This window comes from Suncus etruscus, chromosome 7, assembly GCF_024139225.1.
Source record: "Suncus etruscus isolate mSunEtr1 chromosome 7, mSunEtr1.pri.cur, whole genome shotgun sequence".
Lineage (NCBI taxonomy): Eukaryota > Metazoa > Chordata > Mammalia > Eulipotyphla > Soricidae > Suncus > Suncus etruscus.
In genome coordinates this window covers 50,913,701-51,202,058 of record NC_064854.1, presented here as the reverse complement: position 1 = coordinate 51,202,058, position 288,358 = coordinate 50,913,701, and the positions used below count along the sequence as shown (strand labels likewise).

General features: G+C 41.9%; 6 protein-coding genes and 1 pseudogene across 9 annotated transcripts in view; all 7 read right to left on the bottom strand.

The window, feature by feature from the left end:
* CCSAP (centriole, cilia and spindle associated protein) overlaps window positions 1-6,470 on the bottom strand; it is a 10,001-nt gene extending 3,531 nt beyond the window's left edge. Inside the window, exon 1 of the mRNA XM_049776591.1 lies at window positions 6,152-6,470. Coding sequence (XP_049632548.1) covers window positions 6,152-6,470 — 319 coding nt within the window. The remainder of the gene's footprint in view (window positions 1-6,151) is intronic.
* An 83,775-nt stretch (window positions 6,471-90,245) lies between these two features.
* ACTA1 (actin alpha 1, skeletal muscle) lies at window positions 90,246-91,914 on the bottom strand. Of its 4 annotated transcripts, XM_049776550.1 has the most exons (7): window positions 91,786-91,914; window positions 91,562-91,688; window positions 91,364-91,450; window positions 91,059-91,220; window positions 90,771-90,962; window positions 90,474-90,655; window positions 90,246-90,389 (listed from the first exon to the last, which is right to left on the bottom strand). In XM_049776550.1, exons 1-7 carry the CDS (start codon window positions 91,912-91,914, stop codon window positions 90,246-90,248), a joined length of 1,023 nt encoding a protein of 340 aa, XP_049632507.1. The 4 variants fall into 4 exon arrangements, with proteins under 4 accessions (XP_049632507.1, XP_049632505.1, XP_049632506.1 ...); XM_049776548.1 differs by having other exon boundaries at window positions 91,364-91,688; XM_049776549.1 differs by lacking the exon at window positions 91,562-91,688 and having other exon boundaries at window positions 91,364-91,559.
* An 11,132-nt stretch (window positions 91,915-103,046) lies between these two features.
* On the bottom strand, window positions 103,047-180,583 carry NUP133 (nucleoporin 133). The gene is made up of 26 exons (XM_049776416.1): window positions 180,327-180,583; window positions 178,912-179,030; window positions 169,967-170,070; window positions 168,737-168,844; window positions 167,608-167,742; window positions 159,435-159,605; window positions 157,013-157,168; window positions 156,650-156,720; window positions 150,299-150,446; window positions 146,145-146,292; window positions 144,862-145,019; window positions 143,825-143,916; window positions 137,047-137,210; window positions 136,241-136,335; window positions 131,307-131,531; window positions 126,426-126,548; window positions 125,335-125,434; window positions 124,120-124,371; window positions 123,359-123,492; window positions 121,125-121,283; window positions 120,443-120,578; window positions 114,510-114,628; window positions 110,892-110,972; window positions 107,977-108,041; window positions 105,347-105,435; window positions 103,047-103,244 (listed from the first exon to the last, which is right to left on the bottom strand). The coding sequence occupies exons 1-26, from the start codon at window positions 180,506-180,508 to the stop codon at window positions 103,108-103,110; spliced, it is 3,471 nt and encodes a 1,156-aa protein (XP_049632373.1). The 5' UTR covers window positions 180,509-180,583; the 3' UTR covers window positions 103,047-103,107.
* Window positions 180,584-192,711: 12,128 nt separating this feature from the next.
* ABCB10 (ATP binding cassette subfamily B member 10) lies at window positions 192,712-238,604 on the bottom strand. The gene is given in 15 exon segments (XM_049777568.1): window positions 192,712-193,112; window positions 195,299-195,333; window positions 198,775-198,818; window positions 203,844-204,024; window positions 206,850-206,929; window positions 210,409-210,618; window positions 212,054-212,063; window positions 212,065-212,121; window positions 212,123-212,151; window positions 216,265-216,400; window positions 217,095-217,241; window positions 220,483-220,617; window positions 227,928-228,130; window positions 230,246-230,446; window positions 238,163-238,604. Coding segments are annotated over 15 exon segments (2,142 nt in total). The 3' UTR covers window positions 192,712-192,880.
* A 9,523-nt stretch (window positions 238,605-248,127) lies between these two features.
* On the bottom strand, window positions 248,128-250,322 carry LOC126014257 (elongation factor 1-beta-like). Its single transcript, XM_049777566.1, has 2 exons — window positions 250,271-250,322; window positions 248,128-248,458 (listed from the first exon to the last, which is right to left on the bottom strand). The coding sequence occupies exons 1-2, from the start codon at window positions 250,320-250,322 to the stop codon at window positions 248,172-248,174; spliced, it is 339 nt and encodes a 112-aa protein (XP_049633523.1). The 3' UTR covers window positions 248,128-248,171.
* On the bottom strand, window positions 248,480-248,604 carry LOC126014639 (uncharacterized; annotated as a pseudogene).
* Window positions 250,323-277,323: 27,001 nt separating the features above from the next.
* TAF5L (TATA-box binding protein associated factor 5 like) overlaps window positions 277,324-288,358 on the bottom strand; it is a 22,483-nt gene continuing 11,448 nt past the window's right edge. Inside the window, exon 4 of the mRNA XM_049776486.1 lies at window positions 277,324-278,383. Within this exon, the coding sequence (XP_049632443.1) occupies window positions 277,586-278,383 (798 nt within the window). The 3' untranslated portion in view covers window positions 277,324-277,585. The remainder of the gene's footprint in view (window positions 278,384-288,358) is intronic.

The window sequence follows — 288,358 nt, the reverse complement described above, 5'->3', positions numbered from 1 at the left end:
ACAATTCTCAAGGTACACCCACTAATCTTAATGCCTTGGTTCAAAGGAAGGTCTGAATTTGTGGTACTTACTCAACAACTGCAAAAGTTTAGTGTTAAGTTACTCAAGTTCCATAACTCCCTTTCCTTTTGACACTGCCTGATCATGGTTGATGTTCCATATGGAATTTCCCTGCTCTAGCTGACAACATATTTGAAAGGGTCTCTCTTTCACAATGGGTTGGTTATCATAGTTAACTTAGTAGACTTAGTAGATGTGTTACCAGTAGGAAAAACTAAAGATGAGGTCACCTATTTGAAGCAAGCACAGAAGTGATAATGAGGGGATTCCCAATGCACAGTCCTGCCAGCAGTGAATAGGGCTGATTTAAAGTGAACATCAGATATAAGAACAGATGTCCAAAAAAAAAAAAAAAAAAAAAAAAAAGGGCCCGGAGAGATAGCACAGCGGCGTTTGCCTTGCAAGTAGCCTATCCAGGACCAAAGATGGTTGGTTCAAATCCCGGTGTCCCATATGGTCCCCCATGCCTGCCAGGAGCTATTTCTGAGCAGAAAGCCAGGAGTAACCCCTGAGCACTGGCGGGTGTGGCCCAAAACCAAAAAAAAAAAAAAGAACAGATGTATGCTAAAACATTACTATTTCACTTATTTTCTATTATTACTATTTTATATTTTTCTTATCATTATTTTCTCTTATGATGCTACCTTTTTTTTTAATAAAACCCTTTTTTGTAAAACCTTTATCATTCTTTCCATAAGCTCATGTTTATAAAATTGCATTTCAGCCCAAGCTTACATATGAGTAAAGGCTTCATGTGCAATTAGGGCTTCACACCATTTACCCTAGCTATATAAATTTGAGAGCTAACCTTGTTTTTGATGTCAAGAATTTTATTCTAAAAAAAAAAAAAAAGAATTTTATTCTAAGCAATGAGATATTATAAACTGCTATTAAAACCACATCATTTCATTAGGATAAACTGTTTCTTGCTACTTTTAATTGTGATTCTTTCTTATGTCCAAATTCCTTCTAAAGCAAAGTGAGCCCTTGTATGGGTATTTGGGGTATTTTTTGTTTGTTGGTTGGTTTTTGGGGTTTTTTTGTTTTGGTTTTGTTTTTGGTTTTTGGTTTTTTGTTTTGTTTTGTTTTGGTTTGGTTTTTGGGTCACACCCGGCAGCATTCAGGAGTCACTCCTGGCTCCATGCTCAGAAATTGCTCCTGGCAGGCTCGGGGGACCATGTGGGAAGCTGGGATTTGAACCATCGTCCTTCTGCATGAAAGGCTAATGCCTTACCTCCATGTGAAAAACCTGGGTACACATGATCTATCGTTTCTGTTTTCATCAGTGATTCTGACCCTACCAAATTGTCTTTACTACTCTACATTAAGCAATAGATAGCCCATGTTTATTAGGAAGGTGGGAAAGAAATGACAAAACAATTCCAAAGGTAGCATCTACAGTTACTCAATACATGACAATAAAATCTCTGGAGACCTGGGTCCTCAATTTATTCCTAATGATAAATTTCAAACACAATTTTAAGTATTTTTGGGAGGACAGGTTGGAATCATAGCAAGCTGTGCTTAATTCTGGCTTTGTGCTCAGGAATCACTCTTGACTGTGCTCAACTATCTATATATGTGGTATTAAGGATATTTTTATATCCGGGTCACAGCTGTAAATTTTCAGAGCTTACTCCTAGATCTCAGGAATCAGTAACATATGCAGTGCTTGAATAGAATCAGGACATGCAAGGCAAGTAAGTGCCTTAACCCTGGTACTATCTCTCTAGCCCCACAATTTTGAGTATTAACTTAAAAAAGATGATCCAGTTTAGGGCTGGACAGATAGTACAATGGGTAGGACATTTGCCTTGCTCACAGCAGAACCAGGCTCAATCCCTGGTATCCCATGTGGTCCACTGAACCTTCCAGGAGTATTCCTGAAAACCAGGAACAACTTCTGAGCATCCCCGAAACAATGGCAGGTGTGGGGGGAAAAACAACAACAACAAAGATGACCAGGTTCACAAGAAAGAAAGTAATACAGAAGGACCAGGAAAAATAGACTGCTGCCTCCATTATCCAGAATTACCATTTCACCAATGGCCCTACCTAATCACTGACCCTCTACAATTCCCTTCAGTGACACCAATCTAACCAAATTTCAGGAATGCTGGGTTTTTTTTTGACTGATATCACCAGGGCTTTTTGGAGCGAGTACAGACACTTTACTTCCTACCCCTCACCCAATATCTTTCTTCTTTTTTTTTAATTTAATTTTATTTTATATATTTGCTTTTTGGGCCACACCGGTGAAGCTCAGGGGTTACTGTTGGCTATGCACTCAGAAATCACTCCTGGCTTGGGGGACCATATGGGACACCAGGGGATCAAACTGCGGTCTGTCCTAGGTTAACCACGTGCAAGACAAATGCCTTACCACTTGTGCCACTGCTCCGGCCCCAGTATCTTTCTTCTTTTGTGAAGCCTGGCAGCTGTAACCATACCCACAAATGCAGTTGCCTTGTTAGAACTGGGCCAACTCCATAGACTTACTCTTTTCTCAAATAAGATGTAAACCAAGCCATGAACACCAGTCCACACAGCAGAAAGTACACATTCCTAAAAGCTGTAGTATCAGAAATAGTGCTTTGAATTTCTGAACAACTTTATTTGTTTTTATGATGTCATTTCTTCTACTTTTTTTTTATGATGTCATTTCTAAAGGAACACCCCCAATCTAATATAATGAACAGCTAACAAGTGCTTGCTAAACCTTTTGCCAGTATATTAATGACTTCATTGGAGATAAAATGATTTTTCACAAATGTGCCTGCTACAGTACTTTTTCTCTCTTTTTTTTTTAATTTCTTTTAGCTTTCTTTTCTTCCTTTTTATTTTTTAATTCTTTTCCTTTTGGTTCAGTAATTTTGCTTTCACCTATCTGGAAACAAATATATTATGATCAACTATGTGATGCATTTCCTTTAAATAAACTTAAAAAATTATTTTTAATCTAGAATTCTAAGCCCTATCACAAACTCACCAATATTATGAGAATAAGAATGCTCTGTTTTGGTATGTCTGGATTCAGAAATTAACCTCTCATACAGTCTTCCTTAGGAAATTTCTAGAGCTAAGTTTCAGCTGGAAGACATTAACAAAACATATGAACCTTACAATATATGAACCTCAATATATAGACCTAGAGAAACCATGGAGTCCCGAGGGTGGTGGCCCAGGGCCCTCCTAGGATACAATGGGTATTAGGCCACACAGGTAAAAACCCAGTCAGGGGAAGTAGGTCAGAGGCCCTGGGAGGGGTGTCTTAAGATGTCAAGAGTGATAGTGAACCTGATATATTAGTTGTATTGTGCAAAAAAGAAAAGGGGATCATGGTAAACATTACAGGGCATTTTAAATCAACCTCATCCACAGAAACACAATGTAGATATTGAGAATTTAACAAATTTATGAGGTCTGCATTAAAAAAGGATAGTAACAGACCATGTATGTGGTTAAGAGAGCAATAAAAAAACTCAAACCATGGGGCTGGAGTGAGACTCTATCTCAGGCACCCAATTTGGTCCCCAGATACCTATCAGAATGATCCTAGAGCTCAGAGCCAGGAATAAGCCCTGATCACTGTTTGGTGTGACCCAAATACAAACAAACAAAAACCCAAAACGAACTATAAGAGAAGGCCAAAACTGAGAAAGAAAACATTGCAGAAATGTCCATATAAACCATGTTAGAGTTTAAAAATTGTTCTCCCTTGCACATGTTTCTTGCTTCTCAATGTTTCTTTACTTATTTATTCCCACTCTAGAGAAACCTGTGTTCTCTCTAAAACATGTACTTCCTCTCTTTTTCTGAGAATCTTTCTAAACAATTTGCATTTAATAAAAATTACCAGGGGCCAGAGCAATAATATAGTGGGTAAGGGCACTTTCCTTGCACGAGGCCAACTTGGATTCAATCCTTGGCATCCCATATGGTCACCAGTGCCTGCCAGGAATGATTCCTGAGTGAAGAGCCAGGAGTGAGCCCTGAGCACTACTGGGTGTGTCCATAAATACAAACAAAACCAAATTAAAAAAAAACCTTCTAAAAAATAAATAAGTAAATACAACAGGCAGGGTGCTTGCCTCGCACATAGCCAACCCCAGGTTTGATCTCTGCCACCTTTATAGTCCTATGAATCCCCCAGAAATGATCTCTTTTATTTTTTTGGTTTTTGGTTTTTGGGCCACAACCGGCGGTGCTCAGGGGTTACTCCTGACTGTCTGCTCAGAAATAGCTCCTGGCAGGCATGGGGGGAAGGCAGGGAGCGACCATATGGGACACCGGGATTCGAACCAACCACCTTTGATCCTGGATCGGCTGCTTGCAAGGCAAACGCCACTGTGCTATCTTTTCGGGCCCCAGAAATGATCTCTTTAGTCTGCCAGGAGTGATCCATAAATGGAGAGCTAGGAGTAAGTAAGCCCTGAGCACAATGGGGAGTAGTTCAAAAACCAAATAAATAAGACCAAAGCAGACACATATAATCCTTCAAAAACATGGGGCCAGAGGGATAGCACAGCGGTATGGCATTTGCCTTGCACGCGGATGGACCTCAGTTCAATCCCATATGGTCCCCCATGCTAGGAGAGATTTCTGAGCTCATAGCCAGGAGTAACCCCTGAGCGTCAAGGGTGTGGCCCCCCCCCAAAAAAAATGGCAGTCTGTGTGTATGTGTGCCAAGAAGGCTGCTATATCTCTATAATAAACCAAATACATAAGATGACCTGATTCTAGGTTTCTCCTTTCTCTCTCTCCTTTGTATCTTCAGCAAAGTAAGAACTAAATGTCTGTCTTATCAAAAGCAAAGTGTTTATACTATTCTAGTATTTAAAATAAAATACACTGAGTTTCAATCCTGCCAACCATAGGTAACAAAATCTGTGAGATGTAAAAGCAAAGCAATGATCATAACAAACAAACAAACAAGCAAAAAATAAATAAATAAAATCCTGCAAAGCAGAAATCCCTTCTCCCTGAGTGGAAAACAAAAAACAAACAAAAAAAAATTGTAGAGAAAATATCAGTGACCTTAGCCAATGGAAAAGCTGTCCGTCTCTTAGGAAATCAAAACAATCATAAACGTGGTCAAAGAGCCACCACCCGGGTGGGAAGATTGCACTGTGGAAGGGGGTGTTCTTTTTTGTATAACTGAAACCCAACTACAAACATGTTTGCAATCATGGTGCTTAAATAGATATATTATTAAAAAATTAAGAATCTAAAATTTTTTTTAAAAAGCCACCATCATACCTCAATGCTATCTAAAATAGTATTTGTCCATCTGTAGAAAGCACTGGCAACTCTTTGATAAGGAAGGTCTCAAATCGTGGGACCTCCAGAGTTAAAACCACCTAGATTAGCCAAGGACTAGCAAGTTGTAGAAAGGCACCATGGCTACCCCCTTGTCTACTTATTGCATTCAGCGTAGCCCTAAACACCAGCCACTGTTTAACCAGCGTCCCCGACCTGCAACCTCTGAGACATAAAAAGTGCAAGGCCTGAGAGTGGATGCAGAATCCAAGGCTCCTTCTGTGCGCTTTGGATAGATAGGGTTCAAGGGGGGGGGGGGGGGAACAGAAAAGCGAAACTAACACTTGCATGTTCCCTCCCAGGCGGTAGCTAGCTCATCAAATGCAAATAAGCATTAGGAGGTCAGGGGAGAAGACGAAAGTACAGTGGTTCTGGGGGTCACCCTCGAGAATCTAACGGAAGCTGTCTGTCGGTCGGTTTCTCTCTCTTACACACACACACACACACACACACACACACACACACACACACACACACACACGGTGACTAAGGAATCAATTGATGGGAGTCCAATGGGGATCACAAGCACGGCTGAGACCCGTATTATTCAGCCTCCCCGGCAAACTGTGCACTGAGCACTGGATCATCTGACTGGGTCACAAAGGACGCGAGAGCTGTCATCGTCCTCCTTCCGACCGGGGCGGGCTCCGGTCTTCCGCAAACGAAGGGCTCATCCGGAGCAGCAGCGCCAGGGTCGGGGCCCGGCCGTGCCAGACGCCGAGAACCACCCGGGTGGTGGGTCGCCCAGGCTCCCGGAGGCCCCCAGCCATACCTGTCTGCGTCGCGTCCTTCGCGGGCGCCGCCGCGCTCGGATCCTCCCGCGTCCCGGGCGCCGCGGGTTCCGCGGGCAGCGGCCTGGGGGAGGCCGGGGAGGCGCCGAGGCTGCCGGCGCCCGAAGAGGCGGACGAGGCCGCGTCGGAGCTGCCGGCCGGGGCCCAGGCGTCCCAGAGCCAGGGCGCGTGGGCCTGCTCCAGCAGCCGGCGGCCCAGGCGGTAGTGCAGCAGCTCGCGGTAGCAGGGCGCCAGCTCGTCCCAGCGCGGCTGCTGGTAGCGCTTCATGTACTCGCTCTTCACCCCGCTCCCCGGGGCCATGGCGCCGCCCGACAGCCCCCCGTCACGGTGCCCGCCGCTGCTTGTGCCACCTGCGGGGCCAGGACACGACACAGAAGCCGGCCCCGCCCGGCCGGCCCGCGCGAGTTTAAACGCCGGCCACGCCCGCAGGGGGCGGAGGCCGGGCGGGGGCGGACCTCCCCGGGGCGTCTCACCCCGGGGTCCCTTCCCCCCGGCGATCGGGGGGCTCTGGAGCTACGGGGTTAGGGGTGGGGATGGGGTGCGCTTCGGCCGCCCTGAATTCAGCCCAGGAAATGCGGGGCGAGGGAATTAGGTGGCCTCGGGGTGGGGGGATTCTGGGGGCGCCTGCCTGTAAAAGACAAGTGGGTGGGCACCCCACTTCTTACCTCCTCCTCCTCCTGCCTCGCCAGGCCCAGCCCTGCACCTGCAGTACCACCCCCCCAATCCCCGCCGGGTTCCTAGGCGCTATGGCGCAGTTTGCGCAGAGAGCGCTCAGCTCGCCTCGCCTCTCCGCGCACTTTCCTTCCTTTCCTCCGGAGCAAGATGTCGTTCCGGCTGTGCAGCTTCAGTCCCCACGAGCGACGCCTCCCCTGCGCGCTCCCCGCCGCTGGCTCTGCGCCCCGATGGGCGGAGGCGCCAGCGCTTGGGTGCGAGGCGCGAGGGTGCCGGGCCATTCATTCTCTCCCGGCCGGTGCACCCCATCCCTTGCGAGACTCCGGGACCCCCTCCCGTGTCCCAGTAGGGTGGGCCTTGTCCTGGGAACCTTGTCGTGCAGGACTGTCGGAGTCTGGAATGCCTGCAGGACTAGCGAACGATTCAGATCTCTATAGCAACGACGTTTCTTCCTTCCAAGAGCTCCTGACACTTCTGCACACCCCAACCTACACATTGTCTTCCTTTCTCTTGCTGCTCGCAGTACCTGTTGCTCTGGTTTTAACTCCCACTTGCACATTGCAGTTGCCTCCTTTCTTGCAAATGCATCTTCTCACACCAAAAAACATCTTTGAACACTGTTGATCAAGATCCACGCACTCTGAGATGCGTTGACTGCAGAAAGCTTTGGCCCATTTAATTTATTGCTTGGAATTGTACAATGTTGGCCTAGTTGTAAGTGACAGTTTCCAGTGTGGTCTGGCTCCAGGATTTCTACTCACTCACCTACAACTTCTTGCTGTAGTCTCTGGGTGATGGCCCTGGGCCTCAGGAGAGCTAAAAGAAACAGAGGCGGACACTACCCAGATGAAGTTGCTCAGACTGCCCTGAGACTTTGTTACTAGTTCATTTTATTTTGTTTTTGTTTTTTGTGGACCACACCCGAAGATGCTTTGGGCTTACTCCTGGATCTTCACTCAAGGATCGGGCATAGAGGGGTGTAGAGGATAGAACTGGTTGGTCATGTGCCCTACCCGCTGGCCCTAGGACTTCGTTAATAGTAGTGTTTTGAAGAGGCGTCCATGACTCACTGCTTTGATGTCCCCACAATTTCTTTTCTTTTCTTTTTTGTTTGTTTGGTTGGTTTTTTTCTTTGGTTTTTGGGTCACACCCGGCAGTACTCAAGGGTTACTTCTGGCTCTGCACACAGAAATTGCTCCTGGCAGGCTGGGAGACCATCTGGGACGCCAGGAATAGAACCAGGTCCGTCCTGTGTTGGCCGCGTGCAAGGCAATTGCCCTACCACTGTGCTATCACTCTGGACCCGTCCCCACAATTTCTGGCTTCCCTCAACATAACATTCTGTTCTTTGAGATAACTCAGGATCCTCTATTACTTTATTTAACAAAAACGCATGGCATGGTTGACCATAATGCATTTTTTTTTTTCAGATAAATGAGAGCAAATTTGGGGCCGGGTAGGTGGCGCTGGAGGTAAGGTGTCTGCCTTGCAAGCGCTAGCCAAGGAAGGACCGCGGTTCGATCCCCCGGCGTCCCATATGGTCCCCCCAAGCCAGGGGCGATTTCTGAGCACATAGCCAGGAGTAACCCCTGAGCGTCAAACGGGTGTGGCCCAAAAACCACAAAAAAAAAAAAAAAAAAAAAAAAATGAGAGCAAATTTATTATAAAAAGAATAGAAAGACCAAGGAAAAGAAAAAATTTTTAAAATGAAAGAAAAAAAATACAGTAGCAAGCACAATACTGAAAATTATTGTATCTGCAATGAAGTCATTAATATAATGGCAGAAGGCTTAGTAAGCTCTTATTGTTATCTGTTCAATCTGTTAAATTGTTAAGTAGGGATGCCAGAGTGGTGCGCAAGTGGTAGGGTGTTTGCCTTGAATACTGCTAACCTAGGATGGACCGCGGTTCGATCCCCCAGAGTTTCATATTGTCTGCAAAGCCAGGAGCAACTTCTGAGCACATAGGTTCCTGAGCATCAGCTAAAACAAAACAAAAATAAAAAATTTGTAGGGCCGGAGAGATACGTGGAGGTAGGGCATTTGCCTTGCATGCAGAACGGTGGTTCGAATTCCGGCATCCCATATGGTCCCCCCGAGCCTGCCAGGAGCGATTTTTGAGTGTAGAGCCAGGAGTAGCCCCTGAGCACTGCTGGGTGAGACTCAAAAACCAAAATAAAAAATTGTTTTTAGGGGCCGGAGAGATAGCATGGAGGTAAGGTGTTTGCCCTTCATGCAGGAGGTCATTGGTTCGAATCCTGGCGCCCCATATGGTCCCCCGTGCCTGCCAGGAGCAATTTCTGAGCCTGGAGCCAGGACTAACCCCTGCGCACTGCCGGGTGTGACCCAAAGACCACAAAAAAAAAATTGTTTTTAATTGTTAAATAGGGATGACAGAATCAAACAAATGAAGTTGTCCAGAAATTCAAAGCACTATTACTGATACTGTGGCTTTTAGGGGCATGTTCTCAGCTTCTAGGCCTCCTGGAAGATGGAGGGTGGGATGAGAGTGCCCACTCCCAAAAGCTCTGGTGATGTCAGCCCAAATACAGATGTACCTAAAGTTTGATCAGATTGATGTCCCCAAAAAGTATTGTGGAGAGGTGATGAGGCAGGGCCCTGGGCAAAACAGTGATTCTCTGTGATGGATGCAGCAGGCATAGCTTTGGCGATTGGGGTGGGGGTGGGGGCTTGGCCTGCCCTCTCCTCCTAAGATGGCCAGCTTTCTGCTGCATGGCTGAGGTACCCATGATTTTTCATGACTTTGTTTATGTATTGCTCCAGAAGAGTGAGTCTATGGAGCTGGTCCAGTGCAAACATGGAGATTCCATTTGTGGGCATGGTTACAGCTGCCAAGCTTCCTGGAGGAAGCAAGATATGGGGGAAGGTGCCCACGCTTGCTCCAGAAAGCCCAACCCAAGAACTTAAAAACAAACAAACAAACAAAAAAACAACAACAACAAAAAAAAACTGCTAGCACTTTGGGCCATCTTTTCAGTCCTACCTCAAGTACTTTCTACTTTTATTTTCCCAGGGTTGTTTCTGATGGTTGAAAGCAAAAAGTTTTCATAAATAAATGTATTACAAGCTTATGTGGATGACAACGTACAATTACATTGAAAATGCAGAACACAATCTGATTCAATTAACTTTTGCTGCCTGATTAATCACCACTACAACTAATGGGAAGAGAACTGGGTGCTAAAAGGAGGTATAGTGATATGCATGGTACCTATAATCAGAGCCCCAGTCTCCAAAACAAGGATCTGGTGAGATGTAGGTCTAGAAGCAAATGTTGATGCAGGAAATAATCCACACAGTGAAAAGATACAAGAACAGATTAAAGAAATCAAACACTTAAATCAGTAATCCCACCACACAAGCCTTCTGCTCCTAAGAAGGAAAGCAATTTAGTGGAGGAAGACTGAAGAATGAGTGCCTGCCTTCCTCAGATTCCCTGCTTTTTTTTTTTTTTTTTGTGGTTTTTGGGTCACACCCGGCAGTGCTCAGGGGTTATTCCTGGCTCCAGGCTCAGAAATTGCTCCTGGCAGGCACGGGAGACCATATGGGACACCGGGATTTGAACTGATGACCTTCTGCATGAAAGGCAAACGCCTTACCTCCATGCTATCTCTCCGGCCCCAGATTCCCTGCTTTTATTAACAAGAACCAGGCCAAACCCTAGGGTGGGAGAGGAATACCAAGTAGGGAATAATGCAAAAATCCCATCACCAGATCACACCCTACGGTGGTGAATGAGTATTGATTAGGGTGGGATCAGTAATCCAACATCTCCCCTTCATTGACTTTATAGAAAAACAAAGTAATTCACATACCATGGTTCTAAGATTAGGGTGGATGCCTCTAAAAATAAAGGTTGGTGATATTTTGCATAGGCACAGCAAAAGTTGGGAAAACATAAAGAAAAACTTTTGGCCTAAAAATACATCATTCCGGGGCCGGGTGGTGGCGCTAAAGGTAAGGTGCCTGCCTTGCCTGTGCTAGCCTTGGACGGACCACGGTTCGATCCCCCGGCGTCCCATATGGTCCCCCAAGCCAGGAGCGACTTCTGAGCGCATAGCCAGGAGTAACCCCTGAGCGTCACCGGGTGTGGCCCAAAAACCAAAAAAAAAAAAAAAAAAAAAAAACATCATTCCTACCTATGAAGCATCCTTCCTTAAGATCATCTGCAGGCTCCAGGCACACAACTTTGTCTAACCCCATAGTCTTCCTTCAAGGACTCAGAAAAGTTTCTCAAACACAGTTTTCACTGTCCGCTCATCCTGGGTCAAGTAAGTACCTAGACAGTTCCATTCATTCCTAGATGGTCTCCAATTTTCCTAGACCAACCTGCCTTTATGGTCTCCCTGTAACCTCAGGGTTACATAGGCTTGGCCAATGTAAAGATGCAAAAGTCAAATTAAAATGATGAACTGGAAGGTGGCTGTGGGCTTCTCATCCTCTGTCGAAGTATCCTGTTAGCAAGGGGTCTGTCCTATCTCTCTTCAGGGTTGGGAGAGATTCTAGATATTGAGAGGAGAGACCAAGCTGTGGCAAGTCAGTGCAGATCCAGGGTCTGTACTGGTAGATGGTCAATTCCTGTTGTAGGTGTAGAGAACTATGCTGAACTCAAGGTTCGGGTAGAATGGGTCAAAGTGCTTCAAAATATAAAGCCAGCATGTCAGGTAAAAAAAGTTTTCTGGTTCCTTGGAGTAATTGACATTGATGGAGAGGAATTTTGCTGGGAAAAGGCTTCATGGTTTAGAACATGCAGAGGACATTCTTTTTTATCTTTATTTACAAATATGATTGTGGTTGGGTTTCAGTAATGTAAAGAACATGCCCCTTCACTGATGCAACATTCTCACCACCAATCCCACCACCCAAATCTCCCTCCTACCCACCCCACCCCCACAGGCTTTCCACTTCCCTCATTTATTCACATTGTTATGATAGTTCTCAATGTAGTTAATTCTCTAAATGCACTCACAACTCTTTGTGGTGAGCTTCATGTTTTGAGCTGGATCTTCCAGCCCTCCTTTTTTTTTTTTATCTTTGAGGATTATTACAAATATGTCTTTTATTTTTATTTAAACCCATAGATGAGTGAGACTATTCTATGTCTATCTCTCTCCCTTTGACTTATTTCACTCAGCATAATAGATTCCATGTATCATGTATAGGAAAATTTCATGACTTCATCTCTCCTGACAGCTGCATAATACTCCATTGTGTATATGAACCACAGTTTCTTTTTTTTTTTTTTGGGGGGGGGGGGCCCACACCCGGTGACGCTCAGGGGTTACTCCTGGCTATGCGCTCAGAAGTCGCTCCTGGCTTCGGGGACCATATGGGACGCCGGGGGATCGAACCGCGGTCCATCCAAGGCTAGCGCAGGCAAGGCAGGCACCTTACCTCTAGCGCCACCGCCCGGCCCCTGAACCACAGTTTCTATACCATTCATCTGTTGAAGGGCATCTTGGTTGTTTCCAGAGTCTGGTTATTGTAAATAGCACAGCAATGAATATTGGTGTGAGGAAGGAATTTTTGTATTTTTGTGCACCTAAGGAATATCCCTAAGAGTGGTATAGCTGGATCTTATGGGAGCTCAATCTCCAAGTTTTGGAGGAATCTTCATATCACTTTCCATAAATGTTGGACTAGACGGCATTCCCACCAGCAGTGAATAAGAGTTCATTTCTCTCTACAGCAGAGGACATTCTTAAAACAATCATAATATTTAAGGCTAGACTACTAAGTGATGAACACTGTAAAAAGGGTCTGTGACATTCAGATGCCTTATCCAAGAATCTCTGTGGAGAGACAGTAGAAAGTAAAATTAAATGGAAAATGAATGATTTGAAATATTTGTTAAGATACATAATGAGTACTATATGAGGAATCCAATGGGAAAATATCACTGTAATTAGAAACGAGAATCTCCAAACTATATCTCCATGACTCACTGTTAACAGAAGCATTACAGATTACTATAAGCATAAATGAATATAAATTAAGACACCAAAACATTCTAATAATGAGCATTATAGTGGGAGTCTGCATCCTACAGCTGTTTTTCTATTGGTTAGAACATTGGGGCTGGAGAGATAGCACAGCGGTAAGGTGTTTGCCTTAGACACAGAAGGACAGTGATTCAAATCCCAGCATCCCATATGGTCCTCTGAGCCTACTGGAACAATTTCTGAGCATAGAGCCAGGAGCTCTGAACACTGCCAGGTGTGACCCAAAAACCAAAAAAAAATAAAATAAAATAAAAAATAGAACATTATTATAGACATCTCTAAGGAGCATTTGGTTAAATAGCTGCTAATTTAAACAGCTATATTCATAGCAGCAAGTTTCTTTGAAGTATAAAAAAGAATATAAGATGCTGAAGATTTTACAGACAAGTTAGCTATTTCTGAAATTGCTTGGCCATCAAATTTAAACTAACATTTTCTTGCCATATTTTTACAATAGGCTGTGCAACAACCCTTTTTCATTTCACCATAATGATTCAAAACAGAGAATAATTCGTATTCTTCAGGGTTGTTCTTAGAATACATAGTGCACTGTGTTATATTAATGTTCTCTAAAGGAAAGCTTATGTATGTCTGTAGTTTTATTTTTATCTTCTTGCCATCATAGAAGAAGCTTTTCAAATGTATTAAGAGCACAGGTGGTAGTTTCCAAATTTCCATATTTCTGTCAATTTCCCCCCACATATTTTGCATATGGTGTTATAGATCCCAGAATAATTTTTGTATAACTACCTTAAACCTCAGTATCTGAGTCAATCTTTTCCCAAGCCATCAATGCAAGTTTCCTGACGAGCTTTAAAACAGTACATGGTAGTATTTATTTATGTGTATGTCCTTCTCCTACCCGCATTTCATAAGATAATGTGACTCCTGCAACCCTTCTTTCAGAATAATCTAAGTTATTAATTTTACTCTTTGAGTTCTCAACAAACCATATCTTCCATTGTAAATATTGAGAAGCACTCAAACAGGTCTTTGCTACAGTGTTAAAGTCCTGTTGGGTCCAACGCCCACCATCACTCCAGTTACCAAGGTATTCAACACAAAAATGGAGAAAGAGGACCATACTCTGATTTACTGCCAAGGTAATCCATATTTAAACCCTCATAGATGATTATTTTCCTGATGGGGAAAATTAGTTCCTGATACTGCATTATTACTAATTTCTCTAAGAACTATCCCTTTTGGGGGGTAGATTTGTTCCACACTCTCTAAAAGGCTGAGGTGAAGGGTGGATGGGTGAAAATCCTACAGATCCACCTTCTGATTGGCCCATTCAATATCATTTGATTTGCTTTGTAAGCCAATATCCCAAAGGAAAATGCTAGAGGTTCTAGTGGCCTAGTGCCAGTAGGGGCCAGCAGAACACCAACCTCAGGGCATTGGCTTTGACTACAGGTTATTACTGGAAATGCCTTTCTAATATTTAGCTTTATAGGTCTTTCAGAACTATTAGAAAGTGCTTCAAAACTTTCAAAGCAAGGCTGAAATAATCAGCCTGTGCCTCAGCAAATTTTAATGTGAGGTTAGAGAATTCAGCCCAAATCTTTTGATTTTCATGATACTGTATACAAAATGAAAAAACAAGGAAAGCCACCACTAATGCAATTAGTATGAGTAGAAGCCAGGGTCTTTCAATCAAAACCAAAGCAAATGGCATCACCTTGAAACACAGAGTCTTAAGCTTGGGGCCAGAAAGATAGCATGGAGGTAAGAAGTTTGCCTTGCATGCGGAGTGTAGAGCCAGGAATAACCTCTATGCATACTGGGTGTGACCCAAAAACAAACAAAAAAAAGAGTTTTAAGCTTAAAAACCCAAATGGTGAAAACCACCTGAAAAGCAACAAAATGAACAACTCACCAGTCAGCAGCAGAGTCCATTTAATTCCCTGTTACAGTTGCAGGTTCCTGTTTGGGCATCATTTATAATCAGAATCCCAGGCTCCAAAACAAGGATATGATGAGACACAGGCCTGGAAGCAAACTTTGACCCAGGAAATGATCCACACAGAGAAAGGACAAGAACGAGTTCAGGAAATCCAGCACTCAAGCAAGGAATCCAACCACAGAAGTTTTCTATTTCTTTTTTTTTCTCTTTTTTTCTTTTTATTATTAAGTTTTCTATTTCTAAGAAGAAATTCACCTTAGTGGAGGAAGACCAAAGAATGAGTGCCTGTCTTCCTCAGACCCCTGTTTTTATTGACAAGAATCAAGACAAATCCTAGGGTGAGAGAGGAATATAAAGTAGGGAATAATCCAATAATCTCATCGCCAGATCACACCCTAGGGTAGAGTATGAATATTGACTAGAGTGGGACCAGTAATCCAACAGTATAGCAAGCTACAGTGCCTAAAAGGAAAAAAAGGCAAAAAGAAAGAGAGAGAGAGAAGGGAGGGAGGGAGGGAAGGGGGGGAGGAAGAGAAGGAAGGAGGGAGGGAGGGAGGGAGGAAAAGTGCCATAGAAGCAGCTTGAGTTAAGCAGGAAAGAAAATGAGGACATTGGAGGTGGGAAGTAGACTCTGGTTAAAGGGATAGATGTTGGAACTGAAGCTCAACCATCAACAGCCATGTAACTGCATATAACACATTGATTCAATTTAAAAATATGTAACTGGGGCCGGAGAGATAGCATGGAGGTAAGGCATTTGCCTTGCATGCAGGAGAGTAGTTCGAATCCCAGCATCCCATATGGTCCCCCGAGCCTGCCAGGAGCTATTTCTGAGCATAGAGCCAGGAGTAACCCCTGAGTGCTGTCAGGTGTGACCCAAAAATAAAAAATAAATAAATAAATAAATAAATAAAAATATATAACTAATGTGTAAGACAAGTAAAGATTATTGTTTCTCACAATTCTGGGATCAGCTATGCAGATCCTCTAGCTGGTGTAGGCGTACTTTCATGCTGGCATTCAGCTAAAGGCAAAGTAGGCTTGGAAGGCTGAAGATTTCCTTGATCATTTATGCTGCAGGTCATGGAGTTGACACTGGGAAATTTTCTTGATTTTCTTCCTGTGGTATCATCATCTTCTAGGAGGCTGTCAGACATCTTGTTACAGCCTTTTCTACCCAGAAGGACATAATAAAAGATGGAAGGCCTCAAAAAATTATATCTGTCTCTTTTCTTCTAATGGTCAAAGAATTCCCTAGACTAAGCTAGAGTTAGAGAGAAAGAAATAACACCCCTGCACAATAGGTGCAGTATCACATTTATATCACAAAGAGCATGCATACTAAGGCCAGAGCTATAGCACAGGATGTAGGACATTTGCTTTGCATGCAGCCAACCCAGGCAATCCTCAGTGTCCCATGTGGTCCTCCAAGCACCCCTAGGAATAACCCCTGATGTAGAGCCAGGAGTAACCCCTGCGCACTACTGAGTGTGGGCTAAAAGCAAAACAAATCAAACAAAACAAAAGATCATGCATAATGAATGGGAGGGTTTATCATATGTATAACCATATAAACACAGAATATAAGTTATGATTTCATCTACTGTCTATAAATTGGTTTGAGAATAAGATGTTCTGTTTTTCTTAGTGCAGTGGACTTCTTCCACACAGATGGAGAAAGTGCCATTTGTAGCTTTAAGTCTTAGCTGAAAAAAACAAGCTAGCAATAGGGAAAGACTCCTAGTCACAAGCTTAGCTGTTACCAAGGTGATATGATTAGCAAAGCTAGAGTCACATTCCTGTAAATGGGATTGGGTAGGAAGTGGAGACTGACAGCTTCAAGAGAGACACTCAAATGGGAAGGAATTTTGCCTCAAAAGAGGAGCAACAGGAAGACAAAACAACATGAATGAAAAAATTGTTCATCTGTATTTATGTTTAAATTTGTCTTTATGTATAAGAACAGAATGAGAAAGACCTAACTTGATATTCATTGTGGAGGGTACAACACACACACACACACACACACACACACACACACACACACACACACACACACACACACCCTACTCCTCTGGGTTGGCAAGCTACAACAGGTAGAGCAGTTAAGAAATACAATACAAGTGCAAGCAGTATCCATAGAATTGTATTTCTGTCTCTGAGGAGGAGATAAACCTTCTTCTAAAAATAAAATGAAGGGCTGCCTGTGCGGATGTTGGCGTCAATTTGTTCTGCCGTGAAATCAGAACCAATGAGTGAAGATAAAATTGGCAAATGTAACAGACCTAAAACTAGTTTCTTAAGAGGGAGGGCAATTTTAGGAATGGCGAGAGGCCCCCCTGGGAGTGCCTCTCCAGAAGAGACTGAAATGTAACAGCAAGGAAGGTCTGCTGCTTGAGTCCTGAAAGAGCACAGGTAGAAAAAAGTTGCTATTTGCTAAAACGCCTGTTAGTGTTGCCCTTATCAGCAAGGAAACGAGGCAGCCAGAGAGATGGCTACTTCAAGCAGCTCTGGGTCTTAAGCTATTGCCCCTTCAGGAACCATTCCAAATGTCAATAGCCTGATCCTTCTCAGCTGAGGGAGGTCGTCTTCAAAAAACTTACTTGAGCTCATTTTTTCCTTCTGAGATGTTCTTCCCATGTCTAATGCTCTGCTTCCACCTTTCCTGGTTTTTTTTCACAAGAGTAAACTGCCTCTTTACATAGGTCCAGGCATGTTCTTTGTCATTCTTTATCAGCACAGGTTAATCCCAACGTCTATGGACATGGGGAAGGGGGACCTCTGTGGTTGCTTTTTATTAAAGGACACTAACTCCATTCATAAGAGCTTCATTCCCACAACCAACGCAACTGCCAAATACCCACCTCCTAACATCTTTTTTTGTTTGTTTGTTTTTGTTTTGGGGCCACGCCCGGTGATGCTCAGGGGTTACTCCTGGCTATGCGCTCAGAAATCGCTCCTGGCTGGGGAACCATATGGGATGCCTGGGATCGAACCCAGGTCTGTCCTGGGTTCAGCTGCATGCAAAGCAAACGCCGTACCGTTGTGCTATGGCTCCGGCCCCAACTTCCTAACATCTTTTTTTGTTTGTTTTTCTGTTTTTTTTTGGGGGGCCACACCCAGTGACGCTCAGGGGTTACTCCTGGCTATGGGCTCAGAAATCGCCCCTGGCTTGGGGGACCATATGGGATGCCAGGGGATCTAACCGAGGTCCGTCCTAGGCTAGCGCGCACAAGACAGACGCCTAACATCTTTTCTTTTTGTTGTTGTTGTTTTGTTTTGTTTTGGGGCCACCCCCGTTTGACGCTCAGGGGTTACTCCTGGCTATGTGCTCAGAAATCGCCCCTGGCTTGGTGCGGCTTTCTGGGGACCCTGGCCAGCAGGGTGAAGGGGATGAATGCCGCAACTTATTCGTGGGTTCACTGAAGCCGACCCGATCCGAAATATCTGTGGGAAAAATCTGTAAAGGTTAGAAAGAAGGCCTAAGTCTTTATCTGATCAAAGGCAATTTATTAAGCAGGCAAGCACTTATATATATTTTTTACACAAGGGGAAGTATGTCTCAAAAACTATTGGTCATTTCAAACCATCTCTTATCCAATTATATTCCAAGCATAGGCACATAACCAAAAATGAGTAAAGGTACTAAACATTAAACTTATGGGGCATACAAGCATTGGTCAATTCAAACAAGCTTCTCACCAATTATATGCTTACTACAGGTATTTTGGCCAAAAAGGGAAAAAGGATAGAGTGTGCCTTGTTAAGCACAGCCCAAAGGAGGTGGGAAAAGAAAAAGGGGGAGGCATGACTCAATGACTGAATGACTGATCCTAGTAACCTTTAGCTTGACCGGAATCAGAGACATATAAGGAAATATTATCTTGTCTCTGGTCTCATGGCCCTGTGGTTAGTACAAGGGGCTATGTTATAGCAAGATTTCCTATTTGCTCATGGGCTAGGAACCTGCCGGCAGTCACATATGCAGCTCAGTGGAACTATCCACAGAGATAGAGGCTAAGGTTGATAGCATCCATATTTGTGCAGGCTAGAGCAGTCTCCCACAGCTTGGGGGGACCATATGAGATGCTGGGGGATTGAAACGGTAGCGCTTGCAAGGCAGACACCTTACCTCTAGCGTCACCTTCCCGGCCCCTAATGGGAGCTCATTTCTTTTTCTTTCTTTCTTTCTTTTTTTTTTTTTTTTTTTTTTTTTTTTTTTTGGGCCACACCCGGCGGTGCTCATGGGTTACTCCTGGCTGTCTGTCTACTCAGAAATAGCTCCTGGCAGGCACGAGGGACCGACCATATGGGACACCGGGATTCGAACCAACCATCTTTGGTCCTGGATCTGCTGCTTGCAAGGCAAACGCCACTGTGCTATCTCTCCGGGCCCGCCTAATATCTTTTCATTTAAAATTTTATTGTCGGAGTTGGAGTTATAGCACAGCAGCAGGGTGTTTGCCTTGCACGCTGCCAACCCTGGACAAATCTAGATTCAATCCACGGCACCCTGTAAGGTCCCCTGAGCCTGCCGGAAGCGATTTCTGACGCAGAGCCAAGAGTAACTCCTGAGCACCTCTGGGTGTGGCCCAAAAATCAAAAATAAAATAAAATAAAACTTTATTGTCATGAGATTTTGTGCCATCTTTCTGTAGAAGTATTTGTAGGGTTTGCCTTGCCTTCAAGGCAAACCTTTCTTCTTTCTCCTCTTTAAAAAAAAAAAAAAACTTTTTATTTAAACATCATGGTTACAATATTGTTCCTACTACATTTTCCCACAGATAAAGTTGTTCATGATTGAGTTACAGTCATACAATGTACAACCTTCACTAGTGCTCATTTCTGTCACCTATGTCAACAATTTTCCTCTCACCCTCCCTGATGCTCTCTTCCCTCCCACCCACCCTCTACTGCCTGCTTCTAGGGGAGGCATTTTATTTCCTCTATCTTTTCTCCCTCTCTCTCTTCTTTTTTGACATTATGGTTTGTACTAATGTATAAAATCACCCACATGCCATATCTCCAACCCCAGGTGAACGAGTCTGAACTAGGGTCACACATGACATAAACCAAACTAGGCTGAGGGTGAAACACATATAGTCTGGCAGTCTACTACCTCGTATCTACCCCAAACTGTCTGCCAGAACACTTTTTATTGAGTACAGAGACCACCCCTAGGTGGGGCAGTAAGGACATAGTAAAGGCAGATTAGCTCAAGCTATCCTGAGCCTGTCCAACCCAGGTTTACAGATAAGACAATCTTTGTATATAATTTTTCATTTTGATCTTCCTGTTTTCAGTGTTCGATACCTATCTTTGGTTTTAGTCATTGTAACATGGGGAGATTTTCTTTGAATCTCTTTTAGCAGGTACTCTGTAGGCATCCAAGATGCATGAGCTTTTTATTTCTGGGAATTTCTCAGCAGCGATTTTCTTTTTCTATTTTTGGTTTTTGGGCCACACCCGGTGGCACTCAGGGGTTACTCCTGGCTATGCGCTCAGAAGTTGCTCCTGGCTTGGGGGACCATATGGGATGCCGGGGGATCGAACCACAGTCCGTCCTCGGCTAGCGCTGGCAAGGCAGACACCTTACATCTAGCACCACCACTCCGGCCCCAGCAATAATTTTCTTTTCTTTTCTTTTCTTTCTTTCTTTCTTTTTTTTTTTTTTTTTTGGTTTTTCGGGCTACACCCATTTGATGCTCAGGGGTTACTGCTGGCTAAGCGCTCAGAAATTGCCCCTGGCTTGGGGGGACCATATGGGACGCCTGGGGATCAAACCGTGGTCCTTCCTTGGCTAGCGCTTGCAAGGCAGACACCTTACCTCTAGCACCACCTCGCTGGCCCCAGCAATGATTTGTTTGTTTGTTTGTTTTTTTGTTTTGTTTTTGGGCCACACCGGGCGTTGCTCAGGGCTTACTCCTGGCTGTCTGCTCAGAAATAGCTCCTGGCAGGCACGAGGGACCATATGGGACACCAGGATTCGAACCAACCACCTTTGGTCCTGGATCGGCTGCTTGCAAGGCAAATGCCGCTGTACTATCTCTCCGGGCCCAGCAATGATTTTCTTAACCGTTGATTCTTCATCAGTGCTTTCTTCCTTAGTCTCTGGGACACCCCATGGTTCTTGTGTTGTTTTTATTGAGTTTATTGCAGAGTTCTCTTGTCATCTGTTCACTTTCTTTTAGCTTTTTTTTTTCCCAGAATCTTCTATTGTGTGAAGGTGTTATACAGTTCATCTTCTACACCTCTGATTCTGTCCTCAGCAGCTGTTACTCTGCTAATAAGGCTTTTCCAATTAGGTTTTTATTTCACCTACCATGTTTTTCAGTCCTGATAGTTTTGTTTGAAGTTTTCTCAATTCTACTCTCATATCCTCTTGAGTTTTATGGGCTGTTCTGTCTACTGTTTCTTTAAATTCTTTGAATATCCTTAACATCTCCTCTTTAAAGTCCTGATCAGAGATGTTATCTAGGTGACTGGTGTTGATTGGGTCTCCGAACTAGCATCTTTAGTCACAAAGTGTGGTGTGGTTCTGTGTAGTTTTCCCATTGTGAACTTTTTTGTATGGTACTGCTGTTATGTGTTATGGTACATCTCCTTGACTGGAAAAATTGCGCAGATGCGGAGATAAGGGGAGCAACTGCATTCTTGCTGGTCTCACACACTTCATCTGGATCAAAATGAAGCTCTCCACCCCAAAATTTGCCCAAAACTGACAGGCAGATGCATCTAGGTTCACATATCTCAGTTTGATTGAAACTGGAGCTTTTTATATTCAAACTCTGGCCACCACCTACAGCTGCTCCTGCTGGGCTCAGATACCTCAGCTGAATTCACTCCCTCCTAACCTCTTTTAACAGGGAGCAAAAGATTTCAGCATGTGAATTCAGGGGGATACAAACATTCAAATCATAATCTGAATTGTGTTCTGTGTTCTGCACTTCCTTTATTCCTGCTGCCTTTTATCTATAAGGTCCAAACCAAATAACAGCACAGCATAGCTCTGCCTACCCACCCTCCCCCTTGTCCCACTCCTCTCTTTCCTTGACTTCTAGAATAGTGCCTGCCATCTTAGAAAACAATTTTCTCCCTTTGCCTGATGTTCCCACTTTTGATCTCCTCTTGCAAAGAACCAAAAATATCCCAAATTGCCCTGACTACTAGATAATAAGCTATCAAATGCAGAAAACCAGTGTGATTACCATGGCAATTTGTCAGAACACAAATTCTTTGTTCAGTCTCATCTGGCTGCATGGGTAACAACTGCTTTAAAAAGTGTCCAGATTGTAGTTCTTTCTATTTTCCTCAGTGATATAAAATTCTGAACCTGACTTGTCTATTTATGCACATTTCTGAAGAAATTCTAGCCCCTGTTTGCATAGATTCTATCAGCCCATAACATGGAGCTCAGGATTCCATTCTTTTTCTGAGTCTTCACAATTTTCAACAGACGATGTATAGTTATTAGTCAGTATAAATTATAGGAAGTATAGCATATCTACAATCCAATTTTTTAATTTTTAAATCAGAAAATAGGAACTTTATAAGCAATTTATTTCATGGGGGATTGCCATGTGTTTTAGTGAAATTAGCATTCCAAATTCTGTTTTTCCCTTGTATTTTAACCAATGCATTAGAAATAAAATGTATTTTCCTTGGCCTAAGAGATACAGGGTTTCTCCCCCCTTAAAGTATATTGTCATGGACTTAACTATAGACTTAACTATAGATTCCTTTCAGGTTCATTTACTTGGTGCTTTTGTGGTGTATGATGACTTCTGCTCCATCCTGGGTGATAAAGTCAGACCTTTGTATCTAGAGATCTCTGTATCTGCACAGATCAAAGAGTGGAATTCCTTTTCGAATGACCCCAATATTTACTGTGCCTGTGCAGGAGGGAAAAAAAGGCAAAAAGTACAAAACATTTTTATTTTATTATTATTTTATATATATTTATTTATCTAGTATTTGTCGATTTCTCTGTTTAGGTGTGGTTATTGAAGTTGTTGTCTCCATTTTTATTTATTTATTTTATTTTATTTTTCTTCTTTTCTTTTCTTCCTTTCTGCTCTAAGACATGTTTTTCATCTCAAGACCATGGCATTTATGTGGTGCTTATCTTTATTGTTGGAGTGCTCACTGGATATTTTATTTGACACTTATGTTTCGTACTGTTGTGGTGTTTTACATTCTTTTCCCCCTTCATCTCTCAAACCAAGGATGATAGCCTCTAGAAGGACTCCGCCCATTTTCGGCATATTTGACTTTTACCCCAGTTTATTACTTTTCTTTTCTTCAAACAAAACCACATAACTTGAACTATCTAGTCCTGCCTCCCAATTAGAGGGGGAAATAGATACCAAGACCAAAGAGGTGTAAGATCACTAAATAGTAAGTTAGGCACAGAGGGGACCACTCATTCTAGCAGCCCCTGAGATGAGGAGGGAGGATATGGGAGGCAGGACGGGAACGGAGATGGAAGGAGGACAATTCGGTGATGGGAATTCCCCTGATTTTATGTTAATATGTACCTGAAATATTATTGTCAACAATATGTAAGCTACAATGATTAAAATAAAAATTATATTAAAAGAAGAAATAAAATGTATTTTAAGATTATTTTGTGGCATCTCAGAGATTCTTTTCCTGGATTATGCTTGATATGAGAGCATAGGTTTCACTTAAAAAATTCTACAAGAACCAAAAAAAATTCTCATTAAATTTTGTGGGGTTGGAAGTTAGGACATACCAGCTGATGCTCAAAGGTTATTCATGGCTCTATGTTCAGGACTTACCCCTGATAATACTTGGGAGATCATATGGGATGCAGGAGATGGAACCAGGGTCGCTGCATTGCCAGAAAAGCACCTTCCCAACTGTACTATCTCTCTGGTGCCCAAATACATTATCTTTTGGGCCAAAGAGAGATAGCATGGAGGTAGGGCATTTGCCTTCCATGCAGAAGGACGGTGGTTCGAATCCTGGCATCCCATATGGTCCCCTAAGCCTGCCAGGAGCGATTTCTGAGCATAGAGCCAGAAGGAATCCCTGAGCGCTGCCGGGTGTGACTCAAAAACCAAAAAAAAAAAAAAATCTACAAGAGTGGGGCCGGAGAGATAGCATTAAGATAAGGTGTTTGCCTTGCATGCAGAAGGACAGTGGTTTGAATTCCGCCATCCCATATGGTCCCCCGAGGCTGCCAGAGCAATTTCTGAGTATAGAGCCAGGAGTAACCCCTGACCACTGCAGAGTGTGACCCAAAAATCAAAAACAAAACTAAACAAAACAAAAAAACAAAAAATTCTGCAAGAGGGGCCAGAAGCCAGAGAGATAGCATGGAGGTAGAGCGCTTGCCTTGCATGTAGACGGATGGTTCTTTGAATCCCGTCATCCCCCATGGTCCCCGAGCCTGTCAGGAGCAATTTCTGAGAGTAGACACAGGAGTAACCCCTGAGCGCTGCCAGGTGTGACACAAAAACAAAAACAAAAAATTCTATGAGAAACATTCAGAATTGGTTCTACTAAATCTCTGCAGGGAAAAGTATTGTTCTGCTCATTGATATTCTCTTAGTATTGCTTTTGTTGTGTCCTACAAATTCCGATATTTTATGGCTTCATTCTTGTTGTTTCTAGGAATTGTTTGATTTCCTCTTTGATTTTGTCTCTGACCCACTGGTTGTTCAGTAGTGAGCTTTTTAATTTCCAGATCTTAAAGTTTTTCCTCTGTGTCTGTTTGTAATTCACTTCTAATTTCAGTGCATTATGATATGAGAAGATAGTTTGTACATGTCTATCCTTTTGATATTATGGAGGTATGTTTTATGGGCCAGCATGTGGTCTATCCTGTAGAATGATGCATGTGCATTGGAGAAGAATGTGTGTACCCAGTTTTCTGGAGATGGAGAGCCCACTCTCTTAGCCTGGTTGACTATCAAGGAGTGAAAGAACAGTGTTGAAGTCTTCCACAATTATTGTGTTGCTATTGATGTCTTCCTTCAAATTTGTCAACATTAGTTTTAAATATTTTGCTGGTCCCTCATTGGGTGCATATATGTTTAGAAGTGTGATTTCTTCCTGATTTACATATCCCTTGATTATTAAGAAATGTCCATTTCTGTCCCTTATAACTTTTTACATCTAAAATTTGTGTCATATGATATTAGTATGGACACTCTAGCCTTTTTAGGGGAGTTGTTTACTTGGATGATTGTCCTCCAACCTTTAACTTTGAGAATACGTTTGTTCTGATTATTCAGATGTGTTTCTTGTAGGCAGCAGAATGTTGGAATCAGCCTTTTGGTCCATTTTGCCACTCTGTGTCTCTTACCTGGCACATTTAATCCATTGACTTTAAGATTTAGTGTCATCTTTTTGTAGGAATTTGGTGTGTTTGTTGGTCTGCCTTGTCTTAAAGTAGACCCTTCAGCTCTTCTTTTAAAGTTGATTTTGAGTCTGTAAAGTTTCTAAGCTGTTGTTTATTTGTGAAGATATGTATCCTTTCTTTAAACCTGAATGTAAATCTGGCTGGGTGAAGTACCCTTGGCAAAGCATTAATTTAATTGATTTTTGTCATTATATCCCACAACTGCCTTCAGGCTTTGAGGATTTCTTATGGCAAATCTACTGTAAGTCTTAAATATGCTTCTTTGAAAGTAATTTCCTTTTTTGATATTGCTACTTTTAATATTCTTTTTTATTTATTAATTTTTACTTTTAATATTCTATAGCTATCTATAGGATTCATCATTGTGACTAGGATGTTTCTTAGGCTGCTTTTCTTTTAGTTGGTACTCTTTGGGGATGCAGGACTTGATTGTATACACTCTTTAGCTCTGGGAGTTTCTCTGCAATGATATCCTTGACTGTTGATTCTTCATGGGGATTTTCTTCCTGGTCTCTTGGACTCCAATGACTCTTATGTTGTTTCTGTTGAGTTCATCAAAGGCTTCTATTTTTTTTTCGGGCCACACCCATTTGATGCTCAGGGGTTACTCCTAGCTAAGCGCTCAGAAATTGCCCCTGGCTTGGGGGGACCATATGGGACGCCAGAGGATCGAACCGTGGTCCTTCCTTGGCTAGCGCTTGCAAGGCAGACACCTTACCTCTAGCACCACCTTGCCGGCCCCTAAAGGCTTCTATTTTCATCTGTTCAAATTCTTTGAGGATTTTTTTCCTTTGCCTTATAGTTTGTTTTAAGGCTCTTTTCCAATTGCTTCTGTTATATGGAGTGTTATGCATCTCATCTTCCAGCTCACTGATTCTCTCCTTAGCTGCTGTTACTCTGTTGGAGAGGGGGCCAGCGCGATGGTGCTAGAGGTAAGGCATTTGTTTGCCTTGCAAGCGCTAGCCTAGGACAGACCGCAGTTCTATCCCCAGCATCCCATATGGTCCCCCAAGCCAGGAACTATTTCTGAGCGTATAGCCAGGAGTAACCCCTGAGCATCAACGGGTGTGCCCCCCAAACCCCCAAACCCCTCCCCTCCAAATAAACCTCTGTTGGAGTGGCTTTCCAGTGAGATTTTCATTTCACCTACTAAGTTTTTCAGCTGTTATTTCAGTGTAAAGTTTTCTCATTTCTACTTTTTTTTTTAACTTTATTGATTGATTGATTGATTGGTTTTTGGGCCAGACTTGGCAGTGCTCAGGAGATACTCCTGGCTCTGCACTCAGAAACTGCCCCTAGAAGGCTGGAGGACCATTTGGAATGCTGGGGATCGAACTGGAACCTTCATGGGTCAGCCACATGCAAGGCAAATGCCCTACCGCTGTGCTATCTCTCTGGCCCTCACTTCTACTTTTATTTCTTGGTGAAGTGTTGGTTTCATTGAGTTTTTTCACTATATCCTACTTTAGACCCAGACAGGTTTTTTTTTGTTTTTATTTTTGTCTTTGTTTTGTTTTGTTTTGTAAATCTGCTGTAATACTTAAGATTGCTCCTTTGTTGGGCCCGAGAGATAGCATGGAGGTAGCGTGTTTGCCTTGCATGCAGAAGGACAGTGGTTCGAATCCCAGCATCCAATAAGGTTCCCCGAGCCTGACAGGGGCGATTTCTGAACATAGAGCCATGAGTAACCCCTGAGCACTGCCAGGTGTGATCCCTCCCCCCAAAAAAAGATGCTCCTTTGTAATTTCATTTTTTTTGGCTTTGTTGCTTTCAGTATATTATCTTACCTGTTTTTCATCATTGTTATTATAATGTGCCTTATGATATTTTTATTTGGGTTTCTTTTAGTTGATACTCTTTTTGCATCCAGATGTGGGTAAATGTATTATCCAGCTCTCAAAATCTCTCAGTAATGTTTTTGTTGCTACTTCATAGAAGTTTTCTTGATTTTCCTGGGATCCCGATTACTTATATGTTGTTTCTGTTAAATTTATCCAATGTTCTCTTGTTATTTATTTGTTTATTTTGAGAGGTTTTTTCTTCATCTTTTGTTGTCTGGGGGTTTTCTGCACTTTGTCTTCTAGCTCGCTAACTCGGTTCTCAGCAGCTATTACTCTGAGCATTATTACTCTGATGTCCATTTGAAAGAGATTTTATAGGAAATATTTTTTAAACAGGAGGCCAGTTCACTGTCCCTCAGACTGTGAGAGGACAGGAATATAGTTTTAAAAAAACATGAGGGCCCGTAGAGATAGCACAGCAGCGTTTGCCTTGCAAGCAGCCGATCCAGGACCAAAGGTGGTTGGTTCGAATCCCGGTGTCCCATATGGTCCCCCATGCCTGCCAGGAGCTATTTCTGAGCAGATAGCCAGGAGTAACCCCTGAGCACCGCCAGGTGTGACCCAAAAACCAAAAATAAATAAATAAATAAAAACATGAACGAATTCTTATTTTTTAAATTTTATTTAAACACCTTGATTACATATATGATTGTGTTTGGGTTTCAGTCATGTGAAGAACACCACCCATCACCAGTTCAACATTCCCATCACCAATGTCCCAAATCTCCCTCCTCCCCACCTGACCCTCGCCTGTACTCTAGACAGGCTTTCCATTTCCCTCATACATTCTCATTATTAGGACAGTTCAAAATGTAGTTATTTCTCTAACTAAACTCATCACTCTTTGCGGTGAGCTTCCTGAGGTGAGCTGTAACTTCCAGCTCTTTTCTCTTTTTTTTTTTTTTTTTTTTTTTTGGTTTTTGGGCCACACCCGGTGACGCTCAGGGGTTACTCCTGGCTATGCGCTCAGAAGTCGCTCCTGGCTTGGGGGACCATATGGGACGCCGGGGGATCGAACCGCGGTCCGTCTCCTAGGCTAGCGCAGGTAAGGCAGGCACCTTACCTCGAGCGCCACCGCCCGGCCCCTCTTTTCTCTTTTGTGTCTGAAAATTATTATTGCAAGAATGTCTTTCATTTTTCTTAAAACCCATAGATGAGTGAGACCATTCTGCATTTCTCTCTCTCTCTCTCTCTCTCTCTCTCTCTCTCTCTCTCTGACTTATTTCACTCAGCATAATAGATTCCGTGTACATCCATGTATAGGAAAATTTCATGACTTCATCTCTCCTGACAGCTGCATAATATTCCATTGTGTATATGTACCACAGTTTCTTTAGCCATTCCTCTGTTGAAGGGCATCTTGGTTGTTTTCAGAGTCTTGCTATGGTAAATAGAGCTGCAATGAATATAGGTGTAAGGAAGGGGTTTTTGTATTGTATTTTTGTGTTTCTAGGGTATATTCCTAGGAGTGGTATAGCTGGATCGTATGGGAGCTCGGTTTCCAGTTTCTGGAGAAATCTCCCTATCGCTTTCCATAAAGGTTGAACTAGATAGCATTCCCACCAGCAGTGGATAAGTGTTCCTTTCTCTCCACATCCCCGCCAACACTGTTTATTCTCATTCTTTGTGATGTGTGCCATTCTCTGTGGTGTGAGGTGGTGCCTCATAGTTGTTTTGATTTGCATCTCCCTGATGATTAGTGATGTGGAGCATTTTTTTTTTTTTTTTTGGTTTTTGGGCCACACCCTGTGACGCTCAGGGGTTACTCCTGGCTATGCGCTCAGAAGTTGCTCCTGGCTTCTTGGGGGACCATATGGGACGCCGGGGGATCGAACCGCGGTCCGTCCTAGGCTAGCGCAGGCAAGGCAGGCACCTTACCTCCAGCGCCACTGCCCGGCCCCGTGGAGCATTTTTTCATGTGCCTTTTGGCCATTTGTATTTCTTCTTTGTCAAAGTGTCTGTCCATTTCTTCTCCCCATTTTTTGATGGGATTAGATGTTTTTTTCTTTTTTCTTTTTCTTTTTTTTTTTTTTTTTGGTTTTTGGGCCACACCCAGTAACGCTCAGGAGTTACTCCTGGCTATGCGCTCAGAAGTTGCTCCTGGCTTGGGGGACCATATGGGACACCGGGCGATCGAACCGCAGTCCGTCCAAGGCTAGCGCAGGCAAGGCAGGCACCTTACCTTTTAGCGCCACCGCCCGGCCCCTAGATGTTTTTTTCTTGTAAAGTTCTGTCAGTGCCTTATATATTTTGGAGATTAGCCCCTTATCTGATTGGTACTGGGTGAATAGTTTCTCCCATTCAGTGGAGGGCTCTTGTATCCTGGGCGCTATTTCCTTTGAGGTGCAGAAGCTTCTCAGCTTAATATATTCCCATCTGTTAATCTCTGCTTTCACTTGCTTGGAGAGTGCAGTTTCCTCCTTGAATATGCCTGTAATCTCAATGTCCTGGAGTGTTTTTCCTATGTGTTATTCTATATATCTTATGGTTTCGGGTCTGATATCGAGGTCTTTAATCCATTTGAATTTTACCTTCATACATGATGTTAACTGGGGGTCTAAGTTCAATTTTTTGCAAGTGGCTAGCCAGTTGTGCCAACACCACTTGTTGAAGAGGCTTTATTTGTTCCATTTAGGGTTTCTTGCTCCTTTATCAAAAATTAGATGATTGTATGTCTGGGGAACATTTTCTGAGTATTCAAGCCTATTTTACTGATCTGAGGACCTGTCCTTATTCCAATACCATGCTGTTTTGATAACTATTGCTTTGTAGTAAAGTTTAAAGTTGGGGAAAGTAATTAATCCCATATTCTTTTTCCCGATGATTGCTTTAGCTATTCTAGGGTGTTTATTGTTCCAAACGAATTTCAAAAGTGCCTGATCCACTTCTTTGAAGAATGTCATGGGTATCTTTAGAGGGATCACATTAAATCTGTATAATGCCTTGGGGAGTATTGCCATTTTGATGATGTTAATCCTGCCAATCCATGAGCAGGGTATGTGTTTCCATTTCTGCATGTCCTCTCTTATTTCTTGGAGCAGAGTTTTATAGTTTTCTTTGTATAGGTCCTTCATATTTTTAGTCAAATTGATTCCAAGATATTTGAGTTTGTGTGGCACTATTGTTTTCTTAATGTCCATTTCTTCCTTATTACTATTGGTGTATAGAAAGGCCATTAATTTTTGTGTATTAATTTTGTAGCCTGCCACCTTGCTATCTGAGTCTATTGTTTCTAGAAGCTTTTTGGTAGAGTCTTTAGGGTTTTCTAAGTAGAGTATCATGTCATCTGCAAACAGTGAGAGCTTGACTTCTTCCTTTCCTATCTGGATTCCCTTGATATCTTTTTCTTGCCTAGTCGCTATAGCGAGTACTTCCAGTGCTATGTTGAATAGGAGTGGTGAGAGAGGACAGCCTTGCCTTGTGCCAGAATTTAGAGGGAAGGCTTTTAGTTTTTCTCTATTGAGGATAATATTTGCCACTGGCTTGTGGTAGATGGCCTTAACTATATTGAGAAAGGTTCTTTCTATTCCCATCTTGCTGAGAGTTTTGATCAAGAATGGGTGTTGGACCTTATCAAATGCTTTCTCTGCATCTATTGATATGATCATGTGGTTTTTATTTTTCTTGTTGTTGATGTTGTGTATTATGTTGATAGATTTACGGATGTTAAACCATCCTTGCATTCCTGGGATGAAACCTACTTGATCATAGTGGATAATCTTCTTAATAAGGCATTGAATCCTATTTGCCAAGATTTTGTTGAGGATCTTTGCATCTGCATTCATCAGCGATATTGGTCTGTAATTTTCTTTTTTCGTAGCATCTCTGTCTGGTTTAGGTATCAAGGTGATGTTGGCTTCATAAAAGCTATTTGGAAGTGTTTCCGTTTGTTCAATTTCATGAAAGAGTCTTGCCAGGATTGGTAGTAGTTCCTCTTGGAAAGTTTAAAAGAATTCATTAGTAAATCCATCTGGGCATAGCCTTTTGTTTTTGGGCAGACATTTGATTACCATTTTAATTTCATCAATAGTGATGGGGGTGTTTAAATATGCTACATTCTCTTCCTTCAACTGTGGAAGATTATAAGAGTCCAAGAATTTATCCATTTCTTCCAGGTTCTCATTTTTAGTGGCATAGAGTTTCTCAAAGTAGTTTCTGATTACCCTTTGAATCTCTGCCATATCAGTAGTGATCTCTCCTTTTTCATTCCTAATATGAGTTATCAAGTTTCTCTCTCTCTCTTTCTTTGTTAGTTTTGCCAGTGGTCTGTCAATCTTGTTTATTTTTAAAGAACCAACTTCTGCTTTCGTTGATCTTTCAGACTGTTTTTTGGGTTTCCACTTCATTGATTTCTGCTCTCAGCTTTGTTGTTTCCTTCTATCTCCCTATTTTTGGGTCCTTTTGTTGAGCACTTTCTAGTTCTATGAGCTGCGTCATTAAGCTACTCAGGTAAGCCCCTTCTTCTTTCCTGATGTGTGCTTGCAAAGCTATAAATTTTTCTCTCAGTACTGCTTTTGCTGTGTCCCATAAGTTCTGATAGCTTGTGTCTTTATTATCATTTGTTTCCAGGAATCTTTTGATTTCCTCCTTGATTTCATCTCGGACCCACTGGTTATTGAGTATGAGGCTGTTTAACTTCCAGGTGTTAAAGTTTTTTTTTCTGTGTCCCTTTGGAATTCACAAATAATTTCAGAGCCTTGTGGTCAGTGAAGGTAGCTTGCAAAATTTCTATCCTCTTGATATTATGGAGGTATGTTTTATGTGCCAGCATGTAGTCTATCCTGGAGAATGTCCCATGTACATTGGAGAAGAATGTGTATCCCGTTTTCTGGGGATGGAGTGTCCTATATATATCCACTAGGCCTCTTTCTTCCATTTCTCTTCTCAGGTCTAGTATGTTCTTGTTGGGTTTCAGTCTGGTTGACCTATCCAGTGTTGACAAAGCCATGTTGAGGTCCCCCACAATTATTGTGTTGTTATTGATATTATTTTTCAGATTTGTCAACAATTGTATTAAATATTTTACTGGACCCTCATTTGGTGCATATATGTTTAGGAGAGTGATTTCTTCCTGCTCTACATTTTTTCATTGTCTGTTCATTTGCTTTAAGTTTTTTTTTTCCAGTCTCTCCTGCTGTATGGAATTGTTATGTATCTCATCTTCCACAGCACCAAGTCTATTCTCAGCTTCTGATACCCTGTTCCAGAGCTTATCCATTTTGTCATTCACTTCATTTACTGAGTTTTTCAAGCCTGTTAGTTGACATGTTATTTCAGTTTGGAGTTTTATGATTTCTGTCTTCATATTTTCTTGGTTCTTATTAGTGTTCTGTTCAACTCGATCCATGGTTTCTTTGAGTTCTTTGAGCATCTTCCATATTGCTTGTCTAAAGTCCTTATCTGAGAGGTTGAGTAGTTGGTTGGTCATTATCTGGTCATCAGAATTGTCATCTTCATTCTCTATGTCTGATGCTGGCCTGCATTGTTTCCCCATTGTCACACTTGTATTGTGGGTTTTTCTACGTGTTGTGGTGGTATTCATTGGCCATATGATGCAGGCAGCACACTCCTCTGGCTCCGCCCTTTCTGGGTGGGTCGGCTTGTCTTCAAGGGAGGGGAGTCCTCCGTGGATGAAGCCTCACACAGGATCAAATCTTAGGCCCAAGCACGCAGCAGAGAAAACAGTCTGGAGAGAAATGCTGGGCTTCAGTGATCCAAAACAGTTCTTAATGTGATGTTTTCTTCTTGTTGCGATGGTGTTCTTTCCTTAGAAAGAGCGCACGGCCGCGTAGCGAAGCTGAGCAGCCATGCTCTTCTGGAGCCTCTTTTCGGTCCACTCCCAAGAGTTTCACGCGACAGGACAGGAGACAGACACACACAGGCAGCACTCACAATTTTTCAGTCGGGCCCCACTGGCATGAACAAATTCTTATGCACACTGCATATACCTTATTTTGAAGTAAAAAAAATGGAACAAATAAAATTTGTGCCTGATCTTAGAGGAAATGCTTTCAGTTCCCTCCCATAAAGCATGAATTTAAATGACCTATTCTGTTTCTCTGTCTCTCTGTCTCTCTGTCTCTTTCTGTCTCTCTGTCTCTCTGTCTCTCTCTGTCTCTCTGTCTCTCTGTCTTTCTCTCTGTCTCTCTGTCTCTCTGTCTTTCACTCTGTCTCTCTGTCTCTCTGTCTTTCTCTCTGTCTCTCTGTCTCTCTGTCTTTCTCTCTGTCTCTCTGTCTCTCTCTCTCTTTCTGTCTCTCTGTCTCTCTCTCTCTCTGTCTCTCTCTCTCCTCCCCCACATTCTGCAGAGTTAAAGGTTCCTTCCTGTTTGTGCACTCAGGGATACTCCTGATAGGTCTTGAGAGTCCAAATGGGCTGCTAAAGATTGAATGTAGGTCAGCTACAGGCAAAGCAAGCACTTTATTCTTTGTACTATCATGCCAGCCACTGCTATGTTATTTTATTCGGAATATTCATATCACAAGTGCATAATAAATCTTGTTAAATGTTTTCTCTGCATCTATGGACATGATCACATAGATTTTGTCATTCTCTTTGTTAATGTTGTGTGTATGTTTAATTGGTTTGGATATGTTGAACCACTCTTGCATCTCTAGAATAAATTACACTTGCTTATGCATGGTATATGATGTATTTACTGTGCTATATCTGATTCTCTAGATTTTATTGAGAATCTTTACATCTGTGTTCATCAGAAATGTTGATCTCAGGGCCAAAGAGATAGCATGGAGGTAAGGCATTTGCCTTGCATGCAGAAGGTTGGCATCCATATGGTCCCCCAAGCCTGCTAGGAGCGATTTCTGAGCATAGAGACAGGAGTAACCCCTGAGCGCTGCCGGTTGTGACCCCCCAATTTTTTTTCTTTTCCATTTTTGGGTGGCATTGGGGGCTTACTTCTGGCTCTATGCTCAGGGCCTACTCCTGATGATGTTCAGGAGATCATATGGAGTCCCAAGGATGAATCCCTAGTCATCCATATGTAAGGCAAGTGCCTTACCTACTCAACAGCTCTTAGGGTTCTCAAGTTTTCTTTTTTTAATTAATGTTTCTATCAGTTTTGGGCATCAAAGTAGTCATGGCTTCATGATTTGCTTTGGAACTACTCCTATGGCCTTCATTTTCTAGAGGAGCTTGAGAAGGAAGGGTAGTAGGTCCTCTTTGTAAAGGATCCATTCGTGTGAGTTTGGAAAACTCACTAGGGAACTCATCTAAACCTGCACATCTGTTTATGAGGAGATTTTTTAATTATTATTTTATTATAGTTTAGATAACATGGTTAATCAACATGTTTTTAATATGTGAAGTATTTGCATAACCATCAAAGTGACCATGATCACCTACCACTATCTTTTTTTTTTTTTTTTATAAAAACTGAATGTAGTTTAGGCCATATATTCACTATAGTGCTGACATTTATTGTTTTGATGTATCAGTTACCTCACCTCACCATCACCAATGTTCCCAAGACAACCCCCACCCCATTCCCCTGTGTTACTTCTAGTCCTCTGGGGATATATATTTGAGGGTGAAAGAAGATACTTTTATTGGAACTTACTTAAAAAGACATGAAGGGAGAAGAAGACAGAAAGTAAATGTTTACAAGAGGAGCTAGGTTTCTCCAGAGTGGACAAAGCAAGCAAAGAGACATGGGGACAAAGAAGAGAGCCACGTGTTCAAGGGAGAACACAAACTTGAAGAGCAAGTTCCTTGGGGATACTTTTAATTACTACTTCAACTTCCTTGACAGCAATAGATAGGTTCCGGTTTTTTTTTTTTTTTTTTTTTTTTTTAGTTTTTGGGTCACACCCGGCGGTGCTCAGGGGTTATTCCTGGCTCCATGCTCAGAAATTGCTCCTGGCAGGCACGGGGGACCATATGGGACGCCGAGATTTGAACTGATGACTTTCTGCATGAAAGGCAAACGCCTTACCTCCATGCTATCTCTCCGGCCCCATGGTTCAGGTTTTTTACTTCCTTTTGACTCCGTTTTGGGTGGTTGAAAGCGTATGAATTTATTCTTGGTTCTCCAATTTCATGACATGAAATTGTTCACAGTAATCTTGTATGATCTTTGGTATTTCTGATGAGTCTGTTGTAATTTTCTCCTTTTCATTTCTGATTCAAGTTATTGGATTCTCTCTTCTTTTTTTCCTTGTGAGTCTAGCCAGGGAGATGTATAACTTCCTAATATTTCAAAATAAAATAAAGTAAACAGCTCTTGGCTTCATTGATCTTTTATATTGTTTTTGATATTGATGTTGCTGATTTTTGCTGAGGTTTGTACTTTTTCCCCTCCTACTAACTTTCAACTCCATTTTGTTTTATTTTTTTTGTTTCTTAAGATGTAATGTTTTGGGGTTTTTTTTTTGGTTTAGTTTGGTTTTTAGGCCACACCCAGAGACGCTCATAGGCTACTCCCAGCTATGCGCTCAGAAATCACTCTTGGCTTGGGGGACCATATGGGACTCTGGGGGATCAAACTGAGATCGTTCCTAGATCAGCCGCAAACACCCTACCACTGTATCATTGCTCCGGCCCCAGGAAGTCTTATTTTTTTTATTAAGAAGAAAAGAGAGAGAGAAAAAATGGAACAATATAATATTTAAAAACAAGAACAAGTAAAATTAAAACAACAAAATTAGCAGTATTTCAATGGAACTATGAGCCTGATTTTGGTGGACTGCAGTTTGAGGACCCCTGTCCGATACTGAGAGGAGGAGTTGAGATATAGGAGGGGAGGCAGAGATTGCAGTGCACATCCTACACATGTGCACTGTGGACCTGGGATGAGTCGGCTGATAAGGAGGACAGACAGTGGCAGCAAAAACACTCAGGGGACTAGATAAATATCCTTCGTGGTCCACATGTGGCCTGAATACTGTAGTTTGAGGGCACCTGTACTTATTGATTGGGCTGATTACTAGTTAATTGGTTCTGCAGGATTGCAATCTTCATTCACAAGGCATGATAGAGTGGGGTTTTGTGCTACTTTACCATGATTGCATTTGTAGTTTCAAGGTGCTTCTTTCCTATGTCACTGTCAGTCTTATCCCACTGCCAAGGAGATATAAGGGAAGCTTATGTGGGTAGGGGATTATCTTGAGGTCAGTTAAGCAGTCTATGCTAAAGTTCATTCAATCATGCAGATTGGCCTGTGTGCTGTTTCTTTGGGTCTCCCACTCTCTTGCTTGCTCTACTGCATGAGAATGAGCACCCCTGGGCATAACCTCTACCTGTACTGAAGTCCCAATCCAGTTTTTTTGGTAAAGATATATAACATTTTAATTATTCTTTATTTTATTTGATTGAAACCATTGTGATCTGCAAGGTTCTTCAGAATTTAATTTTAGATATACAGTGAATCAGAGCCATTTCCACCACTAGTGTTGACCTCCCTCCACAAATGATTCCAGATTGCATCCTGTATTGTCACCCTTTGCCCCCTGGCCTGCCAGTATAACAGGACCACTTATGTTTAGATTATTAATGTTTAGGTCTCTTGACTCTATTGTCAATGACTTTGGCTTGGATATTTAGTTCTGTCCTTATTTTTTCTCTATCAATGCATCTGAGACCTCTTGGCCCCTGGCCTCCAGCCTTTCTTTTTTTTTCCCCCTTTCTTCTTAGTTTTATGAAAAAATGCAGAAATATGTGGGTAAAACAAAGTACTCTGCATTCCAAGATTCTATGAAAAAAGGTGGGAGGAAAATAAAAAAGGAGTGTGTGTAGCAGGGTTTTGTTTTTTTGTTTGGGGGTTTGTTTTTGTTTAGTTTTGTTTTGTTTTGCATAGGTGCAGCAAGATTTGGGGAAAATAAAAAGGAAAAATCTTTGGCCTAAAACAGGGATTCCCTATCCATGAAGCATTCTGCCATAAGACCAACTACAGACTCCAGGTATACTAAGTTGTCTAACCTCAAAGTCTTTCTTTGTGGTCCCAGTAAAAGTCCTCAATCACCATTGTCACAGTCAGGTTACTGTAATTAGAGGTCCTGCGTTTTGCATAGATCCTATGTCAAAGTCAGGGTGTCAGAGAGTGTCTTCTGGTTTCATATCACCATTAGGTGGCAATGCAGGGAACATTGTCTTGAAAGCAAGTTGTTGCTGTATCCAAGTTGTCATATAAACCCACTCTGAAGCAAGTCGGTGCCAGAGCAGTTTTAGGGCCTTCCCTGGTGGAAGTCTGATTTCTGGTGCTGATGCAGGAAAACCATGCCAATTCCATAGATGGGGAAGGTTCAGGGGTGAATGGCCATTGTCCAATCTTCTGAAGCCTAAGCTAAGCCACTATGACAAATGTTCAGGGTGAAAGACCCACTCCAATATAAAATTTATGAGTTCCTATTCCTATTAAATAAGAACTTGTTTCCATACATAAGATTTTCCTCAACTTAATATGCCTATGCAAAAGGGAACAATGCCACATGATACTCCTGGTGCATATGGAAGTAAAAATAACAAGCTAAACAATTCCTAAAACCTGGTTCTAACATGAACTCAGAACCCAAGAGAAACTTATCTACTAGAATTTCCTATTAAAAAATCCAAATAAAGGAATGGGAAAAACTGCTTCTACATATGGAAATAGACAATAAGAATTATACGTATTAAGAAAATTCATCTGGGCCTGAAGAGATAACACAGCGGCGTTTGCCTTGCAAGCAGCCGATCCAGGACCAAAGGTGGTTGGTTCGAATAAAATAAAATAAAATTCATCTTTGGGGGCCAGAGAGATAGCATGGAGGTAAGGCATTTGCCTTTCATGCAGAAGGTTGGTGGTTCGAATCCCGGTGTCCCATATGCCTGTCCCGTGCCTGCCAGGAGCTTTTCTGAGCATAGAGCCAGGAGTAACCCCTGAGCACTGCCAGGTGTGACCCAAAAACAAAAAGAGAAAAAAAAAAAAGAAAAGAAAAAAGAAAATTCATCTAAAGAAATATATGAAGGGTATGTACATATCCCCTTAAGTCTTTTGAAATATTTTGGGGGAGTGATACAATCTGGAGCACCGCTTCAGCCTGTGGCCTGGTCTTGTGGAATCTGTAAAACAGCTCCCAGCAGTCACAATCAGGAAATGTCCTTGAGCAGGGGGTTTCTCAAAAACTGAATCTGGTAGTAAGCAACAGTCCACAGTACAGGGAGGTAGGAGAAAAGAGGTCACTGAGAGCAAATCAGCAGCTGCCGCTGTGGCAACTTCTCAAGCTGAGGCAAGATGGAATGGAATCAATCTTTTTGCTTAGGGAGCTGGTTGGCAGCTTATTGAAGTGAGAAGGGGCGACACGTTCTGGCTTCTGAGGAGTTAAGAACTGAAGGTAAAAAGGGTTAACTGGGGGAAAATAACAGATCAGTGTGACAGAGTGAAGGAAAGAAAAGGATTTGTAAATTGGTAAGCGGGGGATGGGGGAGGGTTTTATATAACAGGAGGAAGAATTATATACAACACAGACAGACATGTATATTACAGACAGACATTAGATAGACATTGAGGTGACCAACAGATATACTTACACACACATAGACAGACACTGAGGATGATCCATGGGTTGCAGTTGAAAAACTGACCCAGGTGGAATGGGTCAGAACACTTAAAAAATATAAAGTAGTCAAGTTAGATGAAAAGGTTTTCCATTTTCTAGGCCAGAGGTCTTCAAACTACGGCCCGCGGGCCACATGTGGCCCGCAGAGGAGTCTGATCCGACCAGCCAGCAGCTAGCGCTGTTTGGTTGCCAAGATACCTGCCAGCATATACACTCAGTGTATATCCAAATATCAGGAACCATGCACTCAAAACGGTAACCATCTTTGGTAGCACTTATGCCTGTGAACAGACTTTTTCAAGAATGAAACATCTGAAATCTCTAACCAGATCAAGATTAACTGATGCCCACTTGCATCACTTGTTACGGCTGGCAGTGACAAATATGGAACCGGACATTGACCATCTCTTTAGCCAAAAGCAGGCCCACAGTTCCCATTGAAATACTGGCGCGTGATCTGTTTATTTATAAATGGTTTTCATTTTATTTACATAAGATATGTGCAGTTTGAGTAGGAATTAGTAGCTCATATAGTCCGGCCCTCCAGCTCTCTAAGGGACCATAATCCGGCCCCCACTTTAAAAAGTTTGAAGACCCCTGTTCTAGGCAAATCATCATTGCTGAGGGTAAATTTTACTAAAGGAATGCTTTCAGGGTTATATTTTTCATAGAACATTCTTTTTTAGGGGGGACACACCTGGTGATGTTCAGGGGTTTCTCCTGACTATGCACTCAGAGATCGCTTCTGGCTTGGGGGACCATATGGAACACTGGGGGATTAATCTGCGGTCTTTCCTAGATTAGCTACGTGCAAGGCAAACGCCCTACTACGCCACCGCTCTGGCCCCTGTATAGAGCTTTTTTTTTTTTTTGTGGTTTCTGTGTCACACCCAGCAGTACTCAGGGGTTATTCCTGGCTCAAGGCTCAGAAATTGCTCCTGGCAGGCACGGGGGACCATATGGGATGCCAGGATTCGAACCGATTACTTCCTGCATGAAAGGCAAACGCCTTACCTCCATGCTATCTCTCCGGCCCCTGTATAGAGCATTCTTAAAGCAATCATAAGATGGGGCCGGAGAGATAGCACAGCGGTGTTTGCCTTGCAAGCAACCGACCCAGAACCTAAGGTGGTTGGTTCGAATCCTGGTGTCCCATATGATCCCCCATGCCTGCCAGGAGCTATTTCTGAGCAGACAGCCAGGAGTAACCCCTGAGCACTGCCGGGTGTGACCCCCCCCAAAAAAAATCATAAGATACACACCAGAATTTATTCTAACAATGAAAATCCTTGCTGGTGGCATTCTACAGAGACCTGGGAAGCTCTTGGGCACTAGGGGATATAATTTATAATAGGCTCGTGTTGTCTACAATTCTTCCAAGTCACTGAAAATGTTCGTTGGGAGCTGTTTTCAGTATTGTGTTATTTTTAAATATATAAATTACATCATTTAATTTAACCATGTATCATAGAGTTGACATAATTGATTATAATTCATTTGTTTCCAGGTGATTGGGAGTGAAAATATTTTATAAAGAAAGAAAAATAATGGGACACAGAAGTCAAAGAGACTTAGGCACATTGATGGCTTTAAGGAAGGACAGAGCTAAATATCCAAACCAAGGAGTCAACAACAATAAAATCATGAGACCCAAACTTTAATAACCAAATTTAAAAAGGTGCAAGCTGGGGCGGGGGTGGGGAAGAGATATGGGATGGATTATGGGAACATTGGTAAGGTAGGTTGACATTGGTAGTGGGATTGGTGTGAAACTTTTCGTATCTGAAACATAACTATGAATAACTTTGTAAATCAAAATACTTAAAAATTTTTTTAACTTAAAAAGATGTCATTTGGGCCCGGAGAGATAGCATAGTGGCGTTTGCCTTGTAAGCAGCCAAAGGTCCCCCGTGCCTGCCAGGAGCTATTTCTGAGCAGACAGCCAGGAGTAACCCCTGAGCACTGCCGGGTGTGGACCAAAACCAAACAAACAAACAAAAAAAGATGTCATTTTTGTGCCTAAACAAGTGCCCAGAGCAGAAGAGAAGCACCAGGACAAGGGGAGGGGTCTTCCAGCCAACCCAGCCATATGGTTCCAAATACTGAGTCAGACACACTGGCAGTGGGGTCCTCTTTGTAATTAAGAAGCCCCATTTATGAAACCAGTTCAGTGCCATGATAAGATCAAGGCTACTCCACTTTACTCCATGATATTTCTTCAGACATGTATGTCTCCATACATACATAAATACATAAATGTACTCCATACATACATAAATGTACTCCATACATTTTTCCAATCACTAAGCCACACCACAACACCTCTATACTGGTCACAATGGTAAAGCAACACAAACTCCACCACACTTAATGAGTAAATATTGGAGCTTTGAAAATCCAACAAGTAATTACTAGCAACATAACCTCTCTGATAAAGTGTTTAGAGGGAAAATATTGAGGATGTTCAAGGAACTCAAAGAAATCATAGAAATGACAGCCAAGTAGTCTCAAGAGATTATGAGAGCAAAAATGAGAAAATTTCAAACAGAAATGACAAACTGAAAAATTTGGAAGGCAAAATGAAAAACTCACTGGAAGGTTTCACCAGCAGAGGAACAGTTGCTACGGACAGAATCTATGAGCTAAATGATGAGCTGTATACACCTTCAGAAGATGGAAAAGAATCTTAAAATAAATTAACAGCTGACAAGAAAAGTTTGGGATAAATTTAAGAGAAATACATATGAAACATTGATGTTGCAGAGGACTAGAAAGATAACTCTTGCTGAGAAGTTCCTAGAGCTGAGAGCTCATGTATCTACATCCTGAACACATGAAGGTTACTAGCTAAAAATATATATAAATAAAAATTCACCAAGACACATCTTTTTTTTTTTTTTTTTTTTGGTTTTTGATTTTTGGGTCACACCCGGCATTGCTCAGGGGTTACTCCTGGCTGTCTGCTCAAAAATAGCTCCTGGCAGGCACAGGGGACCATATGGGACACCGGGATTCGAACCAACCACCTTTGGTTCTGGATCAGCTGCTTGCAAGGCAAACACCGCTGTGCTATCTCTCCGGGCCCACCAAGACACATCTTAAGCAGTAGGATGAAAACCATATAGACTGATAACAGCAAGCTGATTTATAGCAACAAGATCAAAAAAGAAAATCACATACAAAGAATTATTCTTTCTTTTTTTGTTTTGTTTTTGTTTTTGGACATTCAGGGGTTACTCCTAGCTCTCTGCCCAGAAATCACTCCTGGCAGGCACGGGGGACCATATGGGATGCTGAGATTCAAACCAATGCCGGTCCTGGATTGGCCGCATGCAAGACAAACTCCCTATGGCTGTGCTATCTCTCTGGCATTCAAAGAAGCATTCTTTAATTTACAGCATATGGACTGGAGTGATAGCACAGCAGGTAGGGCATTTTTGTCTTGCACTCTACCAACCCGAGTTTGATCCCCAACATTCTATATGGTCTCTTGAGCACTGCCAAGAATGATCCCTGAGACTAGATTTCTTAGCCAGGTGCCAAAAAATAACAAAACAAACAAATAAAAAAGTAAAATGAAAACCATCTGCAAAGCCTCACACAAAGCAGACAATCCTCATTAAATATCATCTTTAATAGTGAAATTTTTCACTTATAAAGAAGAATGAATATGTGAGGTAGAGGGGGGGCCAGTATTTTCTAATTATATCATCTTTCTAGGGTATTGACAGCTACCACATCAAGGGAGTGTCAGGAGACCACTCAATCTACTCGTGTGATTAGACCTATATATAATCTTTTACTTTATTTAAAGAAAATGTATCACAGAGTTGACATAGTTGACCATAATACATTTGTTTACAGATAAGTGAGAGAAAAGTTATTTTTAAAAGAATAGAAAGAAAAATAGAAAAGCAAAAGAAAAAAAGAAATAAAAATTTTAAAATACAGTGACAGCAATTTGTGAAAATTATTTTATCTACAATGAAGTCATTAGAAAATTTGTTTCCATATAATTGAGAGCAAAGTTATTTTCATGAATAAAAAAAAAAGAAAAAGGACCAGAAGAAAGAAAAGATTTAAAAAAGGAAAAGAAAAATAAGTACAATGGTAAGCAAATTTGTGAAAATCACTAAAACAATGGCAGAAGTTTTCATAAGATCTTGCTGTTAGCTATCTATTCTGTTATTTTATTTGTTTCTGAACACTAAGTGACCTCAGCTACACATTGGTATCTTAATTGGTGTGTTCCTTTAGAGATGACAACATCAAACAAATGAAGTTGTTCAGGAATTCAAAGCACTATAACTTATACTGAGACTTTTGTGGGATGTGTTCTCAGCTGACAGGCTTCCTAGAAGGAGGGTGTATGGAGAGGGGTTGTGGGGATTGTCCTCACTCACTCCAAAAAGCCCTGATAATATCAGCCCATATACCAGTATACCTAAAGTCTGATCAGATTGGTGTCTCTGAAGAGAATCGTAGAGGAGTTGTGAGGAGGGGCCATAGGCAAGTGGTGATTGTGGGTGATGGACATAGTAGGTGTAGCTTCAACAAGGTAGGGGTTTGGCCTGAGTTCTCCTCCCAAAATTGTCAACTTTCTGCTGTGTGACTGATATACCTATATTTTTTTCACTGCTTGGTTTGCATCTTTTTTAAGAAAAGAGTGAGTCTATGAAGCTGGCCTGGTGCAAGCATGACCCTGTATATGATTTTTTACTTATATTTTTCAGACATGGGATTCACCATGAATCTTTCTGGGGACTCCAGAGGAGCATCTTCTGAACCATCAGCCTGCCTTGCATGATGACTGATATACTGCTGAGCTCTTTCTTACTGCTCACCAACCTCCTGTTGCTCCCTCCAGTAAGGGCTTTGTACTCAGTGCTAAAGTACCATTCTGTCCTCCCACCAATGTGTCCCTGAATTACAATTCCCTTTAAGGCTTTTTTATGCTAAGATCTAAAATCATCGAGATTATTGTAGCCATCTCACAAAATAGATCTGTCTCTGAGAATCAGGGGGCCTAATTTCAGAGGCCATCCATAGCTTCCCAAGTTCATGGGCATGGGCTTTGCCATGGCAGAAAGTGTTTGGTCCTTGGTGCAGTTGCTCATACATATCTGTCTGTAGGATAGTCACCTGGGACTTTATTAAACTGCAGGTGTCAGGAGTCCTCTTCTTGATCCCTCAGGGGACTAGAGTACAGATGGCTCAATGGCCACACAAGAAGCAGACACTCTCCTCACTGAATGTAATAAATTAAATTGAAATCCAGAAAGTCATTGGTTAGACTGAGGCCCACAGAGCAGCATTCAACTGAGCTTGTGATTAACTAAAGTGAAAGGCTACCCTAAATCTGTTGAATTAGCCTGTATTTTATTAGGATCCCAGCTGATACCATGCACCAGGGTATGAGACAGATAAAGACTGATACAACTGGGGTGAAGAGAGAAATGAGCAAAAGGCAAAACACAGTTGTACAAGAATCACAAGGAAATAGATCACATTGGAAATCTGGGGAGGTAATGTGTCTTATTTCCAGGGTGTGAAACCTGGAGGGAGACTGTCCTTTGTCTGCCATGGGCAAGAATGCCTGTAACCCTTTACTTATGTGAGTGAAGAAGGAACCAGTATGGTGCTGGAATATTGAAGAATATTTTTTAAGCATAAGCCTTTTCAAAGTCCAAGTCCAAGGTTAAAATGGGTGAATCTCAAGGGAAAAAAGAGAAAATGGACTGATTTTACTCCTCATTTCAAACTTTTTTATGTGTGAAAAACACAGATACCTGAATACACCATAAAGTCTGTTGGTTTGTTTGACTGATCTGTTGGTTGTTTGACCAATCCACAACCACCATCAATGACAGAGGCCATGAGAGTATAATTTCTCCCCATAATGTGTGTGAGTCTCTGACTCCCACATTCATCTTACCCCAGGCAGAGTGGAGGCTCTTCAGAGCTTCTCTCACACTGGGCATTTGGCTTATTGTTTAGAGCAGATTAATGGATGGTTAGGGAGAGTTCATCCTTTCACTGGTACTTTCTTTCTCCCCCTAGAAATCCCTCTTATCTTGTATTTTTACTGGCAATTGGAGATGTCTTTGGAATTTTACTCTGTAGACCAAGCACCTCATAAGCATATGTTTTCAAATAAATGCCTATATTTTGTATAAGAGAACTCTATGTGTACAAGAGAACTCTTAATAAGTAGCATCTCTTTCCTTTGCTCAGTAGAACAGCCAGTTTTGATTTAGAATAGATGAAGCATTGGATAAACTGAAATAAAGCCTCATTTATTTCTCAAGTTAAAATAACAAGTTGAATCAAGTCTAGTTCCATTCACCACCTGTCCCTACTTTCAATACAGAATTTTCTACCATGGAATGGGGACAGGTTCTAATGGGACCCCAGCTATATCTGTGCCCAAATAGGTCTCTGGCTCTAGGACCTTTCTAGACTCAGTCTGGGACCCTTTGTAGACAAAACATTGTGTGGTCTCAGGTAAAATGTACTCAATTCTGACCTTTGTGTTAGGGAGGGAAGTTTAGAATACCCTTTATTCCCTTACATCTGTGCCCTAAGAGAGAGCTGTAAAAGAAGACTAGGACCTTGGAAAGGACCCCACCACTGCTTCACCCCACTGCTCTGTTCTTGCAGTGGTGCACAGGAGCAGCTATGCTCAGAATGAGGCCAAGGTAGGGGAAGAAAGTGGAAGAAGAGAACTCAGGGGACCAGAATCTTTGTTTGTTCTATAAAATAACATGGTGTCATCTTTCTCTCTTAGAAAAAAATGGAGGAGTGGGGGGGCTGGGGTGTGTGGGGATGTGTTTTAAGGGGAATTAGGGGGTTAAAAAAACAGCTGACATGGATTTCTGAGCATCAAATAGAGAAAAACAAGGTGGCAAAGATTTACATTCACAAGAAGAGACGAAAACAGGAAAAGAAAATATATGGGTATGGAGGCACCTGAATCATTAGAGCATAGCCACTGTAAACAATGAGATAGATCAATACAAAATACTTTGTTCTTCAAGGCCACATCAGTTTTAACTGCAATTTATCTGTGTAAGTATGTTTGCTTCCATAATTTATTTTTTTCGATTTTGGGTCACACCCGGCGGCGGCTTTCAGGGGTTACTCCTGGCTCTTTGCTCAGAAATTGCTCCTGGCAGATTCAGGGGACCATATGGGATGCCGAGGATCAAACCTGGGTCTGTCCCACACTGGCTGTGTGCAAGGCAAACATCCTACCGCTGTGTTATTTTTCTGGCCCCAGCTTGCATGATTTTTATTTTCATAGTAAAATGTATAAAAACCGTGTGGACCTTCTATTTGGGGCCAAGAGTTTCCAGGGCTAACTGAGCTCTGTGTGAATCAATTCCTTTCTCTTCCATCCACTTTGGCTGCAATCTTGATTTTTTGACTTGCCCTAATACTTAGTGTGTGAAAATACATTCAAGGAAAATAGCTCGAAAGTCACCCACTTAGGATGACTTGCCAGGAAAAACTCTGTATGGAAGGTGAAAAATAACCCTGTGTTTTCTTGATAAAGACAGTGCCCCTCAGAAGCAATGCTATCATCACTTCTGGAAAGCAATGTCTTTTTCAGGATTGATCTTTGGCTTTTTCTTTCTCTGTTGAATTCTCTGTGAAATTTCTGAAATGTACAGACACAAACAGAACAGAAAGGCTTGTGAAGAAAGGAGATCTTTCATCACAAGATAACACTTGAAGTACTTCACTAAGATTCAGTGCGGACACAAATCTTCCCCATTATCTATAGAATTTATGCTCCACCACCACCACCACCACCACCACCACCACCACCACCACCACCACCACCACCACCACCACCACCACCACCACCACTACCACAATGTATGAGTTCAAACCAGAACTCTAATAACCCAGATTATCCCTGCTAAGTGACAAGCTTTTGCTTGAGTCCCAGGAATCCCACATCAAGGAGACATAGGCTGACCAGTTCCTGGAATGTGATGATGGGGGCAGGGCTTTTGTTTTTGTTTTTGTTTTTAGTTTTTGGGTCACACCCGGCAGCACTCAAGGGTTACTCTTGGTTCTATGCTGAGAAATCACTCATGGCAGGCTCAGGGGACCTTATGGGATGCCGGGATTCGAACCACCATCCTTCTGCATGCATGGCAAATGCCTTACCTTCATGCTATCTCTCCGGCCCCAATTTTACTTCTTTATATACTCATTCAGGCATATGTCACATCTGATGGTTTATTACTAGGACACTGACTCTCAGGACACATTCACCTGCTGAGTGCATGGAAACTCTGCTCTCCATGCTATCCAGGAATGGGGAAGAAGACAGAGGGGTAACAGTGGTGGTCAGGTAGAGGAAGAAAGAAAAGCTGTGGTAGCAAGAAGACACAATCCACACCCAAGTTTGGCCTCAGCAGCCCTTAGAAGTGAGCATCTAGGGCCGGGAGAGATAGCACAGCGGCATTTGCCTTGCAAGCAACGGATCCAGGACCAAAGGTGGTTGGTTCGAATCCCAGTGTCCCATATGGTCCCCCGTGCCTGCCAGGAGCTATTTCTGAGCAGACAGCCAGGAGTAACCCCTGAGCACCGCCGGGTGTGGCCCCTCCCCCCCCCCAAAAAAAAAAAAAAAGAAGTGAGCATCTGGGGCCCGGAGAGATAGCACAGTGGTGTTTGCCTTGCAAGCAGCCGATCCAGGACCAAAGGTGGTTGGTTTGAATCCCGGTGTCCCATATGGTCCCCCGTGCCTGCCAGGAGCTATTTCTGAGCAGACAGCCAGGAGTAACCCCTGAGCACCGCCGGGTGTGGCCCCCCCCCCAAAAAAAAAAAAAAAAAAAAAAAGAAGTGAGCATCTGGGGCCCGGAGAGATAGCACAGTGGTGTTTGCCTTGCAAGCAGCCGATCCAGGACCAAAGGTGGTTGGTTTGAATCCCGGTGTCCCATATGGTCCCCCGTGCCTGCCAGGAGCTATTTCTGAGCAGACAGCCAGGAGTAACCCCTGAGCACCGTCGGGTGTGGCCCCAAAACAAAACAAAACAAAAAAAAAAGAAGTGAGCATCTGAATAAGTGGAGCAGTCAGTCACCTGGGGTGACAGAACAGGATTATAGCCTCCCTGGGTACTGCTTGATGATGCAGCTTGTCTGTTTGCCTCTGCCAGGGATGCTGGCATGCTCTGGTGGAAGGAGGCAGAGGCGTCACCTCACCCCCAGGGTTAGATGTCCTAGTTTACAAGGGCTGGGCTCAGTGTTCTCTGAAACATTTCCAGATTTAATATTGTGATCATGTGTCCTGGAGATTAAATATTGAAGATGATTCAACTGAAAATCTAGAGCTGAATCTAGTAATGGCAGGCTAAGTGGGTCTTTATAAAGAATCGAAGCATGGGGTCTTGAGGAATAGCTGGATCCTGTTGTGTAGGATCCTTGTTTTGCAAGTGTCAAATTTAATCACTGGTGCTGCCACTCAAGACTACTGGCTCTGCCAGTGTTTCCAGCTGCAACATCAGTCAGGAGTGTGAAAGTATTGAATCTTTATATTTGCGGGGGGTACACCCAGCAGCGCTCAGGAGTTACTCCTGCACTCAAAAATCACTCCTGGCAGGCTCGGGGAACCATATGGGATGCTGGGGATTGAACCCAGGTCCATCCCAGGTCTGCCACTTGTGAGGCAAATGCCCTACCACTGTGCTCTCTCTCCCATCCCAAGTATTGAATCTTTTAAAGGGTCTGACTTCCTCCGTTCCCACCCCTCCCCTATGAGCACACCTACAAGGAATGAAATCATCTCTGATACTGTGGCGAAGTGTGTGAGCACCACAACATGATGTTCAAACACCACAGTCAGGCATGTGCATGAGCCCCATCCCCCAACAACATAGAAAACAGCAAAAGGGCAGAAGGGAGAGAATTAAGCACCAAAAAGCAAAGTGTCAGACTTTACTCAGCAGGGTAATGCCATGATCATGAGGCAGTTTCCCAAGAACTTACCTATTGCATGTTGATGCACTGACCTCCTGTGGGAAATCCAACTATGTGATTTGGGTTGTGTTGGTATTCTTTGGAAGGGGAAAGGACTGAGGGAGTGTCAGCGGCTTGAACAGATTTGTTCAAGGAATTTAGCATTAGGCAGCATTTTTGCTAATGGAAAAAAATTTTTCAGCAATTGATCTCCACAATCAGATCAACCCCACAAATCAGATAAGGAGAACAGCATAATGGGGAAAAGAATCCCAAGAAAGATACCTCCAGCACTACCAGTACCAGCATACAGTAAATGCTTATTAAACTGATCATAACAAAAAAATTCTAAAGTATTCCCCTAACTGATATCTTTTTTTTTGGGGGGGGGCCACACCCTGTGACGCTCAGGGGTTACTCCTGGCTATGCGCTCAGAAGTTGCTCCTGGCTTCTTGGGGGACCATATGGGACACCGGGGGATCGAACCGCGGTCCGTTCTAGGCTAGCGCAAGCAAGGCAGGCACCTTACCTCCAGCGCCACCGCCCGGCCCCATAACTGATATCTTTATAAAATTTCACTTTTAGTTGGTCATATGGCCAGGGCCACCCAATAAAAAGGACTTTTGTGGGGCCGGAGCAGTGGTGCAAGCTGTAGGGCATATGCCTTGCATGTGCTAACCTAGGACGGACTGTGGTTTGATCCCCTGGCGTCCCATATGGTCCCCCAAGCCAGGGGCAATTTCTGAGTGCATAGCCAGGAGTAACCCCTGAGTGTCACCGGGTGTGGCCCAAAAACCAAAAAAAAAGGAGGGGACTTTTGTATGTGACCTTGAAGCAATTTTGGATTTAGAATTTTTTTTTTTTTTTTTGGCAGTTTCAGGGTTTACTCCTGGCTGTTTTCTCAGGAACTGCACTGAGTGGGGAGTGGACAATTGTGTTTCTGGGGATCAAACTGGGTTGGCCTCATACAAGATAAATGCCCTATCCATTGTACTGTCTCTCTGGTCCTAAAACGATATACTTTTCCTTTTGTTTATGTTTTTGGGTTACACGGCATCACTCAGGGGTTTCTCCTGGCTCTAAGCTCAGAAATCACTCCTGGCAGGCACAGGGAACCATATGGGATGCCAGGATTCAAACCACTGTTCTTCTGCATGCAAAGCAAATGCCTTACCTCCATGCTATCTCTCTGGCCCCCATGTTTGTTTGTTTGTTTATTATTATTATTGGTTTTCATGCTACACTTGGCAGTGCTCAAGTATTACAATGGTTCTAAGCTTAGGAATTACTCCTGACATGTTCAGGAGACAATATGGGATGCCAGGGATCAAACAGGGTCGATAGTGTGTAAGGCAAAAAACACTACTTACTAACTTCTATTTTTCAATTATTACCTTATTGAGTTATATTATTTATAAAAGTGTAAATGTTGGAAGTCAGAGGGATAACATAGCAGGTAAGTATGCGTTCAGATATATTTTCCAGATAGATTTTTTTGAGCCTTTAGAATAGATGTCAAGGAATGTAATTGCTGGATCTAATGGAAGCCTGATTCTTTTTTTTTTTTTTCCTGAGACATGTCTGTGCTGTTTTTCCAAAAGGTTAGGTCAGTAAACATCCCCAAGAGTGTCTTATTCTCCCCACATCTACACTAACATTGGTTTTGTTCTTTGTAGCATGCCTCAGTTTTACAGATGTGAGATGATACCTCATTTGTTTTGATTGGCTTTCCCTGATGATAAGGAATACAAAGATTTTTTTTCATATATCTTTTAGTCATATGTATGTCTTCCTTAAAGAAATTTCCATTCATCTCTCATAAAAAAATCTTTTTTTTTTGTGGTTTTTTTTTTGGGGGGGTGGTCACACCCAGCAGTGCTCAGGGGTTACTCCTGGCTCCAGGCTCAGAAATTGCTCCTGGCAGGCACGGGCTACCATATGGGACGCCAGGATTTGAACCGATGACCTCTGCATGAAAGGCAAACACCTTACCTCCATGCTATCTCTCCGGCCCTTCATAAAAATATTTTTATGGGATTGTATTTTCTCTCAAGTTCTACTAGTGCTTTTCATATATACATATATATCTTTGATATCTATTTGTCTCAATGCTATATATATATATATATGACAGATTGAAAAATATTCTCTCCCTTCCTTTGGGTTTGTTTCTTTTTTTTTTATTCTGGTCATCATTTCTTTTGCAGTGCAAAAGCTTCTTGATTTAATACAGTTCCATTTGTTTGCCTTTGTTCCTGTTTGCTTGACTAATGACACTGAATAATGGAAGATGACTTTAGTTTCAATGTCATGGAGTATTCTTATGTTTTTCTCAATATAATTTATGTATTTAGGTCTAATGGAAGATCTATAATCTACTTTTATTTGATCTCTGTGCATAGTATTAGAAATGGGTCTGCATTTTTTATGCCATTGACCTAGCACAGTTTGTTGAAGAGACTTTTGCTGCTCTACTTATTACTTGGGGAGTGGGAAGGCCTTCCTACATTCAGCTGTACTCAGATTACTTCTGGCTCTGCTCTCAGGAATCACTTCTGGAGGTATGAACGTGGATGTACACATGATGAGGGGGGTCAAACCTTAGGTGGGCTGTGTGCAAGGCAAACATCCTATGCACTGTCTTATTGCTCTGACTCTCCACTTAATACTTTCTGCTCCTGAGGGTCTGTCACTGTTATCTCAATTATATTTCATTGTTCTGAGAGTTTATCCTTATTCTAGTACCACACTGTTTTGATTACTACCACTGGACTGTTTGAAATTGGGGGAAGCACCCACCCCCTTATATTCCAGTCCTTGCCATGGGTATTTGTATAGGACTACATTGAATCTGCATGTTTTGAGTAGTATTGTCATTTTGACCTTATTTTGGGGAGAGGCCACAGCCGGTGACTCTCAGGGGTTACCCCTGGCTATGTGCTCAGAAATTGCTCCTGGCTTGGGGGACTATATGGGACACCGGGGATTGAACCCAGGTCCTTTGTGAGTCAGCCACGTGCAAGGCAAGTGCCCTACTTGCACAATAGCAAGTGCTATTGATCCACTTGGACATTTTTAATCCTTCCAATCCATGAACAAAGGATGTCTTTCCATTTCCTTATCTTCTTTTAGAATGATTTGTCTTTTTCTTTGTGTAAATCTTCATCCTCTTTTGTTAATTCCCAGCTACTTGATTATCTGAGGTACAATTGTATATGGGATTTTTTTTTTGGGGGGGTGCCCACACCTGGCGGCATTCAGGAGTTACCCCTGGATCTCTGCTCTGAAATCGCTCCTGGCAGGCATGGGGGAACATATGGAATGCCGATATTCGAACCACCGGCTGTCCTGGGTTAGCCTCTTGCAAGGCAAATGTCCTAACGCTGTGCTATCTCTCTGGCCCCTGTTTATGGGATTTTTAAAAAAAATTCTCTCTTTCTAAGGTTGGCGTGATAGTACAGCAGGTAGGGAGTTTTCTGTGCAAGGGTCCAATCTGTGTTCATTGTCCCATATGGTCCCTCAAAGCCCTTGAGGATTAAGTCCTAAGTGCAGAATCATGAGATTTCTCTGAGCACCACCAGATGTGGCCCCAAAACAAACAAAAAAATTTCTCTTTCATTTTATTATCTGCATGTAGAAAAGCCATGAAGTTGGCAGCTATACCACATCCCATAGTTTCTGCCATATAAACAGCTTCAACAGCTTCAACACTAGTCTCAGGAGAGACGCTAAACTGATAAAAATTCTCAGGTACACTGGCCTTGGGCTGATTAATTCAGCTAATACAGTAAGTAGGGTGTTTGCCTTGCATGTGGCTGACCCAGACAGATACCTGGTATCTCATATGGTCCTAAGTCTTCCAGGAATAATTCTTGACCACAGGTAGCCAGGAGTAATGCCTAAGCACCACTGGTGCTCTTCACTGAGTTGAATGACAATAACCATTAGTACTGCAACATTCTAAACAAGCCACACAAGTCAACTATTGGATGTAAACTGACAATACAAATGCACTAGATGGCTTGTAGTGTGTGAGAAAATAAATTCAGATCCATATATTACTGATTAATACATTGCTGCTATTTAAGTGGCATGAGGAACATACCCTGTGTCAATGATCCTAGGAAAGGCCCCAAAACAGTTTGGGGACTGGAAATAAACAGGGTGAAAATAGGGCAAGACTTAACCTCATATTACTTAACCTCATATTACTATATTATATATTATATATATTATATATATATTATTATATATTATATATTATAATATATTATATTACTATATTATATCATAGTATAGTATAGTATAGTATTATTATAAGACTTAACCTTGTATTATTTCCTTGGTCCAGGGAGGCTTGTTGAGTCACATCCAGCAGTGCTCAAGGCTTGCTCCTTGTTTACATTCAAGAATCAGTCCTAACTCTGCTTTGGGGACCATATGAAATGCCAGGGATTGAACACAGGCAGTCACATATAAAGCAAAGGCCCTATCCACTGGAAGATTATTTAGCCCCAGGAAGATTTTGTTTTTGTTTTGGGTATGGGGTTTTTTTTTTTTTTTTTTTTTTGATGCGAGGTTGTCTTTTATTTTGGTGTCATTCCAGGCAGCACTCGGGGATTACTCCTGGCTTTGCACTCAGAAGTTCCTCATGGAAGGTTCGGGGGACCATATAGAGATGTCAGGGACCAAACTGAGTCAACCATGTGCAAGACAAATACCCTATTCACTATGCTTTTACTATGGTTTCTACCCAAAAGAAAAGATGAGACAGGGTAAGTAAGTTTAGGATTAGCTCCTATTCCAGTGAACTCCGGAGCATTTGCAAAGGAAAGGGGTGCATGAAGGCAAAGATTTTGTTGTCTCTCAGAATTAGTCCTGTGGGGGGCAGTCTTTACAAGGTCATCAAGGCCCAAGATGTCAAAACACCAGAAAGAAGTGCATGATAAATATAGGAAGGCAGAGATGTTACTCAGTGATAGAACACTTGCCTTGGGTGTATGAGGCTTTGTAACTTGATCTCCAGTGCTGTGGAGTGTAGGCAGGAGGAAGACAGAGAGACACAAATAGCAACAATTAGAAATTATTTGGACAGGGTTGATCCCCAGCACTATGTGGTCCCCTGACTACCTCAGGAGAAACCACTGAGTACCAAGCCAGAAGTAGCCCCCAACATTGCCTGCTGTGGTGCCCAAATCAAAGAAAACCATGATACAGTAATACTTGCTTATTTTTCTCTATGTATAAGCTGTTAGTAAGCTCAGAATTAAACCTCAGAATTTAAATCTCATGCTAGATTTCCAATGTCTGACTATTAGGGAAAGTCAAAAAGTCAAGATTGCAACAAAAGTGGGTGGAAGAAAAAGGAGTTTATTCACATCAACCATGAGTTCGGGTGGCCCTGGAAACTCTGTCTTGAACAAAGGGTCCACTCCATTTTACGTCTTCAAAGCAGAAGCAAGCAAGTAAGCAGATTCACACAAGCAAAATTGCAGTTAAGGCTAATGTAGCTTTGAAGAGGAAAGGGTTTTGCACTGTTTTGCTTCAGTTTCTAGGCTCTTGTGATTTGGGTTTCTCTATACCAAAAATCTTCTCTACCTTGTCTTCACCTCTTCTTGTGACCATAAATCTTCACCATCTTGTTTTTCTCTCCTTGATGCTCATAAGACCTTGTCAGCATAGACACCTGGTTCAGGTTGGAGGCTGGAGAGCAGTGCACAGCATGATGTGAGAGCCTCTCTAAGCTAAGAAATGTCTTATAATTTCCTGGAGTAAAAGTAGCTCAAGAGTGACTACACACTTATAAGGACTACAGTACTGGATAGTCAGTGCAAAGAGGGTTTCTTTTATTCTGCCAGTCTAAGTATCAGATAATGAACCCCCAAATAGTCTCTAAATACACAGGTGGCCTAAGTTCTAGGCAATGAAGACTTGTTTTAAAGATCCTTAACACCTTTGAGGACTCACAGCATTTCCTTGTCACCTGAAATTCTAGGGTTTGACATTCCTTTAAGGACAATAAGCCAAGCATGGGGCACACAAAGGCCAAGTGATACAACTCACAGAGACACCATGCTTCTAACAAGGCATTTTGAAGTGTCCTTTAGTCCTGATCAGAGAAGTGCTCTGATGCTAATTTTGTTGTTGTTGTTGTTATTGTTTGGTTTTTGGGTCACACCCGGCAGCACCCAGAGGTTACTCCTGGCTCTACGCTCAGGTCGCTCTGGCAGGCTCGGGGGACCATATGGGATGCTGGAATTCGAACCACCATCCTTCTGCATGCAAGGCAAAATGCCTTATCTCCATGCTATCTCTCCGGCCCTGTAATGCTAGTTTTATGGTGAAGGTTGGGAGTTTCTGATAGGAGCTATGGCAAAGCAGACCCTGGGGTTCTGTCACCCTAGGTACTCCATGAAAAAGCAATATATATCATTTTTCAAAACTATAAAAACATTTGGCATAACTGGAAAATGAAATGCACTGATTTAAAAAGGATGTCTAGATAACACGTTGCCCCAGAGTATATATAGGGAAGAGAGAAAAAAAAAAAAAAAAGAGAGGGGGCCGGAGAGATAGCATGGAGGTAAGGCATTTGCCTTTCATGCAGAAGGTCATTGGTTCAAATTCCATTATCCCATATCCCCTGAGCCTGCCAGGAGCGATTTCTGAGCATAGGGCCAGGAGTAATCCCTGAGCACTGCTGGATGTGACCCAAAAACTAGAGAGAGAGAGAGAGAGAGAGAGAGAGAGAGAGAGAGAGAGAGAGAGAGAGAGAGAGAGAGTATGGGACACCGGGATTCGAACCAACCACCTTTGGTCCTGGATTGCCTGCTTGCAAGGCAAACACCGCTGTGCTATCTCTCCGGGCCCGAAACCCAAACTCTTAACAATCGATCTTAAAAGGGTGCCTGTCAATATGGCATGTCGATTGAGGTCAGAGAAGGGGTATGGAAGAGAGCCTGGGAACATTGGTGGAGGGGAGTTGACACGGTGGTGGGACTGATGCCGAAACATTGTATCTGAAACTCAACTATGAATAACTCTGTAAACCATGATGCTTTTTTTTTTGTTGTTGTTGTTGTTGTTGTTGTTGTTGTTGTTGTTGTTGTTTTTGGGCCACACCCGGCAGTGCTCAGGGGTGACTCCTGGCTGTCTGCTCAGAAATAGCTCCTGGCAGGCACGGGGGACCATATGGGACACCGGGATTCGAACCAACCACCTTTGGTCCTGGATCGGCTGCTTGCAAGGCAAACGCCGCTGTGCTATCTCTCCAGGCCCAACCATGATGCTTTAATAAAAGGTTTTAACATTGTGCAAGCAAATGGTTGTAATTGTTAGAGACCAAAAGATATTTCATACGAAAGGGAAAAAGCTTATTTGTAATAAAAAATATATAAGAAAAACAAAGTTCAGTAAATGTAATGCAGCCAATAAAAACTTCTATAGCAAGGCGGAAGCGATAGCACAGCAGGTAGGATGTTTGCCTTGCAATCAGTTGACTCAAGTTCGATTCCCGGCATCCAATATGGTCGCCTGAGCACAGCCAGAAATGACCCTGACACTGCCAGATATGGCTCAAAAAAATATTCATAACAGCCAGAAAGAAGCTAGCTTGAATACATTTGCCTTTCATGTGAACTACCTGAATTCAATCCAATACCAAACATGGCGGCCCTAAGCCCTGCCAGGAGTGATCCCTAAATGCAGAGCCAGGAGTAACACTGAGCACTTCTGATTGTGGTCCAAATATAAAAAAAAGAAAAAATTTTACTAGTATCTAATGTTAAAAACCCCTACAAGACTATATACCATGTTACATTATCTCTTTATAGGGGAGCAATATCAGCTTGTAACATGATTATCTTTTACTTACATGTTGCATTAAGTCCTCACATATCAGCCGCAAAGAGACCAAGTATAAGCTATTTTCTGCCTGAGAATCCAGGTTTACTGGAAATGCTAAAGATTTTGTTATTTGGAGATCAGAACTAAAAAAAAAACTACTAATTTTTATTTTTATATGTATATACAAAGTGTGTTAGGGCCAGTCCTACTTGATAAATCATTTATCTTTTATTATGTTCATGTCATTACAGTAACAATTTCACTTCAGGCCCTTCAAAAACATAGTTAAAATCTGATATCTGCACCCAGCCAGCTCCATAGACTCACTGTTCTCAAAAGAGATGTAAGCCAAGTCATAACAAATTATGAGTACGCCAGCCATGCAACTGAAATCTAGAAATCTTGGGAAGAGGATGCAAGCCAAACCCAAACCTGCCAAAGCCATACCTGCTGCACCACCACCCACAATCGCTGCTTTGCCCTCACTACTCCTCTATGGCTCTTTTTTGCAGAGACAACAATCTGACCAAAACTCCAGCTATGCTAATATTTGTGCTAGCACCATCCATCATGCCTTCTTGTATTTCCAGAAGACCTGGCAGCCGAAAACAAGCCCCACAAAAGCCACCCCAAGTGCCAGCAGCCTGCCAGGAGCAGTTTCTGGGCACAGAGCCAGGAGTAACCCCTGAGCCCTGCCGGGTGTGACCCAAAAACAAAACAAAACAAAACAAAATTAGAGCGGGGCCAGAGAAATAGCATAGCGTTAAGGCATTTGCCTTGCACGCGGCTGATCCAGGACAGACCTCGATTCAATCCGTAGCATCCCATATAGTCCCCAAGCCAGGAGCCAGTTCTTTTTTTTGTTTGTTTTTTTGGTTTTTGGTTTTTGGGTCCTTCTTCATGCAAGGCAAACGCCTTACCTCCGTGCTATCTCTCCGAAGCGCATAGCCAGGAGTAACCCCTGAGCATCACTGGGTGTGCCCCCCCAAATTTAAAGCATAATTAAAATCCATAATATCAATCATGAAAGAATTCTTTTTTCTTCTACGTAGAATAAGGGGTTTGAGGCCAGAGAATAGAGCATTTGCCTTGTATGAAGAAGGACGGTGGTTCAAATCCCAGCATCCCATATGATCCCCCGGTCTACCAGGAGCGATTTCTGATCGTAGAGCCAGAAGTAACCCCTGAGCGCTGCTGGGTTTGACCCCCCCCCAAAAAAAAAAAGAATAAGGGGTTAACAGTGGCCTAAACACAAATGGCATATCATTTAATATTAACTAAGGCTTCACAACGCAGTTACCACAATTTCATTTAGCATAAGAATATCTAAAACATCTTATTTCTGGTACTTCCTTTCCTTAAGAAAAGTAACCCCAACCCCAAGGTTACTCTTTTTTTTTTTTTTTTTTTTTGGTTTTGGGCCACACCCGGCGATGCTCAGGGGTTACTCCTGGCTGTCTGCTCAGAAATAGCTCCTGGCAGGCATGGGGGACCATATGGGACACCGGGATTCGAACCAACCACCTTTGGTCCTGGATCAGCTGCTTGCAAGGCAAACACCGCTGTGCTATCTCTCCGGGTCCCCAAGGTTACTCTTGGCTCTGTTTCCAAGAATCACTCCTGGAAGTGCTTGAGAGACCACATGTAGCATTTAATCTCGGCTAACCACATGCAAGCAAGCACCTTACCACTGTACTATTTCTCTGGCCCTGGTGCTTTCTCTCTACTTTATGTTTCCATCATTGAAGCTATAGGGAGATTTGTTGCTTTAGGAAAGACTGAGCTTAGTAACCTTGGCTTTGACATCTAAACTAGAAACCCACAGCTTTTTTTTTTAATTTTTTATTTAAGCACCTTGATTGTGGTTGGGTTTCTGTCATATTAGATGACACCCCCCCCATCACCAGTGCAACATTCCCATCACCAATGACCCAAATATCCCTCCTCCCCTCCCCGCCCCTACCTGTACTACAGACAGGCTTTCCACTTCCCTCATTTATTCTCATTGTTAGAATAGTTCGCAATGTGGTTATTTCTCTAACTAAACTCATCACTCTTTGTGGTGAGATTCATGAGGTCGGCTGTAATGTTCAGCCCTCCTCTCTTATGTCTCTGAAAATTGTTGAGAAATGTCTTTCATTTTTCTTAAAACCCATAGATGAGTGAGACCATTCTCCATCTTTCTCCTTCTCTCTGACTTATTTCACTCAGCATAATAGATTCCATGTACATTCATGTATAGGAAAATTTCATGACTTCATCTCTCCTGATGGTGCATAATATTCCATTGTGTATATGTACCACAGTTTCTTTAGCCATTCATCTGTTGAAGGGCATCTTGGTTGTTTCCAGAGTCTTACTATGATAAATAGTGCTGCAATAAATATAGGTGTAAGGAAGAGGTTTTTGTATTGTATTTTTGTGTTCCTAGGGTATATTCCTAGGAGTGGTATAGCTAGATCATATGGGAGCTCAATTTCCAGTTTTTGGAGGAATCTCCATATCCCTCTCCAGAAAGGTTGAACTAGTCGACATTCCCACCGGCAGTGGATAAGAGTTCCTGTCTTACCACATCCCCGCCAACACCGCTTGTTCTCATTCTTTGTGATGTGTGCCAGTCTCTGTGGTGTGAAGTGGTACCTCATAGTTGTTTTGATTTGCATCTCCCTGATGATTAGTGAAGTGGAGCATTTTTTCATGTGCCTTTTGGCCATTTGTATTTCTTCTTTATCAAAGTGTCTGTCCATTTCTTCTCCCCATTTTTTGATGGGATTAGATTTTTTTTTTCTTGTAGAGTTCTGTCAGAGCCCTGTATATTTTGGAGATTAGCCCCTTATCTGATGGGTATTGGGTGAATAGTTTCTCCCAATCAGTGGGTGGCTCTTGTATCCTGGACACTATTTCCTTCGAGGTGCAGAAACTTCTCAGCTTAGTATAGTCCCATCTGTTAATCTCTACTTTCACTTGCTTGAAGAGTGCAATTTCCTCCTTGAAGATGCCTTTAGTCTCAATGTCATGGAGTGTTATACCTACGGGTTGTTCTATATACCTTATGGTTTCGGGTCTGATATCAAGGTCTTTAATCCATTTGGATTTTACCTTCATACATGATGTTAACTGGGGGTCTAAGTTCACTTTTTTGCAAGTGGCTATCCAGTTGTGCCAACACCACTTGTTGAAGAGGCTTTCTTTGCTCCATTTAGGACTTCTTGCTCCTTTATCAAAGATTAGATGATTGTATGTCTGGGGAGCATTCTCTGAGTACTCAAGTCTATTCCACTGATCTGAGGGTCTGTCTTTATTCCAATACCAAGCTGTTTTGATAACTATTGCTTTGTAATACAGTTTAAAGCTGGGGAATGTAATGCCTCCCATATTCTTTTTCCCAATAATTGCTTTGGCTATTAGAGGGTGTTTATTGTTCCAAGTGAATTTCAAAAGTGCCTGATCCACTTCTTTGAAGAATGTCATGGGTATCTTCAGAGGGATCACATTAAATCTGTACAATGCTTTGGAGAGTATTGTCATTTTAATGATGTTAATCCTGCCAATCCATGAGCAGGGTATGTGTTTCCATTTGTGTTTCCATTTCCGTGTGTCCTCTCTTATTTCTTGGAGCAGAGTTTTATAGTTTTCTTTGTAAAGGTCCTTCACATCTTTAGTCAAGTTGACTCCAAGATATTTGAGTTTGTGTGGCACTAATGTGAATGGGGTTGTTTTCTTAATGTCCATTTCTTCCCTATTATTATTGGTGTATAAAAGGCCATTGATTTTTGTGTGTTAATTTTGTAGCCTGCCACCTTGCTATATGTCTATTGTTTCTAGAAGCTTTTTGGTAGAGTCTTTAGAGAAACCCAGAGCTTTAAGAAACCCATTTTACCAGAACACAATGTCAAAAGTCAAGCTTTTATTTACAAGAACCTAATTTTCTGAATAAGAATAATAAATGAGGGGCCAGAGAGATAGCATGGAGGTAAGGCGTTTACCTTTCATGCAGAAGGTCGGTGGTTCAAATCCCGGCATCCCATATGGTCCCCTGAGCCTGCCAGGAGTGATTTCTGAGCATAGAGCCAGGAGTAACCCCTGAGTGCTGCCAGAAGTGACCCAAAAACCAAAAGCCCCCCCCCCCAAAATGTACTGGAGTCTGATATAAGAACCCCACGTGTGCCTGAACTATACACATGTATTTTGGGTTAAAGTTTATTCTGAGTATATCTGTGTGGGTGTTTCTGGATAAAACTAACATTTAAATTGGCAGATTGAGTAAAGCAGGTTTCCCCCAATCTGTGAAGAGCTGAGCAAGAGAAAATTTGCTTTAACCTGAGCTGAGACATTGGTCTCTCCTGTCTTCAGATCCAAACTAGAGCTTAAATCTTTGGTTCTCCTTGGTTTCCAGATAACAGGACTTGGAAATTCTCAGTCTTGTATGAGCCAATTCTCACAGACAAACAAATGCTCATACGTGGGCACGTACATGTTTAAAAAAATTTATGCTTAGACTGTTTTCCTATTATTTCAAAGGGAGAGAAAAAACTTTGTTTGGGGGACAGGGCTTGTTTGGCCAAGAAAATCCAACTTTGGTTCCAGATTCTGCCTTTCATAACCTGCTGCCTCTGAAAAACACCATTGTTTTTTTCTTTTTCACTGAATTTATCCATTTGTTCCTTCAAAAAAATGGGTTGGCTTTGTCTTACTTCATGAAACATGAAAGAATAGATCATAAGGGGCTCCAGCTAACCCTGAGGATGCTACTGCTGAGAGTTGTGGATTTCCACCATGCCAACCAAGAAGTAGAGTGAAATAAGCTGTTCTCAAATTCACGTGCTAAAGTCCTGACCTGCAATGAATTAAATATGACTAAGTTCTATATCTCCAAATATAGGCCAGGTTAAAATGATGCAGCAATAGGATAGTACAGCTGGTGGGGTGTTTATCTTGCATATGGCCTATGCAGGTTCAATCTTCAGCATCCTACATGGTCCCCTGGAGTGATTTCTGAGCATACAGCCAGGAGTACGCCTTGACCACACTGGGTGTGGTCAAAACAAACAAACAAACAAACAACCATCAAAACAATGATGAGACTTTTTGCTTGTATATTTAGTTTGGTTGATTGGTTTTAGGCCACAACTGGTACGTTGCAAGGGAAGTCATTCCTAGAGATACTTGTGGTACTAGGAAATGAATTTAGGCCTTCTACATGTGAAGCATGTACTCAGCATTTTAGGCTAGCTTCCTGGCCCTAAAGTAAGGGTTTCGCTTAATTTCCTGATCCATGCAGATGTCCCTGGAGTTCACTGAAAGCAATCCTTAATCTAATGTCTGTGCAGCCCTTAAAACAAAAATTTCCAAACTTACGTAGTATGCTATCTCTTTTCAAAAAACTAATCACTCAGTGCCCCCTTGGAAAATTTACCTTAAGAAAAAACAAACAGGGGCAGGAGAGATAGTATGGAGGTAAGGCATTTGCCTTGCTTGTAGAAAGACGTGATTCAAATCCCGGCATCCCATATGGTCCCCCAAGGCTGCCAGGAGCGATTTCTGAGAGTAGAGCCAGGAGAAACCCCTGAACGCTGCAGATATGACCCAAAAACCAAAACAAAAAACAAACAAATAAACAGAAAATGTTTACCAATATAATCCAGGGTAGCCTGCAGCTACCACCACTCCCTAGATCATTTCATCATTTTAGAGTGTGAGGACATAATTTATCTCTCTTGAGAAAGATCACTATTCCATCCTAGCATCCCAATAGATAAAGAAGTCTCTAGTAGTTGATGAAGCAGGTAGGATGTAAAAATAGGATGATGCCTTTGGGACTATCTCTCCTTCAACCATTCATCTTTTTTGTTTGTTCGTTTGTTTTTTGGGTCACACCCGGCAGCACTCAGGGGTTACTCCTGGCTATCTACTCAGAAATAACTCCTGGCAGGCACGGGGGACCATATGGGATAACGAGATTCGAACCAACCACCTTGGGTCCTGGGTCGGCTGCTTGTAAGGCAAACATCGCTGTGCTATCTCTCCGGCCCCAACCATTCATCTTTTTTGAGAGGGGGTCATCCCCGGCAGCGCTCAGGGGTTACTCCTGGTTCTGTGCTCAGAAATCCCTCCTGGCAGGTTTGAGGGATCCTTATGGGATGCTGGGATTCGAACCACCATCCTCTGCATGCAAGGTAAGTGCCCTACCTCCATGCTATCTCTCTGGCATTCATATCAACCATTCATCTTTTTATTTTATTGTAACCATTCATCTTTTAAATAAAAATTATTCTTTAGTTAGGGAATCTAAATAATTTTGTTACATTTTGAAAGAGTGTAAAGAGATATAAGCTTAGTTTCTTTTTTCTTTTTTTTCTCTTCTCTTTCTCTCTTTGTTCTTGGTTTTGATTTTGAGGTCACACTGTAGGATGTTCAGGGTTTACTCCTAGTAGATTTATACTCAGGAATTACTCCTGGTGGTGCTCCGAGGAACATATGGGATGCTGGGGACTGTACCTGGGTTGGCCATGTGCAAGGCAAATGCCCTACCTGCTATACTATAACTTCAGGTCTTTCCTCTTTTTCTTCCTTCCTTCCTTCCTTCCTTCTTTCCTTCCTTCCTTCCTTCCTTCCTCCCTCCCTTCCTTTCTTCCTTCCTTCCTACCTTCCTTCCTTCCTTCCTTTTTTCCTTCCTTCCTTCCTTCCTTCCTTCCTTCTTTCCTTCCTTCCTTCCTTCCTTTCATTCATTCTTTTCTTCCTTCCCTCCTTCCCTTCTTCCTTCCTTTCTTTCTTTCTTCCTTTGTTAATAATTTCTTGGTAGAAGGAACATTCACTACTTGGGGACTACAAGGTGCCAGAGTCCCACAAAGCATATACTTCCCCTTTGATCCATCTCCCCAGCCTAAGGTCATTTCATTTAAATATTTATCTTTATAAATAGTATCTTGACTTTGAAGCACACTAAAATATCAGATTACTGACGGGTAAGTAGAGGGAGAGTAGAGATGAATGGGGAAACAGCATAGTGAAATATCAGTACACTAGTTGGCAGGAGTATGGGTGCCATGTACAATTCTTGCAATTCTGCATGTTTGATGCTTTTCTGATGAAATTCACGACCACATAAATTTCAAATTTTCAAGTTGTATAAAAATAAAGTAAAAAAAAAGTGAAATTTCCCCCTTTATATCTTCCCCTACTACCACTTTCCTCCACAAAGGTACATCATCCCTTTTTCTTTTACCTGAGAGCAGCAAATAAATTCTAGTTCCATCCAAGATTTCACTAAGTCCCCATCATTATTCTTCCTGTCATCTGGTGTGTCAACTGAGTTTTCACCTCCTGTGAGTTCTGTCTTCTCACTGAAGTAGAAAATCTGCCATAGAATTGGTAAAGCCCACAAAATACTGCCAGGCCTATTCAGTGAAAGACATTTGAAGGAAGGGATTTGTCATCTCCAGTGTTAAGGCTTCTCCTGTCAGCATGAAATTTAAAACTAGACTTCAACCATAACCCATCCACCCACCTAACAGAAAATGCATAAATGAAGATTTTGGGGGGCGGAGAGATAGCAGGGAGGTAAGGCATTTGCCTTTCATGCAGAAGGTTACCAGTTCGAATCCCCGCGTCCCATATGGTCCCCCATGCATGCCAGGAGCAATTTCTGAGCATGAAGCCAGGAGTAACCCCTGAGCACTGCCGGGTGTGACCCAAAAACCACAAAAAAAAAAAAAAAAAAGATTTTGGATGTGTTGCACTGTCATGCATGTAAATTCCTCAAAATTGATGCTTTATTAAGAGCACACTACATTAGCTGGGAAAATAGCATAAAGCCAACTAAGCTTGATAACAAACACAATGACAGAATCCTCAACTAGCAGAAAACAGCTTAATAAATCCTCAGACAATGAGATAATGATTCAGTTGTGAGATATTGTTAGGTTACGCCTTATTTTTCCCAAAACAAAGATCATCCCTGGTTCCTTTCAATCTATTTGTTTACAACTTGGTTTTACCCAAAACTAAGATTGTCTTACATGTAAACCAGGGTTGAACTGGCTCAGGTTAGCCTCAGTATATGTACTTAACTCTGTCCTTACTTACTCTGACCACCTGGGGGTGGTCTCTGTACCCAACAAAAATGGCAGCTCTGGCAGGAAGCTGGGGGTAGATACAAGGTAGAAGATTGCCGATTACGGCCCGGAGAAATAGCACAGCGGCGTTTGCCTTGCAAGCAGCCGATCCAGAACCTAAGGTGGTTGGTTCGAATCCCGGTGTCCCATATGATCCCCCGTGCCTGCCAGGAGCTATTTCTGAGCAGACAGCCAGGAGTAACCCCTGAGCACCACCCGATGTGGCCCAAAAAATAAACAAACAAAAAAAAAAAAGATTGCCAGATTACATGTCTTTCATCCTCAACCTGGTTTGGATTATTTCATGTGCGACCCTGCTTTAGACTCATTCACCTTGGCTTGGAGATAGTGTTTGGTGATTTTACAAGATATAACAATTTTCACAAGTCTTCCTTTAACTGAAGTATTTTTTGATAATTCTATTATCATTTAGTTGAACAAGCAATATAAACTAAATTACTTTGTGCCTGCCAAAGGGGACAACTTGGGGATGGATGGCACTAGTGGAGGGAATGTTTCACTGTTGGTGGAATTGTTGTTGTAACATTGAAATAACTGTACTATGAACAACTTTGTAAACCAGTGTTTAATAAAGTAATAAAGAGAACAGAAAATGGGCTGGAACGTTAGTACAGTGGTAGGGCATTTGCCTTGACCCAGTATAGACCAGGGTTTGATCCCTGGCATCCCATTTGGTCCCCCGAGTCTGCCAGGAGCAATTTCTGAGCTTAGAGCCAGGAGTAACCCCTGAGTGCCACCAGATATGGCCACCCCAAAAGGGAACAGAATAAACTTTCACTTTGCCATCAAATAGCACTATTCTAGAATGAGGAGCCTTACAATTGATTAGAATATATAAACCATACCAGACATTAGAAGAGAGAAACTAACCATTTAAAAAACTGGATGTACGGCCTTGCAAGCAGCTGATCCAGGACCAAAGGTGGTTGGTTCGAATCCCGGTGTCCCATATGGTCCCCCGTGCCTGCCAAGAGCTATTTCTGAGCAGACAGCCAGGAGTAACCCCTGAGCACCGCCGGGTGTGACCCCCCCCAAAACAAAACAAAACAAAACAAAACAAACAAAAAAAAACTGGATGTGCTGTTTTAAAACAAGTAAACAGGAGTCAGAGATATATAACAGTGGGTAGGACATATGTCTTGCACTCAGTCTACACTGGTTAGATCCCTGGTACCCTATAGCCTATATAGGAACCCCTGAGTAAACCGTTAATGCAGAGTCAGGACTAAGCACTGAACACTATTGAATGTGGGCCAAACACCGCACACACACACACACACACACACAAGTGGTCAAAGGGTTTAGCAGGCAAGTCACAGGAGAGATCCCTAATAAACCATTAGTTTAACCATTAATATAAGTGGGATTTATTTATTTATTTATTTTTATTCTTGTTAGTTTGTGGGCCAAGCCCAGCAATGCTCAGGGCTTACTCAATGCTCAATGCTCCTGGCTCTGTGCTCAGAGATCATTCTTGGTGATGACCAGAGGACCCTATGGAATGCCAGGGTTCAAAACCGAGTTAGACACATTCACGGCAATGTGGTTATCTGCTAGCTCCAATGTATATTAATGATTTTATCTGCCTGTCAATAGAGAGTAAAAATGATGCTCCAATATCAATGAGTCAGATCTTATTATCTAAATAAAAGGTATGAGAACTTCTGGAAGAAATCGTTAATTCTATTTTTATTTTAAAATCAATGAAATATGCTTTATAAAGAATGCTTTCCCAATGGTGCCTGGAGGCACAGGGGTCATTCCTGGCAATGTTCAGCCCAGCAATGCTGAGCATCAGTTTGGTGTTGGGATTTGAGCATGCAAAGAATGTGCGCTGTGCTTTGAACACTCTCCCCAATACTTTTATTTATTGCTCGTTTCCCCCCCTCCCCTTCCCTTCCTGTTGTGATGGCATGTGTTTGTGGGATACCAAAGATTGCATATTTAATTGTGGCTCTGGGAAGCCCAGCAGTGCTGCTGTTTCACACTCAGCTCCAACACTGACCTATTCCCAGGTCTCCACAAATGGTTGATTGTTGAGTGAAGGAAATACAGTATGAGAAGGGAAGGAAGGATTTTATAAACAAAGTATTAGGACAGGTCAAAGAATGCAGAAGTCAACCAAATAGCTTTATTTGGTCAAAGTTAAGACAATTTCAACAATGGGGCCGGTGAGGTGGCGCTAGAGGTAAGGCATCTGCCTTGCAATCGCTAGCCAAGGAAGGACCACGGTTCGATCCCCCCGCGTCCCATATAGTCCCCCCAAGCCAGGGGCAATTTCTGAGCGCTTAGCCAGGAGTAACCTCTGAGCATCAAACGGGTGTGGCCGAAAACAAAACAAAAAAGAACACACACAAAAAAAAACAATTTCAACAACAAAGTAACATATTGGCATAATAAATAATATAATAATATATGTTATACATGCAATAAAAATATTGGTATAATAAATAATATAAATATAGTAATATAGATAAACATACACATGTTTGTAAATAAAGTAAATAATAAAATTTAATAATGAATATAAAGCATAAATAATAAAAATGAATAACATAAATAACAAGAAGCATAACACTATCGTGGATGGTTGTGGCTGAAAAACTAAACACAAAAAGAAAGAAAAGTCCAAACCCATAGTGACTGTAACTCTTTTTTTTTTGGGGGGGGGGCCATACCCAGAGGTTCTCAAGGGTTACTCCTGGCTCTGCACTCAGAAATCGCTCCTGGCATGCTGGGGGTGCTGGGAATCGAACCTGGGTCCATTCTGGGTTGGCTGTATGCAAGGCAAATACCCTCCTACTGTGCTATCAGTCTGGCCTCCTGTAAGTCATTTTTAGTGTTTGTTTACACACAGTTCAATCTTTGCAGTTCATTAAGAAGCAGCTTGGGAACAAAGTTGGAAATAGAGGTTCTTGATCTCATTTAAATAACAAATACTAATAAAATTAAGTTCTTGGTCTCATTTAAATAACAAATACTAATAAGATGAAACTAGTCCCTCGCTAGCCCTGGCTCTGGCTCTGAGTCTATGCTAGAGGCAGGCCACTCTCTGATTGAAACCTGCCTGCAGCTTCCTCTAACAATTACTCAAAGATATTTGTTATCTTGGTGGCAAAACTACATCTCCATCCACTGAAGAGAAAGAAAGTGTGCTGTTCTTTCTCTCCCAGCTCTGCTGAGCAGACCCTGCCCTGGAGTAGGCATGCTCCAGGCCCTGATGGAGACTCCACTCTTGTTTCCTGGAGGTGGCATCCCAGCTTCCAAAGGAGAGATAGTACAGTGAGTAGGGTGCTTGCCTTGCATGCGGCCAACCCAGGTTCAATTCCCAGCACCCTATACGGTCCCTTGGGCCCTTCAGGAGTGATTCCTGAATACAAAGCCAGGAATAATCCCTGAGCACCACCAAGTATGCCCTCCCCCCTAAAAAAGTTTAACTTCCTTTGTTATTAACCATCCTAATAATAATGCCTCCAACTTGCCAGGAATCGCAACAAGTAAGCCCTTGGCAGTCATGAATTAATTCAATTTTTTTGTTTTTGTTTATTTGTTTCGGGGCCACACCCAGTGGCACTCAGGGGTTACTCCTGACTCTGAGTTCAGAATCGCTCCTGGCAGGCATGGGGGACCATATGAAATGCTGGGATTTGAACCACCATCCATCCTGGATTGGCTGCATGCAAGGCAAATGCCCTACTGCTATGCTATCTCTCCAGCCCCAAATTAGTACAATTATTAACAGAAATTAGTCCTGGGGTGCAGGAAAAGAACAGAGAACAAGATAGGCTTGAGAGTAGTTGGATGAGAGCAAGGGCACTGAAAGTACCTTTGAAGAAAATACAAAACCACTATCTTCATCTTCCATGCAGAAGACAGCTTTTTCCTCCACTCTGGAGACTCCCAATAAAACTCAGATTCAGAGATAAATTTCCCCACACAGATTGGAATTGGTCCCAACCTCCAAGACTCATCCATGGCTACAGTTCTTTGGACCTAAGAATACACACGAATCAGAAAGCAGGCTTCTGAGCCCTGGCCTTGCAAGGAGAGACGAAAGCTGACACCTGTCCTGGCCTTCCCCTGAAACAGCAAGCTGTAGCCCCAGAGCCCAAGGCCCTCAAATGGTATGCCAGCAGCACCCTATATTGAGAAGATGAGCATGCTGGGGAGAATGGCCAGCATGTGATCTAGTGTCTCTCCCCATTCTCTCCTTCCAAGCCCCAAGCTCTGGAGCCAGTAGCCGAACTTAGGCCTACCTATCTCTGGGTGATTTCTTTCATCTTTTAAAAATTTTTTTAATTCACTATTCTATGAAATGACAAAATTATTCATAAGTGGGTTTTAGGCACATAATATTTTAACACTGTTCCTTTCATCAGTGTCCATTTCCCTTTGCCAACCCTCCCCCACCCCAACTTGCCTCCTAACCCCACCAGCCTGCCTCTAGGTGGAGCATTTTTTTTTCTTTTTTTTTGGCCTCTTGGCCCGGCCTAGGTGGGGCATTTTATATATAACTACACTTTACACACACACACACACACACACACACACACACACACACACACACACACAGTGTTTTTTGCACAGTGGTTTACAGTACTATTGCTGATAGGGTTCCTCTATAACACTTTATCACCTTTCAGCACACCTCCTCCTCACAGTTAAATGCTTCAGTGGCATCTTTTACTCAATAAAAAGCCTTCCACCTCCTGTTCCAAGCACCTTACTCCCCTGGTGCTCCGCAACTCAGAAGAAGTCAACAGGCTGCAGACACAGGCTTCTAGAGGCAGCTGCTGCTCCTCTGGGGCTGCATAGTCTGCTTACTATCACCATGTTGCTCAAACCTCAAAGTAGGAGCCTGGACACTTTCCTAGAGGCCAGCTTGCTCCTTGCTCAGCAGGAAGAGACCCCTTGATGGGCCCACGGTCCTCACCCACTCTTCCTGTGAACTAGAATGGGGGTGGGGGATATTCTGAGAGCTGGGGAAGAGTGGCCTAGATTTTCTTTTTGTTTGTTTGTTTGTTTGGCCTAGATTTTCAAGGCTAGGCTGCCTTTTCCATAGAGAGGCAGAATGCTAACCTTTGGAGCCATGCACATGCACAAAAACACACATACACACATAATCATATTCAGGCTACACAGCCATGTGCTCAGAAGGCCAAAACATTCTAGGTTCCTGACAGGTAGGGTAGAAGTGCACAGATGAGGTGAGTTCTAGGAGTTCTGTAGAAGAATTGGGGAATCTGGGACCCAGATTCCTGCTTCAGTGTTCATAGAAGTGGTGGGGAAGGGCTGTGCACTGATCCCAGCTGATCAAATTCTCTGTAAGTTCTAGATGTACCCATCTCCTCAGTACTCTCTCTTTTTTTTGTTTTGTTTTTGTTTGTTTTGTTTTTGTTTTTGGGTCACACCCAGTGGCACTCAGGGGTTACTCCTGGCTCTACACTCAGAAAATTGCTCCTGGCAGCCTTGGAGGACCATATGGGGTGACTGGATTCGAACCACCACTTGTCTTGGGTCGGCTGCGTGCATGACAAACGCCCTACCACTGTGCTATCTTTCCGGTTCTTTCCCAGTACTCTTGGCTTTAAGGTTGGAATGAAAAGGGAGACTGGAAAAACAGAAACAGGTGGATATATACGTGGAGCTGCATTAGGAAGGTGTCAAGAAACCTCGAAAAAGAGGAAGAACAGTCCCCAGAAAGAAGAGGCCGGTGCAAGTGGCCCAGCAATGTTCTTGTGAATATGCCCTCAGAATACTAAAAGTTGGGCAGTATTGGAACTCGGCCTGTGAGCAGCCTAGGAGCCTGGAGAGAGGAACTAGCAAGTCCCATACCCCACAGCCAGCTCAGAGCAGAGATGCTGCTCTTGCCTGTTTCCCCACCAGGTCCAGGAGTTGAAAGGTGAAAGCAGGACCATCATCCACTTCAAGGACACAGAGATATACATTGAATTGAGCCAACCACACTTCTGTAAAGTCCAGGGAAAGGGTTCAGGGCTCACTTCTCCTCCAAGTTGTGCCAGCAAAATAAACCCACATCATTCTCTTCAGTTACCTCAGGCACCCAGGTTGATATCAACATTCACCAACTGAACTCCAGCTGTCAGAATACAGACAGCAGGCTTTGATGTGGAGGCAATGAGGGCTGTAGTTGCCCATGGCAGAGCACCTCTTGCCTCTGGCTGCTGCCTGTGACTGCAGAGAGCATGGACAGCCATCACATTCCAAAGAAAGGGCAAAGCGAACTCTCGAGAATGTCTGGAGATCAATGCTTACCTGATGACACACCAGGGAAGAAAAGAGACACAAAAGTCTGTTTTTCAGCAGAACAAACCCTCACCAGTGTGTTAGCTACACTCCTCCTCCAATGCTACAAAACTGGGAACTCCAGCATCCATTGCCAGATGAAGAAACAGAAGCTAAGGATGTCAAATGGTTTGCAGGAGGCAACAGAGCATGTAGATGGCAGCCTCAGACATCTGGCTTATTCTCATTCCCTTCTATTTGTTCCTGATCATTGATTGCTTCTTGTTCGAGCTTTTCGTTAGCCCTGCTGGACTGGGTGTCACTCTAATGCTTTCAGCACCACCTTATACTGCTGCCACCATCATGTATCACTGGGTGTCACTCTAATGCTTTCAGCACCACCTTATACTGCTGCCACCATCATGTATCAGAGCTCAGGCTGTGTTGTGGTCTTTGCTCTGAATCGCACAATCATTGCAGCCCCAGGAGTTTATGTACCTTTTTCACCCCTCCTTCCCATGAGGCAGCACAGCGGTTTGAAGAGTCCATTTATTAAAAAGATAAAAGGAAGAGAGATTGCTGAATCTTCCTATTTAGGTTTCTAAATTATGCCCTCGGTTCTCATCTTCTGCCATCAGATCCCCCCACCAGTTGGAAAGCTTGTTTAATGAGTCAGATACGAGCAGGCGCGAATATAAAAATAGAGGCAGGCAGTGGGAGCTGGCACTGTGACTCACTGGGCAGAGCTGGGCGACAGCTGCTGAGCCCTCAATACCCCTCCTTCTCCCTTCATCTTCTCCCCTTTCTCCTCTCCCCTCTCCCCTCTTTCCTCCTCCCAGAATGGAGCTGATTTGGGTAAGGCTAAGGCCGTGCTATTTAGTCATATTTTAACCAAACCCCACCCCCCAGTGTCAACTCCCACTTCCCAGTTCGGAAACCCTAACATCCCCCTCTCCTGAATACCACTAACACCTCCCCTCATCTGCCACCTTGCCAGGCACATAACAAAATTGAGTGGTTGCAGCCCCCTCAGCGCAGCCCCCCCCTCCCCCAGAGTCGATAGCACAACAGTAAGGCGTTCACTTTGCACTTAGCCAACCCAGGACAGACCCAGGTTCGATTCTTGGCATCCCATATGGTCCCCGGAGCCTGCCAGGAACAATTTTTGAGAGCAGAGACAGGAGTAATCTCTGAGCGCCACTAGGTGTGCCCCCCCAAACAAAACAAAACAAAAAATTTAGAGATTGCATCTTAGATCTCATGTTTTTAGTGTTGTTGAATCTGTGCTTTGCATATAGAGCTATACCACCTTCCACGTAACTAATAGAACAGAAGCACTGACCCCTTTTCTTGCATTATTACCATTTCTCATCTTCTTTCCTGCCTTGATTTTTTTTTTTCCCTTCTCTGTTCTTTTCCTCTCTAAGGTCTGGGGACAAAGGTGATCTAGACATGCTTCCTTTACAGAATTACATTTGGGGAGTGGGGTTGGGTCACACCCAGCAGTGCTCAGGGGTTTCTCCTGGCAGGCTCAGGGGATCGTATGGGATGCCAGGATTTTCTAACCACCGTCCTTCTGCATGCAAGGCAAATGCCTTACCTCCATGCTATCTCTCCGGCCCCAATAGAATTACATTTTTGAGGCCACTTTCTTTGAGGCTCATTTACCATTTTAGATTTCCTATCAGAGACAGGAGAAAAAAAATGCCATAGTAACAAACCCTCATTCTCTTGTGGTCATTTTGAATTTTCTGCAGAGAATATTGCTGCTTTCATAATCTTTTACCAGATCCAAGATAAGAATGAACTGAGAGGAAGGAAAAATTGCAGTGCAGCCCCACTTCCTCTGAGACCCAGCCCTCTGAGTTTGCAGACAAAAGCTTCAAGACCCATCTGCCTGGCCGCAAACAGCCATTATCAGTGAGCACATCAATGTAAGTCAGGACTTTTCTTCTGCCCGGCAACGAGATGTTCTGGTTCTGTCTCTACTTCAAGCACTTCATGACTTTTCTTTCCTCTGAGAATAAAAGGAAAATATTTACTTAATAGTGGAAGGTCTGTTGAGAATGGGTAAGCCTCATCCATTCCTACACCATCACACCATACCCTATGACCTCCCAACTATACCCACCCTGCAGTTCCTGCAGAACTATTCCTTTTTTTTTTTTTTGTGGTTTTTGGGTCACACCCGGCAGTGCTCAGGGGTTACTCCTGGCTCCATGCTCAGAAATTGCTCCTGGCAGGCACGGAGGACCATATGGGACACTGGGATTCGAACCGATGACCTCTTGCATGAAAGGCAAACGCCTTACCTCCATGCTATCTCTCCAGCCCCAGCAGAACTATTCCTATCTCTCTTCGCCTTCTGTCTCCTACTAACCCTTCAAAGGCAATTAATTCTATGCTTACTCACGTGCCCTCTCATACCTGTGGCCTCTTTCTTAAGTTGCAACCTCAGCAGCAGGTACCTAAAAGACAGACCAAATACACACTTCCCGTGCTGTTAACTCATTCCCATAGGAGATCTCCCACACTTTATGATCCACTTTCTTTTTTGTTTGTTTGTTTGTTTGTTTGGTTTGGGTTGAAGAAAATCCCAGCAGTGCTCAGGAGTTACTCCTGGATCTGCACTCAGAAATTATTCCTGGCAGGCTCAGGGGACAATATGGGATGTGGGGGATCAAACCCTGAATTGGCCACATGCAAGGCAAATGCCTTAGTGTGCTATCACTCCAAACCACTATTTTCTACTTCCTGAGCGCCAAGGCTGGGCACTCTCTCCCAGCACAGTGGCTGGCACAGCAAGTACTAAGGAAATGCTTGTTGCATAATTCAGTAACTTGATAGATAGAGGAGGATGTACCAATTAACAGGCAATGGAGGAGTGACTGAACTCAGGATCATTTTGAGAAGTAAAGTATATCCAAGACTAAATTTTATATATCAGGACTTCTTATTTGGAGCAAGGCAGCTCCCAAACTTGTGTCCTTGGATTGCCAGAAAGTTGGGAGGAGGAAAAGGATACTGTCCTGGCTTTGAATCATACCCCTGTGTTCTTTTGTGGCCTGGAACAAACCCTGTGGCTCGAGTGCCTGAAATGCCCTTTGGAAAAATCAAGCCACCCAGGCAGGGCTTGGAGGGGGAGGGAGCTGCCAGTGAGGTCTCAGGGTATAGAGTTAAGAGATCATCTCTGTTAAGATAAGCCATAGCAGGGTGGGCCTCATTCGCTTTAACTCATCCTGGGTCAGACCAGTGTTTCTTTCTGGTTGAGTAAAGGACTCCTGAAATTCAGAGGTGCCAAAGGCATTCACTTTCAAATTTCTGAGCTTTGGGTAGGTTTTAGAGGCATATTAGTCTGAGCATATTCTCCCTGGACCTGGATCTATACACACCCACCCCCAAATACATGTGATATGCACTAGGTCTTTTTATGTTTTTGTTTTGGACAATACCTGGCAGTGTTCAAGGGTTACTCCTGGTTGTCTTCAAGAATCACCCTAGCGATTTTGGGGGGACCATATGGGATGCTGGGGATCAAACCCCTGTAGACTGTGCAAGCAAGTGCCCTACCCTCCATACTATCACTCTTGTCCCAAAAGTCAAGTTTTTCAACAAGGCCTCTTCATGGCTGGCAGGAGATATAAATAAATGCATGCTGAGGAAAGGACAGGAGGGCACAAGAAAGGGATTAAGTAAAGGAGTTTTAGTATTCTGACTTATGAAGAACAAATTATAAAATAAAATCTTTTCAGAACTTTGTGATGGAGAGACTGTAGCAGCATTTTGAGTTTCCCTTTTCTCCTACTGCATATTGATCCTTTTATCTGGGCTCCTTAAAAATATTTCCTCCAGCCCTTCTTGTATCCTAAAGGAATGAGGTGAGTGAAATCACAGTTGGTCAGAGAAACAATGCAGCCAGGCATGACAAGTCTTCCCCTTCAATGAAAGACAAATAATCAATGCCAGCAGCAGAACAAGGAATAGATTTCAGTCCCAGAAACCTGAAAAGATTCTCTTTTCAAGATCACCTGAGATTCATCAGAATCTTTCCACCACCACCGCCATCCACCATCATCACCACCACCACCATCACTACCACCACCACCCAAAAGGAAAAATAAGAATCTTAGAACAGAGAAATGAAAGCATATGTATATTATCTCTATAGGTGACACCTTGGGATCCTATATGCACAGTCATTCTCTGATCTACTGTCTAGCCTGAAAATCTCCTCAGGAGCTTTTTTTTTTTAGTCTCAGGAACTAGCCCTTGGTTCCAGATAGGGTGTAAATTTATCAGCTCAAACCTCATTCCTTTTACTGCAAATAGCATTCAGGACTGCTGAGTTAGAGTTATTTTTATAACCACAATATTTTTTATATTAACATGGCACATAATTCTTGAAGGAGAATACAAAATTAGAGAAATGTTTAGTATAAGAAAAAGAAAAAAAAAAAGGTGGGGCTGGAGCAGTGGCCATAGAGGTAAGGCTTCTCTGCCTTGCAAGTGCTAGCCTAGGACGAACGAACACCCCCCCATCCTATATTGTCCCCCCAAGCCAGGAGCAATTTCTGAGCACATAGCCAGGAGTAACCCCTAAGCATCAATGGGTGTGGCCCAAAAACAAAAAAGAAAAAGAAAAGAAAAAAGGGCCAATCAAGTCACCTTCAGAGGCTGTCACTGTGATTTATAACTTTAGCCTGGATTCCTTTTTTTTTTCTTTTGTTTAGTTTTGTTTTGTTTTTTGAGTCACACTCAGCAGCACTCAGGGGTTACTCCTGGCTCTATGCTCAAAAATCACTCCTGGCAGGCTCGGGGGAACACATGGGAAACTGGGAATCGAACCACCGTCCTTCTGCATGTAAGGCAAGCGCCTTACCACCATACTATCTCTCCAGCCCCTAGCCTGGATTCTTGTCCTTTCTGTCCTTCCTTCTTTTATCTTACTTTTCATGATTCAGTCATTTCTGTTGATACTTGTCATAGTGGCAATGGTCTGTAAGGGCTTAAGGCACCTTGTTCTTCCAGATGGTGCCCTATCATCCTGGGGTACTACAGACTCAGTGCAATTATAGGCTCCACTTCAAATGAGGCAAAGAAATTTGGAGCAAAATTCCTTAAACTTGTATTTGAAATTTAAACTGTCTTTCAGGCAATGTGTTTTTATTGATATGGATCTTATTGTTTTGTTTTATGCCCCACTGCAAACAGAAAATGTTGTATCCAACTTTAGTGCTTTAATATTACTTTACACAATTCTGGGGAAATGTATAACATTGTTAGAATTTTAAAAGTTTTTAACTATCCTAGTGAATGTTTCCCAATTGCTATGATGTTTGATGGTGTATATTAGGTAGTAACTTATTCTCAAATTATGTCTTTGTCCACAGAAGTCAATGGAAAAGGAACTTGGATACTATAGACTCTTATTACAGTGCTCATTATAAGAATGTTTAGCAGGGACCGGAGAGATAGCACAGCGGTAAGGCGTTTGCCTTAGATGCATAAGGACGGTGGTTCGAATCCCGGCATCCCATATGGTCCCCCGCGCCTGCCAGGAGCAATTTCTGAACATAGAGCCAGGAGTAACCCCTGAGAGCTGCTGGGTGAGACCCAAAAAAAATCATTAAAAAAAAGAGGGGGGCCAAAGAGATAGCATGGAGGTAAGACGTTTGCCTTTCATGCAGAAGGTCATGGGTTCGAATCCTGGCATCCATATGGTCCCCAGAGCCTGCCAGGAGTGATTTCTGAGCATAGAGCCAGGAGTAACTCTTGAGCACTGCCGGTGTGACCCAAAAAACAAAGAAAGAAATGTCTAGCAAACTTATTTTCAAATTATATATTTGCATAAATATTCTTATAATTGTGTTTAGAGATGTTTATAGACCAGAACCAGGATGTCCTAGACTCATATTACAGTACTTGGTGTAAGAATGTTTTAATATTTTTTAAATTAAGTGTATTTGCAGAGGGTTCTAATGTTTAAGTTCAGAGAAGTCCATAAAAATGTTGATATGTGGGGCCGGAGAGATAGCATGGAGGTAAGGCGTTTGCCTTTCATGCGGGAGGTCATCGGTTTGAATCCCGGCACCCCATATGGTCCCCCGTGCCTGCCAGGAGTGATTTCTGAGCAGATAGACATAAGGACGGCGGTTCGAATCCCGGCGCCCCATATGGTCCCCTGTGCCTGCCAGGAGCAATTTCTGAGCCTGGAGCCAAGAATAACCCCTGAGCACTGCCAGGTGTGACCCAAAAACCACACACACACACACAAAAAAATGTTGATATGTGGGGCCGGAGAGAGAACATGGAGGTTATGCGTTTCCTTGCATGCAGAAGGAGGTGGTTCAAATCTCGGCGTCCCATATGGTCCCCCGTGCCTGCCAGGAGTGATTTCTGAGCAGATAGACAGGCGTAACCCCTGAGCGCTGCCGGGTGTGACCCAAAAACCAAAAAAAAAAAAAAAAAAGAAAAAAAAAAAGAAAGACACAGATCAAATGTGCTTGCAATTCATTCAAAATAATAAAAAACTCAAGAATAGCCAAAGCACTGTAGAAAAAAAAAAGATAGGAGACTTCTCTTTCCCTAATTTTAAATTATACTATAAAACTGTAGTCATCAAAAGTTACAGATTTTCAGACCAAAGGAATAGAATTAAAGGTATAGAGGAATATCTTTGGGTAATGGGCAATTTATCTTCAACAAATATCTTAAAGTATGAAGTGGAAAAGCTTCTTCAGGGGTTGGAGCGGTGGTGCAAGCAGTAAGGCATCTGTCTGCTTTGCGAGCGCTAGCCTAGGTCGGACCAAGGTTTTATCCCCTGACGTCCCATATGGTCCCCCGAGCCAGGAGCAATTTCTTTTTTTCTTTTCTTTTTTTGGTTTTTGGGTCACATCTGGCAGTGCCCATGGGTTACTCCTGGCTCTGTGCTCAGAAATCGGTCCTGGTAGGCTCAGGGGACCACATGGGATGCCAGGATTCAAACCACCGTCCTTCTGCATGCAATGCCCTACCTCCATGCTATTTCTCCAGCCCCAAGACAGGAGTGATTTCTGAGCACATAGCCAGGAGTAACCTCTGAGCATCACTGAGTGTGGCCCAAATGATCATATAACCAAAAATGAGCATATACTCCTTTCTAACAACATTGTAAAAATAAAATGAAAATGGATTAAAGACCTCTTCCTGAGTCCTTAATTCATAGATTATAATAAGGAAAATATAGCTAGAACACCCCTGACATTGAAGGTAGAGACATCTTCTATTATGCAATGCCCCTGGCAAAGCAATAAGAAGCACAGACAAACACATAGCATTTGCATCAACTCCAGAAGTTTCTGCACTGCAAAAGAAATGATAAGCAGAATAAAAAGACTGACCACAGATTGGTTGTGAATATTTGCTGATCATTTTCCTGACAAAGGATTAATAATCAAGATATGTAAGGCACTGGTAGAAGTTAACAAGAAAAAAATATCCTCACAAAAATTTGGGGTGGGGCTGGAACATTAGCACAGTGAATATTTGCCGTGCACACGGCCAAACCTGGTTTAATTTTCTGGCATTCCATTTGGTCCCCCGAGCCAGTCAGGAGTAATTTTTGAACTTAGAGCCATAAATAACCCCTGAACATTGCCAGGTGTGATCCAAAAACAAATTGGGGGTGTGGGAGAGACAAACAGGAACTTCCTCAAAGAAGACATGCAGATGGCCAAAAGTTATATGAAAAAAATATATATATGTTGCATTACTTATCAAGAAAATGTAAACCAAGACAACAATGGTGATCATCTCACACTGGAAGACTGAGACTCATCACAAAGAATATCAACAACCAACCAGTGTGGATGTGAGGAGGAAAGAACCCTCATTCATTGCTGGTGGATATGCCGACTGGTGAAATCTTTTTGGAAAACAATATGACAATTCATAAAACTAGGAATTGAGCTTCCATGTGATCCATTAATTTCATATCTGGGCATCTACCCTCAGAGCCCAAAATCTCTAACTAAAGATTTTGAAATCTCCACTCATCTCCAAAAAAATAAAAAAATAAAAAGGAGATTGATGGAAGTAGGGTTATACAACAATGTAAATATGGGGCCGGAGAGATAGCATGAAGGTAGGGCATTTGCCTTACATGCAGAAGGACGTTGGTTCAAATCCTGGCATCCCATATGGTCCCCCGCGTCTGCCAGGAGCAATTTCTGAGTGTAGAGCCAAGAGTAACCCCTGAGCACTGTCGGGTGTGACCCAAAAACAAAAACAAACAAGCAAACAAAACAATGTAAATATACTTAATGTCATAGAACAATACTCTTAAAGATGATTAGAGTTATTTTTCTACAATTACAGAAATAAAAATAAGAGGTAAGGGCTGGTGTGTAAGTCCCTAAATTTGATCCATAGTACAGTAAAAAAAAAAAGATAAGTATATTAAAAAGTTTTGAATGTTTTTAGTTACCACAGAAATGCAAACTTAAACATTAGTAATCAGGTACTACTACATATACCTGGTTACAACTAAAATGTAAAAGGTTGGCAACTGCAATTTTTATATAACATGTGGAAAAAACAGATTTCTCATATTCTGAGTGGGAATATAAAACAGTATGATCTCATTGAAAAACATTTTGCAGTTTCTTGTAAACTAGACCCACAACTAAATCTATACTTGATAAATTCTATTCTTAGGCATTTACCCACAGAAATAAATATCACATACATACAAAAGGATTTACACATGAATGCAAATAGCTGTTTCATCAGTCGTAAAAGTAACTAGAAACAAGTTGGATATTTATCATTAAAAAAATAAATAAATGGGGTCGGAGAAATAGAACAGCTGTAGGGAGTTTTGCTTGCACACAGCTGATCCAGGATAGATCCGGGTTTGATCTCCGGCCTCTCATATTGTCCCCTAAGCCTGCCAGGAGTAACCCCCAAGTGCTGCCAGGTGTGGCTCAAAGACAAACAGAAAAAATAAATAACCTCTGGTGTCTGGAGAAATACTACAGAAAGTAGGGGCTTGCCTTGAACATGGCTTATCTGGGTTCAATTCCCCACCACCAAATATATACTACCTGAGACCTGTTGAGCGATCCCTAAGTCTAGAGTCAGGAGTAAACCCTGAGCACTTCCAGGTGTGGTCCTAAAATAACAAAAAATAAAATGTGTATAGCCATACAATGGACTACTATTCAACAGTAAATAGATACTACAAATAAAAAGAAAAGAAAAAGATATTTACAAATAGACATAATGTGAATAAATCTCAAGCACATGCTAAGTGAGAAAAAATTATTCCAAAGCATTATACATTGTATTATATGACTATCTAAAAACTAGTTTATGGTGTATGGTAGGAAATTATCAAAACAGACTGCCCCTGAGAAGTAGGGAGTGGATGTGAATAAATAAAATAATGGCTTTTTGAAGGATAAGTAAATTATTTTTCTTTTATTTTTAAGCACTGATTTACAATAAGGTTAATAGTAGGGCTTCATGCATAAAATATTCTAGCATTCACCATTCACCAGTGTCTATTCTCTCTACCATAATACCTGACTCCCTGCCTTCATATCCCTTCCTCTCAACCCCATGATAAGCTCCCTACTCAAGACCAGTTCTCAATTTCTGTTGCCTTTGAAAATTTGTTACTCCCCTAATATGCTTCTTAATATCCCCATAAAAAGGAGATCATTCCTATCTGTTCCTCTCCTTCTAATTTCACTCTTCAGATCTATTCACATAGCAAGAAATGATTTAATCTTTCTTAAAGCTAAGTAGTATATGTACCATAGTTTCTTGATTCAGCCTTCTGCTTATAGACAGTTTCCAGTTTTTAACTATTGTAAATAGTGCTGCAATGAGTATAAGAGTGCAAATGTCTTACACTGGGGTTTGATCCCTAATACCATCAAAACAAGACAAAAAGAAAATGAAATATAAGGTGGGAAAAGGAAAAGGAATCTGAGGAGTTAAAAAGATAAAATGCAAAAGGAAAAAAAAAAAAGATAAAATGGGGCCGGGAAGGTGGCGCTAGAGGTAAGGTGTCTGCCTTGCAAGGACTAGCATAGGACGGACTGTGGTTCGATCCCCCGGCGTCCCATATGGTCTCCCCAAGCCAGGGGCAATTTCTGAGCGCATAGCCAGGAGTAACCCCTGAGCGTCAAATGGGTGTGGCCCAAAAACAAACAAACAAAAAATAATAATAATAAAATAAAATGATAAAATGAAGGGACCAGAGAGATAGAATATTAGTTGTCTTGTATTTGACATAGTAAAGCATCTGCCTTGCACAGCAGTCTGGGTTTCATCTCCAGAACCACATATGATCCTTTTAGGCCCTCTAGGTATGATCCCTTTTTTGTTTGTTTGTTTTTGTTTTTGTTTTTGGGTCACACTCGGCAGCACTCAGGGGTTACTCCTGGCTCTACGCTCAGAAACCACTCCTGGCAGGCTCGGGGGACCATATGGGATGCCGGGATTCGAACCACCATCCTTCTGCATGCAAGGCAAATGCTTTACCTCCATGCTCTCTCCAGCCCTCAGGTATGATTCTTGAACACTGCCAACTGTGACCCAAAACCAAATGAGCCCCCACAAATAAAAAGAATGAAAAGAGTTAACAAGTCAGAAAAAGAGTAAATAGGTAAGTTTACGGTCCCCAAAGGATCTTTTATTGTACACAGTTGAAGTATTGGTTAAGTTTAGACTCTAACAGACTGGAATAATAGCACAAAGTAAGATGATAGATTTTTTGGGGTGGGGGGCCACACCTTGTGATGTGTGGAATCACACATCACACATTGGGGTATCGAACCAAGGGCCGTCCTAGATTGGCCACATACAAGGCAAACACCCTACCGCTGTGCTATATAGTTCCACCCCATAGTAAGATGATAGATTTAAAAATTTAAATATGTTGGCGATTATATCAAATGTGGATAGATCAAATGTCTCCTAAAAGATAAACTCATCATATTAAAAATATTCAGGGGCTGGAGAGATAGCACAGCGATAGGGCATTCGCCTTGCAAGCGCCGACTCAGGACCAATGGTGGTTCGAATCCCAGCATACCTATGGTCCCCCACGCCTGCCAGGAATGTTTTCTAAGCAGAGAGCCAGGAGTAACACCTGAGTGCAGCCAGGTGTGACCCAAAAACAAACAAAAATATTCAATCATATACTATTTACAGGAGATACATAAAAAATAAGACATGTAAAGATGGAAAATTAAAGAAGAGTCAGTTTATTTGTCACAGCAATCAAAAGTTCTCAACTAAGAAGGACATTTTTTTTCTAAGAAGGAAATTTGACCTGATCCTTGATTCAGCATTCAGGTAAGAAATCCTTTTCATGAGAGCACTGCCATTGACTTCCACCTCTCCAAATTAGTGATGTGGTCTAGGAAATTCCAGTGACTGTTATCTGAAAGGCAAATGCATCTAAGAATAGTCAACATCATCCTTGCACTTTTCAACATCTTGTTTTGTTTTGTGAGCATATCTGATTGTGCTCAGATTTCATTTGTGATTCTGTGCTCAGTAATCACTGTTTACTGGGGTTCAGGAGACTAACTGGTGTTGGGATTGAACCCCAGTCATCAATGTGTAAGATAAGGACCTTACCTACTATCCTATATCTGTCTTTCACTTATCCTTAGCACATCCCCCTAAACTATTACTTATAAGATAAACCCTTGACCTTCTCCTGCCCTTGATCCTCCTCCCTCTTTGCCCTCATTGGGCACTAGTGACCCCCAGCCTAAAGCGGGTTACCTCTATAAACCACCATCACCTAACAAAGGACCAATTGAGAAGAGGAATGATTGTGTTGACTTACAAATTAACCTCATTCCTTAAATGCAAAGTGCGTCCCTACTAATTAGTCTCAAGCACTCACTTCCAGAGAAATCTGCACCTGCTTCTCCACTATGACAATGATAGTTGGAAATGATCACTCTAGACTAAAACTGGGTACTGAAAAGATATAAAGCAGGGGTCTCAAACTCAATTTACCTGGGGGCCACAGGAGGCAAAGTCGGGATGAGGCAGGGCCACATAAGAGATTTCACAAAAAAAAAAAAAAAAAAAAAGTCCTCAAATGTCATTATTAACAGTTTTAATTATTTCTTCTGAACATGAATAGAACATTGAATGGAGATCATGAACAGTTCTTCTGAACCTGGCATCTTTTGCCTATTCCTTGCTGCCAGAGACTTGACAGCGCTTCTTCTCACAAATCTGAACCACGTTTGGCTTTAGAGAGGAAGCAGTTGAGACCCTCAGTATGGCTTGAAGATGATCATCATTAAGTCTAGACCTGTACTTTGACTTATTGAAGTTCAATGTGGAGAATAACTTTTCTTTTTTTTTTTTTTTTTTTTTTTTTGGTTTTTGGGCCACACCCTGTGATGCTCAGGGGTTACTCCTGGCTATGCGCTCAGAAGTTGCTCCTGGCTTCTTGGGGGACCATATGGGACGCCGGGGGATCGAACCGCGGTCCGTCCTAGGCTAGCGCAGGCAAGGCAGGCACCTTACCTCCAGCGCCACCGCCCAGCCCCGAGAGAATAACTTTTCACACAAATATGTGCTCCCAAAAAGGCACATGGTGCGCTTGAACATTCGGGAAAGCTCTGAAGCTGGGGACAATTCTATCAAAAATTGCCCATGTATGTCTGCTTTTCCACTAATCTCCCTGAACTTGGCTTTGAGATCAGAGTTGCATTGCAGGTCAATGAGCTCCATTTGAAGCACAGGAGGGGCATCTTGCACATCAAAGGAAAAGGGGTCCACAAAAATTTGGAAAGTGGCTCTGTGCTTTTTGAAGTCTGCAAATCTGTGATCAAATTCCTTCTCTAGCTAAAAAATAGCATCAACATATTTCTCACCACTGAATGGTATGCCTGAATCTACAAGTTCCTTGCATGCTGGGAAATGGCAAAGGTTTGTCTGAGAGAGCTGGGATTTCCATAACACAAGTTTTGTGGAGAATGCTCTCACGTTGTCATAGGCAGCACTAATAAGCTGCCTCAGCCCTTGTAACATCTTGTTTAGTACATTCAACTTATGTGTGAAAAGCTAAGTCCATGAGCCATTTGTGATCACTCAACTCAGAAACAGCATTCCCATCCTTCTCCATGAAGGCTTTCACTTCTTCTCTCAACTCAAAAAATCTTTTCAGGACATTTACCCTGCTGAGCCAACGTACCTCGGTGAAATAGAGCACATCTCCATATTCTGACTCCATTTCCTCTAAAAAAGCATGGAACTTCCTGTGCTTTAAGCCCCTGGATCTGATTTGGTTGATGCATTTCACAACAACAGGCATCACTTTGTCACACGGCAGGTATTTACTGCAAAGGGCCTGCTGATGGATAATGCAGTGAAGAGCAATGGCCTTCTCTACACCCTCCTCTTCAAGTTTTTTTTTGAACAAGTGCCACCAGTCCATTTTTCCTCCCTGTCATCAATGGCGCTCCATTGGTTATTATTCCAACAAACCTCTTCCATGGCAAATCTGCATTCTCAATGGCATTACACAGATGCCGAAATATCTCATTAGCAGTGGTCTGGCCATGCATTGGAATTATTGTGAGCAGCTCCTCTGTCAATTCAAAATTGCAATCAACACCACGGACATAAATTGTGAGTTGTGCAGTGTCTGTTATATCTGTGCCCTCGTCAAGAGTATCTGAGTATGCATCAAAACATTTGGCTTTCTCACACAGTTGATGATAAATGTCACTTGACATGTCAGAAATGTACTCTGCCACAGTTTGGCAGAAAGGCTGATTTTGCTAAACTGACCTTTCTTTTCCAGACAGATAATACTTGCAGCCTGTAACATGCATTTTTTAACAAACTCTCCTTCTGTGAGTAGTTTTCCTGCCTTAGCAATCATCTCACTAACCATGTAACTAGCTTCGACTGATGCAACATTCTCTTTGGTTACTTTCTTGAAGTAATCTTGTTGCCTCATTAGACATGCTTTAAGATTGGCAAACGGCTTGGCTCTCTCATTTCCTTGATATTTTGCACATTCCTCAGCATGTTTAGTTGAATAATGGCATTTCAAGTTGTATTCCTTGTGCACTGCAACTTCCTCTGCGCAAATAAGACATGTGGGGATGCCCCTGTGCTCAACTAAGAAATACTGCGTCTCCCACTTTTCCTGAAATTGTCTGTGCTCGTCATCAATCTTTCTCTTCACTGCAGGCTTTGATGAAGTCATGATGAAGGTATGACAAAATCTAATTCTGTAATAAACTTCTCTCCCTTTTCTCCTTTAGGCCTCCAGTAATGCAAGGGAGAGCGGGCAGGAGCAGCGGAAATGACGTCTGAGCTAGGTGCAAAGTATTCGCGATTATTCGCTTACCGAATATTCGCAATAAAAAATGGCATTAGTAAAAAAAAAAATCGCATTAAACATTTGCATACCCCGAACTGCTCGGGATATGCGAATATTTAATGCGATTTTTTTTCTTACTAATGCTACTTTTATTGCAATTATTCAATAAGCGAATACTACGATATTTGAAGGCCAGCCGCTGGCCGCAAAATGTTGTACGGAGGGCCGCAAACGGCCCACAGGCTGCGAGTTTGAGACCCCTGATATAAAGTGTTATGCATGGGCTGGAGAGATAGCATGGAGGTAAGGCGTTTGCCTTGTATGCAAAAGGTCGGTGTTTCAAATCCCAGCATCCCATATGGTCCCTCAAGCCTGCCAGGAGCGATTTATGAACATAGAGTCAGGAGTAACCCCTGAGTAAGCTGGGTGTAACCCAAAAACCAAAAAAAAAAAAAGTGTTATGCATTATACCCCTTCAGTAACAATATTACAAACCATAGTGTCTAAAAGAAACAGGAGGAGGAGGGGAAGAAGGAGAGAGAGAGAGAGAGAGAGAGAGAGAGAGAGAGAGAGAGAGAGAGAGAGAGAGAGAATTGTCTGCCAAAGTGGCAGGCAGTGGAGAGGGCAGGAAGGAAGGAGAAGGGCAGGAGGGAAATTGGGGACATTGGTGGTAGGAAATGTGCACTGGTAAAGGGTGTTGTTGAGCACTATAATACTGAAACTCAATCATTAACAATTTTGTAATTGTTACAAAATTACGGGGAAAATAACCAACTGTATTAACAACTTTGTGATACATGGCGTTTACATAAAATAATTTCTAAAAAATACAAAAGAAATGACCCAGCTTCACAACTTAGCCTTATCAGACTGTCAAGCATCAATTTTGTTCCAGATCTATAGATCTGGGCTGATGTCTGCTTAAATTTTTATATTATATTAGTAAGGTATAATAAGAGAACAGCCAGTAAGATAACAGCAAATATGATGAGAACCACCAAGTTTAGTGATCCTAAACAGTAATACAGAAGAGTCAACTAGCACTAACCATAACCCAGTATATCCTCTGGAAGTTTTAGTAACAACATTGAGATACAGCAATTATTTCAAATTGACATTTATTGACATAAGTTTTGATAATTTCATTGCTTTTGTGTTGTACAAACAATATGAAATAAATTTGTTAGTGCCAATGATCAGTTTTCAATATGGATGTACATGGAATCTATTAGGCTGATTGAAATAAGTCAGAGGGAGAGAGATAGACACAAAATAGTCTCACTCATCTATGGGTTTTACAAAAAATTAAGAACATTATTGTAATAATGCCCAGAGACAATAGAGAAGAGGGCCAGAAAGACCGGTTCACAATATGAAGCTCACCACAAAGAGTGGTGAGTACAGTTAGGGAAATAGTTACACTAACAACTATCATTACAAACTTAATGAGTGAGAGAAGTAGAATGCCTGTCTCGAATACAGGCAGAGGTTGGGAAGGAGTGGGGGTATTGGTGGTGAGAATGTTGCACTGGTGAAGGGGGGTGTTCTGTTTATGACTGAAACCCAACTACAATCATGCTTGTAATCATGGTGCTTAAATAAATATTTTATGTAAAAAAATAAAATAGGGGCTAGAGAAATAGCATGGAGGTAGGGCATTTGCCTTGCATGCAGAAGGACGGTGGTTTGATCCCAGCACCCCATATGGTCCCCGAGCCTGCCAGGAGTGATTTCTGAGCGCAGGGCAGGAGTAACCCCTGAGCGCTGCCGGGTCTGACCCAAAAACAAACAAACAAAAATAACAATAAAATGTGAGGGGCCCAAGCAGTGGTGTTTGCCTTGCACGAGGCTGACCTAGGATGGACCTAGGCTTGATTTCGCCCCCCCCCCCAGCCCCTGGCGTTCCATATGATCCCCAAGCCAGGATCGATTTCTGAGTGCATAGCCAGGAGTTACCTCTGAGCATCATCGGGTGTGGTCCAAAAACAAAAACAAACAAACAAACAAAAACAAACAGAAAAAGATCAGTTTTCAAAAGGGAAAAGTTAAATTTTTAAAGTTCTTAGTATTTATTAGTTTTTGTTTTTGTTTTGTTTTGTTAGTTTTTGGGTCACAACTGGCAGCACTCGGGTTAATCCTAGCTCTGTGCTCAGAAATCACCCTTGGCAGGGGCCAGAGAGATAGCATGGAGGTAAGGCATTTGCCTTTCATGCAGAAGGTCATTGGTTTGAATCCCGAGCATGCCAGGAGTGATTTCTGAGCATAGAGCCAGGAGTAACCCCTGAGCACTGCTGGGTGTGACCCAAAAACCAAAAAAAAAAAAAAAAAGAAAAAGAAAAAAAATCACCCTTGGCAGGCTTGGGGGACCATATGGGATGCAGGGATTCGAATCACCATCTGTCCTGAATCAGCTGTGTGCAAGGCAAACTCCCTACCACTGTGCAATCTCTCTGGCCCAGTATTTATTAGTTTTTAATGGAATTAAAATTTCACCAAGTGACAAATTGACACATTTTTAAATTATTTTATTTTATTTTTTAATATATATAAAATCTTTATTTAAGCACTATGATTATAAGCATGATTGCAGTTGGTTTTCAGTCATACACAATACCCTCCTTCACAAGTGCAATGTTCTTTAGCTGTCAATTTTCAGAGAAGTCAAGTTCACTGGTTGTATTCCCAAAAGAATGTAAAGGACATATAATTAATAAGTAGACTCAAACAGTAGCAGCTTAAGATACATTTTTTTTGCTCACAAAATAAAATTTCTCACCACATTTACTCTCCAAATAAAAATTCTTTTGCACGGGGCTGGAGAGATAGCATGGAGGTAAGGCGTTTGCCTTTCATGCAGGAGGTCATCGGTTCGAATCCCAGCGTCCCATATGGTCCCCCGTGCCAGCCAGGAGCAATTTCTGAGCCTGGAGCCAGGAATAACCCCTGAGCACTGCCGGGTGTGACCCAAAAACCACAAAAAAAAAAAATTCTTTTGCACATGTTTTGAATTTTTACTTCTTCCACAGACAGATATTATTTTCAGTGGAAGGAAAATATAGTAGTAAAACCAAAATTTAGTAAGGGATCCCATCGAGATTCTACTCAGAAATTACATCTTGGGACAGAAAGCTTTTCATTATTATTTCAGTTTCTCCACAGAGTAAATTTGCAGTGGGCTGAGATCATATAAATCATTCCTTATAGGGGCCAGAGTGATAGTGCAGCGATAGAGCATTTGCCTTACACGTGGCTGACTCAGGACAAACCTGGGTTCGATCCCCGGTGTCCCATATGGTCCCCCAAGCCAGGAGTGATTTTGAGCGCATAGCTAGGAGTGACCCCTAAGAGTCACCAGGTGTGGCCCAAAAACAAACAAACAAAATATTCCTTATAGACTCTGAAGTCTGGGAGCCACATCAGGTCAGTGGTTCCCCAAAGCACACCAGCCTTGCAGTGTGGGAAACTGGGCACATTGGTGGAGGAAAGGTGGTGCAATTGATATTGAAACATTTAATGCTTGAAATTGTGAACAACTTAGTAAATTAGGGTGTTAAAATAAAAATTAAAGAAACTGAAGGGAAAGAGAGAGAGGGAGAGAAAGAGAGAGAGGGAGAGGGAGAGGGAGAGGGAGAGAGAGAGAGAGAGAGAGAGAGAGAGAGAGAGAGAGAGAGAGAGAAGAGAGTGAGAGAGAGAGAAAGCTCAAAAGGCCAAACATGTAGAAGGCCTGAGTTCCATTTACCAGAGTAAATAAATCCCCAATTCAGCAGGGCAGTAGGTCAAGTGTGTACCCATCCCCCATCTCCACCCCATCCCACTAGATATTGATATATTTTGTATCTTTAAAACATGGGAGGGGAGGGGCCGGCATGGTGGCGCTAGAGGTAAGGTGTCTGCCTTGCCAGCGCTAGCCTAGGACGGACCTCGGTTGATCCTCCGGTGTCCCATATGGTCCCCCAAGCCAGGAGCGACTTCTGAGCACATAGCCAGGAGTAACCCCTGAGCGTCACAGGTGTGGCCCAAAAACCAAAAAAAAAAAAAAAAAAAAAAAAAAGACATGGGAGGGGAGAGGAATGATCTTTCTTCCTTGTTACCTCCTCTAGTATGTCTCAGTACCTGCTCACTGGCCTATCCTTGATGCAAACCAAATCCAGTCCTCCTTTTTTTGTTGGGAGGGGCACACCTGGTGACGTTCAGGGGTTACTCCTGGCTATGTGCTCAGATATCGCTCCTGGCTCTGGGGACCATATGGGACCCGGGTCTGTCCTGGGTCAGCCGCACGCAAGGCAAATGCCCTACGGCTGTGCTATTATTTGGGCCCCTTGTCCTCCTACCGTTGGTCCTTCTCCCTCTCTGCCCTCATTGGGTGCTAATGACTCCCAGCCTAAAGGGGGTTGCCTCTATAAACCACCATCACATAACAAAAGACCAACTGAGATGAGGAATGATTGTGTCGACTTACAAATTAAACTCATTCGTTAAATGCAAAGCACATTCCTGTTAATTAGGAGGGAACCCAGAGGGAGAGTCAGGTTCAAGTTCTCTGCAAGGTGAGTGCTTGAGTCTAACTAGCACCAGGACCAGTGCCCAGCTCTCAGAGCCTGCAAGAGCACTGCATTGCGCCCTGCCTCCACCCTCATGACTGTAGCAGAAGGAAGCTCCGCGGACACTTGAAGGTCAACCGAGTCCCATTTAGCCTGCCAGTGGATGGGTCTGATCTTGGGGATGGGTCTGATCTAGAAAGCAAGCCTCGAATCTGGGAACTGTTCACTGGCAGTTTTGCAAGGAGCTCATTCAGAGGAGTACTGTATGCAGATGGAGTCCTTTCTCCCCTGAGCCCATCTACACTGCCCACCCTCTCAACCCATCTCCACTTCCCATCCCCGCCAATAAGCACAACTGGACACCGTGTAACAGAATAGCTGAGTTTAATGCTTCAAGTTTTGCATTTCCTTCCACAGGGCTCGCTTTAAAAATAACAAAATGAGGTAAATAAGTTCATGTATATACACTTTATAAACATTGTGTCGGTTTGTGGTGCCAGCAACCTATGTTGGTAGAAGGTTGCCGTGTGGTGGCTGCAGGTCTCAAAATGAGCAGCTTGGTTGTCCTGAGAAGAATTCGCACTCTGTGGGTGGAGAAGGATCTAGAAGCATTTGCGGTGCACGATGGAGGGGCCAGCTTCATCATACTCCTGTTTGGTGATCCACATCTGCTGGAACGTGGACAGAGAGGCCAGGATGGAGCCTCCAATCCACACGGAGTACTTGCGTTCAGGTGGAGCAATGATCTGTAAGACAAGAGCCATGGTGTCAGCATGCCCACCCACACCCCAGAGCCCACCTGCCTGGGAGAGTCACGGGCTGCTGCCCACCTTGATCTTCATCGTGCTGGGGGCCAGTGCTGTGATCTCCTTCTGCATGCGATCAGCAATCCCTGGGTACATGGTGGTGCCTCCAGACATGACGTTGTTGGCGTATAAGTCCTTTCTAATGTCGATATCGCACTTCATGATACTGTTGTAGGTGGTCTCATGGATGCCGGCAGACTCCATGCCTAGGGGCCAGGAGGAGGAGTATGAGTGGGCGCTTCATGGAGTAAGGGAAGTGAGGGGAGACTGCAGGGAACATCTGGTCAGGGAATTCTGGGCAGACCAACGCGCAGGGCTCACCAATGAAGGAAGGCTGGAAGAGAGTCTCTGGGCATCGGAAGCGCTCGTTGCCAATGGTGATGACCTGTCCATCTGGCAGCTCATAGCTCTTCTCCAGTGAGGAGGAGGAAGCGGCAGTTGCCATCTCGTTCTCAAAGTCCAAGGCCACATAGCACAGCTTCTCCTTGATGTCACGCACAATCTCACGCTCAGCTATGGGGGGACACGAGAAGGAACGATGCTCTCAGTTAGGTGTACCAGACTGCCAGCGATTAGCCCGCAGTGTGGTAAGCCCAGGGCGCTACGCACCTGTGGTCACGAAAGAGTAGCCACGCTCTGTAAGGATCTTCATTAGGTAGTCGGTGAGGTCGCGGCCGGCCAAGTCCAGGCGCATGATGGCATGTGGCAGGGCGTAACCCTCATAGATGGGCACATTGTGGGTGACACCATCGCCAGAGTCCAGCACAATACCTGCAGAGTGTAGGGAGACCAGAGTTGGAAGCAAAGTAGGAATGAAGAAATGAGCAGCAGGGGAGGCAACAGGTGCCAGTACCTCCACAGCCAAAGTAGGGTGAGGCTGGGGCGGCTGCAGGCTGGGATTCCTGGGCACTCACCAGTAGTACGGCCAGAAGCATACAGGGATAGCACAGCCTGGATGGCCACGTACATGGCAGGCACGTTGAAGGTCTCAAACATGATCTGGGTCATCTTCTCACGGTTGGCTTTAGGGTTGAGGGGGGCCTCAGTGAGCAAAGTGGGGTGCTCCTCAGGGGCCACACGCAGCTCATTGTAGAAAGTGTGGTGCCAGATCTTTTCCATATCATCCCAGTTGGTGATGATGCCGTGCTCAATGGGGTATTTCAGGGTCAGGATACCTCTCTTGCTCTGTGCCTCATCCCCAACATAGGAGTCTTTCTGCCCCATACCCACCATGACGCCCTGCAGAGTGGAGATATGATACAGCATTATCACCGCTCAGCTTGAGCAGGCCACACTAGACCCCAACCCACCTTTTTGATGGAAGTGGCAGCCTGACCTGATGACGGGGACGGCCCACGATGGAGGGAAACACGGCCCTGGGGGCATCATCCCCTGCAAAGCCTGCTTTCACCAGACCGGAACCATTATCGCACACAAGGGCAGTGGTCTCATCTTCATCACACATGGTGTCTGGTTTCTGCAAGGACAGAAAGGCCCACATATGAATGCAGGGGACTCAGTGGAAGCAAGGCCCAAATAGTCATACATTTTTCCCCTGGGGCTTGTGAGGGGACTCATTTGATCACCAGGCAATCCAAGAGCCATATTCCCTCCCTCCCCACTTGGTACCATTCAAACCACTCAAGAGAACTTCACCCTGACTTTGGTGTCCCTCTGCCTTCACTGCAGGCCTCCTAATGCAAGACTCCCTGCTCCCTCTGCCTCTGCCCTAGTGCTGAGGTAACGTCCCAGCTGCTTCCTTCTCCAGCACTAATGCCAGGGGAAGATGCGATCCCTGAGAAGAGCTTCATGGTCATCCAGAACACAGCGCCCCAATTCAGGACCCTACAACTATCCAGACACAAAACAGTCCACTTCTCCTTGACGTAACAGTCCACTTCTCCTTGACCTTGAGTTCAGGAGCAGGGCCCTAGCTACTCCTTGACTTTGGCCTTAGGTAGGGAAGAAATTGCCTCGGGGACTACCAGAACCAAACCTCTACCTGGGCACATGCTAGAGCTGGTAGAGCAGCTCAAAAGGGGCTAGGGATAAAATTGGAGGCATTTCCAAATCCAACTGTCTTTGTCTTTTCTTGAAAGAAGGTATAGCTCTGGGAACTGAGACTCTGCCTTTAGGTCAAGGGCTGATGGAGGGTCCTTTTGACTTCCCCAGCTCTCCAGACATCCCTCAGAGGGGTCTTGTCTTCCTATTGCCCTCCCCTCTCCCCAACACTCTCATTTTACCTGGGCGGTTGCCTACACCTGCTGTTGTGCTGCTCAACCCTAGTCCCGAGAGGGAAGCGAGGCTTGTCCGGGCGCTGTCCGCGGGGGGTGGCCGCTGTCATCCCTGCTCAGGTTTTATATAGCCCGAGGGCGCTCCTCGCAGCTCCACCCCGCAGGAATGTCGCTGCCCCGCTCGAGCCTTATTTGGGTGTGGGACATTGGACCCCCTGCCCGGCCCCGTTTTCGGCCTGGGTCCCCGCCTGGGTCCCACACTGACCAAAGAAGGAGCGGCTGGCGGGGGCCCAGGTGCGCGACCCAGCCGTATATGGAGCGTCGCGGATTGAGACCCGGGCTGGGGCGGGCGGTGGGGCCATGTGTCCCGGGGAGGGTGTGGCTGGGCCTAGCGCTCGGCTGCACCTGTCGGCACAGCCTCTTCCCCCTACTCTTTGCTGCTCCCCAGATTCTGAACTGATTCCCACATTTCAAGCTTCTCAGGGTTCTTGATGTAAGCATCCCCCCCCCCTACTCACACACACCCCCAACAGCCACATGCGGCTACAAGGTCAAAAAAATGTTGTCCCAGGATAGACTTAGAGAAGCTACCCAGCAGGGTCCTAGGCTGGGAGAAAGGTGACCCTCAAAACACCTCCCCAAAGATCTTCAGCTCTCCCTCCCCAGCAAAAGTTTGAGTCCAGAAGCCTGACCTGAGTCGGCCCCTACCCCCATCATAGATGGTGGGGTTGGCAGGAGGGCTCGCAGCTGTTGCTGGGGGTGGGGGAGACGAGTTGGGGAGGAGGGGAAGGGGAAGATGGCCACAGGAGGCGAGGGCGGGCCAGCAGGGCGGAGCAAGGGGTTGGGGCTCTTGGGGACAGGCCCAGTTGGGCCCTGGCAGCACTAGGTGCATTAACCCAAAGCACCCAGGGCTGCCTTCATGGCGGTGATGTGGTGTCACAGTGGAAATGGATTTGTGGAGTGTCCTTTTCTGAATCCAGGTTGGCACATCCCACTCACTCTGTCTCAGAAGAGACTCTCTACCGGGGCTTGCAGGACCAGGGTTACATGCTGTGTGACATGGAAGTAGACACAGGTGAGGTACTTGGGTGTAACTTAGTTGTCCTTTCCCCTCCGAAAGAAAACAAGGGGATTGCATCAAGAATGCCTGTTGCTTTTTTCCTTCTGAGAATTCTGAGAATGCCAACTCATCTTTATATTTAGAGTCATGCTTTGCCAAGCCCAGACTGCTTCCCATCTAGAGAGAGTGACCATCTAGCAGAGCTTGCTAAAGCAGTTCTATTTATATATTTGATCTATGGGGATATGCCTTTCATTTTTCTAGATGGATTTGGATCTACTTATGCTAAGGGGAGGGTCAGAGGAGGTAATTAAGCCTTTAGAATTTCTTGCCTTCCCAATCTGTCCCTGCCATCACACACACACACACACACACACACACACACACACACACACACACACACACACGCATGCACCAACAGTTTATCTCCTTGTACAAAGGACAAGGAGAAATAGTCCTTCGTAATGAACTCGATGACATGCCTTAAGGAGGTACATCAGTGGCATGGTATAAGCCAGAATGGAATAATTCATTTTTCTAATGTTCTTAAGTGCTCCCAAAATAACTGCAATTCACATTTGAATGGAATGAAACTGGCAACTGGGACAGGTGTGGATTCTCTTGAGGACAGATAAAAAAGCTCATGTAGCTTTCTTCTGTAGACACAGCACAGGCAACTCTTCCTAAAATGGATCAAAGACCGTTTTTAAAGTTTAGCTAGTGGTCTGGAGCAATAGCACAGCGGGTAGAGTGGTTGCCTTGCATGCGGCTGACCCTGCCGTTCCATGTGGTTCCCCAAACTTGCCAGGAATAATTTCTGAGCACAGAGCCATGAGTAACCTCTGGGTGCAGCCAGGTGTAGCCCCAAACCAAAAACCACAAAAGCTAGGTTAGCTAGTATGAAACAAGCTGGTACGATAGACAGTATAGCAGGTAGGTGTTTGTCTTGCATGTAGCTGACCAAGATTGGATCCTCAGTACACTATATGGTTCCCTGAAACTTCCAAGACTGATCCCTGAGTACAGACATCTGCTGGGTGTGACTCCAAAACAATCCCTTCTCCAAATCTATTATGGTTTTATATTGATATTTCAATTATTTTAGAGAATGAGTCAATAATGAACAGAAACCACATTTCATTTTATTGGGGGAAGGTGGTTCATATAGTGACATACAAAGCTATTTTTACTTTGGACATATGTATAAAATGCCCAAACGGGTCAAAACCACTGCAATATAGCACTTGCCTGGCACTATAAAGAGAAATTATATTGGTGGAACTAAACTAATTTTTTTTTAGTTATTATCTTTAAAACATACGAATGTGTTCAACTACTACAGAGTAAAGAGTCATGTCATCGGGCTTCCTTCTATTTGAATCATGGAAGGAAACCAGCAGTCTCCAATGTAGCCTAGACAGCACACCTGCCTTCCAAACTAGCTCCAGGAAACTTCTGGGAAAACTTGACTCAGAACACACAGTGAAAAACAAATGGGACATATCTTTTCAAGTTTTTCTGGTGTTTTTTTTTTTTTGTTTGTTTGATTGATTTTGTTTTTTTGTTTGTTTTTTTGGGTCACACCCAGCAGTGCTCAGGGATTACTCCTGGCTCTATGCTCAGAAATCGCTCCTGGCTGGCTCAGGGGACTATATGGGATGCTGGATTTGAACCTCCATGCTATCTCTTCAACCCCTCAAATTTTTGTTTAAAAAAAAAATTCCCAGGCCCGGAGAGATAGCACAGCGGCGTTTGCCTTGCAAGCAGCCAATCCAGGACCAAAGGTGGTTGGTTCGAATCCCGGTGTCCCATATGGTCCCCCGTGCCTGCCAGGAGCTATTTCTGAGCAGATAGCCAGGAGTAACCCCTGAGCACCGCCGGGTGTGGCCCAAAAAAACAAAACCAAAAAAAAAAAATTCCCAAAACCCAGATACCCAAAAAGAATACCAGAAGCTTTCACATCACTAAAAATTCCTGTAATTTTTTGATCCTGTATTTACTGTTTTGCCAATAACCCATTTACTATCAAAAACATTTTCCTAGGGGCCGGGCAGTGGCGCTGGAGGTAAGGTGCCTGCCTTGCCTGCGCTAGCCTAGGACGGACTGCGGTTCGATCCCCCGGTGTCCCATATGGTCCCCCAAGAAGCCAGGAGCAACTTCTGAGCGCATAGCCAGGAGTAACCCCTGAGCGTCACAGGGTGTGGCCCAAAAAACAAAACAAAACAAAAAAAACAAAAAAAAAATTTTCCTGTTTTATTTAATCAAGATTACTAGCTGTGACTTTCACAGTAGCATTCAAAGAGCAGGAGAAAAAAACTCATAATAATTTTTTTCCTGGGAGGGATAGCACAGAGGTAGAGTGTTTGCCTTGCACACGGCAGACCCAGGATGAACCTGGGTTTGATTCCTGGCATCCCATATGGTCCCTAGCCAGGAGTGATTTCTGAGTGCAGAGCCAGTAGTAATCACTGAACGCCATTGGGTGTGGTCTAAAGACCAAGAAATATTTTTTCTTTTCTTAGTAATAAGTAATAAAATATAAGGAGATCTAAAAGAAAAACCAAAGTATTCTCACATAGCACCCCTAAAATTTGTCATTATCAATAGTTAGTTTTAAAAAAATCATCAATAATTCATTGAAAAAAGTTCTCTAAAACTATTTTATTTAGAAAGAAAATTGTTTAAAATTTTATACCTTGGGACTGGACTTTTAGTGCAAATGGTTAGTTGCTCAGGGCCTTAAATTTGATCACCACTACAATGCCAGGCAGTACAGCATTCCTAGGGATGACCCCTGTAACAAGGGAATAAAAAAACAAAACAAAACAAACAAACAAACCAATTTAGGCCTAATTTCTCCATTAAAATAACAAAAAAACCCAATAATTTTGGTACTATGAAAAAAATAAAGGTAGAAGAAAGTGTTTCCTCCCTTTTAACAAAACAACTGAGATGGAAAGGTAAAGCTCACCAGGCAAAACACACACACATGAATGTACATTCATGTACAGGTTGGGTTTGGTCTCTACTATAGCCTGGACCCCTAAGTTCCACCTAGAGGGGCCCCGAGCCCTGGAGAATAGTAAGAGTTGTCCCTCAAACAAAAGAGAATTATATTACATTGTGTGAGTGATAATTTCATATTCACATAATTGATGGGTCATTGGAGGATCAGCTTTCCTGTGGGTAGGGATAATTAGTCTCATGGCAGTATATGAAGGTGACAATTATTTCAAGTCTATGTAAAACCAAAGTCTTGTTTCTTAACATGAACATTCAGTAATTTGACATACCACCTGGCAAACTTCTCTCCCTAGCTTCTCTTCATACCCTCAATGTTTCCAACATAAGCTGCAAATAGGAAAAACAAGCAAACAAAAAATAAACAATCTAATTCCCTTTATCAATTTAAACAGTTTTTGTTTTTTTTTTGTTTTTTGTTTTTTGTGGTTTTTGGGTCACACCCGGCAGTGCTCAGGGATTACTCCTGGCTCCATGCTCAGAAATTGCTCCTGGCAGGCATGGGGGACCATATAGGATGCCAGGATTCGAACCAATGACCTTCTGCATGAAAGGCAAATGCCTTACCTCCATGCTATCTTTCCAGTCCCAGTTCTTTTTTTTTTTTAAACTAAACATTAATATGTAGGAACAGGGTTTGGTGCTGGAGCTTCAGGATTAACTGCAGACAAGGGCTGAGGTTCTGAAGGAACACTGACATTAGGCTTAACTGGACTAGAAATACTTGATATATATTTTTTATTTTTTTCAATTTAAACAGTCTATTAGTGGATTTTCTTGGGGGACCATACCTGGCAGTCCTCAGGGCTTATTGCTGGCTTTCCTCAACTTATAGGGGTTGAAGAGACACAACTGACCCGGGTTCTATCTCCAGTGTACTCCTGTGCAGGAGTAATTCCTGAGTATTCGAATAGCCAGGGCATTACTCAGTGTGGCCCCAAAACAAAAACAACAAAGGAGTACTGGGGGTGGGAATAGAGAAGTGGGGTTTGGGGTGAGGAGAAGTAAAGTGAGAATATCGTATGTGGTGGCAGGAATAGAACTGAAGTTGGCTATGAATAGGGCACGCATCAAAACTCCTATACTATTTCTCTGGCCCTATTTAACCAATACTCAAAATAGTTTGAAATGCCGAATTTCAAACCTCAAAGCGTAGACATGAGTAGGTGGTGGCAGGAGGGGAAAAGAACTTTCCTCTTATCCCAGAAGGGAAAGAGGAAGGGGCCTTATTTTATAAATCTGTGCTGACTGCCAGCACAGATACACCAGAGTCTACCTCTGACCTACTAGGCCTCACGTCTAACAGGTGACTAGGCAAGTGCAGGTATGATATAAAAAGTGAGACCAACAAAAGCAGCTCATACCCCAAAATGCTCTCCTCTCCAACACTCCAACTCGAGAGAACCTATTACTTTCACTCTCAATAAGGTTTGCTTTGGCATTTAAATTTTATTAAACTAATATCTTTAAGTACCATGATCACAAACATGTTGTAGTGGGTTTCAGTTATAAAAAAGAACACCCCTCCTTCACCAGTGCAACATTCCTACCACCAAATGCCCCCCATATCCCTCCTCCTTCACTCTTGCTTGTTTTTGAAACAGGCTTTCTATTTCTCTCACTCACTACCATTGTCATGATAGTTGTCAGTATAGTTATTCTCTAATTGAACTCACCACTCTTTGTAGTAAGCTTCTTATTGTGGGCCAGTCCTTCCAGCCCTCATCTCTATTATCCCTGTGTATTATTACAATAATGCCTGTTATTTTTCTTAAATCCCGTAGATGAGTAAGACTATTCTGTCTCTCTCCCTCTGACTTGTTTCATCCAGCATAATAGTTTCTGTGTCCGTCCATGTATAAGAAAGTTTCATGACTTCATTTTTTCTGATGGCTGCATAGTATCCCATTGTGTATCTATATGGTTTTTTTGTTTTGTTTTGTTTTATTAACTTTTTTTTTGGGGGGGGGGCACACCCAGTGACGCTCAGGGGTTACTCCTGGCTATACATTCAGGAATTGCTCCTGGCTTGGGGGACCATACGGGACACGGGGGGATCAAACCACAGTCCGTCCTAAGTTAGCACATGCAAAGCAAATGCCCTACCACTTGCACCACCACTCTGGCCCCTATATACCAGTTTCTTTAGCCATTCATTTGTTGTCAGGCATCTCAGTGGTTTCCAGATTCTGACTACTGTAAATAGCACTGCAATGAATATAGGTGTGAGAAAGACATTTTTATATTGTACTTTTGTGTTCCTAGGGTATATCCCTAGGAGTAGTATTGCTGGATCATTTGGGAGCTTAATTTCTAGTTTTTTGAGGAATTTCATGTTTTCTTTAAAAGCTGGACTAGGGCTGGAGAGACAGCATGGAGGTAGAGTGTTTGCCTTGCATGCAGGACGGTGGTTCGAATCCCAGCATCCCATATGGTCCCCCGAGGCTGCCAGGAACGATTTCTGAGTGCAGAGCCAGGAGTAACCCCTGAACACTGCTGGGTGTGACCCCAAAACAAACAAATAAACTAAAAAAGCTGGACTAGATGACATTCCCACCAGCAGTGAATGAGAGTTGCTTTCTTCCCATATCCCCACCAGCACTGATCTGTTCTTTGTGACGTGTGCCATTCTCTGTGGCATGAGATGGACCTCATTATTGTTTTGATTTGCATGTCCCTGATTAGTTATGTGAAGCATTTTTCATGTGTCTTTTAGCCATTTGTAGTTCTTCTCTGAGGAACTGTCTGTCCATTTCTTCTCCCCATATTTTGATGGGGTTAGTTTTTTAATTTTCTCTTTTGTATGTGTGTTTGTTTTTGGGCCACACCCATTCACGCTTAGGAGTTACACCTGGCTATGCACTCAGAAATCGCTCCTGGCTTGGGGGACCTTATGGGAAGCTGGGCGCTTGCAAGGCAGACGCCTTACCTCTAGCATCAACGCTCCAGCTCCAGATGTTTGTTTTTTTGGGTTTTTTTTTTTTTTTTTTTGGTTTTTGTATCACACCCAGAAGCGTTCAGGGGTTACTGCTGGCTCTACGCTCAGAAATCGCTCCTAGGAGGCTCCTGGGAACCATATGGGATGCTGGGATTCGAACCACCAAGGCAAACACGCTACCTCTATGCTATCTTTCCGGCCCTATTTTTTTTTTTTTTAAGTTTTGTCAGTACCTTGTATATTTTCGATATTAGCCCCTTATCTGATGGGTATTGAGTGAATAGTTTCTCCGATTCTGTGGGTGGCTTTTGTATCTTAGTCACTATTTCCTTTGAGGTGCAGATACTTCTCAGCTTAATATAGTCCCATCTGTTTATCTCCACTTCCACTTATTTGGATAGTGAGGTTTCCTCCCTGACGAAGTCTTTGGTCTCAATGTCATGGAGTGTTTTCCCTATGTTTTCTTCTATATACCTTATGGTTGTGGGTCTGATATGAAGGTCTTTAATCTGCGTGGTTTTTTTTGGTTTTGAATTTTGGGCCACACCTAGCGGTGCTCAGGGGTTACTCCTGGCAGGCTTGGGACAATATGGGATAAGGGGAATCAAATTCAGGCTCGTTCTGGGTTGGCAACGTGCAAGGCAAATGCCCTACCACTGTTCTATCTCTACAGCTGTCTTTAATCCATTTGGATTTGAACTTTGTGCATGGTGTTAGATGGAGGTCTGCATTCACTTTTTTGCATGTGGCTGATCAGTTGTCCCAACACCACCTGTTGAAGAGGCTTTTCTTGTTCCATTTTGCAGGATTTCTTTAAATGTCCATTTCTTCTCTCATTATTTATAAGAAGGTATGTTAATTTTGTTGCCTGCCATTTTGCTGTACAAATTTACTGTTTCTAGAAGCTTTTTGGTAGAGTCTTTAAAGGTTTTTCTAAATATAGTATCGTGTCATCTACAAACAGTGAGAGCTTGACTTCTTCCTTTCCTATCTGGATGTTCTTGATATCTTTTTCTTACCTGACTGCTATGGCAAGTACTTCCAATACTATGTTGAATAGGAGTGGTGAGAGAGGGTGGCATTTAAATTCTTTTTTTTTTTTTTGGTTTTTGGGCCATACCCGGTAACGCTCAGGGGTTACTCCTGGCTATGCGCTCAGAAGTCGCTCCTGGCTGGGGGACCATATGGGACGCCGGGGGATGGAACCGCGGTCCGTCTCCTAGGCTAGCGCAGGTAAGGCAGGCACCTTACCTCCAGCGCCACCGCCCGGCCCCCGGCATTTAAATTCTTAAGAATGTTTCTTTTGGGGGGGGGGGTGGAGAGATAACATGGAGGTAAGATGTTTGCCTTGCATGCAGAAGGATGGTGGTTCAAATCCCGGCATACCATATGATCCCCCAAGCCTGCCAGAAGTGATTTCTGAGCTCATGGCCAGAAGTAACCCCTGAGCACTGCTGGGTGTGACCCAAAAACCAAAAAAAAAAAAAAAAAAAAAAAAGAAAAGAAAATAGAATGTTTCTTTAGGAAGAACTAAGCACCAAATGGGTCATGGTAATAGAAAGAAGAAGGCAGATGGCTGTACTTTGTGAAATCAATAAATAGACTCTTATTTGACCTCTTTAGCTGTAAAGCAAGTTTATAGAGCTTTCCATGCCACTTCTAACATTGGTCAGAACAAAACAAGTATTTAAGGTTTCTGCTTGTTTTGTTTTTGGACCATACCCAGAGAGGCACAGGGATTACTCCCATCTCTTCCCTCAGAGATCACTCCTGTGGATGTTTGGGTACACAGGGGACTATAAGATACTGAGAATCAAACCCTGGTCATATGCAAGACACTGTATATATCCATTGTACTATTATTGTGTAAATCACCCCAGAACTATAGATGAATTCCCACCCATCTAACACTTGTATTACTATTATTTATTACTATAAACCTATGTGGTAATTTACAATAGTTTAGAAAGTCACACAAATGCCTTATTTACTAAAATATTTTTATTAACATTATAGAGACCAGAATGATAGCATAGTGGGAAGGGTCCTTGCCAACCTGGGTTTGATCCCCAACATCCAATATGCCCCCCAACCCAGGAGTAATTTCTGAGCACACAGCCAAGTGTAAACCCTGAGCACTGCCAGATGTGGCCCCCCAAAATAAAAAATAAATAAAACAGAAAAAACATTATATGAAATTTTTTAAAACTTTTTTAAATTTATTGATTAGTTTTTGGGACACATCCAGTGGCGCTCAGGGGTCACTCCTGGCTCTGTACTCAGAAATTGCCCCTGGTAGGCTGGGGGGTCATATGGGATGCCAGGTATAGAACTGGGTCCCTCCCAAGTTGTCAAGTGCAAGGCAAACGCCCTACCACTGTGCTATCTCTTCGGGCCCTATATAAAATTTTTCAAAATTCTCAATGCCATGAAATTAGGCCCACAATTTTATTCCTTATATTCTAATAGAAGTTAGCAAGGTCTGGCTTTTTTAATTTTTTTCTGGTGATAGTGAGGGTTGTCCTCCCTAGCAGATTGCAATTTTCAGTTAATCAGGGTATCAGTTTAACATAAAGACCCAAGGAAGCAATGCAGTTCAACTCCGGTAGTGTCAAGAATACCTGCCATGCTCATTACAAATCAGCAATGCTATGGGGTCCATATGGAAATAGAACCTGTACTCAGCCATTAAATAAATTCTTTTGTTTTTTGTTTGTTTAGATTTTGAGCCACACCCGGTGATGCTCAGGGATTACTCCTGGCTATGTGCTCAGAAATCGCTCCTGGTTTGGGGGGACCCTATGGGACGCCGGGATTCAAACCATGGTCCGTCCTAGGCTAGCAGTGCAAGGCAGATGCCCTACCGCTTGCGCCACTGCTCCGGTCCCTAAATAAATAAATTCTATTAAATCTAACCAAAAGATATCAAATGTCACAAATGTCACATAAATTCAGAGAGACTGTCTTGTCATTTTTAGGGGCTGGACATTAGTATAGTGGGAAGGGCCCTTGCTTTGCATGTGACTGACTTAGGTTTGATGTCTAGCATCACATATGGTCCTCTGAGTCCATCAGGAGTGCAGAGCAAGGAGTCAGCCCTGAGCACCACTCCTATGGGACTACTCCTAAAAATAACAAATAAATAGAAAAGATATTAAGTGGCCAGACAAAGAGAGGGACTCTAGATGGAAAGACAGATACTAAATTAAAGTGTTATTGTATAAAACTAACCCCCAGTTAAAAATAAAAAGGAAAAATACCTTATAACTAAAGAAACCAAAACTCTAACTACATAACCTGAAGTAACTTCCAAACAATAAAAACTCTCATCACATGTCATAACAAAACTGTACAAATGTAAACAAATCTTTATAAGGGTCTGCTTACATAGATTTTCAGGAAAAGTTACATTTGCCCTTGAACATAATATTCATAATTAGCTTTCAAAACAAATTCAAAGTAAGGATTAGATTTTAAGCTCCCAAGCTGATCTGCTTGTAGTAGGTCTTTCACCTCTGGCAAGTATTCACTCAGCTGTATGCCTAGAAATAAAAACAAATAGTTATTTTATTTTCAGGTAATTTCAAAAATTAAATGACTGAGGATTAAAAACATTCAATTAACAAAAACATTAAATTAAACAACTGAAGATTAAAAATATCTCTCTCTGCTACTAGGAAATATTTCGCTCTAAATTCCTTCTATTTGTCCAACATACTTCAAAGTAAAAATATGACATTCTTTTCTTGCTTGACTGTTTTTCCCCCTAGTCGTCAAAACAGCCAAGTCTTTAAAGAGGATCTGAAGTATTTTCATATTTCTCTAGTCTGTCTCTTCTTCAATGTATTAAAGTAATCAATCACTTTGAAAATAAGTTTTTCATGTAATTACATATTCACTGATTTGGAAAATAATTTAGTATACTGTCATGAAAACTACCTCAAAATGTTATTGAAATTTAAATATAATCAGGTTGGTCAGGAATCATTTCTTGGGCTGAAGAGACAGTTCCAAGGTCTGGGGAGCATGCAGAAGCCCCAAGATGATGGTCCTTGGTCCACTGAGTACCATCTGCTAGAGCCTATGAAATATATAGTACTTTCTGTGTATTTCTTTTTTGTTTTTGGTTTTTGGGCCACACCCAGTGATGCTCAGGGGTTACTCCTGGCTATGTGTTCAGATGTTGCTCCTGGCTTGGGGGACCATATGGGACACCGGGGGATCGAACCGCGGTCCGTCCAAGGTTAGCACAGGCAAGCCAGGCACCTTACCTCTAGCGCCACCGCCCGGTCCCATTTCTGTGTATTTCTACCGTGAGAACCCATCTTTTGAAAAAAATTTATTAATATGTATGCTTCAAAAATATATCCTCATTCGTGTATTTTTATTCATAATAGCCTCTACAAGTTTTGTTCTATCATATGTGATAAATTTTTAAACTGACTTTCCATCTATGATTCACAATCTAAGAATAGTAAAGATTGAATTGAATAACTAGGCATGATTCAGTTCTACAAGCATTTGGGGGGAGGGTAGTCTATATCAGGTGGCAATTAGGAATGGGACTTAGACAACTACTTTAATGACCCATTGTGAAATATAATAATTTTTACAATATTTCTTTTTATTAAAGTATTTTTCAATAATTCCATTACCTTTTTTTATAATTAGCAATATAAGATACATTATTTTGTATGTAAGGGTATAGGTGTGAGGGGTAGGTAGAAAATGGACAATAGAGGAATGAACATCACACTGGATTGAAGCAGGAGCATTGACTACCCAAAACAACTATATTCTGAACAACTTTGAATTTTGTGAAAGTGTAGTTTGTTCTCTAAGCCTGGCTGGCCATGAATATCAGCTCTTTTAAAATTTTTAGTCTTCACCAGAATTAACTGAAAAATCAAAGGAAATTATTATTATAAGTAAAATCACTATATTTATTTAGATTCCTTGTCTGTCTTAGATCAGCATGAAGACTCTGTCCATTGCAGTCAACTCATGATCCATGTAGACCAGGGGTCTCAAACTCAATTTACCTGGGGGCCGCAGGAGGCAAAGTCGGGGTGAGGCAGGGCCACATAAGGAATTTTGCTTACCGAATATTCACAATAAAAAATCGCATTAGTAAGAAAAAAATCGTAAAAAATCGCATTAAACATTTGCAATACCCCGAACATACTGCTCAGGGTATGCAAATGTTTAATGCGATTTTTTTCTTACTAATGCGATTTTTATTGCGATTATTCAGTAAGTGAATAATTGCAAATACTGTGATATTTGAAGGCCAGCTGTGGGCCACAAAATGTTGTACGGTGGGCCACAAACATTCTGCGGGCTGCAAGTTTGAGACCCCTGATGTAGATGAAGACTTCACCTTGAAACATTTTCCCCCAATTGAAGGAGGAATAAGGGTACTTTTAAAAGAAATCTAATTCTGATTATATTCTTAAATTGGGGGAGGAATACTAGGGATCAAACCCAGTACTTGAAGCATGAAAGGCATGTGATCTACCATTGAACCACACCCCCCAGTCTGCTTAACATTTAGTTTTTAAACATTAAGAATGCTTCATCTTAAACCACCTGCAACCAAGGATCTGTCAATCACCTCAGTGATTTCTAAAATTAAAATACTTACCATCTTTTATAAGTTTCTGTAAGATTTTCACAAATATGCTGTCTTTAGATACTTCGATTGGATCATCTTTACCATCTGAACTGGACCAGCTAGAAAAAAAAGTCACTATTATGCGAAAATTAAATCATGGATATAAGAAAATAAATGACCATTGCTGTTGTGGCTTTGTTTTCAAGAATCTTTTTTTTTTTTGGTTTTTGGTTTTTGGCAGTGCTCAGAGGTTACTCCTGGCTCCACGCTCAGAAATCACTCCTGGCAGGCATGGGGGACCATATGGGATTTGAACTTCTGCATGAAAGGCAAACGCCTTACCTCCATACTATCTCTCCAGCCTATAAATGGAGAATTTTGAATTTTGTTTCAAATTATTATTTCTGGACCACATCATGCTACCTTTACAGAGATTGTTCTGGGATCCAAGTTGGTGTGTGGAAGGGAGATGGGGAGCATTCCAAGCATAGCTCAGGGGACCATGTGGTGCTCAGGATTGAGGCTGGGCTCGTAGCATATATAATTTGCCTTCTAGCCCTTTAGCCCTTTAAGTTATTTCCAAATTAAATAAGAGCATTAACTATTATTTAGTTTCTATATTAGAAGTAAGATGACTTTATCAGATAAATATGTGATGTCAAAAACCAGTAAGGTTATCTTTCCCAAGAAAATTTCATAAATAATTAATCTAAGACCCCAGAGTATATTCATTCTGCATTATGTAGGTAGTAAAAACAATATTACAACATACACTCTTTATGAAAATAAAATGGCAACAAAAATTGTATCCAATTAAGATGCTCTATTACTGAGAAACAGACAGAACCATAGCTTTGTAAAAAATATTATTATGTCCTCCATAACAACTTAAAGCTATTTTCATTTCCATTACTTTTGGAGATACCAGAGATGAATCCCAAGGCATTCTCACACTTGCAGGGGAGGGGGCATGTTGTACCAGATACTTAAAAAAATTTTTTTACAAAGTTAAGACTGGGAATTCCAGTGAAATGACAATATGCTTTTTCTGACTGAAAAGGAAAATCAAGAATTGAAGTAAAATTTAACAGTTTTATCTATGAGAAAGAAATACTTCAGTAAAAATAGTCTATTTTTCAACATTACAGGAAAAGGGAGAATAGGGAATAGGACAGAATTTTAGCAACCAAGTCATGTTTGCTTTAAAATTTTTTTCCTGCAGTTCATCCACACAGTACAACTGATTTTCCTTTTAAAAATCTTAATCTTGGGTCCGGAGAGATAGCACAGCGGCGTTTGCCTTGCAAGCAGCCGATCCAGGACCAAAGGTGGTTGGTTCGAATCCCGGTGTCCCATATGGTCCCCAGTGCCTGCCAGGAGCTATTTCTGAGCAGACAGCCAAGAGTAACCCCTGAGCACTGTCGGGTGTGATCCAAAAACAAAAACAAAAACAAACAAAAAAAAAATCTTAATCTTGGAGCTGGCGAGGTGGCGCTAGAGGTAAGGTGTCTGTCTTGCAAGCACTAATCTTAACACTGCCATTTCTGTGAATGGAGGTTCTGCTATGCTGAAAGTAGGGAACAGTAAAAGATTCAATAGGAAAAAGACACTGATTTTCAAATTCAAATAATAATTCGGGGGGGGGGTGCACAGGGTAGGGTTGGACTACATTGAGAAGAGCTCAGGAGCACCTGGCAGTTCTCAAACCATATACAGTGCTGAGACTCAAACGCAGATTGCCAGCAAGGCAGAAGCCTTAATCCCTGTTCTACAATTCTCCAGCCCTTTTTATTTAAAAATAAATGTTGTTTGTTTGACAAAACTTCTGTGAAAATAGGAAAAAAAATATTATTTCCATGTAACTAATATCTAACTCAGTGTAATTTTTTTTTTTTTTTTTTTTGGTTTTTCAGGCCACACCCGTTTGATGCTCAGGGGTTACTCCTGGCTAAGCACTCAGAAATTGCCCCTGGCTTGGGGGGACCATATGGGACGCTGGGGGATCGAACCACGGTCCTTCCTTGGCTAGCGCTTGCAAGGCAGACACCTTCCCTCTAGTGCCACCTCGCTGGCCCCTCAATGTAATTTCTTAACCTTTTGCTGGTTATGGTCCCCTTTTGATCTTATTTTCTTCTTGTGGCCCCACTATTTGATTTTCACTCATGGCCCCTTTGGAATACCTGGGGACATGGTCCACTAGAAACACTACAAAAGTGGTCTAAATTTTAAAATAGAGATTCCTCCTTTCAGTGTTCTTAAACCTGTAAGCTATTCTTTTCATTACTGAATGAAAAATTAAGATTACTAATGTATGGGCTCGGAGAGATAGCACAGCGGCGTTTGCCTTGCAAGCAGCCAATCCAGGACCAAAGGTGGTTGGTTCAAATCCCGGTGTCCCATATGGTCCCCCATGCCTGCCAGGAGCTATTTCTGAGCAGACAGCCAGGAGTAACCCCTGAGCATCGCCGGGTGTGGCCCAAAAACAAAAAACAAAAAACAAAAAAAACAAAAACAAAAAAAAAGATTACTAATGTAACCATTAACATTTTTATAATGTTATCATCAAGTAGACTAAAAAAAACCCCACAATTTATAAATATAATCTACCCCAAAAGTCTTTTTTCAAAATGACATCTTCCATTCATGCTATGAATACTTACTTATCTCGCTGAAGAGCTTTGTAAAGAATTTCCAGCTTTAGATCATTTACATTTACATCTTCCTCCTTCATGGCAAAATAAACAAATTCTTGTTAATACTGATTTTTAAAAATAGCATGCTGTGCTCATTATGTCAACTCTTCAATTCTGCATTTTTTTTTTTTTTATATATTTTGGCCCTCAATTGGCCTTTTTATTTGTTTTGGTTTATGGGTCACATTGGGCGGCACTCAGGAATTGCTCCTGGCAGGCTCTGGGGACCATATGGAATGCCAGGATTCAAACCATCATGTGTCCTGGATTGGTTGCGTGCAAGGCAAACACCCTACCACTGTACTATGTCTTCACCTCCTCCACAATTGGCTTTTAAGCATTGTACTTTTCATATTTTTCATCCCTCAAAGATGGAGGGAAATGTCTGTGCATCTTATGGAACAAATGCCACCTGGAACTGAAGCCTGAGTGCAGGGGAGGAGAGCATATACTAACCACTTGACATCTGCAGTGTTACATCTGCCCCCTTTATTGCGCAGACATACCACATAGTACAAGCAATCAGATTAATGCACTTTCACCGTCACATATAGAACTTTCATTTAATACTATTTGATCACTGCTGTAACTTTATTTGTTTTACATGAACAAAAAAGTATTTTAAAAAATATTTTTTAATTTTCTGGTAAATATTTTTAACAAGCTGTGGACCAGCATATTGTAAATATACTTCAGCCTCGCAGGCTGGTTGTTCCCATTGCACCATTTGCTTTAGAATTTTTTTTTTTCTTGTTTTCCTTGTCTAAAAACTATGGTCACGTTTGTCTGATAGAGTGAAAAAATATGGTACTTAGTCTTGCTCGTGGCCCATATAGGCTAGATCCTCAGTAGCATATATAATACAGTAGGAGGGATCCCAGAAAACTGCCAGGTGGGCTTACTCATACTCCAACAAAACAAAACACCAATTAAAACCTTCCTTTCTTTGGGAACCTGGGGACCAAGAATGAATTGCATCTTGGGCCCTGCAGTGCACAAGTTCAACCAAGGCTACCCCAGTGATGCTCAAATGTCTCCAGGGCCATGTCTGGTAATGCTTGAGTTGCCACACAGTCCTGGGGATTGAGCACAGCTTAGGCATGCCCATGTACTATTGCACATACCCCAAATTACTTTTAAAAACATTAGTACTCAAAAATCAGTAATTTTTAAATTTGCAATTATTCTGTAGTAATCTGATTTCAGATTACCCTAAGAGAGCTAAGATTGTTTATTTGAAATGAAGTAGACCTGGGGCCAGTTAATGGTTTAACAGGAAGAGAGCCAGTATCAAGTCTTGAGTACTACTGGTATAGGCCCAACAGAGGGGAGGGTAGGGGAGGGAAGAAACTATAAAGTAGCAGTAGTTTATAATAATTATTTACATCAGTATTTTGAATTCCTAACATTATGCTAATTACCAGAAGCCAGTTTCCCTCTATCACCAAATAAACTGAATTCTTTAATCCAATTTACCCTTACCAGATAGTTCAGAAATCCTAACTCTATGGTATGGGTAAATAATGAAAAGGTAACAAAGTAATTTTAAGGTAATTTAATTTAAAGACAATTTAAAAAATAATTTAAAGATAAACCATTATTTAAAAAAATCTACTGAAGTGCTTTTTTTTTTTTTTCTTTCATGTATTTTTGTTTTGAGATCATACTGAGGGCTATTCCTGGTAATTCCAGGGAGTGGTGTGATATCAAAGATCAAACCAAGGCCTCCCACATGCAAAGCATGTGCTCCAACCTATTGTGTTCTCTGCCGTATTGCATACCAAACTTTTTTCTAAGAGAGGGATATGCTTAAGGCTTACTCATGGCTCTGTGCTCAGAGATCACTCCTGGTAGTGCTCAAAGGACTATATACCGGAGACAGATCCAGGGCCAACCAAATGCAAGGAAAGGACCTTGTGCCCTGTCTTACCTCTCCAGACCCCACACTACTTCTAATTATAGGGTCAACACAGAACATTTTATAATAACCTTTTCTCACCCCTCAGAAGGCAGAGAAATAGATTCTTCTTGGTGAATGTAATGAAGAAAAACTGATAAAGCAGGGATAAGAGAAAGACATAGTACAAGCAAGAAAGGTGCTTGCTTTGCATGTATACAATCTAGGTTTGACACCCAGCACCCCATATCACCACAAGCCTACCAGGAGTGATCCTGAGCACTGAGCACTGGTTGTGGCACAAAGAACCAAAATAACAGGGGTTAAGGAGATAGCTTATTGAGCTGGAAGCTTTGCATGCTAGAAGCCCAGGTTTAATCCTTGGCACTACATAGTCCCCTGATCATTACCTAGGATTGGGCCACACCCAATCCTACCCACCCCTTTCCCTACTGATATAACAGAAGCAATCATAGTTAATAAAGAACAGAGAAAGAAAATACCTTGAGACTTTGAAATGAAACATAGGCATTGGAGGGTTGGGTGGTGGTGCCTGGGATCAAATCCAGTGCCTCAATAGATGTGAAGCACTGAGCTATATACCCCAGCATAAAAAACAACCTTCTGTGTATATGAAATCAAAGAACTATCAGGAAGTGATATCTCGAATTATTCTAAAGAGCTGTATTTATTCCATGAATTAGTAGTAACTGAGCCAGATACTTTTAAATCAAAATATTGTGTTCAGTTCTACTAAAAGTGATGTGTGAATTAGAAATTTTTTTTTTTGGGGGGGGGTCCACACCCGGCAGTGCTCAGGGGTTCTTCCTGGCTCTACGTTCAGAAATCGCTCCTGGCAGGCTCGGGGCAATATGGGATGCCGGGATTCGAACCACCGTCTTTCTGCGTGCAAGGCAAATGCCATATCTTCATGCTATCTCTCCGGACCCTAGAATAATTACTGAGATCAAACGATTGTACTTACTTCATCAATATATTCCAGTAAATCCAAAGCTTTCTTGAAATCATATTCATTAGCTCTTCTGTTTTCTTCACAGATATATAGCTATGACAAATTTTTAAAAAAGTAAAAGATTATACAACCAGCTAAGAGAAACTTACAAGAACAGAGTCTTAATATCTTTCAAGTAAGTTGTAGCATTTTTTTTTTTTTTTTTGGTTTTTGGGTCACACCCAGCAGCACTCAAGGGTTACTTCTGGCTCTATGCTCAGAAATCGTTCCTGGCAGGCTCAGGGGACCATATGGGATGCTGGGATTCGAACCACCATCCTTCTGTATGCAAAACGAACGCCCTATCTCTCCAGCCCCAGTTGTAGCTATTTTTTGTTTTGTTTTGTTTTTCGGGTCACACCCGTTTGATGCTCAGGGGTTACGCCTGGCTAAGTGCTCAGAAATTGCCCCTGGCTTGGGGGGACCATATGGGATGCTGGGGGATCGAACCGCAGTCCTTCTGTGGCTAGCGCTTGCAAGGCAGACACCTTACCTCTAGCGCCACCTCAACGGCCCCTGTTGTAGCTATTTTTATAGTAAAAAAATGTAGTCATAGTTTTAAATCTGCCTCACAGTCAGCTCTTAAAAACATGTTTGTTAGTCTGAAAGAAATAGCACAGGAGGGGCCCGGAGAGATAGCACAGCGGCGTTTGCCTTGCAAGCAGCCGATCCAGGGCCAAAGGTGGTTGGTTCGAATCCTGGTGTCCCATATGGACCCCCGTGTCTGCCAGGAGCTATTTCTGAGCAGACAGCCAGGAGTAACCCCTGAGCAACGCCGGGTGTGGCCCAAAAACCAAAAAAAAAAAAAAAAAAGAAATAGCACAGGAAAAGCTGTTTCTGTAGCAAAACTGATTTGATTCCAGGCTGTTCATGGTCCCAGAGTAAGCAGAGAGCCATAGGAAACTCCTAAGTGAATTTCCAGGTGAGATCTCCCAGTCTCCCTGACCCCCCCAAATTATAAACAAAAATTTTATATTCAATCATAATTTTTGTTATTAATTTTTTGGGGGGTCCACAACTGGTGACACGCAGGGATTACTCCTGGCCATGTGCTCAGAAATCGCTCCTGGCTTGGGGGACCCTTTGGGACACCAGGGGCTCGAACTGTGGTCCGTCCTAGGCTAGCGCACACAAGAAAGATGCCTTACAGCTGGCTCCAAGGCTCTGGCCCCTCAAACATAATTAATTTTTACATAAAATGGTCTATAAGACATTTTTGTAAAGGACCATCCCTTACAAAATTAACAGGAATTAACTGAGGTCATCACACACATTCAAGTATACACTGAGTCATATCAGATCCTGATATAAACTTTTAAAATGTCAATACTTTATATTTTTAAGTTCAAAATCATATACACATTTCAGTGTTGTTTTTGAGCTTACTCTATTATACTTACACTTTTAAACCCAATTTTTTTTTTTTTTTTTTTTTTTTGGTTTTTGGGCCACACCCGGTAACACTCAGGGGTTTACTCCTGGCTATGTGCTCAGAAGTTGCTCCTGGCTTGGGGGACCATATGGGACACCGGGGGATCGAACCTCGGTCCGTCCAAGGCTACGCAGGCAAGGCAGGCACCTTACCTTTAGCGCCACCGCCCGGCCCCTTAAACCCAATTTTAATATTTAGAAGTATTATACTTTTAAAATGTTGCCCTTTTATTTATTTTTTTTATTTTTTATTTTGTTTTTGGTTTTTGGGCCACACCCGGCGTTGCTCAGGGGTTACTCCTGGCTGTCTGCTCAGAAATAGCTCCTGGCAGGCACAGGGGACCATATGGGACACTGGGATTCGAACCAACCACCTTTGGTCCTGGATCGGCTGCTTGCAAGGCAAGCGCCACTGTGCTATCTCTCCGGGCCCAAAATGTTGCCCTTTTAGATCCTACCACTGCTCTGACATCGACCTGCTCAAAAGAGACTTCCCTTAACACTAAGAAGACTTGACAACAACGATCTCCTTACAGGACAGGGCTCTCTGCATTGCCCTTTAATTGTGAGGTGAAACGAGAGGACGCTCCGCACCATCCTGACTTTAATGTAGGATATGCAGATTCCAAGATCTTTAATACAGAAACATGATACCAACAACAGAGACTGTGTGAAAAATAAAAGTGTAATGGCACTACAGACAATGACTTGGATTGGACAAACAAGTTTGCCTGGAGCCTAGAGTCGGTCTTATGCCAGGAAACTTCAGGGGTAGGGTCTCCTTGTATTTAGGCCAAGGCTTTTCCTTTCCATGTCCTTATATTTTGGTGGGCCTATGCAAACAATAATTGCCACTCTAACACCGTTTTTACTGTGCTCCTTTAACTCTAATCCTTAAGAAAAACATCCCACTTAAACTTTTGAGGTTAACTTAAACTAATATGCATGTGCTTGGAAATTTAAAAAAGTACTTTGCCTTCAATGTTTAAGTAGTTACACAAGTTTTATGTCTTTAGATTGCTTTGTGTGCTGCTAAGAAATATTTTGTATTAAAATCTGGGGACTTGTGGGACAAAGTAATTGTACATGGGTTCTGTTTTATTTTTCTTAATGTTCTTTGGCTGAAAGTTCAAAGTTCATATATCAGCAAGGGGATTTCTGAGAATTCTGTTTATGGGTGATTGTCCTTCCACACTGTAACTTTACCTTGTCCTCTTTCTTTGCATCTTTGTTCTCATAATTAAAAATAAAAAATTAGGGGCCGGGCGGTGGCGCTCGAGGTAAGGTGCCTGCCTTACCTGCGCTAGCCTAGGAGACGGACCGCGGTTCGATCCCCCGGCGTCCCATATGGTCCCCCAAGCCAGGAGCGACTTCTGAGCGCATAGCCAGGAGTAACCCCTGAGCGTCACCGGGTGTGGCCCAAAAACCAAAAAAAAAATAAATAAATAAAAAATTAAAACTTGAGACGTGATAAGATATGTGGCTAGTCTACATTTTACTTAACAATTGATTCCACTGTGTTATAAATGGGTTTTATTGGCTGACTTGATCATAGGTACTATATATTCATAACTTTATTTTTCAGACTTTCTGTAATTTTATAATCAGGAAAATACATTGTAAAAATATAAATTTCCTATATTATTTTCCCATAACAATACTTGTTTTCATTGTCTGAGCCTTTTTCCACACTCAAAAAGCAAAGCGCAATTAATTTCTTCTGGGCACTCGGATAAGCATCTTTAGGAGTAGGTGTATACTTGAGGAAACAGAAGCTAATCTGCTAATTGACATCCTGTTCCCAAAAAACTTTCCACAACATATTCTAAAGGAAAGTAACAGAAAAACAGTAGAAAGACAACTCCTGGGACCAGAGAGATAGCACAGCAGCGTTTGCCTTGCAAGCAGCCTATCCAGGACCAAAGGTGGTTGGTTTGAATCCCGGTGTCCCATATGGTCCCCCTTGCCTGCCAGGAGCTATTTCTGAGCAGACAGCCAGGAGTAACCCCTGAGCACCACTGGGTGTGGCCCAAAAACAAAAAACAAACAAACAAACAAACAAAAAGACAACTCCTCTTAGGAATTAATACTACATGGTCCAAGAAACATTGAGGGAATTTTGGATCATAAGTGATGTTGAAGGATTTAAAAAATGCATACACTGATGAGTTGTTGTGCAGTCAACACTGGCATTGCATTGAGACTTAGCTGTTTCTCTGCTAACAGCTGTTCAGGAAGAGTCTCTTGGTGCAGCAAAAAGCGCTCCTGCTCAGCCATTTCTAGGATTTAACATGAGAGAGGAAAGGGAAAAGTGAATTTTCATTTTCACAAAACATACAAAGAGCCAGAGCAATAGCACAACAGGTGGGACACTTGCCTTGAACATGGCTGACCTAGATTCAATCCCAGGCATCCTATATGATGCCCCAAGCTTGCCAGTAGTGATTCCTGAGTGTAAAGGCAAGAGTAACCCCTGAGCACTGCATGGTGTGGTCCCAAACCAAAACCAAAACCAAAACAAAACAAAACAGAAAAAAAAAAATAACTCTAAGAATTGTTGTTTCAGAGCCACAATTGGCAGTGCTCAGGATTTATTCCTGACTCTGAGCTCAGGAATACTCCTGGTGGTATCCCTGATACCACCATATTGGGGGAACCATCTGGGGCATCTGGGATCAAACTTAGGTTGGCCACACACAAGGGAAGTGCTTACCTACTGTATTATCTGGCTCCTAAACATGAATTTGTAAAGAAAAAGGAACATCATTAAAGGAAATGTTAGTGCTCTTCAATGAACTTCATTTGTTCTTTACTATTTGATTTAAGTCAGATGAATTATCACAACAATAACAAATATGGAGGAGAAAGAAATAGCCAAGACCCCATTAACTGAAAAAAATTTAGAGCAGATTGCAATTTCATGAGATTTAAATCTTCGCCAAATCTGGGGGGGGCTCCTATTCCCACTTTATGATAATTTAGGAAACGAGCTTTCACCACCAGATGATTTTAGTATTTCATTCACTAAATTAAAAAAAAAATCTATTAAAAAGCCACTTGGGGGGCCGGAGAGACAGCATGGAGGTGAAGCATATTTGCCTTGCATGCAGGAGAACGGTGGTTTGAATTCTAGCAACCCATATGGTTGCCAAGAGCAATTTCTGAGCATAGAAATTGAAGTAACCCGAGTGATGCCGGTGTGACCCAAAACCCAAAACCCAAACCCAAACCAAAAACAACAACAAAAAAAACCACAACCCACTCCCAAAAAAACAAACAAAACAGCCACTTGGAGATAAAAAGGGGGGAAATAAAGCCACTTGGGGGCCAGGGCAAAATACAGTGGTAAGGTTCTTGCAGTACACATGGCAGCTGACAAGGGTTTTTTCCCTGAGCACAGAGCCAGGAGTAAGTCTTGAACACTGGGTGTCTCTTCAAACAAAAACCTCAGCATTTTGGTGTCCCCCATTTTGGGGGGGCCATATTTGGCTGTGCTCAGGACTTAGGGATCACTTTTTTCTTTTTAATTTTTATTTTAGATACTGTGGTTTACAATACTTTAATAACAAGGTTTCATGCATAACATAACCCACCACTCCCAGAGTGCCCATTTCCCTCCACCACTGTCCCAGTGTCACTTCTAATTTAAGCTAATCCACGTCCTAATGTAGCATGTTATATGTGCAGGGTTTGCCCATGAGACTATGATGAGTTGTGGGTAAAATGATTAATAGCTGCTATTTTTGTCTCCCATGTTGACTAGCCTTTGAAGAGGCTTGGCCAGTTTTATTGTAAAATGCCCCAGAATCAGTATATATTGAATTAATTCCTTTTGATTAGTTAGATTCAGGTCGAGGTTAAACTTTTTTTTTGGAATATAGAAAATAGCACTGGTGGCATTATATATTGTCACATTACATCACTTCATAAAGTACGTAATGTAAATCTGACTCACTACTGGCAATGATATCCATTATATGTCACATCTGAAAATATAGGACAATCTTCTTTCTAATCATCTCCAATTTGTCTTTAAATGGCAAATTATTTACCAGTGTTGCAAAATGGTGACTTTAGTAATTGTTTCATTGATCCCCTTCCCCTTTGATGTTCTTTTTTCCTGGGGGTGGGGGTGAGGGTGGGCCACATCCAGCAGCACTGAGAGCTTATTCCTGGTTCGGGTGTGACCCTAATTTAAAAAAAAAAAAAAAAAAAAAGAAGGGGCCAGAGCTATGGCGCAGAGCAATAAGGCATCTGCCTTGCCGCTGCTAGCCTAGGATAGACCACGGTTTGATCTCTGGCATCCCATATTGTCTCCCCATGCCAGGAGCAATTTCTGAGCACATAGTCAGGAGTACTCCCTGAGCTTCACTGAGTATGGCCCAAAAAACCAAAAAACATAAAACAAAAAAAAAAAAAAAAAAGAAAAGAAACTGCTACTGGTAGGCTGAGGAGATCATATGGGATGCCGGGGATTGAACCCAGGTTGGTCCTGGGTCAGCCGCATGCAAGGCAAAAGCCCTACCACTGTGCTATCACTCCAATCCCTATGTTGATATTATTGTGGGTTTCAACATTTGGGGGGGGGATGGACATGTGAGGTGGGATGAGGTGTCAATCCAGCAGGATGAGGTGTCAATCCAGCAGTGTTTACAGGATATCCTGGCTCTTTAATCAGGCATGATCCTTGATAGTGCTTGGGGGTTTACCTGTGTGTTGAGTTTGAACAAAAGTCATGAAAAACAATCACTTCAAAACAGGAGTTATTTCTGAGGAGATAGCCAGGAGTAACCCCTGAGCACCGCCGGGTGTGGCCCAAAAAAAAAACAAAAAAAAAAAAAACAAATTATCCCCAAACTGGCCAGCAAAACTGTATATGCTGTTTGATATCTTTACTTTCCAATAATACTGCCAAGATTTTTTCTTCTATAAGCCCTCATTTTGTCAGAGAAATAATATAAGGGCCAAGATAATTGATGCTACTTAGATGTCACAGCTTTTAGGTCTACTCTGTAGAAGGAATCAAGAAATATATATATATATTGGGGCCGGGTGGTGGCGCTGGAGGTAAGGTGCCTGCCTTGCCTGCTAGCCTAGGACGGACCGAGGTTCGATCCCCCGGCGTCCCATATGGTCCCCCAAGAAGCCAGGAGCAACTTCTGAGCGCATAGCCAGGAGTAACCCGAGCGTCACAGGGTGTGGCCCAAAAACCAAAAAAAAAAAAAAAAGAAATATATATATATTGGTTTTTGGGTCACACCCGGCAGCGCTCAGGGGCTACTCCTGGCTCTAAGCTCAGAAATTGCTCCTGGCAGATTCGGGGGACCATATGGGATGCCTTATATATATATATATATTTTTTTTTTTTTTCCGGGCCACACCTATTTGATGCTCAGGGGTTACTCCTGGCTAAGCGCTCAGAAATTGCCCCTGCCCCTGGCTTGTGGGGACCATATGGGACGCCGGGGGATCGAACTGCAGTCGCGATCTTTCCTTGGCTAGCACTTGCAAGGCAGACACCTTACCTCTAGCGCTACCTCGCCGGCCCCAGAAATATATATTTTTTTAATAATCATCATTTCACAATGTAGTTCCAATTCAAATTCAAATGCAGCAATTCAAGGCTTTTTCTCATCTCTATTATTTGCATCTCTCTTCTTAATGGTTATCCAAAAACACAACATATTTGATCACATGATCCTTTTTTGGTTTGTTTGCTTTTGGACCACACTCAGTCAGGGTGCTCAGGGACCTTTCCTTGAAAGGTTGGGGGATTCTATAGAATGGCAGAATTGAATCTGGGTCAACTGTGTGCCAGGCAAGTGCCTTACTCACTGTACTTTCTCTCTAGTTCTATCTTCTTGATTTATATCAATGTTGGGCTAGGGCTGTGGCTCAGTGGTAGAATACCTGTCTTGCCTGAGAGGCCGTGGGTTTAGAAGAAAGATAGGAAGAAAGGGAAAAAGGGAAAAAAGAAATATTTCACAAGTATGAATTAGAATACCAAAAAGTTTTTACATTCTTTTTTTTTTGGTTTTTGGGCCACACCCGCGGTGCTCAGGGGTTACTCCTGGCTGTCTGCTCAGAAATAGCTCCTGGCAGGCACGGCGGACCATATGGGACACCGGGATTTGAACCAACCACCTTTGGTCCTGGATCGGCTGCTTGCAAGGCAAACACCGCTGTGCCATCTCTCCGGGCCCTATATTCTTAAACAAATAGCTTCAGAGTTACCACTACATTCATTATAGAACATAAAACTAAATGTTCACTAAAAAGAATTTTTTTTTTTTTGGGGCCACATCCGTTTGAAGCTCAGGGGTTACTCCTGGCTATGCGCTCAGAAATTGCTCCTGGCTTAGGGGGACCATATGGAATGCCAGGGGATTCGCGGTCCATCCTACACTAGAGCTTGCAAGGCAGACACCTTACCTCTAGCGCCACCTTCCCAGTCCCTAAAAAGAATATTTTAACACTAGTTACAATAAATCCCCTACATTAAGACTTCTTTAAACATTTTTTTTTTTAAATGGAGGCCCCTCCTTCCAGTGGCTGGTAAGGCTGGAGGCCATCAGGGCTGCACAATACAGTTCTGGAGAGACAATTAGAGCTGGAGATGAAACTTGAGCTCACCCGTGTGGTTCTATGTAGACTCTAAATATGAAAAATACTTTTTGCTCTGAGAAGGTAAGTTAGTAAGAATACAATCAGGACACTATGTTGAAATTCTTTGAATTTATCCTTTAGGAATTCTTATTTTATTTATTGGGTTTTGGGCCACACCTGGTGGCGCTCAGGGGTTACTCATGGTTCTGCGCTCAGAAATTGCTCCTGGTGGGCTCTGAGGACCATACAGGATGCTGGGGATTGAAACTGGGTCCATCCCAGGTTGGTCGCCTGCAAGGTAAATGCCCTGCCACTATGGTATCGCTCCGGCCTCAGGAATTCTTAAATTATTTTATTTTATTTTATTGGGGGGTCACACCCAGCAATGCTCAGGGGCTACTCCTGGTTCTACACTCAGAAATCGCCCCGGCAGGCTCGGGGGATTCGAACCACCATCCTTTTGCATGCAAGGCAAATGCCTTACCTCCATGCTATATCTCCGGCCCCAGAAATTCTTATTTTAAAATGAAATTTTTTCAGTCAGAGGGTAAGGAACAGATTCAGAATGATCTCTCACATGTGAGCCATAAAGAAACCTCCAAGAAGAATATCATATGCCCAAAGGCAACAGAAATTCAGAGCAAGAGAACTGGTCTTTAGTAGGAAGCTTGCACTAGAATGGAAGTGGGGTAGGGCAAAAGAAAGGGAATAAAGTTAGGAAAGGCAATAAGTTAGGAAGGGAAAATGTGCCTGCCAGAAAGGCAGGCAGAGGAGAGGGAGGAAAACTGGGAACACAGGTAGAGAGCTTGGTGCTGAAAACACTGTATGCATGAAACTCAATCACAAATATCTTTGTAACTTTGTAATTAATGCTGATTCAATAAAGTTTTTAAATCTTCAATAGAAAATAAAATTTTAATCAAATTTCTTTATAAAACAATTCTAAGGGCCAGAGATATAGCTAAAAACATACAAATAAAAAAATGGCTTGCATGTAGATGGCCTGAGTTTGATACCCAGCACCACATAGTCCCCAGTCCCCAAATGAAACACCCAAGAAAAGGGGGTTGCCTCTGAGTAGCTCTTGAGTATCACTGAGTGTGGCCCCCAGACAAAATACAATTAAATTAAAAGAGAATTCAGGGGCTAGAGATATAGCATTCTCTATAGTACTGAGAAGTAGGACGCTTGGGTTTGATCCCCAGCATCCTATATGGTCTCTGGAGAACCTCTAGGCATGATTCCTAAGTGCAGAATCAGGACTAACTCCTAAGCATCCCTGTATATGGCCCAGAAAATAAAAACAGATTTTTTTTTAGTTAAAAAAAGAGAAAAGAGAATTCATTATATAAACTGATTCACTGCCCAAAGACACTGAATGCAAAGTGTTTCTTTTAAAGGAGAGATAGATCTATTTCAAATCAAACCCAGAATCAGAACCTCTAAGATGACATAATTAATTTATAAGTCTTGATTAATTATCTTACCTTCAATTTTTTCTTGCAACGTATCTTCTGAAAAGTCTGAAGCTAATGCAGCCAATTTACTCAAACCAAGCAGAGTTTTTTTTTTTGCAAAATAACGAGTTTCCATATTTGCCAAACCAAGAAGTGTTGCATGTGCCTACAATTAAAGTATGAAAACTTGTTAGATCCTGGAAAGTACTTTATGGTTAAAAATATTACCAGATAATAGAGGTAAGGTGTTTGCCTTGCATGCCGAAGGTTGGCAGTTCAAATCCCGGCATCCCATATAGTCCCCTGAGCCTGCCAGGAGCGATTTCTGAGCATAGAGCCAGGAGTAAGCCCTGAGTGCTGCCTGGTATGACCCAAAAAACAAAAAACAAAAAACAAAAAAAAAATTTCCACTGTTTCCTCAGGCTATATAAACAAGAAAGTGCTCATTACAAAAATAGTCAATCTTATTATTTACATGTTAATATGATTTAGGATTTTACTATAATAGTAGATAAATCACAATGGTTACAATTTTACTAAGATATTAGAATTAGCAAAAGTTAAAGAGTACTTAGTTCAAATTACATATAAAAACATTTCAAGTTATTTACCAGCATTATAGTTATTAAAATTAATAAAAAAATGAAATGATAATAATAATAATGAAAATGAAAAAGTTCAAAATCTGTACCATGTAATTGAATCCCTTTACCTTTTCTAATTCTTGGCTATTAATTTCATGCAACCAGCTGAGATGTTCATGAGCTTGTAAAAAATTTGCCAACTGTCCATGCTGAGAAATAGGCTGAGATAATAATTTGCCTCTCTTTCCTTTCTCCAGATACCAGCGAAAGAGAAAGTCTGAAAAATTCTACAAATAGCAGAGTCAAGAAGTCAGCAATGTGTAACAATAGAGCGTCAAGCACCTCATAAGATACATTTAAATATAAATCAATGTATAATATAAACATAAAGCACTAAAAAACAGAGATTTAGGTAATTATCTTGTATGAAACTCACTCCAATTCAATCCCCTGGTAACTACTAACTCTGAGCACCATATGGAGCAAATTGAGTACAGCTATTACAGTCCAACCAGCCCCTACTGCCAATCCTATCTATCCCTACATAACAAACTGTAGTACATCCACTTTCTTTAAAGGGTTTTAGATTTCAAAACAGAAATCAGTTTTCCCTATAGCATATTTGCTGAATAGCTGGGGGATATGAAGGAGCTGTACTGGAAAAGAAAACTAAAATGTCTTGCAGTCTCATTTAAGAGGTATAAAGGATGGCATTCTGCATTAAACACCAGTTGTACCTACCAAAAAAAAGAAATAAAATAAATGTAAGAAAAGCTGCAACCAAATTCTGGCTCACCTAAAATGGTAAAATAGTACTTAAATAATCACAAATATGCTCTGGGCACTACTAGGTACAGTCAAAAACCAAATATTAACAATAAGTAAGAACTGACAGGCTTTGGATTTAGCAAAGGACATTAAAAGTAAGTCCAAGGCCAGAGTGACAGCACAGTGGTAGGGCATTGCCTTGCACACAGATGATCTGAGATGAACTTGGGTTTAATCCCTGGCATCCTATAGGATCCCTCAAGCCTGCCAGGAGTGATTTCTGAGCACAGAGCCTGGAGTAACCCCTGAGTGCTGCCAAGTGTGGAACAAAAATAAAAGCAGGGCCAGAGAAAATACAGCAGGTAAGCTTATATGAAGCTGATCCTGGTTTGATCCCCAGCACCACATATTCTGAGCACAGAACCAGCAATAAACCCTCAACACTGCTGAGTGTGGCCTTAACTCCTCTTCCAACAGCACCACCACTTATCTCCTGGATAAGTGCTTTTCAACATTTTCACACCTGTGAATTGACAGGTCCATGAAACAGTGGTTGAAAACCACTAACCAAGACAGTGTCTTATGGTTACCTTTTTTAAAATAGAGAAACATGGTGGTAAGGGTAATAATAAGGACAATAAGGTTACAGTGTATGCCTAAAGTTTGATCCCTGGTACTGAACTGGCCACCAACATAGTCCTGGTAGTAGTTCCACAGCTCTGCCATGTACAGCCCTGGACTACTACTGCAAAAAAACAGGGCAGGGCAAGGCAGGGGAGAGGAGGGAGAGAGGAGAGAAGAGAAGAGAGGGAAGAGAAAAGAGAGGAGGGAAGGGAAAGCAAAGGAAAGTGAAGGGAGGGGAGGGGAACAGGGAGGAAAAGGAAGGAAGAAGGGAGGGAAAAGGGAAGAAGGGAAGAAAGGAGAGGAAAAAAGAAAAGAGGGGAGGGAAGGGAAGGGAAAGGGAAAAAAAGTGAAGGGGAGGGCAGAGGAGGGGAGGGAAGGAGAGGGATGAAGAATGGAGGGGAGGAGAGGAAAGAGAAAAGGGGAGGGAAGAGAAGGTAAAGGGAGGAGAGGAGAGGGAAGGGGAGAAAAGGGAGGGGAGAAGGGAAGAGAAGAGAGGGGAGGGAAGGATAGAAGGGAGGGGAGGGAAGGAGAAGGGAAGGGAGAAGGGAGGGGAGGGAAGAAGATAAGGGAGGGGAGGAGAAAGGAGAAGAGAAGGGAGGGAAGGGGAAGAGGGGGGGAGGAGGGAGAGAAGAGAGAGAAAAAAAGAAAAGAAAAAATGAAAGCCTGACCTCAAAGAAAATAGAAATATAAGCTCTTTCAAAGTAATTTCCTCTGCTCACAAAATCATCTATTCAAATTTTAAAAAGCCAATAGTCATATACCTAACTACTGATAAAATAATAGAAAAAATTATACATGTTTGAAAGGTCAATCTTTCAGAATGATTTATAAAGATCTGCCAATCAGCAAGAAACATAAAGCATAATTAGTAACTAATTATAAAAGATTGCATCGTATTTCCAAAACTCCAAGATTTAAAATAGGACAGCTTTATTAAAGGTCTTATAGTAGGTCCCCAATCTTTTGTTACCTGATCTGCAAATTGTGTCATGTAGCGTTGAAGTCTAGCCTGGTTGTCGGTCTGCTCACACATTTGCACTAAGATATCAAAGTCACAATATTTTTCTGCTAAAGAGGCAGCCCACGAGTGTTGGCCTAGTGTGACTATGAAAATGGGAACAGACGGGGTCTTGTTAGTAAAAGATTTTAAATAAAAAATATAACTTATTTTAGCTGAGATTATACCTCATAAACTAAAAGTAACTAGCAAACAGGAAACCTTTTCAATTACTACTAGTATTTAATTTTATAATTCATACAAACTCACTCAAAATTAAAATTTAGTCCTAAAGTAGGCACAGCCTACCTAAACGTTATTTCCTTTCTTTGCATACTAGCAAAACAAGCTAGCTAATCAATCTCTTGGCCAGAGAGGACTCGAAAGGCTGGTGTTGGTCTGCCCACTTCCCCAATAAAGCTCCTTTTTCTCCTCTTGGAAATAAATGTATCAATCTTTGTTTTACTAATTAGTCTAATTAGTCATGTAAAGAGATTTGTTTTTAGGGAAGTAGGCATATAATTTTTCAATCACCTTTGTCAACCATAATCATAGCTGGCAAGTAGAGAAAAGGTAAAAATAATCCAGAAAACTGAACATATTTGTTTTGCTTCAGAATCTTTGTTACAGTTAATTAACAACAGCATACTAAATACATTGCATTCATCATGATTCCTCTATGTGTCCTGTAAATTAAAAAACCAGTCATCGTTATATATATGTCATGTACTTACGAAGTGGAGATAAGAGTTCTGATCTTTTCTGTTGGTATTCTACGTCCAGACTACTGTATCTTTCTTTGTCACTGGATTTGTCCAGAGACAAAAGCTGAGAAACATAACCATCCAGGAAGCAATCAATGAGTGCCACGAGCTGCTCAGTCAGGATGTTTCGGAGGTTGCTGTCTGCCTGAGGATAAACCATTTTCAGGATAATTCCATGTTGGCGCATTATAGCTGTACGAATGCCAGCAGGGCCACTTGTTGCTGTTAAATCACACAAAATAATATAGTAGGTAAAGCCTTTATTATGGTGAAAAGAAAAATTGCCTAAAATTTATCTCACCTTCCTGCTACTACAAAAATAAATATTCAATAGAGATGGCTCCGTGCTTTCTCAAACACTTTGCTATTGAAAATTTTTCTAAAAAATCAAGTAAATCCAACCCTAAATTCCTTTAATGCTATTTAACTTTTAATGCTTTATTTAACTTTATTAATTTAACTAATGTGTTAACTTTAAATGTTATTTAACTTTTACTCTTATGTTTTACTTTTACTCTTATGTTAAACTGATATATTGTTCATACTCCCAGTACTTGCTTCTATTTTTAAATAGTATAATTTAATATAAATGCTATAATTTATTAGATATCCAATAAAAACCAATTAAACTAATTACATAAAATTTATAAACACAATAAGGTGATTTTTCACAAGGTCTGCGCAAGGCCATAGCATGTAAGTTATACTTCATTCTATTTATAAAACTGTACTAGGGTGCAGCCAGAACAATAGTATAGCAGGGAGTGTTTGTCTTGCACAAAGCTAACCTAGGTTTGATCCCCAGCATCCTATATGGGCCCCAGAGCCTGCCAGGAGTGATTCCTGAGTGCAAAATCAGGAGTAATCCCTGAGCACAGCCAGGTGACCTAATAACCAAAGTAAAACCAAAACAAAACTGCATTAGGGGTTTCCAAAAATAATGCCATAGAAGACATAAAATTTATTAGAAATTAGAAATATTTTGATAGTACAGCAGGTATGGCAGCCGACCAGAGATCAAACCCCTACATCCCATATGGTTACCCTGAGCCCCCAGGAGTAATTCCTACGTACAGTGCCTGGACTAACCCCTGAGCACCTCTGGATGTGGTCTAGGAATCAAAATAAGAAAAGGTGTTTTGCATTGCTAGTAAATATATTTGGTCTCAATGGTTACAATCTCACCTGTCCAAGGAATGTACTCTGGTTCTTTTTCTTGTGGCTCTTCTCTTCTATACAAGGAAATTTTATTTTGTCGATAATGACAAGCAGCCTGCAACATGTCCTGAAAAATAACTAGAACATGTTATTACATGCAGAATACAATTAGCTCCAGCTAAAAATAGTGTTTAAAAAAAACCCCATGTCTATTAATGAAGAAATAACACAAGAAAAATAAAAATAGCACAAGTCTGCAAGATAACATTTTGATAATTTCTGCATTTAAGAATTGTTTTACTAAAAAAAAAAAGAAAGAAAAAAGAATTGTTTTACTTCATAAATTAACCTCAATTATAAAAATTAAAGAATAACCAAAGTAGAAAAATTATGACTATACAGTGGATTAGCCAAACTAATGAAACATCTTAATAAGTAGCAAGATTTTGAGTTAAAAAAAAAAAAAAAAAAAAAAGGGGGGGCCGGAGAGATAGCATGGAGGTAAGGCGTTTGCCTTTAATGCAGAAGGTCATTGGTTCAAATCTTGGCATCCCATATGGTCACCCGAGCCTACCAGGAGTGATTTCTAAGCGTGGAGCCAGGAGTGACCCCTGATCAGCGCTGCCAGGTGTGACCCAAAAACAAACAAACAAACAAACAAAAACCAGAAATAATAAGACAGTTATATTAATACATTTGTAATATTATTTTCTAAGTAAAATTTATTCTGTCAAAAATAACTAGAACTTATTGAATCTTTTCACATGCAAAAAAATGTTAAAATGTTAACTAATGATATTTGCTTGTCTTTTGAAGGTAACAAATAGCTAAAATTGGGGCCGGAGAGATAGCACAGCAGCATTTGCCTTGCAAGCAGCTGACCCAAGACCTAAGGTGGTTGGTTCTAATCCCGACATCCCATATGGTCCCTGGTGCCTGCTAGGATCTATTTCTGAGCAGATAGCCAGGAGTAACTCCTGAGCACCGCCAGGTGTGACCCAAAAACAAATAGCTAAAATCTTACAAATTTCTTTATAGAATAAAAAATATGGTGTCAACCCACTTTCTTTTTAAACATATTCTGACCTTTGTATAAAATTTTGATTGAATTTTTGTACCTTAAGAATATTATTCACATTGATCACCACCTCAGCCCATTCAACTGATTCCAGTAACACATCCTTTAAGACTTGCTCTTCGTGGTCCAGTAAACACTCACAAATTGTATCTATCTGGGAGACCTGAGAAAAGCACAGAAAAGTCAACTACTTACAACAAAAATATGATGAGTAGTAATGACAAACTACCTAGAACCTATTCAGTGGGCTTTGATCATTAAGTCCACAGCCTCAGTTCATTAGTATAGGAAAAAAATTTTAAACAAACAACAAAAAGAGTTGAGTCTCTGTCACCTGCTTTTCTGCTTTTACCGTCCCTTCACCATCCTGCCCTCCTGGATTAAATGTATGTACACCTAACTTTCCAAGAGTAAAGACTGTTCAAGCAACAAAGTCATGGAAATTGAGCCTGAATTACTTCAAAGTAAAATTATAATTTATGGGGCTGGAGTGATAGTACAGGAGGTAAGGCACATGCCTAATCCCCAGAACCCCATATGGTCTTTGAAATTCTGAGTGCAAAGCCAGAATAGGCTTGAACACAGTATGGTGTGAACCCAACTCTCCCCATCAAATGATTTTTAATTTAATATTTTATTTTATTTCAGTTTTTGGGTCACACCCAGCAGCACTCAGGGGTTACTTCTGGCTCTACACTCAGAAATCACTCCTGGCAGGCTCGAGGGTCCATATAGGATGCCAGGATTCGAATTGGGATCCATCCTGTGTTAGCCATGTGCAAGGCAAAATGCCCAGGTAGTTCCGTTCGGGGTATGCAAATGTTTAATGCGATTTTTTTTCTTACTAATGCGATTTTTTATTGCGAATATTTGGTAAATGAAATCCCTTATGCGGCCCTGCCTCACTCTGACTTTGCCTCCTGCAGCCCCCAGGTAAATTGAGTTTGAGAACCCTGCTGTAAACTGATGATCAATTTAAAAAAATTTATGTGGGGGCCGGCGAGGTGGCGCTAGAGGTAAGGTGTCTGCCTTGCAAGCGCTAGCCAAGGAAGGACCGTGGTTCTATCCCCCGGCGTCCCATATGGTCCCCCCAAGCCAGGGGCAATTTCTGAGCACTTAACCAGGAGTAATCCCTAAGCATCAAATGGGTGTGGCCCAAAAAACCAAAAACAAAACAAAAAAAAAAATTAAGTGTATTGCTTTACATTCCTAGAGGAGAAAAACCCAAATGTATAAAAACAAGGAATTTCCCAAACTAAATACATTTATGGAATCCAATGGAAGCCTAAACATGAACATAGCTGAATCTTTCAAATAATTTTCAAATCACTTCACAATACATCTAAGACTGAAGAAAAGACTTCTTGGCATTGTCTACCAGATGCCAGGTTATAGTCACACTGTAGGAAAGAAACAAAATTAGAAACATTAGAGTGAAAAGTTCCCAAATATTGAGGCTGGAGAAATAGAACAGGGGTTAAAAGTACTTGTTTTGCTTGTAGCTGAATTCATTTTAATCACTGGCAGGAGTGATCCTAAGTACAAAGTCAGGAGTAGCTTCAGAAACTGTTGAGTCTAACCCAACCCAATTCCTCAAATGCAAAATACCCAAACTTAACAGAACTGGGAAAGAGCCAGAATTGTTTCTAAAATGAAATAACAGGATTAAGGGAGAAAGGCTAGTCCTAGTTAAGGAGGAGCTCCCTAGCATGCCTGAAAAGCGTGCTTCATAGAAGCTCAAAGTTAGTCTCAAAGAGATTTTAAGTCAAGTTGGCTGGAGAGATAGCATGATGGCATGGTGATTGCCTTGCATGCAGAAGGATGGTGGTTCGAATCCCGGCATCCATATGGTCTCCTGAGCCTGCCAGGAGCGATTTCTGAGCATAGAGCGAGGAGTAAACCCAGAGTGCCGCCGGGTGTGACCCAAAAACCAAAAAATTAAATTAAATTAAAGAACATTAAAAAAAAAAAGATTTTGGGAGGGAAAAAAAAAAAGAGATGTTAAGTCAACATCTTTAAAAGGAAAGAATAAAGTCTCCTGCCATTTGATATGATAGAAAGACCTAATTTTTTTTCTTTGATTTGAGACCACATGCAACAGAGCTTAGGGGCTACTCCTGGCTGTATTTGGAGGCTTGCTCCTGTTGTCACAGATTGAACTGACTTCTACAATGTAAAGCAAGCACTCACTTTTAAGCATTTTTTTTGTTGTTGTTGTTATCTCTGGCTCCAGTAATTTTGATTTTTTTTTTTTTTTTTTTGGTTTTTGGGCCACACCCGGTAACGCTCAGGGGTTACTCCTGGCTATGTGCTCAGAAGTTGCTCCTGGCTTGGGGGACCATATGGGACACTGGGGGATCGAACCGCCGTCTGTCCAAGGCTAGCGCAGGCAAGGCAGGCACCTTTACCTTTAGCGCCACCGCCCGGCCCCCTGTAATTTTGATTTTAAGATGAAGTAAGAACAGAATAATAGGAGATGGCTCAGAAATGTTTAGTAGAAGGACTGCTCACAAGATTTTGGTAGAAGAGCTCGGGCTGTGAGCACAGAGCCTGGGAGTGGAGCTACAGCAGCTACACTGCACAGTGCGATGAAGTACAAGTAGAAGGAGGGTGGTGCTCAGTTGGGAGCGGGCAGCAACAGCTCGGAGAAGAGCTCAGGCGTGCACGAGAGTTCAAGGAGCAAGGAAACCAGCTGGTGGGTCCCAAGTACCTGGAGCCAGCAAGGCAGCAGCCTGCGATGGCCTGCCACGCCATCACCCAGAATCCACTGGTGGTCCTGTACTATACCAACTGGGCACTGTTACCTGAAGATGCAGCATCATCAGCAGAAGCTGGCTGACTACGGACACACATAGGAGCTGGAAGGGCAGTAGGTGATGGTGCACTTCCTCCTAAGGCAGTACCAAATGGGGATGGAGAGCTACAATGAGGCCATCACAATCTGGCAGTATGCCTATAATCAGGCCAAGGAGCAGTGGCTCAATTTTAGAGACAGCACCCCCAGTGCTCTGTGTACTGCTAGAAAGAGGCATCAAGAAAAGACGCATCCACTGGGAGAATGAGCTGCACACCTACCTGGCACCCCTAATCAAGGTTGAGTGCAAAAGTGAGCTGGAAGAGTGCCAGCGCAGCTTCGAGGGAGATGGGGATGACTGCCACGCCTGGGCCCCACAGACAGGCACTGAGAACAAACACAATGGGTATCTGGCAGATAAGGTTGAACTCTTCCCCAGGTGGATAAGAGAAAGAAGTGAGCTATTCCCAACTACCTGTGCGGCAAGATCAGCTTTGTGCTATGAAGAAGCTGTGCATCACACCCAGTGTATCATACCTATGACCGCAAGGACACTGAGGAGTGCCTGCAATTTGTGAGTCACTTTAACTTGTGACCCGGAGCCCTCTGACCCAGGAGCAGCTCATCCATAACTGGCCATGAAGGAGATCATCAATGCCTTTATCTCCAAGAATGGCTGGGTGAAGGTCTTCTGAGGCAGCGAGTGCAAGAGCCTCAGTTCCCTCCTAAGGCCTGGCCTAGCTGGCTCCAGCTCCTGTACATAGTATGTGTGTTTCGTTCCCCTACACCCACCCCCACCCCTAATTCGGTTCTGCTTTCTGGGCCACAGCCTGCCTTGTTCTACTACTGAGTGGGAGGGAGACAGCAGGCAGAAATGGATTGAACGAAGACCCACTGCTGCCTCCACTGCACCTGCAATAAATCAGAGACACTCTGGGGGAAAAAATGGAGACCAACAAGCTATGAAGAAGAACAAGAGACGGCCAACATCAAGAGTATACCACAGTTACTACTAGGAAGTCCAAAAGGGAGCAGTTACTGGAGAAACAGAAAGAGAAGTCTAATGGAAATCATGATATCTGACAGAGGAAAAAGCAAACTTCTGTAAAAGCAGGCTAGGAAAGGAATGAATAATCACTCCAATTTCTGGCCCTCCAGTAGTGCTTCAATTCACTGTCCTCAGACTCAACAGGATGTCTGAAATGAGAGAGTTTACTGACAAAGCTACTGAATAGAGGAAGAGTTCAGAATAGATTTATAGAGATAGTAGGAAAGCATCAGGTTCATAAAAAAGAAAACCTGTGGGCCCGGAGAGATAGCACAGCAGCGTTTGCCTTGCAAGCAGCCGATCCAGGACCTAAGGTGGTTGGTTCGAATCCCGGTGTCCCATATGGTCCCCCGTGCCTGCCAAGAGCTATTTCTGAGCAGACAGCCAGGAGTAACCCCTGAGCAATGCCGGGTGTGGCCCAAAAAACCAAAAAAAAAAAAAAAGAACCTGTGGGGGCCGGAGAGATAGCACAACGGCAAGGCGTTTGCCTTGCATGAAGAAGGATGGTGGTTCAAATCCTGGCATCCCATATGGTCCCCAGAGCCCGCCAGGGGCAATTTCTGTGCATAGAGCCAGGAGTAATCCCTGAGCGCTGGCAGGTGTGACCCAAAAACCAAAAAAAGAGAGAACCTGTTCATCAACTCTGCAAGTTGATATATAAGCTTACAGGTATATTTGATATATACCTGATATGTACGTAAAACAAGTTCATATATATAAGTAAAAGTTATAAGTGAAATATTTTGACTCACACTTACATAAAATTTTAAATATCAACAAGATCTTCTGTCTCGGGGCCGGGCGGTGGCGCTGGAGGTAAGGTGCCTGCCTTACCTGCGCTAGCCTAGGAGACGGACCGCGGTTCGATCCCCCGGCGTCCCATATGGTCCCCCAAGCCAGGAGCGACTTCTGAGCGCATAGCCAGGAGTAACCCCTGAGCGTTACCGGGTGTGGCCCAAAAACCAAAAAAAAAAAAAAAAAAGATCTTCTGTCTCAATCTTTTTTCTGCTTCCTGTGTGATCAGTATATGACAAAGTTCGACAGAGCCACATTGAAGAAAGCAAGAGAACTCATCTTACCTCTCTGAAAAACACATCTGCTGGAGTCAGGTTGGATGGGACTTCACAGTCTCTCTTATTTAAAGCAAGCAATATTGCTGTGTTTACCAGGTCAGAAAGCTGAGAATGGTGATTCTTAAGAACAATGGCCGCTGACAACTTCTCAGCATGCTCACAAAGCAATAATCGAGTTGTCATTGGCACCCCCCTTACTGGTAAAGTACGCAGACGGTCAAATAATCCAACCTTGTGAAAAGACAAACACAAATTTTTAGAGCATTTATAGTAAGATACAAAAATAATAGATGTATTTCCAACAGATGCACAATAGGTACACATCCACTAGTTCAGTCTCCTTGCCTGTTTCAAATGCATAAGCACATAGAAAAATATAGATGCTCTTTTTTTTTTTTTTTTTTTTTTGGTGGGGGGGGGAGTGACACCAGCAGTACTCAGGGTTTACTCCTGGCTGTGCTCAGGTCATTCCTGGTGGTGCTTAGGAAACCATATGTGAATGCTGGGAATTGAACCCAGGTTGGTTGGATGCAAGGCGAATGAATGCCCTTCCTGCTGTACTATCACTTTGGCCCCCAAATGTTCTTGTTCTAAGATTATGATTAATACAAAATTCCTGTCCATTGCTGTTATTGCTACTTAACATTATTTTTCAAAATTACTAACTTCACTTAACATGCTATCTTCCAGTTCTAACTAGGTTGCAGAAAATTGATAACCTCATCTTTCCTTGCAGCTGCATAATATTCCACTGTGTATTGTATACCACAACTTCACAATCCATTCATCTGCAGGACACTTAGGTGCCTTAGCTATTATACTATGTGCTGCAATGAAAAATGCTGTGCAGGGCCCGGAGAGATAGCATAGCGGCGTTTACCTTGTAAGCAGCCGATCCAGGACCAAAGGTGGTTGGTTCGAATCCCGGTGTCCCATATGGTCCCCCGTGCCTGCCAGGAGCTATTTCTGAGCAGATAGCCAGGAGTAACCCCTGAGCACCGTCGGGTGTGGCCCAAAAACAAACAAAAAAAAAAAAAAGAAAAAAAAAGAAAAATGCTGTGCAAGGGCCGGAGAGATAGCATGGAGGTAGGGTGTTTGCCTCACATGCAGAAGAACGGTGGTTTGAATTCTGGCATCCCATATGGTCCCCCGAGCATGCCGGGGGCGATTTCTGAGAGTAGAGCCAGGAGTAGCTCCTGAGCACTGCTGGGTGTGACCCAAAAAACAAAAAACAAAAAACAAAAAAAAAAAAAAAAGAAAAATGCTGTGCATATGTCATTCTGAATGAATGTTCTGGGGTAGATGCCCCAAAGTGGAATTGTTGGGTTATGTGGCAGCTCAATTCTAAGTTCACTGAGAACTTGCTATACTGTTTTCCAGTATTGAAATAGACATCATATCCACCAGCTGTGGATGAGAGCTCCTTTTGTACCACATCCCCTCCAACAGATTGTTTCCAGTATTTCTGATGTGCTTGTCTCAGTGGTATGAGAAGATATTTCTACTCTTCTTTCCTTAATGACAGTGATGCTGAGTACTTTTTCATGTTCCTAATTGCCCTATGCCTGTGTTCTGAGAATTGTCCATTTCCTCTCCCCCAGTTCTTAATGGAGTTTTTGGATATTTTTGTTGCTGTCGTTGTTGATTTCTGTGAAAATTTTATGTACCCTCAATATCAATCCTTTATCTGGCATATTGAATATGAATATTTTTCCCAAGAAAGGTCCTTTAATTTTAGCTTGTGCTTCTTTCTCCATCCAGAAACTCTTTAATTTGATGTATTTATTTTTTGTTTTATTGCCAGTGGTATCATCAAAGATACCAGTCAAGTCCAAATCTCAGCACCTTCTGCCTATATTTCCCTCAGTGTACGTTATAGTTTCTGGTCAGATCTCAATGTCTTTGGTCCACTTTAAATTGACCTTTTATGTTAAGGTGTGAGATACAGACCCAAGTTTAATTTCTTACATGTGGTGATCCAGTTTCTCCAGCAGTGTTTGATTAAGAGGCTATTTTTACTCAATTTCATATTTTCAGCTCCTTTAACAAAAGTTAACTGTCCATAAATATGGAGATAACTTACTCCTTCAATTTCACTAACACCCAGGCTATTGGTTGTGAACAGGGGATTTACAATCCACTTTCAGAATTTTTCCACAACAACACTGCTATCTAAATGGGAGTAAATAGACCTAAACCTGCTTGTCCACTGAATGCCATCCCATTTTCAAATATCCCATCCCAGGGTCTCTATAAAAAATTAATCAGATCAGTATAAAATAGCAAGTTATATTAGTATTTAGATACTGGGAATTTAATACTGAGTTGATAGAACCCACAAAAATCTAAGGACGGGGCCCGGAGAGATAGCACAGCGGCGTTTGCCTTGCAAGCAGCCGATCCAGGACCAAAGGTGGTTGGTTCGAATCTCGGTGTCCCATATGGTCCCCCGTGCCTGCCAGGAGCTATTTCTGGGCAGACAGCCAGGAGTAACCCCTGAGCACCGCCGGGTGTGGCCCAAAAACCAAAAAAAAAAAAAAAAAAATCTAAGGACACTGGGTAGACGAAGAAATCCACCTGCAATGGCAGACAAGGACAGAAATCCAGGAAAATCCTGGAACTTCTAATTCTGAAATCACTTGTATCTCACTTACTATGTATTCTTTCCTCTACATAAATAAAAGACAAAAATTAGAAAAAAATATCTTGAGCCTCATAAAGGAGAACCTCAAACCGATACTTCATGCTGTGGCAACAGAAATCAAACAAGCTCTGGAGGAGAAATTCAATCAGTTCAAGGAAGAACTGACTTAGAATATCAAAGAGCCATACAAAAGGAATCGAGAGTTTAACTTAACTTAGAATTGAGTTGCCATAAAATCCAGTAATTCTACTTTTGGGCATTTACCCCTCCCCCCAGAACATAGAAGATATTGAAGATAAGATACAAGTCATTGATAATTAAGTAGCAAAAGAAAAGGGAAATAGATGAATAGAGAAGGAAAATTAGTTGGTGGAAAACAGCAACAGAAATCATCTCCAAATTACAAAAATAACAAAAGGAGAGGATAAAGTAAAATGGAAAAAAAGATAGGTGGAAGGAGTAACTGAGAATTTCACCAGTTGATGAAGGGAAACTTCTTCACAGATTCAAGAGGCCTACAGAGTAACTAACAAAAGAGATGCAAGGGCAGGAGGGATAGCACAGCAGTAAGGTGTTTACCTTGCATGCAGCCAGCACAGGATGGACCCCAGTTCAAATCCTGGCATCCCATATGGTCCCCCATGCCTGCCAGGAGCGACTTCTGAGTGCAGAGCCAGGAGTAACCCCGAGAATGGTCGGGTATTACCCAACCCCCCCCAAAAGATGAAAACAAAACAAAACACCGAAGACACATAGCAACTAAATTATGAAAACATGACAGAGACAGACTACTTAAAGCACTAATAGAGAAAAAAAACTCAAGTAAAAGAAAAATAATATAAGAATCATTGCCAATCTCCACTTGAGATCATACAAGCAAGAAAAGAGTAGTGACATATTCAAAGTACTGAATGAAAAACTCCCAACCAATCCTACAGGAATTATTGAAAGACATATTAAAAGCAAACTGACACTTGAAAAATAAAGAGTATCTTTAAAGAGTATCTCTTTACTTTAAAGAGTATCTCTACCACGCTGATACAAATAATTGTCTTCTGTCTGTTTGGGGGTTACAGTTGGCAGAGTTATTCCTGGTTCTGCACTCAAGAAACACTCCTGCGATCATAGAGACAGTTCACTGGTATGGCATTAATTTACCTTGCATGTGGACTATTTGGGTTCTATTCTCAGCATTCAATATGATTCAACAATAACCACCAGGAGTAATTACTGAATGCAGAATTATGAGTAACCACTGAGCACTGCTGGGTCTGACCCAAAAACTAAGAAAAAATGACCACTCCCATACTTGGGGGTTCATATAGGAACCAACTTGAGTGTGTCTATACAAGGTAAATGCTCTGATCCCAAAAAACATTAATACATCACACTCTGGGGTGGACTATAAGTTAACTGATATACTTAACTGATATACTGAATACTTACAACAAGAAAAATCTTGGTCTCTCCTCTAACCCCTACTAAACTGTAGCATACCTAAAATGCTAAAAATGATAGGACTGTGAGTAGCATGCTTGCCTTGCAAGTAGCAGATCAAGGTTTGAGACCCTGCACTCAATTCACAAGATCATGTAGGATACAAGGGATTGAATTTGAATGACCTGTGCAAGGCAAGCACCTTACGTACTGTATTATCTCTTCAGCCATAAAATACCATTTCTCTTTTTATTTTTCTCTTTTTTGCTTTTAAAATAATAAAATGCACTATTTTTTTTTTTGGGGGGGGGGTCCACACCCAGCAGTGCTCAGGGTTTACTCCTGGCTCTATGCTCAGACATCGATCCTGGCAGGCTCGGGGGATCATATGGAACGCTGGGATTCGAGCCACCATACTTCTGCATGCAAGGCAAACACCATACCTCCATGCTATCTCTCTGGCCCCAAAATGCACTATTTTTTAATGTTTTTGTTTGATTAATTTTTATTGTTAGATAGCCTATAACATACATATCCTGGAATGCTTACATTTTGGGGGTGGGGGAGACACACCAGTGGTGCTCAGGGTTTACCTCTGACTCTATATTTAGGGATCACTTCTGGTAGGGCTTGGGGACCATACGGGTTACTGGACATTGACTTGCTGTTCCAGCACCAGGGAACATTTATTTAATCAACAAAGAAAATGAAAACTAATCACGTTCTATCTAGCAGCAATTTCCCCTGAACCCGCAAATAATAGAAAAGGGATCTTTCATTATCCTGGGGAAGAATTTTACAAAAGGCACATCAAAGTCAGATATCTTGACAACCTATTCTTAGCATCTAGGATACTTACTTGATGAATAAAATCCATAAGGAAAGAATGGGCTTTCATCTTGTCTTCTAGCTGATGAAGAATAATCAGTGACGTATTACTGAATCCAGGTGCTTCTGTTGAAATACAACAATAAAGTGTAATCACATAATATACTAGTTTTAGAATTAAAAAACAGAGAAAAACCACTATAATAATCCTTGTCTAGAACTTCATTTTCTGAGATTTTAACTCAATCCATGATCAACTAGAATCTAAAAATATTACATACATCTAAGAGTATTTTTTGTTTGTCTTTAAAGGGCAAACTGGGAGTAAGGGTTAGGGGTGCTACCTGGGGAGCAAATCTTTATTAATTTGTTCTTTTTGAGGGACAGAATTGGGCTACACCTGGAAGTGCTCTGAAGTGCAAGTGAGTTGACTTGGTAGTATTTGGGGCTTGTTCCTGCTCTGTGCTTAGGAATCAATCACTCCTGCTAGTGATTGCTTGGGAAGAGCTAACAAATACCAAGTGCCTACTTATACCAATAATTTCATTTTAGAAATAAAATGCTGAGAAAACTAATGTCAGTTAATCTTCTTCAGATAACACAAAGAGGTTTGTTCCAATATTTACTTAGTTTCTACTCTGTTATGTTTATCTGTTCAGAGAGCCCTTTTCAAAATCTACTATCACTATTTTAAGTTATTTTATATTTAATATATTTAAATATACTTAATATTTAAAAAAATACATAATACATATATTTGAAATATACATTAATAAAAGAACAGATATTCTTCCCTAAAAAGATCACTCCCTAATATCAAACATAGAAAGCTCTTACCCTCAGGTACAGACTCAGCCCACCGTGGATCAGAGGCTGGGTAGTCATCGACCAGATCCACACTGATTTGGGTAACTGCTTTGTCTAATTCACAATCAGAATCCAAATCAGAGTTTAAAGAAAAAAGTTCGTCAACCATCGCTTGAGCATGACCTAAATCTTTTCTGAAATTGGAAAATAAAAGTATTAAAAGGAAGCAAACATTGTCCAAAACTTTTAGTCCAAAGTTACTCTTTTTTTTTTTTTTTTTTTGGTTTTTGGGTCACACCTGGCAGTGCTCAGGGGTTATTCCTGGCTCCAGGCTCAGAAATTGCTCCTGGCAGGCACAGGGGACCATATGGCGCGCCGGGATTCGAACCGATGACCTCCTGCATGAAAGGCAAACGCCTTACCTCCATGCTATCTCTCCGGCCCCCCAAAGTTACTCTTAACACATTTTATTTTCATATTATTATGTGGTTTTGGGGCCACATCTGATACTGTTCAGGAGTTGCTCCTGATTCTGTGCTCAGGAATTTCTCCTGGTGGGCTTGGGGGGACCATATGGGATGCCAGAGATCAAACCCAGGCATGCAAGGCTAGTGCACTGTACTACTGCTCCAGCCCCATAACATTTATTTGAAAAAGGAAACAACTTGTATGCATACATTAAGTCAACAAATATGTTGAAAAACAGTTCAACAGCATACTGAATAATACAGAATTGGAGACAAGTTCACACCCAAGACAATATAAAACAAGCCAACCTACAACAAATGAACAATTTTCACAAGGCTAAAGAAACTGAGGCTCTGGGTGAAACTAACAGTATACTGTGGGTAAGGTGCTTGCCTTCAACTCTATCTAAGAAAAGACACCCTTGGGGCTGGAGTGATAGCATAGTAGTGTTTGCCTTGCATACAGCTGACCAGGGATAGATCTGGGTTGGATTCCTGGATCCCCAGCAAAGAGCCAGGAATAACCCCAGATTGCCACTGGGTGTGGCCCCAAAACTAAAAATAAATAAAATGAATAAAGAAATAAAAAGATACCTACTAAGTGGGAGAAGATATTTACAAACAATATATGAATAAAGGACCAGAGAGATAGTACAGGGGATAAGTAGATTGCTTTGCAAGTCATTCAATTACTAGCACTGCACAATAGGTTCTCTGAAAATCATTAGGAGCCCCGCACTCCAAAAAATTTATATCAGATAAAAGGTTAAAATGACAGATACATAAAGTACTCAAAATTCAAATCAGAAAGATAGTACAGCAGGTACATTGTCTTGGCCCAACCAGGTTTGATCCCCAGCATCTCAGAGCCCACCAGGAGTGATACCTGAGAGCAATGCCAGGAATAAACCCTAAATATAAAGGCTCAAAAAACAAGCAAAAACAAAAGATACTAGTAACACCATTTTGGGTAAGAATATAATGAAAAATGCCACCTCATTTACAGTTAGTGGCAATGTTGTCTGGCTCGTCCTCTATGGAAAATAAAGGTGCCAGAAAGATAATACAATGGTAGGACCTTTGCCTTGCAAGTGGTTGACTTGGTTTAACTTCTGGCATCCTATATAGTCTCCATGAGTAACCCCTGAGCACTGCAGAGTGTGGCCCAAATCGCCCCCCCCCCACACACACACACACACAGACACAAAGAAGTAAAACTAGGGGCTGGAGTTATAGCACAGCAGGTAGGGATTTAGCATGTGTCTAATCTGGGTTTAATCCTGGGGATCTCATATGATCCCCTGAGCCTGCCAGAATTGACAGTTGTGCAAAGCCAGGAGTAATACCAGAGCACTGCCAAATGAGGAGGGTGTGGGGAAGAGACTGTTAAAAGAAAAAAAGGATAGATCTTTTTCATATGACACCCTCCTCCAAAGAAATAGCTACAAAAATAAAATAAAAAAGGTGGGGTTGGAGCAATATAGGTAAGGTGTTTTGCCTTGCATGCAATCGACCTGGTTCAATCCTTGATATCCAATAAGGTATCCTTATCAGCGCCAGCAATTGATTCCTGAATGCAACCATTGATTTCTGAATGCAAAACCCTTAGCATCATTGAACGTGACCCAAAACAAAAACAAAAAGGAGAGAGAAGGGCTGGAGTAATAGGTAGGGTATTTGCCTTGCATGCAGATAACCTGGGACCTACTCAGATTTTATCCCCGGCAGCCCATGTGGTTTCCTGAGCCTGCCAAGAGTGATTTCTGAATAAAAAGCCAGGAGTACCGCCAGGTGTGGTTCCCCCACCCCCCAAAAAAAAAGAAAAAGAAAAAGAGTTGAATTTAGGGTTGTTTTTATTTTATTTATCTTTTAATAATATCTTTAAGCACCATGGTTACAGTAAGTGGTTTTATTTTTTATTTTATTTTTTGTATATATATATATTTTTTTTTTCTTTTCTTTTTTTTTTTTTTTTTTTTTTGGTTTTTGAGTCATACCCAGCAGCACTCAGGGGTTACTCCTGGCTCTATGCTCAGAAATCGCTCCTGGCAGGATCAGGGGACCTTATGGGATGCCTGGATTAGAACCACTGACCTTCTGCATGAAAGACAAATGCCTTACCTCCTTATCTCTCCTCGATGGTTATTTTATTGGCTTTTGGGTCATAATCTGTGGCACTCAGAGGTGACTTCTGGCTCTGAGCTCAGAAATTGCCCCTGGCAGACTCAAGGAACCATATGGGATACTGGGATTTGAACCACCATCTCCTGGATTAGCCACATGCAAGGCAAATGCCCTATCACTGTGCTATCTCTTTGGCCTGGTAAGTAGTTTTTCAAAGATTCTTCCTTAGAGCTTCAGAAGCCAAGCCCTAATTGACACAATTATTCCAGACTTAAGACCTACAAAATTGGGACAAAATGTACTCGTATTGGCTTTTTTTTTAATTGGAGCAACAGCTAGCTGAACTCAGGGTATCTAGGGCTGCTTGTGGTGATGCAGACCTGATAGTTCAGCGTTCAGGCTGGCAGTGTAGTGATCAGGCCCAACAAAGAAAATACCAGCCTTCACTCTAAGGTGCTCAGGAAACATTTGAGCATAAGAAACCAGTACTCAAACTCAGAGTCTCGTGTACAGGAAGCATATGCTTTACCACTTGGAGTAAACTCCAAACTCAGACATTTTAAAGCTACCCAGTATGTGTACCCAGTATGTATACATACCCAATATGTATCAAATTATTTGATACAATAATCACTGGAAACTAATACAATGATGATGATAACCAATATCATTATCTGTTAAATCAGACATAAATCTGACAGAATTATTAAAGAATAAAATTAATCATGATAAAACCATAGGTGGTTTTTTTTTTGGGGGGGGAGTGTTTTCTTGGCAGGGAAGTACTTGGAGGCTACTCAATATTTGTCTAACCAATTTTGAGTCACTCCTAGCAGAGCTCCAGGTACCATATAGTGACAGGGATGGAAACAAGGCCCCTTGCAGGCAAAGCATGTACTCAATCTGCTAATTTATCTCTCTGGGTTGAAAATGCAAGTCATAATCTTCTAGCCAAAAGATAAAATAGCAGCTGATATTTCCCAGATACTCTGGTTTGGTCTGATATCTTTTTGGCATTCTGAGACTGGCAGTGTAGATTCCCTTTTCTGTATCAACTATGCAGCCCAGCACCAAATCCCACCATAAACAGCCCAGCAATGCAAATAAATTCAAATATGAGCAGCTGAGTCTTCTTAGGTAAGACTGAACTATAAAGCTCAAAACTGGGACTATTTTTAGAATGGGACTGGGGCAAGCCCCCACATCTGAAGAAACTCTGTCCACATCCACCATCTTTCCAGCAGAAAGAGAGTCCATTTTCTCTACAAGCTTCAAAGAAAACAATGAGCACTGACACTTCCCAGGTAGTCCAAGCTGATACTTCTGTGACATTTGGGGGGGAGGGGTGTCACACCCGGTAGTGCTCAGGGATTCCTCCTGGCTCTGTGCTCAGAAATCGCTCCTGGAAGGCTCAGGAGACCATATGGGATGCTGGGATTTGAACCACCGTCCTTCTGCATGCAAGGCAAAGGCTTTACCTCCATGCGACCTCTCCGGCCCCTCTGTGACATTCTTAATATTGGGAGGAAGAAAAACAAATTCCCCTCCTGCACAAATCATAGCTGTCCAGTGCTACAATTTACATCCTCCCAAAGAAATAGCTCAGCTCCATGACTTAATCATATCAAACTGCCAAGTCACCAAATTTGTTTCAGATCTATAAATTCTGGAGACCTCAAAATTTTTTATCAGGGTCATCCCACTAATATCACAGGAAATCTGATGGGAAAGTTACATAGTAGCCTACCAAGCTCAGTGAATCTAAACAGTAACATAGATAGCTCAACTAGCACCAACCACACCCCAGTAAATTCTTTGACAATGATTTTAGTGACATAATGTAGAGATAGAACAATCATTTCAAAATGTCCCTTGCTGGGGCTGGAGAGATAGCATGGAAGCAGGGCATTTGCCTTGCATGCAAAAGTACAGTGGTTTGAATCCCGGCATCCCATATGGTTCTCCCAGCCTGCCAGGAGCAATTCCTAAGTGTAGAGCCAGGAGTAACCCCTGAGCACAGCTAGGTATGACCCAAAAAAACAAAACAAACAAACAAAAAAAAAACAAAAACAAAAAAAGAAATGTATTTATAGGGGTCGGAGAGATAAGATAGCATGGAGGTAGGGTATTTGCCTTGCATGCAGAAGGACGGTGGTTCAAATTCCGGCACCCCAAATGGTCCCCCGAGCCTGCCTGGAGAGATTTCTGAGCATAGAGCCAGGAGTAACCCCTGAGTGCTGCCGGGTGTGACCCAAAAACTAAAACAAACAAACAAACAAAAAAAAGTCCCATGTTAAGCCAGGTTTTGATAATTCCATTTGCCTTTGTGTTGTAACAAACAATAAAAAGTAAATTATTTGTGTCTTCAAGGAAGCAGGCTATGGTGATAGGTGGGAAATTGGGGACACTGGTAAAAGGAAGGTCAGACTGATGGTGGGATTAGCGTTGGAACACTGAATGCCTAAAATGACTATTGTGGACAACTTGGTAAATCACAGTGTTATAATAAAATTCAAAATTTTAAATTATAGTCTATTCATTCAAATCTCAGCAATAAGACAATATCATGCCACAGAGAAAAAGAAGGCTTAGAAAAACAACACAAAACTTATCTAATAGTGCCCTCTCCTGGGCAAGAAATGTGCTCACAGTATATCATTATGTTAATATAGAATGTAAAAACAGTAATAAATAATAATAGCAACACAATATATCCTTTCATGAAAGTAAGCCACACCACCGTAGATAACATTATGATTGAGCCTGTGGGATCATGGACTCTGAATATGTGTTCAGAACAAAGATCTGCTTGATAAAATGAATAAACTGATTAATTGCATCTGCTCTTGAAAAGGCTGTCTGAAGTCTTAACCTGAGGGGCAGAGAAAAGGCTGAAACATAATTATCCTAGTATTTGTTTAAATAAGGAAGGTACGAGGGGCCGGAGAGATAGCATGGTGGTAGGGCATTTGTCTTGCATGCAGAAGGTCATTGGTTTAAATCCTGGCATCCCATATGGTCCCCCGAGCCTGCCAGGAGTGATTTTTGAGCATTGAGCCTGAGTGCTGCCGGGTGTGACCCCAAAACAAAAACAAGCAAAAAAGGAAGGTACCAAGAGTATATCAGACTCAGAAAACATACGGGCAACTGAAATGATTAAGTTTTCCCCCAAACTATTAAATAGTTCACTGGCAAATATGACAGACTAATAAGCATATTTATTCAATTTCCAGATCTCTCACCGTGGCCGTACACTATGTCTTTGTCAACAGGTATCACCATTTGTGAACCAAGGCTTGCTATTTCTAGAACCCAAGAATAAATATGTAAATAAGATTAAGATAGCCTACTCTATCAGACAACATGAAATAGCTAAAAACTGACCAGTCGGGCCCGGAGAGATAGCACAGCGGCATTTGCCTTGCAAGCAGCCGATCCAGGACCAAAGGTGGCTGGTTCAAATCCCGGTGTCCCATATGGTCCCCTGTGCCTGCCAGGAGCTATTTCTGAGCAGACAGCCAGGAGTAACCCCTGAGCAATGCCAGGTGTGGCCCCCCCCCCCAAAAAAAAACTGACCAGTCAAAATTCAAACCCCCCCAAATGCAAGCAATCTAGCAGAGATAGTTGGAAACTGACCACACAATCAGCAATTAAATTCAGAATCACCTGAAAGCAATTCATATAACAGAATCATAAGCTATATAATGTGCTAAGTTCTGTGGCATTGTGGCACATAGCAGAACCTCACTGGCTAAATGAGAATTTTTATAAAAATGAAAATGTGGAGCCAATCTGTCTTAACAATGTATTTAATAGACACCTGCAAACTATCTTCATAATCATCATTTTTTAATGAGAGGAAAATAAATTATACCATGTTTACATTATGGCTCCCCCCCCAGCCTTGTGGGACTCAAATATCATGTTCAATTTAACAGTTTATTGAAAGTGTTGAATCTGGAGTAGAGAGATAGTATAATGGTTAAGGAACTCACATTGTGCGTGGCTGACCTAGGTTTGACTCTGGTACCTATATGGAGCCAGGAGCCAGGAGCCCTGAGCCCTGCAGGAGTGTTCTCCAAGTCTGGCCACAAAATAGTTTTGAAACCACAAAAACATTTTCTTATTTCTTAATGGCATCATTTCTCCAAGTTGTTACCAGTCAATAAATAAGCAACATGTCATATCGTATCTTTTTTTTTTTTTTTAATTTATACCTGCAGTATTGTAGAAAAGCAGCTTTTAGCAATTTGGTTTTATCATCCTGGGCTATCATTTCATTCTTTGTAGAAGCCTCAAAAACCATATTCTGTAAAATAATAATGTTTTATTTATTATTTTTAACCAGTGAATAAAAGCTACACTTAGGACAGCCAACAATAGACATTTAATGGAATATGCTTTTCATATTTTCTATTCAAATGGTTTAAATACTTAAAACATTTATTTAAACAAGAAAAAATGCATCAAATGATGAATCAAAGTCCTATTCAAAGTGTATACAGGGACCAGAGTGATAGTACAATAGATAGGGCATTTGCCTTGCATGTAGCTGACCTGGGTTCAATTCCTGGCACTCTATGTGGTCCTGAGTCTGCCAGTAGTGATCCCTTAGCAGAGCAAGAAGAAACCTCAGAACACTGCTGGTTATACACCCACCCCCAAAGAATCACATAAAGTTGCATAGTAAAGAAAATATAACTAACATATCATGTGATTTGATGAACCACAATTGTTATAAAGAAAAATATTTTAAAGTTATATTGATATGATAAAGACAAAAGTAGTGAGTTATTTCAAAATTTCATCTTCAATATCAGGAAACTGATAATACGTAAAACTGATTAAGTGAAAGGTAACAATATATCAATTACTTATAAATATTGAGAAAAATACTACAGACTAAAAGTAACTGCCTCTAGAAAAGAGAGGTAATGAGAAATGATCACAACTCTTACTATTAACTGACTTTGGTGGGGAGAGATAGAGAAACAGTATGGGGGTTACAGAGCTTGCTGTGCATGCATCTGAGATGGGTCCACAGGACCTGCAAGGTTCCCTAAGCATGAGAAGGCAGAAATGCCTATGCAGCGCTGGGTTTGGCCCAACACAGCCCTCTGGCAACCCTCCAAAATATAGAACTTACACATTTCCTAAGTAAAAAAAAATGACGTATTTGAAGACAGAGAAACTGACATTTTAAAATAATATAGAAAAAAAAGGTGTTTTAAATTACAACATATGGAGCTGCTACCTCATTGCCTGGTCCAGCAACTGAAGATGCGAGGGAATCTTCAAGATTCTCTGCTAAAACAGACACATTTTCCCTTGAAGTTACAGACACCAACCCACTGTTTCTAGAAAAAAAGACTGGAATTCCACCACAAGAACCAGCTCCTAAAATACCATCTCCTAAAAACAGAGAAAAACAACAACAAAAGTATACATTAAGTTAAGAATTAAGTTAAGAATAATCTAATCTTCTAAAATCTACCTAAGCATAAAATCTTGATGATTTTTTCTTTTACAACATTAATACAATTTTTAATTCATATCTTTAATCCCAGATCAAATATTAAAAATCTTCTATAGGAGAAGTTTCTGAGTCTTTCAACTTAAAGATAAAAACTAATTTTTCAAAAGAAGATAATTAGAGTCACCATGTTCAAACCAGGCCAGCTCCATAAACCACACTCTTTTCTCAAATGAGATGTAAACTGAGCCATGGAAAGATTATGGCTACCCCAGCCCACAAAGCAGAAAGCTGGCCATCTTGGGAGGGGAGGGCAGGTCAAGCCCCTGCCCTCCCAAAGCCACTTTTGCTGCCTCCATCTTCCAGAATCACCTTTTCCCTGATGGCAGACACCAATCAGCTGATAAGGCATCTGATTTGGAGCCACAACCAGTGGTGCTCAGTGTAAGACAAGTGCCCTGTCATCTGTACTACTGATCTGGCACCTATTAAAAAACGCTTAATGTGTTAATGTTCACTTTGTGAAATTTTTTTTTCCTTTTTTGATTTATGGGTCACATTCAGCAGCTCTCAGGGGTTACTCCTGGCTCTGTGTTCACAAGTCACTCCTGGCAGGCTCAGAAGACCATATGGGATGCCGGGATTCGAACAGGGGTCCATCCTGTATTGGCCACATGCAAGGCAAATGCCTTACTGATGTGCTATCGCTCCTGCCCAATGTTTTTATTTTTTTTGGTTTTGTGAAAATATTTTTAAGCTCCCATTTAAATTGAATAAATATTAGCTATTGTGGTGATGGGAAAAAAGTGACAGTTTTGGAAGCTAGTACTCAGTAGTTCTTGGCACTTCAGGGTAAAATGTTACTATTGTGCCCTCCCAACATATATTAACAATTTGGGAATTTTATGCCTCTTTTGTTTTGTTTTTTTCAGTGGGTCACTGAATTTAGATACTGGAAGTGTGATCCCAAATGTTACCAATATTTGGAGATGTTATGCTTAAAACAGTCTTACAACTTCTAAAATGACTACTAAAATGACATGCTTCTAAAATTGCTACCATACCTTGTATATTAAAGACAATTTTCTCCTGAGGAAGAGAAAACTTTCCAGTTCCCGTGGAGCACACATAGACAGCACTCTCAGTATACAGATAGGCAGTTTGGTTTGTTAAATCTGGGACCAGCAGTTGACACATAATCAAGTCATGAGACTGAAAATTAAATTTAAGATTAAAAGTGAATGATAAATTTAACAATATATATATATATAATTTCATAATGCACATGTAACGATAAACTGATCATTAACTTTGTCTTTATGTGAAGACAAAAAACAATTTATGGTAATTTCCAAAATAAGAAAATTTTACAGGGGCCAGAGTCATAGTGTAGCGAAAAGTGCTTGCACGCAGCTGACCCAGATCCTCGGCATACCATATGGTCCCGAGTCCACCAAAATGATTCCTGAGAGCAGAGTCAGGAATGAGTCATGTGTGGCACCATGTGTGGCACAAAAACAAAAACAAAAAAATTAAAGAAAGTTTGCTGAGATGCATATAATTAGCAAAAAGAAAAAGAAAAAAACAAACAAATCTTCATAGAGATTTTTTTTACTAGAAATCAATAATAAAAGTGAGGGATAAAGATTAGTTCTTATTATTTGACTTAGAACCAGAAGTACTGATTCCAATTGATTCCAAGTAGGTATTTTGGCTTTACATCACTATCAAAAAATTAAGCACCCTTCCTTGGAGGCAGGCTGGGTGAGGGCAAGCAGAAAACAGGGGATACTGATGGAGAGATTGGTATTAGAATACTGTACATCTATAACCCAATCATAAAAACTCAGTAACTGTGTGCTTCATGATGATTTAAAAATTAATTTAAAAAAGATATGAAGCGGGGCCGGAGAGATAGCACAGTGGCGTTTGCCTTGCAAGCAGTCGACCCAGGACCTAAGGTGGTTGGTTCAAATTCCGGAGTCCCATATGGTCCCATGTGCCTGCCAGGAGCTATTTCTGAGCAGACAGCCAGGAGTAACCCCTGAGCAGTGCCGGGTGTGGCCCAAAAACCAAAAATATAGATAGATAGATAGATAGATAGATAGATAGATAGATAGATAGATAGATGATAGATAGATAGATAGATAGATAGATAGATGATAGATAGATAGATAGATAGATAGATGATAGATAGATAGATAGATAGATAGATAGATAGATAGATAGATAGATAGATAGATAGATAGATATGAAGCACCAAGAAATTAATTTGTTCATATATCATCAGAAATAAGGGGTCGAAGTGATAATATAGCAGTTAGGATGTTTGCCCTGCAAGCAATGGACCTGGATTTGATCCCCTACCTCCAATATGGCCCCCCAAGCCTGCAAATTATAACCCGAGTACTGCTGGGTTGTGGCCCAAAAAACAAAAAAATTAATCAGCCATAAAAATAGAGGGCTGAAATGATAGCACAGCGGTGGGGCGTTTACTTGCATACAGTCAATCCAGAATGGACCTGGTGGTCCCCCAAGCCTGCTAGGAGTGATTTCTGAATGCAGAGCCAAGATACAATATACATTAAACATGGATAATGAGGGCCAGAGCGATACCAGGTTTGATTTCCGGCATCTCATGTGGTCCCCTGTGCCTGCCAGGAACAATTTCTGAGTGTGGAGCCAGGAGTAACCCCTGAACGTTGCCAGGTATGACCCAAAAACCGAAAGGGAAAGGGAAAGGGAAAGGGAAAGGGAAGGAAAGGAAAGGAAAGGAAAGGAAAGGAAAGGAAAGGAAAGGAAAGGAAAGGAAAGGAAAGGAAAGGAAAGGAAAGGAAAGGAAAGGAAAGTAATGGAAAGGTTGGGGATGGGGAAGGGAAAGGGAAAGGGAATGGGAAAGGGAAAGGGAAAGGGAAAGGGAAAGGAAAAGGGAAGGGAAGGGAAGGGAAGGGAAGGGAAGGGGAAGGGGAAGGGGAAGGGGAAGGGGAAGGGGAAGGGGAAGGGAAGGGAAGGGAAGGGAAGGGAAGGAAAGGAAAGGAAAGGAAAGGAAAGGAAAGGAAAGGAAAGGAAAGGAAAGGAAAGGAAAGGAAAGGAAAGGAAAGGAAAGGAAAAGGAAAAGGAAAAGGAAAAGAAAAAGAAAAGGAAAGGAAAGGAAAAGGAAAGGAAAAGAAAAGGAAAGGGAAAGGAAAGGAAAGGAAAAGGAAAAGAAAAGGAAAAGGAAAGGAAAAGGAAAAGGAAAGGAAAAGAAAGGGAAAGGAAAGGAAAGGAAAGGAAAAGGAAAAGAAAAGGAAAAGGAAAGGAAAGGAAAGGAAAGGAAAAGGAAAAGAAAAGAAAAGAAAAGGAAAGGAAAGGAAAAAGAAAGGAAAAGGAAAAGAAAAGGAAAGGAAAAGGAAAGGAAAAGAAAAGGAAAAGGAAAGGAAAAGAAAAGGAAAGGAGGGCCTGGAGAGATAGCATAGCGGTGTTTGCCTTGCAAGCAGCCGATCCAGGACCAAAGGTGGTTGGTTCGAATCCCGGTGTCCCATATGGTCCCCCGTGCCTGCCAGGAGCTATTTCTGAGCAGCCAGCCAGGAGTAACCCCTGAGCACTGCCGGGTGTGGCCCAAAAACCAAAAACCAAAAACCAAAAAAAAAAAAAAAAAAAAAAAAAAACGGAAAGGAAAGGAAAGGAAAGGAAAAGGAAAGGAAAAGGAAGGGAAGGGAAGGGAAGGGAAGGGGAAGGGAAGGGAAGGGAAGGGAAGGGAAGGGAAGGGAAGGGAAGGGAAGGGAAGGGAAGGGAAGGGAATGGAATGGAAGGGAAGGGAAGGGAAGGGAAGGGAAGGGAAGGGAAGGGAAGGGAAGAGGGAAGGGAAGAGAAGAGGGAATGGAAGAGAAGAGGGAAGGGAAGGGAAGGGAAGGGAAGGGAAGGGAAGGGAAGGGAAGGGAAGGGAAGGGAAGGGAAGGGAAGGGAAGGGAAGGGAAGGGAAGGGAAGGGAAGGGAAGGGAAGAGGGAAGGGAAGAGGGAAGGGAAGGGAAGGGAAGGGAAGGGAAGGGAAGGGAAGGGAAGGGAAGGGAAGGGAAGGGAAGGGAAGGGAAGGGAAGGGAAGGGAAGGGAAGGAAAGGAAAGGAAAGAGGTAAACATGGATAATGAAAACATTAGTTCTAATATAGATAAAAGTAGATAACAGCAAATACAAAAATTATACTATTAAAGAATTAAAAATAAAATATTAAAGCTCACATAAGAATAAGGGCTTTAGGGGCCAGAGAGATAGCGCAGTGGTAGGGCCTTTGCCTTGCACACGGCTGACCCAGGAAGAACCTGGGTTCAATTCCCAGCATCACAAATGGTCCCCCAAGCCTGCCAGGAGCAATTTCTGAGCACAGAGCCAGGAATAACCCGGGCACTGGCAGGTATGGCGCAGAATAAAAAAAAAAAAAAAGAATACACTTGGTTTGCTAACATATCTTTGCTATTATAAATAATGCTGTAATAAAGAAAAGGTATATATGTCAGGAACATTCCCTTACTGCTCAAAATAGGACTATTTTGGCAACAACATCATATATTCATCCGTTAAATAAACAAAGCCAAAATTTCTAATTTTAAGCTTCTTAAAAGCAATCAAACATTATTTAATAACTTCATAAGGAACAACCTTAACAGCTATACACTTACTTAACCTGTGTAATATAACGATTATGAACAACTTGGTAAATCATGGTGTAGTAATAAAAATAAGGGGGAAAAACACCTAACCCCAATCTTAAGAGTTTTCTCCCTATTTTTCACTCATCATCAGTATGTTCTTTGTACTCAATAACACAAATCTCTACAGTGACTAAATGGAAGAAAGGAACCATTTGTTGCCAAAAGCTTTCACTGTTTTTCTCTTTAGCCAAGAGAGCAAAGTAACAATCACGAGTTGTTCATGAATCTAAAAACTGACATTAAACTTATTTTCAAGTTCTCCACAAGTATTTGAGCCCCTCCAAAAGTTATATCAAAATAAATCACAATTTTAGGGCCAGAGAGAGTACATCAGCTACAGAGCTTGTCTTGCACACTGCCAAGCCCAGTCTAAATCCCCAAAACCACATATGGTCTCCAGAGCAAAACTATGAGCAAAACTATGTATGATCCCAGATCATAGAAATAGAAATAAGTCCTGAATAGTTGGGTGTGCTCTTCCCCTCCTCAATTTTACTGTCATTTTTTAAAATTAAACTTATAAAAATCTTACCTGAAACGGTGGATTATATTGAGTAACTTCTACTGAAACTGAATTGGATATCTGGCAGCCATTATCTTCTACTGTTATCAAAGAATAATAGACAAGGCATGGATTATCTGCTGGGTGCCATGCTGCTGCCAAAATCAGAAGCCCATCACTAGTCAATGAAGAGGAAAAAAACAACAACAATTCTATAGTCTCTTATCAAATTAAGTATCTTAAATTCATACAAACAACTGTGTGCCATTATTTCTAATGGATTTATTCTTAGTTCTCTAAAGCCAATTTCAGTATTGGGGGTGGGGTCACACCCAGCAGCGCTCGGAAGTTACTCCTGGCTCTATGCTCAGAAATCGCTCCTGGCAGGCTCAGAGGACCATATGGGATGTGGGGTTCGAACCACCAACCTTCTGCATGCAAGGCAAATGCCTTACCTACATGCTATCTCTCTGGCCCCAATTTCAGTATTTTTCTATCGCTGAATCTATACAATATATCATGTTTTTACTCAACATTAAAAGAAGTTATGGGGGGCCGAAGAGACAGCATGGAGGTAGGGCATTTGCCTTCCATGCAGAAGGTCAGTGGTTCGAATCCTGGCATCCCATATGGTCCCCCGAGCCTGTCAGGAGCGATTTCTGAGCTCAGGAGTAACTCCTGAGCGCTGCCAGGTGTGGACCACCCGCCCCCAAAAGAAAAAAAAGATTCCAGAAAATAAAAGAGAATGAGGACATGACTTACCAGAACTGGTGAGACACAGCATAAGCAGGTTTAATAGGAAAGTTCAGAGCTATATATATAAGCTTTCATCAAGAAGGAAAAAAGGGCCCACATAAATAATTTAAATGTACAACCTAAGAAACTGGAAAATAACCAACAAAAGGAGTCCAAAGCAGGTAGGAAGAAGGAAATAATAAAACTTTGGGCAGAAATTAATGAACTGGATTTTAAATAAAAATAAAAAATCCAGGGACTGGCAAGGTGGCGCTAAAGGTAAGGTGTCTGCCTTGCAACCGCGACCGAGGTTCAAACCCCCAGCGTCCCATATGGTCCCCCCAAGCCAGGGGCAATTTTTGAGCGCTTAGCCAGGAGTAACCCCTGAGCATCAAATGGGTGTGGCCCCAAAAAATAAATAAAAAATCCAAAAGATCAAAAAAACTAAGAGCTGCTTCTTTGAAACTATAAATAAGATTAAGAAACCACCACTAAAACTCACAAAGAAAGTGAGAATTCTAATAAACTGTTAAAAACATAAAGGGGGATGACACAACAGATTTCACAGAAATTCAAAGGATCATTAGAGACTGCTTTGAGAATCTTTACACCATGAAATGAGAACTTAGATAAAATAGATAAATTCTTGAATACATATAACCTACTAAGGCTGAACCAAGACACGGTCAATTGAACAGACCTATCAATTTAAAAAAATTATAAATGGCAATCAAAAGTCTACCCAAAACAATAGCCTAGACCCAGATAGATTCACTAGTGAGTTCTTTCAAACCTTTAAAGATATACTGTCAGTATTTTTCAGGCACGTCCAGTAAACTCAAGAAACAGAAAGACTCTCAAACAATACCTATGAAGCAAACATCATATTAATAACGAAAGCAGACAGAAACATCACCAAAAAAGAGAATCAAAGGTCAATATTCCTGATAAATTCCAATGCAGAGATCCTCAATAAAATAGCAAACAATTCAACAACTAATCAAAAAGATCATACAGGGACTGAAATGATAGCACAGTGGATAGGGTATTTGCATTGCATGCAGCTGACTTAGGTTCAATCCTCAGCATCCCATTTGGTTCCCTGAGCCTTCCAGGAGTAATTTCTGAGTGCAGATCCAGGAGTAGCCCTTGAGAACCACCAGGTATGGCCCCAAAACCAAAAAACTTAAAAAAAAAAAAATCATACACTATGACCAAGTAGAATTCATTCTAAGCATGCAAGGATGGTTTAATATAAGCAAGTCAAACACCATAATACAATAAAGAATTATTTTTGTTTTGTTTTTGTTTTTTGGGCCACACTCACTGACGCTCAGGGGTTACTCCTGGCTATGTGCTCAGAAATCGCTCCTGGCTTAGGGGGATCATATGGAACGCTGGGGGGATTAAACAGAGGTTCGTCCTAGGCTAGCGCTTGCATGGCAGATGCCTTACCGCTACCACCACCACTCTGGCCCCTATATTAAAGAATTTCGAAATTTCTGCCATATCCTTAGATGCAGTGAAAGGGACCAGCGCGATAGTATGGTGGGCAGGATACTTGCCTTGCATGTAGCTGACCCAGGCTCAATCCCCAGTATCCCATGTGGTTCTACAAGTACTGTCAGGGGTAATTCCTGAACACAGAGCGGAGTGTGGTCCAAAAGAAATAAAAAATAGATGCAGAGAAAGCAATGAATACCAGCACCTTTTCATGATAGAATTGAAGGAAATTTCCTTAAAATAGTCAAAGCCATGTACCACAAGCCCACAGCAAACATTCTACTTAATGAGAAAAAACTAAAAGCTTTCCCTCTAAGATAAGGCATAAGACAAGGTTGCTCACTCTTGCCACTTCCATTCACTATAGTACTGTAAAAACTTGCCATTGCAATTAGGCTAGAAAAAGATATCATGGGGGCCAGAGGACTAAAAACATTAGGTAGGGTATTTGCCTTGCAGGCAGCTGACCCAGGTTCAATCCCTGACATCCCATATGGTCCCTGAGCTTGCCAAAAGTAATTTCTGAGCACAGAGCTAGAGTAACCCCTTAACGATACCAGGTATGGCTCCAAAATAAAAAATACCATAGGGATCCAGATAGGAAAGGAAGAAGTTATGCTCTTACTATTTGCAGATGATATGATGCTAAATTAGGAAATCCTAAAGACAACAAAATAGCTACAAAATTAATATGCAATCTTTCTTATATGCAAATAAGAGATATTTAAAAATAATCCCATTCACAACTGTGCCTCAGAAAATCAATATCTCAGAATCAACTTATCTAATGAGATCAACGACCTGTACAAAGAAAACTGCAAAACAGTACTTCAAGAAATACAAGAGGAGGGCCAGAACGGTGGCGCAAGAGGTAAGGCATCTGCCTTGCCCGCACTAGCATAGGACAGACGGCACACGGCTTGGTCCCCCAGCATCCCATATGGTCCCCCCAAGCCAGAAGCCATTTCTGAGGGCACAGCCAGAAGTAACCCCTGAGCATCACCAGGTATGGCCCAAAAACCTAAAAAAAAAAAAAAAAAAAAGAAGGAAAGAAATACAAGAGAACATGAGAAAATGATAACATATCACTTGTTCATGGATTGAGGATTAATATAACAAAAATGTCAATATTCCCCAAAGCATTTTACAGACTCAATGTAGTTCCTATAAAGACACAAAATGGGGGCCGGGAAGGTGGCGCTAGAGGTAAGGTGTCTACCTTGCAAGCGCTAGCGTAGGACGGACCATGGTTCGATCCCCCGGCATCCCATATGGTCCCCCCAAGCCAGGGGCGATTTCTGAGCGCATAGCCAGGAGTAACCCCTGAGCGTCAAACGGGTGTGGCCCAAAGAAAAAAAAAAAAAAACAGACACAAAATAACATTTAAAAAAAAAAATAGATCAAATATTCCTAAGACTCATATGGAACAGTATCCTCTCTCCTCAATAACTAAAGCAATCTTTGGGAAAAAAAAAAACAGTAGGAAGCATTACTTTCCCCAATAATATTGTATTACAAAGTGGTGGTACTTAAAACAGCATGGTACTAGAATAAAGGCAAACCCTCAGATCAATGAAATATCCTGAGGCATAACTTCAGGTAACCGATTAATCTTTTATAAAGGAACAAAAATTAAGAAGAGGAGCAATGGAATGTCTCTTCAATAAATGTTGGGAAATTGGTCAATTATATGCAAAGAAACAAAACAAAACCTCAAACCTCTTTCGACACAATGCACAAAAAACAAATCACAATGGATTAAAACCCTTGATATGTCGGAGAGGTGGCGCTAGAGGTAAGGCATCTGCTTGCAAGCGCTAGTCTAGATCAGACCTCAGTTCAATCCCCTGGCGTCCCATATGGTCCCTGCAAGCCAGGGGCGATTTCTGAATGCATAGCCAGGAGTAACCCCAGAGCGTCAAACAGATATGGCTCAAAAAAACAAAGCAAAGAAAAAAACCAAACATTGGGGCCGGAGAGATAGCATGGAGGTAAGGCGTTTGCCTTTCATGCAGGAGGTCATCGGTTCGAATCCCGGCGCCCCATATGGTCCCCTGTGCCTGCCAGGAGCAATTTCTGAGCCTGGAGCCAGGAATAACCCCTGAGCACTGCCGGGTGTGACCCAAAAACCACAAAAAAAAAAAAAAAAAAAAAAGAAAAAAACCAAACACCTTGATATGTGACCTAATATCAGAATTTTTATGGTCCATAGAGAAAAACATAGGAACTCTCATGATACTGAAGGTAAAGGCCAACCAAAGACAAGAATGAAATGCCACAAGAAAAAGTCAGATTAAAAATGGGACTAAATTAAATTAACACGCTTCTGCACAAGAAAATAATGACCAGGATACAACAGCCCTTGGAATAGAATAAATTATCTACCCACAAATCATCTGATAAGAGATTAATATCAAAGATATACAAGGCACTGGTAGAACTTTACTAGAAAAAAAATACCCGATCCCATCAAAAAATGGAGTGAAGGCACATAATAAAATGCTCTGCATCACTAATTTTCATCGGGATACAAATGAAACAGCAATGAAATTATTTTCTCACACCAGAGAATGATGAATATCAAAAAGAATAAGACCAACCAGTGCTGGCATGGATGAGTGGAGAAAGGGACTTTCATACAGTGCTGGTGGGAATGTTGACTGTCCCAGTCTTTTTGGAAAACAATATGGATATCCCTAAATAATCTACAGACTGAGCTTCCTGTTGACCCAGCAATTCTACTTCTTGGAATATATATATCCCAAGGTCCCAAAACCAAAATGGAGAAAAGATAATTGCACACTTACGTTCCATCTAGCACTATTCACAATAACCAAAATCTGGAAACAACATAGTATCCAAAAATAAGTGACTATATATAAAAAAAAAAACATTGGTATATATACAAAATATTATTCGACTATAAGAAAAGATAATGTCATGCAATTTGCTGCTACATGAGGGACCTGCAAAATATGATGCTGAGTGAAGTTAGTCAGAGGGAGAGAGACCAACACATAATGATCTCTCATTATATATATATCTCAGGATATAAAGAAACATAATGATGGAGTAAGGGACAACCAAAGACAAAAAAAAAAACCACAAAACACAACAAAACCAAAGGATCTGAAAATGGGTATTCAACAGGAAACAGGTCACCTTTGGGGAACTGGACAAAAGGATAGGGAAGAGCAATGACTACAGTGGAGGAAACTGTTCAACCAGGAGGAGGAAGAGATGCTGAAAGGTAGTAAAGTGTTATGTATGAAGCCCTATCTATAAGCTACAGTAGTGTAAACCACAGTGAGAAAACTTAAATTGGAAAAAGAAAAAAAGCACCTCATCTAAAAGCAAATTGGTGGATGGGAAGTAAAGGGGTGGGGTTGGCATTATGGGTAAAGGCAAATGCAAACCGGTAAAAAATTGTTGTTGAAACACTGTATGCCTGAAACCCAATCATAAGTAACTGCAATTTCACAGTGACTAAATCTAAAAAGAAAAGAGAAAAATAAGATCCAGTTATTAAGAACAGAAAAGACCACTTCTAACTAAGGCAATTAAGTTTACAGTGCTTAAAGCAGAGAAACAAATATATTTTTTCAAATGAACTAGCAGAACTAAGGTCTGAAAAGATAGTACAGCAGTTAAGGAGCTCGACTTGCACTTGGCCACCCCAGGTTTTATTACTGGCATCTCTATGGTCTCCGGTACACCATCAGAGTCAGGAATAAGCCCGGAATACTGCTACTTATGGCCTCAACACCAAATCAAAACAACAGATAAAAGAATACAAAACAGGAGCTGGAGCAATACTACAGCGGTATAGCATTTGCCTTGCATGAGTCCAACCCAGGACGAACCTGGGTTAAATTTACCCAAGCATCCTCTATGGTCCTCAGAGCCTGCTAGGAGTGATTTCTCAGTGCAAAGCCATGAATAACCCCTAAGAGCCACAGGGTGTGGCCCAAAAAAACCAAGACACACACACACACACACACACACACACACACACACACACAAACAACACACAATTATTTAGCAAATCTTAGTATAAGATTAAGAGAGAGCAGACAGCAAAACTTATTCTTATAAACATCTATTTTAAAGTATTAACTTCTATATTTTTAATCAGATACTTACCTGCTCTGCTTCAAATCCAAATACTGAATATTGACCCCTTCTTTAATGACTTCATAATTACTTTCAGATCCCTATATGAAAGTACCAATAAAGTAATAAGCTCCTTAGTATAAAAACCATTTTTACCCTTGTATCCTTACATTACTAAAGTGCCCCATTTAGAGTAATTAAAGCAGATACTGTATATATTTAAAAAACTTCAACCAAATCAGTGGATTCCAGTATTTTTAGACATTGAATACATATTCTTATCTGGAGGTTAAAAACTTTATATATTACATTGAAAAATATTCCAATAAAGCTAAAATTAGATTTTAGCACATAATCATAAACGTAAATTACAGAAATATCATTGTTCCTTACCCAAATAGAATCAGCAATGTTTTCTTTCAGGGCTCTATTTATATCCCAACTATATGCTTGCCTTTCTGAATAATCATCTAATTCCCATTTACTGATGTTTGAACTTGTCAAGGTATAAAAGTTTGACTGTTCTCTATCCCAAAGGACACTTGAAAGCTGTATAAAGAAATAAAACAAGTCAAGTTGATAGATTATTAAAATCTGAGCTAGTAAACAATTTCTTTGAAATCTCCTGCCCAGAAATCTTATATATTTTTATAACTGTTTAGTAATTCCAACAAAAATCTTCATTTAGAATTCAAAGGAGCCAGAGCGATAGAACAGTAGGTAGGGCATAGGTTTTACATGCAGCAAACCCAGGTTTGATCCTCAGCATCCCATATGATACTCCTGAGCACCATTAGGAGTTAGCAGTAACCCTTAACCTCACTGGATGTGGCCCCAAAATCAAAATAAAACAAGGAAAGAAGTCAAAAGAAGAAGTAAAATTATCTTGAAAGGGATACTTTTCACAAAAGCACAAAAATGAAGGTCCATAAAATACTGAGCTCAGAAAATAAAAGTTCTCTTGAAATGTTCAGAACAAAAATTAATCCTACTGAACTGAAATGCAGATTGTAACTAGAAAAATAAAATTTGGCTTAAATGGAAAGTCAGAGAAGAGACACAATCTTTTGTTTTCGTTTGGTTTGGGGCCACACCTGGCAGTGCTCAGGGGTTTCTCCTGGTTCTGTGCTCAATTACTCCTGGCTCAGGGGACTATATGGAATGTTGGGGATCAAACCTGGGTTTGCTGCATGTAAGACCTATGACCACCTGCTGTTCTACCTGCTGTCGGCCGCATGCAAACATTATATGGCTCTGGCCCCAGCCCCAGGACACAATTTTTAACAAAAATCCATAATTCTAAAAGTGAGATATTATAATGGCTTTTGAAGACAAAGTAGGAATGTTTAAAGCTAGTCATTCATGTATGTTTGCCTACACTCACACATGTATGTACATATACAGGTATATGCATGTACATATACTGAAAAACGCAATTAAAAATATTAAAACCCTGTCTCCATTTCTCCTATAAAGAATGAAAATAACCACTAAAGGGCCAGGAGAGGCCAATGACAAGTAAACTGAATGGTACCTAGAGGTTAAGGGAAATTTGCTACCTGTAACTTAGGGCAGAACAAAGGAAACAAATATGAGGACGGAGGGGCCGGAGAGATAGCACAGCGCTAGGGCATTTGCCTTGGATGTAGCTGATTCAAATAAATGGTGGTTCGAATCCCGGCATCCCATATGGTCCCCAGTGCCTGCCAGGAGTGACTTCTGAGCACAGAGCCAGGAGTAACCTCTGAGCACCGCTGGGTGTGACCCAAAAACCAAAAATACAAACAAACAAATATGAGGATGGAAATGAGTTATGATTAAAGCCAATCTGGTGAATTAAAGTATCTGTTGAATGATTTACTAGAGAAGACAAAAATAATAAAGGTCAATGAAAAAAGTGGGCCAGTGGAAAAAAGTGACGATGCCAGAAACAGGTAAGCTCTCTACAATATAGAATACCACCACAATGATTGCATGAGATAAATATAAAGCATCTAGCAGAGAAGATGCTTCAAAAATGTTATTTTCTCCATCATCTTCTCCCTTCATCATCAAAGGGCTCAAGATGGAAGCCCAGAAAACAGACCTAGACTTGAGTCATTTAAACAGAGTTCATAGAAACACATTTGTATTTAATTTCCCAAAAAAATTGCTCCAAACACATTTACATTTTGTGTGACCTCCCAAGCAGTGCTCTGGAGGCAGGAGGTCCCTCCTGGTAATGGGAGGGCACTGAAGCCAACCAACAGTGGTTGGAGAGCCTCAGAGCTGCACCTAGCAATGTTGTAGGACCATATGACGCTGCATCAGCAGTATTAGGCATGTTCCTTAATCCCAATACTAATCCTAGCCCTCCACATATATAAAATTATGTGACAGTTTAAATTAAAAAATGTCCTCATAATCTCTAACTTAAGAATATTAATATTATAGATGGATAGGCACTACAAAGGCCTTACATGTGGCATGTTTGGCTGATCCAGATTTGATACCCTACACTTTCATGTGGGCCCTGAGCACAGTCAGAGTAAGTTCTGAGCACTGATAGTTGTAGACCCCCCCCCAAAATTAACATTACAGAGTGCACATTAAGTTAATATTAAATCTCTATTAGTATTTAAAACATCTGGTCATCCTAAAATGCATTATCAAAGGGGTTTTTCATGTATCCTTGACGTATATATTTCTCTCTGTATACTTCAGATATACTGTTGCTCATTTGGAAAAAATAACAATAACAATAACAATAAATAGGAATTTCCTATTTATTCATTTCTTAAAAAAATAGTAAAACAAAGTTATTTTATTAACTTACTATGAGGTCGCTATTAGGCGATGAAATTCCCAAAAGAGAAGAAACTCTCCGACCAATTCCTGAAAGCATTCCTTGCCCTTGAGGCAAGAAGTGTTGATGAATCTTTCCTAAACTTTCAGGTATCAGTCGAATCAGTTGGCTTCCAGATGAGGACAAAATAAAACTTCCTCCCTGTGAACAAATATTGTGAAATTAGTTCATTTAAATATTTAACACTAAGAGAAAAATAATGTAAAATACTCTGACACACAGAAAAACTATTTGTATTTTAAAAGACTACTTATGAATCTATTCAATGAATTATTACATTATTTCTACATAAAAAACCAGTAGCTATAACTTATTTTGTTTAAAACTGCTCTTTAGGGTCAGAGTGATAGCACAGCAGTAGGGCATTTGCCTTGCACATGATCAACACAGAACAAACCCCAGTTCGATTCCTGGCATCCCATATGGTCCCCCGAGCCTGCCAGGAGTGATTAGAAGTACAGAGCCAAGAGTAACCCCTGAGCGCTGCTGGGTATGGCCCCCAAAAACAAAACAAACAAACAAAAATAAACACTTTGCTTTTTAGCTGCTTTTCTAAAATTTTAATTTTTAAAGTTCCAGGTTCACCACAATGCAAATGCAACAAAATCAAGTGTAAAATTTTCTTTAGTAAACATGTAGAATACATGGGTGTTTTGTTTTGTTTGGTTTGTTTTTGGGCCACACCCGTTTGATGCTCAGGGGTTACTCCTAGCTAAGGGCTCAGAAATAGCTCCTGGCTTGGGGGGACCTTATGGGACGCCGGGGGATCGAACCATGGTCCTTCCTTGGCTAGAGCTTGCAAGGCAGGCACCTTACCTCTAGCGCCACCTTGCTGGCCCCACGTTTTTGTGTGTGTGTGTGTGTGTGTGTGTGTGTGTGTGGTTTTTGGGTCACACCCGGCAGTGCTCAGGGGTTATTCCTGGCTTCAGGCTCAGAAATTGCTCCTGGCAGGCACGGGGGACCATATGGGACACCGGGATTTGAACCGATGACCCCCTGCATGAAAGGCAAACGCCTTACCTCCATGCTATCTCTCCGGCCCCATGTTTTTGTTTTTTTTTTTGGCCAGAATTACTTCTGGCTCTGTGCTCAGAAGTCGTTCCTGGCAAGCATGGGCGACATATAGGATGCCAGGATTCAAACCACTGTCCGTTTGAATCAGTTTCGTGCAAGGCAAACGTCCTACTGCTGTGCTCACTCCAGCCCCAACAAATAAATTTCTTACATGTATCCTACATAGAGAGGGACTCTGCCTCTCCTACTGCTCCAGTTCTAACACTAACAAATACATATTAGCAAATTAGCAAACAGTATCCAAGAGTTTTAGGGTCACACCTGGTGTTACCAGTGGTACTTGGTGAACAATGTAGTACTGGGGATAATATCCAGGCTTCCTGTATGCAAAGCTTGTGCTCAGCCCATTGGACCCAGTATCTCTCTCTTAAGACACTTCTCTAGGGGCCGGAGAGATAACATGGAGGTAGGGCGTTTTGCCTTGCATGCAGACGGTGGTTGGAATCCTGGCATCCCATATGGTCCCCTGGAGCCTGCCAGGAGTGATTTCTGAGCATAGAGCCTGGAGTAACCCCTGAGCGAAGCCGGGTGTGACCCAAAAAAACAAAAACAAAAACAAAAAACAAAAAAGAGAGAGAGAGACTTCTCTAGGTACACACAAAAAAAAAAAATGCTCTGCACACCCTGAGGCTGCTGGGTGTGGCCCAAATAACAAACAAACAAAAAGCTCTGCATCACTTAAATTAAAAGAGAAATTAAAAGAATGATGAGATATCACCTCACATAAGTGAGAATAGCACATATTAAAATAGGAGTCAATAGTAAAGGGCGGAAGCAATAGCACAGTGGTAGAGCATTTGCCTTGCACACAGACAACCCAGGAAGGTAATGGTTTGATTCCTGGCATATCATATGATCCCCCGAGTCTGCCAGAAGCGATTTCTGAGCGCAGAGCCAAGAGTAACTACTGAGCACAGCCAAGTGTGGCCCCAAAACAAAAACAAAAATAGTACAAGTAGGGCACAGGGTCTGGGAGAGCAGACAATGGGTAGGGAACTTGCTTTGCACACAATGACCCTGATTCAATCCCTGAATACCATATGGTGGCTTGAGCACCTGCAGGAATAATTCCCAAGTGCAGAGTGAGAAGTAACCTCTGAGCACTGCCAGATGTGGCCCAAGAGCAAAGCATAAAACAAAACAAAACAAAAACTCAAACAAAAAACAGGTAGGGGCTGGAGAGATAGCACAGCAGTAGGGCATTTGCCTTGCAAGCAGCTGATTCAAACAGATGGTGGTTCAAATCCTGGCATCCCATATGGTCCCATGAGACTACCAGGAGCGACTTCTGAGCGCGGAGCCAGGAGTAACCCGAGTGCTGCTGTGTGTGACCCAAAAACCAAAGAGGAGAGGAGAGGAGAGGAGAGATGAGGGGAGAGGAGGGGAGAGGAGAGAGGAGGAGAGAGGAGGGGAGAGGAGGGGAGAAGAGGGGTGAGGAGAGAGGAGGGGAGGGGGAGGAGGGGAGGGGAGAAGAGGGGAGAGGAGAGGGGAGGGGAGGGGAGAGGAGAGGGGAGGGGAGAAGAGAGGAGGGGAGAGGAGGGGAGAGGAAAGGAGAGGGGAGGGGAGGGGAGAAGAGAGGAGGGGAGAGGAGAGGAGAGGAGAGGGGAGAAGAGAGGAGGGGAGGGGAGGGGAGAGGAGAGGAGAAGGGAGGGGAGGGGAGGGGAGAAGAGAGGAGGGGAGAGGAGAGATGAGAGAATAGAGGAGAGGAGAGGAGAGGAGGGGAGGGGAGGGGAGGGGAGGAGAGGAGAGGAGAGGGGAGGGGAGGGGAGAGGGGAGGGGAGGGGAGGGGAGGGGAGAGGAGAGGAGAGGAGAGGAGAGGAGAGGAGAGAAGAGATGAGAGAAGAGGGGAGGGGAGGGGAGGGGAGGGGAGGGGAGGGGAGGAGAGGGGAGGAGAGGAGAGGAGAGGAGAGGAGAGGAGAGGAGAGGAGAGGAGAGGAGAGGAGAGGAGAGGAGAGGAGAGGAGAGGAGAGGAGAGGAGAGGAGAGGAGAGGAGAGGAGAGGAGAGGAGAGGAGAGGAGAGGAGAGGAGAGGAGAGGAGAGGAGAGGAGAGGAGAGGAGAGAAAAAAGAAAAACCAACAGCAGGTAGTGTGTTAGCTTTAATAAGCAGCTGACTCAGATTCCAACCCTGGTACCACATAAAGTCCCACAAGCCCTACCAGGAGTGACTGCTGAGAGCAATGCCTGGAGTTAAGCTCTGAGCTTAACTGACCCCAAGCCCCCCCACCAAAAAAAGAAAAGCCTAATAAACAGGGCTGGAGAAAAAGCACAATGAGTAGCCTACTTGCCATACATAAGATCATAAGAGTTTGATTTTGATTCCTGGTACACACAAGTCCAACTTGGAGTGATCCCTAAGGTCAGAGCCAGGAATAAGCCCTAAGCACAGCCAGGTGTGGCTCAAAAGCAAACAAACAATAACAAAGAAAAAAACAGTAGTGTTGGCATGGGTATGGGGGGAAAGAACCTCATCAACTTTGGGTGGTAATAACTGGTTAAACTGTTTTTCGTTGTTGTTTGTTCTGGTGCCATGCCCAACAATGCTGAGGGATTGGCTCTGCACTCAAGGAATCACTTTTGTCGGCTCAGGGGACCATATGACATGTAAATTGAACCTGGGTCAGCCATGTGCAAATCCTACCTACCCATTGTGCTATCTATCTCTCCAGCCCTTGGGTCAATCTTTTTAAAATGCAATATAGATGGTCCTCAAAAAAACTAAAACTTGAGTTTCCATATGACCCAGTGATTCACTATCCAAGAGCCAAAAAACTCTATAATCAGAAAAGATGTGGGTTCTATGTTCATAGAAGCAGTATTCACTAGAGCCAAAATATGAAAACAACACAATGTCTTAGAACAGACTGTTTTATAATGAAACTATGGTATACTATTTGGCTATCAGAAAAGATGAGGGACAAGGGCGATAACACAGCAAGTAGGGTGTTTGTTTATCCTGAATGTGTTCAACTCTGGTTCAATTCCTAGTACCCCATATGGTTTCCTGACCTAGCCAGGAGTAACTTCTGAGCATGTAGCCTCTGAATGTGGCACCAAAACAACAAGAACAATAACAACAAGATAAAATCGTACAATTTACTGCTACTGAATGGATCTAGAAAGTATGCTGAATGAAGTTAGCCAAGAGCACATATAAAGAATGAACTCTCGGGCCTGGAGAGATAGCACAGCGGTATTTGCCTTGCAAGCAGCCGATCCAGGACCAAAGGTGGTTGGTTCAAATCCCGGTGTCCCATATGGTCCCCCGTGCCTGCCAGGAGCTATTTCTGATCAGACAGCCAGGAGTAACCCCTGAGCACCGCCGGGTGTGGCCCAAAAACCAAAAAAAAAAAAAAAAGAATGAACTCTCGAGGCTGGAGAGATAGCATGGAGGTAGGGCATTTGCCTTGCATGCAGAAAGACGGTGGTTTGAATTCTGGCATCCCATATGGTCCTCCAAGCCTGCCAGCAGCGATTTCTGAGCTTAGAGCCAGGAGGAACCCCTGAGCGCTGTTGGGTGTGAACAAAAAAACCAAAAAGAAAAAAAAATAGAATGAACTCTCATGTAGGATATAAAACATTAAAGGAGAGGCCGGAGTGGTGGCACAGCAGTAGGATCTTTGCTTTGCATGCAGCTGACCTAGGACAAACCGCAGTTCGACTCCCCCCCACCCACCCTGGTGTGTATTATGGTCCCCTAAGCCAGGAGCAAGCCCTGAACATCACTAAGTGTGACCCAAAAACAAAAACAAAAAAACAATAGTAAAGGAATAGTAAAATGCCAATAGCAATAAAATATGTCAACTGATTTAGAGAACTAAATTTACCATGACTGGTGAGAAAGGGAGAGAGAGAGGTGGGTAGAATCTTTAGGGAGAAGACTCTGAGCAAATGGTTAACAACATGGCCACTCTAGTGGGGAGAGGGATAAAGTTGGAATGTTCTATGTATAACTGGCAACACTGTAAATAATAGTAAATAAAATAAAAATTTTAAATAAAGAAGTTTTAAAACATTGTATTAAAATTGTTTCTGCAAAAGGAAGGAGCTAGAATGTTAAAGATGTCAGATAATAATCGCTAACCCAGGGCCCGGAGAGATAGCACAGCGGCGTTTGCCTTGCAAGCAGCCGATCCAGGACCTAAGGTGGTTGGTTCAAATCCCAGTGTCCCATATGGTCCGCAGTGCCTGCCAGGAACTATTTCTGAGCAGACAGCCAGGGTTAAGTAACCCCTGAGCACCGCCGGGTGTGGCCCAAAAACAAAAAACAAACAAACAAAAAAAATAGCATGAAGGTAGGGCGTTTGCCTTGCATGCAGAAAGACGGTGGTTTTGAATCCTGGCATCCCATATGGTCCCCAAGCCAGGAACAATTTCTGAGTGCATAGCCAGGAGTAACCCAAGTGTCACAGGGTATGGCCTAAAAACCAAAAAAAGAAAAAGAAAAGAAAAGAACTAACATTAAAGCCTTATAATGCCTTCATTTAAAAACTGAAGACAGGGCTGGAGCAATAGAACACTAGGTAGAGTGCTTGTCTTGCAAGATGCCCACCTTGTTTTGATCCCCAGCATCCCATATAGTCCCCTGAGCCCACCAAGAGTAATCTCTGCATGCAGATCCAGGAATAATCCCTGAGCATTGTAGAGTATGGCCCCAAAACAAGACAAAATTAAAAAGTACTAAGGATGGGGTGGAGAGAGCTCAACAAGTTGAAGCATGCTGTACATGCAGGAGGCCCTGGCACTAACCTGGTCCCAAGCATCTCCAGGAGTGATTCCCAAGCACTGCTGATGTCTCCAACTCCAACCCCCCCCTCCAACAACAACAACAACAACAACAAAACCCACCAACATTCAAAACAACAAAATCAAAAAATTCAAAAAAAAATAACCAAGGACTATTCTCATTCAGTTTCTTAAATTAGCTGAAATTGAATACTTCACAATTTGTACCTAAAGCACTAGGGTCAAATTTAACTTGGTTATGGCAGTTCTACTTACTAACAAATCTCTTAGCTCTTTATTGGGGAGGTTTGGGTTTTGGGGTCACACCCAGCAGCGTTCCTGGCTCTACACTCAGAAATTGCTCCTGGCAGGCTTGGGGGACCATATGGGATGCCGGGATTCGAACCACCGACCTTCTGGATGCAAGGCAAGCGCCTTACCTCCATGCTATCTCTCCGGACCCTCTTAGCTCTTTTTAACCAACAGTTGCAAATTAAGGACTCTTTATGTTCTACATAGAATCCAAGAGAACTCTGTTAGGTCATAATTATTTTCATTTCTACCCCTAAATTAACATGAGTGCACACTCTATTATGTATGTACAAGGTATGGTTTATTTAAACTACATATATACATATGTATACATGTCAAATTATATTTTCATAGAAATATGAATGTCGTAACTACTGCTTTCTAAAATATTACTGCCATGTATTCTTTTTTTTTTTTTTGTTTTTTTGGTCACACACCGGCAGCAATCTGGGGTTACTCCTGGCTCTATGCTCAGAAATCGCTCCTGGCATGGCTCAGGGGACCACATGGGACACCAGGATTCGAACCATCCACCTTTTGCATGCAAGGCAAAGGCTTTACCTCCATGCTATCTCTCCGGCCCCTTATTCTTTTTTTAATCTTTATTTAAGCACCATGATTACAAGCATGTTTGCATGTATTTATTCTTATTCTTCCTTTTACAATGTTTTCATTAAGATTTATTAGAGGCTTGAGGTTATGAAAGAGAACCACTTTTTTTGGGAGGGTCACACCCAGTGACGGAAAGGGGTTAATCCTTGCTCTGTACTCAGAAATCACTCCTGGCAGGCTGAGAGACTATCTGGGATGCTGGAGATTGAACCCAGGTTAGTCATATGTTGGCAGGGTGCAAGGCAAAGACCCTACTGCTGTGCTATCACTCCGGCCTACTTTTAAATGCCTGAATATATCAAATTACAAACTATTTAAATGGAGTTTGCAAACAGAAAAAATTTTCTTGAAAACATATACCACTGGCAACTAACTACCCAATATTAATATTTCAGAGTCCCATGAGATGAGTGCCCTGTGTCCAAATCTAAGATGTTCTTTCTCCTTTTTTAAATTTACAAAGTTACCAGACAGTGTTTGAATGTTTGGGGCATAAAGTTAACTGTACCACACATGTCTACTACCAAAGCATTAACTCTCCACCACAGTCTATTAGATCCTTCCACCCCAGTTTACTCTCCCTCCCTTGGCAACCTCAGTTCTGTGCTCAGAATCTAAGTGTTTATTTTCTTTTTTTTTTTTTTTTTGTTTTTTTTTTTTTTTTTTTTGGGGGGGGGGGGGGTTATACCCGGCAGCGCTCAGGAGTTACTCTTGGTTTTATGCTCAGAAATCGCTCCTGGCAGGCTCAGGGGACCATATGGGATGCCAGGATTTGAACCACCAACCTTCTGCATGAAAGGCAAATGCCTTCCTTCCATGCTATCTCTCCGGTTCCATGAGTGTTTATTTTCATATGGGACATTATCTGTTCCCTTACTTTGTTTCTTTGTAGACTGCGTATGAGATCATCTTTTGTCTTCAAGATTTCATCTTTTGCTAACAGTTTAAGAACTGTGTTGTGTTTATATACCACAGTTTCAACATTATTTGTTGTCAGGTACTTGAACTGCTTCCAGATCTTGGCTACTGAAAATGGCATGCAATGAACTTCGTGTGAAATGTACTGTATCTTTTAAATTCCTCATCCTATCTCATCCCACCCCTGGCCTGCAAACCCTGCAGTTTGGAGGTTTTTTCATTTGTTTGTTTGTTTGTTTTGTTTTGGGCCATACCCAGCAGCGCTCCTCAGAGTTTACTCCTGGCTTTTTGCTCAGAAATCGCTCCTGGCAGGCTCAAGGGACCATATGGGATGCTGAGGATCGAACCCAGGTCCATCCTGGATCGGCCATATGCAAGGCAAACAACCTAATGCTGAGCTATCACTCTGGCCCTAACCCTGCAGTTTTTATTATTCAAATATTACTATTATTATCAAGCCAAATTTAAAGCTTCCCAATAAATACAAAATAATATTATTGTATACCTGTACTGCTGTTAGGAAACTGCAAGTTTTATCACTGCCCATATCTATAGAGATCTCTGTGTAGATGTCTTCACCACCAAGACTTGGCCAATAGCGAATGGTTCCTTCTCTAGTGGCGACCATGACAGCAACAGCCTTGAAGAAAGAACTTATCATTCACTAATCACAATAAAAGACAGACCGCAAAACTGTATTGATTACAGAAATCAGAATTATTTACCTTAGAAATAAAATTATTTACCTTAGAAATTATTTACCTTAGAAATAAAATGCATTTTACTTTTTTTTATTGTGTGTAAAATTGACATCTTAATCATAGTTCTATTTTTCTTAGTTCTATTTTACAAGATGCATAGGTTCATGTAATTACCACAATAAAGATATAAAACAGTTCCATCAGTCCCATTAACTCCCTAATGCTCATTCTTTCTTATCAAACCCTTATTCTAATCTTTGCTGAGCCGTATCCATCTACATAATTTTGTCTCTGAGAATGTCAAACAAATAAAATCTACAGAAGTATGATCCTTTTTGTTTTGTTCTGGGGCACACACCAAGTGTTTGGGACTTGAGTTGCTTGGGATCACATGCAAAGCACGTGCTTAACATAGCTATCTCTCTGGATCTATTTTAAGTTTTGAGAGTGCTTTTATGTATACAGGTCTTCCTGTTGTTTCCAGCATCCATTCAAATAACGTTTCATTCAACAGTTTTCATTATAATGTTGATAAAGGAGAAGACATTGGTTTATTTTGAAAAAGGTAACTAAGGACCTCTTGTTTCATTTAACAGCACAGTTTCAAAAATTCCTCTCAGAGCACTAAATAAGGATTTGCAATATACAGCTTACAAATGTATTCCCTGAGTTTCTGGCTCACTCTTCATTTCAATGTGTCCTTGGCAGAGCCCTGCTTTTAAATTTAATGAAATAGAATTTCAGTTTTTCTTTTTTTGAACCATTTCCTACAAAACTGTGAAATACTTATCTCTCTACTTTCTATTCTGTTTGATGACCAATGTGTCCATTGCTTTGCAATAAGTTTTTTAACTCCTGCAGCATTGTAGTTCTATTTTAGAATATGGCTTGAGAATTCCCTTGTTAAAAAAAATCATTTCAGCAAGCATTTACCTGAGTAGAATGTACTTCACCTGAGGTAGCAGAGTAAGAAAGAGCCACCAAATCAGCACTGCAGGGGAAATCACTAGAGGGCAGCTGAAGTTCTTTGCAAACAGATAACTACAAAACAAATCCAAATAAAAACATCACACTACTGACACATTACCTTGTAAGTTTCTTTTCTCTTTACTTTTTACTTTTAACTCAATTCTAGATAAACTCTACAAAAATTCTTTCATTCTTCTTTTTTCTTTTTTGGTTTTTGGGCTACACCCAGCGGTGCTTGGGGATTACTCCTGGCTCTGCACTCAGAAATTATCCTGGCAGGCCCAGGAGACAATTTGAGAAGCCAAAGATCAAAGCTAGACTGGCAGCATGCAAGGCAAATGTCCTACCCACTGCTTTAACCCCTATTCTTTTATTCTTACTGGTGTGAGGGCTATACCCAATAATGTTCAGGGTCATGTGATGTGGGAGAACAAACCCAACACTCCCATATGCAAAGTACACACAATAATCACTTGAGACCCATATTTTGGCTCAACAGATATTACTTCTTGTATCATTTTGACATTTTCAATATGATTTTCACTAACATGAAACAAAACACCTTAATATAGAAAATGAAAACTTAGTGGGGCCAAAGAGATAGCACTGAGGTAGGGTGTTTGCCTTGCATGCAGAAGGACGGTGGTTCAAACCCCGGCATCCCATATGGTCCCCCAAGCCTGCCAGGAGCGATTTCTGAGCACAGAGCCAGGAGTAATCTCTAAAACGCTGCCGGGTGTGACCCAAAAACCAAAAAAAGAAAGCTTAAAAATAAGAACAGACCCTACATATCAATGAGTACAATATCTTCTGAAACTAAAAACAATTCTATTAACTAAGAGTAAAGAAAACACAGGCTTCCTATGGAATTGTATTGATTATAGTTTTGATTGGTTCCTTCCTATTATGTTGATTAGTGATTTGACAATTAAAATCATCCGATTATAAGTCAAACTAATTGTCTGAAATTTTAGAATAAATTTTAATCAATAATTTATGTGGATAGCATTTTGTCTTGGACTTCACTGGGTAGGCTGATGAGCATGACATTTATCACTAAAATATGCAAACATACCAATACATAATGCTGCCTCAATTTACTGTCTTCCAACAATTGAAATTTTTTAATTAAAATTAAGAGGCAAATGACAAACCTCTTCACTATTAGCTTCTAGCTCTCTAAAGAGTTATTACCTTAGTAACAGGTGACAAAGCAATCTTCCAAATAATAAGTTTCTCTCTGTAGACCAGACAAGCCCATCCACCTTCATCTATGTGAACACTCAGTTGATCATCAACTAAAGAAAAAACAAAATATATAAATATTTTAAAGTATGAACAATAAAAGCTTCATATCTTCTTTGAGATCAGATAGGAGAGCAGATAGGGCACTTGCTTTTGCATGCAACTGACCTATGTTCAATCCCTAATACAACATATAGGCCCTGAGTACCACCAGGAATGATCCCTGAGTTCAGAGTCAGGATGTAAGTCCTGAACACCTCTAGATGTGGCTCAAAAACAAAACAAAAAAAGAAGGAAGTTTTGGTGCCAGGGAGATAGTACAAGTGTAAGGTGCTTGCTTGCCTTGCATGTGATTGACCCTGATTGATCCTTGGCACTGCATATGGTCACCTGAGTATAGGAGTAAGAGACAGGAATAATCTTGGGCCATAACTGGATATGACACCCCCCAAAAAATACACCAAATCTTCAATAAAATATTGACTGGCACATTCTTTACCAAAAAAGTGAATCCATAAAACATCTTAAATAATTCGTTTCCAATATTCCAATTAGAAGATTAATTTGTGGGGCCGGGCGGTGGCGCAAGAGGTAAGGTGCCTGCCTTGCCTGCGCTAGCCTTGGACGGACCGCGGTTCGATCCCCCGGTGTCCCATATGGTCCCCCAAGCCAGGAGCAACTTCTGAGCGCATAGCCAGGAGTAACCCCTGAGCGTCAACGGGTGTGGCCCAAAAACCAAAAAAAAAAAAAAAAAAAAAAAAAAAAAAAAAAAAAAAAAAAAAGAAGATTAATTTGTTTGTTTTGTTTGGAGGCCACACCTGGCTGCGCTCAGGAGTTATTCCTGGTTCTGCACTCAGAAATCGCTCTTGGCAGGTTTGGGGGACTATATGGGATTGCCAGAAATCGAACCCGGTCTGTCCCAGGTTGGCCATGTACAAGCTAACGCGCCACCTACCACTGTGTATCGCTCTAGCCAGAAGATTTAATTTTAACAACTACTTTTTAGAAATATATCTAAAGAAAACAGTGTGTCTTAGGCATAAGTTTTCTTATCTGCTGCTGTGATTAAATGGTTTCTGTGATATTTAGCAACATCCTTAGTTAAATTTTGATAAAAGCAATATACACTTTTTCATTTAACATAAGCATCTCAAAAAATCATATTCCTGGAGCCAGCGAGATAGAATGGAGGTAAGGCGTTTGCCTTTCATGCATAAGGTTACTGGTTCAAATCCTGGCATCCCATATGGTCCCCCGTGCCTGCCAGGAGTGATTTTTGAGTGTGGAGCCAGGAGTAACCCCTGAACACTGCCGGGTGTGACCCCCCAAAAAAAACAAAACAAAAAAAAAAAACACAAAAATAATATTCCTTAAAAAAAAAACATGATTTTTCCAATAAGGGCTCTTCCAGTAAGGAAATAATAATTAACTTCATTAAATGGAGATATTAAAAGTCAAATTAGGGGCCAGAATGATAGTACAGCAGGTTGCCTTGCATGCAGCCAAACTGGATTCAATCCCTAGCACCCCATATAGTCCCCCAAACCTATCAGGAGTGATTTCAGAGTGCAGACCTAGAAGTAATCCCTGAGTGCCACCAGGTGTGGCACAAAAAAAACTAAACAAGTAAAAAGTCAAATTAACTAAAACTAAAGCTAATAGGTACAAGGACAGCACAGCTCAAAGGGCTAACGTACATTCTTTTTTAACTTTAAGTTCCTGGTTTGATCTCATTGGTAGTGCTCTGAGCACAGCCAAGAATGATTCCAAAATTAAGTAAAAATAACAAACATAGAAACAAAATGTAAGCAAATGTACAAGTAAAAGTTAATAAGAAAATGTTCCTACTTCAAGAATGAAGTATTTTTATTGTTTAATTTTTTTGTATATTTTCTGTATTTTTTTTGATATTTTTTTGGTATTTTTATTCTTTAATTTTAGGCATCATGGTTTACAAAACTGTTATTAGTAGGGATTCCAGGATGTGAGGGCAATCTGGCATGCGACATCTGTCACCCCATTGATCACCAGGATTGATTCGGCTGATCTGGCTGGCTAGGCGGGTGTCCCCTTTCCTCCCTCACCGCTCCATGCGTGTCCCTCCTAAAGCTGCCGCGCTCGGTGGAAGAGGACGTGCCTTCCTCGAATCAGCAGGGATTCCAATAAAACATTCTAACAACACTCCTCAAGCATGTCTACTTTTTCCACCATTGTCCAATGTCCCAATCACCCTATGTAGCAAACTTCCTACGAGTTTCAGTTTCTGTAGCCTTTGAGCCTATTAATCCTTTACTATTTTTTTCCCTTTACAGCCTAAGTATGAGAGCATTCTGCTTCTGACCATTTCCCTTTTTCTTATTCTAAAAGCTATTACAGAATCAACATGAACTATGATGCACGAAGTTATTCGTGATTAAGTTTAGGAAGTATAATTTCCAACACCAGTCCCTTTACCAGTGTCCACTTCCCTCCACCAAAGCCTACTTTCCCTCTCACACCTCAGCCTGCCTCTATCGTAGGCAGCACCTCCCTCCACAGAAAACACACACTGCTGTCTTAGTGTTCTCTTCCCTGGCCTGTGCCTTTAGCCCACCATTGGCAAGCTTCCTATTGAAGACCAGTTCTCATGTTCTTCACTGCTATTTCCTTTAGGCATTTGTTATTCCTCCCTTATTATGTTACTTTATATCCTACATAGGAGCATGATACTCTCCAGACCCACTTAAGTAGCAGCCGATTGCATGTTGAACTATTTTACTTTTTTGTTTCTTTGTTCTGTTTTTGGCATTGTCACTGATGGCTCAGTGCTTTGGCAGTCAGTCCTGGCTGACATCAGGGGGAAGAGGCAATGCAAGAATCAACCCTGAAATCCTACATGTAAAACATTGTGATCAAACCACTGAACTGTCCTTCAGTCCAGGACGAGTACTTTAATTTAATTTTTGTTTTGTTTTGCTTTGTTTTGCTACACCCGGTCGCACTACTCAGGAGTTACTCCTGGCTCTGCACTCAGAAATCACTCCTGGCAGGGGACCAAATTGGTGGTTGGTGCCGAGATTCAAACCACATGTCTGTCCCTGGATTGGCCTGAGTGCAAGGCAAACACCCTTTTAAATACTTTTTGTATTTATCTGAGGGTCAAATATAGTACAGTAGATAGGGTACTTGCTGACCTGAGTTCTATCCCCAGTACTCCAAAAGGTCCCCTGAGCCCCCATCAGGAGTGATCCCCTGAGCACAGGAATAAGCATGAAACACTTCAGGATGAAGCCCAAGAACCAAATAATAGGGGGGCCACAGTGATAGCATAGCAGATAGGGCATCTTGCCTTGCACATGGCCAACCTGAGATCAACTCCCTAGCATCCCATGTGGTCTCGTTGAGCCAGCCAGAAGTGATTTCTGGAGTGCAAAACAGGTGTAATCCAAGCACCACCATAGGGTGTGGCCCCCAAAAACAGAACAAACAAAAATAATAATATTCTTAACTGTCTATTCATAATATGAAATACAAATTACATCATAATATATTCACACAAAATTTAAAGTTCACAGAGTTCCTTAATATCGTTATATGAAATACCACGTGACATTTTGTACTCTTCATTTCTTTCTATCCTTTTTCATTTTCTTTTTTGGTTTTTGGGCCACACCCCAGCGGTGCTCAGGGGTTTACACTGGCTCTGGACTCAGAAATTGCTCCCAGAGGCCAGATAGCACAGTAGTAGGACATTTGCCTTGCACACAGCTGACCCAGGACGGACTTCGGTTCCTTCCCTGGCATCCCACATGGGGTCTCCCAAGTCTAGGAGCAGCTTTAAGCACATTGCCAGGAGTCACTCATGAGCATTACGGATATGGCCCGAAGAAACCAAAGAAAAGAAGAAAGAAAAAAAGAAATTGCTCCTGGCAGGCTTGGGGGACCCATAAAGGATGCTGGGAATCAAAACTCAGTCAGTGTGTGCAAGGCAAATGCCCCTACCTGCTGTGTTACCGCTCGCCCCATTTCTTTCTAAATGGTAAAAAACATTAAATTGTAGTTATGAAAAAGCCTATATGTTTGTTGCAGCACTATTTACAATAACCAGAATCTGAAACAACCCAAGTGTCAGAGAACAGATGAGTGGCACCATCTCATCTACACAACAGAAAACTATGTAACTGTTAGGAAAAATAAAGTCATAAAAAAATTTTTTTGTTCTTCTGGGCACAACAAGTGACAAGCAGGAGTTACTCTGGCTATGCACTCAGAAATCACTCCTGGCTTGAGGGACTATATGGGTCTGTCCTAGGTTAGCGTATGCAAGGCAGACACCCTATGGCTTAAGCAACTGCTCCGGCCCCAAAGTCATGAAATTTTAAGTTCATGAATGGATATGGAGAGTATTCTGCTGAGTGAAATGAGTCAGAGGGAGAGTTATAGACATTGAATAATCTCACTCAGAGTGATAGCATTGCTGGGTAGGACATTTGCCTTGCATGTGGTTGACCAGGGTTCAATCTCAATGGCATCCCATATAGACACCTGAGCATCGCAAGGAATGACCCTGAGTGCAGTCATGAGTAACCTCCTGAACCAGGAGTATGACCCCACCAAAAAAAAAAAAAAAAAAGATAGTATAGTAATAATATCCAGAGACAAAAGAATATAAGGGCCAGGAGAACCAGTCCATGGTAAGAAGTTTGCCATGAACAATGATGAGTGCAGTTAAGGCAGAGAAAAGTCCATGATGAAAATGATAGTTGGAACTGATCATTTTAGTCAAGAACTGAATGCTGAAAAGGGAAAAAGTAATATGCATGGTACCCTTTCATTAACAATCGTGCAAACTATAGTGTCAAAAAGGGAAGAGAAAGAAAGGAGCAGGGGTGGGGAGAACTGGACATTGGCGGAGGTAAATGTATACTGAAGGATGGTTTAATTTCTATGACTGAAACTCAATCATAAACAATTCTGTAACCACACTGCTTAAATAAAGTAATTATAAAGGGAGGCTGGAGCAATGGTGCAGCAGTAGGGTGTTTGCCTTGCACACAAATGACCTAGGATGGATCTTGATTTGATCCCCAGCATCTCATATGGTCCACCCAGTATGCCAGGAGCAATTTCTGGGCACATAGCCAGGAATAACCCCTGAGCATCACTGTGTGTGGCCCAAAAACCAACAAAATAAAAATAAAAATAAAGTAATTTAAAAAAGACAGAAAAGTCATTTTTTAAAAATAAAAGTTTTCAATTAAATATATATATATATATATACATATATATTACACATTCTCTCTCTCCCTCCCCATGGGGCCAGAGAGATAATACAGTGTGCAGGGCGCTGGCCTTGCATGAAGCCAACCCTCGTTCGATCCCTGGAACCCCATAGAGATCCCTGCTAGGATGTGGCACAAAAGCCAAAAATAAACAAAAAGAAAAAAAAAACACCTAATGCTAACAGTATCTCACATAAAAAAAAGGATGAAAGTTGTCTTTAGTGAACTATACAACACATTCTCTAACTCTCTCTCTCTCTCCCTCCCTCCCTCCCTCCCTTTCTAGTCCTTATTCCATGCCCTTTGCCTTGATATGTCTCCAATATTATCCAAATACTGAGTGCAGTTGCAAAAACTATCCAGTGCCTTTGAGATTATACATGCAATAAAGAAAGGACTTTCTTATTTTTTTATAATGTATTTATTTAAGGGGCCGGAGTGGTGGTGCAAGTGGTAAGGTGTTTGCCTTGCACATGCTAACATAGGACAGATAGCGGTTCTATCCCCCAGCGTCCCAAATGGTCCCCTAAGCCAGGAGCGATTTTTGAGTGCATAGCCAGGAGTAACCCGAGTGTCACCAGCTGTGGCCCAAAAAGCAAAAACCAAAACAAACAAAAACTTTAAGCATCATGATTACAAACATGTTTGTAGCTGGGTTTCAGTTATAAAAACAGAACACCCCCTCTTCATCAGTGCAACCTTCCCACCACCAGAGTCTCTTATCTCCTTCCTCCCCGACCCCCTGCCTATTTTCAAGACAAGCATACTACTTCTCTCACTCACTACCATTATCATAATAGCTGTTAGTGTAGTTATTTCCCTTACTGTACTCACGACTCTTTGTGGTAAGCTTCATACCGTGCCGGTTGAAAGAACTTTCTTATAAAGTCAGTATACAAAAGAGATGGCTGAAAGAGGTGTTTTAGTAATTTATCCCCATAGGAGCCATTCCCATGATTTTTCTCTTGCTCTTTGGTTTATTTAAATTTCACAACTTAATTTATTTCATTTAATAATAAAATTAATAAAATCTAATTTCTCTGGGGTCAGAAAGATAGTACAACAGGTAGAGTGCCTGCCTTTCATACAATTGACCTGGCACCACATATGGTTGTCCCCAAGCCTGCAGAGATTGATTGCTGAGCACAGAACAAGGAATAAGCTTTGAGCACTGTCAAGTATGGTCCAAAAACAAACAAGCAAACAAAAAAATTATTTATTTCAATCCTAAAGTAATATGCATCTATAAATACTTGTTGACACTAATGCAAATGAATAAGAAAAACAGATCTTTGGGAAAGGGGATTTAACAACACTACACATAAAATATATATCTCTCTCTATGGAGATATAGAAAAGATATATAAAAATATAGAGAAAAATCAGGGCTGGTGAGGTAGCACTAGAGATAAGGTGTCTGCCTTGGAAGCGCTAGCCAAGGAAGGACCACGGTTCGATCCCCTGGCGTCCCATATGGTCCCCCCAAGCCAGGAGCAATTTCTGAGCACTTAGCCAGGAGTAACCCCTGGGCATCAAACGGCTGTGGCCCGAAAAAAAAAAATAGAGAGAAAAATGAAATGAAAACTTTTTGACTGTTTTTTTAAAAATACGTTTTTTTCTTTTTCTCAAGTTCTAGGAGGCATTTGCACATATATTTGTACTTAACATTTCATGGGAAAGTGGCAGACCCAAGCTGTTCTGTGGAACAGAGTGGGCAAGGAGGGGAAGGCTGATGGTATGGGCATTTTCTCCAATACAAATTCCACACTCATCTACCTCTTGCTCCTGCCCCCTTGCCCACCATTGTAAATAATCAGAAACTTATTCTATTTTGTGACAGTGACAACAGTTTTATATTAAAAGAAATATAGTTTTCATACAGCAAAAAATAGAGAAATATGTAAAATATTCATTATTGCTTTATAGGAAAGTTTTTCAGGGTCTACAAAAGAATATGAGACACAGAGAATGTTTAAGAAAAAGTTAATTATTATGCTTTTTGGGGAGGAATAACATAGGAGATTTAGGGGACCATGTGTACTTCTAAGGATCCAACCCAGATTGGCCATATGCAAAGTCCTATAAATTAGACCAGGGGTGGTGAACAAGTTTGACACAAAGATCCAAAATTTTAAACTGTGAGAGTCAGAGAGCCACACCACACAGTGACCTGCCAAAACAAACACTCACACAAAAGCATATAATTTTAACAATAATATATTAAACACATATTGCATTTTGCCGCTCTGAGTGAGGGTAAAAATCCATCTCTCCTCAGAGGTAACTCCTCTGAAGCAGTATAAAAAAATCCAAACTTGGCAAAGAGCCACAGTATACAAAATAATGATAAGAGGCAAAGAGCCGCATTCATTTTGGCCGGGAGCCACATGCGGTTCAAGAGCCGAATATTCACCACCTCTGAACTAAACTATGTCTCTGGGGCACATGTTATTTTATTGTATCTTTTTTGTTTTTGGACCCCACTTGGCAATGCTCAGTGGTTATTGAGCTCAGGAATTACTCTTACGGGGCTCAGTGGATCTTACTAGATGTTTGGAACTGACTCCTGTCAGCTGTGTGTAAGGCTACCTTCTGTGCTACACCACTGGCCCCACCTCAATATTAAAATGACCACATTATTAAACTCCATGATGTAAGGCACTCATCATTTGTTGTTGCTTTTCTTTTCTCAAAGTTTCATAGGGCTAGAGAGATGGCACAGCGGTAGGGAGTTTGCCTTGCATGCAGTTGACCCAGATGAACCTGGGTTCAATCCCCGGCATCCCATATGGTCCCTGGAGCCTGCCAGGAGTGATTTCTTTTTCTTTTTTGACTCTTCCAAGTATCTTTTATTATAATTGAGTAAATACTGGTGTACAACACTATGAAAGTTTCAGTTTTATAGCTTTCTACTGTCACATATCTATACATGTTACCCCACATCTGTGACTAACGACCATCTTAATTTCTGAGCAGAGCCAGGAGTAACCTCTGAGCGCCGTGGGGTATGACCCAAAACCAAAACAAACAGAAAAAAAAAGTAAGTTCCACATATTCAGCCTGTAAAACAAAACTAAAATTTGCATAAAGATTGGAGAGATATTACAATAAGTAGTTCACTTGACTTGTGTATAGCCAAACTGGGTTTGGCTTAGAACTCCATATGATCCCTGAGAAACACCAGTAGTGATCCCTTAGCTCAGAGTCAGGATTATGTCCTTAGCACTGATGGTTTAGACCTCCCCCGCCCCAAACTGAAACCACTGTTTATCAAAGTTATTATATTTCTAGGCCCCGAGAGATAGCACAGCGGCGTTTGCCTTCCAAGCAGCCGATCCAGGACCAAAGGTGGTTGGTTTGAATCCCGGTGTCCCATATGGTCCCCTGTGCCTGCCAGGAGCTATTTCTGAGCAGCCAGCCAGGAGTAATCCCTGAGCACCGCCAGGTGTGACCCCAAAAAGCCAAAAAAAAAAAAAAAAGTTATTATATTTCTCAATTACAGTGAGCCCAAATAGGTCATTGATTTTTCCCATTTAGGTGAAGATGCACGAAAGAAACCACAATTTTAAGTCTCTATGACAGACTAGGCTTCATTTGAATCACTAACAGAGGCCAATGGAAAATAACACTCACCATCAGACAATGCTAGGGCTTCCATGACTTTCACAGGGATAGAAGATCCAAATGTTTTCACATCATAGTTTATAGACTCTGTAACAGAGTGGTATGGGAACAGTCGTGTAGGTGTTCCCCTAAAGAAAAGAAACCGTATTACTTCATCTTAACTTAAAATTCTAATGATCACAATTTTCATGTGTATACTTTCACAACAAAAAAATATGTAACAAGGGGGGCCGGACGGGACCGGGAAGGTGGCGCTAGAGGTAAGGTGTCTACCTTGCAAGCGCTAGCATAGGACAGACCACGATTTGATGCCCAGGGTCCCATATGGTCCACCCAAACCAGGAGCGATTTCTTGAGCGCATAGCCAGGAGTAACCCCTGAGCGTCAAACAGGTGTGCCCCTCCAAAAAAGGGGGGAGGAACCAGAGAGATAGCACGGAGGTAAGGCGTTTGCCTTTCATGCAGAAGGACATTGGTTCGAATCCCAGCATCCCATATGATTCCCCGAGCCTGCCAGGAGCGATTTCTGAGCATAGAGCCAGGAGTAGCCCCTGAGCACTGCGGGGTCTGACCCAAAAACCAAAAAAAAAAGGTAAAAATGAAGATGAGGTTTAATGGTGGGTGGGAAGACCTCTGGCTAATGTATGCTATATAATTAGATGTTTTGGCTTTTGTTTGTTTTGTTTGGGCAATACCTGGCGGCACTCAGGGGACCTGGCTCTGCACTCAGAAGTTAACTCCTGGAAGGCTTGGGGGACCATATGGGACGTCAGGGATCGAATCTGGGTCCATCGCGAGTCAGCCTCGTGCAAGGTAAATGCCGTAGTGCTTAGCTACTGCTCCACCACACAGAAGTATTTTTCATTAAAAAAAAAAAAATAGGGGTTAGAGCGATAGTGTAGCAAGCAAGTACTTGCCTTGCATGTAGCTAACCCAGGCTCCATCTCCAGGAAGTCAATAATACTCTGAGTTCTTTAAAAAAAAAAAATCCTATCAACTTTAAAGTATTGAGAAGTATGTCTGAAACCCAACTACAATCATATTTGTAAGCAAGCTGTTTAAATAAAGATAAAATAAAGTATTGCGAAGTTTTGTAAGTTTGAGAGTCAGGGGGCTTGGGGCCACATCCCACTATGCTCAGGATTTGCTGAGATTTCACTCCTGGGGTGTCTCAAGGGGCCATACAGGGTGCCAGGAACCAAAACCCGGTGGGCTGTACTATGAAGTAACCAGTGTTTCAAATCCAGTTTGCTCCTCTCTACACAAAGGTGAATCCGGGTTAAGCCTAAAGCCAATGAATCAAAAGGAGACTGAAATAACTCGCAGGGAGGGTCAGATCTAGATTCCCACTATTGCAGTTGAGGAGAATTGCACGGCCCGTCAAGACTGTCGGTGGCTGCAAGCGAACTCGGCCTGGGCACTTACCGGGAGCTCAGAGAGCTTCGCCGGCCCACCGGGGAGAAGACCACCGGAGAGCTAATGGAAGACCCCAGGGGGAGACCCTTCCGGGTCGCCGTCCTAGGTGTGGAGCCAGGCCCGACGCCTCCCAGCGGGCCCCGTCGGGAGCCGGGCACCGGGGTCCGTGGGGAAGAGACGGCAGGGAACATGACAGGTGGCAGCAGCGACGCGGAGCTGAATCTTTCTGTCCTCTCCGAGGGAATGAAAATCGGCGCGCGCGAAAGACCAAACTGAACACGAAGGCGCGGAACGGCGCGCTGTGATGACGTCAAAGCAAAGCGCCGAGTCGCGGGGCGTGTAACCCTGAGGCGCGGCGTGATGGCGTCAGAGAGCCACTTCCTGCTGCCGGGCCGGAAGCCGCTCTGGAGAACGGAAGAGACTCGAGTGCTGGAGACCGGGAGTCCCGGAAAGGGAGATCTTTTGGGGACGTTCTCCGTGGCTCTGCAATGCTGAGCCCTCGGGCGGCAGTCCCGTTTTTGGGAGGCGGGTCTTTCCTGAACGTCTTGGGAAATAAAAGGTCTTCGTTCCTGGTTTGTTTTACACTCCGTGTTATATTTTTTCTACTTTAGGTTTGTGGTTTCTCATTTTGACTTGCGCTCTAGTGGCACAAGTCTGCATTTCCTTTTTCTTTTTTCTTCTTTTTTTTTTTTGTTTGTTTTTTGGCTTTATTGAGGGAGGGCCACACCCGGCAGCGCTCAGGGGTTATTCCTGGCTCTACGCTCAGAAATCGCTCCTGGTAGGCTCGGGGGACCATATGGGAAGCTGAGATTCAAACCACCACCATCAACCACCATCCATCCTGGATCGGCTGCATGCAAGGCAAACACCCTACCACTGTGCTATCTCTCTGGCCCCCTTCTCTTTTTTTCCTTTATAATATATTTAAGCACCATGATTACAAACATATTTGTAGTTGGGTTTCAGTTATTAAAAAAAAATAACATCCCCATTCACCAGTGCAACCTTCCCACACCACTGGCCTCCATCTCCCTCTTCCCCCACCTGTCTTCGAGACAGGCAGTCTATTTTTCTCTCACTACCAGTGTCATGATAGTTGTTAAAGTAGTTATTTCTCTGAATGCACTCACCAATTTTTATGGTAAGCTTCATATCGGGGCCAGTCCTTCTAGTCCTCATCTCTATTGTTTCTGAATATTATTATAGTAATGTCTCTTATTTTTCTTAAATCCCACAGAAGGGTGAGATTATTGTGTCTATCTCTCTCCTTCTGATTTATTTCACTCAGCATAATAGTTTCCATGTTCATCCATAAATAGGAAAAATTCATGACTTCATTTTTCCTGACAGCTGCTCATTGTGCAGATGTACCAGTTTCTTTAGCCACTCATTTGTTGTGGAGCATCTGGTTTGTTTCCAGATTCTGGCTATTGTAAATAGTGCTGCAATGAATATAGGTGTGCAGAAGGCATTTTTGTATTTGTGTGTGTGTTCTTACGGTATATCCCTAGGAGTGGTATAACTGGGTCATATGAGAGCTCAATTTCCAGTTGTTTGAGGAATTTCCGTATTGTTTTTCATAAAGGCTAGACTAGATGGCATTCCCACCAGCGATGAATGAGAGTTCCTTTCTCCCAATACCCCTGCCACCACTGATTGTTCTTGTTTACTGTGATGTGTGCCATTCTCTGTGGTGTGACATGTTACTTCATTGTTGTTTTGATTTGCATCTCCTTAATGATCAGTGATGTGGAGCATTTTTTCATGTGCCTTTTGGCCATCTGTATTTCTCCTGCCTTGATTTCTTAACTCAACCTTGCAGCTAGTGATTGTCTTATGCCCTAGTGCTTCTTTCATTCTCACTTAGGGGTGAGATAAAAAATGAGGAGTAGTGATGTCTAAGAGGGTATTGATGGGATAAAAAATTTTCCTTGTTTTTGTTGGACTGATCAGTGACTACACACTTTCCTGGTTCAGAAGCTCTTTTAAATAAAAACAGGAATGACTTGCCATCCCTTTGAGTAGGAATGTCTCTGAAGTGCAGGTGGATGACAAATATGGCAAGTAGAGGGACAGAGATATAATACAGCAAGAACAGCATTTACTTTGCATGTGGCCAATCTGGGTTCAATCCCTTGCATCCCTTATGACCCTGGAGCCCACCAAGGGGAATTCCTAAATGTAGAACCAAGTATGTCCACTATGCATAGCCTGGTATGGCCCCAAAACAAAGAAAAAAAGAACAGTAAGTAGGTAGTATACTTCTGTGGAGCACCTACAATGTACCAGGCTAGATGATGATGTAAAGGTTTATAACTATAAATGAAGCAACATGGCTCTACCTTTAGGGAGCTCATAAGCCAATGAGAAATATATTTCTTTTTTTTTTTTATGGTTTTTGGTTTTTGGGCCACACCTGGCGGTGCTCAGGGGTTATTCCTGGCTGTCTGCTCAGAAATAGCTCCTGGCAGGCACGGGGGACCATATGGGACACCGGGATTCGATTCGAACCAACCACCTTTGGTCCTGGATCGGCTGCTTTCAAGGCAAACACCGCTGTGCTATCTCTCTGGGCCCGAGAAATATATTTCAAGCAATGACTACTTAAGCATAAAACCAGGAATTAAAATATGTCCCATGGAAAATGGTATACCCAGTGATACCTAAGTTTAGAGAGCAATAATTAAAGGCCTTTGAGAGCAAAGAACAATTAAGCTAAGAAGTAAACCATGAATAGAAATTCACCAAAGAACAGCAAGAAAGAGAACTTTAAGCAGAAGTTCCCCTCTCAGAGCACTTGATTTAAATGGCACTTGCTTGAAATTCCTCTTTGCTATATATTATCTATCAATTTTGGGGGGGTTTTGTTTTTGTTTTGTTTTCTGGGCCACACCCAGCGGTGCTCAGGATTACTCCTGGCTATCTGCTCAGAAATAGGTCCTTGCAGGCATGTCCTGAAGCGGCTGCTTGCAAGGCAAACACAGCTGTGCTATCTCTCTGGCCCCAGAATTACATATCAATTTTTTTTTGTTTTGGTTTTTTGGGCCACACCCGTTTTGACGCTCAGGGGATACTCCTGGCTAAGCACTCAGAAATCGCTCCTGGCTTGGGGGGACCATATGGGACACCGGGGGATCGAACCACAGTTCATCCTACGCTAGCGCTTGCAAGGTAGACACCTTACCTCTAGAGCCACCTTCCCGGCCCCATATCTATCAATTTTTAAGTTGATTTTTGTTTGTGCTTTGGTTTGGGGGCCACACCGGCAGTGCTCAGGGATTACTTCTTAGTCAATGCTTGGGGTGAATCACTCCCTCAAGTATGGGGAACCATAGTTACTGCATCGGCTGCATGCAAGGCAAACACCCTACCACTGTGCTATCCCTCCAGCCCTTATTACTAAAATCTTAAATGTAATGGTAAGGCATATCAAAAGGATATACTTAAATAAAATTAAAAAATAATAATAACCTAAGGGCCGGAGCGATAAATACAGCTGGTAAGACATTTGCCTTGCACAATGCTGGCCCAGGTTCCATCATCAGCGTTCCATATGGTCCCCTGCCAGATGTTATTTCTGAACTCAGAGCCAGTAATATCCCTGAGCGCTGCAGGACATGACCCAAAAACCAAAAAATAAAAATAACCTCTCTTAGGGAGATGGTTCAAAGGGCCTGGGATGCATGCTTTGCAATACATGATTTGTGGATGGTCTAGGTTCAAACCTTACCATTGTATGGTCCTCTAAGTACTACTAGAAGCAATACCTCGTATTATTGGGTATGGCCTAAAAAGAGTTCTGTTGATTTGAAATCTTCAGGTAGCTTGCCTAGCTCTGTTATATTAGGAGTTCTTTTCAGGTTGTTGTCTTGATCTGTTGATGTAGGTGAATTTCTCCAGCTTTCTCCGATTATTGGTTCTACACAAGAACCTGATGGGTTCAATCTTGAGATTGAGTAACTGAACTTAGAAGTAACCAGGAGTTGACACAGCAAGTATCCTAGAGCACTTGTGTATAAAATCCAAGGAACGGGACTGGAGAGATAGCATGGAGGTAAGGCCTTTGCCTTGCATGCAAAAGGACGGTGATTAGAATCCCAGCATCCCATATGGTCCCCCGAGCCTGCCAGGAGCGATTTCTGAGTGTAGAGCCAGGAGTAACCCCTGAGTGCTGCCAGGTGTGACCCCCAAAAAATAATAAAATAAAATCTAAGAAACATAGGAAGTTATCAGGCATGTTCAGTCACTGATGTCTATAGAAGCTATGTTCTGAGTCTGAAAAAGCCAAAGTAGTGACCAGGGGTCCAAGATCACCAATGTCAAGCAGTCACTAGGCTGATAAGGTCTTAAAGATCTGAGTGGTGAAAAGAAAAAGAAAAGAAAGGAAAAAAAAGATCTGAGTGGTGACTGGAGTGGTTTTAAGAAGAGCCTGGGACTTCATTTTCAGATGGTATAAATGAGTGTGTCCTCTGGGTATGGCAGGGAGCAGAGCTGGCAGTAAGGTCTCCTGACTTACTGGCTGCTTTCCGGGATCGGTGAAGTGTTTTCTTTCTGTTGAGGTGTATGTGCTTGCAAGCAGTCAGATGTGGGCTGACAGGAACAGGATTTATTTAGCTGCCAGGGGAAAGCATTCCCCCCTTTTATGGGTAGGGACACAAACAGTAATACTTGGGACTATTTCATAAACAATGCTTGGAGGATGGGGTCACAGTGGTGTTTGGGGAACCATATGATACTGGAGATCAAACATGCACCCCAACTTGTTGAGCTATCTCTCTACCTGATAAAGAACTCTTAATTATCCTTATATACAACATATACAGCTGTTTCCTAATGGCGGGTGGGGATTTCCCTTTGGTTTTTTTAATAGGGGACTGAGATCAGTGTATCCACCAAAATGCACAAATTCGCCAAGATGTGACCTGCCAGTAACTCAGACTCCTGTTTATGGTCAAATTTTTTGTCACTCATTTCAGTAATAAGCATAGAACTATAAGATTGGGATGGCAAGTATTTAAAGCAATCATCTCTCCCTATGGTAAAGTTCTGCACCTGAGACATCAACAGGTTGCAGATTATTGCTCCAAAGACTATTTTTCTTGACAAGGGTGCCACAGTATCTCCAATCTGATTGAGTACTCTTCTACCCATTGTTGTAAAAGCTTTATTCATTAAGAATTCAGGGTTAAAAAAGAAAGTTCAGGGTTATTTGTGTATATTAGTTTAAGTTTTGTTGTCAATTTGCTGATTCTGGAATGAGGTATATACAAGTTCTTTTTTTTGTGTGTGGGGGGGGGTTGGGGAGTCACATCTGGTAGCACTCAGGGATTATCCTGGCTCTGCGCTCAGAAATTGCTCCTGGCTAGCTTGGGGGACCATATGGATTGCCAGGATTCTAACCACTGTCGGTCCTGGGTAGTATGTATGCAAGTCAAACGCCCAACCCTTGTACTATCACTTCGGCCCCAGGCACAAGTTCTTATTTGGATACCTGTGTCACCTTTATCAAGCCTCTGTCAAGTTACTAATAGTTTCACTAATTGTAAGGATTATTATATTGGGGTCAGAGAGATAGAACACCAACTAGGGCTTTTGTCTTGTATGCAGCAGACCTGGATTCAATTTGTGGCATCCCATATGGTCCCCCTTGCTAGCCAGGAGTGATTCCTGAGCTCCACTGAGTGTGCCCCCCCAAAAAATGAATTTTTTTTATCAAAAACCCACAAAAAAAAATCAAACTGAAGGAAAATATTCCTTTTAACATTATCTGTTAGCCCACTTCATCATCCCTTAACCAAATCAGCTTTGATACTTGTTCTGATGCTCCCCAGCGATCATACACTTTAGTTGCAGTGTTCACAAAAGTATGTCAGTTTACCTCAACTTGAAGTTTATATTGTGGTGTCTCAGGTTCTAAGTGGCACAGCTGTCAAAATCAAGTTTGACAAATAGGAAAGGGATCAGCCTCTAACCCTCTTTTTGGCAAGGCACACATTCTTCTACTTGTGTAGAAGTGCCAGTAATGTCAGATTTCGAGTGAGTTCAAGACCTCACCCAGATCGGCTTGGGAGTGGAGGCTGGAAGAACAGCGGCAGACAGTGATGAACTGAATCAAACTTCCTCAAGTGACTGCAGTGAGACGACTCTGAAGTGCTAAGGGAGGGCTAGGAGACTGCTGCTTCTGCTGGATGGTCACTGCCTGATTGTTGGAAAAACTGCTTACTGGAATACTGGTTCCTGCTGCCTTTTCCTCTCTCTCCTAGTGCTCCATGCCCTAACACTGACAAGGGTTCTGATTGGCAAATTGATTTTTAAGCTCATTTTGTGTATTGATTAATTTGATGATGCTATTTTCTATAACCCCAGACTCAATGACTTAGTAGCAACATTGTTCCTTCAAGAACACACATGTCCCTCCTTTGTTCTCTGTAGTTAGGTCCAGGGCTCACCTGTTTTGCAGGACCACCTCAGCCAAGGAGGTGATTTGTCATTGGGGATGCTACCAGTGAGGCTGTGGAAGCATTGATGATCTCCTGCAGCTGCTGGGCAAAGTCTTGAGCAGATCAGTGCCTGGGCTGAAAAGTCCTACAAAGGTGGTCACTCCTGCTGCTATCAGCTTAGGAGAGGAAGATGGCTCTTTTGTCCTGGTCTGTGGCAGTGACCAGGACATCGTATTAGGTGCATAGAGGAGGAAATGGGCTACCACTGCCACCAGGCATCACTTCTCTGAGGCTGGAAGCACAGAGCTGTAGAGAGTAAAAAATTACACCAGCCCCACAGACTGGGAGAGGGAGTGCTACAGGGTACAGAAGTTATCTGGTTGTGGGATCCTCCCACAATGGGATCGCAGTGACATTGGTGATGGGAACATTGCATTGGTGATGGATGGTGTTCTTTGGTGTTTGAAACCCAAACACAATCATGTATGTAATCAAGGTGTTTAAATTAAAAAAAAAAAATATATATATATATATAAAGAGGCGATGGTGTTCCCTCAATATTGGGCAGGGTTCCTTACTGGGGCAGGACATCTGAAAGATTAGCAGGAATAGCAAACAAGTTGAGACAGGCACAGAAAGCAATCTTGGGTTTCAGAGACTGCAACCTCTAGAAGGCAGAGGGTATATTGTAGGTATTTTGGCCAAGAGGGGAAGTACAAAGTAGTAAAAAGGACCTTTTCCAGGTTCTGCTCAGCCACTTGTGTAAACTGTGGGAACCTATTGGTGACTTTCAAGGGAACTAAGGCCTTAGAAATATGTCAATCCTGACGGGCGCAAGCCCATCCTGAACAGTAAAGCCAACCATCAATCGCATGTTGCCACCTAGGATGCCAGGGATTCCCAGATCTGTAATCCTGGCTTCCTTGCAGTGAAATCAAAGAAATCTGCAGTATTGGTATTTCTTTCAAGGAGCCCTTTCTCCTTCAGCCCAGGTGGTCCTCCACACAGGACTGGTGTTAGCACCCTCCAGAGGTAGCGAGGCTCTTGTTGCAGAAAGGGGCCCATTACTGGTAAAGATAGCAAAAATACGTATTGAATTACTGAGTCCTACCCTATTCAGTATTCATTCTCTACCCTAGGTTGTGATCTGGTGATTGGATTACTGGATCCCTCCCTATTTAGTATTCGATCTCTACCCTAGGATGTGGTCTGGTCCTTGCTAATAAAAAGCCCAGGTTTCAGGAAGGTACTGCATTCATTCTTCAGTCTTCCTCCACTAAGCTGCTTCCCTTCTTAGGAATGGAAAGCTTGAGTGTTGGAATTCCCGAACCCATTCTTGTCCCCTTTCACTGTGTGGATTATTTCCTGCATCAATAGTTGCTTCCAGACCCACATCTCTCCAGGTTCTGGTTTTGGATCCTGAGGTTTCATTCACAAATATGAACTGGTCCAAGTGGCTGTGATGTCTTTAATTAGAAAAATGACAATGGCTTTACAGCACTCATTTTGGGGTAGTGCTCCTTTCCTATAAGGTAGTTTCTGAATTCCCAGGGGTTTCTGTATCACAGAAATGACCCTAGGAAGATAGACAACAAAATGTTAAACAACATAATGTAAATTTTCATTTCATGTGTAAGATTTCAATTGAATTTTAATTTTCTTATTTCCTAATTTGATTATCTTGACTTCAATGGCTCTTCACACACGGAGAAAATCATATTTGTATGATGACATTGAATGACTCCCCATCATTTGGTCCCCCATTTCTCTAATATATCCTTCTATCCAACTTCACTGCTAAATTAATTTGCAACTAGTCCATGCTTCCTTCTTTACTTATAAAATGGTATTGGGGGGGCCGGGCGGTGGCGCTAAAGGTAAGGTGCCTGCCTTGCCTGCGCTATACTTGGACGGACCGCGGTTCGATCCCCCGGTGTCCCATATGGTCCCCCAAGCCAGGAGCAACTTCTGAGCGCATAGCCAGGAGTAACCCCTGAGCGTTACCGGGTGTGGCCCAAAAACCAAAAAAAAATAAATAAATAAAATAAAATGGTATTGGTAGCCACTTACTTAAATTATAGATTTACTAAGTATCAGGTATGGTAATGTAAAATATTTTGAAACAATAAAAATGTATGAAACCAACACAATGTTAATAATGGCTGACTTAACTTGTCATTACTCTTTATTAATTATAATAGTGTTACTAACAATACAACAGTTGTCTGGTTTTTAGAATTAATATGTATTTGCATTACCTTTTTTTAAACACTGTAGTTACTTAAACCACCCTTCAACCATGAGCATTAAGCACCATCAATGTCCCATTTCCTTCCCACCCTCTTCCCTGCCTACCTTTTTTTATTTTATTTTATTTTTTTAGTTTTTGGGTCACACCTGGCAGCGCTCAGCTGCGTGAAAGGCAAATGCCTTACCGCCATGCTCTCTCTCTGGCCTCTCTCTCTCTCTCTCTCTTACCGCCATGCTATCTCTCTGGCCTCTCTCTCTCTGTCTCTCTCCCCCTCCCTCCCTCTCTTCCTCCCTCCCTTTTAGACACTGTAGCTTGCAATATTGCTAATGAACAAGTACTGTACATAACACTGAATCTCTATTATTGGTAGAGTATCAGTATCAGTGTTACCGATCACTCTGGACCCAGTTATTTTCTAGAGTGATCAGTTCCAACTATCATTGTAGTGGCATTCATCACTATTTGTGGCAAGCTTCCTACCATGGACTGGTTCTCCAGAACCTCATCTCTATTGTCCTGGATATTATTACTATACAATCTTTTTTTATATATCCATAAATGAGTAAGATTATTCTATATCTATCCCTCTCCCTCTGACTCATTTCACTCAGCATTATATTCTCCATATCCACCCATGTATAAGCAAATTTCATGACTTCTTTTTTCCTAATAGCTGCATCGTATTCCATTGTATAGATGTACTAATATTTATCTAATCATCTGTTCTCAGGAACTTGGGTTATTTCCAGATCCTGGCTACTATAAATAGTCCTGTTATGAACATAGGAGTACAGAGGGCTTTCCTGTATTTTTGAGGTGTTCCTAGGAGAGTACATTATCTTTCTTCTTAAACTAGTAGCTCTTTGAGTTTAGGCCCTATGGTTTACTCGTCTATCAATTCCATTACACAACTCTTTATCCATCTCATCTTATTAGCTATATTGAAGCAACTAAACATAAAGTGTATAAAAAGGACATGAAATGATGACTAGTTTTTGTCTTTCAAATGTTAGTTTTTTTCTTCCAGAATCTTCATAAAATCTACTATGAAACTGATTGTAGTGCAAAGTTTTATAAGAAGTGATACACAGGGGGCCCGGAGAGATAGCACAGTGGCGTTGGCCTTGCAAGCAGCCGATCCAGGACCAAAGGTGGTTGGTTCAAATCCCGGTGTCCCATATGGTCCCCCGTGCCTGCCAGGAGCTATTTCTGAGCACACAGCCAGGAATAACCCCTGAGCACTGCCGGGTGTGGCCCAAAAACCAAAAAAAAAAAAAAATGATACACAAGTTCACTAAAAATTTTAATCCATGATATAAATTATTACCGAAAAACATAATTGGGCACATTGTATTAGGAAACCAAGTATGATGATCTAATCTCATTTTGTAAGTACTTCTATGGCACAAGAAATTTTCCTCAGAGAAAAATCCTGTAATTATTTTGTTTGCTTTCTGAGAAACACACCATAATAGCAATAAGATGACTGTCATTGATTAATACTGTTTACTAATTCAAAGAAAACTAAGTTACATGGCCAGAGAGATAGTTGCCTTGCACATGGCCAACCCACAATGGATCCCATATGGTCCCTGAGCTTGCCAGGAGTAACCCCTGAGCACCACTGGGTGTGACCTAAAAACAAAACAAAAAAAAATAGAACAAAACAATGAAAGAATATGGAATTCATTCAATAAATCAAGTTTATTCACTTATAAATTCCCTTAAACAAGTGAGATATAACACTCTAGATTTATTATAAAAGAATGGTTTCTTCTTCCAGGGAAGAATCAGGGAACCAAGGAATGCATCAGAGAACTTCAATTTTAATCACACTGAGTATTTCTTAGGTTCTGGCATCAACATTGTAGAAAAGCACTTTGTAGATCAGTGTAATAATATAGTGGGTAGGGAGCTTGCTGCCTGGGTTCAATCCCCAGCTCCTAATATGGTGCCCTGCACCCCATCAGGAGTGATCCCTGAGTATAGATCTAAGAGTAATCCCTGAGTATCACCTGTTATGTGATAAAAAAAAAAATTAAAATTAAAGCAATACTTTTTTTTTTTTTTTTTGGTTTTTGGGCCACACCCGTTTGATGCTCAGGGGTTACTCCTGGCTATGTGCTCAGAAATCACCCCTGGCATGGGGGGACCATATGGGACGCCGGGGGATTGAACCACGGTCCTTCCTTGGCTAGCGCTTGCAAGGCAGACACCTTACCTCCAGCGCCACCTACCCGGCCCCTAAAGCAATACTTTTAAAGCACATTTTCTTTTTTCTTTTTTTCTGTTTTCTCAGGTCACACCCATTTAATGCTCAGGGGTTACTCCTGGCTAAGTGCTCAGAAATTGCCCCTGGCTTTGGGGGACCATCTGGGACGCTGGGGATCAAATCGAGGTCCTTCCTTGGCTAGCACTTGCAAGGCAGACACCTTACCTCTAGCCTCTAGCATCACCTCGCCAGCCCCTAAAGCACATTTTCTTAACTAACAGCAAATTAACAGTAGCTACTGAATGTGAACAATCCAATGACTGTCTTAATTTTTTTTTTTTTCAGTTTTTGGGCAACACTTGAAGATGCTCAGAGGTTACTCCTGGTGAAGTTTGTGGGACTATATGGGATACCAAGGATCAAACCCAGGTTAACAAGCAAGGCAAGTTGTACTACCTGTCTAGACCAATTGTAATAAAATTTTTGAGTTATTTAGTAAATTTTAACCATAAATAGAAAAAAATGTTATCCATGTCTTCTTCTTAGAAGTATAACTGATAATCTATGAGCAATAAACTATCCTCAAATGTTTTAAGATTAGATATATAACTATTTTATTCAGATTTCACTGAATGAAATTTCAAAAATATTTAAATAACAAATATAAAATTTGGCAAGTAATTATATTTTGAACTATAATTTAAAACTGCAATATCTACACAGTGTAAATACTAGATTTGTTTTTATATCTTTCTTTTTTTTTATTTTGGTTTTTGGGCCACACCTGGTAATACTCAGGGGTTACTCTGGCTATGCGCTCAGAAGTCGCTCTTGACTTGGGGGACCATATGGGACACCGGGGAATCTAACCTCGGCCTATCCTAGGCTAGCACAGGCAAGGCAGGCACCTTACCTCTAGTGCCACCATGCAGGCTCCATATCTTTCTTGATTGTATTTGGCAGTTCATGGCTTACTTCAAGTCCTTATAAAAACAAATAAATGAATAATAAAAATAGAATTTTTTAATTTTGAAGGACTATTTTTTTCTCCTTCAAAATTTTTTCTCCTTTGAAAAATCAGGATTGCATGTATCAACATATTCAAAACCAGGCACACATAAGGAACACCAGTAAACTTTCATACCTTTAAAGATACAGGAGATGATAAATATAAAAGTTCTCTTCTCACTGTATGGCATTATTCTGTAAGTATCTTAATCAGATAACTTCACAAGATTATTAGGATAAAACAAGGTTATGGTGAATAGCAAACTGGCCTAAATAATTAGGCTTTTTATTTATGTTTTTAAAAAGTTGTCACTTGATAATAGTCTCATCTGCACAGCAATAAAAAAAGATGAGGTATTATGCTATGCGATATGAATTAAAATATTCCAAGATAAAAGAAACCATAAAACCCAAAAATAATTTTAGAACTACAGGTATTTTAAAAGTTAGTTATTAAAACTGAATAAAAGACTTCAGAACAAGTACATTTCAAAACAATATTTTATATACTTTAGAAAAATAGTCTTATTTCAATACTTGAAGTATGAATTAAAGATTTCACATAAGTCTCTAAGATCTGTACCCTACCCGCAGACCATAGTGCCTTTTTGTATTAACGCCTCTTGTATTCAAATTACTTGTAACTTCTCCTTTATGCTGAAATAAAACTCTGTTTGTTCATTAGTTTTCTGTATATTCCATTTGGTCTTGAAAGCAGTTCTTCGTGTTTCCCACATTCAGTAATTTTCCCTTGGTCAAGAACAGCTACCACATTAGCATTCTTAATGGTAGACAGCCGGTGAGCAATAATTAGCACTGTTCTTCCAGCCATGAGTCGATCTAGAGCTTCTTGTACCAGGTGCTCATTCTCAGCATCTAGTGCACTGAAACAGAAAATCCCAGGTGAGAAAGCAAAGATATCAATGCACTTTGCTTTAGGGATCAATCCAATCACTACTCAGGGAAACATCTGTGGTACCAAAGATCAAAATTCAGGATGTCCAATTGTAATTGGACATTGTAAAGCAATTACTTGCTGTACTTTGACTTTTCTTTTTCTTTTTGAAAAGTTATTGTTGTACTTAAGGTAACATGTTAGTAAGAGTTAACATCTATGGTCTTGACATATATTTACTGTACTTTACCACCATCAAAGTGCCCAAGAACCTCCACTACTGTACTTCTATTATTTTTGTTCTCTCCACTCCACTTCCATGGTTCAGTAACCTCAATTTTGTAATCCAGGACCAAGGGTTTTTTTGGTCATATTTTGCTTGTTTTCATCAACTTTTTGGGTGTCTATCTCTATTTTTTTAATATAAAGTTACCATAAAAAAAGTTTAGGACACTTGATTGCCATAGAATTGCTCTAAGTCAAAAAACATTCTGCATCATTGCTGGTGAGAGTAATTAAGGGTTCATCACAAATGTGTCTCAGAACTAGGATCATAAAACCAATAATGAAAAACGCAGAATGGTCTCACTCATCTATGGGTTTTAAGAAAAATGAAAGACATTCTTGAAATAATAATTTTCAGACACAAAAGAGAAAAGAGCTGGAAGTTCCAGCTCACCTCAGGAAGCTCACCACAAAGAGTTTAGTTAGAGAAATAACTACATTTTGAACTGTTCTAATAATGAGAATGTATAAGGGAAATGGAGAGCCTGTTTAGAGTACAGGCGGGGGTTGGGTGGGGAGGAGGGAGATTTGGGACATTGGTGATGGGAATGTTGCACTGGTGATGGGTGGTGGTCTTTACATGACTGAAACCCAAACACAATCATGTATGTAATCAAGGTATTTAAATAAAATAAAATAAAAAATTTAACTTAGAAAAAAAATAAACTCAATGAACTGCACATTGCTCCCTAGCCTGGGGAGTGCTGGGAGGCTTGGCAGGCCCCCAGCCGTCCTTGTCTTTTCCCCCTGACTCCAGGCCTTCCCTGGGTGCCAGATCAGATGGCCAGAAGTGGGTTCAGGTGGACTCTTAGTGGCCCTCAGGTTCCCCCCTCCCTCGGTACTCCAGGGGGAAGGTGCATGGGGAGGAGGGCGGGCAGACATTTGGCTTCCTGTTTCCTCCTTGATTCTGGAGACCAGCTCTTGCTGGTCCCCTGGACTTCAGTCTTTCCCTGGGCACCGGTCTAGATGGACTCCATAGGGGTCAACAGGCTTTCCCCCTATCTCTCCCTACACTAATGGGAATGGGCTCTGGGAGGAGGGCAGGTTGTTCTAGCACTGGTTTATGTTGGGACAGTCAGTGGACATTTTTTCTCTTTGTTTTCATATTGATAGTATTGTGTGCATATATTCTATATATCCTTAATATCCATCTTGTATTGGGCCCTTGATACTGCCCTACAAAGCTCATTTCTAATATTTTACTGCCTCAGTCCCAACCCTTACTTCCCCCCATCCTCCCATGTAGGTGCAGCTAATGACATGAAGCTCACCACATAGAGTGATAAGTGCAGTTAGAGAAATAACTACACTGAAAACTACCATTAACAATGTGAATGAATGAGGGATAAAGAAAGCCTGTCTCGAGTACAGGTGTGGGTGGGGTGGGGAGTAGGTAGATCTGGGAAATTGGTGGTGGGAATCCTGCACTGGTGAAGGGGGAGTGTTCTTTACATGACTGTAATCATACAACTACAATTATATTTGTAATCACGGTGTTTAAATAAAGATAATTAAAAAAAATTTAAAAAGAGTAAATTATTGTTTATTCAAACTTGGTTTCCCTTTTTTGTGGAGGTTACTTTTTTGTGCTACTCAGGGTCTATGTGTTGGTATATGGGAAGAAACCCTAAGAATCGCATGGTTTCTTTGAGCTACATACCTGGCCCTCAGGCTACGTTCATTCTGTAATGTAAGAGGGAGGGCCACTGAAGTAGAAAAGGAAGTACAGTACTTGTGTTACAAGTGGCAAGATTCAAGTCCCTGGCACTGCATATGGTCCCTTGAGTACCACCAGATTAAAGAGCCAAGAATATGTCCTGAGAACCACCACATATGACCCCAACTCCTCCACACCAAAAAGAAGACTCATAATTCATAATATAACCTCACCTGGTTGCTTCATCTAGGAGAAGAATTTTGGGATTCTGGAGGAAAAATAGCAAAAAAAAGAATTAGGAAAACGTAATCTCAGTACTAAAAAAATAAAATATTGATGTAACATAATTGGGCCTTGAAAACATTTTCCTAAATAAAAGAAGGCACAGAGTTCAACATATTTTATGGCAACTTTGATAAGAAAAGTCCACAGTAAGTACATTTACAGATACAATAAATATATAGGGCTATGGTCAAGGGGTGTGTACTACTAAGAGGTACAACATTTCATTTCAGTGTGATTTAAGTGCTCTAAAATTGATTATGGTAAGGGATAAACAACTCTGAACTTCATTGAGTTATGGACTTTATTATTATTTTGATTGGTGGCACCTACATTTGGTGTTGCTCAGGAGATCATATGGGATGCCATGGCTAGAACTCAGTAGGATGTTTGCCTTGCATGCAGACAACCTGGCACGGATCTGGATTCAATCCCCGACATTCAATATGGTCCCCTGAGCCTGCCAGGAGCAATTTCTGAGTGCAGAGCCAGGACTTACCAGAGCGCCACCGGGTGTGGCCCAAAAACAAACAAACAAAAAAGTACTCAGGTCTGTTGCATGCAAAGAACATCACCCCTTATTTATGTATGCACTTTAAATGAGTGAACCACATAATTTGTTATATCACAATAATGTTACTACAAACATAAAAGCACAAACTCTAAAGTGTCTGAGAAAAGCACTTAATGTGAAGAATTAGATAATATTTTAAACTATCAGGTTAGTCATAGGACATATTCATTGCACAATTTGTTGTGGTGCACCAACTAACAGTGCGATGTAAGTAAAGTAAGTAGAAGTTACAGCCTATAAGATCCTACTTACAGTTTAGTTATAAGTTATAACAGTTTAGTTATAAGTTATATGTACAGTTATTAGTTTAGCTACAAAAACTAGAAAAAAGTAATTATATAAGATTAAATTCTAACTTTTCATAGGAATCTGTTCATAACTGAAAAAGTCACATAAGGGCCAAAGTGATAGCACAGTGGGGAGGGCGTTCACTGCGTTCACCTAGCAATTGACCGACTCATGTTTGATGCCTGGCATCCCATATGGTCGGTCCCCCCAAGCCTGCCAGGATCTATTTCTGAGTACAGAGCAAGGAGTAATCCCTGAGCTCCGCCTAGTGTGGCCCAAAAATCAAATAAACAAAAAGTCACACAAAAACATGCATGCCATATAAATAGCAGTACTATTTATAACACCCCCAAACTGACAACCCAAATGTTCATGATACATTGTAAATGTATAAAATGTAAATGGTAAATGGTAAATAAGAGTCCTGACAGAAAGGAAAAAAGTGCTACATCATGAAGGAGGAGTCTCAAAACATTGATACACAGGCTAGATACAAAAGATTCTATCTTGTCTGAATTCATTTATGTGAGTTCAGGAAGGAAAATTTGGACCAACAGTAGATAGATGGTAAACTGCTATAAATGGATAAAGGTACCTTTTTAGGGTGAAAAAAAACTTTAAAAAATTAGACTCTGTGGGGACTGGAGTGATAGCACAGTGGGTAGGGTATTTGCCTTGCACGCAGCCAACCAGCTTCAACACCTGGCATCCTATTTGGTCCCCCAAGCTTACCAGGTATGATTCCTGAGCACAGAGCCAGGAGCAACCCCTGAGTATCGCCATGTGTGTTCCCCACCCCCAAAAACTTAAACTGTCATTGTTATACACTGTAAATTTGCTAAAAGTCACTGAATAGGTTTATATGGTATATAAATTATGCTTAATAAAGCTGCTTATTTTCTCTATTTTTGGGGGAGTGAGGAAGTGAATGGACACACTTGGCAATTCTTCAGAGTGACCCTTACTACCATATGTGATGCCAGGAATTTGAACTGGGGTCCACAACAATGCAAGCACCTAATCTGTATTATCAATCCAGTCCCTGTTTATTTTTCTTGTTGGTTTTTCTTGGAGGGGTGGGGGTTGGGAAGAAGGTCAGTTAATAATAGAGGAGAGGTAAGGTGTTTGCCTTTCCCAGGTCAGACCTGTGCAAGACAAATGCCTTATTTCCTATACTATCTCCCTGACATTTTTTCTTTTTAAAAAAATCACCTTTAGAGGCTGAAGTGGTGATGCAAGCGGTAGAACATTTGCCTTGCATGTCTAACGCAGGACAAACCAGGTTCAATCCCCTGGCATCGTATATGGTCCCCCAAGCCAGGAGCAATTTCTGAGAGCATAGCCAGAGTAACCCCTGACTGTCACCGGGTATTTGAGCGCCACCCACCCAAAAAGTAAAAAAAAAAAAAAAAGATCACTTTTACAGGGCTGAAGACAAAGTACAACAGGTAGTATGTTTGCCTTGCATAAAACTGACCTGGCTTTGATCCCTAGCATCCAATATGGTTCCCCAGAACTAACCAAGAGTAATTCCTAAGCACCATAGGGTGTGCCCAAAAGAAAAACAAAAAAATTTTTGAGGGGCCACACCCTGTGTTGCTCAGGCCTTACTCCTGGCTCTACACTCAGGAATCACTCCTGGCAGGTTTGGGGGATCATATGGAATGCCGGGGTCTGAACCCAAGTTGAATACATGCAAGTCAAACACCCTATCCATTGTGCTATTGGTCTGGCCCCAAATGATAACTTTTTAAAGTAAAATATAATCTTCTTTGTTTTGTTTTGTTTTGTTTTTAGGTCACACCCATCAGCGTTGAGAGGTTACTCCTGACTCCACACTCAGAAATCGCTCCTGGCAGGCTCGGGAGACCATAAGGGATGCAGGGATTTGAACCACGTTCTTCTGCATGCAAGGCAAACACCTTACCTCCATGCTATCTCTCCAGCCCCTAAAATAAAACCATTTTTATACCTGATACTATTATACCTGAGGAAAAATCCTGAGCTCTGTGCTCATAAATCACTCCTGGTAGACTTGGGATGCTAGGGATCAAACCTGGGTCAGTTGTATGCAAGGCAAACAACCTACCGATCCCATTATACATTTTTTTTTTTTTTTGGTTTTTGGGCCACACCCGGCGCTGCTCAGGGGTTACTCCTGGCTGTCTGCTCAGAAATAGCTCCTGGCAGGCACGGGGGACCATATGGGACACCAGGATTCGAACCAACCACCTTTGGTTCTGGATAGGCTGCTTGCAAGGCAAACACCGCTGTGCTATCTCTCCGGGCCCCCCATTATACATTTTTATATAATTTCACTGACGCCACTTGATAGTTCATATACTAATATGCCTTCTCTGACAAACCTAAGCAGAGTTTTGGTTCCTAAAAAACAGCCTATAAGTACATGGTATATTTGGACAATAATGTACTTAATGAACTCCCATCTTATATTTTGCTAGAACTACCATCCAGCACAAAAATATGAAGAGAAAGTGGTAAATTACAAGGTTATTATTTTAAAACTATAAAAACAAAGAAACAGTCAAGGGGTTTCAAACCTACCTTAAGTAGAGCACGGGCAATTGCAATCCGTTGTTTCTGCCCACCTGTTGACAAAATTTTCTTTAGATTAAAATCTTTTTTTTTGGGGGGGGGGACCACACCCGTTTGATGCTCAGGGGTTACTCCTGGCTAAGCGCTCAGAAACTGCCCCTGGCTTGGGGGACCATATGGGACGCCAGGGGATCAAACCACGGTCCTTCCTTGGCTAGCGCTTGCAAGGCAGGCACCTTACCTCTAGCGCCACCTCACAGGCCCCTAGATTAAAATCTTAACATAGGTTCATACTAATAGATTTTTCTGATAACTTGTGGTAATTTAAAGTTATTTTCTTGCAGTTAGTCATAACTAAGATGCAACGTAGGACAAAACCCTTCATTTTTTTTTTTTTTGGTTTTTGGGCCACACCCTGTGACGCTCAGGGGTTACTCCTGGCTATGCGCTCAGAAGTTGCTCCTGGCTTCTTGGGGGACCATATGGGACGCCGGGGGATCGAACCGCGGTCCGTCCTAGGCTAGCGCAGCAAGGCAGGCACCTTACCTCCAGCGCCACCGCCCGGCCCCATTTTTTTATGAGCAAAGTTGGGATGAGGTAAGAATGGGGAGTTAGTGAGTTCTGTTGTTTGGTTATAAGGTGCGAGGTATCAAATCTACGTAAAGCAAGACATATGTCCCCATAGAGTTACATCACTGGCCTCAGGAAACCAATATAAGTTCTCCTCATTAATTTTGAAGTTAATAACTATACTATCATAGCTAAGATTTATATTTTGTGGATTTTTTAAAAAAATTTTTTTGTTGTTTTTAACCACATCTGGCAGTGCTCGGGGCTTACTCCTAGCTCTGAGCTCAGGATAGCTCTGGTAGGGATCAGGGAACAGTATGTAGTGCTGGGGACTAACCCAGGTCGGCCACATGCAAGACAAGTACCCTGACAGCTGTACTATCACTCGGGCCCCTCATACCTAACTCATTTTTATATAAAAACAGTATTTTGCTTGTCTTGGGAAGCACATTCAGCAGTGTTCAGGGCTTACTCCTGGCTCTTCACTCAGGAATCACTTCTGGTTGGCTTGGGGAGCCAACATGGGACACCAGTGACAAAACCTAAGTCAACCATATGCAAAACAAATATTTTACCCACTACTATTATTCTGGACCCAGCTAATATTTATTGAGGAGTTTCTACATACCAGCTATTTTTAAATGTATTATATATTATATATATTACCTTATTTATTTGTACAATAGTATAGCAGATAGTGCACTTGCCTTGCATGCAATCAATCTGGGTTGGATCCCAGCATCCCATATGGTTTCCTGAGCACTACCAAGAGTATTCCTGAATGTAGGAGTAACACGTGAACATTTCCATGTGAGGCCCCAAAAGCATAAAATAATTGTGTGGGTCTCCCATGCATCATTCAGGAGGACTGGTGGGTCTGATTGAGAAGGTCTTGCTAGCAGAAGATGACAGAAAGTCTCAGCTAACTTGGGTGGTAATTCAATTCAGGTCTGAAGATCCCATGCTGCTTGGGCCCTGTGATATCAGACATTACTTGAGCCATCCTAGCAGTATTGAAGGCTTCCCTGGCCACACTCAATAGTGTTCAGGGACCTTGAAAACTGTAATCTAGTGATACCTATTAATTGTGTGGTGCTAGGGATAGAATGTATTCACTACACAATCTGCTGGATCCTCATTAATGTGTGTAGGTGTACACATGCGCACACACGTCTATGTAATAATATATAACTATATAATCTACATATGCTTTAAATAAAAATAGCTGTAATATTGGGTTTTTCTTTTATTGGTTTTTGAGTCACACCTGGCTGCTACATGCAAAGCTAGAATCTTACCTGCTATACTATCTCTCTACCCCTCACTTAATAATCAAAATATTCCTATAAGAGACCAGAGACTTAGCTCAATGAGCTGAGCATATACTTTACATGCAGAAAGCCTGGCCTTGTTCCCTGGCATTGCACAGTACCCGGAACACCACTGGGAATTACTCCCAAGCACAGAGCCAAGTATACCTATGTATCAGCAGGTGTGACTCCCTCTCCAAAAAGCAAAAAAAAAGTAAATAAAATCCTGTGAAGTAGATCTTATAAATTATTCCTCATTGAACAATGAACAAGTAAGACATAAAATAGCCTGCCCAAGACTTCACAAATAGTGTCAGAATCAAGATCTGAAAGTAGGGGCTGGCTAGGTGGCAATAGATGTGTCTGCCTTGCAAGCGCTAGCCAAGGAAGGTCCGCAGTTCGATCCCCCGGCATCCCATATGGTCCCCCCAAGCCAGGGTCAATTTCTGAGCGCTTAGCCAGGAGTAACCCCTGAGCATCAAACAGGTGTGGCCCCCCCCAAAAAAAAAGATCTGAAAGTATACTATATGAAGGGCTATATTTTAAATCATATTACATACATACCATCTTCCTAAACAATATGCAGTAGAACAAAGAAACCAGAAACTCAAGATATTTGGAAGTTTCTGAATATTATGTGAGACAGATAGAGGAAAGGGTATAAGTGATATTATATTAGGATATGTAATTCTATTCTAGCTCAGAGCATGAATTTTGAAAACTTTCTTTTTTTTTTTTTTTTTTTTTTCCCAAGTCCCAAATCTCCCTCCTCCCCACCCAACCCCTGCCTGTACCCTAAACAGGCTCTACATTTCCCTCGTACATTCTCAATATTAGGACAGTTCAAAATGTAGTTATTTCTCTAACTAAACTCATCACTCTTTGTGGTGAGCTTCCTGAGGTGAGCTGGAACTTCCAACTCTTTTCTCTTTTGTGTCTGAAAATTATTATTACAAGGGTGTCTTTCATTTTTCTTAAAACCCATAGATGAGTGAGACCATTCTGTGTTTTTCTCTCTCTCTCTGACTTATTTCACTCAGCATAATAGATTCCATGTACATCCATGTATAGGAAAATTTCATGACTTCATCTCTCCTGACAGCTGCATAATATTCCATTGTGTATATGTACCACAGTTTCTTTAGCCATTCGTCTGTTGAAGGGCATCTTGGTTGTTTCCAGAGTCTTGCTATGGTAAATAGAGCTGCAATGAATATAGGTGTAAGGAAGGGGTTTTTGTATTGTATTTTTGTGTTCCTAGGGTATATTCCTAGGAGTGGTATAGCTGGATCGTATGGGAGCTCGATTTCCAGTTTTTGGAGGAATCTCCATATCGCTTTCCATAAAGGTTGAACTAGACAGCATTCCCACCAGCAGTGGATAAGAGTTCCTTTCTCTCCACATCCCCGCCAACACTGTTTATTCTCATTCTTTGTGATGTGTGCCATTCTCTGGGGTGTGAGGTGGTATCTCATCGTTGTTTTGATTTGCATCTCCCTGATGATTAGTGATGTGGAACATTTTTTCATGTGTCTTTTGGCCATGTGTATTTCTTCTTTGTCAAAGTGTCTGTTCATTTCTTCTCCCCATTTTTTGATGGGGTTAGATTTTTTTTTCTTGTAGAGTTCTGTCAGTGCCTTGTATATTTTGGAGATTAGCCCCTTATCTGATGGGTATTGGGTGAATAGTTTCTCCCATTCAGTGGGTGGCTCTTGTATCCTGGGCACTATTTCCTTTGAGGTGCAGAAGCTTCTCAGCTTAATATATTCCCATCTGTTAATCTCTGCTTTCACTTGCTTGGAGAGTGCAGTTTCCTCCTTGAAGATGCCTGTAATGTCCTGGAGTGTTTTGCCTATGTGCTGTTCTATATATCTTATGGTTTTGGGGCTGATATCGAGGTCTTTAATCCATTTGGATTTTACCTTTGTACATGATGTTAGCTGGGGGTCTAAGTTTAATTTTTTGCAAGTGGCTATCCAATTGTGCCAACACCACTTGTTGAAGAGGCTTTCCCTGCTCCATTTAGGATTTCCTGCTCCTTTATCAAAAATTAGATGGCTGTATCTCTGGGGAACATTTTCTGAGTATTCAAGCCTATTCCACTGATCTGAGGACCTATCCTTATTCCAATACCATGCTGTTTTGATAACTGTTGCTTTGTAGTACAGTTTAAAGTTGGGAAAAGTAATTCCTCCCATATTCTTTTTCCCAATGATTGCTTTAGCTTGAAAACTTTCATTTTCATCTTATTCTCTTCATTTCCCTGCTCGAGGAGAAACTGGCACATATAGTAGTCTGTTTGTATGAGAGTAGAGTAAGATATAGAGTAAGCCACTCTAATATTTAGGATGTATACATTCTTGGGGTTTCAGTGATTGAAATCGGGATCTCATATTTGAAGAATGTGTTTTGCTGCTGAGCTATATTTCTTTTTTTTTTTTTTTTTTTTTTTGTGGTTTTTGGGTCACACCCGGCAGCGCTCAGGGGTTATTTCTGGCTCCAGGCTCAGAAATTGCTCCTGGCAGGCACGGGGGACCATATGGGATGCCGAGATTTGAACCGATGACCTCCTGCATGAAAGGCAAACGCCTTACCTCCATGCTATCTCTCCGGCCCCGAGCTATATTTCTGATCCCTTGCTACTCTCTATTTTTTTTTTTCAATTTTACTGAAATCAAAGAATAAATTAACTGAGGACAAACATAGGGAATAAATATAGGCAGCAGACAGATATAAACAAAAATATGTTATAATTTTATCTTCCTCAGACCACCCTTTCACCTTTCACCCTGGATAGACTTTTCCTACACTGGTATTCAGGAATCCTGGTATTTTCCATTTTAGAAAACTTAGTTCCAGAAGAGAGAGATAGTGCATCAGTAAAATGCTTGCCTTGCATGCACTCAATCCAAGTTTAATTCCCAGTACCACAAATGGTTCCTGGGACTCTATCATAAGTGATCCCTGAGCACAGAGCTAGGAGTAAGACCTAAGTACAGCCAGGTATGGCCCAAAACCATAACAACAAGAAAAACTCCCCATTACTACACCATGAAGTATCTGCAGAGTTTTTCTATAAAGTAGTAATAAAATAAAACTTAAAGGGACCAGAGATGTAGCTCAGAGATTATGGAACACATGTGTGAAGTACTGAATTTGATTTCTGGCATCTCAAGTGGGGATTGAGAAGGGAAATACCTGAAAGGAGAACGCCTTTTTCTCCAACCACAGTGTTGAATCCTTGAGGGAAGTTTCGGATGAAACCAGCTGCATTGGCAATATCAGCCACTTTCTCTATCTGCTTGTCAGTTACCATTGAAGGGTCATCTGCACCATAAGCAATGTTCTCGGCAATTGAGCACGAAAACAAAACTGGTTCCTACAAATTGGAAATCAAATGTATTTATTATAAATATCAAAACAGACTTAAAATATATCTAGTAATATAGTGAAGTTTGTATAGTACAAACACTTAAGAAACTTGCAAAGCTTTAAAAAATAAACATTTGGGGCCAGAGAGATAGCACAGTGGTGTTTGCCGTGCAAGCAACCGATCCAGGACCTAAGGAAATTGGTTCAAATCCCGGAGTCCCATATGGTCCCCCACGCCTGCCAGAAGCTATTTCTTTTTTTCTTTTTTTTTTTTGTTTTGTTTTTTGGGCCACACCCAGCGGTGCTCAGGGGTTACTCCTGGCTGTCTGCTCAGAAATAGATCCTGGAAGGCACGGGGGACCATATGGGACACGGGGATTCGAACCAACCACCTTTGGTCCTGGATCGGCTGCTTGCAAGGCAAACACCGCTGTGCTATCTCTCCGGCCCCACCAGGAGCTATTTCTAAGCAGATAGCCAGGAGTAACCCCTGAGCACCAGTGGGTGTGGCCCAAAAACCAAATAAATAATAAATAAATAAATATTTTATTATTGTTATTCTTTTTTGGGGGGTCACACCTGGCAGCGCTCAGGGGTTACTCCTGGCTCTATGCTCAGAAATCGTTCCTGGCAGGCTTGGGGTGAGAGGGGAGAGACCATATGGGATGCTGGGATTTGAACCACCATCCTTCTGCATGCAAAGCAAACGTCCTACCTCCATGCTATCTCTCCAGCCCATAAAAAATAAATACCTTTTAAAATGGCGGGGCTGGAGTGGTGGTGCAAATGGTGAGGTGGCTGCCTTTCGCGCACTAACCTAGGTCGGACTGTAGTTCAATCCCCCGGCATCCCATATGGTCCCCCAAGCCAGGAGCGATTTCTGAGCACATAGCCAGAAGTAATCTCTGAGCGTCACTGGGTTGGCCCAAAACCCAAAATAAATAAATAAATAAATAAATAAATAAATAAATAAATAAATAAATAAATAAATAAATAAATAAATAAAACAAAATTTGTAATGCCACTTTGAAAGAACCTTCTGGAATAGTAAAAAAAAAAAAAATTGGGGCCAGAGAGGTGGCGCTAGAGGTAAGGTGTCTGCCTTACAAGCGCTAGCCAAGGAAGGACCGCGGTTCGATCCCCCCGTGTGTCCCATATGGTCCCCCCAAGCCAGGGGCGATTTCTGAGCGCTTGGCCAGGAGTGACCCCTGAGTATCAAACGGGTGTGGCCCGAAAAACCAAAAAAAAAAATTTTCTTCCAACTGCCTTTTTTATATGCCACTATATAATCTACATCAGTAATATCTTAATTGTGCAATTCTCACCACTGTCCACTTGCAACTCAGCAAGTGGAGTTATAGTAAAAGAAAGATTTGAGGGGTGGAGGCCAGAGTGATAGTACAGCGATAGGGTGTTTGCCTTGCACACTGCTGACCTGGGATGGACCCTGGACTGACGCAGGTTTGATCCCGACATCCCATATGGTCCCCCCAAGCCTGCCAGGAGCAACTTCTGAGTGCAGAGCCAGTAGTTATTTCCTGAGCCCCACTGTCGCTAGGTATGGCCCCAAAACAAACAAAACACACACACAAAAAGAATCAAAGAAAAATCTGAGGTAGTAGGAGATACTTAGAAGTGGTGCTTCCTGGGGTTGTCCCCTTTACACAGTCTGACAGTAAAAAAATAAGTAAATAGGGGCCCGAAGAGATAGCACAGCAGCGTTTGCCTTCCAAGGGGCCGATCCAGGACAAAAGGTGGTTGGTTCGAATCCCTGTGTCCCATATGGTCCCCTGTGCCTGCCAGGAGCTATTTCTGAGCAGACAGCCAGGAGTAACCCCTGAGCACTGCTGGGTGTGGCCCAAAAACCAAAAAAATAAATAAATAAATAAATAAATAAATAAATAAATAAATAAATAAATAGTCATATCAAAAGTTCCTGGTAGCAAAAGGGTAAAGGGTTCTGTAAAAATATTCTGCTGTGAACACTAAAAAAAATCTTAAGGGGCCGGGAAGGTGGCGTTAAAGGTAAGGTGTCTGCCTTGCAAGCGCTAGCGTAGGACGGACCACGGTTCGATCCCCTGGCATCCCATATGGTCCCCCCCAAGCCAGGGGTGATTTCTGAGCGCATAGCCAGGAGTAACCCCTGAGCATCAAATGGGTGTGGCCCAAAAAAACCAAAAAAAAAAAAAAAAAAAATCTTAAAAAAAAAAAAAAGATTTCTTTGCAAAGGCCCTCTATGCTTCTTGCTATAGCTTTTCTCTGTTTGTACAGAAATATTTTGTGCGAATTTTATGTAAAGTATGGGGGGGTCATTAAAAACTGGAAATGCAAGAAACTAAAAAGCTTTATTATTTTCTCCCCATTCTATAAATAATTAGCATTATAAAATAGCATTGTTTTAACCAAAGAGATAATACAGTGCATAGGGCTTGTACACAGCCAGCCGGGGTTAGATTCCAAGCCCATTAGGAGTCATCCATGAGAGAAGAGCAAAGAGTAAACCCTAAACACAGCTGGTTGTGTGGCCCAAAAACAATAAAAAAAAAAAAAGTAATACTGGTCCCCAGATTTTGATAAAGTATCAATGTTTCAAGTTGTTAAAATATTTAAAATGAAGCTGGAAACATATTACAGCAGGTGGATGTTGGCCTTGCATGTAAACGACTTGGATTATGTCCTTGGCACCAATATGGTCTTGAATGCAGAGCCAGAAGTAACCCCAGAGCATCTCCTGGTATGGCCAAAAAACCCCACAAAACCCAGATAAACTAAAATGTTTAAAGTCAAGGGGCTGAAGACTGGTAGGGCACTTGCTGTATCCTGGTCTCATACCTGACTCACAGTCCCAATCTTGGATCTCAGCCAAACTGGATTTAGCTCTCGGATATCATGCCCATCAAGACAGACATTTCCTTGAATAGAGAAGGAAGAGACATTTAGCAACATGGGGCTAATTACTAATTTAAACACAGCATATAGTGAGAAAATCCTAGATTCCATTTTTAAAAGATAAAGAATACTCAGAATCTCCAAACAAAAATAAAAATGGAGTATTTCACAGAATCTCCATGTTATCCTTGATGGATAATTTTTGCCTTTTTAGTTCATCTACTCAGCTTACTTTTCTACAAAAGTTGCTGAGAGTTCTCTAGACTCCCTGCAATGACTCTGGACTCTATAAGCTGCATCTTATGCTTTTATTTGGAAGTTTTGTGTGAGAAAAATACCCTAATAGGTATCCACTAGTTAGACAAAGGCAGAGATGACACAATTCTGATGCTGGCATCCATGATAAAGGCTGTCTAATTCTGCCCATTTCTGATCAGATTACTATTACAACCTTGAAGTTCTGCAGTATTGTTCTTTTGTTTGGTTTAATTTGGTTTGATTTTTGGGCCACACCCAGTGGAACTCAGGGGTTACTTCTGGCTCTGCGCTTAGAAATCATTCCTGGCAGGCTCAGGATGTCAGGAATCAAACCAGGTCAGCCCCGGGTCAGCAGCGTGCAAGGCAAACGCACCTACTGCTATGCTATCCACTCCAGCCCCAAGCAGTAATGTTCAGATAATGTTCTTGCCAGTGATTTTTGAGCTCTATGCTCACTCCTTAAAATAGCTTTCCTGTATAAATTAAGTTGGAATGAAATCCAATGAATCTTGTCTTTAAATAAAAAATTGGAATTGTGGGGCCGGAGAGATAGCATGGAGGTAGGCGTTAGCATTTCATGCAGAAGGTTCAATCAGTTCGAATCCCGGCGTCCCATATGGTCCCACCGTGCCTGCCAGGAGCAATTTCTGAGCATGGAGCCAGGAGTAACCCCTGAGCACTGCTGGGTTATGTGACCCCAAAAAACACACACACACAAAAAAAATTTGGAATTGTGATCTTAGTAAGAGAAAATTCTTAACACAGGTACAGAGAAACAGACATTATATATAAATTCATTGTTTTACTTTTACCAAACCTTTTACTAAACAACTTTTACTAATTATTATACTAATATTAATAAAAAATATTAATACTTGTTTGGGGAGGGGAAAATTTCCTAAATATGTGTTGTTTTTTTAATTCAAAATTAAATGAATCTTATGAAAATCCTACTTCACAATGACACAAAGGATATAAACTTTTGTAACTATGTGTCATGATGGATATTAACTAGATATATTATAGTATCATTTTTCATAATATATAGATATCATTCTGTGTATACATGAAGCTTATACAATGTTATGTCAATTTCATTTCAATAAATCTATCCATAAGTAAGGGGCAGAGAGATAGCACAGCGGGAGGGCATTTGCCTTGCATGTGACTGACCCAGGACGGACCTGGGTTCAATCCCCAGCATCCCATATGGTCCCTTGAAAAGCCAGGAGCAACTTCTCAGACAACAGACAGAGTAACCCCCTGAGTGTCACCTGGTGTGGCCCAAAAAAATCAACCCCCCCAAAAAAATCCATAAATAAAATAACATTCTGTGTTATAAAATATGATACAATCCTGTTACAAGTTAAATAAAAACAAAAATAAGAAAAATTTGGGACTAAAAAAAATAAAAATTTGTTCAAATGATTTTAATGCATGCTTTGCATGCAGAAGATCTTTGATGCTCAATATCTCATAAACCCTTAATACTGCTAGGAGTGATGCACAAGCACTGAGTTGAGAGTAGCCCTGAAACTCCCAATTATGGCCCAAAAATGAACACAAAAGAACAAGAGAGAAAAATAAATAAATTAGGAATCTCTTCTACCTCAAAAGAGCTTCAATGGAGTGTTAATAGAAGTAAATTACTGGGATAGGAGCAATAGTACATCAACGAGGTTGTTTGCCTTGCATGTGGCCAACACATATTTGATCCCCCCACACTATATGGTCCCCCAAGCCTGTCAGGAGTGATACCTGAGTCAGAACCAGGAGTAAGCCCTGAACACCAGTGGGTGTACCCTTCCTTCCCCAAAAAAAGGGAAGTAAATTGCTGATGGGAAAATTAATTTTTTTTCATATTAACTATGTTGTTGGATTATAAGTGATTTCCTCCCCAAACAAAGATATCTTCCTTTTTAATAGGTCAAAGACACATCTAGGCGGGAAGAGTTTCTAGATAGGTCCTTTGTCTTCATCCCCCTGCCCATAGGGGGTGGCGTTAATTTCCCAATAAATACTGTGGTCTTTTCCTCTTGCTCCATGAGGTGAGAAGTGGCCACACTACACCTGTTTCACTCTTGGCTTGGTTTGAATTATTTCTTGCAGCAGTCCCTGATCCAGACCCACTTTCCCAAGGTGGGATCATGGCATGTGGAACCCCACAAACTATAAAACTCTGGACAGAAGCTGTCAAAAGGTTCTAGAAACTTCTCAAGGCTTCTACACAATCACAATAACTGGTGCCCAGTATTTGGGCACTCCAAATGGGCAACTCCCTCCTGGTGTTGCTCCTGGTTGCTCCTGGGTGAAGATACTCATAAACTTTTCTGTTACTATTCATTCATTTTTATTAAAACATTTTTTTTTTTGGATCACACTTGGCAGTGCTCAGGGGCTACTCCTGGCTCTGCGCTCAGAAATTGCTCCTGGCAAGCATGGGGGACCATATGGGATGCTGGGATTCAAACCACCACCAATCCTGGATCAACTGCGTGCAAGGCAAGCGCCCTACCGCTGTGCTATCTCTCTGGCCCCTAAAACACCATTCTATACAAACTTATTCATAGTTGAGTTTCAGCCATGAGTGAGAAATTTCTATTTTTGGTCCATGGGGGAGAGGGGATATGGGTGGAAAGCATATATACCCAGTGATGCTCAGGGCTTATGCCTGGCTCAGGAATTACTCATGGTGTTGTTTGGGAACACATGGGATGCTGGGGATTAAATCCAGGTTGGCCACATGAAATGCAAGTGCCCTACCTCTCTGGCCCAAAGTGTTAAACTTATAGTTGTTAAACAACCTTGCCTATCCCTTTCCATTGAGATGCAAGGGCCTCAGAGACACTAGCACTAAAAATGTGAAAGTTGGGGCTGGAGAGATAGCATGGATGTAAGGTGTTTGCCTTTCATGCAAAATTGCCGTTGGTTCGAATCCCGGCGTCCCATATGGTCCCCTGAGCATGCCAGGAGCAATTTCTGAGCCTAGAGCCAGAAGTAACCCCTGAGCACTGCCAGGTGTGACCCAAAAACTAAAAACCAAAAAAAAAGAAAAGAAAAGAAAATGTGAAAGTCTGATTTAGGAAATCACTATGCAAAACACTCAATAAGTCCAAAAGTGGTATCCATCTAAGGAATTTATCTTGTAGGAACAAACCCTCTGGTATTCAGAACTTTTTACACTACAGGCTCTTTGCACAGGAGAAGGCTCGGGAGAGTTCTGCTCTACAATGTATTCACTCACCAGAAAGAGGATCATACAACCTCAGCAGGAGGGAAACCACTGTTGATTTGCCAGAACCACTGGGACCAACCAATGCTGTGACTGATCCTGGTAGAATAGAGAGGCTGAAATCCTGGAATATGGGTACCTCTGGACGAGCTGGGTAAGTGAAGTGCACTTTCTTAAACTCCAAACCACCTTGGAAGTTCTTCTCACTTAAAGTGATCCCATCTGAAATATATAAGGAATATTACTTATGCAGAGATCAACTCACAGTTCGCAATCCAGTTCTCTCACTTGTCTGACTCTAGATGTCAGGTTAGAGTCTGAGTCCTTACTGAGTAAGTAAGTAAGAAGTCTCTACCTAATGCCTACATGACTTTCCTTAACCTCTATATACCAAGAACTATACCACTATTTATACATAGTCTTGCTTGATTTCACAGCCATGAGAGGTTGAAATCTCTGCCAGTTTCACTAAAAGGAGTTGAGGCTCAGATAACAACCTGCCTAAGCTGAAAGTAGCAGAATTAGTGTCTACATTGAAACAATATTTTAAATCCTTTTGCCTACTCCCAATGCTACAGATCTACAGTCTCTGCAATTACTTTTGCCTCGAATATTTCTTACCTACATATGATAAAAGAGACTGTTTGTTCTAAAGCAGCCATGACCTAAAAAAAGTCAGAGATCTTTTCTGACCTTTTATTACCTTGCTACTAAATAAGAAGCTGCTTAGTATCTCTCAACCAAACTGATTTTCTACTGCTATCAATAATGGAGAAGACTGGTCTTTCATTTATTGATTCAGAGCTAACCAGCAATGTTCTAGGAGTTGGTGATTTCCTACTGCCATCAATAATGGAGAAGACTGGTCTTTCATTTATTGATTCAGAGCTAACCAGCAATGTTCTAGGAGTTGGTGAGTAGATGAACTGCTTACTGCTCACAACCACCTTTCCTAAGGCCTCCTTAGTTGATACAGGTCTTTCCTGTAAAATACTGCCTTCCAAGAAGCATTAATAAAGGAGAAGATACAGCCTAGTACTACCACCAGCATTCTTTTTTTTTTGGGGGGAGGGGGGACACACCCAGCGGTGCTCAGGGGTTTACTCCTGGCTGTCTGATCAGAATAGCTCCTGGCAGGGCACGGGGGACCATATGGACACCGGAGATTCATACCAACCACCTTAGTCTGATCGGCTGCCTTGCAAGGCATAACGCTGCTGTGCTATCTCTCCGGGCCCACTACCAGCATTCTTAACTCCACCCCAATCCAACATATACACAGAGTAAAGAAAACTAGAAAATTTTTATATGCAGAATACTACTTCCTTTCCAGCTTTTACACATACAAAATTGCCCACACACAGATCATCCTAAAAAAGATAAATCTGGTGGATTGGTGGAGCACATCCCTATTTGTACTTCTGGTTCATATTGGCTTCCAGTCTCCTAAGGGTTTGTAACAGAAATTGCATGGAGGTGAACAGAGGGCCACACACTTGCAGGCATATCCTTGGGCCCTGCAGCAGTACCCTAGCAGTGTCCTCCTTCTGATAACCCTCCCTTTCCCATGTTTTCCTTGTTATAGTCAACTTCACAGGAAAAAAAGAGAGCTGGTCAATTATCCAAAGCCATTTGTTTAATCCCATTTCAGACCCACCATTAAAAGGAAAGCTTAGGCTGTCTCTCAAGGAGCTCCCAGAGGCGTCCTCAGCACCCTAGACCCTTTCATCAGCTCTGAGTAGAAAGAGCTTAGACCTGAAGATAAGAAGCAAAGACACAAATTTAGCTACTGATATCAGGAAAGAGCCAACCATTACTCTCACCTCTCTGATAATAAAATCTACTTTTCTGTTGTTGATTTGTTTTGGGGCCAACACCTGGTGAGCTCAGGGATTAACTCCCTGGCTATGCACTCAAAAATCACTCCTGGCTGGGGCCGGAGACGATAGCATGGAGGTAAGGCGTTTGCCTTTCATGCAGGAGGTCATCCGTTCGAATCCCGGTGTCCATATGGTCCCCCGTGCCTGCCAGGAGCAATTTCTGAGCCTGGAGCAGAAATACCCTCTGAGCACTGCCGGGTGTGACCCAAAAAACCACCAAAAAAAAAAATCAACTCCTGGCTTGGGGGAACCATAAAGGGATTGCTGGGGGGATTGAATACTGCTATCCATCCTTAGGTTTAGCAGTGAGCAAGGGCAACCGCCCATACCACCGGCCGCCACCACTCCAGCCCCATAAATATCTATTTTTTTTTGTGCATGTTCTTGGGTCACACACCGGCCCACGTCTCAGTGGGTCCTCCTGGCTCTATGCTCCTGAAGTAGTCCGCCTCCTGGCAGGGGGTAAGGAGGAACCATATGGAATTCGAACCACCCGACCTTCTGCCATGCAAAGGCAAATGCTTTACCTGCCACGCTATCTCCTCCGGCCCCCCACAAACATTATGTTTATTAGTACAGTGCAGTATTTATAAATATAAAATACCTCAAAATCCATTTTCAATTTATTTTCCCAAAATCAAACATTCAGGACACACTTATTATTTATTTTCTTAGATTCAACTTATTAATTACAAATAGTAATCTATCTTTCTCTTTCAGGTGTATTTTTGTCAGTATATTGTCCTTAATGTGTCAAGACTCATTCAGATTCCCAGCAATTTCTTTTCCAAGTCATTTTCATCTATCATTAATTAATGAGATTAAGCAAATTCCAACCATGCTGTCCACTTTATTTCACTTAACTACAACGCATTACACTTTCTCCTAATAAATGTATGCAAAATTGGGCCAAGAGAGAAAAGCATGGAGGTAGAGAGTTTGTCTTGCATGCAGAAGGACGGTGGGTTCAAAAATCAGCATCCCATATGGTCCCGAGCCTGCCAGGAGTGATTTCTGAGCTGTAGAGCCAGAAGTAACCCCTGCGCACTGCTGGGTGTGACCCCGAAAATAAGATAAAATATATGCAAAATGTACTGCCTTTTCTACCTACTGTTGTTTCTAAGTAGATTTTATTGATATTTTTTAAAAATAAAATAGGATTCCTTCCGTAAAATTAAAAATTTTTCTTTTTTTTAAAAAATAGTAACTTTGGGCCTGGGAGAGATAGCACAGTGGCGTTTGCCTTGCAAGCAGCCGATCCAGGACCAAAGGTGGTTGGTTCGAATCCCGGGTGTCCATTAGGTCCCCTGTGCCTTCCAGGAGCTATTCTGAGCAGACAGCCAGGAGTAACCCTGAGCACCGCTGGGTATTGGCCCAAAAAACCCAAAAAAAAAAAAAAAAAAAAAAGTAACTTTGGGCCAGAGAGATAGCACAGTGGAGTTTGCCTTGCAAGCAGGACCTAAAGGTGGTGGTTTTGAAATCCCGGTGTCCCATATGGTCCCCCGTGCCTTCCAGGAGCTATTTCTGAGCAGACAGCCAGGAGTAACCCCTGAGCATTGCCAGGTGTGGCCCAAAAAAACCAAAAACCAAAAAAAAAAAAAAAAAATAGTAACTTTATTTTAGCACCATGATTGCAAACCATGTTGTAGTTGGGTTTCAGTTATAAAAAAGAAAAATTATGGGGCTGGAGTGATAGCACAGTGGTAGGCTTTTGCACTTATCCACGCAGCTGATCCAGGACAGATCACGATTCAATCCCCCAGTGTCCCATTGGTTGGCCCAAAAACAAAAACAAAAATTACAAAAATCTCTATTCAGCAGCTCCCATTTTTCTTTTTGGTTTTTGGGCCACACTTGGCAGTACTCAGGGGTTATTCCTGGCAGGCTCAGGAGACCATATAGAGTGCCAGAGACCAAACCTTGAGTTGGCTATGTGCAAGACGACTTTTGCCCTACTCTCTGGCTCCTCAACAACTTTTTAACTGAGTATCTCACAATAATTTAATAAAAGAAAAAGAAAGAAAAAAAAGAAAAGAAAATAATTAACTCCCTATCTCACAATACATTAATAAAAGAGAAAAGAAAGGAAAAGAAGAAAGGAAGAAGAACAGAAAAAAAAGGAAAGAAGGAAGGGACAGAGAAGGGAGAGAGGAAAGAAAAAAGAAAGCGAAGAAAGAAAAAAAGAAGAGGGCCCAGAGAGATAGCACAGCGGTGTTTGCCTTGCAAGCAGGCCTATCCAGGACCAAAGGTGGTTGGTTCAAATCCCAGTGTCCCATATGGTCCCCCCGTGCCTGCCAGGAGCTATTTCTGAGCAGACAGCCAGGAGTAACCCGTGGAGCATCGCCAGGTGTGGCCCAAAAAACAAAAAAAAAAAAAAGAAAAAAGAAAAAGAGAAAGAGATAGAAAATAAAATAGAGTTTACACTAAACAGTTTAATCTCTTTAGATCAGTACTTCTCAATTATTTTCTGTCATGCCCCCTTAGGAAGAAGAAAACATTTTTCGTGCCCGCCGCCCCCGGTGCAACTGTAAATAGTATCTATTAAAAAAAACTTTAACCTGCCAAAACAAAAATATATAAAATAATTAGAGCTGATTTTTTTTTTTTTGGTTTTTGGGCCACACCCAGCGATGCTCAGGGGTTACTCCTGGCTATGTGCTCAGAAGTTGCTCCTGGCTTGGGGGACCATATGGGACACTGGGGGATCGCAGGCAAGGCAGGCCACCTTACCTTTAGCGCCACCGCCCGGGCCCCTAGAGCTGATTTTTTAATCAGAGGTGATGTCTGGGTTTATGGCTACAATGAGCACGTTTTGCAATGCATAGCTTTGCAATGCACAGCAACTTTCAGCTCTAGAGACATACAGAGACATAAACATGGGGCTTAGCTTGTTATGACAGTGTTTGCTGAGGTCAAATGCACCCCCCTTTACGGAGCCTCACGCCCCACTATTTGAGCACTGCCTTAGACCTTGTTGTTTCCCTTCCCCCAACAAAAGCCACTGATGACTTTGTATAGGAGGAAAGTGCTTTTCCCATCAAGATCTGTCCTTTATGTCTGTGTGTTTTCTGTCACACCAGTTCAGAACTAACCTTCCTACTCCCTGCACTCCATGACCAAAGTAAACTGTGGTAAGATGCAGGTAGAGAACAATGTTCCAGAATGACCAGGAGCAAAGTGAGATACAGGAAGCCTGCAAAATTTGACAATTCACAAAATTGTATAGAAAGGAAGTACTCATTAAGATTTATTATCTGGGACACTAGAGGTAAGGTGTCTTCCTCGCCCGTGCTATCCTACGATGGACTGCGGTTTGATCCCCCAGAGTCCTATATATGGTCCCCCAAGCCAGGGGCGATTTCTGAGTGCATAACCAGGAGTAACCCATGAGCGTCACCGGGTGTGCCCCCCCCCAAAAAAAGATTTATTATCTAGCTATCATCTATCTATTCTTTCCTTCCTTTCTCTTTCTATTTCTCTCTCCTCTCTATCTCCTCCCCCTCTCTTGTTTATTTTGGTACGGGGAGGTTATATTTGATAGAGCTCAGGGGCTAATCCTGGATCATTTGATGCTGGAGATCAAACTGGGCTGGCCACATGCAAGGCAAGTGCCTTAATCCCTGTCTATCCCCTGGCACCTTTCTTTTTTCATTTTTCTTTTTTTTTTTTTTTTTTTATTTTGGGGCCACACCTGGCGATGCTCAGGGGTTACTCCTGGCTGTCTGCTCAGAAATAGCTCCTGGCAGGCACGGGGGACCATATGGGATGCCGGGATTTGAACCAACCACCTTTGGTCCTGGATCGGCTGCTTGCAAGGCAAACACCGCTGTGCTATCTCTCCGGGCCTTTTCTTTTAAAGTTATTCTAGGAAATGCTTTTCCAATTGAAGTCGACAGATGAGAAGTGACGTAAGAATAAATTTAAATTTGTTTCAGAAACTATAATTTAATTATAAATTTTAACTCCCAATCCTATTTAAATTATATACCTCCAATGCTTACTCCAACCCAGAAAGCATACATTAGGAAGGAAGAGAGTTCACCAACTGTCATGTGGGCACTGCCCATCAGCAATCCTCCTTTGTACAGGACAGAAAGCACAATCAGGTTCCCAGAGAGCCCAGTCTGTGAAATGAAAAACACAAGGACATTAAGTGGGAACCAAAAACCTCAAATACAAAGAAGTATGATTTACTTTATTCGTAGAACTAGGAAAGTAAGGTTTTTGTTTGTTTGTTTGTTTGTTTGTTTTGGTTTTTGGCCACACCCAGTGACGCTCAGGGGTTACTCCTGGCTATGAGCTCAGAAATCGCTCCTGGCTTGGGGGACTATATGGGACACCGGTGATCGAACCAAGGTCCGTCCTGGGTCAGCTGCTTGCAAGGCAAATACCCTACCACTGCACTATCACTCCAGCCCCAGAAAGTAAAATTTTTAAAAGATATATTAATTGTTAATCGGAATTAAAATTTTAAAATATTTTCAACATATTGCAATCTTGAAGAAAGTTATCTCATCAGTTTCCTATTTATTGGTATGCAGTAGAGAAGAAACTTTACATGGTTAGCCAATTTCCTAGTAGAGCTTGGCTGCTGGTATGCACCACTGCATATTAATCACATGTTATTTTGTTCTTAGCATCCATTGCCTTTCCTTTAATTATGTTAACTTATTTTATCTCCTCCATCTAAAAATATTTTAAAGGAATGCTTAGTCTTAAGTTAGAATATAATTTTTTATTATGACAAGTATTACCAAACAAAATATCCCCCAATTGTGACATTTATCATCTTTATTTTTTCCAAAATAATCTACTTACTGCTCCAAAGAAGCCAGCCCGAGCAAATGCCTCTTTTCTTGCTAACTGCATCACATAGTCCACTTTGCTGGTATATTTCTTCATTTCAGTCATTTCTTTACCAAAAGCTCTAACAGTTCTTATATTTCCAATTCGTTCCTCAGCTAACTGGGAGAATAATAAATACATTTCAGGAAATGAAAGTTCACATTTCAAGATTTATAGAGGCAAACTGAAACATGATTCCCTTGGCCCAGGGGAGTAGCCTGGGAATAGGACACCTGCCTTCCAAGTGAATTAATTGGTCATGAGTTCAAATCCCTGTTGTTGAAAATGTATCCATGACAGCGTTGTTATCTGTGATCTCTAGTGCTATAAGTAGTTTCTAGCTGTACCACACAAAAAACATAAATAAGCACCATGGCTGAGAAATACCAAAAAATGCAACCAGTGGCAAGCACCACAACCACTAAAATTAAAGGGGTATAAACCTTGATGTAGACTACAGCCAAGAATATTGAGAACAAGAAAGGGAAAGGAAGGAAGGGATTAAAAATAATAATAAACATGTTTTTACTTTAAACACTGAATCTTGAAAAGTTATTCAGCTAGGCCGGGAGAGATAGCACAGCGGTGTTTGCCTTGCAAGCAGCCGATCCAGGACCAAAGGTGGTTGGTTTGAATCCCGGTGTCCCATATGGTCCCCTGTGCCTGCCAGGAGCTATTTCTGAGCAGACAGCCAGGAGTAACCCCTGAGCACTGCCAGGTGTGGCCCAAAAACCAAAAAAAATTTATTTGGGGCTGGAGAGATAGCATGGAGGTAAGGCGTTTGCCTTGTGTGCAAAAAGTCGATGGCTCAAATCCCGGTGTCCCATATGGTCCCCAGAGACTGCCAGAAGCGATTTCTGAGTGTGGAGCCAGGAGTGACTCCTGAGCGCTGCTGGGTGTGACCTTAATACCAAAAAATTAAATAAATAAAATTTATTGAAAATTGGGCTGGAGCGATAGCACAGTGGTAGAGCATTTGCCTTGCACTCAGCCAAACAGGATGAACTAGGGTTCAATCCCCGGCATCATATGGTCCCCCTGAACCTGCCAGGAGTGACTTCTGAGCACAGAGCCAGAAGTAACCCCTAAGTGCCACCGGGTGTGGCCCCAAAATAAAACAAAACAAAATTATTTTTAAAAAAAAGAAAACTATAAAAAGGTGCCATGAAGTACTAGTTAAAAAGCAGATCATTTAAAATAATCTGTAATATACAGAATAATCTATAAGTATAAATATAAAAGTATATTGACAGGATATATGGGAGACTAAGAAGACAGATAAATCAAATTTGTTTTTTATTTTGGGCCACACCTGGTAGTACACAGTACTTAATTCTGGCTCTACAGTGCGGGATCAATCTAGGTAGAATCAGAACTCAAGTGCATTGTATAAGGCAAGCACCTTCCCCATTCATTATACTGTCTCCAGCCTGCATATTTTTGTTTTACTTTTGGTCACACTTGGCAGTGTTTAGGGAACCATATGAGATGCTGGGGGTTGAACCCAGGTCAGCTGTGTACAAGGCAACTGTATACAAGTACTATCTTTCAGGTCCCCTGCATAAATTTTTTTGCTCAGGGGTTACTCCTGGCTACGCACTCAGAAATCACTCCTGGCTTGGGGGACCATATGGGATGTAGGGGGATCAAACTGCGATCCGTCCTGGGTCAGCCAAGTGCAAGGGAAGCGCCCTACCATTGCGCCATCACTCCGGACCCAGCCCTGCATGAATTTTTATGTTGAGAAAATGATACATAAGAATGGCAAATGGGGGGGGGGGTGGAGTGGTGGCACACATGGTAGGGCGTTTGCCTTGCATGTGCTAACCTAGGATAGACTGCAGTTTGATCCCCCAGCGTCCCATATGGTCCTCCAAACCAGGAGTGATTTCTGAGCACAGAGCCAGAAGTAATCCCTGAGCGTCACTGGGTGTGGCCCAAAAACAAACAAACAAAAACAACTAAACTTAAAAAATGGCAAATGGGGCCAGAGCAAGATCACAGCAGTAAGGTGTTTGTCTTGCACACGGCTGACCCAGAATGGATCTGGGTTAGATTCCTGGCATTCCATATGGTCCCCTGAGCCTGCCAGAAACAATTTCTGAAAGCAGAGCCAGGAGTAAACCTTGAACACCACCAGGTATGGCCAAAAACCAAACAACAACAACAACAACAACAACAAAGGACAGAATCCAAAATGTTAAGAACATTAATTCTGAAAGAGGTTCATGCTTATTCTGAGGAGGGATTCCTGAGCAAAGGCAGGAATAATCCCTGAATATTAACAGACATGGCTCACAAACGAAAAGAAGGAAGGAAGGAAAGGAAGGAAGGAAGGAAGGAAGGAAGGAAGGAAGGAAGGAAGGAAGGAAGGAAGGAAGGAAGGAAGGAAGGAAGGAAGGAAGGAAGGAAGGAAGAAGGAAGGAAGGAAGGAAGGAAGGAAGGAGAGGGAAGGAGGGAGGGAGGGAGGGAAGGAGGGAGGGAGGGGGGAGGGAGGGAGGGAGGGAGGGAGGGAAGAAGGGAGGGAGGGAGGGAGGGAGGGAAGAAGGAAGGAAGGAAGGAAGGAAGGAAGGAAGGAAGGAAGGAAGGAAGGAAGGAAGGAAGGAAGGAAGGAAGGAAGGAAGGAAGGAAGGAAGGAAGGAAGGAAGGAAGGAAGGAAGGAAGGAAATACACAGCAGGTAAAGCACTTTTAGGTTTTTAAGATCTTAGTTCTAAGTTAAAAGAACTTTTTTTTTGGTTTTTGGGTCACACCCAGTAGCGCTCAGGGGTTACTCCTGGCTCTATGCTCAGAAATTGCTCCTGGCATGCTCGGGGGGGACCATATGGGATGCCTGGATTCGAACCACCGTCCTTCTGCATGCAAGGCAAACACTCTACCTCCATGCTATCTCTCCAGTCCCTTAAAAGAACTTTTTTAAGGGCCCGGAGGGATAGCACAGCGGCGTTTGCCTTACAAGCAGCCGATCCAGGACCAAAGGTGGTTGGTTCGAATCCCGGTGTCCCATATGGTCCCCCGTGCCTGCCAGGAGCTACTTCTGAGCAGACAGCCAGGAGTAACGCCTGAGCACTGCCGGGTGTGGCCCAAAACCAAAAAAAAAGGAACTTTTTTAAAAGCCTAAGTACATGGTCTAAAGATAGTACAGGAATAGGGCACTTGACTTGTATGTAGCTAACCACAATTTGATTCTAGTATCCCACATGGTCCCCCATGCACTGCCAGGAATGGTGTTGTTGGAGTGCAAAACAAGGAGTAACACAACCAGAAAAAAAATGAAGCTTAAGTACATCCCTTAGGGTCTTCTCACTGATAACTTGGTTCTGAATTCATGTAAAGACCATGAGGACAGAGAAAGGCATTTACCTGAGTGGCTTGTGCCAGAGAATCTTGAGTGAATTTTGTCATTTTCCGTAAGTATCGTCCATAAATCACAGCAAGGATAGATAATGGAGGTACCACACTCAAAACAAACGTGGCCAGAACAGGTGAGACAAAAAACTGTCGAAAACAAAAGTCAAAAGATGCTTATTAGATAGAATAATGAGAAATTCTCATTAACTACTGAGATGCTTGTTAATAAGCTGAAAAGTGCTGTCTCTACTGTAAATATAAAGTATGTGACACCGTAGTAACATTGACGAGAGCTACTAAAGAAAGAGTGGAAACATTTTACCCTCCCACATTGTACCATTGTTGATACATTGCTTTTAACTACTGTGGGTGCCAGACCATTCTGTTGTACAACACAGAAGTGAAAGGCAGAATCGGAGTAAATGAAGAAGGCCTGTTCTGTCCCACATTGGCTAGACAACACCAAGAATTCTGTATGCCAGTGTGGAATCCTCAAGTACACTGAGCAACCAAAGTAGTGTGTTTCACTGAAATGATCAAGATGGCTAGAACACATATACACACACACACACACAACATCAACCCACACCAGAGCTGCATGGTTCAAAGCACAGACCTAGTAGTAGATCCTCAGCAACTTCTGGATGTAGCACCAAAACAAAACTTGATCTCATTTTCAGAGAAATTAATACAATATAAAATCAGTATTCTATAATTTGTCATACCTTAAAATGCTGAGAAAAAGCTGTGGATTTAAATGTATTGATTGGGAAGATTAATTAATCATTCATTCACTCCATCAATATACTACCGAATGCATGTACTTATGAAACAAACAGTATTCCAGGCATCTCAGAGATGTGATCCTTATGGAATTTCTTTTATAGGGAGAGGAGAAGTGAGAGACAGAAAAACAAGGTAAGAAAGAGAATAACTGCAGTCATAAAATGTTCTGGGAAGAGCAAATGCAGGAATGAGGACTTAACTATTCCTTCTGTGACAGAAATGAGCATGATACCTTAAGGTTCCAAATGATTTAGTCAAGCACAACACTAGGATGATAGTAACATTAGGATACAAGTAAGAGTAATGATGGAACAGGTAAGACCTGACACTGATTTTGGGAATGAATGACACTAAACTAAAAAAAAACCAGATGCACAGGCAATGTCTTCTGAGGCAGCAATGTCCCTCAGGGTTCCGGGTGAGAAATGGATATCTCAGAACCACCCATTTCTGTTTGGTTCCATGCAGCAATGTCCCTCAGGGTTCTGGGTGAGAAATGGATATCTCAGAACCACCCATTTCTGTTTGGTTCCATGCTTAATACTTGGATCCTAATGCCTAAAGATGGATTCTGTAACCAAAAAGTACTTTATTTCCAGATAGCCAAAACCATACTAAAACACAGAAAGTGAGAGGTATCTCATTAACTAACTTGAAGCTGTACCACAAAATAATAATGATCGGGCCAAAGAGATAGCACAGCAGTAGAGCATTTGCCAGCAGTAGGGCATTTGCCTTGCATGCAGCTGACCCAGAATGGTTTGAATCCCAGCATCCCATATCATCACCTGAGCCTGCCAGGAGCAATTTCTGAGTACAGAGCCAGGCATAACCCCTGAGTGTCACAGGGTGTGGCCCAAAAACAAAAACAAATGAACAAAAAACCGAACAATGATCAAAAAAGCATTAGAACAAAGACAGATTTTCAGACCAATAGGTCATAACAGAATATCCAGTGGCAAACCCCAAGCAAATGGTCAACTAATTTTTGACAAAGGGGCTGGGAAAATGAAATGGAATAAAGATAGCCATTTCAATAAATGGTATTGGGACAACTGAATATAAGAAATTAAAGCTGGATCCATATACCACACTTCCACAAAAGTCAACTCAAATGGATTATAGAAGTTGAGATCAGACCTGAATCCATAAAGTACATTAAGGAAAACATAGGCAGGACACTCTAAGACTTAGACCTCAAAGGAGTCTTCAATGATATGACACCAATGGCAAAGGCTATAGCATCAATTCTGAATAAGTGGCACTACATCAAACTAAAAAGGTTCTATATGGGCCAGAGTAATAGCACAGCAGTTAGATCATTTGCCTTGCACGCAACTGACCCAAATTCAATCCCTGGCATCCCATATAGTCCCTCAAGCCTGCCAGGAGTGATTTCTGAGCACAGAACCAAAAGTAACCCGAGCGCTACTGGGTGTGGCCCAAAAACAAACAAAAAAGTTTCTGTATGGCAAAAAAAAAAAAAAAAAAAAAAACATGGGATAAAACCAAAAGCTAAGTGGAAGAAAATATTTTCACTCAATTGTTGATTTATGGCATTGGACTTCAGCATGCCCCTTGGGTATCTCTACTGTAATGACAGTTGAACCTGGACACACCCCAGTCATGCTGGGTATAAAAGGAAAAACTTGGACAGTTGCAGGAGGGTCCAGGATATTGACCAGAGCAGTGCCTTCCAGTTCTTTAGGGCCAGAGATAAAGCATCAGTGAGATGCTGCTTGCTTGTATCTATTCTTTTTTTTTCTCTATTTTTTTTTTTTTTTTTGGTTTTTGGGCCACACCCGTTTGATGCTCAGGGGTTACTCCTGGCTATGTGCTCAGAAATCGCCCCTGGCTTGGGGGGACCATATGGGACGCCGGGGGATCGAACCGCGGTCCGTTCCTTGGTAGCGCTTACAAGGCAGACACCTTATCTCTAGCGCCACCTTCCCGGCCCCTTTTTTCTCTATTGAACCCAGGCTTCCCCAGTCACCTCTGGCTGGTGAATTTCCATCTTCCTCTCCCTCTCTCTCAGAAACCCCTGGGTGGTGGTGGCAGCTATCAGACTCCAGAAGGAATAAAAAGTATACTTGCTTCTACTCTCCTCTCTCTCAGTCCCAGTAAGGTGGTCATTACATGTTGTTGTCCCAGGGTGGGCACCCAGCTGCTGAGCCCCACAAGCCCCAGAGCTTTACAGCACCAGGCCCTGAAGCTTAGCCTTTTGCAGTGTGCAGCCCTGAAACCTTGCAGCTTACTACAATTTAATGCAACAAGGATGGAACTGGAAGATATTATATTAAATGAAGACAGAAGGATAAATACAGGATGATATAGCCTTTATGTGGCATTTAGAATAACTGCAATGAGAAATGCAATGGTTTAAATGGGGGTTGTTAAAAACAAGTATAGTGAGGATAAGGAAAGAAATTGAGTGAAGGAGAAAAATGACAGATGTGAAATCTGTCAAGGAGCCAAGGGTCTCAGGTACACTGGTGGTATTAAGAAAGGACAGAACTAGATTGATATTTATAGCCTCTAGAAGGCCTCCTCCCGTTTTGTTTTGTTTTGTTTTTGACCTATTTAATTTTTTGCCCTTCCCTTTTATTTTTTCTTCTAACAGAACCACATAACTTGAACCATCTTGTTCTGCCTCACAAATTGGAGGAGAAATAATGGAGGGTACCAAGACCAAACAGTCATATGAACATCGAGTAGAAATAAAAAATGATCATACTTAAACACCAAATCCAAAGTCAACGACAACAGAATCGATACCCAACCTACAACAAGCTAGACACAGAGGGGACCCACTTTACTAGCAGCCCCCCCCCGGGGGGGGGGGCAAAGGAAGGGGATATGGGATGCATGCTGGGAACAGGGGTGGAGGGAGGACAACATTGGTGGTGGGAATGCCCCTGACTCAATGTCACTAAGAAGAAAATAAAAAAATAAATAAATAAACAGAACTAAAATATCTAAGCCATAGTTAACAACAATAAAATCATGAGTTCCAAACTTTAACAAGCAAAATTAAAAATGGGCCTGTCATGATGGCAAGCTGGGGCAGGAGTTGGTGACATGGGATGGACTCAGGGAACATTGGTGAAGGGAGGTTGACACTGGTGGTGGTATTTGTCTTGAAACACTGTAGATCTAAAATCCAACTAAGAATAACTGTAAATCACAATGGTTTAAATGCAAAAATGTTTAAAAATGAAAGTGGCTTTTATATGATTTCGGTTCATTATTTGCTCTGAGATTTGGCTCTGGTCAGGTCAAAGTCTAAATTATAAATAATTCAACTATCACTTTGACAAGCTTCCTCCTTTCAACAACACCATCTCAATGGTCCAGCTCTACGGATCCTGTAGCTCCTTGAGCATGTGCTGCATCCATGACCAGGTGACACTCCAAATTCCTCAATACGACACACCAGTAAGAGTACACTATATTATATGGGAACACAGCCTGGAAGTTGCTCAACAAACAAAAACACACAGAATGCTCAACTAGCAGCAAACATGTTAGTAAACCTTCAGATAATGACTTAATGACCCCACTGTAAAACATAACAATTTTAACAAATTTTCTTTTACTGAAATATTTTTTGATAATTCCCTTAGCTATTGAAGTATAACAAACAATATGAAATAAATTATTCTATGCTATAAAACCTGGGGTGGGTGGGAAATCGGGTAGAATGTATCACTGTAGTGGGATTGGTTTTGGAGCACTGAATGCCGAAAACTACTTTATTCTGAAAAACTTTGTAAACCACAGGTTAAATAGAGACAAACAAACGAACAAAAAAACAGAAGGCTCAACTAACAGCAAAGAGCTCAGTTTAGACAATGACTTTAATAACCCCATTGTGAGGTAAAAAGCAATATAAAGTAAACTATTTTGTACTTGCCAAGGTGGCAGGCTGTGGGACAGGGTATGGTGGAAGACTGGGGACAATATTGGAGGGAATATCACACTGGTGATGGGATTGCTGTTAGAGTATCAAATGCCTGAAATAATTGTATTATTAACAATTTTGTAAATCATGGTATTAAAATTGAAAAAATTTTAAATAATCATTAATAAAAAACTTGAAATATGGCTGGGACAGGAAGAAGGTAATGACAGAAGAAGGTACAAAGCCAGAGAGACTGAGTGCAAACAAGTACTCATTACTTGAACCTTGTACAACCCTCTAACTGATCCACTGTCCAGTTGGCTAAGAATTGCTTTTAATATAACCAATACATTTAAAATATACACTGGATTTTAAAATAATATAAAATACATATAAATTCCTTTTTTGTTTTGATTTGGTTTTGAGCCACACCCAGTGACACTCGGGCATTACTCCTGGCTATGTGCTCAGAAATTGCTCCTGGCTTAGGGACCATATGGGACGTTGGGGGATCAAACCACAGTCCATTCTAGGTCAGCCCGTGAAAAGCAAATGCCCTACCAATGTGCCACCGCTCTGACCCCGAAATACATATAAATTTCTGTCTGATAAATTTTGGGGTCATACCAATCAGTGCTAAAGAGATGCTCCTGGTATATTGCTAATTAAGTGAATAACAGTACAATGTTAGAAATTAAACCTAGGGCTCCTGCATGAAAAACATGTAGAACATCCCTTTGAGCTATAACCTCAATACACACACAATATATATATAGTTTTTGGGTTACACCCAGCCATGCTCAGGGGTTACTCTTGGCTCTGTGCTCAGAAATAGCTCCTGACAGGACCAGGGGACCAAATGGGATGCCGGGATTTGAACCATCATCGGTCCTGAGTTGGCCACTCGCAAGGCAAACACCCTTCCTCTGTGCTATCTCTTCGGCCCCTAATGAATAATTTTTATATTAATTATATGCTGAACTAACATTTTAAATATTAAATAAAAATATATTATTTTTGTTTTGTTTTGGAGCCATACCCAGTAATGCTCAGGGGTTACTCCTGGCTATGCACTCAGAAATCACTCCTGGCTTGGGGGACCATATGGGATGCTGGGGGATCAAACCATGGTCAGTTCTAGGTCAGCCACATGCAAGGCAAATGCCCTACCACTGTGCCACCGCTCCAGTCCCTAAAAAAATCTCTTATTAAAAATAATCTCAGAGCTGGAGAGGTGGCACAAGTGGTAAGGCGTCTGCCTTGCCTACACTAGCCTAGGATGGACTGTGGTTCGATCCCCCGGCATCTCATATAATTCCCCAAGCCAGGAGCGATTTCTGAGAGCATAGCCAGGAGTAACCCCTAAGCATCACTGGGTGTAGCCCAAAAAAGAAAAACAAACAAAAAAAAAAATCTCATAGTTTTTGTATTTGGACCATACTGGCTGTGCTCAGGACTTAATCCTGGTTCTGCACTCAGAAATCATTTTTGACAGGTTCAAAGAACCATATGGGATGTCAGTGATCGAAGTCAGGTAGGATGCATGCAAGGCAAATACCCTACCTGCTGTGCTAATACTCTGGCCCAGAAATAATCTCATCTTGGGGCCAAAGCAATAGTACAATGGGCCAGATGCTTGCCTTGTACACAGCCAGCCCAGGTTCAATCCCTGGCACGCATTTGGTCTCCCAAGCCTAGCAGTAGTGATCCCTGAACTAAGAACCAAGAGTAAGTCCTAAGAACCACAGGGTATGTCCCATTCCCTTAAAAAATTGTTTTTATTTATTTATTTATTTTATCTACTTATTGGGTGAAGACTCAAATGCTCTCAAAACTAACTCCTAGCTCTGCATTCAGAAATCATTACTGGTGCTGCACAGGGGACAAATGTTATACCTGAGATCAAAACTGGGTTGGGTTGGCTGTGTATAAAGCAAGTGCCTTACCCACTACCCTCTCTTTCTAGTTCCATTTATTTTTGTTTTTTAGTACAAGGCAAGGCAAGGTTCTTCCTTGCACACAGTCAACCCAGGTTTGATCCTAGCATTCCATTATGGTCCCCTGAACCTGCCAGGAGTGATTCCTGAGTGTGAAGTCAGGAATAACCATTGAGCACTAACAGATTTGATCAAAAAAAACAAATTAAATAAAATTTTTGAAAAATGTGGCCACTAGAAAAATCTAAAATGAGGATGTATCTTGCATTACAATTTTACTGGACAGGTAAGTGGGTATAAAAAAAAAGTAGTTTGAGACAAGAACATGTGACAGTGCTCAAACTGAGAGGACCATATGGGGTGCTGGGGATTGAACCTGCATCAGCAGCAAGCAAAACAAATGTCCTACCCACTATACTATCTCTCTGGTCCTCTTTTTTTGATGGCATTCTTGGCTAATTGGCTTTTAGGGTATAAAAAAATACTCACTTTGCACACTATTACTCCTGAGAGGCCTGGTCTTGACCAGATGATAGCAATAAAAATTCAGCTGAAGGCTGGATTCATAGCACAAATGGAATGGCATTTGCCTTGCATGTGTCTAACCAAGATCCAACCCCAGTTTGATCCTAGCATCCCGTATGGTTTCCTGAGCCTTCCAGGAGCAATTTCTGAGCACAGAGCCAGAGTAACCCCTGAGTGCTGCTGGGTGTGGCGGAAGAAAGAACGAGAGAGAGGGAGGGAGGGAGGGAGGGAGGGAGGGAGGGAGGGAGGGAGGGAGGGAGGGAGGGAGGGAGGGAGGGAGGGAGGGAGGGAAAGTTCAGCTGACTTACCATCATGCTAATGCCAACAGAAGCCTGGGCCCCAGCCCTGAGCCCATCAGAGAGATTTTCTGTCACAGAGCGGCCCAGAAGGGCAGTGTCTGATGAGAGACGGTTAATCAATTCTCCTGTGCGATTCTTGTCAAAGAAAGAAACCTCCTGCTTCAAAATTGAAGAGAATAAAGAAGACCTCAATCTATTCACAATGCGCTGACCTGCAAAAGTAAATAGGATTAGTACCCATATGGGAACCTAGCAAGTAGGTAGCAGCTTGGCCTGAAAGAATCACTTATTCAGATTTGCTATAGCCTCTGAGGAACATCTGGTATTCTATATTGATCTGGTGAGAATAGACTTTCCTGACCTGGCATAATGACAAGCAAGCCTAGTAATAAGTGCTCTTTTCTTTCTTAGTGACTACTGACTATGGGTGCTGAGTAAAGGATATAATGATAAAATAAACATAACTAAGAGATTTTTAAAAGTATTATTTACAAAGAAATTTTATTACGTTAACATCTTAAAACCCTTCTTAGCAACCCTTTTCTAAAATTAGTTAATTATCTGCAGAGTATTTTATTAGGGAAAGGGAAAGGAACTAAATTAGTGTCCCGAACTCTTATCACTGTGTTTTTCTTCTGCTTATTAACATGTAGGCTTAATCACAAAAATACTACAAAAACTGTCAGTTCAATTTGAAATTCTAAAAGGGAATCACAAGAATGAAGGAGATTAACAGATTCTGAAGATCCAGAAGACCGAGAACTCTAGGTTTTTTGTGGGGAGGGAGGCACAACTGGTGGCACTCAGGGGTTACTCCTGGCTCTGTGCTCAGAAATAGATCCTGGCAGGCACGGAGGACCATATGGGATGCCAGGATTCAAACCACCATCTGTCCTGGATTGGCCTCATGTAAGGTAAACGCCCCACTGCTGTGCTATCTCTCCGGCCCAGAACTCTAGTTTTTTGAAGGATGCGGGAGTCTGAGGCATACCTATTACAATTTAGGGCTTACTTCTGGCTCTGTGTTCAGGAATTATTCTGGGTGATGCTCAGGAGACATTACAGACAATATGGTACTGAGGATGGAACACTGGTTCTCCACAGCAAAGCAAGTGCCCTACCTACTGTTCTATTTCTTTGGTCCTCCAATAAGGTCCTCCAAGGACCTTATCCTCAACTCTCTCAGAGGAGAGATAGAAAAATAACCGTCATAAAAAATAATTAAAAGTTTGAGTTGAGGGCCGGGTAGGTGGCGCTGGAGGTAAGGTGTCTGCCTTGCAAGCGCTAGCCAAGGAAGGACCGCGGTTCGACCCCCGGCGTCCCATATGGTCCCCCCAAGCCAGGGGCGATTTCTGAGCACATAGCCAGGAGTAACCCCTGAGCATCAAACGGGTATGGCCCAAAAACCAAAAAAAAAAAAAAGTTTGAGTTGAGGGGCTGGAGAAATAGCACAGTGGTAAGGCGTTTGCCTTAGATGCAGAAGGACGGTGGTTCAAAACCCGGAATCCCATATGGTCCCCTGAGCCTGCCAGGAGCGATTTCTGAGCATAGAGCCAGGAGTAACCCCTGAGCACTTTGAGGTGTGACCCAAAAACCAAAAAAAAAACAAAAAACAGTTTGAGTTGAGGGGTCAGAGCAGTAGCACAGTGAGTAGGACTTTGCCTTGCACGCAGCTGACATTCCATTCCATATAGCCCCCAACCCTGTCAGGAGTAACTTCTGAGCACAGAGACAGGAATAATCCCTGAGCACCATTGAGTGTAGCCCAAAAACAAACAAAAAAGTTTGAGTTAGGGGCTAGAGAGATAGTACAGTGGGTAAAGCATGTGCTTTGAATGCATCCCTGGTTCAATCCCTGGCACCACAGAACCAGAAATAAGACCTGAGCACAGTACTATGTGATCCAAAAACTGATGAAAAAAAAAAGAAAGTTAAATTGAAATGAAAGCTTAATCTAAAAATTTCAAACCTCTCAGATCTATCTAGGTATAGAATCCATCCCCATTGAATGTGAAGCTGGGAAGAGAGGATAATGCTGAAGCCTACAGCACATGAAACTTAAGGCCCAGACAAACCACACTACTCCACTCTTTTTTTTTTTTTTTTTTTTTTTTTTTTTTTTTTGGTTTTTGGGTCACACCTGGCAGTGCTCAGGGGTTTTTCCTGGCTCCGTGCTCAGAAATTGCTCCTGGCATGCACAGGGGACCATATGGGACGCCGGGATTCGAACCGATGACCTTCTGCATGAAAGGTAAATGCCTTACCTCCATGCTATCTCTCCGGCCCCACTACTCCACTCTTTACCTGAATAATAATTCACTCTTTACCTGAAGTTTGCATGAGGTAGACACGAATGCCATTTGCAGCAGCACCACAGAGAAAAACACCACTGAGTGCCAGGCAGAACTGGGTCAGGTTGTTGCTGTATTCCACAGTGGGATTTGTATAAATGACATCGATTATCTTCCCAAGGAAGAAGGGAGCAGACATGGTGATGACACTGGACATGGCTAGAAACCCAACTGCAGCTAAAAAAAAAAAAAAAAAAAAACAGACAACTCAGGTTCATTAGTTCTTCAGCAAAGAGGCAGGTATTAAGCCCCCATTCTTCTTTACCGATAAACTATTCAGACTGTGCTGCTCTCTGCTGCTAGGTGCTTCTTCCTCTTAAATCCTGAAGATCATATCAGTTCTAGGGCTAGAACAAGTAGGAATATATGAAGTATGAAGAGAGTAATCCATTATTCAAATTCATAACAAATGTTGTGGGGCCAGAGAGACAGCATGGAGGTAAGGCAAACGTTTGCCTTGCATGCAGAAGGATGGTGGTTCGAATCTTGGTATCCATGTGGTCCCCCAGCCTGCCAGGAGCGATTTCTGAGCATAGAGCCAGGAGTAGCCCCTGAGCGCTGCCAGGTGTGACCCAAAATCCAAATCAAAACAAAACCAAACAAAAAACGTTGTATGGAGACAGAGTGAAGTCACAGTAGGTAGGGCATTGCACATGGTCAATCTGCGTTTGATCCCCAGCATCCCATATGAAGAATGACTCCTGAACACAGAACCAAGAGTAACCCCTGAGCACCATAAGATGTGGCCCCAAAACAAAAATAATTGTGAATCTTGATCTGATTCTCTCTTCCTTGTCAAGCACATTCGAGAACTATGAAAATCTGATTGGCTTCCCTCCTATTCTCCTCTTGATGTGAATGTTCATCTCAGATGACATTTTTCCTATATTCATATTTTATACATTGTTATTCCTTGGCATCTCAGTGCATTTCAGCATGAAGATAAAACCAAGCAATGAAAGCTTTTTATTAAAGCTAATGTTTCAAAAACATTTTTTTTTTTTTGGTTTTTGGGCCACACCCGCTGACGCTCAGGGGTTACTCCTGGCTATGCGCTCAGAAGTCGCTCCTGGCTTGGGGGACCATATGGGATGCCGGGGGATCGAACCGTGGTCCGTCCAAGGCTAGCGCAGGCAAGGCAGGCACCTTACCTCTAGCGCCACCGCCCGGACCCTCAAAAACATTTTAACATTCGTTATACATATGATACGTTCCTTCCTAATACTGCTGCTTTGGGGGAATGAAGTATCAGAATATCAGCATGATATGAAATTAAAGTCTATTCATACAATTGCTTCTGAAAATAAATAAGAAAGCAATAGTCTATTCAATCTTCTATAAAACAAAAAGAAGTTTTATCAGAAATGAAAATGTTGAATAAATTCAATCAGGAGTAACACATCATAGATAATCACATTCATAATAAGAGAATGCAAATTTAAACTACAAAGCTATACTATTCCATCTACTTTACTAGCTAAGACTAAATACTTTGATAACACAATGTTGGTGAAGCTGTGACAAAAAAGCACCTTAAAAGCTGTCAATAGGGGGCCGGGCGGTGGCGCTAAAGGTAAGGTGCCTGCCTTGCCTGCGCTATCCTTGGACGGACCGCGGTTCGATCCCCCGGTGTCCCATATGGTCCCCCAAGCCAGGAGTAACCCCTGAGCGTTACTGGGTGTGGCCCAAAATCCAAAAAAAAAAAAAAAAAAAAAAAGCTGTCAATAGGAAGGGACTGAAGAAATAGTATAAGTAGATAGAGAGAATGCCTCGCATGCAACCAATCCTGGCTCAATCCTCTGTGCCACTTAATAGGCAGTCACCTGAGCATAAGGAATGATAACTGAGCAGTCAGGATTAAGCCTTAAGCAACTCTGGATGTGGTCCCTAAATAAAACATTGAAAAAAAGAGGCCTGGGAGCACTACAGCAGTGCTCCCGGGTTTCCTGGCTCTACACTCAGGAATTACTACCCATAGGCTCAGGGGACCGTATGGGATGTGGAGGATCAAACCCAGTTAAACTGCAAGCAAATGCAAAGCAAGAGCCTTACTGGCAATGTTATCTCTCCAGCCCAAGGCAAGATTCTTTATTTAAAAAACAAAAAACAAAAAAAAAAACAAAAACAAAAAAAAAAACTAAGGACAGGGGGCTGGAGCAATAGCACAACTGGTAAGTTGTTTTGTTTTGCACACAGCTGATCCAGGTGCAATCCCTGGCAACCCATATGGTCCCCCAAGCCTGCCAGGAGTGATTTCTGAGAGTAAAGCCAGGAGTATGCCCCGAGCGCCTATGAGTGTAGCCCTAAAACAAACAGACAAACAAACAAGAAAATAAGGCCCGGACACAAATTTGTGGGGTTTCTTTTTTGTTTGTTCAGAGGAATCAAACTCAAGCAAGTCCTCTTCCATTAAGCCATTACTTCTAAAACCCATTAAGAAACATTTTCATGGATACAATTAATCGGAATAGGGAAGAAGTAAAGTTCCCGTACAGGTTAGAATCCAAAGAGAAGAAACCTGATATCTAAGTCAGAAAAGGCAAGAAGTGAAGATACAGGGACTCAGAGAATAGCAGGAAGTAGATGCTTAAGAAACTTGCCAGGTTCATGGAGCAAAATATAGAGCAAAGATCAGAGCCATGGCACATCTAGTAGATCTATCAGCAGGCTTTGAAAAGCTGAGACCAGGGGCTGGAGAGATGGCAGGGTGTTTGCCTCGCATGCTGAAGGAAGGTGGTTCGAATCCTGGCATTCCATATGGTCCCCTGAGCCAGCCGGGGGCGATTTCTGAGCACAGAGCCAGGAGTAGCCCCTGAGTGCTGCCAGGTGTGACAGAAAGAAAAAGAAAGAAAGAAAGAAAGAAAGAAAGAAAGAAAGAAAGAAAGAAAGAAAGAAAGAAAGAAAGAAAGAGAGAGAGAGAGAGAGAGAGAGAGAGAGAGAGAGAAAGAAAGAAAGAAAGAAAGAAAGAAAGAAAGAAAGAAAGAAAGAAAGAAAGAAAGAAAGAAAGAAAGAAAGAAAGAAAGAAAGAAAGAAAGAAAGAAGAGAGAGAAAGAAGAAAGAAATAAAGAAGAAATAAAGAAAGAAAAAGAAAGAAAGAAAGAAAGAAAGAAAGAAAGAAAGAAAGAAGAGAGAAGAAAGAAAGAGAGAAAGAAGAGAGAGAAAGAAGAAAGAAAGAAAGAAAGAAAGAAAGAAAGAAAGAAAGAAAGAAAGAAAGAAGAGAGAGAGAGGAAGGAAGAAGGAAGGAAGGAAGGAAGGAAGGAAGGAAGGAAGGAAGGAAGGAAGGAAGGAAGGAAGGAAGGAAGGAAGGAAGGAAGGAAGGAGGGAGGAAGGGGGCCGGGAAGGTGGCGCTAGAGGTAAGGTGTTTGCCTTGAAAGCGCTAGTGTAGGATGGACCGTGGTTCGATCCCCCGGCATCCCATATGGTTTCCCCAAGCCAGGAGCGACTTCTGAGCTCATAGCCAGGAGTAACCCCTGAGCATCAAACGGATGTGGCCCAAAAATCAAAAAGAAAAGAAAAGAAAAGAAAGAGAGAGAGAGAGAGAGAGAGAGAGAGAGAGAGAGAAAGAAAGAAAGAAAGAAAGAAAGAAAGAAAGAAAGAAAGAAAGAAAGAAAGAAAGAAAGAAAGAAAGAAAGAAAGAAAGAAAGAAAGAAAGAAAGAAAGAAAAAGCTGAGACCTGTGCTATATTGCAGAAAGATGCTTTGCCTGCCTGCCTGCCTGCCTTTGCTGCTAGTATTTGCTGTCCTGTAAACAGGACATGGTGGGAGTCATCTAAGTAATTAAAAAAATTATAGCTTCTTAAAATTTATTAAGAGTAAAAAAGAGGAGCTGGAGAGATAGCACCACGGTAGGGCATTTGCCTTACATGCAGCTGAACCAGGATGGAACTCGGTTCGATCTCCAGCATCCCATATGGACCCCTACGCCAGGAGTGATTTCTGAGCACATGCTAGGAGTAACCCCTGAGTGTCACTGGGTGTGGCCCAAAAAAACAAAAAAATGAAAATAAAAGAGTAAAAAGGAATCAATAAGTTTATATTAATAATATCTAATTTGATCTACATATCCAAAATAATAATCAACCTGTAACCAACACAACAGATGGTTCATTTTCACATTTCCCATACTAAATCCTTTCAAAATCTTACATATACTTTACAGCTAAATGAATTCTGACCAGAATTCTGACTAGAACAATTATATCATTTAATTAACATTCTGACCAGAATTATGACTATAACAATTACAACACAGCTTCAAAATACTAATGCTTTCTCCAAAATGTAGTCTGTCCATAGCTGTTCATTCCTAGAATCCCTGAATTTCTGACGTTGTCTCTATCTAAATGGTACAGCCTCACAGTTCCATCAGGACTGATCTTATCAGAACCTTTGACCTGACTTGGACTTTAGGAAACAGTCATTCTAAACTTCCCTTGCTTTCTTCTTGACAGCTAAATTCCCTATTATCACTCTATACATTCTCGTCAGGTCACAGCTTTATAAAATGTTTTATGTTTGTTTGTATTTTGGGGCCACACCTAGAGGTGCTCAAGGGTCATTCCTGGTTCTGAACTCAGAAATCACTCCTGGAGGTGCTCGGGAGACCATATGGGATGTCAGGATCAAGCCCAGATAGGCCACATACAAGGCAACTGCCCTGCCTACTGTGCTATGTGGCCTCAGCCTTCATAAAATGTTAACTGCAAACTTCATGCAAACTCTTGGTGGGCATCTGTTTCTAAGCATAGTTCTAATCTTGAACCACACCACACAAACGCTTATCAGTAATTTAAGTGAGAGGCCTGAAGTGAACAGATTGGGAATAGAGGGAAGCCTAGGAAGTTACCAGGAAAGTATGAAAGTATGGTGAAAGTAATCAACCTATAAGTGTCATACCTAGACAAAATAATCCAGGCTGGCAACAGCTTTGCACTCTCACAGTTCCCTACAGTTCCTACTTTTAACTCTTAAAACCCAGATCCCCGTACCTAGTTATTAGTTCACTACGATGGTTAGAATCCTCAGTGGCTTTCTTTTCTCTATCCTGTATAGCAAGAGGGCTCTACCAAGTCACTTCTTATCCCATCAGACCACAGGGGCTCCTCAGTGAACTCCTGTTTTTTCAACAGCAAAGGTGATAAGACAAGAATTATCAGTGAAAAAAGACAGAAGAGAAACTTTTCAGGTCACAGCTGTTAGAAGATAGCAGCAAATTCTTCACAAATGAGACTCAGGGAGGAGGAAAACTAGGACAGATCAGAGGACAGCTGTTCCTTGAAAGAAAGAATGGCAAAAATGCTACAATTGACCTCATATCTAGAGACATTTTAACATTTTTAAAGTTGCTGATACAAATGATCTACAATCAATTTCATGGTTACACAGTTAAAGTAGCATTTTCAAAAACAGCTGAAGATAACTGAAAACATTTTTATTCAAATATACAGCTGATTTTGGGGGTGGTGACATATCCAGCTGTGGGGATTACTCCTGCTCTGTGCTCAGAAATCATTCCTGGCAGTGCTTGGAGAGCAAACCTGGGATGACTGTGTAAAAGGCAAGCACTCCAGTTCCATCTAAAGGTGAATTTTGAGTTTTGGGGGTTTGTTTGTTTTTTGTTTGTTTGTTTTTGGGCCACACCCAGAGACACTCAAGGGGTTACTCCTGGCAGACTCAGGGGACCATATGGAATGCCGGGAATCAAACCCGGGTCCATCTGCCTATGCTATCTCTCCAACCCCTAAAGGTAAATTTTGAAAGTCATTTGTATTCATTTGTTTGTTTATTTGGGGGTCATACCCAGTAGTGCTCAGGACTTTTAGCTCTATACACACACACACACACACACACACACACACACACACACACACACACACACACACATGAAACTGCTCAAAGGGCTTTACCTATAGTAGCATTAGTAGGAGCGATCCCCAAGTTGGCAGTAAGCCCTAGCACCTCTGGATGTGACTCCAAAACAAAAGCAAATACACACACAAAATTACTACTTATCACCAGCAACAGAGATATGTTAATTTCCCAACATACTCTTTTGATATAATTGAATGATGATTACCCCACCTGCTTCTACTTTCTTTAAAACAATTATTTTGGAACCCTTACCTGCCAGTGCTAGGAGACCTATGATCAAACACTCTGGGCTCCTACTATATGTCCCCCCAGAACACACAAACACACACACACACCGAAAGATAATCTAACACAGCCCATCTCAAGTGTCTTACAGTCCCTATGAGGGCACCTATTCTCAACGTTTTCTTTTAAAAGAGAGAAAGATTGGCTCCATAGTGATTATACAGTAGGTAGGGGCTTGCTTTGCATGCAGCTGATCTAGGTTCTGTCCTTGCATATGATATGGTCTCCCAAGCCCCACCAAATGTAATTGCTGAATGAAGAGCCAGCTGGGACCAAAACCCAAAATAAAATAATGATGATGATGATATAACTAATAATTAAAAATTAAATAAGAGAAAATTTTTATTTTCATTAACACTTATATACAACCAACGGAGCAATGAAATGATTCTCTTTACCAAGAATCCCCCTAAGCTTTAGCAATCAGCAAAAGATATTCCTTTTTTTTTTGTTTGTTTTTGTTTTTGTTTTTGGGTCACACCTGGCAGCGCTCAGGGGTTACTCCTGGGTCCACGCTCAGAAATCGCCCCTGGCAGGCACAGGGGACTATATGGTATGCCGGGATTCGAACCACCGTCCTTCTGCATGCAAAGCAAACGCCCCACCTTCACGCTATCTCTCTGGCCCCAACTAACTTTATTTTTAGTTTGGTTTTTTAATTAAAGCACCGTGATTTACAAAGTTATTCATAGTTGAGTTTTAGGCATACAGTGCTCCAAGAGCCCTCCCACCATCAGTGAGTGTCAACTTCCCTCCACCAATGTAAAATCATATTTTTAACGAGAAATCTCCCCAGCTCTCATTCGACAATGAAACAAACCTAAAGACAACAATACAGGAGGTCTGCTCCACTTGTGCAATCAACATTAAGAAAACGACACAAATGTATGAATGGGTTCCCAGTATTATTAACCTGAAAGACTTGATAAAAGTAGTGTAAGATGAGCTCTCCATTCCAACTATTAGCTAGGGGAGACACACACACACACACACACACTCTCTCTCTCTCTTCTCTCTTTCAGATAAACTCTGGACCTCTTAGAACTTGTCAGTGACACACACACACATACTCACACACACCTCTCAGACACATTCTGGACCTCTTAGAATGTGTCAATGACACACACATACACACACATCACTTCTCTTTCAGATAAACTCTGAACCTCTTAGAACTTTTCAGTGACACGCACACACATACATACACATACACAAACTCTTGTCTCTGTTTCTCTCAGAAATTCTGGACCTCTTAGAACTTGTCAATGACACAGACATATATAAACACACACACACACACCCCTCTTCTCTCTTTCAGATAAACTCTGGATCTCTTAGAACTTGTCAGTGACACACACACCTCTCTCAGATAAATTCTGGACCTCTTAGAATGTGTCAATGACACACAGACACACACACACACACACACACACAAATCACTTCTCTTTCAGATAAACTCTGAACCTCTTAGAACTTTTCAGTGACACGCACACACATACATACACACTCTTCTCTCTGTCTCTCTCAGAAATTCTGGACCTCTTAGAACTTGTCAATGACACACACATATACAAACACACACACACACACACACACACAACCTCTGTCTCTGTCTCTCAGATAAATTCGGACCTCTTAGAACTTGTCAGACACTCAGACACACACACACAGCCCTCTCATTCTGTCAGATGCACGCCGGACCCCCTCCAACCTGTCAGTGGCCAGGGCCCGGCCTCACCTGCCAGCCTCCAGCGCTCGGGGTAGGCGAGGCGCAGCAGCTTCAGCGCTTCGGAGCGGCCGGCGGCGGCGGGGCGCCGCGCAGAGTCTCCGGCGGCAGGCGTCGGGCCCCGGCGCCAGGCCTCGTCCGCGGCCGGGTGGCTGGCCGGCGGGACGGCCGGGAAGCCGGGACGCGGCGGCGGCGGCGCCCGCGCTGCAGCCGCGGGAGGCCGAGCCCGCCAGGGCCGCAGGAGTCGCGCCAGGCCCACGCCGCCGGGACCCGCGCGCCGCTCGCCGCTCGCCACCCCGCGCCAGGGGCCGCACACGCCGGGGCGCCCGAGGAGGAGACACGGCCGCGCCGCCTCCGGCTTGGGAGCGGCGGCGCCGGCCGCGGGGAGCCAGGCGCCGGAGACCCGCGCCCGGCGCCCCAGCAGCCAGAGCGGCCAGGCCGGGGGCCCGTGCATGGCGCCGCGGTCACCCCGAGCGCCTCAGCCTGCAGAGCGCCGAAGGCGAGCACCCCAGCTGTGCAGCCCGGCCCCGCCGAGCGGAGGGCGGCCCCGGAGCGTCCGCCCCGCCCGGGTGCTTTCCGGCCCCGCCCTCCGCCCCCCAGGGCCACCCAGCGCTCGGCCCCATGCTGCCGCGTTGAGCGCCGGCCGCCGGCCCGCAACGCCCCCTGTCGGCGGAGGGCGGCGAGCGCCGCCAGCGGCCGCGCCTGCGCACTGGAGCGAGCGCGCCGGGCCAGGCGCTTTATCGCGCTTCCGACTCCCGCGGAGCTCCCCTCGCGAGATTTGTCTCCCACGACTCTCCCACCACCGCTCCAGGCGCTGGCGGGAGAGCCGCTTGCTAGCTCGCTGTGTAACGCACAAGGGGACTTGTCATTCCTCACTGCCCCCCCTAATCCGGGTCACTCAGGTTGAGCCAGAAAAGGAAAGCCACTCCCACCCCGCCTACCCACAAGGTTTTCCCGCGCGATAAGGAGTTCGCGAGGAGGGCCGGGGAGATAGCACAGAGGGAGGGCGTTTGCCTTGCTGCAAGCAATTTATCCAGGTTGGATGGTGCTTCGAATCCCGGCATCCTATATGGTCCCCTGAGCCTGCCAGGAATGAGCACAGAGCCAGGAGTAACCCCTGAGCGCTTGCCTGCTGTGACCCAAAAACAAAAATAAAGTTCATGAGGAGGCGAAATAGTGAAGCAAGATCGTTTTTATGGTGATATGTGTTCAAGAGAGAACTTGGGTTTCTCCAGAGGGAGAAAAAGCCAAGAATGGCTTTTGGAAGAATATATATACAATTTCTCCAAGTTGTCTTGGCCTTGAGTTATTTGCACACGCATACAGACATACTAGTTAAACTGGGCTTTGTCGCAGGGAATACCTCTGGCTCCATAGTCCTCTAATATTATCACAACCTGTAGCTTCTCCTTTTCTGGCAGGTACACTTTTCCATGGACCCCTCAGCTTCTACAGAGTTCAGGATTTGTATCTCAAAGGAATGTGTTGCTTGGGCTACTTCACTTGTGGATGTTTTCTTCATAAGTTGTTTTTTTAATATCTTTATTTAAACACTACAAATATGATTGTAGTTGGGTTTTAGTCATATAAAGAACACCCCCCTTTGTGTCGGGTGGTCCCTCCTTGAGGGGATCCCAAGCGTTCCCCGCCCTTCCCCCAGCACAGGGTGGGAAGGGCACAGGGTGGAGGGCAGGCAGGTCCTGGCTCCTAGTTCTCTACTAAATCCTTTCTTGATCTGGACGCTAGCTCTAACAGGCATGGGGGCTGGGGAGACTCCACGTTGAAGGCCTTCTCCCTAGCTTAGGAGTCCTGGAAGCCTTCGTAGGCCCCCAGCCATCCCCTCTCCTGCCCCCCCCCCCCGGCCTCCAGGCCTTCTCTGGGAGTCATCCCAGGAGGCCAAAAAAGGTGGGTCCAAACTTGGGGGGTGCTGAGAGCTGCTCGTTTTCACTAAGGCAGTCTCTGGCAATTTCTTACCAGTCTACACGTTCAAAACTGCGCGCACAGAATATATTAGTAGTATTCCCTATCCTTAAGTTATGTTTTTTGTATGCAGAATGTCCATCTTGTATTCTGCCCTTTCGCACACTTCTGTAAAGCTCGTTTTTACTCCTTAACTCACCCCCAAGCATCAGTACCCCCATTTACCCTTTTTTAACTTCAGTACTGCACAGTCTTAATCACAGACCAAAGTGGTGCACTGGATTTAACAACCCCCAACTATTTCAAAAGACATAAAATGGGCGCGTATGTCTTTTGAATATTTTATGTCTATTTTCTTTGACAGTTATAACTCTTACTAAATATTCTCTTATACAGTGACGATTTTCCCCACGTTTTATCTTTTCTTCTCTTTGTGAGCTGTTCAATAAGGAATTTTTGGTGAAAGAGTCCCTCAGTTTAATGCTTATGTTTGAACCATGTCATGGGGATTGTTGGACTTGTTCTTGCAGCCCCCATATGGGCCTATAACGCCATGTGGCATTGTTCCTTGTTTGCATAGGCACATTAAAATGGGAAAAATACTATACATACAAATAAGTTCTTATCTAATAGAGATAGGAACACACAAATCTTGTAGTGCAAGGGTCCTTACACCCTGATCATTGACATAATGACCTGACACAGGCCTTAGAAGAATGAGCATTCTCCATTCACCCCGAAACCAGGGAAGCTATCTACGAAACATCCAAGGTCATTTATAACATCATCTGAAAGCAATCCTCTATTAGGGAAGACCCTACTGCTGCTCTGACATTGACCTGCTTAAAAGAGACTTCCCTCAACACTAAGAAGACTTGACAACAATGACCTGCTTACAGGACAGGACTCTCTGCATTGCCCTTTTATTGTGAGTTGAAACTAGACGATGCTCTACACCATCCTGACTTCAATTTAGGATATGCAGATTCCAGAATCTTTAATTCAGAAACATGATACCAAAAACAGAGACTGTAAAAAATAAAAGTGTATTGGTACTACAGACAATGACTTGGATTGGACAAACTAATTTGCCTGGAGCCTAGAGTTGGTCTTCTGCCAGGAAACTTCAGGGGTAGGGTCTCCTTGTATTTAGGCCAAGGCTTTTCCTTTCCATGTCTCTCATATTTTGGTGGGCCTATGCAAACAATAACTGCCACTCTAACACCGTTATTACGGTGCTCCTTTGACTCTAATCCTTAAAAAAACCACTTAAACTTTTGAGGTTAATTTAAACTAATATGCACGTACGAGGAAATGTAAGAAAATACTATGCCTTCAATGTTTAAGGAGTTACATAAGTTTTATGGCCTTAGATTACTTTGTGTACTGCTAAGAAATATTATTATGTACTACAATCTGGGGACTTGAGGGACAAAGTAAGAACACCTCCCTTCACCAGTGCAACATTCCCATCACCAATGCCCCAAATCTCCCACCTTCCTACCCCTCTCCCTCTGCCTGTATTTGAGACAGGCTTTCTACTTCCCTCATTCATTCACATTGTTATGTTGTCAGTATAGTTATTTCTCTAACTGCACTCACCACTCTTTATGGTGAGCTTCATATCATGAGCTGGACCTTCCAGCCCTCATCTCTATTGTCTCTGAGAATCATAACAAAAATGTCTTTTATTTTTCTTGAGACCCCTAGATGAGTGAGACTATTCTGTGTCTATTTCTCTCCCTCTGACTTATTTTATTCAACATAATAGATTCCATGTACATTCATGTATAGGAAAATTTCATGACTTCATCTCTCCTGAAGGCTGCCTAATATTCCATTGTGTATATGTACCACAGTTTCTTTAGCCAGTCATCTCTTTGAGGGCATCTTGGTTGTTTCCAGAGTCTGGCTATTATAAAGAGCATTGCAATGAATATTGGTATGAGGAAGGGATTTTTGTTTGACCAAAAACAAAAAATTGGCAAAAAAAGAAAAGAATGAATTAAAGTGGATGGATTAAAACAAAGTACCCAGGTTTTTATTTATTTTCTTTTTTTTAAAGGAAAGGACTTTGGGCTGGAGTGATAGCACAGAGGTAGGGTGTTTGCCTTGCACGTGGCCAACCTGGGACGAACCCAGGTTCGATTCCAGGCATCCAGTCCCCTGAGCCTGTCATGAGTGATTTCTGAGTGCAGAGCCAGGAGTAATCCCTGAACGTCACCAGGTGTGCCCCCAAAACAAAACAAAAAACAGTTGATTGTGGACAAGAAGCAAATTCTATCCACAGAAAGAAAGAGCACTCTCAAAGGTATATTTAAACAAGACTCTTAATAGGTTTAGTGGCCAACAGGTGTCAAATTTAGAACAGAAGGATTTTGTCTAAAATTTGAGAATAATTGGAATTACTTCAAGAACAGCTTCACAGGGATTTTATGATTCTCAAAGGCGATGAGTGCATGATGAAGGGATGGTAGAAGGTGCCCAATAAGATAAGCAAACAAGAATCTTTGGCCTGTAATCTGATCTAATGAGAAGGCATCACCCTTTTTGGTATATTTATTTGTTTGGTTTGGTTTTATGGGACATCTCAAGTAGTGTGTTTAGGACTACTACCAACTTAGATATGGTAACAGAGATTGAATCTGAGCCTTTTGTATATAAAAGCATATGCTCCAGCCCATTGAGCTCTCTAAGTTTGTACATTTATTTACTTAATTTTTTTATTTGGGGGCTGCTCTAGCTTACATCTGGCTTTGTGCTCAGTTATTACTCCTAGTACTGGACATCAAACCTGGGTTAGCATGCAAATGAAGTACCCTACCTGTTGTTCTAGCTCTTAGGCCCTGGTATATTTATTTTTAATCCAAATGTTCAGTGTTGTTTTTATATATAAATTAAAGAGTCCTAAAATTGGTATGGGGTGGTGAGGCCTTTCTCGACTAGGCCTGGCTCCTGCAGCCCCTATGGCCTGGCGGGTCTGTAGGTTGCATGGTGAAGACAGAAATTTTCACAAAGCAGGGGCCGGGCGGTGGCGCTGGAGGTAAGGTGCCTGCCTTACCTGCGCTAGCCTAAGGAGACGGACCGCGGTTCGATCCCCCGGCGTCCCATATGGTCCCCCAAGCCAGGAGCGACTTCTGAGCGCATAGCCAGGAGTAACCCCTGAGCGTTACCGGGTGTGGCCCAAAAACCAAAAAAAAGAAAAAAAAAAAAAAAAAAAAAAAAAAGAAATTTTCACAAAGCAGTCAGATAAAGTTCTGGGAGTCAGCCAGCTTTATTTCATGGTCCTAACCTAACATATATATTTCCTCACATAGCTTCTATGCTAGCCTTTTTCAAGCAGACACTTCTCTGTTCCTTTTCTGGCTCTCTCTGCCTCTGTCTCCCTTTCAGCTGCTTCTCCAGGCTTCCTTGCTGACTGAATCCCTTTGCTGATGCTACTGCTGATGCTTCTTTGCTGATGCTCAATTGCTGATGCTGAATTTCTCTGTTGAATCTAGCGCTGATTCTCGCTTCTGATACACTTCTCTCTCTAACTCTCCTTCTTATCCCCTCTCTCTCCCCAAGCAGCCTCCTCTACCCACCCATTCCAGGTGTGAGTGGTTCTGATCATTCAAGTGGTATAAACAAGCAATTGGGGGAGGGGATACCCACAGTTCAGCTCACCTTTTCAAGGCTAAGATAGCTAGTTGATAAAGGTGAAGCATGCATTCTATGAAAACCAAAAAATGGGTGAAATCCCTATCCTATTTGGGGTAGAAATTCTTTGTAAATTCCTATACAGTCCTGACTGTGCTTTGGTTTTACATCTGTATCATGAGCCTATAGTGAATGTGGAAGATGTAATTTTGTTCTTAGGAATATGATTCAGGCTGGCCAAAGTCACTATATGTAGAACATATAGAAAATATAAGTTTTAGGTTACACCTTATTTTACCTAAAACAAAGATCATTTTTGGTTCCTTTGTATGTTTATTTGAAACTGGGATTTATCCCCAACAGAGATTCTCTTACTTTTAAACCTGGATAGGACTAGCTCAGGATAACCTGAGCTAATTGTCCTTACACTTTATTTTTGTTTTTTTGGTTTTTTTTGTGTTTTGTTTGTTTGTTTGTTTTGTTGGTTTTTTTTTTTTGATTTTTGATTGTTGGGTCACACCCGGCAGTGCTCAGGGGTTATTTCTGACTCTATGCTCAGAAATCACTCCTGGCAGACTGAGGGGATCATATGGGATGCCGGGATTCGAACCACTGACATTCTGCATGCAAGGCAAATGCCTTACCTCCATGCTATCTCTCCGGCCCCCCTTACACTGTTTTTACTGCATCTCAGAATACCTCTGGAAATAGCCCCCTAGTTCTGCTGAGTGTGAGGAAGGATGGAAGGAAGGAAGGAAGGAAGGAAGGAAGGAAGGAAGGAAGGAAGGAAGGAAGGAAGGGAGGGAGGGAGGGAGGGAGGGAGGGAGGGAGGAGGGAGGGAGGGAGGGAGGGAGGGGAGGAAGGAGGAGGAAGGAAGGAGGAAGGAAGGAAGGAAGGAAGGAAGGAAGGAAGGAAGGAAGGAAGGAAGGAAGGAAGGAAGGGAAGGGAGGAGGGAGGGAGGAGGGAAGGAAGGAAGGAAGGAAGGAAGGAAGGAAGGAAGGGAGGGAGGGAGGGAAGGGAGGGAGGGAGGGAAGAAGGGAAGGAGGGAGGGAAGGAGGGAAGGGAGGGAGGGAAGGAGGGAAGAAGGGAAGGAGGGAGGGAGGGAAGGAGGGAAGAAGGGAAGGAGGGAGGGAGGGACAGAAGGAGGGAAGGAGGGAAGGAGGGAGGGAAGGAGGGAAGAAGGGAAGGAGGGAGGGAGGGACGGAAGGAGGGAAGAAGGGAAGGAGGGAGGGAAGGAGGGAAGGAGGGAAGAAGGGAAAGAGGGAGGGAGGGAAGGAGGGAAGAAGGAAGGAAGGAAAGAAAGAAAGAGAGAGAGAGAAAGAAAGAAAGAAAGAAAGAGAAAGAAAGAAAGAAAGAAAGAAAGAAAGAAAGAAAGAAAGAAAGAAAGAAAGAAAGAAAGAAAGAAAGAAAGAAAGAAAGAAAAGAAAGAAAGAGAGAGAGAGAAAGAGAGAGGAAGAAGGAAGGAAAGGAAGGACGGAAGGAAGGAAGGAAGGAAGGAAGGAAGGAAGGAAAGAAGGAAGGAAGGAAGGAAGGAAGGAAGGAAGGAAGGAAGGAAGGAAGGAAGGAAGGAAGGAAGGAAGAAGAAAGGGAAGAAAGGAAAGAAAGAAAGAAAGAAAGAAAGAAAGAAAGAAAAGAAAGAAAGAAAGAAAGAATGAAAGAAAGAAAGAAAGAAAGAAAGAAGAAAGAAAGAAAGAAAGAAAGAAAGAAAGAAAGAAGAAAGAAAGAAAGAAAAGAAAAGACGGGGCCGGGCGGTGGCGCTAAAGGTAAGGTGCCTGCCTTGCCTGCGCTGGCCTTGGACGGACCGCGGTTCGATCCCCCGGTGTCCCATATGGTCCCCCAAGCCAGGAGCAACTTCTGAGCACATAGCCAGGAGTAACCCCTGAGCGTTACCGGGTGTGGCCCAAAAAACAAAAAAAAAATAATAAGAATAAAAAAGAAAGAAAGAAAGAAAGAAAGAAAGAAAGAAAGAAAGAAAGAAAGAAAGAAAGAAAGAAAGAAAGAAAGAAAGAAAGAAAGAAAGAAAGAAAGAATGAAAGAGAGAGAGAGAGAGAGAGAGAGGGAGGGAGGAGGGAGGGAGGGAGGGAGGGAGGGGAGGGAGGAAGGAAGGAAGGAAGGAAGGAAGGAAGGAAGGAAGGAAGGAAGGAAGGAAGGAAGGAAGGAAGGAAGGAAGGAAGGAAGGAAGGAAGGAAGAGTGTTTCCTACACATGAGGTATATGGAATCTATTATGCTGAGTGAAATAAGTCAGAGGGAGAGAGATAAACACAGAATGGTCTCACTCATCTATGGGTTTTGAGAAAAATAAAAGACATTTGTGTAATGATTCTCAGAGATAAAGTAGAGGAGGACTGGAAGGTCCGGCTCACGACATGAAGCTCACCACAGAGAGTGATGGGTGCAGACACTGAAATAATTACATTGAGAACCATCATAAAAAATGTGACTGAATGTGGGAAGTAGAAAGCTTGTCTAGAGCACAGGCTGGTGTGGGTGGGGAAGAGGGACACTTGGAACATTGGTGATGGGAATGTTGCACTGGTGAAGGGTCTTTTTTTATATATAAAATGCTAAACAATAATAGAAAAATGTTCATCTCATTACAGGATTTTAAAGTATGATCAATTATCACTAACTGGGAACATTCTGGCAATAATACTATATGACAAGCAAGATGAAATTGTCTTTTATTCTTATAATTAATGACCAAATATACTTATGCTTCTTATGATTATGAGCCAAATATATTAATCATTCCTTTGGGAAAAATATAGATAGCATTATCAGGCCCAAAACTAGCAAAAAAATCAATCATTTGACGTTACTCAAGAGAGCATTAAATATTGTTGTATGGGGCCTGCAAGATAGCATGGAGGTAAGGCGTTTGCCTTCCATGCAGAAGGACGGTGGTTCGGATCCCGGCATCCCATATGGTCCCCCGTACCTGCAAGGGGCGATTTCTGAGCATAGAGCTAGTAGTAACCCCTGAGCACTGCTGGGTGTGACACAAAAACCAAAAAATAAAAAATAAAAAATTGGACGAATACTGGTTCAATACCCAGTATTCCATATGGTCCCCTAAACCTGTCAGGAGCAATGTCAGGAGTAACCCCTGAGCACCGCTGGGTGTAACCCAAAAACCAAAAACCGAAAAAAAAAAAAAAGAAGAAGAAGAAAAAAATTGTTTGTCATAGAAGTAGTAGGGACTGGCAAGGTGGTGCTAGAGGTAAGGTGTCTGCCTTGCAAGAGCTAGCCAAGGAAGGACCGAGGTTCGATCCTCCAGCGTCCCATATGGTCCCCCCAAGCCAGGGGCAATTTCTGAGCGCTTAGCCAGGAGTAACCCCTGAGCATCCAAACGGGTGTGGCCTGAAAAACCAAAAAAAAAAAAAAAAAAAAAAAAAGAAGTAGTTAGGGAGGAAGGTAGGAAGGAAATTGGGACATTGGTGGTGGGAAATGTGCACTGGTGACAGGTGTTTGTATGACTGAAACCTCAAACACCAACAATTTAGTAACCATATCTCATGGTGATTCAATTAAAAATATTTTTTTAAGTACAGAGGGACACTTGAACAACACAAAAAATAAGCCCATGGGACCATGTATATAGATTTTCCTATATAAACGTCACAGACTTAACATTAATTCAATGCAGTGTTACAAATAAAGCTTTTCTTCCTTACACTTTTCTTAACATTTTCTTTTGTTTTGTTTTTTACTTTATTGTGAGAATACAATATATAACAACATAATATGTCAATAGTTTACATTTTTAGTAAATGTCTATCAGTAGGCGATTGATATTTAATTGACAGGGGGAGTGAAATATCAACGCCAATATTTTTCTTATAAAATTGTTTAATTACTTTATTTAAATATTGTGGTTTATAAAGTTATTTACAATGCAGATTTTTCACAGTCACAAAGTTATTCATGATTGCATTTCAGTCATACAATATGCAACACCCTTCACCAGAGCACATTTTCCACCATCAAAGTCCCCAGTTTCTTTCCCTCCGATCCTCTTCCCTGCCTGCCTTTGAGGCACATTTTTCCTCCCCCCACTTTTTTTTCCTCCTTGTATACACTGTCAATACCAATTTTTTTTTTTTTTGGTTTTTGGGCCACACCCAGCAGTGCTCAGGGGTTACTCTTGGCTATCTGCTCAGAAATAGCTCCTGGCGGGCACGGGGGACCGTATGGGACACCGGGATTCGAATCAACCACCTTTGGTCCTGGATCGGCTGCTTGCAAGGCAAACACAGCTGTGCTATCTCTCCGGGCCCAAGTCAATACCAATTTTTAAGTCTTCTGAATCCTTGCACTGTTCAATAATCTAATTTTAAATTTTTGTTTGAGGGACTGTGAACCCAGGATTGCCAGATATATTTAACTGAAACCTTTTTTGGTCTAAAATATATATATATTTTTGTCTTTCAAGCATTTATTGAAGAGCCATGGCCCTAAAATTTAGATCTTGTTGAAAGCAGCCACATCCATGGACTGTACGTAGTCCTCAAAAGCCGTGATCTGCTCCTCCAGCATGTCTGTCCCTACTTTATCATCTTCAACCACACACTGTATTTGAAGTTTTTTGATTCCATATCCCACTGGTACCAGTTTCGAAGAGCCCCAAACCAAGCCATCAGCTTGAATGCTTCGGACGCACTCCTCCAACTTGGCCATATCTGTCTCATCGTCCCAAGGTTTCACATCTAGTAAGATGGAAGACTTGGCCACAAGTGCAGGTTTAAATTCTATTTGAATTCCATTATCTCCAGTGTTTGTCACACACGTCTATGCCTACTGTTTGGCTAAGAAAGACTTGTGCAACAATTTCTTTCCCACAGAGGAATGCCACAACAGCCACTTTTAGAGCAGTTGCAGACCAGTAGCTGTGGTGAATATTTTGGTTTTTAAGTGTCACAAAGATGAAAAGAAAAATCCTACCTTATATCTCTAATCTAACCCACCCAGTATGCTATAGCTGTTGGATGCCCTCTGTGGCTGTTCTTGAACAGTCTGGCAGACAGAACCCCCATAGAGCTATTTGTACAACTATTTATTCCCTGGAGGAATTGTTCCAGGCATTCTCATAGAGGCTAGGAAGGACAGCACAAAGATGGACACTATACTCCCTTCACCATGATTAGTGATGCTTAATTAGGTTTGACTCTGAGCCATCCCTCCTCCCTCCCAGAGAACTCTGGTTAAAGGAGATAACACCTATCAACACTGTGTTGCTTCAGAGGCATTCCTATACCCCAAGGTTTATGCTTATCTTCTCCCCAGAGCCTCACCTACTCCCTGAGCTATGTCTTGTCTTCAGATATCCAACTTCCTTATTAGGTCCTGTATAAGAATTGTTGTGTATGTAATCAAGGTGTTTAAATAAAATAAAAAGATATTACATAATATAGGCAAGTAATTAAATTTTTCTGAAAAATAAAAGAACAAAATTCAAACAGAAAAAAAAAAAGAATTGTTGAGAAGGGAAATAAATGGTCTCTGGTCTCAGCCTGGGACCCATTTTTTTTTTTTATAGTCATGAGGCAGGAGCACATCCCTGAATGAACCCTTATTGTAACCCCAATATGTAGAAGAAAGTTGACCTTTGTCAGACTAACTGGGTAGGTATAATACCATGTTGCAATTCTAATTGAACAGTGTCCGAGTGTCTGATATGCAATTGCTGATGTTCAAATTCTTTTTTTTTTTTTTTTTTTTTTTTTTTTTTTTTTTTTTGTTTTTTGGGCCACACCCGGCATTGCTCAGGGGTTACTCCTGGCTGTCTGCTCAGAAGTAGCTCCTGGCAGGCACGGGGGACCATATGGGTCACCGGGACTCGAACCAACCACCTTTGGTCCTGGATCGCCTGCTTGCAAGGCAAACACCGCTGTGCTATCTCTCTGGGCCCTGATGTTCAAATTCTTAAGTGATTAAAATAAATTAATGAGGGGTTGGGGAAATAAAAAATTAATTAATTAGTAGTGAATGCCAGAAGTTTACATTAAAAATACAATGATAAAATTGTTGGGGCTGGAGAGATAGCATGGAGGTAAGGCGTTTGCCTTTTATGCAGGAGGTCATCGGTTCGAATCCCGGCGCCCCATATGGTCCCCTGTGCCTGCCAGGAGCAATTTCTGAGACTGGAGCCAGAAATAACCCCTGAGGCATTGCCGGGTGTGACCACAAAAAAAACAAAAAAAAAAATTGTTATGTGAATATTTTAATGAATAAAAGACTCCACAAAATTCCAACAAAAAATTTAAAAATGTGCTTTGCAGGTTCTTTTAAGAGTAAATTTCCTGAGCCAGGGTAAGGCATGCAGTTGACCTAAGTCCAATCCCTGGCATCACACACACAATTTCTGAGCACTATCAGGATTGATCTCTGAAAACAGCAAGGAGTGTTTTTGTGCTCAGAGGGCAGGTCCTGGTGATGATTGGGGGGACTATGCTGTGCTAGGGATAAAATTTGGGCCTCCTGCATGTAAAATCCATTAAGACTTTTCCGACCCTACACCTAATACATTTATGAAATTCATTTTTATTTTTTCATTTTTGTACCAAGCCCATCTGTGATGAGGGTCATATTCTTGACTATACATTCAGAGATCATTCCGAGAAGCTCAAGGGGACCATTTAGGATGCCAGGGATAGAACTTGGTTAGGCCTTTTGCAAAGCAACTGTCCTACCCACTATACTATGGCTCTGGGTTCCCATTTTATAAAATTTATCCCTGATAGAAAATTCACATAAGGGGTTGGAGTGATAGCACAGTAGGTAGGGCATTTGCTTTGCATGTGGCTGACCTGGGTTTGATCCCCAGAATCCCATATGGTCCCCTGAGCCTGCTAGGAGTAATTTCTGAGTGCATAGCCAAGAGAAACCCCTGAACATTGCTGGTGTGACCCCCAAAACCAAAAAACAAACAAGTAAACCCTGAAATACAACAGCAAAATATCTATATAAATGGAAAAAACCTCTAGTAAAACAAATGATATCCAGTAGGTTTGTTAGAAGACTAAATTATTACTAAAACTATCATAAAAAAAGTATTTTGTTTGTTGTTTTTGGGCTTGGGGTTACTCCTGATTATGGCTCAGAAATTCACTCCTGAGGGCAGTGAAATGAGAGTTCCTTTCTCCCCACATCCATGTCAGGCACTGGTTGTTCTTTGTAATGTGTGCCAGTCTCTGTGGTGTGAGATGATACCTCATTGCTGTTTTATTTGTATTATTATTGATTATAGTTATGTGGAAATTCTTGGTTATCTGTATTTTTTCTTTGAGAAAATGTTCATTTCTTCTTCCCCAGTTTTTAGTGGGGTTAAATATTTTTTCTTGTTAAGTTCTGTCAGTATCTTGTATATCTTAGGTATTAGCCCCTTATCTGATGGGAACTAGATGAATAGTTTCTACCCATTCTGTGGGTGACTTTTATACCTTTAATTGCTGATTCCTTTGAAGTGCAGAAGATTCTCAATTTAATGTAGCCCCATTAGTTTTATCTCTGCTTCCACTTGTGGAAAAACATGGTGTATCCTCCATTGCAATATTAGTTTCAATGTCATGAGTGTTTTTCCTGTGTTACATCTATATCTTATAGTTTTAGGTCTGATATCCAGGTCTTTAATCCACTTTGATTTGACCTTGGTGCATGGTGTTAGATAGAGATCTAAATTGGCTTTTTTGCATGTGTCTGACCAGTTGTCCCAACACCATTTTGTTGATGAGGCCTTCTTTGCTCCATTTTGTGTTTCTTCTTTGCCAAAGATTAATTGGTCGTATGTCTGGGCATCATTCTCTGCATACTCAAGTCTACTCAATTGATCTGTGGGTCTGTTTATATTCCAGTATTATTATTATTTTTTAATGATTATTGCTTTGTGGTACAATTTAAAGTTGGGGAAAGTGATGTCTCCCATCTTTACTTTTTTAACCCTAAGGGTGCTTTAGTTATTTATGGGCACTGATTGTTCCAAATACATTTTAGGAGCATTTGGTCCACTTCTTTGAAGAATTTCATGGGTATCCTTAAAAGAATTGCATTAGGGGTCAGAGCGGTGGCGCAAGCCGTAAGGTGTTTGCCTTGCAAGTGGCTAACTTAGGACAGACCACAGTTCGATCCCCCTGTGTCCCATATGATCCCCCAAGCCAAGAGCAATTTCTGAGCACATAGCCAGGAGTAACCCCTGAGCATCACCAGGTGTGGCCCAAAAGGCAAAAAAAAAAAAAAGAAAAAAAGAATTGCATTAAATCTGTACAATATTTTTGTGGAGACCTGCGTTGTTTACCCATTGTCACGGTTGTAGTGTGGCTTTCCTTCACTAGAAGGAGCGTAAGATGGAGCTGAGTAGAGGTTCTGTGCTCCACTGCTCTTTGTCTTGGATTCTGCAAAGTGGGTTCTGCTGCTCTGGGTCCCCATCTTGGATTCTGTTCTTTCCCCTGATTGCCGCTAACTTGGCCCTTCTAATCTGAGTTCATCATGTTGGAGTCTCATGGGATAGTGAGTTATAGTGATAAAGATGAAAAAAGCAAAGCAAGCATAGCACGGAGATCACTTGGGTCTGTTTACTTGTTTGACGAGTGGTAACACAATGGCCTTGTAAATATCCAGTTTGTCATTTTATTTTATTTTATTTTTTGTTTTTGGGTCACACCCGGCAGCGTTCAGGGGTTACTACTGGCTCTACTCTCAGAAATGCTATGCTCCTGGCAGGTTCGGGGAACCACATGTGATGCCGGGATGCGAAACCACCGTCCTTCTTCATGCAAGGGAAAACCCTACCTCCATGCTATCTATCTAGTCCCAGCTTGTCCCTTTTAATGTCAGACTTAGATCTAATCTTTTCAATCCATGTTCTTTAGTGATGCTGAAGGCTTAGTCCTGTATCTGTGCTCAGGAATCATTCCTGGTGGTTATCACCTGTCCAGTGTTTCAACCTTTTTGTGCAAAGGCACACTTTTTTTTTGTTGTTGTTAGTTTTCATTAGAATTTTTTTTCTTTTTTTTTTTTTCTTTTTAATTGTGAGAACAAAGATGCAAAGAAAGAGGACAAGGTAAAGTTACAGTGGAAGGACAATCACCCATAACACCATAACATAATTCTCAGAAGTCCCCTTGCTGATATCTTAACTTTGAAATTTCAGCCATAGAACATTAAGATAAATAAGACAGAAATCCATGTACAATTACTTTGTCCCTCAACTCCAGATTGTAACACATTGTATTTCTTAACAGCACACAAGGCAATCTAAAGCACATAAAACTTACATACTCCTTAAACATTGCAGGCATAGTATTTTTCTACATTTCCATGTACATGCATATTAGCTTCAGTTAACCTCAAATTTTAAGTGGGTTCTTTTTAAGCGATTAGAGTCAAAGAAGCACAGTAAAAAATGGTGTTAGAGAGGCAATTGTTGTTTGCATAAGCCCACCAAAATATGAGGGACATGGAAAGGAATAACCTTGGCCTAAATACAAAGAGATCCGACCCCTGAAGTTTCCTGGCCACAAGACAAACTCTAGGCTCCAGGCAAGTTAGATCATCCAATCCAAGACATTGTCTGTAGTGCCACACACTTTTATTTTTCACACAGTCTCTCGTTGTTGGTATCATGTTTCTGTATTAAAGATCCTGGAATCTGCAATATCCTACAGTGAAGTCAGGATGTGGAGCGTCCTTCCTTTCACCTCACAATCAAAGGGCAATGCAGGGAGCCCTGTCCTGTAAGCAGGTCGTTGTTGTTGTTAAGTCTTCTTAGTGTTAAGGGAAGTCTCTTTTGAGCAGGTTGATGTCTGAGCAGTGTAGGGTCTTCCGTGGTAGGAGGATTACTTCCAGGTGATGTTATAGACAAGCCTGGATGTTTCGTGGATGGCTTCCCTGGTTCAGGGGTGAATGGAAAATGCCCTTTCTTCTGAGGTCTGAAAGGCATACTTTTTCCATGGAAAAAAAATCACGAGGCACAACAACATTAGAAAATATTTAGGGGCCCGGAGAGATTAGCACAGCGGCTTTGCCTTGCAAGCAGCCGATCCAGGACCAAGGTGGTTGGTTCGAATCCTGGTGTCCCATATGGTCCCCCGTGCCTGCCAGGAGCTATTTCTGAGCAGACAGCACCAGGAGTAACCCCTGAGCACCGCCGGGTGTGGCCCAAAAACAAAACAAAAAAAAAACAAAAACAATAAAAGAAAATATTTAAAAATTTAACTCTGTGCCTATATTGATATATATATAATAATTCTCTTAATAGGAATCAAATAAACACAAAGAATTATTTTATAATTACTTTATTATGAAATAATAAAGTTTTATAATTGTTCATATTACAATCTAATTATTGGTCTATTTGTGAGCTGAAGCTGCATGTATGAATAAAATTGAATTTTTCCCACAGCACACCAGACAATATCTCATGGCACACTAGTGTACCATGGCACCATGGCTGAAAAAAACGTTGCACAGACAATCTTCCTAGCTGTTCTCACCAGACCATTTCCTGAACTTAAATTGTACATAAAATGCCCAACGACTCTGCAACTCTAAATGCTGAATATCAGATATAGTTTTGTCAAATGTAGCCACACAAAACTTTTTGTAGGTGCTCAATTGGCTGTAAGAACAAGCTCTGCATAGGAACAAATTCAGGCAATGTGATACATAAAAATGCAGACCTGCAGGTGTCTGTTGTCTGTCCATAGGAAGGGGGCAGCGGGAGGACTTGTGAAGAACAGGGCGGTCTGAACTGGATGGGGAGGGATGAAGTGGAGGGTGGGCAGGCAAATGCTAAACTTACAGTTTATAACACAAAGTCAAATAGCTAAGTTCAGGTTCCTCATGTTTGAAGCTACACATTCTCTCTCTCTCTCTCTCTCTCTCTCTCTCTCTCTCTCTCTCTCTCTCTCTCTCTCTCTCTCTCTCCCTTCCTCCCTCCTCCCTTCTCTCCCTTCCCTTCCTCCTGGTACCTCTACTGTATGATATCTGATCTTGTCTCTATGTTATTCTCACCTCAGTGTATGCATCTCTGATCTGAAATCTGTCTAGATGAGAGGAACCCTGTCACCTATATTTCCTTCCTAGGGCTGACTGGTTACTTGCCCTTTCTTAAGCTGTACCCTAGCTGGTTTTGAAGTCTCTAGCCAATGCCACAGATGCATGATATTGTCCTCTGTATACCATCACTGTCTGAGTGTAAGTGTCCTAAGTAAATGTCCTAAGTAAATGTCCATAAGAGTCCTGCCTGATTACATTCATATGAGTCCAAGAGCCCTGCCTGGGTCTGCCATCTGCGCATAGGGGCCATACCTGGTTTCACTGTCTGTCAGGGTGTAAGTGAAGAGATTAAAAAAAAAAGTGTGTGAGGGCCCAGAGAGATAGCACAGCTGTGTTTGCCTTGCAATCAGCCGAACCAGGACCTAAGGTGATTAGTTCGAATCCCGGTGTCCCATATGGTCCCCCATGTCAGCCAGGAGCTATTTCTGAGCAGACAGCCAGGAGTAACCCCTGAGCACTGTCGGGTGTGGCCCAAAAACCAATAAATAAATAAATAAATGAATAAATAAATAAATAAATAAATAGATAAATAAAGTGTGTGAAACCTGGGAGGTAAGGACTGCAAACAGCAAACAGACTCCTTGGTGGTTCTGAGGTTGTGACTTGTACAAGTCCTTCAAAAGAACCTTGAAGAGAGAAAGGAAAAAAGGAAGGAGAAAGAAGAGAAAGAAGAAAGGAAGGAAGAAGAAAAAAAGAAAGAAGAAAAGAAAGAAAAAAGAAAAATAAAAAGAAAGAAAGAAAAAGAAAGAAATAAAGAAAGAGAAAAAAAAGAAAAGAGAAGAAGAAAGAGAAAAGAAAAAAGAAAGAGAAAAGAGAAAAAAGAATGAATGAAAGAAAGAAAGAAAGAAAAAGAAGAGAAAGAGAGAAAGAGAAAGAAAGAAAAAGAAAGAGAAAGAAAGAAAGAAGAAAGAAAAAGAAAGAAAGAAAGAGAGAGAGAGAAGAAAGAAAGAAAGAAAGAAAGAAGAAAGAAAGAAGAAAGAAAAGAAGAAAGAAAGAAAGAAAGAGAGGAGAGAAAGAAAGAAAGAAAGAAAGAAAGAGAGAGAGAAGAAAGAAAGAAAGAAAGAAAGAAAGAAAGAAAGAAAGAAAGAAAGAAATAAAGAAAGAAGAAAGAAAGAAAGAAAGAAAGAAAGAAAGAAAGAAAGAAGAAAGAAAGAAAGAAACGAAAGAAAGAAAGAAAGAAAGAAAGAAAGAAAGAAAGAAAGAAAGAAAGAAGAAAGAAAAAGAAAAAGTTATAGTTCCACTCCCTTCCACTCTCATGGTATCAATACCATATGTTCACGGAAGTGATACAATGATATTTTATTCTTTTGTTTTTGTTTTTGTTTTTGTGTCACACCCAGCAGCAACTCAGGGGTTACTCCTGGCTCTAACGCTCAGAAATTGCCCCTGGCAGGCACGGGGGACCATACGGGATGCCGGGATTTGAACCACTGTCCTGCACGGAAGGCAAACGCCTTACCTCCATGCTATCTCACCGGCCCCGATATTTTATTCTTTTATTAGAGAAATGTGACTTTCATTAAAGTTTACAATGCTGGACCTGAGCGATAGCACAGCAGTAAGGTATTTGCCTTTCATGCAGCCAATACGGGACCGACCCTGGTTCGAATTCCGGCATTCCATATGGTTCCATGAGCCTGCCAGAAGTGACTTCTGAGCTTAGAGCCAGGAGTAACCCCTGAGTACTGCCGGGTGTGACCCGTAAAACAAAAACAATTAAAACTTACAATGTTTGGTGCTAATATATAGAAATAACAGTGGTAATTATCCTAGAAATTCTTTTAAATCATATTTCTTATGTATGTAAAATTATTTTTCACACATGAGCAAAATGTGGATGTTCTAATTTTTGACAAATAACCCTATTCAGCTGCTCTAGTATGAAAGTTAATAAAGATGCAGGAAATTTGCACTTGATCCCATGCTACACCAGATGGGCACTCTAAGACAGATTAATTTAATTAAAATCTTTCTGCACTCAATTTCCTCACCTACAAAAATGGGGGCATACCTCTTGTAATTTGGTTTGAATTAAATAGTCAAGCCCACTCTAAATATAGGCAGCATTCATTCTACTAAAGTCTTTGAATTTGAACAAATATGTAAATTTTCTTTAATTTTGTTAGCCACCAATGCCATAGATTTGTTCATAATTTTGTTCATAATGTAATGATAAAATACAATGGACATTCGTTATCTTTGTTTGTTGTTTTGGACCACATCCGGCAACATTCAGGGGTTACTCTTGGTTCTGCGCTCAGAAATCACTTCCGGCAGGCTCTGGGGACCATATGGAATTCCGAGGATCAAAGCCAAGTCTGTCACATCTAAGGCAAATGCCCTACCTGCTCCAGCCCCCTTGTTATTTTTTGTTTGTTTGTTTTTGTTTTTGTTTTCCGGGCCACACCCGTTTGATGCTCAGGGGTTACTCCTGGCTACGCGCTCAGAAATTGCCCCTGGCTTGGGGGGACCATATGGGACGCCGGGGGATCGAACCGCGGTCCTGATCCTTGGCTAGCGCTTGCAAGGCAGACACCTTACCTCCAGCGCCACCTCGCCGGCCCCCCTTGTTATTTTTTAACACAAAACATTATGTTGTCAAGATTGTGGGCTAGTATTCTTCAAGGCTGAACTATAGAAATTTGGTTTTTTTGGCGTGGGGTTCCAAGACTTCCAGGAATAAGGAGAGAAGCAGGAGAATTTTTTTTTTTGGTGGGGGGAGGGTCACACCTAGCTTGCTAAGGGTTTATTCCTGGCTCTGCACTCAAGGTTCACTCCTGGCAGTGCTTGGAGGACCATATATGAAACCAGGGATTAGACCTGGGTCAACTGTGTGCAAGGAAAATGCCTTACCTGCTGTACTCTCTCCAGCCCTAAAAGTTCAATTTGTTTGTTTGTTTTTGGGCCATACCTGGTGGCGCTCAGGCTCTGTGCTCAGAAATCACCCCTGGTAGGCTTGGGGGACCATATGGGATGCTGGGGACTGAACCCGGGTCCATCCTGGGCAGGCCGTATGCAAGCCAAATGCCCTACTGCTGTACTATATCGCTCTGGCCCTAAAAAAATTCAATTTTAACAAATTAAGACTATGGACTTTCAAATAAGTATAAAATGAAGACACCAAAGACTTCATGCAGCTTGGTAATTCATAGAGGAACCAGTAATATGGCACATTTAATTTAAAGGAAAATTCAAGAAATGTTATGCAGTGAATCCAAGAAATGTGGAAAAAAGTTTGCAAATAGATACAATATTTGTGAATGTTCTATGACCAATAATATTGTGATCCCGAACAGAAATCAATGTGATCAAGTGCACTAGAGTATCTGGAATTGATGGAAATACAAATAAATTTAAATATGAACTATTCCTCGAGATAAAAGGTTTTCAAATATCAAGTCAGGTATTTTTGCACAGTAAAATAGGTTGAAAGTAGCTGCTGGGGCCGGGAAGGTGGCGCTAGAGCTAAGGTGTCTGCCTTACAAGCGCTAGCGTAGGACGGACCGCGGTTCGATCCCCCGGCGTCCCATATGGTCCCCCCAAGCCAGGGGCGATTTCTGAGCTCATAGCCAGGAGTAACCCCTGAGCGTCAAACGGGTGTGGCCCAAAAACCAAAAAAAAAAAAAAAAAAAAAAAAAAAAAAAAAAAAGTAGCTGCTAATGGCCCACTAATCATCTATGAAAATACATTGATAGGTCACCAATATTTTGCTTGCCGTGTCAACTGGGCCTTCTGTAAAGCAGACACTAAGGGCAGGTGGGCTACTGAGAGTTTGTAGATTAAATTGCCACACACCTCCAATTCCCCTACATGGTGAAATCATATTCCTTTGGCACATCTGAGAGTGATAAACTTATTTGATAACTGGATCTTTGCAAAAGTCATTAAGATATAAATTGAGAAAAGGCTATCCTGGTATAGGGGCAGTCCTGGGTTCAGTTCCAGGCACCAAAATTTTGAAAGAATTCTGAATTCTACCTTTCATTTCTCCTCTAAAACTCCTATGATATTGGGGCTAGAGTCATAGCACAGCGGTAGGACATTTGCCTTGCAGGCGACGCACCTAGGATGAACCTGAGTTTGAGTCCTGTATCCCATATGGTCTCTCAGGACTGATTTCTACCAGGTGAGGTCTGATCTCATCTGAGAGAATTTAGCTGCTCATATTATTTGATACACATGACATTTTTTCAAAGAAATAGATCAAACTCTCCTGAAATAGAGCAACACATCTGGGAACTAGAATTAAGAGGAGACTGGGCCCTCAATCTCAGCCTGTGAAAGTGTGACATTGTGAAACTAACTTCATTGGTCCTGGGCCAACAAAAGAGACAGTTAGTGGCATTCCCTTTCTGTCTTGCTTTGGTAGGTCTGCAGTGCATTTTCTGTTAGTAGGGTGCACCTTGCTGGCACTTAGCTATTGACTGGGAGGGGCTGTGTCTGTCAGCTAGGAGGTAATAAACATCTTTCTGGCCCCAGCTAGCTCACTTATTTATTAGAAGTGTTTGTATGGGCTCTCCTCAGGGATTTACCCTCAGGTTTGTTACTCTGAAAATGAATTTTAACCTCACATCCAGGAGCACCATCAGCAGGGTTGAGATCTCTAAAATGATGCTTATAAGGAATTATTAAATTGAATTCTTTTTCTTTTCTTTCCTTTCTTCTCTTTTCCATCTATGTTCGTTTCTCTTTCTTTTGTTTTTGGGCCACACCCTGTGAAGCTTAGGGCAGGGGTCCTCAAACTTTTTAAACAGGGGGCCAGTTCACTGTCCTTCAGACTGTTGAGGGCCAGATTATAGTAAAAACAAAAATTATGAACAAATTTCTATGCACACTGTATATATCTTATTTAGAAGTGAAGAAACAAAATGGGAATAAATACAATATGTGGCCCGCGGACCATAGTTTGAAGACCCCTGGCTTAGGGGCTACTCCTGGCTCTACGCTCAGAAATCATTCCAGGCAGGCTCAGAGGACGATATGCGTTGCCAGGGATCAAACCCTGGTCTGTCTGGTTTGCAAGGCGAATGCTCTACCTGTTGCTATCTCTCTGACTCTTTTTTTCTTTTAATAATAATTTTTATTTTGACCAAAGTAGATGACATATCTTTCACAGTAATATTTTAGGTACATATTAACATTGAATCAGGGGAATTTCCATCACCAAAGTTGTCCTCCCTCCACCCCCGTTCCCAGCTTGCATCCCATATCTCCCACCCTTTCCCCCCAGGCTGCTAGTATAAGTGGTACCCTCCAATATTTCCCCCTCAATTTCTTTTTTTTTTTTTTTTTTTGGGTCACACCGGCAGTGCTCAGGGTTTTTTCCTGGCTCCGGGCTCAGAAACTGCTCCTGGCAGGCACGGGGGACCATATGGGACACCGGGATTTGAACCGATGACCTTCTGCATGAAAGGTAAACGCCTTACCTCCATGCCATCTCTCCGGCCCCTTCCCCCTCAATTTGAGAGGTGGAACTAGATGGTTCAAGTTATATGGTTCTGTTTGAAGAAAAGGGAAAGCAATAAAATGGGGTAAAAATCAAATAAGCCGAAAATGGGCGGCGTCCTTTATAGGCTCTCAACATCAGTTTGAGAGAAGAAAAGGAAAAAGGGAGAGAAACACCACATCACTACAAAAAGAAATATCAACAAAAAATCCAATGAGCACTACAGCAATAAAGACAAGCACCATATAATAACCACAGTCCTGAAATAAAAAGAGTGCAAAAAATAATAATAAAAAATAAAAAATTGAAACAACAATATCAAAACCAAATTATAATAAAATAAATAAATAAATAAGATTATTTTGTGCTTTTTTTTTTGTTTTGCTTCATTTTTTTCCTGCATAGGCACAGTAAATACTGGGAACATTAGAAAGGGAATTCCCTTGGCCTGCCCAAGAGATTCAGAGTTTCTCCGCCCTTGAAGTATACTGTCATGGGAATAACTACAGACTTCTTGCAACTTCATTTACTCTCTTCTAGGTGCTTTTGTGGTGTACGGAAGACTTCTGCTCCGTCATGGGTAATAAAATCAGACCTCTGTGTCTAGAGATCTTGGTATCTGCACAGGTCAAGGAATGGAGCTTATGATGAAGTCTTTCTTTGTGGTTCTAGTTCTGTTCCTTCACTGTCGTTTTAATCAACCTGCTGAAGTTGGTGGTCTTGGTCATTGCGCTGATCCAAGGATGGAGCCTGGAATAGTCTTTGGTTATGTTTCCAGAAGACCTGTTCAGTTGCAATTGTCTCAGTCAGATTTCTGGTATTAGAGATCTTGGTTGTTGTACAGATCGTAGGCCAAAACGTAGACTAGGGCTTTTCTGCCTAGTTATGGTTGTCACAATCATCCATAGATAGTGATCTTGGCTTTTGCACAGATCAAAGGATGACAAATCTTCTGATTTTGTCTTATCGGTAGATGGTGAGGTAAGACAGCCTGCTCGTCGATCAAGTTGTTCCCATTTCCTTGTTGTCAGGATATCATATCAGAACTGGCACATGTTGGTGCCAGAGCAGTATTAAGGATGTCCTGGAAGTGATTTGGTTCCTGGAGCTGTTGTGGAGAACTGTGTTGTTTCTATGTCTGCGATCCAGGGTTCAAGGTTGGACGGTCAGTGTCTAATCACCTGGGGTCTAAGTTGGGTCCATGTTCTGGCTCCTTTTTGGGGGGGGGTTGGGGGGCCACACCCATTTGATGCTAGGGGTTACTCCTGGCTAAGCGCTCAGAAATTGCCCCTGGCTTGGGGGGACCATATGGGATGCCAGGAGATCGAACCACATTCCTTCCTTCGCTAACGCTTGCAAGGCAGATATCTTACCTCTAGCGTCACCTCTCCGGCCCCGCTATTTCTTTCTTTTTTATTCTTTTTTCTTTTCTTCCCCTTCCCTTTCTTCCCTTCTGCTTGCTCTTCTTTTCTCTTTCCTTTCTTGCCATCCCATTGTTATGATGTACTAGGATCTATATACATACTAATTATGCTTTTTATACACATATTCCAACACCACACCCATCACCAGTACATTATTCCCTCTACCAGTATCCCATAGAACCTTCCAGTAAATCCCCGACCATGTAAAACTGAATATTATAGACAAACTCACCAGAACTGATGGTTTTGACCATGTATTGTTCCCTTTCTTCATTTCTTTATATCCCACTGTTTGTTTTTAACTTATTGTAGATGGGTGACACCTACGCACATATAGAAATTCCACAATGTGGGCTGGAGTGATAGCACAGCGGTAGAGCATTACTTTACACATGGCTGACCCTGGACAGACTTGGGTTCGATCCCTGGCATCCCAGATAGTCCCCCAAGCCTGCCAGGAGAGATTTCTGAGCTCAAAGCCAGGAATAGCCCCTGAGCATTGTTGGGTGTGGCTCCCAAACAAATAAAATTCTACAATGCTGTAAATAAATGATAAACTGATAAATTTTCACAATCTGTAGATTTCTTTTTTTATATTTAAAGGTTTGTTTTATAATATAACTATGACTTGCTTTATTTATTTATTTGAGGGGGTTTGGGTCACACCCAGCAGCACTCAGGGGTTACTCCTGCTCTACACTCAGAAATCGCTCCGGGAGGACCATATGGGATGCTGGGATTTGAACCACTGTCCTTCTGCATGCAAGGCATATGCCCTATCTTCATGCTATTTCTCTGGCCCCTAAGAAATGCTGTTTTTGAGGGGCTAGAGCACAGTGCAGTGGGTAGAGTGTCTACCTTGCATACTTCAAACCTCGGTTCAATCCCTGGCATCCCATATGATCCCCTGAGTCTCCCAGGAATAATTTCTGACCGAAGACTCAGGAGTAACATCTGAACACCTAGGTGTGGCCCAAAAACAAAACAAAACAAAAAACAAACATTTTTTTATTCACTCATTTGTTCTTCAACACGTGGATTTTTTTTTTTCTTCAGATTCTGGCTATTGTGAATAGTGCTGCACTGAACATAGAAGTGCAGATGCCTCTTTTGCACTGATTTTTTTTCATTAGGGCATATTCTTAGGAGCATTTTTTTCTGGGTCAGATGAAAGCTTAATTTTAATTTTTTGGAATATCCATATTATTTTACTTATGCTGCACCAGTTTACATTTCTACCAGCAGAGAATGAGTCTTTTTCTTCCTCTGTCAGTGCCAGCACTGGTTGTTCTTGTTCTTTGTGATGTATGCCAATCTCTGCGGTGTAAGATGATCTTTCATTATTGTTTTGATTTGCGTCTACTTGAGGATTACTGACGTAGAGTATTTTTTGTGTGCCTTTTGTCCAGCTGTATTTTTTCTTTGAGGAAGTTTCTGTTAATCTCTCCTTCCTTTTTTTTTGATGTAGCTGGATTTTTTTTCTTGTAAAGTTCAACCAGAGCCTTTTTTTTTTTTTGATAGTTGACAATTTCTAATAATCTGTGGATAGTATTTGTATTCTAGACATTGTTTCCTTTGAGGTGTAGAGGCTGCTTAGTTTAATGTAGCCCCATTTCTCTTTCTTTTCTCCACTTGCTTGGCTAGTGGTTTTTCATCCTTATAGATGCCTTTAGCATCAATATCATGGAGAGTTCTGCTTCCATTTTCCTCTATGTGCTTTAGGGATTTAGGCCTTTTTTTTTTTTTTGGCCACACTCGATAGCTCTCAGGGGTTACTCCTGGCTATATGCTCAGAAATCGCTTCTGGCTTGGGGGACCATATGGGACGCCGGGGATCGAACTGTGGTCCATCCTAGGCTAGTGCAGGCAAGGCAAATGCTTTACCTATTGCTTGTGCCACTGCTCTGGCCCCCGGATTCAGGTCTTATATCAAGGTCTTTTATACATTTTGACTTCACTTTTGTGCATGGTGTGAGAAAGATATGAGTTCATTTTATTTGTATGTAGACAAGTTTTTTAAACACTCCTTGTTGAAGAGGCTTTTCTTGCTTCAGTTCATAATTTTGCTCCTTATTACTAAAGATTAACTGGTCATACCTGAGGCTCTGTCTAAGGATATTACATTATTTACCATTGTTCTCAGGGTCTGTTGCTGTAATATCACTTTGTAGTAGAGTTTGAAGTTGGGGAAAATGATGCCTCTTATTGTCTTTGCCAAAAGATTACTTTAGCTATTTGGGGTGTGGTGGTGTTTATAATTTCATATGAGTTTCATTAGTGCTTGCTTTATTTATTTGAAAACTATCATGGGTATTCTTTTTTTTGGGGGGGTCACACCCAGCAGCACACAGGGGTTCCTCCTGGCTCTATGCTCAGAAATTGCTCTAGGCAGACTCAGGGGACCATATGGGATGTTGGGATTCGAACATGCCTTACCTCCATGCTATTTCTCCAGCCCCTATCTTATAGGAACTGAACTGAATCTGTACAATGCCTTATGTAGTATTGCCATCTTAACAATGTTAATTTTACCAGCTAATACATCTTAAAATTTACATGTAATAGATAAATCCTACAAATATATACACTAGTAGAAGTGAGGAAAGAATTAAAAAAAATATTTTGGGCTGGAGTGATAGTACAGCAAGTAGGGCATTTGCCTTGTTTAAGGCTGACCTGGATTTAAACTTTGCATCCCATATGGTCCTCTGAGCACTGCCAGGACTAATTCCTGAATGCAGTGCTAAGTGTAACTCCTGGGCACCACTGGATGTGACCCTACCCCCCAAAATACAATTTTTTCTTATATTGGGTTCACACCTGCTAATGATTTTTTGGGGGGCCACATATGATGGTGCTCAGCGGTTTACTCCTGGCTCTGCACTCATAAATCACTCCTGGCAGGCTTGGGAGGACCATATGGGATGTTGGGGATGGAACCCAGGACTGTCCCAGGTTGGCCACATGCAAAGCAAACACCCTACCACTGTGCTATCTCTCTGACTCCTGAAGATGTCCTTTTCGAATAAAATTTTTTGACTGGGTAGATGTTAAGAAGTGGAATTTAGCTTCTGAAATTTTCTGACATTCTTTTCGGGAATTGTGGAAGGAATAGAAAAGATGGAAAAAAAAAAGTTTCTGATAAGCTAATAGCTGCAACTTGAGAGAAAACGAAGCTTCCAGATATGTCAAAAAACCTGATGAAGGGGCCAGGCGGTGGCGCTAGAGGTAAGGTGCCTGCCTTGCCTGCACTAGCGTCCCATATGGTCCCCCAAGCCAGGAGCAACTTCTGAGCGCATAGCCAGGAGTAACCCCTGAGCATTACCGGGTATGGCCCAAAAACAAAAACAAAACAAAACAAAACAAAAGCCTGACGAAGAAGCTGAAGAATTTCTAGAACTGACAGCTAAGTTCCAGAGAAAGAAGTTTGCCAAGAAGATGCTTCAAAAGAAAAGGAGAAAGCTGATCTATGAAAAAGCTAATTATCAATGCAAAGAATATAAATAGATACACAGAGATTTGTGTTTTTGGGATGATGAGAAAACATTGCAACTTTCGAGTTTCTACAGAACCCCTTTTTTTTTTTTTTGCTATCAGGTTCAGAAATACTAATGGTATGAGTTCCAAGGTTCAAAATGTGGTGCTGTCACTTCTTCATATTGCCAGATCTTCAATAAGCCCGTTACTAAACTCAATAAGGCTTCAATTAACCTGCTGAGGATTGTAGAACTCTCTATTGCATTGGGGCATCTAAATCTGAGGTCTGTAAATGTGGTTATGGCAAAGAAGCAAATTCTCTTAATAGATTATGCAGTGAATGCACAGAATCTTGGTAAATATGGCATTGCATGAAGGATCTGATTAATGAGTAATTTTGTTGGAAATCATTTCAAAGAATCAACAAATTGGGGCCGGGCGGTGGCGCTCGAGGTAAGGTGCCTGCCTTACCTGCGCTAGCCTAGGAGACGGACCGCGGTTCGATCCCCCGGCGTCCCATATGGTCCCCCAAGCCAGGAGCGACTTCTGAGCGCATAGCCAGGAGTAACCCCTGAGCGTCACCGGGTGTGGCCCAAAAAAAAAAAAAAAAAAAGAATCAACAAATTTCTCTTGTCCTTTAAATTATCTTTTCCCTGGGTGAGATAAAGAAAAAGAACCTATTTTGTGGAAAGTTGAGATGCTGGCAACTGGGAAGACTAGATTAGAAAGATGAACTAAGGTATCTATCATATTTTTGTAATGGTTAATGGTGGTATCTCATTGATATTTTGATTTGCATTCCCCTGATCATGGGTGATGCAGAATATTTTTCAAATACCTTCAGGCTATCTCTATGTCTTTGAGGAAATTTCTGTTTACTCCCTCCATTTTCTTTTGATGGGGCTAGTTGTTTTGTTTGTTTGGTTTTGGTTTTTGGGTCACACCTAGCTGTGTTCAGGGGTTACTCCTGGCTCTACGATCAGAAAAAAAAAATCTCCTGGCAGGCTTGGGGGACCATATGGGATGCCGGGATTCAAACCACAGTCCTTCTGCATGCAAGGAAAATGCCCTACCTCCAGGCTATCTCTTAGGCCCTGGGGCTAGTTGTTTTTTTTTCTTGTAAAATTATACCAGTGTTTTATATATTTTGGCTGTTATATATTTTTTTACTTTTCAGATGTGTGGTGGGTGAATATTTTATCCCAGTCTGTGGAGTGTCTTATTTTTTTCTTTTTGTTTGTTTTGAGGCCACACCAAGTAATGCTCAGAGGTTTCTCCTGGCTCTGCTCAGAAATCACTCCTGAGGATGGTCATGAAACCATATTGGATGCTGGGGACCCAGGACAGCTTTGTGCACGGCAAAGGTCCAATTTGTTTGTTTTGTTTTTGGGCCACACTCAGTGACACTCAGGGGGTACTACTGGCTCTGCGCTCAGAAATTGCTCCTGGCAGGCTCCAGGGACCAGGATGCTGAGAAACAAGTTTTTCTTTATAGGATAGATGCTGACTCCAAACCTGGGTCTGTCCTAGGTTGGCCACTTGCAAGGCAAACACCCTACTTCTGTGCTCAGGCCTCTCCTACCTACTTTTTGTTTTGTTTTGGGGCCACATCCGGTGGTGCTCAGAGGTCACTCCTGTCTCTGCTGTATCCGAAATTACTCCTAACAGGCTACGGAGACCATATGGCCCAATCTTACCTGATTTAATATTGCTATGACCTTTGTTTTCATTATGATCATTTCCTTTGCAGAGCAGAAGATTCTTAGTTTGATGTAGTTCCATTTACTTATCTCATTTCTCTTTGCTTGGGCATTAGCACTGAATGAGGCCTGTAGATTTAATGTCAAGAAAGTCTATGTCCAGGCCAGAGCCATAGCACTCATATGGCATCCCATATGCTACCCTGAGTCTGCTAGGAGTGATTTCTGAGTACAGAGCCAGGAGAAACCTCGAAACATTACCTGGTGTGGCCTAAAAACAAACAAACAAACAAAAAGATACAGACTAAAATAAAATATCACTCACCGCTCATCTCAAAATTAAAAATATATAACAGCCAAAATATATAAAACATTGGTATAGTTTTACAAGAAAAAAAGCTAGCTCCCTCAAAAAAAAAAATGGGGGGAAGAGGTAAATTTTGAGTGCAGCCAGATGTGGTCCCAAAACAAAACAAAACAAGACAAAACAAAATGTCTATGTGTTCCACAATATAATTTATGGGTTTTGATCTGATATCAAGATCTTTTTTTTTTGTGTGTGTGTGGTTTTTGGGTCACACCCGGCAGTGTTCAGGGGTAATTTCTGGCTCCAGGCTCAGAAATTGCTCCTGGCAGGCACGGGGGACCATATGGGACACCGGGATTCAAACCGATGACCTCCTGCATGAAAGGCAAACACCTTACCTCCATGCTATCTCTCTGGCCCCAAGATTTTTTTATCCACTTTGACTTGACTTTTTTTTTTGTTTGTTTGTTTTGGGCCACACCTGGTCACACTCAGGGGTTACTCCTGGCTATGTGCTCAGAAATTACTCCAGGCTCGGGGGGACCATATGGGGCACCTGGGATCAAACCCAGCTTCGTCCTGGGTGAGCTGCGTGCAAGACAAATGCCCTACCACTGTGCTATTACTCTGGACCCAACTTTGACTTGACTTTTATGCATTGTATTAGAAAGGGGTTCATTTTTTTCCTTTTCTTTGGGGTGGGTGTTTGGATCACACCTGATGGTGCTAAGGGATTACTCCTGACTCTGTGCTCAGAAATTGCTTCTGGCAGGCTCAGGGGACCATATGGGATGCCAGGGACCAAACCCAGGTTGGCCATGTCAAAGGCAGGCACATCAAAGGCAAACACCTTACCACTGTGCTATCACTGGGCCCCCTCCTGGTAGGCTTGGAATCTATATAAGATGCTGTGGATCTAACTCAGGTTGGCAGCATGCAAAACAAAATGCCCTACACAAATGATTCCAGTCTGGGACTTGATTTTCTGAGGCACAATTTTGGATGGTGTTGTTTTTGACATTTCTCTCTTTCCTATTTTCATTATTTGTATATAGAAAAGCAATGGCTTTCTTTGCATCATTTTATAGTCTGTAACTTTGCTGTGCATGCTTATTTCTGTTTTTGTTTGTTTGTTTGTTTTTGGTTTTTGGGTCACATCCGGCAGCACTCAGGGGATACTCCTGGCTCCACGCTCAGAAATCGCTCCTGGCAGGCTCAGGGGACAATATGGATGCTAGGATTTGAACCACAGACCTTCTGCATGCAAGACAAATGACTTACCTCCATACTATATCTCCAGCCCCCACATGCTTATTTTTTTTTAATTTTTTTTTTTGTGGTTTTTGGGCCACACCTGGCAGTGCTCAGGGGTTACTCCTGGCTGTCTGCTCAGAAATAGCTCCTGGCAGGCATGGGGGACCATATGGGACACCAGGATTCGAACCAACCACCTTTGGTCCTGGATCGGCTGCTTGCAAGGCAAACGCCGCTGTGCTATCTCTCCGGGTCCTTATTTTTCTTTTTGTTTGTTTTGGGTCACACCTGGTAGTGCTCAGGGGTTACTCCTGGCTCTAAGCAGAAATTGCCCCTGGCAGGCTCGAGGGACCATATGGGATGTCAGGATTCAAATCACCATCCTTGTGCATGCAAGGCAAATGCGCTATCTCCATGCTATCTCTCCGGCCCCAGTGCATGCTTATTTCTTTCAGGACCTTTTTTCATAGTCTAGGATTTCCTAGCTATAATATCAGACCATCTGCAAAAATTAAGAGTTTGGGGCCCGGAGAGATAGCACAGCGGCATTTGCCTTGCAAGCAGCCGATCCAGGACCAAAGGTGGTTGGTTCGAATCCGGGTGTCCCATATGGTCCCCCGTGCCTGCCAGGAGCTATTTCTGAGCAGACAGCCAGGAGTAACCCCTGAGCACCGCCGGGTGTGGCCCAAAAACCAAAAAAAAAAAAAAAAAAAAAAGAAAAAATTAAGAGTTTGATAGGGGGCTGGAGCCAAGCAAGTAGGGCTTTTACCTTGTAGGTGGCTAATCTAGCTTCATTGCTGATCCCTCCTGTAGCTTCAAACATGTTGGATAGTATGACCCAAGATAGCTATTTTGCTGCAGAGCTTTCTTTCACTAGGCTCCATTCAAAGAGAATGCATTTTGTGATACTTGGCCATAGACTAGAAGATAGTCTATGTCTGAGTGGTCACCTACAGAATCCGAAAGGGCTCTAAAGAGAAAGATAACAGATGTAAATTTTTGTTTTGTTTTGTTTTTGGGTCACACCCCGCGGTGCTCAGGGGTTACTCCTGGCTGTCTGCTCAGAAATAGCTCCTGGCAGGCACGGGGGACCATATGGGACACCGGGATTCGAACCAACCACCTTTGGTCCTGGATCGGCTGCTTGCAAGGCAAACGCCGCTGTGCTTTCTCTCCGGACCCGTAAATTTTTTTTTTTTTTACTTTACATAGTAGTCCAGCATGTCCTTAATCATTTATATTTTTAAACATTAGGTTGTTAGATTGATGGGGGTAATGCTTTTGGACATAATTTTATTTTTGGGTAAGCTTCTGAATCTTGTGTCTCTGAGGCACTTTGTCTCACATCATCTTCAGCTTGCCATTTGTAGATTAACATGATTTTCATACCACTGAATTATATAAATCTGGAAAGGTTTACTTCCTACCCATTAGGTGGTTAAGTGTGATAAAGTGGCAGAAAAACATGACAAATATATCCAAAATAAGGATGTGGCTATAAAAGTTGGGACCACCTTTTTGGCTTAGTTTGGAATCAAATATGAGATCATATGTGGGGTTACAAAAATTGGCTCAAGCTATAGAAAAAGTGTTGAAATTTGCTATAAAATTTCATGTGGATGTTAAAATGGTGTTTAAAAGAAGAAATCAGTTTTCCATTATAGGATAGATGCTAGACATTAATGTTTATAAACATTCATGAACTGTTTGGGATATTTAATAAGTACAAAACAATTTATTAAAGCAGGCATAGTGAATTTGTTTTTGGAGTGGTAGTGGTATCAGAATTTGCACACAAAAAAATATCCCTTGAAAGGGTGAGCTCTTTGGGATGATGGATACTCAATAGTACTGAAATTTAGAGATTTTATTCCTTCTTAAAGATTAAAAACATATAAATAAGGTTGGACAGATAATACAGGTGTTAATATGTATACACTGCATGTGACCCATTCTGGTTTGATCCCTGGCACTACATGGTTACCAAATGTTGCTGGGCACAACACTGGAGGCCCCCAAGCACCATGGGACCTATGCAACATTCCATCCTCCAATCCTCACATTGAACTGCTGTACAGGTTGTTTGAGAATCACAGGATGGGAATTCAGGTCTCTATAACATGTTTGGAAGATGCCTCTCTCCCTTCTGCAGAAGTTTACAATGGAAGAGTAATTTTTCAAATAAGGGAGACTGGTTTTTGTTCTTTGTAGAGTATTAATTTATTCTGGGGCAAGACATAGCAATGCTCAGGGCTTACTCCTGGCTTTGTGCTCAGGGATCACTCCTGGAAGGGTTCAGGAGATCATATGTGGTGCTGAATGGGATAAAACCTTACTAGCTGAACTGTCTCCAGCACTTAGAGATGGTTTTTATGTTTGAATTTTTGGGTCACAGAAGTGAGTGAATCTGTGGAAATGACCTGGTTGTGAACATGATGACCAAGTTGGTGGGCATCCTAAAAGTTTATTTTTAAAATCTTTTAATTTGCAGGGGTGGGAGGATGTTTGGGTCACACCTGGAAATGCCAAGGATTTCTTCTTGCTCTGTGCTCAGGAAACACCCCTGGCCGGCTAATGGGAATACCTGGATACCAGGATCAAACCTGGGTTGGCAGCATGTAAGCAAATGCCCTACCTGCTGCACTCTTACACCAGTCAGGTCCTTCTAAAGTTCTGAGAGACTAAAGTATTTTACCAACAAGCTCAAGTTTGGGTAAATTTATATTTAAGCTTTGATAGAGATGCTGACTAGAAACACATTTCAGGGCCCAGAGAGAGAGCACAGCGGCGTTTGCCTTGCAAGCAGCCGATCCAGGACCAAAGGTGGCTGGTTCGAATCCCGGTGTCCCATATGGTCCCCCGTGCCTGCCAGGAGCTATTTCTGAGCAGACAGCCACGAGTAACCCCTGAGCATCGCTGGGTGTGGCCCAAAAAACAAAACAAACAAACAAACAAAACACATTTCAAAAAAAATCTAAGATACCTTCAGGAAAGAAAAAAATTCTTGTGGTTCTGGGGTTCAAACCCAGGGCCTCACACATGCAAGGCAAGTGCTCTACATAAGAGCTACATCTTTTCCTAAAAATAGCAAAAGAGATCCTCGGCAAGTTCAAGGTCCTGATTTGATTCTTGACAGTATATGACTTCTTCAAGCACTGCTAGGTATTGCTCCAGTGGCACCCAAGATCCTCTAGACGTCGCTCTGGTGACTCCCAACACCGTTATGAGTGGATAAGAGTCACCTGAAACTCTGCTGGGTTATAATTAAAAATAACAATGGAGATTCTGTTTACAATGCTATTATTAATGGTTTCTCATGCACATTATTCCAACACTACACCCATCATCAGGAGGGTGTGACACCCTAAAAAAAAAAAAAAAAAAAAAAGGCAGGGCCCTGAAAGATAGCTCAGAGGCTTAGAAAGCCTTCTTTAACTATGTAAATTTGTGAATTTGATCCCCGGTGTGACTGTGTTGAACTTGATTCTGGGAGCTGTTTGTGATACTTCAGGTAGCTGTGAACAAAAATGAAGGGGAGATGAAACCTGATGTGTACCACTAAAAGACGTGTGACCACCACGTGATGCCTGAACAGTAGAAACTGAATGGGATTGAGCACAACTCAAGAGTGTGACTCTGATAAGCACTTGTGCAAATGCAACTGAAGGAGCATAACTGGGTGAGCACTGCAGCAGTGTTTGCAAGCATTACAACCTGATGTGAAAGTTTGTGACCACTACTAAAATTTCTGAGCATCATAGCCAGGTAAGTGTGACCCCTCATCACAACAAAGGGAATGGGGGAAGACAACAATTTTAAATAAAAATATTAAAAATGTTCAGCTACTCATTTAATAAGCACTAAAATGCCATTATAAACTCAGTTATATTCTTTGAAGGCAGAATCTTAATTTATAAATTTTTGTTAACAAAATTGTGCTATGAACATTCTGACTGTCCTGCTTGTCAAGGGGGTTACACCCCTGGTCAGAACTAGCATATCCCTAACTGTGACATTCAATGGAAGCTGCTTTTTACTTTCCAATCACAGTGCTGCCATGCAATTGGCTATGCTGGTGAAGACATTCTGTTGTGGCACTGGGACTAGAACTGGCACAAATGGTGGCATCAGAAATTGAATCTGTGGTTCCAAATTTGCAAGGCAGATTGCCTTTAGAAGTGAGCCATTCCCCAGACCTGCATGCAGTAGTCTTATTTGGCTTCTTACACTCATATTCCCAATCCATATTCTTTACAGGTGCCAGTAATTAAAATAATTTAATAGCTCAAAGTTTATGTGAATTGGGAGTTGAGGAATCTGTTTTGTTTGCTAGAAGGTCTATAAAGAGTCTGCAACAAAGGTGTCATACAGGTGTACACAATTATCTAAAGCCTGACGGGAAACATCTCCACCTCAGCATACTCATATGGTTGGTAGGACTTACACCTGTAGAGAATTGAGTCAGACTTTTAATCCACTGTCCTTGGAGTCACTCCACTGGGCACCTACCACATGGTAGCTGTTGTCATTATTCAGCAGTGCCCTTGACTCAGTAAATGTTGTTCATGTCCATCTGTTGCCAGTGACAAGGTGAAAAAGACTAGTACTTCCTAATTCTACACCTTTCAATGGAAAGGAGTCAAACTGCTTGTCAATGCCCAAGTCAACTACTCAAACTCATGGCATGCTTTATCTGTTCCTTACATTGCCTCCAAAGCTTCAAGCATTCCAGATTCTTTCAAGTTTGATGATTTGGACCTTTCTTTTTTTTTTTTTTAACTATGCTGGTTTCATATGCTTTCCTCTCTAGGAAGCATTCCTTGGATACTTAATGCAACTCCCTACAATGGCATGAATTGTATCCTTACCTTTCCATATCTGGTCATATTCTTCTACATGTTTTCAATGACACATTGGAAGTATTTAAATTTTTTATTTGCGGGGGGGGGGGGGGGAACGACACCACAACTGGCAGTACTCAGGGCTTATTCCTGATTCTGTACTCAAGAATCAAATGTGACAGGTTTCTGTGGACCATATGTAGGACTGGGGATCAAACTTGGGTCAGGCACATGCAAGCCTTATCTCTTTCTGGTCCAAATTTAAGCTGTTTGCAATGGGCCAAATTGATGAGAACATCTGCATCCCTTACAGTTGAGAATACTGATAATTTTCTGTTTACACGAAGCTGTTTCATAGTCACTTGGCAGTCACATTATGTGTCAAAAACAGGAATTTTTTTTTTTTGGTTTTGGGCCACACCCGTTTGATGCTCAGGGGTTACTCCTGGCTAAGGGCTCAGAAATTGTCCCTGGCTTGGGCGGACCATATGGGACGCTGGGGATAGAACCGCGGTCCTTCCTTGGCTATTGCTTGCAAGGCAGACACCTTACCTCTAGCGCCACCTCTCCGGCCCCCGGCAGACACTTTTTTTGTGTGTGTGTGGTTTTTGGGTCACACGCAGCAGTGCTCAGGGGATACTCCTGGCTCTATGCTCAGAAATTGCTCCTGGCAATCATGGGGGACCATATGGGACACCGGGATTCGAACTGATGACCTTCTGAATGAAAGGCAATCGCCTTACCTCCATGCTATCTCTCCGGCCCCAGACACTTTTTTAACACATGTAACACAAGTTGAAGTACAGACTAATCTTTTAATCCATATACTTAAATACCAATCTAAACAATAGAAAAATTAGGACCCTACATATTCAATAATTTTTTATTCAACCAAGACATTTTAAATATATGAACAAAATGAAAGGCAAGTAATCATCTTTAGAAGCTGAATCTTGAATATAAAAATTATAAAAGTTTTCTTGCTGCATTTTATTATTTTTTAATCCTAGTATTTATTTTGGTCAGTCTACTGCTAAAGTAAAAGTACATTCAGATCTTCTGAGTCTTTCTAGTCTGAAAAGTTTGAACTGCTCTCCCATCTATGTACATTTGGAAATTTATTATGGCTGAAATAATAAAATATTTTTGTTTGTTTTTTTAGCACTATATTAAGTTCCTTCTTACTGTCTGCACTTGATCCCATGTTTTGCTGACTTATTTGGCAAAAGAAAGCATGAATTTTGTAACTATTGCCAAGACCATATAGTTGTTTTTTTTTTTTTTTGGTTTTTGGGCCACACCCGTTTGACGCTCAGGGGTTACTCCTGGCTATGTGCTCAGAAATCGCCCCTGGCTTGGGGGGACCATATGGGACGCCGGGGGATCGAACCGCGGTCCTTCCTTGGCTAGCGCTTGCAAGGCAGACACCTTACCTCCAGCGCCACCTACCCGGCCCCGACCATATAGTTTTTACCAACTTCTGTTCATTCTTTCCCTGGGACTACATGAATGAAGAGACAACATAGATAGAAATAAGAATGGAACCAGACAGTCCAGGTTCAAATTCTAATGACTAGTGCATGACCTTTGGCAAGATCATTAGTGCCTTGGATTCCTCATGTATAAAAATGAGGATAAAAAAATGAAACTCACCCTCATAGGGTTGTTATGGATATATAGATATATCGGTATATGTCTATATCTATATACAGATATTTATAGTTATATAGGTATATATCTACATATAGGTATATATAGATATATATCATATAGCTTTTTGAGTGGCTTCTGGCAGATAGTAAGCACTATATATACATATACATCATATATATGTATATACATGTTAAATAATTTACATTTATATTTCCTTTGGGAGAGCTATAAATTTTTACTACCTTCAGATTACATCTTGCAGCTGGAAGGATATTGACTACAGATTTTCTCTATACCATTTTTAAGACTTGTGATTATTTCATTTTGGCTGTGGATAATGTAGCTTTTCTGAGCTACATATTTTATCTACAAAACTGTAGCATCACTAGTCCTGTCCACCTGACAGGATTACTCTGAAGATAAAACAGTGCAAGAGTGTAACTATATTTTTATATATCCCTGTGGATATAAACATACATACATATATCTTACAATAGTTTTGAGATTTGGGGGAAGTTGCAAGGGACAATCTATAAAGTTAAGTTACCCCACATTAAAATTAGTTCACAAAAATAAAAAATGTCAAATATACAAATAATTAATAATATGAAATGAAATCATAAAGTATCTACATAACTGGTAAAAAAACCAACCCAATACATTTTTGTATTTAGTCAAAGAAATTCATTAGTAAACAAAGCTTTTTAGATCATCTTAAATCTATATTATTTTCACATGTGAAATCAATTCAGTCTAATATAGGTTTTCACATATATTTTTTTTAGCAGAGGTATCTTATATTTAAGTAGCAATATATGACACAATCTAACTTAAGAATTCATTTATTACAGTTAAGAATCCATTTGAATTTTAGGATTCATTAAAGAACAAGTGGAAGGTAATATTGTATGGTCAGTTGGATTCTTTCTACATTGTTTCAAATATATAAATTTTTATTAATAAAAACCATTTCATAAGCATCTTAGTATAAGTTTGGGCATCATTTAATCTTTGAATGAATCCTCCATCTCAAATTGTTCAAGAAATACTTTGAATTAACTGAATAACACAGTTTATATGACCTACATTATTTCAAAGAAAACAAGCAGCATAATTTTACCAAATAATTCCAGATTGTAAAATATATGGTGCATTGGGCCTGCAGTGGGCAATCTTGGATGTATAAATAGTATTAAATGCTATCAATAATCCAGGAGAACTGAAAGCAATAACGACTCAAAGCATGCTGAACAGAGTGTAAGAACAGATAAAAAAAGTATTTTTGCTGGGGCCTGTCTGGCCTACATAATTGGCAGACTGAACTCAAGTGAGCTGCTTGTCATCCAGAACAATACCTTCCTTCACAAGTTTAAATGAGATGCCAACACTTTTGAAACTAAATGCATTTTAATAGAAAACAAAATATAAAATAAGAAACAGAAATATTTCATTCTTCCCCACAAATCAGATCTTGCTTTATCCTCACAACATAACTTGATATGTGTGTTCTAACTTATGACTTGTTTCACAAAGTGTTCATTAAACTTCTATAGTAATGCAGGAAGTGGGAAACTGATGACATGAGAAAAACAACATTGAAAAAGCCATAATTTTGACTAAATTATCATTTGAAAATGAAAGTTTCCTTCTTTCTTTTTTGGTGGTTTTCTTGGGTCACACCCGGCAGTGCTCAGGGGTTACTCCTGGCTCCATGCTCAGAAATTGCTCCTGGCAGGCACAGGGAACCATATGGGACGCCGGGATTCGAACCAACGACTTTCTGCATGAAAGGCAAATGCCTTACCTCCATGCTATCTCTCCAGCCCCACATTTTCTAATTCTATCTGGTGATCTACCTATCCTTGCAAGTATTTTTATTTCTTTCCACAATCGGTCCTTTTATGGAGAGAATTTTTAACGGAAGTGTAGTCATAAAAATAATTTTTCTTTCCATCATCACTGCAAGAGCCCATGAATTTCTTACTCAATTCCATTTACCCACTTCTAGAAACATATCAGCCAGAGTGCTTAATCTGTCATCCAGAAGTTTCCCCTTTTTTCCAAGCACCAGAACACTGTGCTACTGAATTCCCTGAACCTCAAAATTCCAAGTGTCAGAGCCAGTGCCAAGAGTCAAACCTGAAAGATGAGAGCAGAGAAGGCACCCTTTGCCAGTGCTAGCTTTCCTTTTCTAAATAATGATAATTATTATAACAATTATTAAAAATCCTGGTTTTCTTTAATTACAATTATTTTTCTTTTGGCCAGGATTGTCCCCAGCCCCTTTCCTAGTTTCGACCCCACATTTCTACACTAGTTGAAGTGACGGATGCTGAATGACCCTGTTGCACAGCTTCTTCTGATAATGCTCTGACACCATCCTCAGACTAAATGTAGTACCCGACAAGGTAAACAGCAGTTGGTTTTATAAATGAGAAATGAAGACAGAGACAGTGGGATCTTCCTAAAAACTTGCCATATGACTTCCAGAGCATCTAATTCTTCATATCATGTCCACTTGAAATTGCCTTTCCCACACACTCTAGTCCATCAACATTTGGGGGAGAGGGCAGGGTGAAGGGGTGGTGTGCTCAGGATGTCTGCACAGAAGTGGGGAATCTTTAATAGTCAGTGATTCAATCTCAGTATATCCTAAGACTTGAAATCTGGAGGCTTGCCACCAACCCCCCCCCCAGTTTATTAAAATGAAGATAAAAAAATTTAATGTTCCTGATTTTCTTGTGTGATTCCTGTCACTAGAAGGAGATTACAGGCCATGAACTGGACACTCAGTACATTGCTCATCTGCCCAGTATACACACCCACAAGTTCACTGGAGGAGCCATCAGCAGGTGCACTGCAGTAAGTGTTTCTAATGTCCCAGACACGCACAGAGTTGTCCATGGATGCAGAGGCGATCAGGCTACTGTCTGGACTGAAGGTGAGGCTGGTAATATTGTCTGTATGGCCTCGCAGTTCTTTATAAAGGATCCCAGAGGCCAAGTCCCATAGCTTCAAACGCTGATCCTCACCAGCTGATGCCAAGTACTTACCATTGGGAGAGAAGGCAAGAGAAAGCACAGGGCCACGGTGACCTGTGAAGAGCCTCACCGAGTTTCCCTGCTGAGCACTCCATAGTCGAACAGTTTTGTCAGTAGAGCCTGTAGCTAAATAGTTTGAATTAGGGTGGAATTTAACACAGTCCACATCTGCCAGGTGTCCTGCATATATTCTCAGAGGGTACGTCCGATCAAATGACCACAGCCTTGCAGTGCGATCATGAGACCCACTGGCGAAGTACAAGCTGTAAGGGCTAATGTCCAGGTCCCATACAGGGTAGGCATGTCCTTGGTATAACACAGTGTTGGTGAAACTCCCAAGGTCCCAGTACCTAATGGACATGTCTTCTGAACAAGAGAGCAACCCTGTGCTGTTTGTGAGAAACCTCGTACTGTACACTGGTCCACAGTGTCCCCGCAGTATCTTCATTTCTGTGCCTGTATTGTCATCCTCATCATCCTGGGAATGTTGGAGTCAAGGTGACAAGAGAGACACATACAAAGATAACATTTAGTGTTCTGCTATGGAAAACAGAAAGTCCAGAAAAAAAAAACCCCACAAGGTTAGAGAAATAGCATTCACCCAGCAAATGACAGTGGTTCTGTCCTCAATGTCAACCTCAGGGAAATTTATAATAAATAATTGCATTCTTGAATAACATTTTTCAAAACTTATAACTTGCTTTCCTATATTCATCTTGAAACTAAGACTTTACCAAATAAAAGGTAGAAGAATGCATTGCTAATATTAAAGAACAATAATTGTGGATCTTAATTTTTTTTTTTTTGGCTTTTGGGCCACACCTGGCGGTGCTCAGGGGTTACTCCTGGCTGTCTGCTCAGATATAGCTCCTGGCAGGCACGGGGGACCCTATGGGACACCGGGATTCGAACCAACCACCTTTGGTCCTGGATTGGCTGCTTACAAGGCAAATGCTGCTGTGCTATCTCTCCGGGCCCGTGGATCTTAATTTTAGGTTACACATTTTATTTTATTTTATTTTATTTTATTTTATTTTATTTTTTCTTTTCTTTTTTTGGTTTTTGGGCCACACCCAGCGTTGCTCAGGGGTTACTCCTGGCTGTCTGCTCAGAAATAGCTCCTGGCAGGCACAGGGGACCATATGGGACACCAGGATTCGAACCAACCACCTTTGGTTCTGGTTCCACTGCATGCAAGGCAAACCCCGCTGTGCTATCTCTCCAGGCCCAGGTTACACATTTTAAAAGTGATTAATTGTAATTCAAAATGATTTACTTGTTTTGTTTTGTTTTGGGTCACACCTGGTGTGCTCAGGGCTTCCTGGATCTGTACTCAGGAATCACTACTGGTGGTGCCTGGCAGACCATAAGGGATCTGGAGATCAAACCTGGATTAGGGGCTGGAAAGATAGCACAGTGATAGGGCATTTGCCTTGCATGTGGCTGACCCAGGATGGACCTGGGTTCGATTACCGGCATTCCATATGGTCCCCTGAGTTTGCCAGGAGTAATACCTGAGCCCTGTCAGGTGTGGGTCCAAAACAAAAACAATAACAAAATACCTGGGTTAGCTGTGTACAAGGCAAGCACCCTACCAAAAAAACAAATCTTTTCTGGGCCAGAGAGATAGCACAATAGGTAGAGTGTTGCCTTGCACATGGACAAGCAAGTTTGATCTCCAGCATCCCTTATAGTCTTTCCAGTCTGCCAGGAGTGATTCCTGAGTATAGAGCTAGGAGTAAACCCCTGAGCACTGCTTGGTATGTCTCAACACCCCTCCCCAAAGGAAATAAAGATTTAACTTTAGAAAATTCATAAATTCTTTTATTCTATGAGTATGTGTGATTTTCTGTTGCTTTATAGCCACACTATTTAGTTTCTAGTCCATTAAGAAAAATCCAGAGACACTTATTATTTATTACTGTTGTGGTGCTGAGGATTGAACTCAGGGCCTCATATATGCAAGGCAATGAATTATATCTCAGGCCCACTGACTCCTTCCTCAACCCCACCCCTTTTTCATGCTTAGGGTTTACTTCTGGCTCTAAAATCAGGTACCATTCTTGTAGGGCTGGACATTGAACCTGGGGTAGCCAATTGCAAGGCAAGTGCCTTACCTACTGTACTGTCTTGCCAGCCCCTCTCCAACAAGAAAAATAAGAAATGTCATCTAAGATGTCAGATAAACCGGAGTAACTTCATTTTGTATTGCTTACATAATTTTTTTTTTTTTTTTGGTTTGGTTTTTTTTTTGATGGGGTCACACCCGGCAGCACTCAGGGGTTTCTCCTGGCTCTGTGGTCAGAAATCGATCCTGGCAGGCTCAGAGGACCATATGGGATGCCGGGATTCGAACCACCATAGGTCCTGGGTCGGGTGCTTGCAAGGCAAATACCCTACTGCTGTGCTATCTCTCCGGCCCCCTGCTTACATAATTTAAATTTCATTTTATTTTATTTTATTTTTATTTTATTGATTTTTTGGGCCAACTCTGGCAGCGCACAGGGGTTACTCCTGGCTCAGGACCATATGGGATGCCATATGGGGATCAAACCCACATCTGTCCTGGGTCAGCAAGTGCAAGACAAATGCTCTACCATTATGCTACCACTCCGGCTCTAAATTTCATTTTTTTTTTTTTTTTTGGTGGTTTTTGGGTCACACCTGGCAATGCTCAGGGGTTATTCCTGGCTCCAGGCTCAGAAATTGCTCCTGGGAGGCATGGGGGACCATATGGAACGCCGGGATTCGAATCGATGACCTCCTGCATGAAAGGCAAACGCCTTACCTCCATGATATCTCTCCGGCCCCTCTAAATTTCATTTTATACTTATTTACATGACAATATTTTGGCCTCATAAACACTGAATTGAACAAAAACATGTCACTAAAATTAATTCTGGTCTTAAATCTGTATGCTTCTTTACATTTCAAACTTAAAGATGACAAAATGAGATGAGAAAATTCCTGTCTAAACTTTATTTTCTAAGAAAATTATATCCCCTGAGCGTCACCAAGTGTGGCCTCCAAAAACAAAAAAAAATCATTATTATTATTATTATTTTTGCCACACATGATGGTTCTCAGGGGTTACTAACTTGGCTCTGCGATCAGAAATCACTCCTGGCAGGTGTGGGGGACCATATGGGAGGCAGGTATCGAATCCGGGTCTGTCCTGGGTCAGTTGCATGCAAAGCAAACACCCTACTACTGGGTTATTGCTCCAGCCCTATTTTCTAAAAAAATTCTTTTTTTTTTCTTTCTTTCTTTCTTTTTTTTTTTTTTTTTGGTTTTTGGGCCACACCCGTTTGACGCTCAGGGGTTACTCCTGGCTATGCGCTCAGAAATCACCCCTGGCTTGGGGGGACCATATGGGACGCTGGGGGATCGGACCGCGGTCCGTCCTACGCTAGGAGGTAGACACCTTACCTCTAGCGCCACCTTCCCGGCCCCCTAAAAAATTCTTTTTTTTTTTTTTTTTTTTTTTTTTTTTTTTTGGGCCACACCCGGTAACGCTCAGGGGTTACTCCTGGCTATGTGCTCAGAAGTTGCTCCTGGCTTGGGGGACCATATGGGACACCGGGGGATCGAACCGTGGTCCGTCCAAGGCTAGCGCAGGCAAGGCAGGCACCTTACCTTTAGCGCCACCGCCCGGGCCCTCCTAAAAAATTCTTAAGCAAATATAGAAATTGTATTGTTGGACTAAAACTCATGAGGGCACTGTGTATGCATAGCTCTGAAGAGCAAATTCCTATGCAGAATCTGTACTTTCCCCACAATGTTCAGATATGAATAATACAGTTAGGGGACTGAAGAAATAGTACAGTGGGTAGGGCACTTGCCTTGCATGCAGCCTACCCAGCTTTGATCCTTGGCAAGCAAATGGTTCCCCAGGCACTGTTGAGAGCCACCCCTAACAACACACACACACACACACACACAACACAACAGTTAACTAATTAGCATTGTAAATATTGGACTTCAGCTCTTTCTCCATATTGTTTGAAAAGGAAGGATGGAAAGTGCTGGTCTCGTTTCTCACTCTCCACTAAGTCAGAAATAAAAAGGTTTAGAGGAGACTCCTTTACAATTGTCAGCTTTTAAAAGGTTGGTTAATCCAGATTATTTTCAATTTGAAGAAAGCAAAAAGATACAGGGAAGTACTGTAAATTCAGTTTTATTTTACACACAGAAAATATTTTATAATTACTTAGGAACATTTGATTACTGTTCTAATTAGTTTTTGGAGTGTGTGTGTGTGTGTGTGTATGTGTACTGTTCTAATTAGTTTTTGGAGTGTGTGTGTGTGTGTCTAGTAAGACAGTTTAAAAAATTTTTTTAAATTTACTTTTGGTTTTGGGGCTACAACCGACAGCGCTCAGGGGTTGCTCCTGGCTCTGTGCTTAGAAATAGCTCCTCGCAGACCGTATAGAATACCGGAGATCAAACTCGGGTCCATCCCGGGTTGGCTGCTGTGCTATCACTCTAGCCCCAGTTTTTGTTTTCAGGTCACAAATACCCAGTGATGCTCAAGGGTTACTCCTGGTTCTGTGCTCAGAAACCATTCCTGGCAGTGGTGGTAGGGAGACTGTAATGATATCATTAGTCAACTTGAGTCTGCAGCAGCATGTAAGGCAAGTGAATTACCTGCTGTACTATCTCTCTTAAGCCCAAAAAAGATTTTTTTGTTTTGGTTTTTGGGCCACACCTGGCAGCACTCAAGGGTTACTCCTGTCTATGCACTCAGAAGTTATATTAGCAGGCTTGGGGGACCAGATGGGATGCCGGGGATTGAATCCACATAGACCACATGCAAGGTAAACACCCTTTCCCCTGTGCTATTGCTCTGGCTCCTACCAAATGAAACTTATTTAGAAAAATGTGAAGGGAGAGAAAGATATGAAGTACTTATTCAAGAGAGAATACAGCTTCTCCAGAGTGAAAAAGCAAAACATAGAGACAAGCAAGAAAATACCTATTATTCAAGGGAGAACATGGGCTTGAAGAGCAAGTTGACTGTTTTTGAGTTAAAAAGAACAGAACAGGAAAAAAAAGAACAACCAAATATAATTCACACAGTATAAGATTTATTCTTTAAAAGCATAATAAAATAATTTTAGTATATAAAGTTATGTAGTTAACCTTTCTAATATAGAACATTTTCATTTGGGGATTTTATGGGGTGCTGGGGGATCAAACCTGGGCACTTGCTTGCATGTGCCACTAGCCACTATCCTATTACTCTGGCCTCTAGTTTCTTTTTATTTTGGGGCCATACCTATTGGTGCTAAGGGGCTACTCCTAACAGTGCTCAGATGCTGGGGTGCTGGGTATAAGATCTGAGCCTCTTCTACACAAATCATGCACTCCAGCTGAGTTATCTCAAACCACTGACTAGTTTCTTTGACTCAACATAAAGTCCCCAAACTTTATCATGCGTCTTCATTCTTTTCTATCGTAATAGACTTTGGCATACTACCTTATTGGTAATATACTTTAATCAGTTGACGAACATTTTTTGACTGTTCTCACTTTTTGGCTATTATGAATAATGCTGTGATGTACAACCTCTGTGAGGACAGGTATTTTCACTTCTCTTGAATTGCTGATCATTGTTAAGATGACTATTACTAACTAAAATATTAATACTAACATTAGTAATGTTACTAATATATAGAAGATTTATTGCTTTGAGAAGATACTGCAACTGGTTTGACAATTTGATTATTTTGTATCTTAAATATTTATCATTAAATTATGCATACAGTCCTTGCAATGCTATTGCATACAGTGAAGTGTTTGATTTCCCTAGTTAGTACACGCAAATGACACTATATGTAATTAATTTTTTTTCTCTTTTTCTCCCCCCAGGACATTGATAAATTATCTTCTTATTTTTTATTGTTTTGCATTTTATATATAAAAAAAGACCCTTCACCAACGCAACATTCCCATCACCAATGTCCCAAGTGTCCCTCCTCCCCATCCCACACCGGCCTGTATTCTTGACAATTTGATTTACACAGTGCTTTCTTTCTACTATCTCTATGATCTAGGTGACATCACCATTTACTTTTCTGCTTGACTTCTATGAGTATGTGACTTTGTGATGTTTGTATTAAAAATCTTGATTTTAATTATAAATTATAAAGACAAAGAAAAAGAAAAGCCAGAATTCTCTCTCCTCTCTCTCTCTCTCTGGGTATGTGAGTTTGTGATGTTTGTATTAAAAATCTTGATTTTTGGGGCCGGAGAGATAGCATGGAGGTAAGGCGTATGCCTTTCATGCAGAAGGACAGTGGTTCGAATCTCGGCGTCCCATATGTCCACCAGGAGTGCCTGCCAGGAGCGATTTCTGAGTGGAGCCAGGAGTGACCCCTGAGCACTGCCAGGTGTGACCCCCCCCCAAAAAAAAACAAAAACAAAAACAAAATCTTGATTTTAATTATAAATTATAAAGACAAAGAAAAAGAAAAGCCAGAATTCTCTCTCCTCTCTTCCTCCCCCCCCCCTCTCTCGGTTTTTGAACCACACCCAGTGACACTCAGGGGTTACTCCTGGCTATGCACTCAGAAATTGCCCCTGGCTTGGGGGACCATATGGGACGCCGGGGGATTGAACCACGGTTTCTCCTAGGTCAGTTGCATACAAGGCAAATGCCCTATTGCTGTGCTGCTACTCCGGCCTCCAGAATTCTCTTTTAAGAAAATTGAGAGCCCGGAGAGATAGCACAGTGGTTTTTACCTTGCAAGCAGCTGATCCAGGACCAAAGGTGGTTGGTTCAAATCCCGGTGTCCCATATGGTCCCCCGTGCCTGCCAGGAGCAATTTCTGAGCAGACAGCCAGGAGTCACCCCTGAGCAATGCCGGGTGTGGCCCAAAAACCAAAAAAAAAAAAAAAAAAGAAAATTGAAACATCTACCAAAACTTTGCTATTACTTCCTCCTCAAAATTTTTTTTTGTTTGTTTTGGGGACACACTGGCAGTGCTCAGAAATTACTCCTGGTGGTGCTGGGGAACTGTATCAGGTGCTGGGCATCAAACCCAGGATGGCTGTGTGCAAGGCAAGACTATACCCACTGTATTATTTCAGGCCCAAACAAAATTCTTTTGGTTTCTGAGCCACACCTGGCATTGCTCAGAAGTTATTCCTGGAAGGCTCGGGGGACCATATGGTATGCTGGGGATCAAAGTGGGGTTAGCCACATGCAAGGCAAACTCCTACCCACTATGCAATCACTCTGTCCCTCAAAACACACTTTTTATTGTTTGATTTTTAGGCCACACCCAGTGTTGCTCAGGGGTTACTCCTGACTATGCAATCAGAAATCACTCCTGGTTTGGGAGACCACATGGGACGCAGGGGGATTGAACCTCGGCTAGCATGGGCAAGGCAGATGCCTTACTGTTTGTGCCACTGCTCCAGCTCCTCAAAATATACTTTTTTTCCTATTTTTTTTTTTTAGGCTAGTCAAGTAAAATACACTTTTTGAGAAACAAAGAGTAATAGTCTAAACTGCAATGACAAAATGGGCGGGGACAGAAGTTTTATGGGGTAGATGGATAATCCAAACAGGAAATTCCTCCATAATAGAGCAAGAGGAACTGAACTTTTGTTTTGTTTTGTTTTTGGACCACACCCGGTGACATTCAGGGGTTACTGCTGGCTATGCGCTCAAAAATGACTTCTGGCTTGGGGGACCACATGGGATGCTGCGGGGGATAGAACTGCAGTCCATCCTAGGCTAGCACTGGCAAGGCAGACACCTTATTACTCTGTGCCATTGTTCCGGCCTCTGAACTTGAGTTTTAAAGTAAAATAAAAAAGTTTGTTCTCAAGTAAAACAGAGGTTAAAATTTCCACCTACACAGTACCTTCAATATGGATAATTATTACTCTTGAGGGGACAGAAACTCCCATGATCTATCTAGTTGTTCAAGCCTAAGACACAGGAGTCACCTCTGACTTTCCCTCAGCAATTGTACTGATCTAATATCTAAACTGTTGTCTATTCTAGGACTTCTTATTATGTAGGTAATTTGAATTAATATTTATTTATTGCACATTCAGAAGCCCTGTACTATTGTCAAGTTTTTGACTGTTCTGGGGTCATAACTTGGCGGTTCTCAGGAATCACTCTTGGGAGCAACTAAGGGGACCATATCGGGTACCAGAGCAGGTATCTGAAGCATAAAGGATACAGGTCTACTGTGTACAAGGCAAATGTCATATATTTCTTGCAATCTTCCCATTGGTTACATGACCCCAAATGAACTAAGAACCAGTTATATTCTCTTTTTGACTGTCACATTTAAAATAAATGCACAGTGGTACCATTCTGTTTCTTGCCTTATCTCTCCCAACTCAGCTATATTTAATTTCTTTCACTTTCTGGAATTTATCATGTTATTCTTTACTTCTGGGTCTTTAACAAATACACACTTTGTGATGACTGGAAATCTTTCACAGATTAAGTCATAGAGCTAATTTCCAGTAACATTGAAGTCAGAATCTTTAATTTTACTTTTTTTGGGGGTTGGGAAGATCTACATCTAACAGTGCTCATAACTTCTCCTGGTGGGCTAGAGGAACTGTATGGGGTACCAGAGAACTTGGGTCAGCTGTTTGTAAGGCAAAAGCCCTACCCACCATACTTCAAAATCTATCTTAGATTTTAATTGTTTTTGTGCCAAACTTGGTGATGCTCATGGGTTACTCTTCTTTCTGCAATTAAGGGTCACTCCTGGAGGTACTTGGGGAACCATATGGAATGCTGGGGATTCAACCAGGGTAGGCTGCAACAAAGTACCTTATCCACTGTATTATCTCTCCCCTATTTAAAAAAAAATTTTTTTTTTTTTTTTGGTTTTTGGGCCACACCTGGTGACATTCAAGGATTACTCCTGGCTATGTGTTCAGAAATTGCTCCTGGCTTGGGGGACCATATGAGACGCTGGGGGTGGGAGGAAATCGGATGGTCCATCCTAGGTTAGTGTGTGCAAAGCAAACTCCCTATCACTTGCGACACCCACTCTGGCCCCTCCCCTATTTTAATTTTTAATGCTTAGAACAATCTCCTAATTCAGTATCTTCAAAGCAAATACAATTGGTGGAGATTTTATTTACAAACTGAAAATAAAAGAGGCTAGTATACCTCAACTATATGTGAGAAATCCCTAAGAAGCTAGAATTGCCTCCAAAGGAAAAAAAATCATAATTTATTATCTTATTTTTTAAATAAAAAAATTTTCTTTTTGTTTTTGGATTACGCCTAACAGCACTCAGGGGACATATGGAATGCTGGGAATCGAACTCAGGTCTGTCCTGGGTTGGCCACATGAAAGGCAAACACCCTACCGCTGTGCTATCTCTCCAGCCCAAATATCTATTTTTTAGACACTCAGTTGTACATCTGGTTTATTCCTGATTCTGTGCTCAGGGACTACTTCTGGTTATGCTTGAGGGACTGTAGGTGGTATCAGTGATTGAACCAAGTCAGTTATATACAAGGCAATAATCCTACTCAATATACTATCTCTCTCTCTCTCTTTTTCTTTTTTTTTTTTTTTTTTGGTTTTTGGGTCACACCACACCTGGCATTGCTCAGGGGTTACTCCTGACTGTCTGCTCAGAAATAGCTCCTGGCAGGCACGGGGGACCATATGGGACACTGGGATTCGAACCAACCACCTTTGGTCCTGAATCGGCTGCTTGCAAGGCAAACGCTGCTGTGCTATCTCTCCAGGCCCAATATACTATCTCTTTGGCTTGAAATTTCATAATTTAAACATATGTGCAATGTACCATAAAATTATAAAAATCCAAATTTATACATTGGGATTTAGCCTCTATTACTCAAACACCCTCAAATTACAAACTATCTCAATTGCAAGAAACAAAAATCAAAGGTGACTCAGAAAAATATGAACAAGGAGAAGGAAGTTTAATTTGAATATCCAAAGTTTAATGACTTAACCAGCAACTGTCAATCACTTCAATAAAAATTCCTTAAATTTTCAACCCCGTGCAAATAATTTCCCATTCAAATTGACTAAGGTAACTTCTTGAATTTTGTTAGTGATAAAAAGTTCATGGATTTTGTAGGGCTACTTTTCTGGAAAAATAACTGAATCAAGGTTCTTTTCTTTTCTTTTTTGGCCATACCCTGTGATGCTCAGGGGTTACTCCTGGCTATGAGCTCAGATATGGGACGCCGGTGGATCAAACCAAGGTCCATCCTACATCAGCAACATGTAAGGCAAACACCCTACTGCTGTGCTATCGCTCCGGCTCCAATCGATGTCATTTTCTAGCTAGCTTTGTCCACAAGTTTCTAAGGTAGAAATACTTGGTGACCTGAAACTTATTCCCTTTGACCCTTTTCCATGACTCCAAATCTAAATAAGAATGATGTACTAACCAATAGATAAAATGTTAGCTTTATTTGCTAACT

Excerpts from the sequence above, each read along its gene's own strand:
- NUP133 (XM_049776416.1), bottom strand. The coding sequence starts at position 180,508 with ATGTTCCCTGCCGTCTCTTCCCCACGGACCCCGGTGCCCGGCTCCCGA. Across the intron at positions 131,532-136,240 it reads TTATGGATTTTATTCATCAA|GTTGGATTATTTGACCGTCT; the intron begins GTAAGTATCCTA and ends TCTTTTCACAAG. Across the intron at positions 126,549-131,306 it reads CAGATGTGTTTTTCAGAGAG|GTCTCCCAGATAGATACAAT; the intron begins GTAAGATGAGTT and ends TGCTTTTCTCAG.
- LOC126014257 (XM_049777566.1), bottom strand. The coding sequence starts at position 250,322 with ATGATCTCTGAATGTATAGTCAAGAATATGACCCTCATCACAGATGGG. Across the intron at positions 248,459-250,270 it reads CCTCATCACAGATGGGCTTG|AATTTAAACCTGCACTTGTG; the intron begins GTACAAAAATGA and ends GAATTCAAATAG.
- ACTA1 (XM_049776548.1), bottom strand. The coding sequence starts at position 91,914 with ATGTGTGATGAAGATGAGACCACTGCCCTTGTGTGCGATAATGGTTCC. Across the intron at positions 91,221-91,363 it reads TGCTTCTGGCCGTACTACTG|GTATTGTGCTGGACTCTGGC; the intron begins GTGAGTGCCCAG and ends TACACTCTGCAG. Across the intron at positions 90,963-91,058 it reads CTACTCTTTCGTGACCACAG|CTGAGCGTGAGATTGTGCGT; the intron begins GTGCGTAGCGCC and ends GTCCCCCCATAG.